At 36.0% G+C, this 288,358-nt stretch overlaps 2 protein-coding genes, 1 long non-coding RNA gene and 1 pseudogene across 10 annotated transcripts in view; 1 reads left to right on the top strand and 3 right to left on the bottom strand.

The window, feature by feature from the left end:
• LOC132508121 (uncharacterized) overlaps positions 1 to 9,061 on the bottom strand; it is a 9,329-nt gene extending 268 nt beyond the window's left edge. The window contains exons 1-2 of the long non-coding RNA XR_009536433.1: positions 8,905 to 9,061; positions 6,930 to 6,989 (exon numbers count right to left, since the gene is read on the bottom strand). This is a non-coding gene — a long non-coding RNA (uncharacterized LOC132508121). The remainder of the gene's footprint in view (positions 1 to 6,929; positions 6,990 to 8,904) is intronic.
• Positions 9,062 to 51,936: 42,875 nt separating this feature from the next.
• On the bottom strand, positions 51,937 to 286,462 carry ZC2HC1A (zinc finger C2HC-type containing 1A). 7 transcript variants are annotated; one of them, XM_060128005.1, is made up of 11 exons: positions 286,412 to 286,462; positions 269,424 to 269,497; positions 266,969 to 267,085; positions 263,249 to 263,390; positions 260,757 to 260,905; positions 249,082 to 249,181; positions 248,353 to 248,452; positions 239,031 to 239,147; positions 235,327 to 235,434; positions 217,999 to 218,041; positions 214,971 to 215,392 (listed from the first exon to the last, which is right to left on the bottom strand). In XM_060128005.1, the coding sequence occupies exons 1-11, from the start codon at positions 286,425 to 286,427 to the stop codon at positions 215,342 to 215,344; spliced, it is 1,017 nt and encodes a 338-aa protein (XP_059983988.1). In that variant the 5' UTR covers positions 286,428 to 286,462; the 3' UTR covers positions 214,971 to 215,341. The 7 variants fall into 7 exon arrangements, with proteins under 7 accessions (XP_059983994.1, XP_059983993.1, XP_059983988.1 ...); XM_060128011.1 differs by lacking the exons at positions 214,971 to 215,392; positions 217,999 to 218,041 and adding an exon at positions 51,937 to 52,032; XM_060128010.1 differs by lacking the exons at positions 214,971 to 215,392; positions 217,999 to 218,041 and adding an exon at positions 198,473 to 198,630.
• LOC132507877 (glyceraldehyde-3-phosphate dehydrogenase-like) lies at positions 71,430 to 71,955 on the bottom strand (annotated as a pseudogene).
• Positions 152,328 to 206,579, top strand: IL7 (interleukin 7). Of its 2 annotated transcripts, XM_060128013.1 has the most exons (6): positions 152,328 to 152,695; positions 161,139 to 161,278; positions 199,796 to 199,876; positions 200,950 to 201,081; positions 203,688 to 203,741; positions 205,775 to 206,579. In XM_060128013.1, the coding sequence occupies exons 1-6, from the start codon at positions 152,686 to 152,688 to the stop codon at positions 205,892 to 205,894; spliced, it is 537 nt and encodes a 178-aa protein (XP_059983996.1). In that variant the 5' UTR covers positions 152,328 to 152,685; the 3' UTR covers positions 205,895 to 206,579. The 2 variants fall into 2 exon arrangements, with proteins under 2 accessions (XP_059983996.1, XP_059983995.1); XM_060128012.1 differs by lacking the exons at positions 200,950 to 201,081; positions 203,688 to 203,741.
• Positions 286,463 to 288,358: the final 1,896 nt, after the last annotated feature.

Below are 288,358 nucleotides of genomic sequence, written 5' to 3'. Positions count from 1 at the left end.
GAGATGGAAAACCTCGCACAGATACAATTACAAACCCGCAAGCTGTATTCTATTATGGATAACTTAAAGCAGAAAATTCATTTCAGTAGCGTGCACTGCATTGCAGCAGTTTGGAGTGAACAATAGGATACATTTTCATAGATATAACTGGGAACGTGAAGGAGCACTGGTTTTCTTGTTCCCATGGAAATATAAACTCAATTAAAATTCTATTCTCATCTTTATGGAACTATGCACAAGAATCCAAAACTCAAGAATGATACTGAGAAACCTGCTGAGCTTTGTAATAGCCCATGCTCTTCTGCACTGATTTAATTCAGCTCTTATTAATCAGAAATGTACAACATAATGGCTTCTGGAGTATTTCCAAATTATGTATTACTAAACATCAGCTGGCACTGAATCAGAATTTCCCAGGGTGTGGCCCTGGTCTATGGATTGTTTTGGATGGTCCATGGGTGAAAACATTAATTTAATGAAATTCAGCTTCCAGACATAATCTGCAGTGAATTAAAAAAAGAGAGAGAATAGAATCAAGATATTTTTTACAATAAAAAGGTTAATATCCACAAAGAGCGGTCCACAATTAGTTATTGTCATTTGTTGGAAAATTTTCATACTAGCTGTACAAAATAATGACTATGATAGAAAGTGGGATTTTAAGTTTTTGCAAAGAACAATTTACCCACCTATGCAGCAGCTATAATAAATACCAGGCTTCGAAGCAGCCTATCTATTAAAATAACTTTGTCACAATGTTCATTGCAGCACTATTTACAATAGCCAGGACATGGAAGCAACCTAAGTGTCCATCGACAGATGAATGGATAAAGAAGATGTGACACAAATATACAATGGAATATTACTCAGCCGTAAAAAGAAACAAATTTGAAATATTTGTAGTGAGGTAGATGGACCTAGAGTCTGTCATACAGAGTGAAGTAAGTCAGAAAGAGAAAAACAAATACCGTTTGCTAACACATATATGTGGAATCTGAAAAAAAAAAAAGTGGTTCTGATGAATCTAGGGGCAGGACAGGAATAAAGACAGACGTGGAGAATGGACTTGAGGACACGGGGAGGTGAAAAGGTAAGCTGGGATGAAGTGAGAGAGTGGCATTGACATATATACACTACCAAATGTAAAGTAGCTAGTGGGGAGCAGCTGCATAGCACAGGCAGATCAGTTTGGTGGTTTGTGACCACCTAGAGGGGTGGGATAGGGAGGGTGAGAGGGAGACACAAGAGGGACGGGATATGGGGATATATGTATACATATAGCAGAAACTAACACAACATTGTAAAGCAATTATACTCTAATAAAGATGTTAAAAAAATAATTTTGTAAGGAAAAGATAAACAATTTGTGAAATATAAGCTCAAAGGAGGATGATTTCCATTAATATCTGTTGGATGCTTATCCAGGTCCAGACACCACGCTAGAAATTTTTAATAGATTCTTTCTAGTCATTATCAGTTAATTCTCCATTAAAAGATGAAGAAACGGAATCTAAGTCTTTTTTTTTTTTTTTTTTTTTTTTGGCGGCGTTGAGTCCTCGTTGCGGTGCACGGGCTTCTCGTTGCAGTGGCTTCTCTTATTGCGGAGCACAGCGCGTGGGCTGCAGTAGTTGTGGCGCACAGCCTTAGTTGTTCCGCGGCATGTGGGATCTTCCCAGGCCAGGGACCGAACCCGTGTCCCCTGTATTGGCAGGCAGATTCTTAACCACTACCCCACCAAGGAAGTCACAGAATCAAGGTATTTAACAGAGGCTAAATACTTCCCCAAGGGCTTGGAATTAATAAATAGCAAAGCCAATGCACTTGAAGTCAGGTCTTATGATTGCAAATTTGGCTGGATATGATTCCAGTGATGTCATTCACCATTATTTGGAATTATATGCACAGAAAGAAAAAAAAGTTTTCATTGTGCTACTACTTCTGCTGTTGATATAGACTTTGGTGGTATTATAGAAAGTGTACCCCTAAAACAAAGAGAATGAACAAAGAGAAACGCTTTTGTTCTGTAGCCATCCCCAAAAAGAGAAGAAATGTCCAGTAAACAAAGTGCTTAGAGATCCTTCCTACCTCCCCACTGTGGCACGTGGAGATAGAGTGAACCAGTCTGGCTTTCCTGAAAGTGCTATTTGAATGTGGGCATGGGTGGGATTTGACCACAAATATGGGCAGGTACCAAAGTGAGAACTGAATGCAAGGCGTTGAGTGAAAGACCAAACTGAACGATCAGGAGACCCTGAAGATGATTAGGTAGTGGGAAGTCTTTTATGGAAAAGGATCAAAGAGAGCATTAGCTGGAGAGAGATGTGTCACCATCCTCGAACCCATTTGGACAAAAGGGAAGAATAAATTCTCATTCTCCTCTATGAGGTCTGTTCAATCATTGCATCAAAAAGGAAGAGAGCATTATTTATATGTAATAAGACAATCAAGTACAGAGAATAATGTAAATAAGACCTGCTTTTATACATGTATTCAAGCCCCTAAATCAAAGCAGAGTCATCATCAGCATTCATTGGTTTTATAGTTAAATGTTTCTATATATATACCAAGTGTATCTTTCTCTTAAAGAGTTTAAAATATTTTGGATGGATTTATTCCTAGTCCCACAAAAATCTATGGATCAGCCTGGTTGCCTCACTACTATTATTCCATGAACCACTTTAAGATGCCTAATATATGGGGGTGGATCAGTAGTCGATCATGGGCTTTTAGAAATGAAAAGGATGGGCAAAAACAACCTTGATTTACAGATGAGGAAATTCAACTCAGAGGGAGTGAGTGATTTCCTGATGGTCCCAGTAGCAGAGCCGTGCTTGAAATACTGATGACTCCTACTTCAGCGGTCTGTCTGTTTTTTCAGGGATTTTCAACACATGTTCCACCAAGCTTAGAGATAAGCTATGTAGGCTGCTGCCTCGGCTGGGAGTTGAATTTGTTAACTGCAGCCACCAATTCCAGGTTCCCAAGGTGGCATCTGCCTTCAGCAGATGTGTCAGCTGCTGGTGTAAAGCAGATTAACTCAAGCAGTCTTTAGATGAAGACTGGGCAGCAATTTGTCATTTCCAGCATACACCCTTTAACGAATCTGATTTTAGTTAACATTCTCCATTTGTAATTCTGCAACAGAACCACCATGTCTTAGTATTAGCTTTATGCATCTTAATATTATCACTCATAAATTTCACATTGAAAGAAGTAAAGCAATGAGAAAGTGTCAGTGGGATTCCCTGATCTTATTTTATTCCCCCATTATCTAAAAACACTAACTTTAGATAACGAGGAAAATAATAATTGAAGACCAAGCTGCAGAATACTGAAAGTCAAAATTCTTCAGAACTGGGTGCTCAATTGCAGGATATAGTGTCTACTACTATTAGTTAGAATCCATCAATCTATAATATGTTCATAGTTACACTTAATTGTTTCATATCTCTAAGACTCTGAACTCTTCTGTTACAGAAGTCATTTTGTTTTATTTTTTATTGTAGTAAAATATACATAGCATAAAATTCAGCATTTTAGCCATTTTTAAGCATACAGTTCAGTGACATGAATACATTTACATTGTGTAACTGTCACCACCATCCCTCTCCGGGGCTCTATTTTCCTAAGCTGAAACTCTATGCCCATTAAACAATAACTCCTCACTTTCTCTTCCCCTCAGTCTCTGGCAATCACCGTTCTACTTTCTGTTTCTATGAATTTGACTATTCTAGGTACCTCATAAAAGTAGAATCATATAGGATTTGTCCATTCTTCAAGTTTCGTTCACGTTGTACCATGGGTCAGAATTTTCTTTCTTTTTAAGACAATAGTATTTCATAGTATGTATATACCGTATTTTGTTTATCCATTCATCTGTCGATGAACATGTGGGTTGCTTCTACCTTTTGGTTACCTAGAATAATGCTGCTATGAAAATGGGTGTACAAATATCTCTTTGAGGGTCTGCTTTCATTTATTTTGGGTTTATACCCAGAAGTGGAATTGCTGCATCATTTGGCAATTCTATTTTTAAAAGTTTGAGGAACCACCACACTGTTTTCCACAGCAGCTGCACCATTTTACGTTCCCACCATGAGTGTACAAAGGTCTAGTTTTTCCTAACCTACATCCTCTCCTACAATTGCTATTTCTGTTTTGGGTTTGTTGTTTTCTTTTTAATAATAGTGACCTTAATGGGTATAAAATTATATTTCATTTTAGTTCTAATTTATATTTCCCTAATGATTAGCGATGTTAAGTTTGTTCATGTGCATATTGGCCATTTATATATTTTCCTTGGAGAAATGTTGAGACCTAAGAGCTCTTTATATATTCTAGATATCAATCCCTTATCAGACATATGATTTGCAAATATTTTCTCTCATTCTGTGGTTTGCTTTTTCACTCTGTTGATAATGTCCTTTTTGATGTAGCCTAATTTACCTATATTTTTCTTTTGTTGCCTGTGCTTCTGTCATTTATCCAGGGAATCATTGCCAAATCCAAGATCATGAAGATTTGCCTTATGTTTTCTTCAGAGAGTTTTATAGTTTTAACTCTTATATTTAGGACTTTGATCCATTTTCAGTTGACTTTCAATACAGTAAAAGGAAAGGATCCAACTCTGTTTTTTTTTTCATGTGAATAGCCAGCTTTCCCTACAACATTTGTTGAAGAAGAGGCTGTCCTTTCCCTATTGAATGGTTTTGATATCCTTATCAAAGGTCATTTGACCATATGTGTGAGGGTTTATATCTGGGTTCTTCATTCTACTCCATTGGTCTATATTTCTGCCTTTATGCCAGTACCACACTGCTTTAATTACTGTAGTTTTGTAGTAACTTTCAAAATCAGGTGGTGTGAAATCTTCAAATTAGTTTCCCTTTTTCAAGACTGTCTTTGCTCTTTGGGGTTCCTTAAGCTTCCATAGAATTTTAAGATGGATTTTTTTGTTTCTGCAAAAACATTCTTAGTAGTTTGATAGGGATTACATTGAATCTGAAGATTGCTTTGAGTACTATTGTCATCTTAATATTATTTCTTTCACTCCATGAACACAAAATGTCTTTCTGTTTATTGTTGTCTTCTTTAATTTCTTTCAGCAATATTTTCTAGTTTTCAGTGTACACATTTTTTGCCTCCTTGGTTTAGTTTATTCCTAAGTATTTTATCCTTTTTTATGCTATTGTAAATGGAATTATTTTCTTAGTTTTCTTTTCTGATTATTCACTGCTAGTGTATAGAAATTCAACTGATTTTTTTCATGTTGATTTTGTATTCTGCCACTTTGTTGAATTTGTTTAACAGTTGTAATGTTTTTGGTGTGTGTGTGGAATCTTCAGGATTTTCTACATATAAGATTTCTTATCTGTGAACAGAGATAATTTCACTTCTTTCTTTCCAATTTGAATGCCTTTTAGTTTATATTTTTTCTTGCCTGATTGCTTTGGGTAGGACTTCCAGTACATTTTGAACAGAAATGGTGAAAGTGGGCATCCTTGTCTTATTCTTGACCTTAGAGAAAATCTTTTAGTATTTCCCCTTTAAGTATGTTAGCTATAGAGTTTTTATATATGGCATTTATTATGTTGAGGTTGTTTCTTTTATTATGGAGATTTAAGAAGCCAAGGGAAGAACCATTCCTACAAGATAATTTATTTTGTTTTGGTTTCACTGAATTGAAATCTGGCCATGTCCAATGTATGATTAAGAGAACTGGCATAAATTGTACTGGCTGAGGCAATTAAACCTGACCTTCAAGGATAGAGCAGGAAAGCATAAGGGGGAAACTTGAGTCCCCTGCACACCTCTTCCACTGTTTTGATTAGTGAAAAATTTTACCAAAGACAGTTGTAATTTTATTCAATAAGAAGCACTAAGGGCATAAATTCCTCGGGAATGAAAAATTGGATCCCCTCACAAGACAAAGAACCTTAATCAATCAAGATCCTAGCCTAAAGCTAAGGGAAAATGACTGAGTACTGTAATGAAGGAAGTCATAAATAAACCAGCATACCTAGTGGTAGAAATAACTAGTGGGATAAATGAAAACTGTAACCTCTACCTGTGTTTCTTAACTTGTTCTAGTGTATAACTAGTTCTACCTCTACTCTTTACTCATCCTATAATATTTTATTACAGTGTATTGAGAATGTTAAAGTTCCATTTGGTTTATAGTTTGTAGCATATCAAAAAATCTTGTGCAGATTAGGAGGCAAGGATAATCCTGGGTAGACCCCGATATTGGAGAACAAATTTAGAAATCACAATCCCTGGGAATGGTACTTCAAGCAAAGTGGGTAAGCTCCCATTTGAGAACGGAGACTATAGCTGTATATAGGACTGCAGCATAATAGCATATAGAATGGAATTTTCCCCACTGCACCCAGTTGAAGAAAATGATATGTTAAGCATTCTATATTATAAAAATAACTAAGGGTTGCTCTTTCGTTAAGAATTCCGAGCAAACAACACAAATAGCACTGACATCACCAACCAGAATCCCAATCTCTCTTTCCTACCCCTGCCCTGCAAACCACCATCACAATCCTATAAAAGACCGAGCAAAGGAGAGCAGGAGAAAGTAAGAGTCATATGATGAAAAACAACTCCCTTCTCTTCCTGAAGCCACATGTATGTTGGGAGGAAAGGTAACGAGGGTGATGGATCTGAGAGAAAGAACCTTGACAAATACAGGTGGGGGGAACCTCAGTTTATATTTAGATTACATTCCATTAAATTAATTTCACCATTCAAGAAACATTTACTGAGCTCTTAATCAGGCACTGTGCTAATTTCTGAGAATGACAATGAAAAACATAAAAATTTAGACAATGGGAGAGATGTACCAGTGAATAAAACAATTACAACACAGTGTGATAAAAGCATGTGCAAAAGGATGGAAAGCACAGAGGAAAAGGACTCACCATCTGTCCTACCGGGTCAGGGCAGAGGAGGCTTCCTGGGGAGGTGTTACTCAAATATACCTTGAAGAGCAAAAGTTGAATTATGAGACAGAAAAGATCGAAATAACGATTCTCAGGAGAGAAAAATAGAAGTAGAAGGAAATTTATGTGTTGAGGAGCCTTTCTTTTAATCTACATAGCTTGAATTTTGTTCTGAAGGAAAACCTCTGAGATGATTTAAGCAGAGGAAGGACGTGGTGCTTTACGCATTTCACGTGGATCACTCTAGCAGCACTTTTAAACATGAATAAAGGGGGTGGCCATTTTAAGGAGGGAAATCAATCAGAAAGATAAATCAATAATCAAGGCAGAAAGGGACCAAGGACTGGACTAATGAAGTGACTGACCTTGAGGCTGAAGTGGAGGAAGGGGCAGGTGTGCTGAGAATTAAGGAAGCATCCTTGAAACGTTTGGGGTTGGAGAAAAGGACAGTGATTCTATGGTAGTCCTAATTTTCCTTTGATCAGAACTTTCTATACCATATTTAACTGCTGTTAAAAGGAATGGACTTCCTATCATTTCTTGTTCAGAAGCAGAGACATTAATTTTATTGTGGAGTTATTGTAGTGCGTCTGGGAAGACACAGGTTCCAGAGTGACACTTATGTATTGTCATGGCTCCCAAACAGGCTGATGACACTGAGCACATTTCTCAACCTCCCCAGGCTCTAGCTTTCTCATGCACAAAATGGGAATAATAACGTTTGCCTTATTATTATGAGGTCACTGAAAAGAAAAATATGATAAATATGGTACTAGTCCATAAAATAACTAGTACACAGTCTGGTTGGCACATAATAGAGCTTCACAAAATGTTGGGTTTCTCCCTCTCATTTTTTCTTGCTATTAATAATTGTGTGTAGGACAATAATATGGTCATTATGCTAGCTAAATGTGTTATTTAAAATATTAGAAAGAGATTTACATATTTATATAAATATATAACATGTATATAATATATATTATATACATATTATATATTATACACTTTATATATAATATATTTATCTTCTATTTTTTCCAAAGCTCCATTAAAGAGACATTTGTAAACTATGTCATAGTTTTCAATTAGCACACAGAATCGTAACTTTTTGTGTACGTGTGTCTCTCCCTAGCTAGAGTATAAACTCCTGAGGGATTTCAAATATATAACATTCCCATTATAGGGCTTTTGTCATATATTTTGAGTCTTGTGCTCTACCAACTGAGCCAGCCAAGCCCTTCATATATTTTAAATTATATAAAGATGATAAATGCACAGAATTAGAAAGATAGTGATATGATCCTCTTTCTTGTTATGTAGCACAATCTCATATTTTTTTGCTTTGTAGGCATGTTGTTTGTGTCCCCAATCCTCAGTCCAATCCAGCCCCTGTTCCTGTAAGCAGCCATTTTCCTGCATCGAATTATTCCAAACTATCGTCTATATAAGTATGTGTGTGTGTGTGTGTGTGTGTGTGTGTTTCTTTAAACAACCCACAATATTGTTTGGCATATGCATTTTAAAATTGTATCCTACTTTTAATTCTTCCTCCTAAGTCTTTCATATGATTTCATGTTTCTGCACATACCGTTGGATCTTAATTAATTTATGGAAATTGAATTGATTGCTTTTGACTTATGTATGATAATGCAATGCATGTAGATACTGCATTTTACATATCTTTTCTCTGATTGGTAGATATTTATGTTTCTCCTTTGCCTTTTCATGCAACACCACCATGAATATATTTGTATGCATTTAATAAATTTCATACTAAAGTAGTAAGAGAAGTAATTATTCCTTCAAGTATCTGTCAAAGACAGAATGGAAAGGGTTTTTCTGTTTGGTTTTCCTTATTTAATAATTTTCACGAAGCTCACCAAAGTGAAAATGTTTCCATCAGCAGGCAAGAAAAACAAGAGAATTTATGAACTTTATCCATAAGAAACAGTACCTCGGTGGAGGAAGGTGGCACAAGGTATTATGTCTCCCTTCATATTCAGTACATTCCTGAAATTACAGAGAGAATCCAGTCAATTTTTCTTTTAAAGCATTCTGGAAGAGCTTCACAGAGGTAAAAGGAGAGGTAGCAGAGATTTTAGAACTACACTGTCCAATAGAGTAGTCGGAAGCTTCATAAGGACACTGAGTAGTTGAAATGTGGCTAATGTAACTGAGGAAATGGGTTTTTAATTTAAGTTGTAATGGAATTGAATTGAATTGAAATTTTAAAACTGACAGTTGCTTTTGTTATTAGAAAAATTTAAGTATGTTTGGAACAACTTCAGCATATCAATCTACTTTTTCAGCTATACTTATGTTTTATCTAAATACAGATCAAGTTTTTCCAATGAAATTTAGCTTCCAAAATTAGTTGCACTGTAAGTGTAATATACACACCAGATTGCAGAGCAAAAAATGTAAAATATACTATCACTAATTTTGTGTGTTGATTATATGTTGAAATGATGTTATTTTGGATATATAGGGTTAAATAAAATATATTATTAATTTAGTTCATCTTTTTACATTTTTAAATGCAACTACTAGAAAATTTAAAATACATATGTGTCTCACATATCTCCATTGGACATACTTCTTTAGAAGATATATTATCAAAATAGCTAATTTTGCTGGTGAGAAAACCAATCTTCAGAGAGGTTAAGAGACTTATCCAAGATCACACAGCTGGTCAGAGTCAGGACTAAGTTCAAAACCTCTGACTTCCAGTCCAGGTCTCCTAGAAAATATCTCAAAGATCACCTTGCTAATGTTGATCTACTCACCTAGATCTGAGGGGATTTGAAAAAATTCAGCAAAAACTCTCCATTTATGTTGCCTTATCTTTAGTATTTTTATATATCAAAAGAGTAATTCTCAGGAGAAACATCCAAGTTATGTTGTAATTATGTTTAATTTTAATTGGATAAGGTCCTATACTAATTTGCTGTTACATAAATTTGGGCTAGCTCAACAGATTTGTGAAAGTTTTCTTTGCCTTGATGATAGTTTTTTTTTCATTTTTATTTTTTAATAAAAAGAGAACATTAATTCTTTCTTCCTTTCATCTGGAAGGTGAATAACTGCAATTCCTTTGTGTTGACTGCCTGTTATTGCTATTGCATAACAGTCGTAAATGGAAGAATCATGCATTGGCAAATATATTGCAGTCTTCATAATGTCCAGAATGACTCATACCATCATTATAAAATGGCTAACTTTTACATTTCTAAGATGCAGTAAAAATATACTTTCCCTAAATGTTCATAGTTCCACTCCACATAACATCAAATGTGCCACAAGATTTTGTACAGAAATGCTCTATTAGTTTTCTAATTTGCAAGATTTCTGTATTCTTCCATTTTATAATTTCTCTTGCCTTCTCTCTACCCACCAAAGAAAATATAGTTGGAACTAGACTCCAAAGGCTGCTGAATGTTGCAATTAGTAAAGCTCAGGGCTGGAAACTGCTTTAATAATACTTAGACCTAAGGGAAAAAAGAGAGAGAGAGAGAAGAATGGCTTGTGTTGACTATGTTCATTTAACTAAGCTGAAACTATGTTTTGAAGAATTCCCATCCCTGTATGATTCTGAGTTAGAGTTGGCCCAAAGAGAAATTCACACAAAGGTTTAGAAGCCAGAAGTGAATTGCCATTTAAGGGTCTTTGTGATTAAGTGGTAAAAGATTGATGAAGAAGGGCCAGTAGCTTCCAGCTTGCCCTTACTCTTCACCCACCATGTCCATCTCTTCTTCCTGACTGCTGAGAGTGATGGCAAACCCAGGTCCACCACCAGGTACAAGGCAGCAGGATCCTGCATTCTTCTCCACCAGCAACTCTTTGCAGCCATACTCTGGGAACTAGATACCCCTGGCTTGCAACATTCAGTTGAAAACTCCAACTTGTCCACACATGCCAATGCATAACGTGGACTATTTGGGGTTTTTTTCCCTCTGATTTTCCAAGTCTATTTTTCAGACACTTACTTCTCCAGCTTCTCCCATATCTTTCCATAAATATGTAAGGACTCATTCCTTTGAAAGTTCCCTATTCTACAATCCTCAAACAGTGAATCCCTGATACAGTAATTCTTCAACTCTACTCCTCCCTTGCCTCAGTCATTGTGGAGGCTTCATGTTGAGATGATACAATAACAAGATCACAGCAGTCTAGACTGCTGAATAACCACATGGAGGGTAGTGTATCTTGAGTGTTGATGATGCCAACCAACATTTTCCTGTACAACAAATAACCTTTTTGTTCAGAAAAGCCATAATAATTTTGGAGTTTGCTACCATAATATTGCCTAGACTGACTTAAGGAATACAGCCCAGTGTATTACTGGATTAGAAAACAACTCACATATAATCCAGTGTCCTATCCAGTAGCTTAGTAGGTTTTCATTTCTCATTAACTTAAGTTGTCAATTTAAGCTGAGAAAAATGAAAAGATCTAGACACTAAGCAAACTAGACATATTTAAAAGGTACTGTGGTCTTTGTGAAATATCTACTCACAGATTTCACCCACAAACTAGTTTTTCTAGGATATTTGCTAGAGGACAAGCTACTTGAAGGAAAAGGCCATGGCTCACTCATCTTCACATCTAAAGCAACAAGCACCTTGCACAGGGAGCACAGCAGGCACAGGGAACAATGAAATAAGTGAACATATGAGTAATACACCCTGGGCCAAGAGACATATCTAATGTAATACCCTCGAAGCTGAGCTGTTTAAGATAATCACTCTGAGAAATGGGGGTATCTCAAGAATGGGAGAAGCATTTTACTAACCAGCTGCATGCTAGATGAAAGCTCATGTGAGTACCCCACTGAGCAGAGTAGAGCATTATGGGAGAGTTCTTGGAGGAGTTTTACATGTATCCTGTAATTTTAGGACATACTTCTTGCCTGGAGATGCTTGAAGTCATAAGTTTTGCTACAACAGCCAATAAAAATAGATTGGTAATGAAAACAGTAGAGTAAAAAATGGAAAGCTCCACTTCAGAAGAGGTCCTCAGTGACCCCTAAGCTCCGTGAAAAGGCTCCCATAGGTAAAAGGAGTCCAAAGTAAAAGGAGGAAACAGAAATTATAACAACACCAAGGCAATCTCTGGACAAGTGGACCTCACTGGGAGAAGGCCTAGACTGCTGGACAGGACCAAAGGAGAATAGAGAGCACCCTTCCTGAGTTGGAGGGGGATGAAGTTAAGTTGGATATTAGAGGTTTTAAACCATACTGGGCTAGACATTTAATAAATGCATCTAATTGGGTATATTCTATATAGAATTAGGATGTTGTTAAGGAGCAGGGAAAAAAGTATCAACAGAGCTTGATTAAAAATAATATTGGGGAAAAACCTTTCATGGTAATACCCTATGGCTCAAAAAACTGGTTATATTCATTAAGACTATCCAGTATTTTATCCAGCATCAATATGCAGCACTGTAGCCAAACACTTGTAAGCAACTTACAGCTAGATTTTCTTTAAAAGGCACTCTCTCTCTAGATATATAGAAGAGTATAATTTGTTTGACTTCATTGTGAATATATTTAGACTTACTTTTTAACATGTAGTGTTTTCAATTAAGCATTTTTTTACCTTTTATTTTGCATACCTTCCTTCCATTGGTTTAATTCAGTTTTCTTTCTTCCATTCTGGTTTTTTTTTTTTTTTGGATGCTATTGGTTTTATTTCCATTCTTTTAGTGGTTAGTTTTAAAACTTTATAATACATCCTTGACAAATCTAAACTTGATATCTTTCTACTGCTCAAATAATTAAAATAAATGTAGAACACTAACCCATATTATCTACTATTTTTGTTCAGCAGATAACTAAACCCTTCCAAGTAAATCACCATTGCTTTTACCTTTATTCAGTCAAGGATGACTGAATATGTTTAACATTTCCCCCCCCACCATTATTTCATGGAATTTAATTTCCTTCCTCCTGAAGTATATCTAGTAGTCATGCTTTTGGCAAAGGTCTGTGAATGGTAAACAGCTTCAGCATTTGTTTGCCTTAAACTATCTTTCTTCTTATTTCTCTCTTAGATGAAAGTTTAGCCCAGATAGAATTCAGATCAATAAAGGTTTTCCTTCAACCCTTTGAGGACACCCCACCTTTGTCTCCTGCCATTTATAGTTGCAGATAAGAAGTATCATTGGTGTTATCTTGTAAATAGCTGTCTTTTGACTCTGATTAATTTCAATATTTTCTCTTTTTCTTTGATATTCAGAAGTTTCAGTTACAAATATGACTAGGAGGAAATGTTTTATTTATCCTGCTTAGGGCTTATTGTTAATCTTCAATCTGAGACTTGTAGAGATTTTCATTTCTGGTAAATATCCTGGAAAAATAAATTGTGATATATTTATATGATAGAATTCTACTGCAATAAGAGTGAATAAATCATTGATATATGGAACACATAAATGAATCTCACAAACATGATGTTTGGTGAAAGAAATTTCAAAAGAAAGAGTACGTGCTGTGTGTTTCCTTTTATAGACATTTCAAAAACAAATAAAACTAAGCTATGTGATTTCTTTTACCTGACAAGGTAGAATAAACCCACTTCAGCTTATCTTCCCCACTGCTTATGACTAAAATATCTGGATAGAATACAAAGAGCAACTACCTGAGGGCTCTAAAAAGTAAATAATAGCAGAATAAAAAAAACACATCTGGGGAGGGCAGTAAAAAACTGAAGAACAGTCAGTGCAAGGAAGAGTTTCCTGATATTTTTTCCCATTTTTGGCCTGAGGATGACCCAATATTTTAAAATATAGGTTTTATAATTATTCAGCTCTAGTGAGGCCAACAGAACAGAAGGCAGCTGCCATTGAAAGGATAGTTTGTTACTCACAGTTCCAAAAAGGAGGAAGCATGTGGCACCATTCAGAGGCCACATGGTGAAGCACCAGGATTGGTCAGAAAGCAGAGATAGACAGGGAGAAACATGGGCAACAGCATTTGTGGTGGTTTCTGTGAGAAGAAACAGGTAAGACAACCTAACCAGGCCTAGGATGGACTAGGTTGAATAATTCCAGCAGGTTGTGGGGTGGAAGAGCTGCCTTTAGTTGTCTAGTAACTGGTTCAGGAGTGATTAAAGCAGGAGAATAGTGGCCCAGAGTATAAGAGCCTAATAGGAGAGGTGGGAAGAGAGAGGGTGTGGGCTCCAGCAGGAGAATTGTCTATTATCTCTAAAAGTTGACTAGCAGCCTCTCCATGGTCAGCAAGGCCCCAGATGTCAAAACATCAGAAATACATTATTATTTCTCTGTCCAAGTAGAGAAACTGTGCAGCTAGCACAGTCAACATAAAACAGGAGAGAAAACCCTCTTTCTGTCCAGAGTACAGGACACATGGAACAAAGGCAAACCATATTCTGGGCCATAAAAAAATTTTTAATACCTTAAAGAATTGAAATCATACAAAATGTGTCTTAAGTGATAATGTCATTGAAGTGGAAATCAGTAACAGAAAGGCCTCTGGAAAATCCACATATATTTGGAAATTAAACACCACATTTCTAAATAAATTATTCAGAGGAAGTCTTAAGGGAAATTAGAAAATATTTTAAACTGAAGAAAAGTAAGAGTACAACATATGAAAATTTGTGAGATGCAGCTAAAGCAATTTTTAAAGGAAATGTATAGGAATAAATGCTTACTTTACAAATTCTCAAGTAAATAAATCTCTTTCTATCTTAATGAACTAGAAAGAGGAGAGCAAAATAAATCCAAGCAAGCAAAAGGAGGAAATAATAAAGATAAGAACAAATGTAAGTAAAATTAAAAACACAAAAGTGATAGAGGAAACCAATGCAATCAAAAGGTGTTTATTGAAAAGAGCAACAGAATTGAAAAATCTTTTACCAGACTGACCAAAAGAAATAGAATATGCAAATTATCAATATTAAGAATGAAAGAAGGGATATCACTACAGTCACTACAGATATTAGCAGGATAGTAAGCGAACACTAACGAACAATTTATGCTCATAAAGGCAACAACTTAGAAGAAATGGATCAATTTGTTGAAAGATGCAAACTTCCAAAATAGATTTTGAAAACAAACTCATATCTAATAATCGCCCAACAATGTAACTCCCAGGCTCAGACCGTTTCACTGGTGAATTCTACCAAATATTGAGGGAAGAGTTAATGTCAATTATACCCAATATCTTCTAGAAAATAATAAAACGGAAGAGAAACTTCTCAATTTCGTTAATGAGAGCAACATCTTCCTGATACCAAAACCAAAAAGACACTGCAATTAAATGACAATGAAGATAAATATCCTTCATGAATACATATGAAAAAATCCAAATAAAATACTAAAAAATCATACCCAACAAAAATACACAATACAATATCACAAACAAGTAGAATTAATGCCAATACTGTGAAATTGTTTCAACATTCAAAAATCAAGCAATGACCAGAGAAGAAAAAGAAATCCAAATCGGAAAAGAAGAAGTAAAGCTGTCACTGTTTGCAGAGACATGAAACTATACATAGAGAATCCCAAAGATGCCACCAGAAAACTTCTAGAGCTAATCAATGAATTTGGTAAAGTAGCAGGATACAAAATAATGCACAGTACTCTCTTACATTCCTATACACTAATGAAGAAAAATCTGAAACTGAAATTAAGAAAACACTACCATTTACCAATGCAACAAAAAGAATAAAATATCTAGGAATAAACCTTCCTAAGGAGACAAAATAAAAATATCTGTATGCAGAAAATTATAAGACACTGATGAAAGAAATTAAAGATGATACAAATAGATGGAGAGATATACCATGTTCTTGGATTGGAAGAATCAACATTGTGAAAATGACTCTACTACCCAAAGCAATCTACATACTCAATGCAATCCCTGTCAAACTACCACTGGTATTTTTCACAGGATGAGAGCAAAAAAATTCACAATTTGTGTGGAAACACAAAAGACCTCGAATAGCCAAAGCAATCTTGAGAAAGAAAAATGGAGCTGGAGGACTCAGGCTTCCTGACTTCAGACTATACTATAAAGCTACAGTAATCAAGACAGTATGGTACTGGCACAAAAACAGAAATATAGATCAATGGAACAGGATAGAAAGCTGAGAGATAAACCCACATGCATATAATCACCTTATATTTGATAAAGGAGGCAAGAATATACAGTGGAGAAAAGACAGCCTCTTCAATAAATTGTGCTGGGAAAACTGTACAGCTACATGTAAAAGAATGAAATTAGAACACTCTCTAACACCATACACAAAAATAAACTCAAAATGGATTAAAGACCTAAATGTAAGTCCAGACACTATCAAACTCTTAGAGGAAAATATAGGCATGACCCTCTATGACATAAATCACAGCAAGATCCTTTTGGACCCACCTCCTAGAGAAATGGAAATAAAAACAAAAATAAAAAAATGGGACCTAATGAAACTTCAAAGCTTTTGCACAGCAAAGGAAAACATAAACAAGATGAAAAGACAACCCTCAGAATGGGAGAAAATATTTTCAAATGAAGCAACTGACAAAGGATTAATCTCCAAAATTTATAAGCAGCTCATGTAGCTCAATATCAAATAAACAAACGACCCAATCCAAAAATGGGCAGAAGACCTAAATAGACATTTCTCCAAAGAAGATTTACAGATTGCCAACAACCACATGAAAGAAGGCTCAACATCATTAATCATTAGAGAAATGCAAATCAAAACTACAATGAGATATCATCTCACACTGGTCAGAATGACCATCATCAAAAAATCTAGAAACAATAAATGCTGGAGAGGGTGTGGAGAAAAGGGAACCCTCTTGCACTGTTGGTAGGGATGTAAGTTTATACAGCCACTATGGAGAATAGTATGGAGGTTCCTTAAACAACTAAAAATCGAACTACCATATGACCCAGCAATCCCACTACTGGGCATATACCCTGAGAAAACCATAATTCAAAAAGAGTCATGTTCCAAAATGTTCATTGCAGCTCTATTTACAATAGCCAGGACATGGAAGCAATGTCAGTGTCCATCAACAGATGAATGGATAAAGATGATGTGGCACACATATACAGTGGAATATTACTCAGCCATAAAAAGAAATGAAATTGAGTTATTTGTAGTGAGGTGGATGGACCTAGAGTCTGTCATACAGAGAGAAGTAAGTCAGAAAGAGAAAAACAAATACTGTATGCTTACACATGTTTATGGAATTAAAAAAAAATGGTCATGAAGAACCTAGGGGAAAAACAGGAATAAAGACACAGACCTACTATAGAATGGACTTCAGGATATGGGGAGGGGGAATGGTAAGCTGGGATAAAGTGAGAGAGTGGCATGGACATATATACATTACCAAACGTAAAATTGATAGCTAGTGTGAAGCAGCCGCATAGCACAGGGAGATCAGCTCCGTGGTTTGTGACTACCTAATGGGGTGGGATAGGGAGGGTGGGATAGGGAGGGTGGGAGGGAGGGAGACACAAGAGGGAAGAGATTTAGGGACATATGTATATGTATAACTGATTCACTTTGTTATAAAGCAGAAACTAACACACCATTGTAAAGCAATTATACTCCAATAAAGATGTTTTAAAAAAAAATCAAGCAATGTAATTCACTATGTGAATGTACTAAAACAGAAAAAAAACCACATAATCATCTCAGCAGATTCAGAGAAAGCATGTGAAAAAATACAGCATCCATTCATGAGAAGAAAAAAATATACTCATCAAACTTGGAGTAAAAGAATACTTTATCAGCATATTAAGCACATGACAAGATGCTCAACATCATTGGCTATTAATTAAAAGCAAATTGAAAACAAAAAATACCATTAAACATCTATTAAAATATCTAAAATTGAAAACAAATAATAATGTGTTGGCAAGGATGCAGAGCAACTGAACTCTTATCCTTTGCTGTGGGAACGCAAAATGGTACAGTCTCTTTAGAAAACATTTCAGCAGTTTTTAAAATAACATTAAGTATACGTTTATCATATAACCCAGTGATCCGTGCTCAAGAGTAATGAAAACTTATATTTGCCCATATTTTATATGAATATTAATAGGAACTTTACTCATAATCTCCAAAATCTAGAAAAAACTTAAATGTCCTACAGTTGGTGAATGGGTAAACAAGCTTCTTTACATCTATACAGTGAAATGCTATTCATCAATAAAAATCAACTACTAATACATGCTTCCACATGGATGTATTTTGCAAATAGAAAAAGCCTGGTTCAAAAGGGTACATACTGTGCAATTTTATAAATTTAACATTCTAGAAAAGGCAAATTCTAAGGAAGCAGGATAGATCAGTTGTTTTTAGGGGTTAAGGTTGAGAGAAAGTGTTGTGTACAAAGGAAGAGCAAACTGAGGGAATTTTGGGGGTGATGGAAATGTTCTGTATCTTCACTATGGATAAGGTTCTGTGAATATATCGAAACTCATAGAACTAGATAGCAAAAAGTGAGTTACTATATAAAAATTGAAAAGATAAACTTTAAAATATTTTAAAGTATTTCAGTAAGGAAAAATATCGCTATTTGACAAATCTGGGATAATAGTTAACTAGAACATAACTATATTCCTCTCTGTATTCTCCGAATATAAAATTAAGTTTTGCTGTTAGAGTCAGAATAGTGGTCACTGACTGGGTAACAAATGAATCTTTGGGGTTACTGACTTTGTGGGCATGCTTTATGAAAATTAATTGAGTAATACAGTTGTGATTTATACTGATGACAAATTAAAATTATGATAGAGTAATCACACTTCAGGCATACAAAATGGAGTTGGGTGGCCATTGAGGTTCTGGTCGTAGAAACAAATGTCTCTGCTCTACTGAGAGCTTGAACTTTATTTGAACTATACCAGACCCAAGTACACCATTAGCTGTATTCAGAACAAGTTCTGCCAGCTGCAACAATATGGTCGCAAGGTCCTGCCTTGTAACTATGCAACCATTTCGGACCCCAACCAATCCTTAGTTAACAAGCACTCTTACTTCTTGCCAGCTCTAATTATAATTCTTGATAAACAACTCATATAACTAACTGTAACCTTGTGGTACTTTGCCTTTATAAGCCTCCCACATTTTGTAGTCTGGTGAAATGCAATTCAAGTGCTTCTTGAATCTGTGTCTCCTGGATTGCAGTCCTAAAAAAACCCCAAAAAACACCTTCTTATTTCAATCAGATCTCCATTTCTAAAATTTTGGTTAACAGTACATTTTCCTCTATATTTTATTTCAATAAAAGCTTTATGCAACATAAAAATGAGAGTAACAATATTTTGTGTTCTTTTCAACTAAATGATTTTTTATTTGTATGAAGTATGAATATCATATCATCACATTTAACCACATTACGAACACCACACAATATATGTGACCTTTGACAAATAACTTAATTGTCCTAGTAAAAGCAGTAATTGGAGTAATTCATACTTATATTCCTTCCCATTCTAAATATCAATGATTACAAACTCATTTGTAAAAACACATTTACTAGATGCTTAGTAGCTAGTTCTTTAGTTTTCCAAATTTCACCAACAAGGATTGGGAAACAAAGGCATGTTTTAATTTCCTATTAAAAAGTATTTTCAACTGATTAAAACATATTTTTAATTTTTACATTTTTTATTTAACTTGGAACATTTGCTTATTTTTAATCCTGCAGTTTTTCAGAGTAGGCATTGTGAAACTTCATTAACAAATACGTTAGGGACAATGTTTCTTTTTGTTTATTTTTATAAATGCACACATGATTCTGGAGGGTTTTAGAAATATCCTGTTGTTGGCTCTGGATGTCAATGGTGGCTGAGATGATAAAACTTTCTCTTAGGTATCTACTTTTTAAGGATAGACTGGAGCAGAAGGGAAAGGGGTATGGAGGAAGAAGCAAATGATAAAAAGATTTTGAGGAATGTTTTATGAACTAGTTCAAATCTAACAAGAGAGATTCTATAATTATTTGAACAGGTGGCATCCTTCAATGCTTGTGGGTTCATGAGAACTGGCAGGATCATACTGAAAGTAGCTGATGGCCTGGTGTAATTCTTCAGATTGTACTGAGGTCTATAGCATCATGGTTTCCTTACTCATAAACTGTGGAGACAATGTATAGAGGCAGTATGGTGTGAGAAGTAACTTGGGCTCCAGAGTCAAGACAACTTGAGGTTTGAATCAAGCTCAGCTACTTTGTAGCAAAGCAACCACTTTGCAGAGTCAGATGCCTTATGAGAGATAGAAATACCTACACAATGACTTAAATGCCATGAGAATTAAACAGAATTTGCATACAAGGTGCCTAGAGCACATCTGACCCACAGTAGATGCTCAGCAAATATTAATTCATTACTTCTGCTTCTTTCTGGAAATAAACAGATTGGGAATTCTACATAAAATATTGGTTAATATTGATACTTTTCTAATTTGCTTTGAAAAATAAATCAAGATAAATCGATTGAAATAGATATCACCCACTATTGATGTTTTAAATTTTCACGGAAAAACTGAGAATCTTTAGTCCAAAACTGTTCCACCATGAACAAAATTCCACATGAAAAAAGGCTAAAGGAAGACCCTATGAGGTTACAAATTCATCAATATTTATCTCACATCTACCAAACAGAATTAGACAAGCACTTTAAAAAAGTATTTGCTATAATCTCAAGTATGTAAAATAAATTGTTGACAAACACAAGTTCGTGTGCCTGATGCACAGTAAGGCCAAACAAACTGAAAAGTTGGAATTTGGAGCAGAGAAAGGTTTATTGCAAGGACCAAGCAAGGAGAATGGGCAGCTCATGTTCTAAAAAGCCTGAACTCCTAATGGTTTTGGGGAAAGAGTTTTTATAGGCAAAATTTGGGGGAAGGGTTGCAGGTTGTATAACCCTCCTCTGGTGGGGAAGTAACAGGGTGTTCCAGGAATCTCAATCATCAGCCTTCTAGTTCCAACCAGTCTGGGGTCCATGTACTTGTGCTCTGCCTGAAGTTGCCATCCTCCACCTGAGTGGGGGCCTTAGTTCCTGTAGAAGAGAACTGTATTAGATTGTTATATACCTCCTGAGGAGGAATCAGGAGTCTGCCCCATCCCAGCACTATTGTTTCTTGACTGCCTTTCCTTTTTTTCTGCATTCCCTCACTCCTCTAATTAGGAACTGAACCTGCCCTTTGGAACTCAGTGAAGGTCTAGAAGGCTGAAAGCCTTTTTCCTACAAACAAGAAATAGGGGACAAAGAAAGGCTTTTGTACCTGGGAGGGAAACACAAGAGTCCTGATTGGTTTCAAAATTTCATTCTCACATGTATATATGCACACATTCATGTAAAAGGTCTGAAAAGACATACATGAAATATCAATTATAGTTATCTCTAGGAAGTGGAATATTAGAGTGCTTTTTTCTTTTCTAATAATTAACCTTATTTAATAAATTTCATACACAGATAACTTTAATAATCAGAAAAGATAGTAAATATATTAGAAATAGGTTTCCAACTTTAGCTTATCTTTGCTGGCTTTAAATCTTGATAGACTGTTATAATGAAGCCTATAAAAATGGTCATGGAAGAGAACACAGAGAAAAGAGCTGTTATTTACAAAGAGATATACACTTAATGTCACTTTTTCCTTAAAGTGAATCTTTCCTGCTTTAAACCATGTGACAAGATAAAGATTCCTTTTCAGTGCACTAGGGTAGCAAATCTCCAGTTCTGTTATAATACAAAGAGCACATTAATATTAGAATAGAATGAGAACAGACCCTGGAGCCCATCAGGTAAAAATAGTATGAAGACACAAGAGTTCAATGTGGGAAATACAGCTGGCTTAGTGTTCAAAACACCACATCAGCAAAACTCATAAAGACAGGGAGGTTCTTAAGATAGAAAATGAGACCAACCAGTGACCATTCAGCTTACTGACCATAAGCCCTACATTTCCTGAGACTATGAAGCACTCATACACTAAAAGAAAGTACAGCTGTGAATGCAAATGCACAGTACAGCACAATGGAGAAAATAAAAGCTCGGAATCGGGCAAAGCGACAGAGAAATTTTTGGAAGCCAAGAAAATATTCAACAGCAGAATCCACAGAAGTCATGAAAACAATACTAGATTATAAAGCAAGTATTTATGAATTCTATATTGACTTGGTATTTACATTATACAACTACAAAGGAAAAAAAAATAATTCCATTCCACCCCTCTGAAGTACAGTAATTGATTTCTTCCTTTCACTCATCGTGTGTGTGTGTGTGTGTGTGTGTGTGTGTGTGTGAGAGAGAGAGAGAGAGAGAGAGAGAGAGAGAGAGAGAGAGAGAGAGAGAGAAGAAGGAGAAGGAGAAGGAGAAGGAGAAGGAGAAGGAGATTTTTTTTTTTTTTGCGGTACGCGGGCCTCTCACTGTTGTGGCCTCTCTTGTTGCGGAGCACAGGCTATGGACGCGCAGGCTCAGCGGCCATGGCTCACGGGCCCAGCCGCTTCACGGCATATGGGATCATTCCCGGACCGGGGCACGAACCCGTGTCCCCTGCATCGGCAGGTGGACTTTCAACCACTGCGCCACCAGGGAAGTCCCAGAATTTTTTTTTAGTTTTACTTTTTCATTGCCTAGGATTTTAAAGGTCAGTGACTAAATGTGAGGGTTTCTAGTTTGTTTTCCATTTAGGATTGTTTGCTTATTCCTGGGGGCTGAGTATCACAAGGAGTGGAGTCACTTTGTAATTTCCTGTGTGTTTGGTTTGTTGTTTGCTGAAACCAAGAGGTACCTGCCCTCCCAGAGACTGTGCTCCAGGCTGGATTTATTTATTTACTTAATTAATTTATTTATTTTTGGCTGCATCAGGTCTTCCTTGAGGCATGTGGGATCCAGGTTTTTCTCTAGCTGTGGTGTGTGGGATTTTTCTCTTCTCTAGTGTGGCACGTGGGCTTCAGGGTGCATAGGCTCTGTAGTTTGTGGCACATGGGCTCTCTAGTTGAGGCGTGCAAGCTCAATAGTTGTGCTGTGTGGGCTTAGTTGCTCTGCAGCATGTGGGATCTCAGTTCTCTGACCAGGGATCGAACCCACATCCCCTGCATTGTAAGGCAGATTCTTTACCACTGGACCACCAGGGAAGTCCCCAGGCTGGATTTTTTACAGGTGGCTTTGCAGAGCTTAGGTGGGATCCTGGGAGGGGATGGTCCTTTTTTATTTATGTCTAAATACTACACTCCTGATAACTCCCAGCAGCCCAGCAAATTGTCTGTGACTCTCAGAATGCATACGTACAAGCCTGACATGCTGTTGAAGAAGCTTGATCCTTCTAATGGCCAGACCAAGGACATCTGGCCAAACCACATGGTAGCTGAGTATAGAGTGGGGGTCAATAAGCCTGCATTCTGATCTGACCTCTTGGGAGTTTCTTTTTTCCATCTATGAGGTTGGACTAGAGGAAATGAAAGCTCATACCAACCCAAGTGCTAGAATTTCCCTGGATCTCTAGATCTAGACATGAATAAGATCTATACACTTTGTTTGCATTTTACTGTTATACCAAGAACCACTTTTAATCTGCTGAGTTGAAATCAAATGAGCATGGGGAAACAGGGAATCAGGTGCCAATCTTTACTGACTTCAGGACAATGATGACAGTAAAAATATAATAGAGTGCCAACATGTTAGGTTTTTGTAGGGTTTTGTTGTTGTTGTTCAGAACTAGGCGATATAAGACTGACATGCCACCATGACACACTTTGGCCACATATTGCTATAATAATGATAAACCACAAAAGGTAATCTAATAAAATTAAACCATCTATAAAGATAACAATCCAATAAGAAAGATAGACTGTATATAATCCAGCAGAAAATCCACAGAGTATAATATGACTAATTTAGTCTTTAAAATGAAAACAGCTACAAGATACTTACTTGTACATAAGAAATTCACTTGGACTTTATAAACTGTGTTGAATTTAAGATAAATCAATAACTATTTTTTATTGAGGTATAACTGACACCTAACATCACATTAGTTTCAGGTGTACAACATAATGATTTGATATTTGCATATATTCCGAAATGATCGCCACAATAAGTCTAGTTAACATCCATCACCACACACAGTTAACAAACACTTGTTTTTTTTGTGATGAGAACTTTCAAGACTTACTCTCTTAGAAATTTTCAGATAGGCAATACAGTATTATTAATACAGTTACCATGCCGTACATTATATCCCTATGACTTACTCATTTTATAGCTAAAAATTTGTACCTTTTTACCCCTTTCCCTCATTTTGGCTATCCCCCTGCCTCAGGCAACCACCAATCTGTTTTCAATATTCATGAGCTCATTTTTGTTTGATTTTTGTTTTGGAGATTTTTAATTTAAGATTCCATATATCATACAGTATTTCTCTTTTTCTTTCTGACTTGTTTCACTCAGCATAATACCCTCAAGTTCCATCCCTGTTGTTGCAAACAAGATTTCATTTTTTATAGCTGAATAATATACCACATTTTCTTTTTCCATTCATCTGTTGGTGGACACTTAGGTTGTTTCCATGCCCTGGCTTTTGCAAATAATGCTGTACTGAACATGGAGGTGCATTTATCTTTTTAAATTAGTGTTTTAATTTTCTTTGGATAAATATCCAGAAGTAAAAACAGACTGGATCACATGGTAGTTTTATTTTTAATTTTTTGAGGAACCTCCCTACTATTTTCCATAGCGAATGCACCAGTTGACTTCCCCACCAACAATGCACAAGTGTTTCCTTTTCTCCACATCCTTGCCAAACTTGTTATTTCTTGCCTTTTTGATAATAGCCATTCTAACAGGTATGAGGTAATATCTCATTGTGGTTCTGAATTGTATTTCCCAGGTGATTAGTGATGTTGAGTATAATGTATAATTGTGTACTGATCCACAAGTCTTATCCATAAAGAAGAAATTAAATAATGTTAGTTAAATTGTATCCCATAAGCAAGGCAAATAAATTGCACTGATAGGGCTTCCCTGGTGGCGCAGTGGTTAAGAATCCGCCTGCCCGTGCAAGGGACGCGGGTTCGGGCCCTGGTCCGGGAGGATCCCGCATACCGCGGAGCAACTGGGCCCGTGCGCCACAACTACTGAGCCTGCGCTCTGGAGCCTGCGGGCCACAGCTGCTGAAGCCCACATGCCTAGAGCCCGTGCTCCGCAACAAGAGAAGCCACCGCAATGAGAAGCCCTCATACCGAAACGAGGAGTAGCCCCCGCTCGCCGCAACTAGAGGAAGCCCGTGCGCAGCAATGAAGACCCAACGCAGCCAAAAGTAAAAAAAGAAATTAATTAAAAAAAAAAAAGAAATTACACGGATAAATACTTTTACTTCCTAGAGTAGGTCTTAGAGGCAGTCCAGTGGTTGAGACTCTGCGCTTCCTTTGCAGTGGGCATGGGTTTGATCCCTCGTCAGGGAACTAAGATCCTGCATGCCGCACAGCGTGGTCACAAAATAAAATAAAGGTGCATTTTTTTAAAAATGAAAAATACACCTGTATTTCTGTGTTGAGGTATGTAGAAGTAAAAGCAGCCAACACCTGAAAGTGCTACAGGGGAAACAGTGTCCTCAGGGAAGAACTACATTTCAATTAATGTTATAAGGTGAAAGAAACATTAATAGAAGGAGTTAAGGACATAAGGAGTTTTGGTGGAACCTTGACTTCCAGGTAACATTGTGCAAGGACTCCAGACAATGTACAATTTACATAAATATTTATGGAGCTTTTCTTTTAAGCAATTTGGGGATTGAAGTCTAGGCAATGAGAATTGACCTGGGAGTCCCAAGTGTCTTGTGGAAACAGACAAGAACAAGAATAAAGGGACTCATGAGATCAGCAAAAATGATCCCAAATCAGATAAGAAGGGTGAGGTTGTGAACATTGCAGAGGGCAGTGGGGAGGTCTCCCAATGAACGCACACACATTTCTAGGGGTCCCACCTGACTGCTACTGATCATTATCATTCCACTTGAGACTGTGAACACAGTTTTTGGGTCTGCAGTTAAGCGGTCTTACTCCAAGTGCAGGGACTCCCTTTGATTTAGAGAAATGTTTGAGTATATAATCTAATATTTCTGTATCATATATACAACTTCATAAGGCTGACTTTAACTGATATTGTCTGCTAATGCAACCACAACTCTGTTCAAGAATTCTGACCTTTGATACATTTTCCCACTTTGAAAAGCATGCCTCCCTAAGTCAAGTTTTCTGCTTGACTATACGGAACTTGGTCCATTTTCAATTGTAGTAATTATTATTTTTATGGTCTAATTAAGAATAATCTGACCTACATGAATTTATCTAAGATTCCTGAGCTGATATAAGGGAAGAAGTAGCTTAACTAACTCAGCAAAACTGATTTCAGATTACGGGGAACTACGTGTCACCAAATAATGACTAAGAACCAGCAACAGTGGTGATCAAGGGCTATTCCAGGAATACAAGACTGTAATTATTCCATTGTTACTGAAAAGCATGTTGTTTATCAGTACTCCTTACAACTGTCAATGATGAGTGAGTAACAGAATGCTACATAAATATTCATGGAGACTTTTTCTAAGCATCTCAACTAAGGGAAGCATTATTTTCATCACACATAAAAACAAATAATAAAAAAGGCAACAACTGTAAGAACAAAAAAAATAAATAATCAAACAATGGTGTTCTAAAATTTCTTTGTTAGTGATAGGCCTAAAACATATTCAAGATTCTTGGTTTTGTTCATCTAACAAATATTTATTGAGTGCTTATTGTGTACTGCACACTATGCCAGCCTTGGTTAGTGAACAATGAGTGCTCTCTTCTCAGAACTGACAACTTGGAGCCTATGAAAACATTCAGCCTGAAGGTATCTCAAAAGCCTCCTGCCAGCTTGCCAATCTTGGGCTTACCATTTAGGCTGTTTAGCTTAGTTCAGCCTCAGATTTTCTGGCCACATCTGTACAGATGTAGTAATTAGTTCAGATCTGTAGGCCACATGAGAAAGGGACATGAATATTAATAGACCCTTGATCAATAATTTCAGAAGGTTGCATTTTGGGATTTCGGAGCCTAGGGAAGCCATACGTGAAAAGAGAAAGCACAAGGTCAGAGGCACAACACACTGGGCTAGAAAATCCATCGATAAAAGAATGAGGGGACTCATGTATTTCGGAGGCAATCTTCTAATGCTGCTCAGAAAAGCATCCTCAGGACACTACCCTGTTTAAAACACTGTATTGATTTCCTCCTTGCCTTTGGTTTAATTCCAGATTCCTTTATGTAACTCTGAAGCCTCTGCTTATCTCATGGGCAGCATTGATTTTGCCTCTGAGCCAGTTTTACAGTGTTCACTCTCCCTGAAATATTCTTCCTTATCTCCTCACTTGGATAATTGCTTCTCAGCTTCAGGTATTAATGGAGCCATTTCCTCTAGAAAACATGTCATGTTCCCCTCCCCACGAGAGAATGGTTTAGACACCTTTCCTTCTGTGTTGCTAAAGAATTCTATATTCCTCCCACCCTAGTATCACACGGCAATTAATTGCCTTCTGATTTGTCTGTAATTTGGAGGTCCACATAATTTATTGTCCAAACCAGAACACTTTTGAAAGAAAAAGAGGGATAAAAATAACTAAAATTTTATGTATTTCAAAATTAAGTATTTACTAGCTGGCAAATGGATATAAATTATGTATGTGTGTGTGTGTATATATATATATATATATATATACATATATATATAATTTTATTTTTTTCTTTTTTCTGGCTGTGCTGCATGGTATGCGATATCTTAGCTCCCCCACCAGGGATCGAACTCATGCCCCCTGCAGTGGAAGTGCAGAGTCCTAGCCACTGGACTGCCAAGGAAGTCCCCTAAAAATATTTTTTAACTAAAATTATTTCTTTAAAAAAGCAACATATTTGTACTTATTAAAGCAAAAACAACCTTTGTGTTAATTATCTGAACATTAAAATAGTATAAGCAGAATGATTATTCTTGTTATATATTCACATATTTTAAACAGCTTCTTAGTTGTATGTATAATACTTGTTATTTCACTTGTGGAGAATGTAGCTTTGAAATATAGTTGTATTGTTTTCATTTTTTTCATAAAGTTGCCTGCAATCTTCAAAGTTGTGTTTTCTGTTAATAAATTTGAAATTATTGAAATCTTTAATTGGCCTGTCTCCATAAAACATGGTACTTTTAGTTGAGAAAATACTCTCCTTACAGGTACCAAAGTACCTCATAACCTCAAGAAATGTTTGCCAAATACAGCATATTCTCAATTTAAATGTTTCCTTTGATATTGAAATGTGTAAATATTTTAGTCCAAATGTTTTTAAAGTTTCTATCTTTTTGCTTCCATTCAGAGTACTTTTCTTCAATAGAAGTTCTTATTAGACAAAAGTCATCACAGAAGTTTTCTCAATTTATGATTATTCAGATTATGTAAAATCCATTCTCAATTTCATGTACATATTATAAGTTTATCCAATTAAAAATAGGAGTTTTATTAAGGTACTTCCTGCAAGTTGAAATATTCAGAAGTGCAATAATACAATTTCAAAATTAAATATTTTCCATTGAGCTGTCATTGTTTAATTGGTTCATTTCCTACTTAACTTCTATAGGGATCAATTTCAAAGCCGTTTTTTTGCAAGTTTTGATTTCAAGAATTGCAAACTGGCAAAACTTCACTAGCTAAAGATTTTGGCATCACAATCGTTAAATACTTTTAGGCTGAGTTACATAATCATTCTTCTAATGTTCAAACAGGTCTAAATCTGATTGACAGTGGCCAACAATGAGATCAACTATGTAGCCTCCATGCTTAAAAATATAGTTGTTTTTCGGGGACTTCCCTGGTGGTCCAGTGGCAAAGAATCTGCCTTCCAATGAAGGGGAAGCAGGTTTGATCCCTGGTCAGGGAGCTAAGATCCCACATGTTGGGGGGCAGTTAAGCCCACGCCACAACTACTGAGCCTGCGTGCCTCAACTAGAGAGCCTGCATGCCACAAACTAAAGATCCCATGTGCTCTGGAGCCCACACAGCACAACTAGACAGAAGCCCACGCATCGCAACGAAGAGCCCGTGAGTTGCAATTAAAGATCTCACACGTTGCAACTAACACCCGATGCAGCCAAAAATAAAATAAATAAATATAAAAAATATATATATATATATTTGTTTTGGAAAACCAGCCTCATTTATAAAAATGCCATAGTTTACTTGCTCTGACAACTATAGTTTCTATTTTAATTGGTAGGATATTAATTATGAATAATATATGTGGTGCAACCAATTCCAAGTACATTTCTGCTTAAAAAGTTTCTTAACTTAGTAAGATCATTCTTTTTGTCATTGAGGCTTTGTTTCACCAAACTTTGTATGCATACTGCCACTGCAAATTTTTTTTTCAGTGTTGGGCTTTTAAACTAATTTACATTATCATTCGCAATAATGACAGATGTTCAACAAAATAAATTTTGAAAAACTAAAAATAGAATTACCATATGACTCAGCAGTTATACTCCTTGGTACATATCCAAAAAAACCCAAAAACACTAATTTGAAAAGATACATGCACCCCAATGTTCGTAGCAGCATTAATTACAATTGCCAAAATATGGAAGTGTCCATCAACAGATGAATGGATAAAGAAGATGTGGCACATATATACAATGGAATATTACTCAACCATAAAAAGAAGCCATAAAAAAGAATGAAAATTTTGCCATTTGCAGCAATATGGATGGATGTGGAGGACATTATGCTAAGTGAAATAAGTCAGACAGTGAAAGACAGACATGTATGATAATATTTATATGTGGAATCCAAAAAATACAACAAACTAGTGAATACAACAAAAAAGAAGCAGACTCACAGATATAGAGAACAAACTAGTGGTTACGAATGCGAGCGGGGAGAGGAGCATTATAGGGGTGGGGGAGTGAGAGATACAAGTTATTTGGTGTAAGATAGGTTCAAGGATGTATTGTACAACATGGGGAATATAGCCAATATGTTGTAATAACTGTAAATAGAAAGTAACCTTTAAAAATTGTATAAAATTTTTTAAATAAAAAAATAAAAATATTTCAATAAATTTTACCTGACAAATAATGTAATTAATCTGAGAAAGGGATGATCTATTTGATATGTATGTGGCAAGTATAATTTCTGTGTTTCATAGAAAGTAAAATATTACATCTGAATATAAATACATTCCAACATTAAAATATGATATGCTTTAAAATGTTATAAAAAAAGATTTACTCTGAGTCCATGACTTAGGTGAAAACTCAATCTATTATTGAATTCCATTAATTCAGCTGATTTGCTATTTGAAACATCCAATGATACTGGTATTATTTAACTGCTAGTTCATCTGCTAATGGAGCTTACATATAAATAGCTACTGTTGGGCTTCCCTGGTGGCGCAGTGGTTGAGAGTCCGCCTGCCGATGCAGGGGACGTGGGTTCGTGCCCCGGTCCGGGAAGATCCCACATGCCGCGGAGCGGCTGGGCCCGTGAGCCATGGCCGCTGAGCCTGCGCGTCCGGAGCCTGTGCCCCGCAATGGGAGAGGCCACAACAGTGAGAGGCCCGCGTACCGCAAAAAAAAAAAAAAAAAAAAAAAGCTACTGTTTCATGTCTTATACATGCACAAGATTCTTGAACTCAATAAAGACTGACATTACTTTAGAAGAACAATCATTTGAGCTAAATGAAAAGTTAGGCTTCAAAAAGAGATATGTAAACACACGTTTTGAAGTTGCATACATTAAATCATCATATTTGGATAGCCTTTAAAACATAACTGCCAATATTTGAAATAGATGGTAGTGATATTTCAGCTGATATACATCATCTAGTTTTCATGTGGTCAATTATATCACTACAAACACCATTGTAGTAGTAAATGTCAACAAATGTTTTGTGCAATTTATGCATTCATCACAACTTTCTTGAGAAATAGAAATATAGTTCTTACATTTTCATAAATGTGCCCTTCCTTTAAAAAAATTCTGCTGAAAGAGTAAATAGTTGTTGAATTAAATGATATAGTAAATATTTAAAACATTTTTAAGGCTGTTTTCTATATATTACACCGTAGGACTCAGTTACACACATCTTAGTTATAATTTTGCATTTTCCCCACTGACCTCATCAAGTTGTAGCCACACAGTCATGGCACACTAACTAGTTCACCAAATGACCCAGGAGCAACAGCCCCCAACATTTCTCCCACCCAGCACCAGGATCCACAAGAAGTTGGCTGCCTTTAAACCACTCACATTAAAGAATCAGTTTTCATAACAGTTTTATTGAAATGTAGTTTGTATATCATAAAATTAATCCATTTAATGTATACAATTCAATTGTTTGTAGTATATTCATAGAGTCATGCAACCATCACCACAATCTAATTTTAAAACATTATCACCAACAAAGAAACCCATACCTCTTAGAAGTCAGTCTCCATTTCTTTCCCCAATCTGGCCTTAGAAAAACCACTAGTCTATTTCTGTTTCTGTAGAGGTGCCTATTCTGGACATCACATTTAAATTTAATCATATCACGTTTGGTCTTTTTTGAATGGCTTCTTTTAGTTAGCATAGGTTTTTCATGTTTCAAGTTTTATCCATGTTGTAGGATGAATCAGTGCTTTGTTCCTTTTTATAATTGAATAATATTTTATTGTATGGATATACCACATTAAATTGTTTAAACAGAAAACATGATAAATACTATTCTTGAAAGGGAAAGATTAGTTACAGTGCATAAGAAAAGAATGGGGGAAGGGAGAGAGTCTATTGCTGATTATTTTTGAGATTTAACCACATGTTAATTTGAAAACTGTTCACTTTATGTGTCTCGCATGCTACTAACTGATATCACACTGAAAATAAAAAGTGGAACTCTAACAAGACTATCCCAGTTTACTTTACGGAAACTTTTAGTAAAAATATTTCCTTAAAATATGAAAAACCAATAAAAAATGCTAAACCGTAAGGATGCCAAAATAACAAATATAAACCAGGCATGTAGCGGAATTATGGTTTCCCTATCTAAATCCCATGGTAGAATATATATTTTCATGAGGACAGTAGGCTAACATAATGCCTGGCTCTCAATACAGAACTTTTGAATGAGTGATTTTAATGTTTTCCCAGTAAGTATGATTAAAATAACCTTTACGTGAAAAGGTAACGGAGCATTATCTTGAGGCACTAACACAAACAAATAACTCTTTCTATTGTTTACCACCATAATTTATACATTATGCAAATGTCATTTAACTACATATTGATTGCCTTAAACTGTAATTTATAATAACATATTATATAACATACATAAATAAATATCTTATATTTTTCTTGAAAGTAAAGTGGTTTAAAATGCGTTATGTCATTTAATTCTTACATTTCTAATTTTACAGAGATGTGGTTATATCCACACCTTGTCACAGTTTAGGTTCCCGAAAAGATGACTCTGAAATAGAGATCAGTGTGTGGAAAAGTTTATTAGGGAAGGTTCTTGGTATCAACACGTGGAAAGGATTTGGACAGAGAGAAAAGTTGGGTTTTCTGCAGTTTAATGAAGGATACAGCTCCTCCTGTGGGGAGATCTAAAGCTGATACGGCACTTCAGAATTGTCCTAAGTTGCTGAAGGAAGCCAGAATTCACATCCCTTCCTTGACCAGTCTTTGAATGTGAGCTGCCCCAGGAAGGAGGCATGACATTGAGCAAAGTGACTTTCTTCAGCTTAGGCATTTTCCAGAGCTGATAGCTAATCACTGTCTGCTGGAAGCACATCAGTAGCTGGAGAAATAAACCCTTCATTCCTACAAAGCGTTCTAGGCAGCACGTCACATCCACTACAATCATTGTCTATGTTCTTATTAATTCCTTAATTTTTTATAAAGTTCACAAATCTTTTTAAAATATGTGTATTTCTTTTAGTTAAAAGAGAGCCAAACTTGTAACAAATACTCTGGCTTCAAGTCCTATCTAGGCCATAGATTCGATGTGTGATTTGGGACAAATTTGTTAATCATTTTGATCCCCTTTTTTCCTTATATAAAGTGAAGGATGCTGTATTTGTTAATCTCTAAGAAACTTTCAAATACTAAAAACTATAAATAAAAGTCCATATATATAATTTTATATATATATATATATACATATATATATACACGATAATCAGCTTTATTAACTTTAAGTGAAGAAGTCATATCAACTCACAACAGATTGCTGAATGGTGGTCCTATCACATTGTTCACAAAGTTAGGGCAGTTTGTCAGAGGCACTGCAATAGTTTTCTACTGCTACATAAAAAACCACCACAAATTTAGTGTTTTAAAACAAGCTCCACTTATCATCTCTCAGTTCCATAATCAGAAGTCCAAGCATGGCTCACCTGGGTTCTCTGGACAAAGTCTTGCATGGCTGAAATCAAGGTGTCATGGGGTAGAACCCGAGGTTTTCTTTTAAGCACATTCCAATTGTTGGCCGAATTCACTTCCTTGCAGTTATAGGACTAAGGCCCTGAGACCCTAAAAGTCACTGCTCTCTATAGCAGTTCACAAAATGGCTGTTTGCTATCTTCCTCAAAGCTATCAAGAGAGCATATCCCTGACTGTTTACATTGGCAAACTCTAGACCCCTTCTTAAGAGCTTACATGAGTAGATCAGAATCCCCTTAGATTATCTCCCTTCTGATTAATTCAATTGGGTACTTCGCTTACATTTACAAAAATCCCTTTTGCTTATTATAAAACATAATAATGAGAGTGATATTACATCTTGTCCACACGCTTCACCCACACTCAAGATGAGGTGATTATACATAATGTATACAATATGCAGGGAGTCATAGACTGATTATTTGTACCCCTCCAAAATTCATACGTTGAGCCCGAACTCCCAATGTAGTAGTATTTGGAAGTGAGTCTTTTGGGTTTATCAGTAGGGCCTGCATGATGGGATTAGTGCCTTTATAAGGAGAGGCCTCAGAGAGCTTTCTCTCTCTCTTTCCAAGTGCTCATGCTTGTAGAGAGATGCAAATGTGTGTTGTTTAAGCCCAGTCTATGGTATTTGTTATGCAACCCAAGCAGACAAATACAGGTGGGAATCTTGGGGGCCATCTTAGAATTCTGCCTACTGCAGGCATATAGAAGAACTTGTATGACTGTGCATCTTTGGGTTTTTGGAGGCAAAGAGGTCAGTCTACTGTGTGCTCTCATGTACTGGCTCTTAGATACAGGAGTAATCTAGTAATTAAATGTGATCCATAAGAGATTAACACAGAAATCACTGACCAACAGTTCAACTTGACAATAACAAGCTGTGGTAATTCTCTGTGCTGAATATGGCTGTAGAGTTGTAAGATGGCAGACAAGGGAGATTTAAGGAAATTTAAAGATTAAAGTTCTCAGCCTTGTCATATCTGCCACAATATTTTCATCCTGTTTCTTGGAATCCAGTTCCTTCCCCAGCAGTGCCTTTCTCATCCCTTGAGACCTAATGAATTGAGCATCTCATTGGCACTACAATTGCAACTTTCAAAAACCGGGCCCAGACTTCCCTGCTGGTCCAGTGGCTAAGACTCCACGCTCCCAATGCAGGCAGCAGGGATTTGATCCATGGTCAGGGAAGATCCTGCGTGTCTTGGCCAAAAAAAAAAGAATCCAGTCCCAATATTAGTCCTCAGCTTATCTGCTCTGACCCTTTAGGAGATGAGAGATTTGTTCTAAGTTGCCATCAAAGCTTTATCATTTTCCACTATATTCTGAGTGAGACTTTTACAACCTTCATTTCCTCTTTTGTTGGTGTAAACTTTGCAGAGCATTTATAAGATGCCACATATATACACTATTAATAATCATTATTGTTTCTTTAACAACTAAATTATTCAGCTATTTGATCTCTCAATGGCTTATCTTCCATACTCATCATCACCTGTGGCCACCAGGGATAATTTGAATATCTATGATGGTAGCACATGACATATGTTACCATTCTCCCCTCTGCTAGCAAGAAGGTGATCCACACACACCTCAAACATGTGAGCAACCAACCCAGAATCTTACTTTGAGGGTGTGATTCCTAGAGCTATACCTGCTACCAATTACTTTATTAGTCAGAGATCTCAAAATATATGGTTCCTTCGGTTTTGAGCATCAGGATTTCTGAAGAGTTTTTACCATAAATGTGTGTTGAATTTTGTCAAAAGCTTTTTCTCCGTCTATTGAGATGACCATATGTTTTTTTCTTCTTAAATTTGTTAATACGGTGTATCACACTGATTGATATGTGTATATTGAAGAATCCTTGCATCCCTAGGATAAATCCCACTTGATCATGGTGTATGGTCCTTTTAATGGGTTGTTGGATTCTGTTTGCTAGAATTTTTGAGGTTTTTTGCACCTCTATTCATCAGTGATATTGGTCTGTAATTTTCTTTTTTTGTAGTATCTTTGTTTGGTTTTGGTATCAATGTGATGGTGGCCTCATAGAATGAGTTTGGGAGTGTTCCTTCCTCTACAATATTTTGGAAGAGTTTGAGAAAGTTGGGTGTTAGCTCTTCTCTAAATGTTTGACAGAATTCACCTGTGGAGCCATATGGTCCTGGACTTTTGTTTGTTGGAAGATTTTTAATCACAGTTTCAATTTCATTACTTGTGATTGGTCTGTTCATATTTTCTATTTCTTCCTGTTTCCGTCTTGGAAGGTTATACCTTTGTAAGGATTTGTCCATTTCTTCCAGGTTGTCCATTTTATTGGCCCAGAGTTGCTTGTAGTATTCTCTTAGGATTCTTTGTATTTCTGCAGTGTCTGTTGTAACTTCTTTTTCATTTCTAATTTTCTTGATTTGAGTCCTCTCCCTCTTTTTCTTGATGAGTCTGGCTAATGGTTTATCAATTTTGTTTATCTTCTCAGAGAACCAGCTTTTAGTTTTATTGATCTTTGCTATTGTTTTCTTTGTTTCTATTTCATTTATTTCTGCTCTGATCTTTATGATTTCTTTCCTTCTGCTAACTTTGGGTTTTGTTTGTTCTTCTTTCTCTAGTTCCTTTAGGTGTAAGGTTAGATTGTTTATTTGAGATGATTCTTGTTTCTTGAGCTAGGATTATATTGCTATAAACTTCCCTCTTAGAACTGCTTTTGCTGCATCCCATATGTTTTAGATCATCGTGTTTTCATTGTCATTTTCCTCTATGTATTTTTTGATTTCCTCTTTGATTTCTTCAGTGATCTGTTGGTTATTTAGTAACGTATTGTTTAGCCTTCATGTGTTTGTGTTTTTTACATTTCTTTCCCTGTAATTGATTTCTAATATCATAGTATTGTGGTCAGAAAAGATGCTTGACATGATTTCAATTTTCTTAAATTTACTAAGGCTTCATTTGTGACCCAAGATGTGATCTATCCTGGAGAATGTTCTGTGTGCACTTGAGAAGAAAGTGTAATCTGGTGTTTTTGGATGGAATGTCCTATAAATATCCATTAAATTTATCAGGTCTATTGTGTCATTTAAAGCTTGTATTTTCTTATTCATTTCTGTTTGGATGATCTGTCCATTGATGTAAGTGAGGTGTTAAAGTCCCCCACTATTATTGTGTTACTGTCAATTTCCTCTTTTATAGCTGTTAGCAGTTGCCTCATGTATTGAGGTGCTCCTATGTTGGGTACATATATATTTATAATTGTTATATCTTCTTCTGGGATTGATCCCTTGATCATTATGTAGTGTCCTTCCTGGTCTCTTGTAACATTCTTTATTTTTTTTTTTTTTTTTTTTTTTTTTTTTTTTTTTTGTGGTACACGGGCCTCTCACTGTTGTGGCCTCTCCCGTGTGGAGCACAGGCTCCGGACACGCAGGCTCAGCGGCCATGGCTCACGGGCCCAGCCGCTCCGCGGCATGTGGGATCTTCCCGGACCGGGGCACGAACCCATGTCCTCTGCATCGGCAGGCGGACTCTCAACCACTGCGCCACCAGGGAAGCCCCATTCTTTATTTTAAAGTCTGTTTTATCTGATATGAGTGTTGGTACTCCAGCTTTCTTTCAATTTCCATTTGCATGGAATATCTTTTTCCATCCCCTCACTTTCAGTCTGTATGTGTCCCTAGGTCTGAAGTGGGTCTCCTGTAGACAACATATATATGGGTCTTGTTTTTTTTTTGTTGTTTTCTTTTATATATATATATATGATTATTGAAGTAGATTTGCTTGGCTCTGAGTGTTTTAGTAACTTATTTATTTATTTTTGCTGTATTGGGTCTTTGTTTCTGTGCGAGGGCTTTCTCTAGTTGTGGCAAGCGTGGGCCACTCTTTATCATGGTGCATGGGCCTCTCACTGTTGCGGCCTCTCTTGTTGTGGAGCACAGGCTCCAGATGCGCAGGCTCAGTAGTTGTGGCTCACGGGCCTAGTTGCTCTGTGGCATGTTGGATCCTCCCAGATCAGGGCTCGAACCCATGTCCCCTGCATTAGCAGGCAGATTCTCAACCACTGTGCCACCAGGGAAGCTCCAGGTCTTGTTTTTGTACCCATTCAGTGAGCCTGTGTCTTTTGGTTGGAGCATTTAACCCATTCATGATTAAGGTAATTATCAATATGGATTACCATTTTCTTAATTGTTATGGGTTTGTTTTTGTAGGTCCTTTTCTTCTCTTGTATTTCCCACTTAGAGAAGTTCCTTTAGCATTTGTTGTAGAGCTGGTTGGGTGGTGCTGAATTCTCTTAGCTTCTGATTGTCTGTAAAGCTTTTGATTTCTCCATCGAATCTGAATGAGATCCTTGCCAGGTAGAGTAATTGTGGTTGTAGGTTCTTCCCTTTCATCACTTCAAATATGTCCTGCCACTCCCTTGTGGCTTGTGGAGTTTCTGCCAAGGAATCTGCTCTTATCCTTATGGGAGTTCCCTTGTATGTTATTTGTCATTTTTCCCTTGTTGCTTTCAATAATTTTTCTTTGTCTTTAATTTTTGCCAATTTGATTACTATGTGTCTCAGAATGTTTCTCCTTGGGTTTATCCTGTATGGGACTCTCTGTACTTCCTGGACATGGGTGCCTATTTCCTTTCTCATGTTAGGAAAATTTTCAACTATAATCTCTTCAAATATTTTCTCGGGTCCTTTCTCTCTCTCTTCTCCTTCTGGGACCCCTATAATGCGAATGTTGCGTTTAATGTTGTCCCAGAGGTCTCATAGGCTGTCTTCATTTCTTTTCATTCTTTTTTCTTTATTTTGTTCTGCAGCAGTGAATTCCACCATTCTGTCTTCCAGGTCACTTATCTGTTCTTCTGCCTCAGTTATTCTGCTACTGATTCCTTCTAGTGTATTTTTCATTTCAGTTATTGTATTGTTCATCTCTTTGTTTGTTCTTTAATTTTTCTAGGTCTTTGTTAAACATTTCTTGCATCTTCTCAATCTCTGTCTCCATTCTTTTTCCAAGCTCCTGGATCATCATCACTATCATTATTCTGAATTCTTTTTCTGGAAGGTTGCTATCTCCACTTCATTTAGTTGTTTTTCTGGGGTTTTATATTGTTCCTCCATCTGGTACATAGCCCTCTGCCTTTTCATCTTGTCTATCTTTCTGTGAATGTGGTGTTTGTTCCACAGGCTGCAGGATTGTAGTTCTTCTTGCTTCTGCTGTCTGTCCTCTGGTGGATGAGGCTATCTAAGAGGCTTGTGCAAGTTTCCTGATAGGAGGGGCTTGTTGTGGGTAGAGATGGCTGTTGCTCTAGTTGGCAGAACTCAGTAAAATCTTAATCTGCTTGTCTGCTGATGGGTGGGGCTGTGTTCTCTCCCTGTTGGTTTTTGGCCCCAGGTGACCCAACACTGGATCCTACCCAATCTCTTTGGTGTGGTCAATAGTGGACTCTGGGAGGGCTCATGCCAAGGAGTTCTTCCCAGAACTTCTCCTGCCAGTGTCCTTGTCCTCACAGTGAGACACAGTCACCCCCCGCCTCTGCAGGAAACCCTCCAACACTAGCAGGTAAGTCTGATTCAGTCTCCTGTGGGGTCACTGCTCCTTCCCCTGGGTCCTGATGCACACACTACTTTGTGTGTGCCCTCCAAGAGTGGAGCCTCTGTTTCCCCTAATCCTGTCAAAGTCCTGCAATCAAATCCCGCTAGCCTTCAAAGTTTGATTCTCTAGGAATTCCTCCTCCCGTTTCCTTGCCCTCAGGTTGGGAAACTTGATGTGGGGCTCAGAATCTTCACTCCAGTAGGTGGACTTCTGTGGTATAAGTGTTCTCCAGTTTGTGAGTCACCCACCCAGCAGTTATGGGATTAGATTTTATTGTGATTATGTCCCTCCTACTGTCTCATTGTGGGTTCTCCTTTGTCTTTGGATGTGGGCTATCTCTTTTGGTGAGTTTCGGTGTCTTCCTGTTGATGATTGTTCAGCAGTTAGTTGTGATTCTGGTGCCCTTGCAAGAAAGAGTGAGAGCACATCCTTCTATTCCACTGTCTTGAACAAAATCCCCTGGTACATACTGTTATAACCTTTTCCTTTTCTTCTATGCATACATTTATTTTTTAGTGTAACCAGTATTATATGCTTCTGTAACTTTGGATGACTGTGACGAAAACTTGAGTGGGCATGGAAAGTTAATTTCAAAGTTAATTTCAACTGCCTAGAGGGTTAATTGTACATGAAATTCACATGACTACTTACGTATCTATGGTTATGTGTCTATGGTTATATGTGCTTCATGTTATGTTATACTTGTGAGAATTATCACAGTTAAAATGATAAGTATTACTTATAACAAGAAAGTGCTTTTGGCACAAGAGCATAGCCTCAGATTATTTTTTAAAGGATACACTGTTGCCAAACCCTGAGGCTCTGAAACTACAGCTGCTCCAATAAATATTTCCCAGGTCTGCCAGGGAGCTCCATTGACTTAGCTTTCTATTTGCTCTTTCATGTTGCGGCAGAACCAGCCACTGTCTAAAATTACATCAGTCCTTGTGTTAAGCTCCAGTCACCAGCCCAGATGAACCCTTCTCTTTGCTGTAGGTGAATTTCTCTTTGGAGTCTTTGACTCCTTTCTTTCAAGAGACCTGATCCAGACCACCTTAATCTATCAGAACTATTTTTCTAGAAGAAAAGGTCAGGTTTGTATTTTCTTTCCTCCCAAGATGTACCTGTGTAAATTGGTTCACTTCATCCCACAAGGACTGCTCCTGGTACCAGGTGGTACTGCCATCTTTTGAGGCCACAGAATGTCCTGTTTCAATCTGCTCTGGAGCAATGGGTGCCAGGGTGGCTTACAATTTCATGAATAAAGAAAACTGTTCAAGTGATTAAATTAAAATCATCAAAAATCAGCCCTCAGATTATTCACAGCTCTCTGTCCACACACAGAAGATATGGACAGAATGTCTTAAATTCTGCCTCTTAATTCACCTACCTCATACACAAATATAATTGTATTTAGTCTACTTTGTATCCTTCTTTGTTTCATTTAACATTATATTCTAATCTTTACAATGTTTTTTACAAATTAAAGTAATAAATTTAGATGGGTACATAATATGTAAAATACTTTTAACTTACATCTAACATAATATCTAACAGATGTAAAAATGTTGGTATAGTAATTCTACTATTGATATTCAAAGTGACCATGCTATGTTCTCTTGAATTAAATACATTAATATATGGAGATCTAGGGTAATTTCTTTAAGAAATAAAAGGAAATTATTTTAAATGTTTTATCCAAGTATTGTTGATGTACAACATCGTATAAGTTATAGGTGTACAATATGGTGATTCACAATTTTTAAAAGTTATACTCCATTTATAGTTATTTTAAAATATTGGCTATATTCCCCATGTTGTACAATATATCCCTGTAGCTTATTTTGTACATAAAAGTTTGTGCTATTAAGAAGTTAAAGGAAAATTTTTATAACAGAAGAGACGGTGATGACTTATGGGACACATATAGCCCATTTTTCAATAATGTTGATGTTTTCTGATGTGAAAAGTGATGGAATTTTTAAGGTGTTGGTTAAGCTATAGTTCCTGCTTAGTCAATTAAATACTAATTTAGGTGTTGCCATGAAGGTATTTTGTAGATATAAGTAAACCCCATAGTCAGTTGTCTTTAATAAGGGAGATTATTAACAAATAATTTTGCTGGGCCTGATTCAACCAATTGAAAGGCCTTAAGAGCAAGTCTGAGGCTTCTCTGAGGAAGAAGAAAATTTAACCTGTGGCCAGAAACTGTCACCCATACTCGAGAGTTCCAGCCTGCCCTTCCTGATGACCTGCTCTAATGATTTTAGACTAAGCTAACCAGTTTCCCTGATCATGTAAATCAATTCCTTGCAAAAAATATCATATGTATCTCCTACTGGTTCTGTTTCTTTGGATTAACCTGATAATCTAAATTGAAACATATTTTGGTATCAGAAGTTGTTCTAGAGGAACACAATCATAAAGATAATTTTTCTGAACAGTTTATGGGGTTTCTGGAATTGGCTCTGTCATCTGATTCGATTTAGATTTTTTCTATCAGTGATAAAAAAGACATGACAAATCCATTGCATGATATGCAAAAGAGATATGGAAAATATCACCATTGGATAGTTCTAATCAAATATATATAAAGGGAGAGGTTATGAGTCATTCATATATATTTGTCACCTTAGAACATTTCAGTCAAACTGAGGAGTATAATGGGAATAGCCAGTTGCTCCTAACTGTGCTGGAGAAAGTAGGGAAAAAAAGAGAATTAGCTCAGACCTTCAAATTCCCAGCTCAGGTTCTGCATAAGTGACTCAAAATCCTCTTTATATGAAAATAGACCTCTATCTTCCATAGTTACAGAGCTGAGATGTCTGAAAATTAAACCCAGAGTCTCAACCCGTAAGTGGCTGAATTACAACACAGCTGGAATTTCCAACCTCACAATGTGTCTACTGTTAAAATAAGGGCAAACATTGGAAAGAAATATGATTCTGAAAATTGGAATAAGGATAGATAGATGGATTCCAGTGAAGCTGGGGACATTGAACCCTTGAATTTTGTCATGCTTTCTTTGCTAGTAGAAACTGCCGTCCCACCCCTGCCTAAGGGAGTTAGCCCTGTTTTATCTGAAGAACTTTGTACTTGTCTTGCAAGGTACTGCTCATTCTCCTTGGTATCTAGCTCCATCACCCCTTTCTGCTTCCAGATCTACATCTCCTCTCTGCTTCTAGACCTATTAACTAGAAGTCCCAGCAGATGCCAAAGAGTAAAGTACAAAAGTGTGACCCACAGCAGAACTGCATAATTTTTATAACTTGTATATTCAGAAATCTGGGGGTATATTTATAGAAATGGATCTTTAGAGTGTGGATCATGGCAGAAAGAATATAAGGTTGGATCAGACTGAATTTATTGATATGTGATCACTAAACTTGATGGGCTAGAATGGTTTGCTTGTTTGGTTCATTGTTTGAAACATGGGTCCAAAAGAGTCCTATACTACATTAAGTTGAAATGTCAGGACTGACTTAGTATACTGTAGAAGAAAGTATCCAGAGTCTTAGGGAAGTTGGAATACTCAAATGACTTTATCATGTAAGACCTGATCACCCAATTAGAAGGGTCCAGAGGAAATCTTTTATAACCATTGTAAGAAATAAATTTGTGAGGGGAACTCCAACATCCTTGAGAGCTCTGTATTTGTTCCTCTTTGTAAGTAGGAATTACAAAGGAAACTGCTAACTATTTTTACTGTAATAGACAGCAGATTCTAAGCAGTAAGCAGAATAAGTTAACTCACAGAGATGTATGGCATTAGTTAGTAAATCATAGTGTCCACAGGGGGGAAAAACAAATAGAAGGGGTATTGAGCTTTAGTGAACAGAAATTTAACTTGAATCACCAAATCAGGTTATTGAGGTATGACGTCTCAATCAATTCCCAGACTGAGTTAGTTTACTGTCCCAGAACCATTTTTTGTTTTTTGCTTTTTTTTACATCCTTACTGGATTATAATTGCCTTACAATGTTTTGTTAGTTTCTACTGTACAACAAAGTGAATCAGCTATATGTATACATATATCTCCATATCCCCTCCTTTTTGTGTCTCCCTCCCACCCTCCCTATCCCACCCTTCTAGGTCGTCATAAAGCATCAAGTTTATCTCCCTGTGTTATGCAGCAACTTCCCACTAGCCATCCATTTGGTAGTGTATACGTGTCAATGCTACTTTCTCACTTTGTCCCAGCATCCCCTTCCCATGCTGCATCCTCAAGTCCGATCTCTACCTCTAAATCTTTATTCCTGCCCTGCCACTAGGTTCATCAGTACCGTTTTTTGTTTTTTGTTTTTTGTTTTTTGGATTCCATATACATGTGTCAGCATACAGTATATGTTTTTCTCTTTCTGACTTACTTCACTCTGTATGACAGACTCTAGGTCCATCCATCTCACTACAAATAACTCAATTTCATTTCTTTTTATGGCTGAGTAATATTCCATTGTATATATGTGCCACATCTTCTTTATCCATTCATCTATCGATAGACACTTAGGTTGCTTCCATATCCTAGCTAATGTAAATAGTGCTGCAATGAACATTGTGGTACATGCTTATTTTTGAATTATGGTTTTCTCAGGGTATATGACTAGTAGTAGGACTGCTGGGTCATATGGTAGTTCTATTCTTAGTTTTTTGTTTGTTTGGTTTTTTGTTTTTAATTTTTTTAAACATCTTTATTGGAGTATAATTGCTTTACAATGATGTGTTAATTTCTGCTTTATAACAAAATGAATAAGTTATACATATATATAAGTTCCCATATCTCTTCCCTCTTGCGTCTCCCTCCCTCCCACCCTCCCTATGCCACGTCTCTAGGTGGTCACAAAGCACCGAGCTGATCTCCCTGTGCTATGCAGCTGCTTCCCACTAGCTATCTATTTTACGTTTGGTAGTCTATATGTATATATGTCCATGACACTCTCTCACTTAGTCACAGCTTACCCTTCCCCCTCCCCATATCCTCAAGTCCATTCTCTAGTAGGTCTGTGTCTTTATTCCCCTCTTACCCCTAGGTTCTTCATGACCTTTATTTATTTATTTTTTTAGATTCCATATATGTGTAAGCATACAGTATTTGTTTTTCTCTCTCTGACTTACTTCCCTCTGTATGACAGACTCTAGGTCCATCCACCTCACTACAAATAACTCAGTTTCATTTCTTTTTGTGGCTGAGTAATATTCCATTGTATATATGTGCCACATCTTCTTTATCCATTCATCTGTCGATGGACACTTAGGTTGCTTCCATGTCCTGGCTATTGTAAATAGAGTTGCAATGAACATTTTGGTACATGACTCTTTTTGAATTATGGTTTACTCAGGGTATATGCCCAGTAGTGGGATTGCTGGGTCATATGGTAATTCTATTTTTAGTTTGTTAAGGAACCTCCAAACTGTTCTCCATAGTGGCTGAACCAATTTACATTCCCACCAACAGTGCAAGAGTGTTCCCTTTTCTCCACACCTTCTCCAGCATTTATTGTTTCTAGATTTTTTGATGATGGCCATTCTGACTGGTGTGAGATGATATCTCATTGTAGTTTTGATTTGCATTTCTCTAATGATTAATGATGTTGAGCATTCTTTCATGTGTTTGTTGGCAATCTGTATATCTTCTTTGGAGAAATGTCTATTTAGGTCTTCTGTCCATTTTTGGATGTTTTTTTGTTTTTTTTGTTATTGAGCTATATGAGCTTCTTGTAAATCTTGGAGGTTAATTCTTTTTCAGTTGCTTCATTTGCAAATATTTTCTCCCATTCTGAATGTTGTGTTTTGGTCTTGTTTATTGTTTCCTTTGCTGTGTAAAACCTTTTAAGTTTCATTAGGTCTCATTTGTTTATTTTTATTTTTCCATTTCTCTAGGAAGTGGGTCCAAAAGAATCTTCCTGTGATTTATGTCAGAGAGTGTTCTGCCTTATGTTTTCCTCTCAGAGTTTGATAGTGTCTGGACTTACATTTAGGTCTTTAATCCATTTTGAGTTTATTTTTGTGTACGGTGTTAGGAAGTGTTCTAAGTTCATTCTCTTACATGTAGCTGTCCAGTTTTCCCAGCACCACTTATTGAACAGGTTGTCTTTTCTCCATTGTATATCCTTGCCTCCTTTGTCAAAGATAAGTTGATGATATGTGTGTGGATTTACCTCGGGGCTTTCTATCCTGTTTTATTGATCTATATTTCTGTTTTTGTGCCATACTCTCTTGATTACTGTAGCTTTATAGTATAGCCTGAAGTCTGGGAGCCTGATTCTTCCAGCTCCGTTTTTCTTTCTCAAGATTGCTTTGGCTATTTGTGGTCTTTTGTGTTTCCATACAAATTGTAAAATTTCTTGTTCTAGTTCTCCCAGAATCCTTTAATGAAGGTGAAGATAGATTCCCTTGAAGAAGAACCTCACTATCTGCCAAAAATTAGTATTTTTCATCTTTCTCCTAGCCTTCTCCAAAGGGACCTAGGGCTATGTACCAAGGTGACAGTACTGTGGAAAGGGAAATCATCACACTTTGTGGGGTATTACTGAACTCTGGCTCTAAACTGACATTAATTTCTGGACATTCCAAAAAGGTCACTCTGTTCTACCAGTCATAATAGAGATTAATGGCGCTCAGATGTTCAATGGGATTGTAGCTCAAGTCCACCTCACAGTGGGCTCAGTGTGTGTCATTACCCATCTGTAATTATTTCTCTATTCCAGAATTAATAATTGGAATAGTCATGTTTAGAAATTGGCAGACTCTTCATTGTTTCTCTGACATCTGAGTAAGGGATATTAGGGAAGGAAAGACCAAGTGGAAGTCACTACAACTGCCTCTACCTAGGAAAATTGTAAACCAAAGCAGTACCACAATCCTAGAAGACATGAAAGTTGTAAGCATGTTAACTTCCCACCACATCCCCATTCAATTCAGCTATTTGGCCTGTGCACAAAACAGATGGATCTTGGAGAATGACAGTGGATTATTATAAATTTAATCAGATAAGGACTCCAATTGCAGCTGCGGTTCCAGATGTTGTTTCATTGCTTGAGTAAATTAACACACCACTGGTATTTTGTATGCAGCTATTCACCTAGAAAATAATTTTTTCACTATATATTCCAGTAAACATCAGTAATAGTAGTTTTCCTTCAGTTGGAAAGGTCAGCAATACACCTCACTGCTTTACCTAGGAGTATATCAGTTCTCAACCCTGTATCATAATTTACTTCACAGGGATTTTAATCACTTTTTCTTTCCATAAAATATCACCTTGGTCTTTTATGTTAATGATATTATGCTGATTGGATCTAGTGAGCAGAAAGTAGCAACTACTCTAGATGTTTGTGTCTCAGAAGGTAGGAAATATCCCACAAAAATTCAGAAGTCTTGCATCTCAGCTGTTTCTAAGGATAAAATAATGAGAGGCAGGTCAAGACATCCCTTCTAAGATGAAGAATAAATTGTTCTGTCTGGCCCACCTATAACCAGAAAAGAGACATAATGCCTAGTGGACCTCTTTGGATTTGGGGAACAACACATTTCTCTTTCAGGTATGCTATTCTGCCCCATTTACCAAATCACCTGAAGAGCTGCTAATTTTGAGGAGGTCTAAAGAGAGGGCTCTGTAACAGGCCTAGACTGCTGTGCAAGCTGCTTTGCCATTTGAACCATGTGATCTGGCGTTTCTGATGATGCTTAAAATTGTCAGTGACAAATAGGGATGCAGTTTAGAGTCTTGGCAGGCTCCTATAAGTGAATCACAACACAGAGTGCTAAGATGTTGGAGTAAAGCTCTGTTCTCTTCTGCAGATAACTACTCTACTTTTGAGAAATAGCTTTTGGTTTGCTACTGGGCCTTAGAAAAGACTGAATATTTGACCACGGGGCACCAAGTTACCAGGCAGTTTGAGCTGCCCATCATGAGCTGGTTGTTATCTGACCTTCCAAGCCATAGAGTTGGGCATGCATAATAGCGCTCCAGAACCAAATAGAAGTGGTATGTATAATTTTGGGCGGGAGCAGGTCCTGACGGCACAAGTAAGTTACATGAGGTGGTGACCCACTTGCCTATGGCCCTACTCCTATTACATTACCTTCTATCTCTCTGCATACACCTGCCACCTCATGAGGAGTTTCCTAATATCAACTGAATGAGGAAGAGAAAATTTGGATCTGGATTACATGTGGTTCTGCACAATATGCAGACACCACTGGAAAATGTTTAGTTGCAGCACTGTAGTTCTTTTCTGGTACATTCCTGAAAGACACTGGTGAAGGGAAATCCTCCCAGTAAGCAGAACTTAGAGCAGTTCACCTAGGTGTTCAATTTCCTTGGAATGGGAAATGGTTAGATGTATGAGTCAATATAGTTTAATGGTCTGAGGCCAGTGAGACATGGAAGGAACATATTGGAAAAAGTAGTAACAAGGAGGATAGGAAAGAGGGATGTGGGTGGACTCCTATGAATGGGCAAAGTAGGTGAGGATACTTGTGTCCCATGTGAATCCTTACAAAAGGATGACCTTGTCAGAAGAAGAATTTAATAACCAGTTATATAGGATGAACTGTGTGGATATCAATTACCCGTTTCTCAAGCCAATCCTATCACTGTCAAGTGGCCTCATGAGCAAAGTAGCTATGGAGGCAGGAATGGAGATTATGCACAGGCTCATCAACATGTAATTCCACTCACCAGCGCCAGCCTGGCTACATCCATGGCTGAGTGCCCATCCTGCCAGCAGCAGAGACCAATATTGCCTCCCCAATATGGAATCATTCCCTGAGATGATCAATCAGCTATCTAATGAGAGGTTGATTACAATGGATGTTTCCATCAAGGAAGGTGCTTTGTTCTTAGTGGAATAGACACTTACTCTGGATATGGATTTGCCTTCTCTGCATGAAATACCTCTGCCAAAACTATTATCTGTGGACTTATAGGATATCTTATGCACTATATTGATGTTCAATGCAGCATTGCTTCTGGTGAAGGAATTTACAGATAAATGTGGCAATGAGCGCATGCTCATTGAATTCACTAGGCTTACCACATTCCCCATCATCTTGAAGCAGCTGGCTTGATAGAATGGTGGAATGGTCTTTTGAAGACTCAGTTACCGTGCCAGCTAGATTGCAATATCTTACAGAGGTGGAGCAAGGTTCTCCAGGAGGATGTATATGCCCTGAGTCAGTGCCCAATACATGGTGCTGTTTCTCCCATAACCAGAGTCATGGGTCCAGGAATTAAAGGATAGAAATGGGAGTAACTCCCCTTATTTTGTCACTAGTGATCCACTAGCAAAATTTTTGCTTCCTGTCTCCTCAAGTGTAGGCTCTCATGGTCTAGAGATCTTAGTTCCAAAGAGAGAAATATTTCAGTCAGGAGACACAATGTTGATGACATTGTACTGAATGGTGAGACTGCTACCCCATCCACTTAGGACTCCTCATGCTTCTCAATCATCAGGCAAGTAAAGAGAATATTCTACTGGCTGGGGTTATTGACCCTGATTATCAAGGAGAAATTGAGTTGCTACTACACAATGGAGGCAAGAAAGAGGATGTCTTGAATCCAGGAGATCCCTTAGGGTATCTCTTAGTACTCCCATAACCTGTGATTAAAATCAGTGAAAAACTACAATCTATTTCTTGCAGGACTACTTATGGTCCAACACTTTAGGCATGGCAATTTGGTTCACACCACAAGGCAAAGAACCATGACCAGCTGTGATGGTTGCTAAGGGCAAAGGGAATATGGAATGGGTAGTGGAAGAAAGTAGTTATAAATAATAGCTACAATCATTTGACCAGTTGCAGAAATAAGGACTGTAATAGTTCTAAGTATTTCTTCCTTGTTTTATTTTGAATAAGTTTGCACCTATATTAACAAAATATTTTTTGTTCTCTTCTCTCCCTTATTCCCTATCATCCAACATAAGATGTATTAATGTATCAATTTCGTATCACAATAAGTTATCGCACATTGGAGAAGAGTGAACATCATCCAAGAACTTTGTACACTCTGGGGAAAAAAAGGAAAGTATCTTCATTTTTAAACAGAATAGTTATATCCTGTTAGGTAGAAATATGACTTTGTTACTGGATTTATTTGGATTTTAAGTATGGGTTAAGGAGATGTGTCTAGATGTCCAACTGTGGTGGTATTTTTGATGTGAAACTTGGCCAGGTTTCAGGCCCCAGTTATTGAAATACTAATCTAGGTGTTGCTGTGAAGGTATTTTGTAGAAGTGATTAAAGTCTGTAATCAATTGGGAGGAAGGTATCCTCGATAATCTGGCTGGACCTGATCCAATCAGGGCTGAGGGTTTCCTGAGAGAAGAAATTCCCCCTGTCTAACAATAGCTTCCACCTATGCCCAAGACTTCTAGCCTGCTCTCTTGATGGATTACCCAGTGGATTTTGGAGTTGCTTAAACATCCCCCATAAGATAATTTATTGAATAAATTTCTCTGTATGTATCTCCTAATGGCCCTGCTTTTCTGATTGAACCTTACCTGATGTAGACAGGAAGCACCTGTTTGCTGTTATTACAATTTAGTAGACTACATACCAAAAGGCCAGAGAAAACTGTAGGATTAGACTGAATCTGAAATGTTGACAATAGAGAAAACTCAAAATTGAAAATATTTATTAACAATATATTCTTCAGTAAATTTGACAAAATATCTCTTTTAGTCTAAGAACAAGCCTCCGAAAACTTCAACTGTAGGAAATTAAGCAAATCCTTGCCAAAGATGTGGCATATTGATTGCCTTATAAATTTTCAAATACATCAATTATTGAATTTATTTTCTATGAAATCATTTTTGAGATAACTAAGTTGTCTAGAAAAACTCTGAGCTTAGATTCTTTTCCTAACTGGCAAATTTCAGAAAGCATTTTATCTGGTAAATGATGGAGAATAACCAAGGCCACTGCTTGGCTTCATCAGGATCTCATTAAATCCCTCTGTTGCTCTTGAGATTATTACATTTATAAATGAAATTTTTAGGTGTTTCTGGAATAGCTTCCATTATTTCTTGAGGTTTTTCAAAATGATTTTATGTTTAAATAAATGTGGTTTAGCTGTTGATCTTATTTATGATGACCATAATACAATTTTCTGTATTTCCTTTAAAATAATAATAATTATGCCAACATGTGTTGAGGGCTTACAATATGCAAGACATTCTGCTAAACCTATTACAGTGATTATCACATTTAATCCTCACAATAGGCCTTAGAGGTAGGTACTGTCATTATTCCCAGTTTACAGATGAAAAAATGTGGGCACAGGGAAGGGAAATAACTGGCTATAGGTCACCAAGGTAATAGATTAAGCTCTGTAAAACTAGAACTCATACTCTTAACCACTGTGCATCACTGTGGTTAGTTTAAAAACAAAAGGAAATTGCCTTTATTTTATTTATAATAATGGCTACAGTTTTGTTTGCCCAGGTGAAACTCTGTAGCCTACTGCTTAGCTTGTTGGGAACCGAGGCAGGCCCCAGAGGCCCCAGAGGGTCAGATCCTGGATGGCTTGCCAAAATTTGTTACAGAATCCAGGTTCCACTACTTGCTGCCAACAGGCCAATAAGTTGAGTGACAAGGTACTGAGGCAAGGAAAGCCACTGTATTCAAGAAAGCCAGCTAAATAAGAAGATGGTGGACTAGTTAAAACCATCTTAAAAACCATCTCCTTAAAAACCATCTTAACAACGGGGTGCAGCCAAAGGGCTTTTAAAGGGAGAGGCAGAACAAAGAAGCAAAACTGGGGCAAGTGGTGTTGGTGGTTAATCTTCGGCTCCAGATGTCTTGTGAAAATCTGGACACCACCTGTGTGACACCAGAGATGTAGTCAGCAACCTTGAGTTCTTGTATGCATCAGCGATTCTGACACATTTTCTCCCCCCAAAATCTAAGATTAGATGAGTTAATATCAAAGACAGCAGCTATAGGCTAAGATGAGGGAGGAGGAGCTTCCAGAATTTGGACAAGGAGCCTGCCCCTCCTGCCCATAGACTTTAGTTACAGGTTTTTATCTTTGTCCCTTAAAGGCTGAGCAGTTTGGGGCAGCTCCTGCAAAATTTATTAGCTTAAATCTGGTCATACTGACCCTACAAAGGCTCAAGCAGAAAAGAAAAGAAAGATATACAGAAATCTAGAAAGGCTTTTGTACCTGGGAGGGTCCCACAAGGTCCTGCTTGGTTTTGACACCACCATGGAGATATGAGGGGTAGGGTGCCTTGTTACTGCTCACTGTGTGGCCTCCACTGATGTTGCGTCATGTGCTTTGTTATCATTGGACATTGGTGAAAATCCTGACAAGTCACTAAGAATCCTCTGATACTCTCTCAACAGGGAGAGAGAGGGATGTCTCATTATTACCAAGTAGGGATGGAATTCCAGGCTCCCCATGTCTTCTCCACTGAAACAGGGATGGGAGAACTCACTACTGCATGGTGGGGATGAATGTACAGCTCCCCATTTGGTCTTTTCTGGCACCAACCTGGCAAGAAGAGTGCCTTGTTACACAGGGCAAGCCAGTCAGCCTTTGCTTGTGTGTGTTGGGTGTGAGATCATAAATTTTTCCATGGTGTTTGGCTGGAATAATGCAGTTATGTTCTAAAATTTTCTTGTCTTTCCCCTTGCCTGGTCCTTTGGCCAGAGAGAGAAAGTTTTTATTCTTGCTGTTTTTTTTGCTTCTTTGTTTGTTTTTTTGTTTGTTTTGTTTCTTTCTGTTTGTTCCTGTTAGTATTTATGGGTTGCTAGCTTTTCTATCACCCAGTCCAGGATATATGTGGAAAAAAGAAAATCCAGGAAACTCACCACCATGCTGTTCCCCAGGTACTGTGCTTTCTAGTTGGCCTTTCTCTCCCCATCTTTAATAATTTTTTGTTTGTTTTACATATATCTTCCAGGACTTGTAGCTGAACTTAGTGGGAGGTATAGGGGGAAATGTGTCTATTACATGCTTCTGCCATTGTAGTTCATATCATTATTATTTAAAGTCCTTTTTACCATCTGTCCCTATGGAAAGAAAGAAAAGTAGAGTTTAGAAAAGGAAGATGCAGAGAAAAATGAAAAACTCTGGCCTTGACAGCCCACAACAACACAGATGGACCAGCTTGGATCTCTCATTTCAAAGCCTCCTGTAAGGCCTGGAAATTTTCTTCTTATTTAGTATCACAAACTTCCTCAGCTGTCCAAGGACTAAACACAGGATGGATGGGGTATGGAGAAGAAGAGAGAAAGGATATAGATTGGGATGACTCACCATTGAGAAGGAAAGTGAATCCCATTATGTCACTTAGTATGGGTAAAATAATTTTATTGGAAAAACTTATAAGTCTAGGGTCTGTATATGAAGGCCCCAGCCTCCTGTTTCTTCCATCAACCCACAGAGAGGGAATTTGTACCCAGGCACTGAGGGACACATGGTGTGTTTTTGAGTAGAAAAATCTCATCCACTTTGTTATTTTTCCTTCTTACGTGGTAAATGGTGGATAAACAGAAAATTGACCTCCAGTCAGTCTGAGATTCAAGCCAACTTGGCATCCATGGAAAGTAGAGCCTTTTCTCCAATCCTGTGGGAAATTCAGCCTCTCCAGCTAAGAGCATGAAGGACCTTCCCTGACCCCCACCTGCCTGTAGGTAGCATATTGTTCAGGCAAATCAGAGCGAGATATATAGGTGGCTTCTAGATTTGTCTACTCATTGTATCACATTCACTCCAATATATATTTCAAAACTAGTTCTTGGGCTTCCCTGGTCGCGCAGTGGTTGAGAGTCCGCCTGCCGATGAAGGGGACGCGGGTTCGTGCCCCGGTCCGGGAAGATCCCACATGACACGGAGCGGCTAGGCCCGTGAGCCATGGCCACTAAGGCTGCATGTCCGGAGCCTGTGCTCCGCAACGGGAGAGGCCACAACAGTGAGAGGCCCACGTAAAAAAAAAATAAAAAAAAAAAAATAAAATAAAAACGAGTTCTTTTTCTTCTTAGACACAAAATCCTTTTAATTTTAAAGTGTTAGTAATAAGAGACAGACTCAGATTAATATGTATAAAAGGAACTTGATAAAATGTATTTTCTTTTCTTTAAAAAATAATTTCTTATATTTATTTTCAAACAATTCATAATAGTTATTTCAGTCAAATAGACGTCATGGTATTAATATAATTTTTTTAACATCTTTATTGGAGTATAATTGCTTTACAATGGTGTGTTAGTTTCTGCTTTATAACAAAGTGAATCAGCTATACATATACATCTATCCCAATATTTCTTCCCTCTTGCATCTCCCTGTCTCCCACCCTCCCTATCCCACCCCTCTAGGTGGTCACAGTGAACCAAGCTGATCTCCCTGTGCTATGCGGCTGCTTCCCACTAGATATCTATTTTACATTTGGTAGTGTATACATGTCCATGCCACTCTCTCACTTTTTCCCAGCTTACACTTCCCCTCCCCGTGTCCTCAAGTCCATTCTCTAGTAGATCAGCTTCTTATTCCCATCCTGCCCCTAGGTTCTTCATGACCATTTTTTTTTTTAGATTCCATATATACATATATATATGTGTGTGTTACCATATGGTATTTGTTTTTCTCTTTCTAATTTATTTCACTCTGTATGACAGACTCTAGGTCCATCCACCTCACTACAAATAACTCAATTTCATTTCTTTTTATGGCTGAGTAATATTCCACTGTATATATGTGCCACATCTTCTTTATCCATTCATCTGTTGATGGACACTTAGGTTGCTTCTATGTCCTGGCTATTGTAAATAGAGTTGCAATGAACATTTTGGTACATGATTCTTTTTGAATTATGGTTTACTCAGGGTATATGCCCAGTAGTGGGATTGCTGGGTCATATGGTAGTTTTATTTTTAGTTTTTTAAGGAACCTCCTAACTGTTCCCCATAGTGGCTGTATCAATTTACAGTCCCACCAACAGTGCAAGAGGATTCCCTTTTCTCCACACCCTCTCCAGCATTTATTGTTTGTAGATTTTTTGATGATGGCCATTCTGACTGGTGTGAGATTATATCTCACTGTAGTTTTGATTTCCATTTCTCTAATAATTAATGATGCTGGGCCTTCTTTCATGTGTTTGTTGTCAATCTGTATATTTTCTTTGAAGAAATGTCTATTTAGGTCTTCTGCCCATTTTTGGAATGGGTTGTTTGCTGTTTTGATATTGAGCTGCATGAGCTGCTTGTAAATTTTGGAGATTAATCCTTTGTCAGTTGCTTCATTTGCAACTATTTTCTACCCTTCTGAGGGTTGTCTTTTGGTCTTGTTTATGGTTTTCTTTGCTGTGCAAAAGCTTTTACATTTCATTAAGTCCCATTTGTTTATTTTTGTTTTTATTTCCATTTCTCTAGGAGGTGGGTCCAAAAGGATCTTGCTGTGATTTATGTCATAGAGTGTTCTTCCTATGTTTTCTTCTAACAGTTTTATAGTGTCTGGCCTTACATTTGGTCTTTAATCCATTTTGAGTTTATTTTTGTGTATGGTGTTAAGCAGTGTTCTAATTTCATCCTTTTACAGAAGTGAAAAATAATACAGCCTATTTGAAAATCAGCAAAGTCACACAACCTCATGACAGAACAGGGAGTGAATTACAGGTTTGAGCTGCAATGTCAGGCCTTCCACTGCAATGCCAGACATCCTAAGCTGACTCTACTGAAAGAAACACGATACATTTTTTGTGAGTTTCAAGAAATTGCCATCTTTTTTCCTTTCAGTCATTATAGCAAAACAGATCTATATATTTATTTTTTAAATGTTTATTTTTAACCATAATACTTAACTTCATTGTTCACTGCTACTGCCCCCACATTAAATTCTTGCTAAAATTTACATCACTTAACTGTGACAAAACAGTTAAACTAGTATTTTAGTCCTATGTAAACAAAGTAATTAACAGACAAAAAGAACTTTCACTTTTCAACTGATTGACATAAGGCTGTACTGACAGTCAAAGGAAGAGATAAATGAAATTATAAACCATGAGGCTGTCAGCACTGATTTCAATATAAATCAGGACTGATTAGAATCAAAATACAACACTCATTTACTAAGAAATATTTATCATGTGTCACATTTTATTAGAAGGGCTTAAGAAGGCTCTTTACACATGATCGTTGATCAACTGGTAGTGTATATGGGCTGAACTAAATCCCAAGGTAAAGGAGTTAGAGATATAGTCACATAAAAGAAAATAACAGAGGAATATTCTATTAAACACCAAATCTCTCTTTGTTTCCAGCATAGCTGAGCAGGCAACCTATGGAAAAATTGGCAGTGAACACGCTATATTTAGAAACATAAATGAAGCCCTGCTGAGAAATATCTTGATCCAATTACTTGGGCTTCTTTCAGAATAAAGTTGTCAGGCAACAGATAAAGATCTAATTTCTCAGGAATAAGAGTGTATGTGTGGTGATGTGTGTGAGTGATGGTAGACAGAATACCCAAAGCACCTTGATTCTAAATGGTTGGTTGCAATAGGTTGACTCGTGCCGGTGAATATAATAATGGGAAGGTGCTAATGGCAATAATTTTTTAAAAATCTTGATTCTCACAAAGCAAACAGTTTTTTTTTCTTTTTTTCAAAAGACAGCAATGCAATGCAGAGATGAGAAACCAACCTGTGATAACTGCAGATGTCAGAGGCCAGATATGTGTGTGCCACAGCATACCATTAGAAGGACCAAGCCGAGAAAGGCATATTTCTTGACGGTATTGCTGAGCAGAAAATATATAACGTGGCTTGAACTACAAACAGTTGCAGGCTTTACAGCCTTTACCCACAGAATAGAAAAGCCAAGGGCCAGCAAATGAAGGTCTCAGACCCCCAGTGGAAAGGCAGCAAAGCAGAGATGAGCAAAGAGCAATGTATCGTTTTCATTTTTTGTGTATGAAAAATCAAAATATTTGCTTGTAATGGTCAGTAATGGCTAAAGTATACTGTTTTCTAAATCTCTAGCAAAATGCTCAGCAAGGGTCCAATCTTTGTATCTCACTCATTCCTAAACACACACACACCCCTCCCCTTTAGGTGCATGGCTGTCACCCGCTGTAATCTCTGTCAATATCTTTGCCAGACTGAGGTGTTCTAATTGGATACAAAAGCAATCAATGTAATGGGACATAGTTAACCTCCCAGAAGCGTCTTAGTCTACTCAGCTGTGACAGCTTGTAGGAAATTTAAGTAGCTCCAATAAATCACTCAAAGGTAGGTAGTAACTGCTAATAGAGAATTTCAGGAAAAAAATATCGGGTAGGAAACATTCTAGCATTATATGCATCAATCTATGATTCTTTAAGCTTTGCCCTAATTTCTGTCCCTCTTTAGTATTCTCCGTACAGTAGTGTTTTTCTAAAGGACGAAGCTTGAATTGGATTTTCCTAAATTTGAGTTTTTATCCTGAAGTGTTTTCATAATGTTTTCTTGGCTCAATATTGACCTTCTGGTAATTTTTATTAATAAGGTCCAATGCTTAGCATCACATTCTCACATGGCCCATATTATGCATGTTTCTGCACACACATGTCACACACATGTTGACAATTCAAAATGAGACCAGCATTATGGCATGGACGCATGGTATTCACAGATTTAGCATCCCAGGTTTTCGCTATTCACAAAACAAAACTTCAAAGGACCATGAGATCTTGTGATTTTTAATTTAGCCGAGGCAAAAAAAAAATCTCTGAGGCTGTTTTGCAAGAGTATGTTATGTAGGTCATGGGTCAGCTCAGCTAATCCTTGAAATTCTGCTCATATTTTGTATATTTTAGATGAGAAATGCTAAATTATGTTGAGGTTAAATGACTTATTCAGGGTCAACAAATGGTGAATAGATGTACTGCATCCAATCTAGATCTCCTGAACTGTGCCTAGCAAATCATTAAAATTATAAATTTCCTACATAATCACTTCAAGATCAATTCCTAATCCTTCTTTTTAAGCATTTTCCAGACTTATTCTGCACATCAGGAAACAGATATTTTTACAAGTTGAGGGTTAAATTCTTTAAAGCATAGTAAATTGATACTTTTATGTGTTCATAAATTTTGAAACCTATATAACTTGGAGCTATAGACAACTTTCATAGTTAACTATTTTTACTGAATTGCAAGTTATCTGTTTTCCAGACAGAATCCACATCTCAAAACATTTCTTTAACTGGCTTCTTTTTCTCTCTCCGTTTTCTCTCTAGAATTCTACAGTGACATCCTGACAGAATTCTACAGGACCTCAGGCACATTTCCAACCCATTGCTGCCTGTGTGTCTTTGAGTACTGCCAACCCTTAGAAAGCAGTGAACTGGTGGAACTACACGCTAGTGGGTGGAAGAGCCCCAGTCTGGCAATCGGGAAACAAATGACTGTAGCAAGCCCACCCTAAGAGGCTCACGCAGATGCCTTCTAGCTGTCAGCAGAGGGGTACCATTTATACCCCTTGCAGTCAGCCACAAGAAAAGAAGCAGCCCCATTTTCCCAACCTATATAAAAGCAACAGCCTGATTCACGATACAAAGGGGAAAGACATCTATGGATAAACAACAACAATAAGAAATAGAAATTATTTAAGGCAGAACAACAGAATGTTTACTTAAGAAGAAAAATCAATTTGGAAAAACAAAAACTGGTAGCTTCCACTGAAATAGAACCAATAGAAAAGATGAACAAAATCTTTGGGCCAAAAGTAATAAGGGACCTCAAGGAGATAAAATTAGAGCCCCCAAAATACTTTTTAGAATAAATGAATATGGTTTCTGCTTTTTAAAAAAGTTGAATTTAAAAAATGAAAAATAAGAGAATGATAAATGCCAGTTGGCTATTTAGGGTTCTCAAGGATTAAGAGAAAGTGATATGCCATAACAAAAACTTAACGCCCACAGAGCTGGAATTTATGAATGAGAGAACATGAGACATGCAGAACAGATTCAGGAGATCTAATGAGAGTGTTATGAGAGTGCCCAGAAAGGCAGTGGAGGACAGATAGAAAATGGATCATTAGACAAAAAATTTGTTTTAAAGGAAGCTACCAAAAAAGAAGAAGGAAGCTACCCTGAATTGTACAGTATTCAGATCAAAAGAATTCACCATGCCATAGGCAGTACTGATGAATACACACACACACACACACACACACACACACACACACACACACACACACACATCTAGACATATCATAGCAACATTTCTGAAATGCAAGGAGAAAAAGAAAATTTTACAGCTCTCAGAGAGAAAGTTACAAAAGAAAGAGAGAAGACACACTTTCCAAATCATCGTTCACTAGAGTTAAGTCTATGTTGACGATGGCAGAATGATTGGAATTTTGTAAAACGTATTTTAAAAGAATTGTTGAAATAAAAAGACATAATTTAAGAGACAGCCTCATAATAGCATGATACTAAAAATTCTAAATTGTTTTAACTAAGGATTTGGAGCAAGGGTGGAAGGAAGTGGGAAACTAAATATTTTCTAACGGTTTAATTTCTACATGAAGTGTGAAGACACAGCAAGTGAAACATCTTGGGAAGAGAATATTCAACACTCCTAAAATATTCTAAAACGCTAATTTTGATTGGTAAAGACTGGAAGGGAATCAAATCAGAAGCTAATTCTACATTAATAAGGGTAAAGGGGAACAGAGAAACTTCCCCAAGACAACAAAAGTGAAGTAAGATAAAGAGAAGAAAAAAGTAATGGAAAAGAAGATAAAGTAAAATTTAAGGAATAAAACCACTGTTATGTTACCAGAATAAATGTGCAGAAACACTGAAAATAAATGAACCGTTTAACTTAAGAAAATAAAAGGAAAAAATAAATCAAAATGGAATTAATCATAATAAATAGTATATGTAGTGAAAATAATTAAAATAGAATAGAAGGGAAATATTGAAAGAATAATAAAAGCAAAATCTAGGTTTTTTTTATGACTACTTAAATAGATAAGCAAACTGAATAAGGAAATAAGAAATCTTAGGAGAGTAATATTAAGGAATATACATGTGGATAAGGTATTATAATTGCTTAGATAAGCAATTAAAAGTATTAAAGATAATATAACACACAACTTCCTAGCAACATATTTAGACAGCTAGAACAGTGCTGCCTAATAGAATTTCTGCAATGATGGAAACATTCTCTCTTTGCATGATCCCCATGGTAGCCTTTACCCTTATGTGGTTGTGGAGCACTTGAAATGTGGCTAATAAGACTGGAGAACTAAACTTTTAAAATTTATTCAATTTCAATTAATTTACATTTCAATAGTCACATACAATTAGTGGCTACCACATGGGGCAGCACAGAGGAAATGATGTTCACCTCCTGAATTTGACACAAGAAGAAAATCTGAGTAGATCAATATCATACAAAAGATCAAACAATTGAATATCTGCTAATTTAAAAGGCAACAAGCCTAGACTGAACAGCTGAGTTCTTTCTAACCTTTAAAGATCAGATCATTCCTATGTTATTTAAACCATTTCAGGTAGTTTAAAAATAAATGGAAATTTCTCTAATTCATTTTATAAAGTTGGAAAATCTTGATCCCAAATTCGACAAAAATAATACAAAAAACAAAACCATAGGCCAATTTCACTAAAGAATAACAAAACAAAATTCTAAATATTAGCAAATCAAAGCTAGTAGCATATTTAACGTTTCATAACTAAGTTTTCTACTAAAATTATTGGTGTAGTTCAACAAGTGAAAATCTGTCAACATAATTAATTGCACCATTAAGTTAAAAAGGAAAATAACATTCTTATAACAACAGCTGCTGTAAAAGAATATGATAAAATGCAAACTCATTCCTAAAAATACCTTAATTTAAAAAACTTACTTAAACATGTTAAAGGTTACCCAAAATCAATAGCAAATTCTGTAAATGGTGAAGTACTGTAACCGTTTCCAGTAAATCATAAAAAAGAAAAATATTATCTTTACTGTTAGTTCAAAATTATTTTAGACTTCCTAGACAAAGCTTCAAAACAATAAACTTAAATACTATAAATTTTCAAGAATACGCTGATTTATCTTTATTTGTAAATGAGTGAATGCCTTAAATGGTTTTCTGAATTTAAATATTACAATAAATTTCAGGAAAAAATTTATGTAAACTTAGCATGTGAGAGATCTCTCAAGAAGTCAGGGACTCTGGAATACTCAAAATAATGAAAGAATAAATCTGACCACCAAAATCAAAATATTTCACATGTCAGAAAATAACATAAAGTTAAATACTAATGATTTAGAAAAAAATTTGTGACTATGAGAAAGTGTATTTATTTAATTTCTTACCAGTGTTATAAAAGAAAAAGAGAAATAATTCAATAATTTAAATAATTTACCAAACTATTTATGAGAGAGGAATTAAAATGGAAAATGAGCAAATAAAAGTTGGTTAATCGTATAAGTGGTCAGAAATATGTAAATTATGACTATAGTGAGATACCATTTTATTCACATTAAATTGGCCTACAGTTTCAAGAAATGGTATCATCCAATGTTGGCAGAATGTTGATTGCTACAGTTTTTGGGAATTAATCTCGCAAAATTTATTAAAATTAAACGTACTATGACTTATGTTCCAAGAAGGTCACTTTGGAATTTATTCCACAGAAGTAAATGTATATGTACAGGAGCTGCATTGCAGGACTGGTTTTAGTAATATAAAGCTAGTATGACACCCATGGATGGAAGAACTGTGAAATATGGTGTGACTATTTAAAAGGTGCAGATGTAAGCTATCATTATATATAGAATAGATAAACAAGGTCCCACCATATAGCACCCAGAACCATATTCAATATCCTATGATAAACCATAGTGGAAAAGAATATTTTTTAAAGGATGTATATATATGTATATCTGAATCACTTTGTTGTACAGCAGAAATTAACACAACATTGTAAATCAACTATACTTTGATAAAATAATAAATGAATAAATAAATAAATAAAGGGATGAGTTTGAGGTGTCTCTGTTGTCCTGATGGGATGTGTATGTTGTACTGTTCAATACAAAAATCAAATTATAAATTAAAGTGTATAATATGATTCAGTTTTTATATAAAATAAATCCTACATATGTGTTTATATGTTTCTGGGAACATGAATAAAATTGTGGGAAGACACACCTATTAGGCAGTGTGTTTGTTGCTGTTTGATATTTTCCCCTTTTTAAACTTTCTTTTACATTATATTTTTTTTATTTTAAAGAGTAAAACAATCTTACTGTAGCAAATGAAGCTGTGTAGTACAAAGATATACAAAGGAAAGCTAATTATTGCCTGCATCCCACCTCTCTGTTCCCTTTCTCCAATACCACTCTTTGTGATAACAAATGCCAGCAAGCCTAAGGTGCATCCTACCTCACCTTTATCTTTGCTTAAACAAATATGAATATATACAAGCATATGCACATACATAATGGTTTGCTTCTGTGTAAGGAAATAGAATCATACTGCACACATTACTTGGTGACTTGCTATTTTCACTAGGCAATCTATCGGGAATATTCCTGATAAACAAGAGAAATATAAGTGTGGGTGTGTGCATGTGTGGGGTGTATGTCTTTATTTCCTCTCTGAGCACTTTCACACACACAATTTTAGTTGAGTGGATATGTCACAAATGTTGGGAGAATTTTTTTTTCTTTTTTGGTATCAGTTTAGATTGATTTTGTGTTTTTTTTTTTAACATCTTTATTGGAGTATAATTGCTTTACAATGGTATGTTAGCTTCAGCTTCACAACAAAATGAATCAGTTATATACATACATATATTCCCATATCTCTTCCTGCTTGCGTCTCCCTCCCTCCCACCCTCCCTATCCCACCCCTCCAGGCAGTCACAAAGCACCGAGCTGATCTCCCTGTGCTATGCGGCTGCTTCCCACTAGCTATTTACCTTACGTTTGGTAGTGTATATATGTCCATGCCTCTTTATCGCTTTGTCACCGTTTGTGTTTTGTTTTTGTTTTTTCACTGGCCACTCTTCTTTCCCTGTCTTTCATAGGCCAGGCTGTTAATACGAGATAACTCAGATGAGTAGAAATTGAAGAAAAAAGAGAAAAAGATGTTTACTTTTTAATAAATCTTGCTTTAGCTTCCTCTTTAAAATGAGCAGTCATCATAGATAACTAATAAGAACCTGCTGTATAGCACAGGGAACTCTACTCAGTACTCTGTAATGGCCTATATGGGAAAATAATCTAAAAAAAAAGGAAGAATGTATATATGTATAACTGATTCACTTTGCTGTACACCTGAAACTAATACAGCATTGTAAATCAACTGTATGCCAATAAAAATTAAATAAATAAATAAGTAAATAAAATGAACAATTATTGGTTTTGTAGTTTAGATAATCTAGCAGGGAAAAACTAAAGGAACAATGAATTTATGCTGTGTACTAATATGTTCCGATTTGCATTCCTTTTATTTCTATCATATTTTTATCATATGGTACTCCATATATATAAAGAGTAATTTAGTATTTATAATGTATGTGGAAATCCACCTAAAGAAATATAACATGTTAATCAGAAATTGGGGAGCAGAGGGTGCTCAATAAAATATTTATTAACCCTGAAAATTATGAGGAGTCATTTGGCAAGAACAACACATAGCACTAGCATGTAGATGTATAGTCTATTTACTGAGACAGATTAATTCATTGAATTAATATATCTACCTGTAAAGTCAATTCTGTGAGAAAAACATAGTGTAAACTGTTTTCACCATAAGCGAAAGGATGGTTTAGAACACAAAATACCAGCCTTGACATAGTATCTTTAGCTTTAGCTGTCTACACTTTGCATACTTTGAGACTAATATAATCCTATTCCCTTTGGAAAAGCTCTTTACCAGCTGTCATCGTTAAGAAGCTGTAGTGCGTAGTGTGTAGTGGGTAAGAGCATGGGCTTTGGACCCAGACTTTCTGGATTTGCATCTTGGATCCACCTCTCCTTATCTGTGTGATCTCTGTGCTCTATTCCTTATCTGTACAGCAGGCTTAAGGATAGCATTTACCTCCGAGGGTAATGGGGAGGATCCAATAAATTAATGATATGTAAAGCTTTAGAACAGTGCTTGGCACCTACTTAGTGATAAATGTTTGCATTATTTTTGTTGTGTTGTTGTTAAGATGCGGTTGGCCATTATGCAATGGGCCAGTACCTGAGAAACAGTCAACCCAGCACTCTTCCCAGGAGACCCCTTGCCAACTCAAGTCAGGACATTCACAAAGTGAACTCTCCTGGCTGAAGCATCAATCTAAGGCCAAGGTGAATGGTAAAAGATTCTGAGAAAGGCAAGAGGGTGATATTGAAACATGAAGTTAGGTGAAATTTTAAAAATCTGAAATCTAAAATATTTAGAAAGTTAATCTGTCAGCCATGACTCTTACAGCTCCCAGTATGTCTGCCTCCAGAAATGATTTCCCCAACCTTGTTCCTCATCCTAATTTCCCGCTTCTCATCTTCCATGCATTAAAATTTTAATTAAGTTAAAATTGTTTCTAAAATAAGAGTTAATATCATCTTAGCCAGAGACAAAAATAACCTACTATGGATAGAATGTAAGAGCTTAATTTAAGATACCTTTGTCATACCTATTTTGGAGCTACTCAACTGTTTGCCGTATGATTTTTATTTGTTTATTATCATGGTTTGTTTTTTGGGAGGTGGTTATATTTCAGATAGTTGAGTAGTTTTATGGATCTCCTGGTAAGTGAAACACAGCTAGAAAACCATTTTTCCTGGACGCCAACACCCCCTTCCAACTTGCTTCACTCTGAACATAAAATGGTCTTTCTCCCAAACCTTTTACTCACCAAGTCTCAATCTTTAAATTATCTCTTTCATTGAATCTTCTCCATTTCTATCACCACTGTTGTTACTTCAAAACAGGATTGCCATCAATGTCTCCTATCTTGATTATCTGATTCCTCACCAATGCATCCTATATCGACATGAACAAGGGACTTCCTTCTCTCAATATAATCTGTCTTCTCTTTTAAATTCTGAAATGCTCAAAGTCTGGGACCATGTTACATTCATGTCTGTATTTCCAGTTTTTAACCATGTGCTCAATACACAGCAACTGAGGGGGTGGAAGGAGATCTTGAATTTAAATTTTACTTACAGTGCTAAGAGTGCTGCCATTAAATTAAACACTTTTACTTTACAAAGACTAGCTTACAAGCTCTTTTGGGTATGATGAGCTTGTTTAGGAATCAGGCTTTCTTTGTTCTTTGTCTATTCAACCTTCTCAAATGTCTACTGCATATGCCAAGAGGAAAATCTAAATCTCTGCATGGTCATGAGTGAGTACTTGAAAACCTGTTTCCCCAACTGTTAGAGATGAAAAGATTTCCTGTAGAAAAAAGTATCAAGAAGAGAATCTCATCTTAATATTGGAAATAATGATTTTGATGAGTAATTTAGGTTAAAAAAAAAAGTATTACCAGTGAGTCATTTCCTTGGTAGAACAACAGGTGGCAGCAAAGGGGGCTAATCTTGACATTTGAATTTTTTACAATAATTAAAACTGAAAAATGTTTTTTATAGACCATTCTGAATCCCCTCTAAAAATTAACAGAAATTCCAAAGGACAAATGAACAGAGATGTGGACCTTTAAGAGCTCTCTTGGAACTTCACTTGAAAAAGTTACTTTTTGGTAGATCTAAAAAGAAGAAAAATAAACCAACTGAACAGATGCTTTGCTTCCAAAAAGATGCTCATGGGACCTCTCTCTTGCGTTGGCAAAATCTTATCTTCCTGTTAAACAATCTGTCCATCACAGCAACATTTCAGTTTTTAAATCACCAAATTTAATTTATCATATGGTTTGGTGTATGACTTTTTTAATCCATAACTAAAATCTTTTGACAGGAAATGTTAAATTTGAAAAAAGAGCATTAAAGTTTTATAACAGGCACCACAATTTATCTATTCTTGGAAAATGAAAAGAACCATGGCCATTAACCTAATAATTTCAAAGGCTAAGGTGCTCCTTCACATGAATTATCTGGATAATTGACTGAATTTTTAATTTAACTATTTATGTGATTTTAGCAGTGATGACAACTCTTTCTTTTACAGAAATTCTTTTTTTTTTTTTTTCACATGTAGTCTTATTTGCAGAGGAGACTAAGATCAAAGACAGGGAAAAAGCTAAGATCCTCTTTGTACCCAAAAGGGAACAGAGAGAAAATAATGAATAATCATAGCAAATCACTGAAGCAGCTCCAGATGTACCCAAACTGATTATAGTCAACAGTCCACATATTTGAAGTCTAGACCCAGGTTTAGTTACTGGTACAATTTTGAATACATTGAAGATTTTCAGGCCACTTACAAGTGTAATGGTCTTTTTTTTTTTTTTTTTCCCCTTTAAAGGCAATAATCTGTGCTTTCAGAAACAGACCTTGTTGGGATGGCTTACAGATACTTTTTTTTTTAGCTGAAAGTGGGAGAAAAATAAAGCTTGCCAGATAACAAAGGTAATTTCAGAAGTGTAGACTGACATCATGTTTTAAAATAAGCAGTCAGGTATTTACGTCCCCAACTTTCCTTCCATTACCTCCTCCCTCACTCTTGGCAATGCCACCTCTACCAACTCAGGCCCCCATGTCTTCTTACTTCCTCTTTCCTCTACTTTTTAAAGCTTACTTTCAGATTCACATTCACTCTAAATAATACATAACTTATAACAGGTGTCAAAGCCCTAGGTTAAAGTTCTACTGAGTAAAATGTCAGGCTCCCAACTATCGAATAGAGGAGGGGCTTAAGAGGCATAGAGAAGGAGGAGTTATGGTCATTGGACTAAAAGCAATCCATGTAGTTGCTCCTTCCTCTGCTTCCATGTACAACTTGCTAAAACCATTGTGGCCTCACATTGCAGACATGGACATGCGATTGGTCTTCCAGGTGAATAACTTCTCTATTACTGTAATACACATGTATAGCCAATACAATAAAAAATTGTATAATTCATTTAAAACTGTCTGAAGGGCACAGTTTCTCAATTAGAAAATTAGACCTTCTCTAATTAACCAGTCTTTAAGAAATAAGGTCAACACCCACCCTTATTTCCCAGAGAACGTCTTCTCTCAAAAGAAAATATTGAAGGGGGCTCACTCCCGAATGGAGGGAGCCCTAAAGTCAAAACGTGACTTAATAACAAGGGAAAGATAGCAAACCAGAGAAAATAGTGAAAAGGCAATCAGCACAAAGGAAGAAAGAAAAGAGAGTCATAATAAAGGAATTTTGTTTTCAGAGCAGGAAGAATCATGCACACCAGGACTGCCACGTTCAGTCAAAAACATGTGGAAAATCTGTCCCCTAGTCAGGCCACTCTTGGCAACTGGATGATAAGTGTGGGTGTTGGGTCAATATCAAGTCCCCCTGACCACCAGGGCTTCCAAACAGGAAGCAAAGGAAGCATCTGAGTCAGGTTCCAAAAAAGGACAACAATGTGTATGTCCTCACTGTGTTTGGTTATCTCTAAATGAAAATAAATCTGGTGCCACCTGGATCACCACCAAAACAAGGTGATGATCTCGAGATGGATTCATTCTGCTTTCTATTCACTTAAAACTCTTGTGGGAAAGAAGAGCTGTTAGGACACAATTATATCACTAAAAACAAGAGCAGAGAGACCATGATGACATATGTTTTACCTCACAGATTTAGGATTAGGACATGTGAAAGCACATTAAAATCTGTGAAGAAAGCATAATTTGTGAGCTGGAAATTAAGCCACAGTGTTGGGACATCTTTCAGCTCAGCACAGTGCAACTAATCGATCGCATTATTACACAGATCCGATCAATGGCAAGGAGGCTTAAATTGCATGGACACAAGCCAATATCTGTCTGATGTCCACATAATGAAGGTATATATAATTGTGGGAATGGGTCCTCATTGGCAAAGTATATTTCTTGGTTTTAGGTACCAGATCTCCTCCAACGTTTCCAAAGAGCTGAGACCACCTAGGATTTTAGGCTACAGAGAAGAAAATTTGTTTAATTCACAGAATGTTAGAAAATGCAACTATGATAACAATTGTAAATTATTACTGGATGTATATTATGTGGCAGGTACTGGATTAAGTCTGTCATGTGAATTATCTTGTATGATTCTCACATAATGCAATGGAATAGACCCTGAAAATTCATAATTACTGACCAAAACCCTCGGGGAGAAATAAGTTCTGGAAGTCCAAATATTTTGGATTATAGAAAGGCAATAGGATACATATGCCATATATTTTGTAACCCCTCTGGAAGGGCTTAGAGCAATCATACAATAATATTTCCAAATTAAAATACATAAGTATTTACACTAAAGGGGGGTAAATGAAGATGGTAAACAGGTAATGTTTTGCCACCAAATGAAATTATTCTAAATCTTAAAAACATTTTTTTAAGAAATTTTGGATTTTAAAATTGTGTAGAAAGATTTTGGACTCAGTTTCTTCTATATTTATATCCAACATTAGTATGGTACATTTGTCGTAATTAATGAACTAATGTTGATGTATTATTATTAACTAACGTTTACAATTTATTCAGATTTTCTTAGTTTTTACCTAATATCCTTTTTTTCTTTTTCTAGGATATAACAATCCATTTAGTTGTCATGTCTTCTTAGTCTCCTCATGGATGTTACAGTTCCTCATACTTTTCTTGTCCTTGATGACCTTGAGTTTTGAGGAATACTGGTCAGGTAGCTTGTTGAATGTCCCTCAGTTGGGATTTGTCTGATGTATTTCTCAGAATTAGACTGGGGCAATGGGCTTAGGGAGAGAACACAGATGTAAAGTATTATTATTATCACATCATTTATTGGGTACATACTATAAACATGACCCATCACTGTGGATATTAACCTTGATCGTCTGGCTGAAGTGGTGTTTCTAACGTTTCTATACTGTATAGTTATGTTTCCCACCTTTCCCTCTTTCAATACTGTACTATTTGGAGAGTAATCAGTATGCCAAATCCACATTGAAGAAGTGGAGAATTGTATTCCCGTTCATCATCAGTGGTATATCTACATAAATTATTTGAAATATATATGAACACATTTGTCTATTCTCTCCCAAGTATTTATTTTTTTAATCACTTATAGACTCATGAAAATTTATTTAATTTCCACTTGAGTCATTGAGAGCTCTGTCAGTTAACTCACCTTGTATATTCCCTGCCCCAGCCCTAGAGTCAGTCATTTCTCCAAAGAGCTCTGGTTCCTTTTACTGAAGAATAGTATTAGAAACCAAGATCTGGGTGTTAGATGTGCTTGTTACTACTGAAGGGTTTTTTTAGGCCCTGAGAGATGACAGAGTATGGAAATATATGTGTATATACTTGTCCAGGTATATATACACATCTATAATTATCCCTGCATGTAACTATCTTTATCCATGTTAATCTAAACATGAATTCATATGGATGTCTCCAGCTCTAATCCATTACCAAATGGATCATTCTAGCCTTTTCCCTTGCACGTCTATAAACTCCCACTTCAAAGTGAGAAACATCATCCATTTACCTATTTGTTCAATTCCACTATACATATATAGTGCTTTCAGAATTGTTAATCTGCACCCTCATGAAAACAACTTTATTAACTAGAACACAGTGCTTCTGTGTAGTTCCTTTGTCTTTACTCACAGTTTCCCTTCATTTCCCAAGTTACTTAGGGCAACACCCTTTCCCTCACTCCATTCAGTGAGGGTATGTCATATATTTTTAATACAGTTAGAGTCTTGTGTCACATTTTTCATTCTATCACAGGAAACCCCCAACCTCCTGAATGATTTTTTTTTGGCATACATTAAGGTCCACACTTTGTGCCAAACTGCTCTGTGGGTTTTGACAAATGTAGAGTGCCAAGCATCCACCATTACAGTGTTACAAAGAATAGTCTCACTACTATAAATAATCCTGTGGGCTTCAATTATTCAGCCCCTCTTCCCCAAACTCCTGCAGCAGCTGATCTATTTACTGCCTCTACAATTTTGCCTATTCTAAAATGTCATATAAATGAGTCATCAATGATGAAACCTTTTCTATATAAACTTCCTTCTTTAATTTTGTCAAAAGTTCATAAATAACAGAAGTAAAACCAATGAATCACAGAAGTAGTAATTAGTAAGTTTATTTTGCACACACAACAAAGACAATTCATGAACCAAGAGCGTGCAAACCAATACATGGAGTGAGGCTCAGTATATATTGTTACAAAGCAGTTTACACAGTGGGAAGCAGTGACTGTTTATTCTTCACAGTGATTGTTTATAATATTAGAATTTTCTTAAATGATAGGGAATTGGCTAGTGATTACCTCGTATCCATTTTGGGAAGCAGCTTAAATTTTTCTTTCTTTTCTATTGAAGTATAGTTGATTTACAACATTGTGTTAGTTTCAGGTGCACAGCAAAGAGATTCAGTTACACATACATATATATCTATTTATTTCAGATATCTAAATTTTTCTTATGATTTCCAGAGGCATAATGAGAAATGACCCAAGTCAAGTTAGTCTTGCAAACGAAGCTAAATTAAGCTTGGTTTGTATGACTAAACTGTTTTTTTCTGAGCAGGGAATTTTCAAGACTGGTTTCCATTTGTTTTTGATCTGAACAACTTGTTATTTAAAAGTCATCTATGTTTTCACATGGTTTGATAGCTCATTCCTTTTTATCACTGAATATACATTCCATTGTATGAATGTACCATAGTTTATTTATCATTTTACCTACTGAAATAATCCTTGGTTACTTTCAGGATTTGGTAATTATAAATAAGACTGCTGAAAACATTGGTGTGCAGAATTCTGTGTAGATAAAAGTTTTCAAATCAGTTGGATTGATACCTGGAAGTGTGATTGCTGAAATGTATGGTAAGACTAGGTTCAGCGTTGAAAGAAACTGGTATACTGTCTTCCAACGTGGCTGTATTATTTTGCCTTTCCACCAGCAGTTCTTTTGTATTTTAGCTACTTTAATAGGTTGCATTGGTATATCATTATGGTTTCATTTGCAATTCCCTAATGACATATGATGTTGACCATCTTTTTATTATGCATTCTTGTTATATGCATATCTTCTTTGGTGAGGTGTCTATTCAGATATTTTAAACATCTTTTCATTGGGTTGTTTTCTTATTGAATTCTAAATTTTTTTTCCTATAGTTTGGACACAAGTACATTATCAGATATACTTTTTACAAATATTCTCTCCAAGGCTGTAGTTTGTCTTTTCATTCTCTTACCAAAGCATGTCACAGTGCAGAAGTTTCTAAATTTTATAAAGCCCAACTTAATCAAAATTTCTCTTTCATGGACTGTAATTTTGGTGTTATATCTAAAAACTTATTAAATTCAAGGCCACATATACTTTCTTTTGTTTTCTTCTAGAAAATTCATAGTTTGCATTTTATATTTAGATCAGCAGTCCATATTGAGTTAATTTTTTGTGTGACATAAGATCTAGGTTAATTTTCAGGATATAGTTGTCCAATTGCTCCAGCACCGTTTATTGAAAATACTTTCATTCTCCAATGAGTTATCGTTGCACCCTTATCAAAAACTAATTTACTACAGTTGTGTGATCTATTTCTGGCCTCTCTATTCTGTTCCATTGATGTATATGTCCATTCTTTCACCAATTACTATGGCTTTATAGTAGTCTTAAAATTGGTAATCAGACTTCAAGGGTGGGGGAGTTCTGGTTAAAGTGACTTAGCAGGGTTCTTGCTAAAACTGGATTTTATAGAGAAGTGTACAAATAGGCTTAGGAGAAGGTTCAGGAGCCTGACTTAAGTTTGCTCAAGCAAAGAATCTTCATCAAAGGCAATGTCTTGCCTCATAGATTGAGCTAGGAAGTGTTCCTTCTGCTTTTGTTTTCAGGAAGAGATTGTGAAGTATGGTATTATTTGATATAATTTCTTTCTTTTTTTTCTGCAAAGAGTATACTTTATTGATGGTACATGACAAGACAAGGTAGGGCTCCCTAAGCCCCTCCCCTTCTTCAGGGGGTCTGGGATGGAAACTGTGCGGAGGTTGGGAAACTCTCAATGTGTTGGTGGTTGGAGCTGGGGCAAGGACTGCCCAGCAGCTGAGAACCTCTCTTCTTCTCATGCTCTTGCTGGGACTGGTGGCCCAGGGACTCTTACTCCTTGGAGGCCATGTGGACCCTGAGGTCCACCACCCTGTTTCTGTAGCCAAATTCATTTTCCTAACTGGAAATGAGCTTGACAAATGATTGTTGAGGACAATGTCAGCCCCAGCATCGAAGGTAGAAGAGTGAGTGTCACTGTTGAAGTCACAGGAGAAAATCTGGTCCTCAGTGTAGCCCAGGATGTAGCCCATCCCTCTACAATGCTGAAGTGGTCATGGATGATATTGGCTGGGGTGCCAATCAGTTGGTGGTGCAGGAGGCATTGCTGACAATCTTGAGGTGGTTGTCATACTTCTCATGGTTCATGCCCATCACAAACCTGGGGGCATCAGCAGAAGGGGCAGAAATGATGACCCTCTAGGCTCCACCCTTCAAGTGAGCCCCAGCCTCCTCCATGGTAGTGAAGACACCAGTGGACTCCACCACATACTCAGCACCAACATCACCCCATTTGATGTTGGCAGGATCTCACCCCTGGAAGATGGTGATGGCCTTTCCATTGATGAAAGCTTCCCGTTCTCGGCCTTACTGCCATGGAACTTGCCATGGAATCATACTGGAACATGAAGACCATGTAATGAAGGTCAACAAAGGGGTCGTTGATGGAGACAATGTTCACTTTGCCAGAGTTAAAAGCAGCCCTGGTGACCAGGCTCCTGATACGGCCAAATCCGTTCACTCCCACCTTCACCATCTTGTCTCAGGGACGCAGCTGGCACTGCAAGAAAGATACGTCTGTCGAACGGAGAGGAGCAGAGAGCTAATTTCTTTTTTAAATATTTGGTAGAATTCACCAGTGAAATCCTCTGAACCTGGTGTTTTGCATTTTGGAAGGTTTGAAATTATCAATTAAATTTCCTTAATAAATATAGGGCTATTAAAGTTATTTATATCTTCTTTTGTAAGTTTTTATACATTTGGCTTTCAAGAAATTGGTCCATATATTTAAGTTTTCAAATGTATGAACATAACAGATTGTTCATATTATTCCATTATTCCTTGAATTTCCATGGACTCAGTAATGATAACCCCGCTTTCATTTCTGATATTAGCAATTTATGTCTTCTCTCTTTTTTTTTCTTGATTAGGCTGGCTGGAGTCATAAGTTTTATTGATATTTTCAGATAACCAGCTTTTGGGTTCATTAATTTTCTCCATTATTTTCTCCTATACTTTTTATATTATTTCTTTTGCCTATTTTAGGCTAAATCTCCCCTTTTTTGTGTAGTTTCCTAAGGTGGGAGCTTAAATTATTGATGTTTGATTTTCTTTTTTTTTAAATGCATGCATTTAATACTATAAATTTCCCTAATTGGTGGGATGCAGCATTGTTTTTGCTGCATCCCACCAATTTTAATATTTGTATTTCTATTTTCATTTACTTCAATTTTGAAAAATTTCTATTGAGACTTATTCTTTGATGAATGTGTTATTTAAAGTGTGTTGCTTAATTTCCAAATATTTGGGAATTTTCCGGTTATGTTTATGTTATTGATTTCTAATTTAATTCTATAGTGGTCTAAAATATATATTTTCTGTAATTTCTATTTTTTACAGTTGTTAAGGTCTATATTACCATAATATACATTCAGAATGTAATTTATCTTGGGGAATGTGCCACACGAGCTTGAAAAGAATGTGTATTCTGCTGTTGTTGAATGGAATATTCTATTAATGCCAATTAGGTAAAGTTAAAAATAGTGATGTTTAGGTTGTTAATATCCTAATTATCTGCCTGCTTTATCTGTCATTTACTTACAGAGAGATATTGAAATTTCCAGTTGCAATAGTGCATTTGTCTAGTTCTCCTTTTAGTTTCACCCAGTTCTGCCTCATGTAGTTTCACACACTCTTGTTAGTGTTGTTATGTCTTCAGGAGAATTGACCACATTATCATTATTTAATGCCCTTCTTTATCCCTTCTTTGTTGTGAAGTCTATTTTGTCTGAAATGAATACAGCTACTTTAGCATTTCTCAAACATTAGGGTTAACATGGCATATATATTTTTAACACAAGTTTTTATGGTTAAATAGTGCTTCTTTTAGGTGACACATAGCTGGGTGTTGTTTTTTATCCACACTAACAGTCTCTGTCTTTTAAGTCTTAAAGTAATTATGTGTATTTGAATTTATATCTACTATGTTTGCAACTCTTTTCTATCCATTGCTTCTTTTTCTTGTTTGTTTTTTTAACCCCTCTTTTCCTACCTTCTATGGTTTTAATTAAGAATTTTATATGACTTCATTATATTTTCTTAGTATCAGTTAAACTTTTTGTTTTTAACTTAGTGGTTGCTCTAGAGCTTACAGTATCCATTTTTAATTAATCTATGTCAAACTTCAAATGACCTATTCCACTTTATTATCTAGTGCAGGTATCATAATTAATTATTTCCAATTCCTTCCTCCTGTCTCTTCTAACGTTGTTGTAATTTATTTCATTTATTCATATGTAATAGTCACCCAATATATTTTTACTATTACTGTAAAAACTATTTACTATTGCATTGTAAAAACAAGCAGGTTTTTTTTTGATCAATTAATAAAAGATTTTATTTTACCTTCATTTTTTTTTTCCTTCTCCAATGGTCTTTCTTTCTTCATGTAGATCATAGTTTTTGATCTATATTATTTTTCTTCTTCCTAAAGAATTTCTTTTAGGACTTCCCTGGTGGTGCAGTGGTTAAGACTCTGCCTGCCAATGCAGGGGACATGAGTTCGAGCCTGGTCTGGGAAGATTCCACATGTCACAGAGCAACTAAGCCTGTGAGCCACAACTACTGAAGCCTACGCTCTACAACAAGTGAAGCCACCATGATGAGAAGCCCACACACTGGAATGTAGAGTAGCCCCTGCTCACCGCAACTAGAGAAAGCCCAAATGCAGCAACAAAGACCCAACGCAGCCAAACATAAATTAATTAATTTAAAAAAATTAAAAAAAAAATATTTTAATATTTCCTGCAGAGAGGTCTGCTGAAAATTCCCTCAGTTTTTGTTTCACTGAGAAATTTTTTTTCTCCTTCCCTGTTGAGTGAATTTGTTGGATATAGAATACTCAATTTTTTTCCTTCTTTCAATAATTAAATATCACTTCTTGCTTGCATAGTTTCAGATGAGAAGTCCATTGTAATTCTTAGCTTTGTTTCTCTATATGGAGATGTTCTTTTCTTCTGGTTTCTTTCAAGATTTTTCTTTGTCATAATTTTCTAAAGAAGTGTGAATAGAATATACCTAGATAATTTTGTTTGTTTGTTTGTATTTACCTCCTGGTGTTCTCTAAGCTTCCTGTTTTGGTGTCTGCCATCAATTTCAGAAAATTCACCATCATTATTACCTTAATATTACCATTATTATTATAACAGTTCTTCAGTTCCATTCTCTCTTTCTTCTCTTTCTGGTATTCTCTTTATACTTGTGTTATACCTTTTGAAGTTGTCTCAGTGTTATTGGATGTTCTGTTCTGGGTTTTTTCCCCATTCTTTTTTCTCTTTGCATTTCAAAATGAGGACTTTCTGTTGATCTACACTTGAGCTCTCTTATTTTTTCATCAGCCATGTTGAATCTACTGATGAGCCCATCTTAGGTATTCTTTATTTCTGTTATAATGCTTTTGCTTTCTAGCATTTCCTTTTGATTCTTAGAGTTCTCATCTCTCTGTTTACATTACACATCCATTCTTGCATGTTCTCTACTTTTTCCATTAGAGACCTTACCATATTAATCATGGTTATTTAAAATTCTATCTGATAATTCCATTATCTGTGCCATATCTGAGTCTGGTTTTGATTATCACTCTGTCTCTTCAAATTGTATGTTTCTTATTTTTTGCCATACCTTTAAGTCTTTTTGTTGTTGTTGTTGAAAGTTGGACATATTGTAATTGGGTAATAGGAACTGAGGTAAATAAACTTTAATGTAAGAATTTATGTTAACTGTGCTAGAAGTTCAGCTGTGCTTAATGTTTGCTGTAGTTATGTGTCAGAGACCTCAAATTCCCTTAATGTCTTTGATTTTTGTCTCCCCTCTTTATTTGAGATTCCCTAAATTCACCTCAGGGAGAATGGCTTGCAGCTCTTTCAGCTGTAATCCACCCTGTTATACCAGAGTGCTGTTGGAATGGTGGTAAGACGTGGAGGAGAGGGAGCATTCTATAATCTTCCAATTAAGTCTCAGGCTTTTAAGGTCCTATGTCTCAGGGCTGTGACTTTCAGTCATAGTTTTCCCACTAGTTTAAGTTTTCTCTCCCTTACTAGGTTCACAGGTGAAAAAAAATGAAAGCAAAGCAGTTTGAATAACTTTGCCTAAAATCAAGAAGAGCCAGAATTTGAATAGAGTCTGTTATATTCCAGTTCTGCTCTCATAACTTCAATGCCCTACTGGTTTCCTGAAGCTCAAACCAGCAAAGTATCCCCAGCTCATATTAAAAGCATGTGTTTTGGTAAAGTTGTATGTATACTCAAGGAACATCTGAAAGGAATGCTCTGATGCTTTTCCCTTTTCAGCCCTTATCTTCCCCACTGATGTTAAGTGAAGTATATTGTCCTTTAAAGATCGTTTTACAGGTTATGTACTCTGATATCCAGTATTCAGATGTAAACACTTGCCAGCTGTGTGGATTTAAGCAATTTACCTCACATTTGTAACCTTAGTTTACTCAACTGTAAGATGAATAAAATAATGTCATGAAATTTAAAGTTTTCTGAGAGAAATAAATGAAATATGTAGGTGTTGGGCTTAGCACAATGGTGGCATAGAATAGGTGCTCAATAAGTATTAACTATCATCATATTGAGCAATCTTTAAACACCATAGATTTACACATTGTCTCTTAAGAGAGCTGGATATGTAGAATAAAGGAGAAATAAAAGTTTCTTCAAGGAGGCATTTGGGAATCTGTGAGGAGATATTTCGATTGTTACAATGATTAGGGATTTCTCCTCATGTTTAGCATTTTGGGGCCACCTTTTTTCCCTACACTATTTTTGTCAGAGTTTAAGGGCAACACCAAACTGCTTCATGAAAACTGCCTCCTGGAAGCCCATGTCACCATTACTTGATCACGCATGTCCAAACCTGTCTCAGTACCAGTATATGTTCAGACTGCCAGGCCCTTTGGTTACATGTATGTTTCAATCAGTTTTAACTGTAATTATCTAGGACATTACAAGACAAAATATTTGTATGTATAAGGAACAGCACATGCTAACTAACCTGGTTTGCAAGGTATGCCATGCACATTGTATTGCTTCCCTGATTTTCCCACTCTACACATGGCATGTTGACTGTGTATATCAGTTGGTTCCACAAAATTCAAAGACCTATTTTTAATAATATCTGTCAGTCTTCTAATATAAGACTTTAAAAATAAAATTTTAGATGATAGGTAGATAGATAGATAGGTAGATAGATAGATAGATAGACAGATAAAGGCACTGAAACCAAAAACCATGGAATGAGAAACTTGGACAAATTTCTCCCCACCCCATCTATTTATGTTCTAATCTTCAGTGGATAGGTTTACAAACAAGTCTGGTCAGCCCCTATTGATGTACCTTATTTCTTTTCTCTTCTCCCACTCAAACTCATCATTTTACTTGTCTCATCAACGGGAAGACACTCTTTCAGCTGGAATTCCCCACCTCAGTCAAGAGTACCATTAATCTGAGCACTTCTCTCCTTTCTCTTGGACATTGCTGGACCCACAGAATATCTCTGCCTGTAGTAGTCACCCCTACTGTGTACCCAGTCTTCAAGGTGTCAAAGTTTTACAGTATTCTGTGGGGGAAAGATAAGGGGAATGCTTTCCTGCACATTTTTTCAAAGAGGAGCAAAGTGTTGTGTTTATTTCACAATGTCTTGTGTTTACTAAACAAGACTTTTAACTTTTACTTATAGTCTTCTTTCTAGGACTCAAACAATCACCCAGGCATAAGCAACAGGCATAACTGTTCTCAGCTTTGTTAGTTCTACCCATCTGAGATTTGGTTGCTGGATCAGGCTTGTGTTGGTATAGTTACTTTCCCAAGGATATATTTTTCCTCATGCATAAATTTCTAATGAAAATACCCCACCATATCTAGTCATGAGAATGAGCATGAATGAGACACAAGGTGAGAACTCCCAGAAATACATGAGAAGAGATTCTGGGGAAGCTGGGAGTTGTTCTGAATTAAAGTCATGTGTCAATTGCCAATAAAACGTGTACATTTTGGGAGACCAAAGTAAGATGATAGTAGGAAGATGTAGATATATTTCTAGATATAACTACATAACCACACTGAGTATTAGTCCTGACCCAATCATCTCATTAGGGTACTAGTGAACTCTTCTGTTTCAGGTGCCTATCAATGTCTATTATAGTTTTGGTTCCAGTCCTTTAACTTTTTTAATCCTATGGTTTTTCAACTTTCTCTCTTCCTCTCTTTACTTGTTATTCCCCTCCTCCTCATCCCTTTCCCTCTTTCTTTCACATTTGTTAAATATTTAGAAGTGTGTTTCAGGCTCAGTGTTAAATTTTGTCCTCTCACTACAGTTCTAATGGAATGGTGGTCTGCCAGTCCATGAACAGCCAGTTTCTGGTGGACAGTGAGAAAAGCACAGAAATTGAGAGTAACCAGTTAGAAATGAAGACAGGAATAAAGACACAGACCTACTAGAGAATGGACTTGAGGATATGGGGAGGGGGAAGGGTAAGCTGTGACAAAGCGAGAGAGAGGCATGGACATATATACACTACCAAAGGTAGATAGCTAGTGGGAAGCAGCTGCATAGCACAGGGAGATCAGCTCGGTGCTTTGTGACCACTTAGAGGGGTGGGATATGGAGGGTGAGAGGGAGGGAGATGCAAGAGGGTGGAGATATGGGAACATATGTATATGTATAACTGATTCACTTTGTTATAAAGCAGAAACCAACACACCATTGTAAAGCAATTATACTCCAACAAAGATGTAAAAAAAAAAAAGCAATGTTTACAGCCATTGAACATTACTGCAACATTGAATTTTAGGTCTAATGAATCTAGTAATAAAAAGTGGGGCTCAGGATTTTCTATGTATTTTTTTCTTAATTCCATTTCCCTGGTAATATAGTTCCCGCCCTTTTAATACAGCATAGGATCAATCTGTGACAGATTTGGAATTAAAAATTCCAGATTAAAAAAATCTGGTTCTTCACCGCAGATTGTTTGAGTAGACCTGCTCCGACGTGTTGCAATATTCCTTTAGCAGAAATGAATGTGTTACAAGTGTATTGGCTGGTTTCCAGAATCCATGAGCTGGATGAAGTTTTAAGCTAAGTCTAAGGAACTAAAGGAAAACTGAGTGGCCAGAAACACCACCAAATTCAGGCCTCAGAACAAGCTGGTGAGAATGACACTAACATTGTCACTTCCACCACTGTCACAATGTAACATGACACTGGACAGCAGGGGGTTGCTGGCACTGCTGCCACTGAACAAAGATGCTGCTGCCACCTCCACTGCCCCTGGAATGGTGTAGTCTCTGACCCTGACTCTTTGCATCACTCACTGTAGATTCAAACTACTGGGATAGAATATCTGCTTGCCAAGCCAAGATCCTTCATCAGATGGCTTCTTAAAATACCTATATTGTCTATGAATGCCATCTGCAACTGATGGCTGTCCCATTTGTGGTGGTTCACCTTTTCCCAGGAGCCAGACTTTGGTTATAGGCGATGTGCTAGCAGATGGTCCCTCGGTAGTCACTGAAGATACTGAAGAGATTCAAACCAGGAACTGAGAAGCAATGTCATGGTAACATTCCTAAAACATATGCCACCTATTGCTTTGTAAATAAAACCACTTGTGCATAATTGCCTGTAACTCAGGAGTATCTGTTCCCCTAATGGCAATGTTTAATTAAGGGCATAAAGCCTTAAAATTCTCAGAAATACAAACCCAGGATCAATATTGCTCCTTATTTAATCTTCATCCCCAGGAAGAAAGAGGAGGTACCTAATCTTTAAACCAGTGTTCTCTAGAAGTCATAAGAAGAAAAATATCAAAACTACATGGAAACTGATGACTTATACATAAGATTCTGGACATTATCCACATGTAAAGCTGGCATAGTCTCTCCTTAATACCTTGTTTTCCTTTGCAAAATAAATATTAATACAGAAATTTCATGCTTTTTCAGGAGAGAGACAGAGTTATGTTTCTAATAAGAAGCTGCTATTAAGGAACAAGGCAAAAGAAGCCTCTAAAAATGGGAATAAAATCACACAAAATAATGTATCATAGGAGACCTAAAATACTCAAAACATTTTTTGTGTGATATAAAATAGTGTATTTTGATTGTGGGACATGGGGAGGAAAATAGAAGAGGCTTGGGGAGAGCTTCCTGTTTTCTTTACTGCAGAATTGAGTAGAAAATAGTTCCAAAGACTTAGCACGTGACAAGCTCTTAGTTATTATGAAAATTAAAGTGAGTTTCTGGAGCATGGTGTGTCTGTAAGCCTGACATTTGTAGAAATGACAGTTTGAGAAAAAGCTTTTAGCATATTCTCAGCGGTAACTAAATGTGAAATGCAAGACCTCTCCCTGTTCTGTAGAAAGAATTTTTATACAGACCTCATGTGTAATTATATCATTTTGCGGGTGAAGGAGAATTTTGGATGTCCTTAGTGTATTTTGCATCAACATTCCCTATGCCCTTATTCTACAAAGTAACCAAGTTTAAAATTCACAGAATGCACAAAAATTATGATACTATATAAGATCCCAACACCATAGAGGAAGTCCTGAAACAATACAATTCTGGTGATGCAGAGAGGAGAAAACAACATTTTGGCAAAAGCAAATCTAACATACAATATCTTAAGTATGACGTGGACAAGCTATGATGAGCTGTGAAAAATACGTCCCTGGCCAGCGTTACATAAGCTCCTAGTTCCTGGTTCATGCAATAAAATGTCCTCAAGATCTGGCCTGTCATAGAAGAACACAGCACACCGTTGAAACCCTCTGACTTGAACTTGAGGCACCAAATTCTACTGAGGCAACAAATTCTACTTCTGTGTTTTCAGGTAAGAGAAAGCCACCCTTTTGACAGAGTCCAAGAGCCGCTACCCAAAAGCCCAACGTGACTCACACATCAAACTTTCCAAGTTTAAATTGCAAGATTGGTGGCATTACATAGAATATAGGCTCTGCTTCCCAACCTGCATTGCTGAAAGTTTGAAGAGACAATCAACTTTTGCTCTGAAATGACAAAATTCCTGATTTTAGTATAAGACTATTACATAGGTTCTTTGAGAGTCATTATTCAGAGACCTGGCTAAGTGCCCCCTCATTCTGGAGATATGAATGAAATAAGGAACAATGCTGATAGCAGGTAGGAAGTGCATGTTCTTCCCATTTCACTGACTGCTATGAATAAGAGAGAAAAGAGATTAGAGTACTATCAAAATTAATGGAATGCTATTTTCATGTCAGCAGATAGAATTTCATGGAGGTTTTGTAAACAGTTCCGAACTGTTCTGAGTGCCGATGTTACTACAGATTGTTGAGTCTGTATGGCTTGTCATTTGAGGACAAGGCCCACTTCGCATTCATTTCTGCATGCCCACTACCTTTCACGGTGCCTCACTTGTAAAATTATCTCACTTGTTAATGCATAAACAAATCTGAGTAGGTAAAAGCAGACACTGAGATTTGGATTGTTATGAGAACTACATTTTTTTTCTCTCTTGATTTTCCCCCCTTCAAAAACAATAATAACCAAATTTACTAACTGATTTCATATGACAGACACTACTCTAAGTGCTTTGCCTTCTAATTCATTGAATCCTCACAACAACCTGTAGAGGTTATACTATTACCTTTACACGAATGAGTAAACTGAGGCCCGGGGAGGTTAAGTGACTTGTTGGAAATACTACAGCCATTGAGTGACTGAGCTGTGCTTTAAACTAATGCAGCTCTGGGTCTGGAGCTGTGATCATAATCATTCTACTATGCTATTGAAGGCACAAATGTGTTTAAAGAAGAATAACAAAACTGGCACCTCTCAAAAACTTTTTGGCAGTTTCAGTATCTAAGGAGCTTATTTTTATCTCTTGATTAATATAGCTTTTCACTGGGATCCACTTTATTGATAAGCAACTAGGATTTCCATGCTTTTTAAAATAAATTGAAAGTAAATCTCTTTTTTATAGCACTCAACTCTGAAAACTTCAAATACCTCTAAATATGTGAGATAGGTTCTTCCTTTTAAAGATAATATTTTTTATGCAATGTTTCTACTAGTTTGCTTGGAAATCCTAGTATTTGAGGAGTATAAAACAGTAAAATATTTGAAGGCATAATTAGATATATCTTTTATGTATTTATGGTATATGGCTAAAATGCAATTAAACATTTTTTACTGCAGTGGAAAGAACAATGCCTATTTTTATCATAAAGCCCAGCCTTTACTTGACACACAGATCCTTACTTGATACATAGAATGCTATGAATTACAAAGCACCTTCCCTTGGTGTAGCAGCGGTATCTGAAATCCTACTCACTCATTGCTCTAATTTTGAATTTTGATGGGCATTAATTAAATTCACTTGAAAATCCCTGCAGCTATTACATCTCACTTCTTTTTTTTTCTAAATTGAGGTATAGTTGATTTACAAGGTTGTGTTGGTTTCAGGTGTACAGCAAAGTGATTCAGATATATATATGTATATATATAATATATGTATGTATATATATGTGTGTATATATATATATATATTCTTTTTCAGATTATTTTCCAATATGGGTTATTATAAGATATTGAATATAGTTCCCTGTGCTCTATATAGTAGGTCCTTGCTGTTTAGTTTATATATAGTTGTGTGTATCTGTTAATCCCAAATTCATAATTTATCCCTCCCCCCACCTTTCCCCTTTGGTAACCATAAGTTTGTTTTCTGTCTGTGAGTCTATTTCTGTTTTGTAAATAAGTTCATTTGTATTGATATCATTTTTTAGATTCCACATACAAATGATATTATATGATATTTGTCCTTCTCTGTCTGACTTACTTCACTTAGTATGATAATCTCTAGGTCCATCCATATTGCTGCAAAGGACATTATTTCATTCTTTTTATGGCTGAGTAATATTCCATCTTCTTCTTTCTACACCTTCCACATCTTCTTTATCCTGATTAGAGTGTTGGTGGCAGTGTTGTGGTATCTTTTATTGTTGTTTGTTTTGCTTTGTGTAGGTACTGATATCTGTGCTGCTTCCTTTCCAAATGCTGCTTCTAAAATAATTGCCGTTTCCCAGCCCAGGTGGATAGAGCACTATTGTTTTAAAGCTTAAAAAGCTATTCTACTCTGGTTACTTATTCAAAGAATAAAAAACAGTATTTTTAAAGATACATTGAACCCTATGTTCATTGCAGCTTTATTTACAATAGCCAAGATATGGAAGCAACCTAAGTGTCCATCAACAGATATTCAATTGTTGAATAAAGAAGATGTGAGATATATATAAATGTCCATATATATTTATATGTAGACATTTACACACAATGGAATACTACTCAGCCATAAAAATGGTGAAATCTTGGCATTTGCAACAACGTAGATGGAGGGTATTATGCTAAGTGAAATAAGTCAGAAGGAGAAAAAAAATACTGTATAATTTTAATCATACATGAAATATAAAAAAATAAAAAATAAATGAACAAACCAAACCAAACCAAACAAAGCAAACATGTAGATACAAAGAACAGATTAGTGGTTACCAAGGAGAAGTGAGGTAGAAGGAGGGTGAAATGGGTAAAGAGGCTCAACTGTACAGTGATGGATAGAAACTGCACTTTTGGTGGTGAGCACACAGTAGTGTATACAGAAGTCAAACTATAATGTGTACACATGAAACTTATATAATGTTATAATCTAATGTTACCTCAATTTTTTTAAAAAGTGTTGACTGTGGTGTTAGCAGACATGCTTTCAACTACAACATATTTTATGTGTAACAATCAAATCACTTAAATTTACTTGCTTCATGTCCCTTATTTGCCCTATGGGAATTATAATAGTCCATTCCTTGCAGAGCTGTTTTGTTCATTCATTACTTCATTCCGTCAGTCAACAAAGAATTCTTGAGCATCTGCAGATGCCAGGCACTGTTCCAAATGCTGGGGTACCTATAATGAATAAACCAAGTCTCTTCCTTCTGGAAATTAACAGTGGAGTATTGGTGGGATTAAAAAAAGAAAAACGTAGGTAAAGCCCTCAGTGTTTGGTTCATAGTAAACCCTAAAAATACATCAGCTATTTTAATAACTAACTCAGAGCATTTCCTTTTAAAAGGAAATGCAGGCTCTGATGATCTCTAGGGAAACACAGAGATCACCAACTAAAGAGAAATGGGGATTTGGAAGGTATATTGAAACACAGCTGTAAGTGATTAATTTTGCTTAAAGTTATATGGAAAGCTTGGTAAAGGAGGGTATTGGATATTTTATATTTGATCAGAATATGAGGAAGAGGAATTTAACAACTGGATAAGAAAAGAATGGGCAACTGGGACCTGGGTGGAAGGAACAGCATGAGGAAAAACCAACAGATGTGAAGGTATGTAGCATATCATGGGAAAAGGAGCGAAACGATCTGACAAGAAACTAGAGAATGACAAGAAATGAAGTTGGTAAGGCAAATAGTAGTCATATTGTAAACAGCCTCAAATGTCACGCATGCTAAGAAGCTGGAAACCATCCTAAATATAATGTGGAAAAATACGAAGTTTTTAAACCAGGCTATGACAGGACTAGTAGTGCATTTTAGAAATATCACATCAGTACATATTGGAGTATGAAAACTGAGAGATAAGAAAGTCTATTATCATCTGTGGTAATAACTTAGGTAAGATACAAAAGTATCATAGTGAGGTGAGAAGATGGACAAATAGATTACAAAATCACTTTGAAGGAGAATCAGGACAATTTGGTGAAAAAAAGTAGGCAAGGAAGAGATTGAGGGGAATGAATCTTTCCAGATGACGTTCTCAATCCTTTAGGAGGTAACGTTGAATATTGAAGAAGTCAAGAGTGAGGAAGGATAGAGAGAAAGAGACAGAGAGAAGGGAGGAAGAGAGCGAAGTAGGAGAGGGTGGGGGTCGGAAGAGGGAAGAAATGGATGCCAGGTGTTTAGAGATTAATCAGAGGTTAATCAGTATATATATAAAATTGTTGCCCCTGGTAAATGGCTAAGTTGCTGTAGTTTTTAAAATTTAGGACAAAACTCAACAAAATCAAAGATGACACATGCAGAATGCAGAAACAAGACACAATGAAGAAATATGGTCCAATTTCCCACAAAAAAACAAATATAGTAGGTTCATGGATGAAGAGCACATATACAGGGACTAGAAGGTGAGAGTAATGGATGAGATATAATAACTACACTGAATACTTTTACAGTCTAAAATGGCATCATAGACAGGATTTTTTTCCCAACAGATTTCAGTACATTAAAAATAAAACAATCTAAAACTAGAAATTAGAAAAGCTCAGTGAAACAGGGAAATGATGATTTTGTTTTATATATGAGGAAATTAAGGTTCAGAGAGGCATCATAACTAATGATGAAATCTGATACTCAAACTCCAATCTCTTCTTTTATAATTTGAGAGATCTTTTCATTATACCACTCTTTTTGCCTTTCAGATGTAAAATAAGATACTTACTGATGTTATAAAAGAATACCGACTTATTGGATGAGGTGGACTTGGTAGGATACTAACAGAAAACAATTCTATTTTCTCTTACCTTTCCCTTTAACACTAGTTGTTGAATAATATGTAATTAATAACATGACCAACAAAATCCAATATTAATATTCTCAACTTTTTGCCAATTAAAGACATCTTTACCTCTCATCTTTGTTCTATCTTAGGTGAAATATGCTGGCTTATTGTTTCTCTCCTACTGGCTCTAGTTTCAGGCCTCTTCAGAATGTGTAAATGGGGTTCAACAGAGACGTTAGGGGTCAGTAAAGGTCCCAAGAGACTGGTCCTGAGGATTTTAATCTGGTCTTCTGGGTTTTCTCTCATAAGGTGCTTTTATGGATTTCTCAGAAATATCTGCCTTAATGGAAACTTTTGATGACAGTTTCCAACACGAGTTGGAAATGCCTTCTTCCAACTGACTGACAGCTTACAAAGTACAGCCCTTCATCTTCAGCATTTGCACTTGGAAATCCATCCCCAAACTCTTTCTGAAGTGTTCCCCTCATTCTTGGCTGAAAGTCCTCTTGAATGGGGTCATCTCAAGATATCTTCCCCTTCCATCATTCATTCCGCCTTTGCTGAAGTTGAGACTGGCTCCCAACATGGCCTCTTAGTTATCAATAAACCAACCAACCCAGAAGTCAGGTAGCTGTCATTGTGTCCCCCAAATCACAGTGGTGCATGTCATGCTCTGTGAGAGGGTCTCATGAAGCTAGGAGTACACCCTGAAGCACCTTTCTTCCCATCGTCAAATGGGGGCTGTGGTAAGCAGCTTCTAAGATGACTCCATTAAAGAACATGTCAGTTTCCCTTCTCCACATTTCTCAGGGATCCTTCTCATGTCTAAACCATACAAATGCATACACAGTTTGCATTAGATGCTGAAAATCCTGTATTAGTTTTCTGTCGTTTTGTGCTGATTGTCCTAGAGCAAATGATGAATCCCCCTGTTTTCTGTCTTTAGGGGCAAGGGGTGTCATAGGAAAATGAAACAATACATGCTGTTCAGTGTCTCAAGTTTTAATCTACAACAAATTAACACATACCACCTGCCACAATAGGAAAACCAGAAACAAAATAAGCGCTTCATGTTTTTTCAAATATGTAGTGCTGAAGCCAACTATAACAAAGAGGTTCTCATACTGCACTTCCTCTTCCAGGACTTCCTATTGACCCCTCTCCCTCTTCCTCCTTCCCTAGCCTTTCTCTGACTTCCATTCATTCTACTTTTCCTTTTTATGACATTTTTTTCCTTTATTTTTTTCAACTCTTCTTCCTGAAAAATGATTGCTCTAGAGAGTTCATAGAGCTGCATTCACTGCAATGTAGGCTGTTTCCCCAGTACATGGCAGTACATTTGTTTCACAGGCAGTTACATCACCTGAACTGGCTCAAGATCCAATGAGAAATCTGCTATTCCTTGAACGATCTCAACCAGCAGCTTTGCATGGGAAACAATGCTATCTTCATACACAGTGGACAACTGTTCCCAATAAGAAAGATTAAAAGATAAAATATTGAAATATTAACTTGAGGACACTAAAACTTGAAAATAAAATTACTTTTGTATGGAATATGCATCTCACATTCATAAATATGATGTTATGCAGATTTTCAGAGAGAGAAAGATAACGTGATAACGTGTTTTTATTGCTAGTACTTATCCTAAAACATAGTAATGTGGATATAGAGTTTTTAATTTTTTAAAAATAAAGTCTGATCCAAGCTAACCACCATCATCATGTCTTGATTTGGACTTTCCTTCTTCTGCCAATAATAATGCTGTGTCCCATGAATCCTTATATACTCTAGCCCCACTGGACTTGACACAGTTGAGTGAACTAGCAATGTCCTTTTGCTCTCTCTGGCTTTATAATATTGTGATCAACGTTATATGCCAGGCAGGCTTCCCATGTCAACCTTCCCTCCTAACACTCATTTCCTCCTCCAACCCTTTGAACACATACCACACTTGCACATACCTAGCACTCAGCAGGTGCTTAATAGCGTTTTTGAATAAATGAGAATGAAGGAGTTAATGAATGAATGTGTATCATGGGTATGTTGCTAAGTGGCTTTCTGATGGAACTGAAGTATAAGAAACAGACACTGTGATTGACTACCCCCAATCCTCAGGCTAACTTGTTCCTTTGTAAGAATGGAAGCTGCAATGATCTCTTGCATTCCCTCCCTCTCAAAAACTATTCCCCAAGTTCTGTCTGATGATCTGGCATTAACAAACTATAACATTCTTCTATAAATTACCTTCTTCAAACAGAAATTATTAATCACTTTTTTCATGACCTTCTGTTCTCAACCTTTTATAGTATGGCTATCTTCACTGTCAGACAAAAATTTTTCTCACCCAAATCAATAATAACCTTCCAGTTGCTAAATTCAACCACCTATTTTCAGTCCTACATAACTTCCCTGTAGCACTTGGCATGGTTCACCCTCACTGCCTCTTTCTAGAAATTCTATCCTGATATCTGTATTCAACTCTCTCCGTTGTCTAGTAATCCTGTGGCCATTCCTGCTCTTTCTTTTGTTGGCTTACCCTTTGTCCATTCACTGTGTGTTAGGCTCCCAGACTAGGGCCTTCTAAACATGGACCAAGTACTCTCCCCTGAAAATACACTCACATTGCTTTAATTATATGCAAATTTCAATTATGTCTTTAGCTTTCATCTATTTTCCAGCCTCTAAATCCAAATATCCAATTGTCTCCAGCGAAAAATAAACTTTGATATTTTACAGCTCCAACTTAACATCCAAAATAAAATTCTTAACACACTTTCCTTCACGCACAGAATATCCTGCATATGCCTCCATCAGAGAGGAAATGTGTTTAGTGTTCAATAGCATGGACTCAGGGGCCACACTTCTTGAGGTTAAATATTGACTCCAGCACTACCAGTTCTATGACTTTGGACAAGCTGCTTAATCTTCCTGTGCTTCACCTTGTTACATGTAAAGTGGGAATAATAATAGCACCTCCTTTTTAAGATTGCTATAAAGATATAAAGAGGTGGTTCATGTAAAATATTTTGAAGAGTGTGTGTCCCCCAAAAGTCATATGTTGAAATCCTAATCCCTCAGTGTGAGTGGTATTAGGAGATGGCCCTTTGGGAAGTAATTAGGTCAGGAAAATAGAGCTGTCACGAATGAGATTACTGTCCCTTAAAAAAATAATCCAGTTTACTTTCTCTCTCTCTGCTCTCTACCATGTAAGGATACAATGAGAAGACAGCCATCGGCAAACCAGAAAGTCCGTACCCTAGTCAGATATGGGATCTGCCAGGACCTTGATCTTGGACTTCCCAGCCTCCAGAACTGTGTGAAATAAACTTCTGTTGTTTGAGCTATCCAGTCTATATTATAGCAGCCTGAAGGCACTAAGTCAGGTGGCTAGCATGGATGACCCTTAGAGAGTCCTAGTTATCCTTTAAGATTAAAAGTTTGCATTATTAATCATTACTGCATTTACCACAATGTAATTAACATCTTTTTTTTTTTTTTCCTTTGCGGTACGCGGGCCTCTCACTGTTGTGGCCTCTCCCGTTGCGGAGCACAGGCTCCGGACGCGCAGGCTCAGCAGCCATGGCTCACGGACCCAGCCGCTCCGCGGCATTTGAGATCCTCCCGGACCAGGGCATGAATCCGTGTCCCCTGCACCGGCAGGCGGACTCTCAACCACTGCGCCACCAGGGAAGCCCGATGTAATTAACTTTGAATCCCATATCCGCCCTGCCCAGCACTGAGATTCTTGATGGCAGGAACTACTTCTCAGTCATCTTATGCCAGGTTCCTAAGCAACTCTTGGTGCACGGAAGAATCAGTGAAAGGTGTGTTGAATAAATGAAAACCTTACCTGCATCTGTGTTCTCAAATTAATTTACTGACATGCCACTGTTGGGGTTCAGGGCAGGCTGCCCCCAAAATGTGCCTCAATAGCATATGGGTTATTTTGAATTAAAGTTTTGAAAGAAACAGCCAGTTAGGGGAAATGGTTAAAACAACAACACTCTGACGCCGACCTTTCTCCTTGAAAGCGGGAAATAAATCTCCCATGTGAACGTATCCTCCTTATACCAGGGGGATAGAATGCATCCTCAGCACCACGATCGGGGGATTCAAGGCTAAGAATTGTTAATTCTTCATTGGTCTGCTACCCCTAGCACAAGCCCCTTTGTTTTGTTAAATCTTCACAAATAATTGTTTCTTTGTCTAAAAATGATATATAAACAGCCTTCTTTGGTTACTTTGGGGGACCCTTTTCTATGAGACCTCAATGTATACACATTAAAATGTTTTTTCTCCTGTTAATCTGTCTTGGGTCCCCTATCTCCACTCCCACTGAGAATCCTCTTCACATCACTGGGGCTATTGACATAGCTTTCCAACTAGTTTCTCTGTCAAGACCATCATACATATCATCTCTAGATTTCCTTTCTTCAAAAGAAAAACAATTGATCCCACTACTTCTCAGGTTGAAAGCCTCTGCTGCCCACAGAATAAAATCCAAGCTCGCCAGTATGATGTACAAGACTTTTCAAACTCTGGCTCCACCCTATACCATCTCCTGCCACTTCCCTCAATACTCCTGCCACACTGAACTTCTAAATGTGCCAAGTTCCTGTAATGTCCAAGTCTTTACACAGCCTGAAAGCTTTTTTTCATATATGATCCTGAGTCCTAGTTATCCTTTAAAATTCAGTTCTAGCACTAATACTTCTTCAAGCCTTTCCTGACTCCCCTGCGGAATTTGTCATTCTCCCTTTAATGATTCCACTGAGATTTGTTCCTGTCTCTTAATGACATTTATCAGGTGGCACTGTTTTTACTCTTTACCTGTATTTCTCTTCCATTAAGTACAGTAAGTTCTTTAATCACAGGGACTCTCTCCCCTTCCACAAAGCCTGACCAGTGGTAGGTACTCAAAAAATGACTACTAAACTCATCACCAAATCCAATCAATCTACCTAACAAATATTTTCGGCATCTAATCTTTATTATATACTGTATTAGAGCTTTAGCTACAAAATTATAATGTTCCCCTATGTAAAGTAAATACAAACTGCTCGTCTATAAAACAAAGAGATTCCCTATCCTTTTCTTTCAATTACAGGAAATAGGTTGGTGAAGGAAAACAAGATTCCTAGGAAGGTGGATAGGAGTGTAGAGAGGAGGTGATGATGGGGACAATTTTTTTGTTCCAGTGAGGAGGTGAGATTACCAAAAATTAACATGCAGGTGCTGTGAGTCAGACAATGAATTTATTTCTAGACCGAGATACCAACAGCGTTTCTATACATTAAAGTCATTTGCTGGGGTCTCTTTTCCCTTCCTCCTGGGCACTTCCTGTATCTCCCCTCTTCCTTTTCCCCCAATTCTCAGTGCTGGACACTTTCTGTAGTAAGAATAAGAAAGACAAAAAGGAACCTGAAGGGTGGTGGTAGGGAAATGCCTAATGGATTGGAATGAAGGAATAATTGTACTTGCAGATTTTGCATCAATCATGAGTTTTTATCCCCAGGCATATGTATGGCTATGTAATAGTCGCTGGCTTCAATGCAACACAAAGGCTTAGTTTTGCTATTCCAACACACAGGACAACAGCCAGGGCTACTGGGTGCCTTCTACCTTCCTTTTCCTTAGTGACAGCCAGCAGAGAATTTCCTCTCTCCTTTTTGTATTGTCCTTTTAGAAAAAAAGATTATGAGAAACTCAAGGTAAAATAAATGAAAAGGCTTGTCTATCCAAATTTATAGTCAATGAAATGGAAGAATGTTGCAGTGAGGGTGGCCCTATATTAAATTCCAAGCACCCGCTAACTGTGGGACCTTGGTTGAAGCACTTGTTTTCTCTAGGTCTCAGTTTTCTTCTCTAAAAACAAGAGTATGATCACAAGAACACTTCTTTCTGCTTAGGGTCTAGTCAGGAACAAGACTGAACAAAGTGTAGAATTCTACTAATTTAAAAAAAAATGTAGAGCATGTTGAAAAAAATCTGAACATAATAAAGCCCAAGCTTAGGCAAATGATAATTAAACATATAATGGCCATGTTAAAACCTCAGGTCAAATTCTCTTCCTTCCATTCTTCAATGACAGTTCCAGCTGGTGCTATTGAGGAAACTGCATTATTTCCCATTAGAAAGACGTTTAAAAATGGCAAAATTAAAATAAGTCATGCCAGGGTTCTTGTTTGTACTTGAATATGTACATAACCTTATGTGCCTTTACAATACCCTTCTGTCCTTTACATCATTTTTTTTTCATAATTAACACAATTAACCCTCCTTCATAGAAAAGGGGGGAAATGTCTGCCCTCTTGGAAAAGCAAATCATCTGAATTGAGCCCATTGTTATTTCCATAAAAAAGTAGAGAAATTATTGCTACATTTTTATCTTTAACTATTATAAACTGATGTGACTGAATGTTTCAGACCTTTCACCTTCATTTAATCTCTTTCTCACTCCTTGGAAGAACCAAGCATTAGAAAGAGCACCTAATGGGTGACAGTTCTCACATTTGCCCCTAAGACCATCTGTGACCTTGCTTATAGGTTTAGACCTCAGGATTCTGATCTTCAAAAAGTTGCAGTTAAACTAAATAACTGGCTGAATCTAAAACTCAACAAATATTCTTGTTCTTATTTTCCGATTTTATTTCTCTAAATGAGAGTAATATTAGTTACATCAATGGCACTACTAAAGCATTCATTGAGCTTCCATAATAAGAGTAACAATAACAATAAAATTTTATGACTTTTTCTCAAAGGAAATTGGAACACTTTACCAACATTATAGTCTCATTAATCTCATGTCTTTGAAAAATGGTGCAGGGTTGTATGGATAGAAGGGTATGATCCAGGGAGTCCATTTACCTGCAGATCGTTTGAGTAATGAGTAAATGAGATAATGGACATCTAGTATGTGCCTGCACGGTAAGCACTCAACACGTAATTCTCTCTCCCTCCTTCTCTGTCGCTCCAGACCCACCAGCCATTTCTCCCCAATCCTCTCTCCCTCCCCCTTCTCCAGCAACCTTTTTTCCATCCCTTCTTTCCTTTTACTGTAGTGCAATCTGAGACAAGTTTGGTGGGGGGTTTGTTTTATGTTGTGTTGTTGACCCAAAAGCATTCTGATCGCCTCTGAGAGAAATAGTAAAAATATTATCACTATTCCACTGTCCTGCCTGGGCAATAGAGTCCAACTCCTACCTTCAGTTAAGTTTCCAGAGGGTAGGATAAGTAACTGCTCTCTCAGCATCACTCTTCTTAGGTTCAGAAGACTCTTAAGTTTGAAGCAACATAGTGTCTACATTTTGACACCTGGGTGAAACAGAAAATATCCAACTGGAGCTAAGCCAAAAATTAATGGGGAATGAGACCTATAATTCCAAGAACTCAAGTTATAATCTGCATGCAAGATTCTCTGTCTGTATATTTCTATGTTGCCCAAAACCCTTCACCACAATCTTGTTTAAATATTGTTTGCTTGCCCTTGTGCACTATGGGAAAGCCTGCATGTCCTCTCTTGGGTCAGGATGGTAAGCAGTAAGGAGTGCACAACTTGAAGCCAGCATGGTGGTGGTGGTGGAACCGGTGTGGAAGAAACAGAAATAACCACAAGAGTCTCTCCACCTTCCACAGAAATCTTGGAATGAAAGTTGTATCTTTAAGATTCAACTGAGGGTTTGCCTACCCTGACACCTTGAGTGGAGATTTTTATCCCTCCATTTCCAAGCTAGCAGAAGTGGGAGTTTTGTAACTGCAAAGTGTGGTGTTTTCTCTTATAGAAGATGGTGTAACACATGGCATTTTAAAAAACATTTAGATGGAATAACTTATTCAAGAAAGAGTCAGTCGTGCAGCTATCCTCAAGTTTTGCCCAGAGCAAGATGTATTAAATAACAGTATATTTATTCAGATGATATATTTGGACAGCCTGATACTCCAGGAAAAATTTAGAATTGTGGGATACTAAACTTAATGATATCTTGGAGAAAAATAAATCATGGCTTTAGGAGCTGACGGCAAATTTCTCTGAATCTTGGCAGAACTGTGAGGTCCAGTCACTGGCTTGAGCACCATATTCATTTTCTATAAGAACTGAGCAAACTCCTTGATTCTATAAATACACACACACACACAAAATAAAATTATATGAAACATAGTTCCTGAATTAGAGCAAGTGGGAGTGTAGTGAATAACCCTTTAGAAAAGCAGTGGATTTAGATGAATTTAGCAATGAGGACTGATGTCCAAAGTAGTATTTTAAGAGGCAAATCTGTATAGCTTGGCTCAAATAATCACAAAGGAAGACAATAACAATTTTGTCATATTACAAGGTTGTAGGTTTTAAAGGTGGGGGAACAAAGGAAAGTGTGGTTGCATTTTTAAAGGATGTAGCAGAGCAGAACAATGTGAAATTAGGCAAAAGAAAAGCTGGACTGCTCTCAGCTATATTTTCTCAACAGGAAGACATATTATCAGAGAGTAGAGTCTCCCCAGGGCTGCTACAGATGCTTCACTGTTCATGTCATTTCACATGAAATGCATAAACATGCTATAGGAGGTGGACAGGGTGACCTGACGGGTCTCCTGTCTCTAATTCCTGTGATTTAAATGTTCTGTGCTATTACCAAGTAAGAAGCACTGCTTTTTAGTATTTCATTTGTAAAGTGACCCTGCAGGTGTTTTCTCTTAGCTCCCACCTTTGCAGAACTCTTTTTTTTTTTCCCACCTATGTAGTGAGACTCAAGATTATAGTATTCAGCATCACAGAAGTGGAGAGGGTATGGAGCGAGGGATAAACAGGAGTAAATGGTTGCTTACTTAAGAGGGAGGGAAACTGGAGGAGAGGTGAAAAGATCATCACACACTAGCGAATTTCTTTGCATCTAAATGGAATTTTGACTTAGACACCACATTCCTGTAAGAAAAGCTGTATTGAGTGAAAAAAAAAAACCCAAAACTGCACATCAATCTTCCTTTTGACAAGACTAAGGAAAAGCAAACAAAGGAACTAATTTAACACTGACTTATTGAAGTTCTCAGATTGTAATTTAATTCTCAAGGAAGCCACAGGGTAGTGACAACCTTTGGATGACACTGAATGTCTCTGACCTGTTAAAAGCCTTTTAATGACAATTCTAGAATGTAATCTGTATGTGCCAGTTACATGATCTATATAAAGCTTTATCTTTTAGTCCAGATGGACTTGGAAGCACAAGATGAAAAAAATCCTTCAGATGGCAACCCTTGCTGGGTTTTAATTTTAAGTACAAGGTTTAGCCTGAATTTTTTTTTTCAATTTTTATTGAGGTATAGTTGATTTACAATGTTCTGTTAGTTTCAGGTGTACAGTAAAGTGAATCAGTTATACATATACATATATCCACTCTTCTTTAGATTCTTTTCCCATAAAGGCCATTACAGAGTATTGAGTAGAGTTCCCTGTGCTACCCAGTAAGTCCTTATTCGTTATCTATTTTATATATAGTAGTGGGTATATGTCAATCCCAATCTTATCTCCCTTTTTGTGGTCAGTTGTGAATGGGACACATTGTGAATCCTGTGTGTATTATAAGGGACTGGGTCACTGGTGGCTGCAATAGACTTCAGCAGAATTCAAAGCTGATTTTTGGTTGTCAGAATAAAATAATTTTAAACTGGGCTTAATGTTTTAGGCTACAGTAGAATAGTAAAGGAACTTCTTACCAGTTACCTAGCAAGACACACTACCACTGAAGCATGATGAGCTAGTAAGGAAATTCATTAAGTTTTCTTGTAAAAAAAAAAACATACAATTATTAGTATTAATATTAATCAGTAGTAAATGCTTAGAAAATCCAGCTGACCTACCCATTTACAATAGCTACAAACTATTAACATAACTAGCATTTTACCTACAAAGTAAGCATGAATTCCCATCTTCCTTGCTAAAAGAACTCTGATGGTGTTCAAATTCTTATCTCTCAAAGAAGGGGACACCATTCCCAGCTCAGAAGTAAATTCTTGAAGACTTTATCAATTACTGATTTTTACCATTCTCTTTGCTTATGATTGGTTTTGGGATAGCCTTTGAACCAATGAATAGTACATTGGAAATGTGATGGGTGTGCCTCAGAAAAGATGAGTGCTTGCTCTTAAAACATTAAACCAGCAACTTTTCTAGTAATTTTTTCCATGTTTGGGTGTGACGCCTCAGTGACAAGACAGGAACAAGCCAAAGGGCAAAACAGAGACCTTAAGCATGATGGAGCTGAAAGATGGAAAGAATCTGTATCCTTGATGACTGCTGAAGTCACCAAATTGACCAATCTTAAGACAACTACTCTGGAATTTGTGCTGCATAAGAACGTTAAGTTTCCTTACTGTTTAAAACTCTCAACAAATAAGAGAGACAATCAACTCAGGGATATTATTAACAATACACCTGGGCTTCCCTGGTGGCGCAGTGGTTGAGAGTTCGCCTGCCCATTCAGGGCACACGGGTTCGTGCCCCGGTCTGGGAAGATCTCACATGCCGCGGAGCGGCTGGGCCCGTGCACCATGGCCGCTGAGCCTGCGCGTCCGGAGCCTGTGCTCCGCAACGGGAGAGGCCACAACAGTGAGAGGCCCGCGTACCGCAAAAACAAACAAACAATACACCTAACCAATCAAGAATTAACATCCAGAAAGAAAAGAGAAAGAAAGTGAGAGAGAGAACAAGAGCTCTTGTAAATTAATAATAAAACTATAAATAATCAAATGGAAAAATCAGCAAAGGATGTGAACAGGGAATTTACAGAAAAAGAACAACAGAATATTCATGAACATATCAAAGAATGCCCAACTCATCAGTAGAAAGCAGAGAAATGCAGAGTAAAACACAATGAGTATAATTTCCAACTCATTAGACTGGCAAAAGGAAAAAAATGTCTGACAAAATTAAAATCACGTTGATGATGGTATGGAAAATTATGAACACTCATGGAGGCTAATAGAAGAATGAATTGATAAAACACAGCAATTCAACTATATCTGCAGATGTCTGTATCCTTTGATCCAGTAGATTACCTTCTAGATACAATTCCTGGAGAAACTCTAGCACATGTGCACAAGAATACATGTACAAGAATATCTAAAAGAATTTTTATGATAGATAAAGGAAACTACTTTAATATCTATTCAATGGCATAGAATAACATAGTTTAGATGAATGAAATAGATAGATATATAGCCTGGATAAATCTTATGCAATCCAATATGGAAAGAAAAACGTGGCCATACTTTCTATCTAGTATGATATCCATGATATAGAATTTAAAAACATGGAAGATGTATATTATTTTTGATCATAATCACATAGTAGTAATAAAAGCAGACACACAAGGATAATAAACACTAAATTAAGGATAACAGTTTCCTCTGGATCATAAAAGGAAGCTTCAATTTTTTAAAAAATCTTCCACTTTTGAACTCTTTTGAAATTCAACTTTTTGAAAGTTAACATTTTAAAAACTGACCACATGATTTTAAGAACCCCACATGCACCAAAAATTTTTAAACAAACAAAAGAATTCCTCCTTTCCAGCAGTTCCCATGATTCTTTATTTAATGACAAATCCATTTATCCAGGTGCTCAGATGAAAATCCTTTGAGACACTCCTGACTCTTCTTTATCTCTTACACCTTACATCCAATCCATAAGCCAATTTTGATGGTTCAAATATCAAAATATGTAAGTGTATATGGAACTGAATCACTACTTACCAATTTCACCACCACGCTAGTTAAGTTTACCACTATCTCTTGCCTGGACCACTGTGGTAGTTTTCTTACTCATCTTCCTGCCTCCAAACTAACCCCTTGGAGTCTGTTTTCTAAACAGCAGCCAGACCTCTTTCCTTTAAAAGATTAGTTCAATCATGTCAGGACTCTGCTCAAAGCACTCCATGAGCTTCCTATGATGTGCAGAATGAAATCCAGATGCTCTGACTTCCTTAATGCTCCTTCAACACTGTAAACACGTTTCCACTTCTGCAGGCATGGGGCTGACCCTTCCATCTTCCAGGAACACCCTTCCTTCCACATGGGCTATGCTCTCACCTCACTTAAGATTCTGCTTCAATGCCACCAGATCAGAATGGATTTTCCTGACCACCCTTATCCAAAGTAGCACCCCCATCACTCTCTTCCCCTTCTCTGCATAAATTTCTCCACAGCATTTCTCAACCCCTGACATCCTATGTATTTTGTGTACAATATGTGTATTTTGTACTGATGTTTTGGTTTATTGCATGTTCTCCCCATTAGAATGTAAACCCCTGGGTGCAAGGATATTGCTTCATTGTTATAGTGTACCTCTTGTAACTAGTACAGCACCTGTCATACAGTAGAAGCTCAAAAAAATATTGAATGGCTGAATTTATTGAATTGGTATTTTTTGTAATCTAAAACAAATATGACAACATATTAGATTTGATAAATCTAACTGTTGTCATCATGGAATTTTGCTATATTTTACAATTGTTAAAACTGAAGGTCCCTTATTCTAGAAAACACCTATTATAAGAAATAAGTTTGGGACATGGGAAGGGCCAGATAATAAGAGAAATGCAGGAGGAGACCAGATAAAGACAGATATTTCCCTTACTTTCATCTGACAGGATAGATCATCAGTTCTTTTTTAGGAAGTGATTAGAAATTAATACTAGAAAATTATCATATATTATCTAATATCATTGTAAATAGTGTGCCTATGTATGCATTTGCATACCAAAATTAATTGTATAAAGTAAATAAAACTTTATTCCAAAATTATGGATTTAATCATCCTCGATTCCAGTTTTTATGATGTCCTAAGTTAAAGACGTAGATTGCATTGGTATCTACTGACAATTCTTTAAAGATAAATACTTTTTTTAGAAAAAAACTCTTTACAAGCTTCACTTATGTCTCTGTATGCGATGTTTTATACACTCATAAGGCCTCAGTTTGACAACATGCATTTTTCTTCTTTCCTTCTTCTTATTCAACACAATTTATTAAGCCCTTGCTATTTAGTAAGTGCTCTAGGAATAGAGCAGAAAAGAATAATGATGGCAATAATAATGTTATTTTGTTATTATATTATATAATAATGATAATATATATTTATTATAACAAGTGCTAACACTTCTACAGTACTCATTATGTAAAGACAGTGTTCTAAGAGTTTTACATACATTCATTCACTTAATTGTAGTAACATCCTAATAAGGAAATCGAATAGATATGAGTAAAAATGTACAGAAGGTTAAGCATCTTGCCCAAGGTTACTCAGGGTCAGTTTCATGAGCATGCATTCTGTGTAGTTGCATTGAAGGTCCCCCATATTTAGAAGCGGCCGTGCTTGATTTAATGCTCTACTGTCACTATCTCAAAATTCTCAATAAATTTTTCATAAGTTGTTCTGCAGTTTAATTTTGTATGGGGCCCTGTAAATTATGTAACTAATCCTGCTTGGATTTGAAACTGGGTTGTTGGTTTCTGGTGAACTTGTCATTATCCACTACACTCCACTACTTCTCTCTTGAGACATACAGGAGGCTGTTCTCATTCATTTATTCAACAAATATCAACTGCCTATCTGCTGTGTACCAGGAACTATTCGAAATATTGAGGATACAGTGATGAACAAGATAGGCAACATCCCCATAATCACGAAGCTTATTTTAGTGGAGCTGCAGATAATAAATAAATGAATAACCAAAAAACATGGAATTATGATAAATTCTATAAGGAGAATTAAACTAGAGCCATAAGATTAGAAGTAGCTGGTGGCTGCTGCAGATTGGTCCAGGAATGATGGTTTTTAAAAAACAAAATCAAACTAACAAGAAAATACCCCCCACCATGAGAAACTCTAAAGGAAGAATTTTTCACTTAGTTCTACATTTGCTCTTTATTGTTCACCTTCAGAAAAAGACTTGACCAGAAAACAAAAACAACAAAATGGGAGCAAACATTTCCTAGTCTAGAAAATAGATTACCGTTATAAACATTCTCTCCCTAATTTCAAATGCTTTTCTTTATCTTAGTTTTGATTCCTGGCTAACTCATTTTTCAAAATGGAAGTGATGTCCAAAGATTCGTTGAGAAATCTTAGTATCTCTTATATTGAAATGCCAAAGGAATTTGTCAGTGATTTATGTGTCTGTAAATTAAACTCGGTATGCTTAGTAAAATCTGGCCATGATACTAATTAATTGCAATGAGAACAAGATACAATTAATTAAAATATTGACTCAGCAGATCTGGGCTACCGTGTGCTCTACATGGGGAGTACCACCTGGAACTGTGCAGTGTTACATCACTGATCAGAAATTGACTTACAGAGTATGATTTCCAAAATCAGTAGAAATATAAAATATTACAGTTTAGACCTTTATTTAACAGACTAGGAATCTAAAGCCCAGCAAGTACATCTAGATCATCAAAGGTAGTTCAGGCAGCCTTCTTAATTCATTCCCAGTGATTTTTTTAATTCAAAAAGGAATAACCAATTAAAGACAAAACATAATGACACATTCCTACTGAAAATAAGGACCCTGGAGCAAGTGAGGATCATCTGCAGGATGATTACCTCTTCTGAAATGTTGATTACATCCCATCTGTTTTATCCTTCTCTATACCACATCCAGACACTAATCCCACCTCTACAGACAACCCCACATGCACATTTCATTCAGGAGGAAGAAGATCCTTATTGAATACAAATGTTCAAAATTTTAGAATTAAAACAAGACCCCATTAATGAGATCATTTTATTCTTTACATCCCCTGCCTGTCCTAAGTGTTTCAGTATAGGCTTCAGTAAATTGTTTCTCACAAAAATAAAGGTACTAACAGTTATTAACATACCTTGCTCAATTAATAACAATTCCTTTCACATGTTTAAAAAAACCTGTTCTCATAATAGTGATCAATTATTTGTAATTAGATTCTACTTTCCTTCATTTATCAAATTCCACATCACTGAAAATGACAAATAGCCCCTAGAAATTTGAAAAAACAAGGAGTACAGTCAGAAATATGAAAACCCTTGTCTCTTAAGGACTTTAGGCAAAATTGTGCTCTTGGATTTCTAAGTACAGCTCACCTCAAAGCATGTTCTCATCTATTTGGAAACTCATAGGCTCTCCCTGACTTCTTTTTAGGGATATATATGTATATTTTTTTTTTTTAATTTTTTTTTTTAATTTTTTTTTTTTTTTTTGTGGTACGCGGGCCTCTCACTGTTGTGGCCTCTCCCATTGTGGAGCACAGGCTCCGGACGCACAGGCTCAGCGGCCATGGCTCACGGGCCCAGCCGCTCTGCGGCATGTGGGATCTTCCCGGACCGGGGCACAAACCCATGTCCCTTGCATCAGCAGGCGGACTATCAACCACTGTGCCACCAGGGAAGCCCAGGGCCATATTTTTGATAATGGTTATTCACAGATTAGAAAATAATTTTCTCAAACTAAGTTACTTTCTAATGAAATCAATGAATTGTTCACTACAGAGAGAAGAATACCAAAAAAAGAATTCCTAGGAATGAGGGAGGAATGAAGCTACTGTCATGGTTTTCAAGCCATCGTTTATAAAGACTCAGAGTTCCAGAGGGATCCTTCGAAGGCAGGATGACTGGCGGTGGAAGAGAGGGAAGTAAGGAGTAAGACAAAAGTCAGAGGGGGGTGCCAGGGGAGACACCCAGATCCTTCTTCTTCATAGTGGACTCTGCTTATTTGTTCTGTGTATTAGGGTTCAGAGGAAAGCCTTTACTTAAAAACAATATTTGACAGCACAAGTCTAGTAAGCTTCCCCTTTCTTAACCAAGTATTTTTGTTGCTGTTGTTATTGTTGAAAGAGAGAGAAGTGAACTTTAAAGTTGTTCAAGACACACACACAAATAACCAAAAAGGGAGGGAGGGAGCGAGGGAGGGAGGGAGGGCGGAAGGAAGGAAAAAAGAAGGAAAGAAGGAAGGAAGGAAGGAAGGGAAGGGAAGGAAAGAGGGAGGGAGGGAGGGAGGGAGGGGCAGGAGAGAACGAGAAGAATTTATTGAAAATGTAACAGCGTTTTCATAGAATCCTAAGGAGAACAATGAACTGGGTAGGGCAAAGACCAGAAACAGAAGAGCTGCCTCAGAATTCCTGAACTTATGTGCCTTCAATTCAGTAATCCAGCCCAGACAGACCTGATGCTCTTGGTCAATTCAATATTCCCAGGAGAATCTGATTACCTCAGCTAAATCACATATCCATGGAGGAACATTCAACTCTGGTCAAGGGGGCAGGTTCACATGGCACCAAAGTGACTGCTGAGGCTTGACCTTTATAGAAGAGCAGGTCTCCTAGAAGAAAGGTGGGCTTTGCAGACATCCCCCCTTCAATCCCAACACATAAGTTGCTAGCAATTAGGAGACCAACCATATCACGTTAAAGGTCTAAAGGTCATTGCTATGGGTTGTATTTTGTCCCAGTAAAATTTGTCTCTTGAAGTTCTAACCCCCAGTACCTCAGAAGGTGATCTTATTTGGAAATAGGGTCTTTATAGAAGTAATAAAGTTAAAATGAGGTCATTCGGATAAGTCCTAATTCAATATGACTGGTGTTTTTATTAAAAGGGGAAACTTGGACACATATATGCACAGAGAGATGTGAAGTTATAGGGAGAGCACCATGTGAACATGAAGATAGCCATCTACAAACCAAGGAGGGAGTCCTAGAACAGATCTGTTCTTCACAGCTTTCAGAGGAACCAACCCTACCAACACCTTGATTTTAGACTTTTTGCCTTTGGAACAGTGAGACAATTCACTTCTGTCATTTAAGCTATCCGGTTTGTAGTACTTTGTTATGGAAGCCCTAGCAAACTAACACAGTCATTTTAAGAGATAGTCTCTCTTTCTGCAGGTTGCATAAATTCATCCCAAAGAAAGGAACAGTTTGAATAGTCAGGCCACTTAGATTACTATATGACTTCAGGAAAGCCACTTCAATTTTTGGAGCACCAATTTCTTCATCCTCAGAGGAGCCATGATGCCTCAACTACCTACAATTTGTTGTGAAGTTTTGAGGATGAATGAAGACATTGTATTCAAAAGTTCTCTAAAGAATGTGAAACAATCTGACAAGAATACATTTTTCTGCTATAAAAAAAATAGACAAAGTTGCATCTATTTTACTTCTAGCAGTTTAATACAAACATATTAATCAGATAATGGGAAAATTTAGAATAGAGTCATTTTAAGCGTTATTACTTTCATGATTGTACATTTAAAAAGTGGAAGGAAATATAGGAAGTCTTCAATTCACAATGGCAAGAAGACCTAAGTTTATAATACCACTTGCTCTAATGTTTAGTCATTTTCTTCTGATCTGTTATGATTACTGACCCCCTATTTCTTAAAACTTTTCCATTTTACCTAGTAAGAGTTGAATAATCCAGTGATTAATGAGAATCAACATTTAAAGAACATGGAAGTACCCTGTTACATTAACTTATATCAAAATACATTATAACACTTTCAAGATAGAAATATCCCTCCACATTACCTCTAGCTTGGAGCTTTTTATTGTAAATTTCAATAACTATGAATGCCATAGATTGGATTTCAGCTTCATAAAACTGATGCGTGTACACACGCTTTCTCTCTTTTGGGTCATGTTCTTGATCTAATTTAACTGTTCTTACTGACAAGTGACATGTTTTTACTGGTGTAATACTAGATCAGAAGACATCTCATCTTCATGCTGGATAAAGATTCAATTACTGAGTCTGTTACACTTGACTTTGTGGAACTTGCCTGAGAGATTTTTGTGGGAGATTGCTTTGTGGCAACTCCCTAAAAATCCACAGTGAAACTTGAGCTTCGAAAGGAGCTTTCTGCTACATCTTTGCAAAGCCTCAGATAAATAAAACACAGTTTCACTGTTCAATAAGTTAAACTTAACAGGATTCCAAGTACTGTTCAAATATGGCCTTTTTTGTGGAGGTTTTTATTATAACTATGTTCACTGTGCTTTTTAAGTTAAAGAGATAAGTTCAATTTCATTTTTTAATTAATTTAAAAACAAACTACAAACCTAACATACATCCTTAGAATGATCAAACTATTTCCAGTTCTTTCTAAATAATAAATCCATTTAGTACTAAGTTCACTAGTAGCATTTAAAAAATAATCTATATCCAGCATTATAAAAATAGCTCTTCTTGTATTTTCTCCTTATTATTTCTCTGTTAGATAATTGAACCAAATATCTAATAGCATTGTTGACAGACTTGTCAGAACAGTTGATTTGTTATAACTTTCCTCATACTCATAGACCCTCCACACAGCTGCTATGCAATGTGCTGAAAAGTTAACCCTTCATGTTTCCTTATATAAACAGGTAATTTGACTTCCCTTATACATATTCTTAAGTTTACTAATATATTCCTCTAAATTGGGAATTTACAGGAATACATGTTAAAAACATGTTTGACGGATAAACAAAAGTTTGATTCAGGTACATATTCCTAAACTTTAAATTCTAAATGTGATACCAAACATTAGAATCATCATCCCATTGACATTTCATTCCTTCACATGGAAAAACTAATTGGCCAGCATAATTTTATAGAGTCACTTTGCTGTATCATCTATTTTAGTGCTGGTTTGTTGGTATTGATACAGTATGCATCATATGACCCTGCATATACATACAACTGATGAAAATGATAACAACTTCATAATCAACAGAGAAAATACAATTCTGTATCCAGGAATCATTTTCCCAGAATGATTCAATATTCAGAGCTTCTAAAATCTGCTTCCTGTTGCTCCCAAACATTCTCTACTACTCAGGTCAAAGAGGTTGTTTCTGAATGTGAGTCTACGCACTGTGTCATCCATAGAGAAATGCTGGCTAACTGAAAAATGTCACCTGAACTTAACAACGTTTTGCAGGATGTGATCAGAATTATCAACCACGTTAAAGTACATGCTCTTAACTCACATCTGTTCGTATACAGAAAAACTCTTCCTGTAAAAAGAGCGATTAGCTGTTTTAGACAACAAACACCCAAATGCATTTTCTCTTTGCTAATGAAAAGAACTCAAATTGTACTGCAAAAAAAAGGACTCAATAGAAAATAGCATCATACAGGAAACATTTTCCTTAGGGTTAGATGCTAACACAATTTGTGTAGTCTAGAAACCTCGGGGGTCCTATTTCCTGGGAAGGACAAACATTACCCACATATTATATTTTTTTAATCATGTATCTCTGGTCTTTTTCTTTTAATAATCATTTTATAATGTTTGTGGATTCTGTATATCAGAAGTTGGGAAAGGGCTCAGTGGGGATGCCTTAACTCTGTTCCACGATGTCTGGAGCCTCAACTGGGAAGACTCAAAGCCTGGGGGTGACTATATGTGGCTGCAATCATTTGAAGGCTCGTTCATTCTTATGTCTTGTGGTTAATGCTAGGTGTCAGCTGAGACCTCAGCTGGGGCTCTAGATTACCGGAGGTCTCTCCAAGTAACTGTGTGGGTTTATTTATAGCATAGTGACAGCATGAGTTGCAAGAGCAGGTATCCTCAAAGCACAAGACAGAAAGCATAGCACTTTTATAATCTAACCTCAGAAGTCATAAAGAGTCACTTCTACTATATTCTGCTGGTTGAGATAGTCACACAGGTCCACCTGGGTTCATGGTAAGTGAGCATAAACCTAATGCTAAATGAAAGAAATGACAAGGTTATATTATAAGAAGAACGTTTGGGATGGGAATATTTCTGTGGTCATTACTGGAAAATACAATCTGTCACAGTATCACTACTCTGACTTTGGTATTTACCATTTTCATATATTTTCAAAATGTTAGTATATATGCATGCAGAAATGAAAATATTATATTTCAAGCTATCTGTGGGTTTTTTTTTTCTCAATTTTGTCTTTAAAATTGATCCAGATTAGTATATGTAACTCTCATTCTTTTAACTTCAGTACAATAACCTTTTGTATAAAAATATGACAATTTGTTTGTTCCTAATCCTGCTTCTCTGGTCTTTTAAAGGCCCAGCAAAAGTGAATTTTCAGCACTCTGCTGGCAATGATGTCATGGTTCTCAATACGTTCGTTATAAGTTGGTATAACATATTAACAGAAAGAAACAAAATAAAAATTGAAACAAGTTTATTTTCAAAATTCCAGGTGAATGTTTAATTTATGTGTTCAATCTAAAAGTTTTTTTTTTTTAGGTTTTAAATGTAATGCTTGTAATGTCATTTTAAAATGACAATATGCTAACTGAATGAGTGAATGAATCAATGGGCCAATAAATGTCCTGATGATTGGCCAAGCAGTCAATGAATTCAAGACCCTCCATTATCTGGGGACAAACTTCCTGACTTGACTTATCACGTTTCTTCCTCCCTCTGCTGACATTGGTGCCTCCTTTGGGATGCCTTCCATCCCAATTTCTGCCATTTGCAAACTTTTCCATTCTTCAAGCTGCCTCAGAAAGTCAGTCTGGCAAAGTGACAAAGGCTCAGGCTCCAGATTCAGACAAATCAAGTTTTAAATATATACCTGCTCAGCCACTTTTAGACACTATGAGCTTGATCAAGTTTTCTAAAGGTCGTTTTTTTATCTATGAAATACAGATAATAATCGTGTTAACCTGATAGGTTTATTTTAAAAATTAAAAGACCTAATATATGAAAAATGCCTATCATGTGGTAGTTTTTCTCTAGATATTAATTTAAAAAGTTCTTCTTTGGTATTTCCTCCATGATACCTTCCTTGAGCATCATGTCCCTATAGTATAGTGAAGTAGTTCCCATGATTTTTTGTTCCGTAGAATCATCTGGAGGATTTTTAAAAATCCAAATCGCTGGCTGTGTCTCAGAACAATTAGTCAAAGGACAGTCCCTCGGTGTGGGAAAGAAGAATTTTTAGTTTTTGAAGTTTACTAGGTGATTCCAATGTGCAGACAAACTTGGGAAATATGGCACTAGTGTCTGCCCAATCTGCCTGATCATAAGAATCATCTGGAATATTAATTTAGACAGTAAAAGAGCCTCCATTCCAGATCTAAGAATCTGAATCTCCAAGGCAGAGACACAGGACTCTTTATTTTTAATGTGTCATAGGTAAATCTCATTATCAGGCAGGTATGGAAACAAGCTATTGGTATGTTAGATGTACTTTTATATTAGAGTCTCTTAATAATTTATAGTATTAATCTCTTTTTCAATGCAAGGACAGTGCCTCTTTTAACTTTGTTTCTTAACTTAGAGCTTACATATATTGGGTGTGCGATAAATGTTCTGAGTTGAACTGAATTAAGAATCATCATAGTCGAGTAATTATTATAAGTCCATCTCTGAACTGAAACGTTTCCAATTTGTATTAAAAATTGAAGGTGGACAATTAGTATCCAAAGTAGAAACAGTTGTATATAATCTGACATCTGAAAAGTGTTGGCATTAGTCTCAGCTTTGCCACTATCCAACTTCAGGAACTTGGAAAGTTACATAACTTCTCTGGGCCTCAGTTTCCTTCTATGCATAATGCTGTATATATGCATATGGATGATAAGTTTTCAAAGTTTGTTCCTATTGAATACCAAACTGAGTCCAAATTTTATTCAGGATGCATGAAGAGAAACTGAAGCTACTATTTCCCTATTTTAAGCTGCCTCTCATAATTATCCTTCCTGGAAGAATAATTCTTCCATCACTTTTCTATGACCAAACATTCTTCCACATTTTAGTTTGCTTTTTAGTATCTACAAATGAAATGTGCTTAGAGCCTCGATGCCACTGCCCTTCCCACAAGGACGACAGCCTCCATCGTTCCACTCTGCCATCGACACATATGTCTACACTTATTTTTATTCTGAGCCTTCTCTCTCATTGTCTGGTTTGTGAATTATGTGTCTGCTTTCTGTTTCCTGCCAGAGTGTTCACTCCTCACCAGTCAGCCACTTTTCATCAGTAGAGACACACAGTCATCACCCTCATTGGTAATCCTCTCACTATACCAAATGAAAAACGTATTTATTTTTGTTCTTGTATTTAACCCCATCTCTTTTCACTTTTCTGTGAATCTGGCTTTAAGATTAAGATGACCAGATTAAGAGAACAATTATGGAATGTTTATTCTCTGGTCTTCCTATTCACAGATTATAACAGAATCACCTTCAGAAAGGAGAATAATTAGCTATTAACTGCCAATTTATTTTTGATGAATTATATGGAATAAAAATAGTTTGATATTGAAATACACTTGATCTCAATAAACTTAAACGACTGTAGTACGTCTCATAAGTATAATACTTATAGTTAACTGATAGAACTAAAATTGTTAGTGTTTCTATTATTTAAAAAAATTATGCGCTTAGGGATTTCCTGGTGGCGCAGTGGTTGAAAGTCCACCTGCCCATTCAGGGGACACGGGTTCGTGCCCCAGTCTGGGAAGATCCCACATGCCGTGGAACAACTAGGCCCGTGAGCCATGGCCGCTGCCTGTGCGTCCAGAGCCTGTGCTCCTCAACGGGAGAGGCCACAACAGTGAGAGCCCCGCGTACCGCAAAAAAAAAAAAAAAAAATGATGTGTTTAATGATGATTAATTTTTAACATTTAGGACAAAATAGATATTAAAGGAAATAATAATAACCAAAATATAAATAATATCTGATATCAAAATATATTTTAAAGAAAAATAATATAGGACTACAATCATAGTGCATGTCTCTTGAATAAGAGCATGCTTATTTTCAGTACTGCCTTTTAGGAGATGTGATTGAAAAAGCTATCAAAAAAGGAGTTAAATTTTTATTACTAAATCTAATCTCACATTGGGACCAAGACCTGTTTTATTTTGTCAATTGATGATCTAAATGTTAGGTACAGGTCAAATGTCCCTGATCATTCTGTAGGTCATTCAACTACCCACAGTCACAATGTCATACAGCTTACAGAAGAGATAGAGGTATTTTATGGTGATTCTGCTTCTGTATCTGGATGAGACTAGCAGTGAGATTTTTCAGGAAGATATCTGTAATCATTACCCTAAGTTTGAACAAATCAATAAATCTCTGTTCAATGCTAGTAAATAGTACAGATGAAAAAGTAGAAGATGAAGAAGAGCAAAGAATAACTGTCGTTTCAATTTTTAAAGGCATTTTGAGGACTGATCATACAGGAATGGCTGTTGAAGATACACAGATAACTGGCTCATGAGACAGTTAATAAACTTTAGGACTATAATCCAACTGAGTCCTGTTCCCATATCCATTGACTGCTGGTCCTCAGGATAATCATTTTGAACAGATCCACAATATTCTCCACAACTGCCATTGTTCAAAACAGTTCTGAAATACCTCTTTTGGCAGAGATATGTATCTTCCATATGACAGAATGACTTGCTTGTGATGGGCCCTAATTTTTTCACTGTCTTTGGTATATAGATTGTTAGCATATACGCATGCATAGCAAAATGGTTACGAGCATGGAATCTGAATTAAAAATACCTGGGTTTAAATCCCAACCCTACCAATTCCTACCTGTAAGATTTTGAACACGTTACTTAACCCATCTATACATAGATTTCCTTATCTCTAACTCTACACATAATTTATTGAGAGATTGTGAGGATTAAATGATTATATATATACATGTGAATATGTGTGTATACCATAGACATGCATATATGACAGGCTAAATAAGTATTTGCTACTACTACTATTATTATTATTAAATAATTAACATCCTTCTCTTGATATTTTATTTTTTTGGTAAGAAGTTTTCTCTGAAGTTATTTCACTTTCCACTTTGTAAATAATACCTTTAACCATGTCAAGTATATTTTCAAAATACTGCAAGATTTACTAGAAATACATTTAATATAACCATTTCAATAACAATTTTGACATGGTAATCTCAGTGTGGTGAATAGTATTATTATGTATTAATTCTTCCATTTGTTTTAGAATAACTTTGTAATAGCTTTAATTTTTATATAAATTTATGATAAAATATTTATATGATATTTAATCTTCCTACATAAGTCCATAACCTGTCTCTCTATTTTCAAGCCTTCTTTTAAATAATACTCACTAACATTTTTATAGTTTAATTCATATTGTTATTTATAAGCATTTTACATTTTTGTTGTGATTTATTATGAATGGAATTATAGTTTTCCATCATATTTTCCAGCAGGTAATCGCTGATGTCTTAGGTTGGCTCCCCCGAAAGCAGATGCTGAAACAAGGGTTAATAGGCAGGTAATTTATTAAGAAAGTGTTCCCATGGAAAACTAGCCAGGGAGTGGGGGGAAGGAGATAGGGAAGGGGTAAAAAGTCCAGCAAGGGGTAAAAGCCCAGCAAATCTTTATTCAGATTAAGTCCTGAATAAAGTACCTTCAAGTTGATCCCACAGGGAACTGTGATGTGTAAGCGAAGACCCATGGCAAGAAATATGCCCAGACATGTCAGTGTATGGTAATTGGACACACGCTTTCATATGCCCAGACATGTCAGTGTATGGTAATTGGACACACGCTTTCATATGCCCAGACATGTCAGTGTATGGTAATTGGACACACGCACGACATATACATTCCCAGACACTTCTTCGTGTTCACTCAGGCAATGTAAAGCACAAGTAGCCTTAAGGCAATTATACAAATACTATATAATGTTCACCAATGCTGGCTGTTGGAAACAAAATCACACTAAGGCCATGGCACCTAAAAACAGTAAAAAGAGGATCCAAGAAGATATTGGCAAAGTACCAAAATTGTCCACTTTGGTCCCAGCCTTGCCCTTCTCAGGTCTACTCCCAACACACAATTAAGTTCACTCCATCCTGTAACAGATTCTTCAAAATGATGGCTGGTCAAAATATCTGAGGAAAAAAAACTTAGAAAAAACCTCCACATCTGGAAGAGTAGCTGCAATTGCATTTATACCTGATGAAGTTTAAATAATGCAATTATTTCCAAAGATCCATTACCTTCTGTACAAGCTAGCAGGAAGAGATAAATGGGAATGTGAACAGCATCACCACCCTGCATCTTTCAAGTCTTTCACCTTGGCACTCACTTCTGCAATTCCCTGAAGGGATGCAGTGCTGCTTTCAGTTAAATAACCTGGCAGGGAGGGAAAGTTCAGAGGCTTCCACTTACCCTTTCTACCATAATAACCCTCACTTCCTGGATCAGAGGCCCACTGCAGAGATTCTGCCAGATGCCAAGTGTGTCTGACAGAGGTCAATTACGTGTTTAGGAATGGGAGAAATAACCACCGGGTGAGTCTGTGGACTTTATTGGGCACTTGGTGATTCAAACTTGGAACATCATTTATTACCTGATTATTTATAAAGCCCACTTTGGTATTCTGAGTCCCCAAGGATTAGTGTCAATCCCCAAGAGTTTAGATATTTCACTTTCTCTAATGCACAATTACTGTAGTGATTGGTCTCAGCTCTCTTTTGACAAGGTTGGATGAAAGATAAGTGGTAGGTTTCTACTGGTAGTGTTTCAGGGGACCCACAACTCTCCTTCAATCAAGAAGAGCTTGGTCTGTGTACTGCCTTCAGTCTGGAATTAAGGGAGAACACGTGATTTTCCACTGTAGTGAGTCAAATCATAAATTTGGCACACTACTTGGAATTGTTCTTGTTCTACATCAAGTAATGTTTTGTTGGTCTGCATTTACATTGTTTTTAGGGACATGAAATTAATTATCCCCTGCAAAATATTTCTGTGGATTAAAACTTCAGAGCATATGTATATTACACTAATATGCCCACTTAGTCTCTGGCAGTTAAATGTTGCATTATTCTCATGAGGAACCCAACTCAATGATGCCATCTTCCAACATTATACCTGGTCTATGAAAGACATTCCCATATTTTAAGGATATGGATGTTCTACTCACCTATGTAATTTCTCAGTGACTTAGTGAAGGGACTGCCTTTTGGGCCCTTTCAGAAAAAGCGATGTGGGAAGGACTGGTTGCACATGATAAATCCATTCCAACTTGCCTATTTCCCTAAGCCCTTGGATTTTTTCTCTATATTATACCAAGGAAGTGCATATATTTCAATCTCACTGAGTAACCTCTGAGTCAAATTTTTACTCAACCAACCAGTGTAAAATGTTAGAGCCCCTTCCACCTGCCACAACCAACACATTACATTCAAACTCACTTGTAGGTGCACCATAATTTGACTTTATCCATTCATAAACAGTTTGCAATTCATTTTGGAGTACAAAATATTTCCTCCCATGTCACTTTGAGCATAACCCCTTGGACCATAATGAGAATTGACCCTAGTTACAAGATGGTTGAGGTAAATCTTGAGAAAAAAAGAGGTGTTCCGTATAAGATAACTGTACCAGGAAAATTTCTTAAAGAATCTTTAATAAGAGAAGGCTAATTTCCTCAAACACCGAAGGGAGGGTTGCTTCCACTAGCAAAGAAACTTCAGAGTGTTCAGATGTTCAACATTCTTAACATTAACCAAGTCTTCCCAAATGTTCTATTCCAAGTTTTAGGGTCTATTCCTTCCCGATTGATGCCCTGACTTTCATATGAGAGAGTTAATGAGACTATAGAAATTCTTTGGCTCTCCAAATGTGACTTGGCTGAAAGTCACATGTCTTGAGATTTTAAAGATCTGAGAGACATCATTTTTTTTTTCTGAAAGCGCCTCATTGCACCGAGGAGCAGCCATCTCACTCCAAGCATTTTTGGTTATCACAGGAGCCATAATAGGTAGAAGCAGCAGCCACTTCAGTTCTCCAAACATGTGCTTCCCTGGGTACTTTATCACAAATCAACTATAAATGATAAGTTTGTTAGTCATGATGTCGCTAGATGCCATGAATTATTTGGATCCCATTTCCTTTTGGCAAGGATCTCAGCACTAAATTCAAAGTTAGTTCAAAGAGAAAACTGAACCAAGCCCTAAAGCAGGGGTCCCTAACCCCTGGGCCATGGACCGCTACCGTTCCTGTTAGGAACCAGCCTGCATAGCAGGAGGTGAGCAGAGGGCAAGTAAGTGAAGTTTCATCTGTATTTACAGCCGCTCCCCATCGCTTGCATTACCGTCTGAGCTCTGCCTCATGTCAGATCAGCAGTGGCATTAGATTCTCATAGGAGCGTGAACCCTACTGTGAACTACGCATGCAAGGGATCTAGGTTGCATACTCCATATGAGAATCTAATGCCTGATGATCTGAGTTGGAGCTGAGGCAGTGATGCTAGCACTGGGGAGCGGCTACAAATACAGATTATCATTAGCAGAGAGGTTTGACTGCACAGAGACCATAATAAATCAATTGCTTGCAGACTCATATCAAGACCCTATCAGTGAGTGGCAAGTGACAATTACGTTGCATCTGGTGGCAGGCGTTATAGTGGCAAGTGAGTTGATGTACTTCAATTGTACAGCTGCATCTGGTGGCAGGCTTTAAGTCAGAATCCGACACTTATTTTAGTCCATGCGTGGCCCACCCATTATTTTATTTACCATTTCCATCCACGCCTCTTTCCCACATACTTGTCTCAGTCACAGTTTTGGTAAGCCCACAAGCTAACCCTAGCCAAAATGAGTAAAAAAGCAATCATCGCTGGAGAGCTTCTTTGAAAATGGGGAAAGACCCAGTGATGAGACAGCAGAAGACTCTAAGAGTGCCAACAAAAAGAAAGCTGCATTTAAAAGAAAATACCAAGAGTCCTACTTAAATTATGGGTTCATTGCAACAGGTGATTCACATTCCCCAGTCCTGCTTTGTATAATATGTGGCGATCTGCTATCCAGTGAAGCCATGAAACCTTCAAAACTGCTTCACCACATGGAGACCAAACACCCTACATTAAAAGACAGCCTTTGGAATTTTTCAAAAGAAAAAAATGTGAACACGAAGAACAGAAGCAATTATTGAAGGCCACCACATCATCAAATGTGTCTGCACTGAGAGCATCATTCTTAGTGGCTACCCGCATTGCTAAAGCTAAGAAGCCCTTTCCTATTGGGGAAGAGTTGATACTGCCTGCTTCTAAAGACATTTGTCATGAACTTTTAGGAGAGGCTGTAGTTCAAAAGGGGGCACATGTTTCTCTTTCAGCTAGCACCATAACTAGATGAATTAATGAAACAGCAGAGGATATTGAGGCACAATTGTTAGAGAGGATTAATGAGTCACCATGGTATGCAATCCAGGTTGACAAGTCTACCAACGTAGACAACAAAGCAACAATGCTTGTTTTTGTGTGATATATTTTTCAGGAGGATGTGCATGAGGATATGTTATGTGCACTTTTGTTGTCAACCAACACCACAGCTGCAGAACTATTCAAGTCTTTGAATGATTACATATCAGGAAATCTGAATTGGTCATTTTGCATCGGCATATGCATGGATGGAGTGGCTGCCATGACTGGACAGCTTTCTGGTTTCACTACTCAGGTCAAAGAGGTCGCTTCTAAATATGATTCTACGCACTGTGTCATCCATAGAGAAATGCTGGCTAATCGAAAAATGTCACCTGAACTTAACAACGTTTTGCAGGATGTGATCAAAACTATCAACCACATTAAAGTACATGCTCTTAACTCACATCTGCTCACGCAGCTCTGTGAGGAGATGGACGCAGAGCACACACGTCTCCTCTGATACACAGAAATGAGATGGCTTTCTAAAGGTAGATCACTGGCCAGAGTTTCTGAGTTACGAGAGTGGCGCCAGAGATTTCTTTTAGAAAAACAGTCACCACTGGCAGCACATTGGTGCATGATCACCTATCTCAGCTTTCAAAAGAGATTGAGCATTACTTCCCGTCCACAAAATACCCCTGAACTGGGAAGGAATGGATCCACGACCCATTCATGAATAAGCCAGGTGAATCGACTTTGTCCATGCTAGAAGAGGATCAACTGCTTGAGATCGCAAATGACGGTGGCCTTAAAAGTATGTCTGAGACAACTTCAGATCTCCATACCTTCTGGATTAAAGCCAAGGTGGAATATCCTGAGATTGCCACAAAAGTACTGAAAAGCCTGTTTCCATTTCCAACATCCTATCTTTGTGAAGCAGGGTTTTCTGCAGTGACAGAAACAAAAACGAGATCAGGGAGGAGACTCGACATAAGCAACACACTTCGGGCCTCACTGCCTTCCATCACCCCTAGATGGAACCATCTAGTTGCAGGAAAACAAGCTCAGGGCTCTCACTGATTCTGCATTATGGTGAGTTGTATAATTATTTCATTATATATTACAATGTAATCATAATAGAAATAAAGTGCATTAAATGTAGTGTGCTTGAATCATCCCGAAACCATCCTCCCTGCCCCCAGTCTGTGGAAGAATCATCTTCCACGAAACCAGTTCCTGGTTCCAAAAAGGTTGGGGACCACTGTCATACAGTATTTGTCTTTCTTTGTCTGACTTATTTGACTTAGCATAATAATACTCTCCAAATCCATCCATGTTGTTGTAAATGGCAAAATTTCATTCTTTTTTATGCTGAGTAGTATTCCATTGTGTGTGTGTGTGTGTATATAGCACATCCTTTTTATCCATTCATCTGTTGATGGACAGTTAGTTTGCTTCTATATCTTGGCAATTGTAAATTATGAACACTGGGATGCATGTATTTTTTTCAAATTAGTGTTTTTGGTTTTTTTGGATATATACCCAGAAATCGAATTACTGGGTCATATGGTAGTTCTATTTTTAGTTTTTTGAGAAACCTCCTTACTATTTTCCCCAGTGGCTGCACAAATTTACATCCCCACCAACAGTGTAAAAGGGTTCCCTTTTCTCCACATCCTCTCCAAAATTTCTTATTTGTGTTCTTTTTGATGATAGCCATTCTGACAGGTGAGAGGTGCTAGCTTATTGTAGTTTTGATTTGCATTTCCCTGATGATTGGCAATGTTGAGCATCTTTTCATGTGCCTGTTGGCCACTGCATTTCCTCTTTGGAAAAATGTCTATTTGGTTCTTCTTTTTTTTTTTTTTTAAACATCTTTATTGGAGTATAATTGCTTTACAATGGTGTATTAGTTTCTGCTTTATAACAAAGTGAATCAGTTATACATATACATTTATCCCCATATCTCCTCTCTCTTGCGTCTCTCTCCCTCCCACCCTCTCTTTGTGACCACTCATCTCTAGGTGGTCACAAAGCAGCGAGATGATCTCCCTGTGCCACGCGGCTGCTTCTCACTAGCTAACTATTTTACGTTTGGTAACATATATATGTCCTTGCTACTCTCTCACTTTGTCCCAGCTTACCCTTCCCCCTCCCCGTGTCCTCAAGTCCATTCTCTAGTAGGTCTGCTCTCTATTCCCGTCCTGCCCCTAGGTTCTTCATGACCATTTTGTTTTAAATCTTTTTTTTTTTGATGTTGAGTTCTATAACCTGTTTAAATATGCGACTATTAACCCCTTATCGGTCATATAATTTGCAACTATTTTCTTCCATTCAGTGGGTTGTCCTTTCATTTGTAAAAATCCCTTTACCTTTGGTGATCTCTGAGGAAACTCTGATGCATATAGGTATTGATACCATCTTCCTTTTACCTGCTTAAGGTTCATTTATGCTTCTTGAATACAAAGATTCATGTCTTTAATCAATTATAGAAAATCTTAAGCTTTATCTCTTTAAATAGATCCTTTCCTTCATTGGTTCAATTCTCTTCTAAAATTCCTATTGGTTTGAGTAAATGTTTCATGACAAATATGTTTGATTAGCTTTTTCATTACAAGTTTTATATTTTTTTGTTTCCTTCTAAAATATGTTTGTTCCTTTTATTATTTGTGCTTCTTTCTCACACTTTCTATGTTGCAGTTTTTCTCATTCACCATGGCTAATTTCCTTGCGTTTTAATTTTAATTGTGAATTTATATTCGGTGGAATTTTTCTGTGGAATTTTCACCTGGCCTGGGATAAGCCATCCTTCTTCAGAGGACAAACGTTTTTTCTTACAACATATGTGCAACATCTTATTTCATGCTGTTTATTTTGTCCATTTTTCTGTTTTATTTTACTTGTCTTTTGCTATGTATGTTATGTTTTGTTTGCTTTTGAATCAACTTAAATTCAGTTCTCAGCTTGTTGTTCCCTAAAACACAGGAGTTGTGTAAATTTGAACTCCAAACCAATGTGGTCACGCATTCTCAGTGGAGACATTTGTGCTCATTTTTTGCCCACTGAAAGTAATCGCCAAAACAAATAATCTTGTCTTCTGCCTTTGTTCGCAAGAAACATTTTTTGTTGTTGTTTTTGGTTTGTTTGTTTTGTTTTATTTTTTTTCCATCTAATCTTTTACTAATAATACTTTAACCCTTTCTTTGCATTTTTATTTATTTATTTTTTATTTTTTATTTTATATTGGAGTATAGTTGATTAACAATGTAGTGTTAGTTTCAGTTGTACATCAAAGTGATTCTGTTATACATATACATGTATCTATTCTTTTTCAAATTCTTTTCCCATTTAGGTTATTACAGAATATTGAGCAGAGTTCCTTGTGCTATACAATAGGTCCTTGTTGGATATCTGCTTTAAATACAGCAGTGTGTACATGTCAATCCCAAACTCTTTTCTCAGTTTAGGTTCAGGGCTTTGTCTCCTGAGACAGCTTCTTGGTTTTCTGGAACTCTTCTGCAGGAAAGTTATGGATTTCAGTTTTATTTCCTAATCAGTTTTCTAACTCTTTATTTTTTACCTCTAGGGATTTCTTTCTATTATAGTGAACACATTAAAAATGATTTGTTACATTTCATCCATATAAAATGTACACTATAGTGAAGCTTTTCAGGGTATGTATTTTGCATTATTGACAAAAATACACGTCCTGAAATTTTCTTTTTAACTTCCTCTTTAATAAAGAGCCCCTTAAAGGATAATTTTTAATTTCTACATAGTAGTGAATATTGTTGTTTAATTTTGAGATTTATTGAAGGATTATTCTTAAACAGTGGTCCCCAACCCCCAGGCCGTGGACTGGTACTGGTCTGCGGCCTGTTAGGAACCGGGCCGCAGAGCAGGAGGTGAGCAGAGGGCGATCAGGCAAAGCTTCATCTGCCACTCCCCATCGCTCCCCATCGCTCGCATTACTGCCTGGACCATTCTCCTCCCCCTGCCCCCTGTCCGTGGAAAAGTTGTCTTCCTGGTGCCAAAAATGCTGGGGGCCACTGATCTAAAATATTACCCAACTAGAGAATTTATTGGGATTTTTTTGTGTGGTTTAGTGTATCATCAGTTTGATAAATGTTGTAAGGAAAATGAAAAGGATGAAATATCTTTAAAGGAAGAAATGTCGGTTATCAGTCTAATAATTAAATCTACTAATTAGACAGTTCTATGTTTTTATTTTATGTCTTATCACTTGTCAAAAATTGAAAGTGGCCATAAGATGTCCCAAAGCCATTGCACTGTCTTATTTTCTTCCCATTTCCTCTAGCAGTTTCTGCTTTGTATATGTTAATACCATGTTATTTGCTGCTTAGATTTTGATTCTAACCTATCTTCACTGTGAATAGTAGCTTTTATCTTTCTTCCATTGACTGTTTTGGTTTTGGAATTATGTCTCAGTGGCTATTCATAGTCTCACTCATAATAAATAACAGATTTTGTTTGCTGAATATACCTTTGCCCATCCTTTTATTGTTTACTTTTTCTACTATTTTGTTTTGGGTTCTCTTTTCTGCATATTTATATATTTTGGAGTGGCCAAATTTTAATCTTTGTGTTTTAATAGTGAGTTTAACCTTTTTTTCATTTATGGTTGTATAGGAAATATTGTCATATGTGCATCACTGCGTTTCATACTCTGTTTATTTTGGGCTTTCTTGCTGTTTCCTTTTCACTTGTCTTTCTCTATACAGATATTTTCTTTGCTTAGTTTCTGTAGTGATTTAGAAACCACCCTATTTTTATGTTTCTACTAATTACTTAAAAATTAACATTTAAAAAAATGTACTGTAATATATATATATATTTTTTTAATTTTTCTGTATTATTGTAGAAGTGCCATCCACTGGCTTCCTCCTAAGAAAGATAAGAAACCCAGCAGGCTTTACTTCCCCTCCTCCTGCCATCAACCCCACCCCACTGCCTAGTTTTAGTAAAAGATAATCTGGATTCTGAGGTTCAATTTGGTATTAATGCATGATATGTGTGTTCCCTTATTTTTTTTTATATTTACATGAATTTTTATAGCTGTTGATTTAAAAAAAAAAGCAATGTTTGAATAGTTTCAAAGCTTACTGGCTGACAGTTTATACCACAACTTCCTCATTTTTGTGATCTCTATTTTAATTAATCTCTTGTTTGACTGGTGAATTTCTTTTTTTTCAGAAGTGAACGTTGGCAGCCTATCTTCTGAGAGTTTGCATACAAGAAAAGAACTTTCTGTTGCCAAGGCACATGACCAATAATCTGGCTGAGTACAGGATTTTTCAGTGGCAACACTGTCCCTCAAAAAAACTATTCCTCCTTTTTTTCCCCTGGCATTTAGCAATGGAAGGTTAATTCTTATGTCCTGATGGGTTTTTATTTTGATCTTTTAAACTTATATATTAGGTCACAGATCCAGTTGTCCTTAGAGAAAAAGCGAGATAATCAGCTCCCTGCATAATTCAAGCAGGGCCTTTGCCTCTCTACCATTCTTCCCTGCTGTCTTTGCCTGCAAAAGAAACAAGCCCTGACGGGATACGGCTTACCATTTGCCTAGCTGCTCACATAAGAGAGGCCTGGCCACACTGGGGTCTATCTATGTCAGGAGCCAACCTCCATGCTGTCAACTCTTTGCTTGGTTTGAGCTGTCCATTCCAGGAGCAAATTCTGCAGCTCTCTAATTCTACTGGTGGAAACCAAAACCATATGTTTGAAAAAGAGAAAAGTAATTCAAGTGTAACGCTACAAGTCTACTTTGCTTCCATCATTCACCTCCTGATTTAGATAATAAAAATTATTTTACTTCCTATCCCCATCTTTCCATATTCATGTATTTCTGTCCAACAATTGCTCTTCATAAGAAGAGATGTATGGACCAACCTCTTAATTCTTGATATCACCAACACAAAACAAAAACTCCTTGGCATAAAAGTAGATCATATATATCCATGGAATATATGCTGAATGGCCCTGCTTTGACTTTCACGGAACTGCACTTGATTTCCTATGCCATCAGCCTTTGTAAAGGATATTAAAGGAAATCAACTTATGAAACTTGTAAGTGTACTCACTGTAAGATATTGGTGAAATAGTGTTCATTACATTGCACAGTAAGGCTGTCATCTGTAAATTCAACCTTAACCTAGGTTTTAAAACATACCCTTTCCTTAAGCAGATACATTTCTAATCTTGCCCTCATGGTATATCTTCACCTCCAAAATTAAGCTTTTGTCTTGTAGCTCAGTTTCAGTAACTTTATTCTGCCCTAGTAAGGCTGTATTTTTTCTGCCAGGTCTTTGTGCTGCCTTCTCCTTATCAGTCTGCCTAAGTATTAGAGCGCTGCCCTGAAACTCCACTCCCTGTGATAGGATGAAACTCCACTCCCTGTGATAGGATGAAGTCTAGGTGCTAGATGGACTGCCCTGACATAAACTCTTCCAACACATAGTTCTCAGCCGACTATTCTCCATGCAACTCTTGGCCATTGATCACACATTTCCTCAGAGCCTTCTCATTGCCTTCCAATCGCCTACTTTAGAGGCTTTCCAAAAAACTCTGCCACACCTCAGTGGGCCTATGTGGTCCTAAGAACCTACATTCCTAAATTCAATCTGTCCTACCATCCACCAAGCCCCCAGTTTTAGTATAATAATTCTTTTTCACCAGAACTAAGTCAGTTCTCAAGGCTTTATCTGGAATTGCCTATAGATGTCAAAGTCTTCTGTGAAGGCAATAAATATTTGCACTGTGACTTACTGAATATGCCATAATGTATGAGTGGAGGTTTGTAGGACAACATTCCTAGTCATCTGATACTGAAATTCAGTTCTTTCAGAGTAAGATGGAGTCTCCTCCACACCACATAGTTTTACCCCTTTTTTGCATGTAAATAATTCATGTGTCCTTGGCATGGTTTTCATTTTTTCTCTAATCATCCTCACAAAGGAAACCATGAGTAGTTATTCCTCCACCACTGAGTAGCACAAAGGAGAGAGAGACACACAAGTATCTCCTTTTGTTTTGCATGCATCTAAGTAAAGCTTAAAAGTATTTCTAAAAGGCTTTCCAATAAGTAGAAATTCATTATCAATATATTGGCAATTTTTATTAAGTCAAGAAATGGCTACAAAAGCCAGAGGAAGAGGTTTTATAATATGTGCATTCAACTTTTTTCCTGGAAAAGGTTTTGATACTAAAATATTAAGACTAATAATAATAAGAAAAGAAATCTAGAGGAAGAAATTTTTCAGAAATTCTGTCTCAATAATCTCTTTGGAAAGCATGGATTGAAAAGTTCTAATTTGAATCTGATAAATCAAACAACAAAACTAAATAACCTTTTAACAGACAAGTGTTTCGTTTCTGTGATACTCGTTTTATCTCCTTGAATCTTTATGTGGGTTGTCTGAGCTTTTCTGATGACTTTGCACATAGTTATTTCTATTTATCAGTGAGAATTTATTACGTGCCTATTATAGCCTAACTTTTCCCAAGCATTTCACATGTGCTGTCTCACTACATCTCATATCAGACCTCCAAGACAAGATCATCATCACCATTTCATAGATAAGAAAACTGAGACCAGACAACTCCAGAATGTATTTCATGTCCAATGAACTTCTAATACAAGCATTCTGGGTAGACAGGGAAAAAGAGACCCAATCGTTAATATGAAAATGTTGACCTAGCGCAGAGTGATGCTATGAAAAAACACATATGTGTTTTATTTAAACAAATTCCACTGCCAGGCACTGTTCTATTTTAAAATAAATATCCATAATGGACAAATATCAACTCATTGAATCCTCAGAACAGCATGATAAGTACTGTTATTATCTCCATTTTACAGATGAGAAAACTGAGGCACAGAAAAATTATTACATGTTTAAGATAACTCAGTAAGTGGTGACACAAAATTTCAGATCCTAGCAGTCAGGCTTAAGTGTCCATGCTCATCACCATCATGCTAAAAAGTAAAGTTAAGACAGCATAGGCAAGTCTGTATAGAGCAATAACCAGTAATGCTATACTTTTTCATAATGTTTTCCACAGATTGGAGTTTTATTTTTACTTTTGCATATAGTTTATCTCATTGCAAATAACAATGCTTTATGACCTTTGCTCAGGTTTTTAGAAAGTCTAGTAAAGGATAAAAATCAATGACTGACCAGGGAAGTTAAAATGTTCATGGCCTTTCTCCCTTGGGAAGAATATTTTCTAAGAATGTATTATTTGGGGGATTAGAACATCTGAGTAAACATATTCATAGAATTATTAAATTTCAAATGCAAAGTGTAAAAAAGGGAACACTATCCAGAAGTATTTTTCTGCAGAAAAATTTTATCACCCTAGCTTCAAACCTTAAGTTCATACATTTTTAGCATTAATGAAGAGTTGTTTATTTTTAAATAAGTAAAATAAATGCCATCTCATGTAATGTACTATTAAAGGTGGCACCAGAAAACACATTTGCAAATTTATTCTTTTCATTTTTCTACATTTTTGTAGCTCCCTGCTTGTCCTTGGGAATTTGTTTCTTTAAACACTTGATCTGTCGGCGTCTGCCCCCTGCGGTAAGCCGAGGAGACAGCAGCCTTAAGTTTATTTCAGTTTAGGTTACAGAATGTGTGTCATTGAGGACCCCAGTACTTCAGCGCAAAATCAGCCCTGTGGCTTTTTAAGCTGTGGCAGAGCCAGTGGAGGGCAAGGGGAGGCGAACACAGCACTCAGGATGCCCCATGCTTCTGAGGGAGCTAGAATATTGCAGGGCCTGACTGGGGCATATTTCCTGGGCACCTGTGACTACAGCTGTGAAAACACTGGCCCAGGGAATAATGATTGTGGGTGAAAGAGCTTATTACTTTCTCGGGAGTCCAGGAGACCTTATGCATTTAATACTTTATTCACAAATAGTGTTTTAATTACCTAGTTCAAAGGCAGAGTTATGCTAACATCAAGTAGAATATCTTTTTTGTCCAAAATGCTAATATTGAGACAGTGTCTTTGTTAACACTTGTTGATACATTGAATGTATTTGTAAGCAGCCTGGAGAGAATAAGAGGTTAAAGGACATGAGGAAGGAAGAATATATCAATGCTGACTCTGAATGAATATATTTCACCGCTATTCAGTGTTTGTAACTTTTTTTTTTTATTGAGACAACATTCTAGTTACGGTGGTGAAATATCTTTGACTTCAACTCAGAAATGGGAATTAAAATACCTGATTCTAATTGAGCACGATGGGACGAAGCAGGCCAGCCTGCAGCTTTGTGAAGCAATGGAAGGCAATATACCAACCAACGCAGCTAAGAGTACTGGATGCAACCCCAAGTCTCTCACTCATCTGCTCCATGGCCTCAGGTAATTTGCTTAACCTCTGTGCACAACAATTGCTGTGGCCATGAAGTAGGGCTGATGGAGTTAATATGTGAGAAAATTCTGAGAAGCTTTAAAGTCAGGTACAGAGGCAGTAGAGAAATGTCACGGTGCTCCCAGGAAGTGCCCCTCCCAAGAACTGTCCTACAAGATACCTGGCAAGCGGCAGGGAATGTGACTCAGAGGCTTGCTTAGAAGATGATTGACATTTGAAAGAGAGGTTTTCTGGGAGATCCAAGACCCTTCATTCCTGGAGAGAACCAGTGTGGTAGCCCTGCTCTGCCTGCAGGAAACATTTGCATAATTTCCTCTCCCAATCCACACCCGCATAATATCTGTGGAAACACTTGATTCTCCTAGGGAAAAAAATCCATAGCCTATTATTTAATAACTGTTAATTAAAACGATGTGGTATCTCTAGAAGAACAAGGTTTTAGGCTCTTGATGTACCAAAGACCCAATAAGTGAGCCCACATGCCATAACACACAGCTGTTTGAATTGTTTATTTTCAACCATAAAAGATATAAAATTTACTACTTATTTATTTTAAGTAGATTTGGGGACTCCCTCTGGTGGTTAAATAAAATATTATTTTTATGTTAGTAAAGCTAAACAACAACAACAAAAAAGGTAGCATCTACATAAAATACCTTCCTGTAGAATATGGAAGTTCTTTGATTTTTAAGATATGACACCCATTAAGGTATGGTGATGATCATAAAGAGGAGGAATTTATTCAACTCTGATTTGGGTTGATTGCCACAACCACAGATAAAAACAACGTGGCAGGGCTTCCCTGGTGGCGCAGTAGTTGAGAGTCCGCCTGCCGATGCAGGGGACGCGGGTTCGTGCCCCGGTCCAGGAAGATCCCACATGCCGCAGAGCGGCTGGGCCCGTGAGCCATGGCCGCTGAGCCTGTGCATCCGGAGCCTGTGCTCCGCAACGGAAGAGGCCACAGCAGTGAGAGGCCTGCGTACCGCAAAAAAAAAAAAAAAAAAAAAAAAACCAGCAGAAAAGGCAAAGCAAATTATAAATTTTTAAAGATGCGTAAAATTCAGAAATGAACAAAATTCTAGAAAGCAATATGGAAATTGAAAAAAACATTAAAACATTCTGGGGTTCACAAACAGTACCAAAAATTCCAAAGTGGTTAAATGTCAACAACTGCAGCATCAACAACAATAAAAATACTAATAACATTTTCATTGTTATAGACAAAATGTTGTCTCTACAACTTTATTATTTTGTCCCATTTTTTCTGTCCCAAATTTTGTTTTGTCCCAGAGTAAAACAAATAATTGCTTTACTGATGAAGTCATCATTGGAAAGTCTGTTTGACAGATGGATTTATTTCTCTCTCATTCTTTACTAGTCCTCATAAAAGAACAGGATTTGGGGGCTTCCCTGGTGGCACAATGGTTGAGAATCTGCCTGCTAATGCAGGGGACACGGGTTCGAGCCCTGGTCTGGAAGGATCCCACATGCCGTGAAGCAAATAGGCCCGTGAGCCACAACTACTGAGCCTGTGCGTCTGGAGCCTGTGGTCCGCAACAAGAGAGGCCGCAATAGTGAGAGGCCCGTGCACTGCGATGAAGAGTGGCCCCTGCTTTCCACAACTAGAGAAAGCCCTCGCACAGAAATGAAGACCCAACACAGCAAAAATACATTAATTAATTAATAAACTCTTACCCTCAACATCTAAAAAAAAATGATTAAAAGAACAGAATTTGGTTTTCAGCTTTTCCTTAGCTCCTCTCTCATTTCCTCTGATCAAGGATGGAATATTATGACTGTTGTCAGTGTCCTTTAGAAAGTGGGGTGAGCTCCCTAACTGCTTGCAGTACCATGGGGCAGTAAAGTTAAAAATTCCCTTCTGCTGAAGTTATAGGGAGCATCAATTTCCTACCACTGTCAAGGTTCTTTATCAAATACATTTTCTTGGCTGATGGCATAAATAGCACTTAATATGGTGGCATGTGGGTGTTCTGGAAGTAGAGATGGAAATGAGACAGTGGGTCTTATTTCTGGAAAATTTTCCAAGAATATAAAGAACACCTCCTCTTCCCAATTATCACAATCTTCACCAAATTCTTCACGCTTATTTTTTCAAATGGCCTGCTAAGGGACACCATAAAAAGAACAAGTTCCATTAACCTCCTCCTCCTTTGTACCTGATGGAAATGAATTTTTATTATTGTACTTTAAGAACTAAAAGCAATTTTTTCAGAGAGAAGTGGTCTCAAATATAGAAGAAACTCATTTTTTCAGGTTTATAAGATCAGCTTTAGGGCTTCCCTGGTGGCGCAGTGGTTGAGAATCCGCCTGCCAATGCAGGGGACACGGGTTCGAGCCCTGGTCTGGGAGGATCCCACATGCCGCGGAGCAACTAGGCCCGTGAGCCACAACTACTGAGTCTGCGCGTCTGGAGCCTGTGCTCCGCCACAAGAGAGGACGCAATAGTGAGAGGCCTGCGCACCGCGATGAAGAGTGGTCCCTGCTTGCCGCAACTAGAGAAAGCCCTCACACAGAAACGAAGACCCAACACAGCAAAAATAAATTAATTAATTAATAAACTCATACGCCCAACATCTTCTTAAAAAAAAAAGAAAAGATCAGCTTTAAAATTTTGAGCATTCTCAGAAATCATCAAACACTCCCATGGGAGCAAAACATATTTGCCCCTCATTTCTGAGTTCGTATATATTTACATAAGTATATCTGTACATCCATCTTTATGTAGCCCAGATCACTTCTAGGGCAAACACAGCAAACAGGGAAGAAGGAATATCTGTCTGACCAGTTCACATTACCCCGGATCCCTCCTGCCCTGGAGAAATCTACTGAGCTATAAAAGAGCAATATGAGAAGAATCTTAAGAGCTATTCATGAATTTAAGAGCTAAACTGAGGCTGAACCACTCCTGAGATGGAAAACTGGCAAACATTTAAGGAGGCAGCCACAGGCAGCATCCCTTCTCTCAGCCTCTAACTCTAGTGTTACATTCCCAAGTATGATGCCCCAGGACACTTGTAGAGCAATGTTCTGAGGGAGAAAAAATACATTCAAAATCAATTGAGTTGGGGAATGTTTCATATTATATTATTGGAATGAATAATAAGAAGAAGAAGATTAAGCAGAGGAAGGAAAGGGGGGAAAGAAGTATTCAGGAAGTAAAATACATATATATATATATTTTTTTACTGAATCTAAAAAAGAGAGACAGAGAATGAAAGAGAGAAAAAGAGGCTTGGGGCTAGGAGGATTCCTTTACATTCCACTTTCCTACAAATGTATGTGGGTGAAATGGGTAGACACAGGAAGTACCATGGCCACAGTATGAAAGCATGGTGTTCCCCACTGTCAACACCAGCCTATAAACATTGCATGGAACTAGTATCCTACAGAGCATACTTTGGGGAAAACTTCACAACAGAATCATAAAAATGTCACAGATAAGTGAAAAACTAATAAGACAATTATGTATATATTATGTATATTAGATAGATAGATAGATAGATAGATAGATAGATAGATAGATAGATTTCCCCAAAATTTTACTATCCAGGTTCTTGTACCCAATTTATAATTCTTATATGTCTTTCAAATTGCCTATTCATAGAGGTTACTAGATCTTAACCCTGGCTGCATATCATAATCACCTGGGGAGCTTTTAAAAAACCACTAGGTAATTAAAAACAGAAATTACCTAGTGACTCTGGTAATAATGTTCCAGGATGACTAATATATTTAGAAGTACCCAGATAGGAAAGCTGCAAACCCAACATAAACAGTCAAAAGACACCTCCTTTCCTTTTGGTTACAGCTCCTTGATTTTCTTCCCATCCTCCTTCCTCTTCTTGCCCAATGTTGTTTTTGAGGAAACATCACCATTTCCCTCCTTTACTAAGAGCTGGTTCAAAGGGGCAAGAGTAGTGGTGACAAAAGAAGTAAAAACAAGGAGAGGCAGAAGGGACCCACCTGCTCTTCTGGACTAACCTCCTTCCCACATTGCCATGGTTCTAAGCCCTCAGGTGAGTCCTCCCATAATTCTTATACGCAACTTCAGTTTCTTGGTCAGTCCCTAGAGTAAGCAGAATAAGGTACCCCAGTGATGCATTTCTTAACGCTGAAATCCCCTGGGAAGAGCCTAACGTACACAGGTACATTAGAAAACTAACAGCCTCTGTCCTTCAGTTTGACCAGGTCTTGTCTTCAAGACACATTTCTATAGCGGTTCCACCATGACTTCTGGACTTGGGGATTGTGGGTTCCAGACAGTGATGCCTGGAAGCATTTGTAGCCTTGGTCTTTGATCTCCCCAAGCATAGGACCCAATTGTCTCCTGAAATGCTTATTCCCTAGTCTGGCCTGTTCTTCTACCTAATTTTCTTGCTTTCCCTCTGGGACTTGAAGACTTTTCTGGACTCCTGGTCATGTCGCTGAGTCCTGCGACCTCTGTAATTCTTCTCAGACCCTTCCTTTGTGTGCCCAAACCAAGGCTTGGTTCTCTAGCAAAGGCACATTCCATGAGGTCTCCACCTTTCCATAGGACTGTAGAGCTTGGTATACATACCTCCAGAGTTAGAACTGAGATAGATTCATCACCATCTCACTGCCCTCCACTGAGCCAACCCTAATAGCAAGGTAAGTGTCCCTGAACCCAGCTCTGTCTCACTTTGCAGCTCTCAACAAAACCTCAACAGACCTAACACCTTTTAGGATATACCTGCATCCAGGCATATGAGTTTAACCTCTCTACCCCAAAAACATTGAGAGCAAGTGTAAGAAAAACATTCTGTAAACCGCAAAACCCCATGCACATTACGTATTAACACCAATTAGCTTTGCATTTCCGTTAATAGAGTAGTCATGTCAGAGACACTTTGTATTAAATAGGATCTGGGAGTCTTTTGAGATGCTGAATGCCATGATGAGGGTTGTTTCTATGAACAACATGCATTGAATTCAAAAGCATCCATTGGCATATTTGTCTCCCTAAAATCAGTATCCCTTGGTAGACATAGGTAAAATGTGCTTTGTTGGCAGTTTCCAAAAGGAATCTTGAATAATAAGACACATATTTTTACTGTCTCTAAAAGAATACATGCCAGTTAAGATAATAAAGGGTAATTCAGTGTGGAGAACTGGCACATAAAAGTCTATCTGGCTTTGTATTTCTGGCCCTGTCTGCAGGACGGTGTGCCCTAATGAAATCTGCCCAAAAGGCGTTGTGCTGTGTCACAATTTTATATACTGCAGCACCAATATGCAGGCACAGCGCACTTATTCTTGATGCTAGGTGCCCTTAGGTTAGTAGACGGGCAGAATCAGTCTGCCCTTAATCATAAAACCTGTTGCATTGCAACCAAGTAGAAAAGTTACTGTGCCCTTTCCCTTTAAGTGCTGAGGATGGCTTCTCCTCACTGGATATATGTGCTCAGCCTCTATGTTCCAATAAATTTTGATTTCATCTGCTCTGACCATTAGTTCCAGTCAGTTTATAACTCTTCCCCTATATAAAATTCTTTAACCCAAAAAGAAAAATCTAGGATGGTAAAGTGCTGTCATGGTTTCTGTTAATGTCACCTTATGCACATAAAAATTCTCCTTAAAATATTCATGCTTCACTCACAGCAAAATGGTGGTAGCCAAGCAGGTGCCTTCATCCCATGCTGTTCACAGAAATATTTGAATAAACTTTGGACTTTCTCTCAAATCATATTTCTTTCAAGAGCTCTTAAACTCAGTCAGTACCAAGTGATTCATTCTCTACTATCCGGCCTCATGTGATTAAATCCATGTCTCAACAACATTTCAAGTCACCACATCATGCACTTTGGAAACTGTTCTTAATTTACCAAAATGATGAATGTCCACTATGCCAAGGCCCAGGGTCTTCTGTTTCAGTTCGCAATCTTTATGTGCTATCTCCACATGCTACATAACAACGGCAGAGACAATCCATCCCCAGGGCAATTCCCAAAAGATTGGCTAGAACACTTTCCCTTTTTCTCCCACTTGATAAATCATGTCAGAAATCAAATGAATGACAATGATGTTATTTTAAGTATAACCTGGAGGACAGTATATTTTGTCTTTAAAAAGAAAACTGTAGGCTTCCCTGGTGGCGCAGTGGTTGAGAGTCCGCCTGCCAATGCAGGGGACACGGGTTGGTGCCCCGGTCCGGGAAGATCCCACATGCCGCGGAGCGCCTGGGCCTGTGAGCCATGGCCGCTGAGCCTGCGCGTCCGGAGCCTGTGCTCCGCGACGGGAGAGGCCGCAAAAGTGAGAGGCCCGCATACCGCAAAAAAAAAAAAAAAAAAAAAAAAAAACGTATAGTATCACACACTTGGATATATTAAGAACTTGCAACATATTTCACAATGAAGCTCAACACGTCCGTGTATTACAACAGCATGTTTGAAAAGTGCTGGTCCGTAGATTTCATTGTCGAGCAATTGGATTTTTATAGCACTTTACATGCATTGCTTCATTCAGTTTTCACAATATTACTGTAAAATGGGAGATGAACATATTATTTCCTTCATATTAAAAGTTCCTTTTATATACATACTAGAGAGCATGAGTCAAGTATGCAGTTCTGTGGTGTGTATCAGGAGCATTTAAGCATTTGCTGCATTAACAGAGGGAGGGAGGGAGCAGAGAAGGAGGGGGAATGAAGGGTGTTTTATGATGAAGTTGGCAAGGCTTGCATATGAAAGACTTTTCCTTTATTCTTAACTTCTTCACCTGTAATTAGGAAAAGATGCTGTTATACCAGTGTTTTACATAATCTGTTCTTCAAATTTATTTTTCCTCTGTGATGATTTATAGAAAAAAAGGTACTGAATTCAGATAAGTTCTGGGAAACACTGTGTATTATGTCTGTCTTATACACTCACAATGCCCTTTTGCATGTTAAAGGTGTTAAAAGTCCTTCAGTAAAAAATTTTTAATTTTTTAATTTTGTTTCACTTGTGTTATTAACATTTATTCTATCATGAAAAACTTTTCTCCTGTAACTCCTATTAACATGACGTAGAACTGGGTTCCAAAGAACACAATTTGAGAACTGCTGCATAAGGAGTTAATTGTCTCATGGTTCAAATAACCAAGTGCTTTATACATGTTTTACTCACTCATTTTTATTTGAAAGAAAAAATGGACGATTCCTTAGGAAAAACTCTTATAAAGGCCTCCTCTTGGAAACTGACAGATATAACCAAAAAGAAATAAAAATGAGAAAGAAAATGTTTATCATCTCTGAAAACAGTAAATACTGCCAATGATATAGTTTCACAAATCTTTGGCAGGAATTACTACCAAGTACAGTAAATTTTAATCAGTGTGAAGAAAAGCATCAAAGGTTGATGAGCAACTTCTCTTCCTGAAAATGTGCAGTTTTCAGAGAAGTAACTGAAGCAAATTCTGCCAGTTCTCACTAATAGAGAGTAAATGGAGAACAGGACTGGAAACAGAGGAGACCTTGCAAGAAACAGATTTCTGCCCTAGAATGTCCCTGCCCCAAGACTAAGCAAATGCAGAAAAATGAACAGCCACTCCTTAGCATATTGTTATGGTTTATTTAATGATAACACTCTTTTTAAAAGTAACATATTTCTCCAACATGGCAATGGGGAAGGGATTCTCATCATCTACAGACTCTAGAAGCAAGGGTGAGTAATTTTTACAGATGCAAATGTGGTTGTGCAAGAAACAGGAAAAAAAAAAAAAACATGGCCTCACCAAACTAAAAGTCCTTAGGCCCTGTAACTTTTCTCCATCCTGACTTCTTACATTTTCTTGGGCTCCTGGAACAAAATACTACAGACTGAATGACTTAAACAACAGACATTTATTTTCTCAGAGTCTGGAAGCTGGAAATCTAAGATCAGGGTGCTGGCATAGTGGGTATCACAAATGTTCTCTTCCTGCCTCACTGATGGTCACCTTCTCACTGTGTGTTCACATGGCCTTTCCTTGGTGTGTATGCCTTCTCCTCCTATTCTCATAGGGGCACTAATTTCATCATGAGGGTCCCACCCTCATGACCACATCGAACCCTAATCCCCTCCCCAAAACCCACCTCCAAATACGACCCACATTGGGAGTTCAACATATGAATTTTGAGGTAATACAAGAATTCAGTCCATAACACTTGCCCAGCTACCATAGGTGAACAATCCAAAGTCAAAGAAGTACTCCGTCATACCCTTAATGTAAAACACACACAAAATCCACCCCAACCCCCCACCACTAATCCATACACGCTGGAGCTCACACAACGCATTAGAAGTGAAGTTTGTTGCATTTTTCCCCATCACATATAAAGAGCAGAACATTCAGAAATAAAGATTTCTAACAAAAGAACACATCACAACGGTCTTGCCATGGAAATCAAAACAGTTTTATCAAGCATGTGAATCCAGTTGTCAACTTACAGGAAATTCAGAAGATAAAGAAATATGGTGATCTGTGAAAAACTTTATACATCCAGTTCCTCAGGTTCTTCAAGATATTTATTATGATGGAACAAAAGGGAAAGAGAGAGAATGTGTAGATTAAAAAAACACTTTAAAAGTAACATAAACCCATTTAAGAAGTGGGTCTACACTCTTGGATGATAAAATCATAAAGAAAAGCAAGGAAGTACTTCTTTTAAAAGTCAGGATAGTGGGTACTTTTGGAAGGAGAAGAGCCATGATTAAGACGGGACAGTAAGATAAATAAGTCCTGGGATGTAATGTACAGGATGGTGACTACAGGTAATAATACTGTATTGTATATTTGAAATTTGCTAAGAGGGTAGATCTTAAAAGTTCTCATCACAAGAATAAAAAAAAAATTGTAACTATACGAGGTGATGGATGTTACCTAAACTTATCATCATAATTATTTTACAATATATACATATATCAAATCAATTTGTTGTACACCTAAAACTAATACAATGTTATATGTCAGTTATATCTCAATAAAAAATAAGATTCAAAATCAACAAAAAGAAAATAGGAAAATGAAGGGGCTTCTGGGATGGCTACTAAAATTCTATTTCTTGACCTAAGTAATTGTTATAATTCATTTTATTTCAGTTATGTAAGATAGGTAAGTTCTTGAGATCTTTACTGCATAGTGCCTATAGCTAATTTCATATTCATATTAGTTTTGTATACATAAACCTTGCTAAGAGGGTAGATCTTATGTTAAGTGCTCTTATCACAGATAAATAATTAAATAAACTTATAATAATAAAAGAGGTAGGAGGAAACTTTGATAGGTAATGGATATGTTTATGGCCTTGAAGGTGGTGATAGTTTCACGAGTGTCTACCTATCCCCAAACTCATTAAATTGTATGCATTAATTATGTACAGATTTTTTATATGTCAACAATACTTTAATAAAGTGGCTTTAAAAATTATTCTGTTTACAACAATTCATTAATCTCTGCATTCCTTTTTTGCTTTCTTTGTGGTTTATTTTACAATAAAATAGTTTAAAAATGTGACAGATGGTTTCCCTGGTGGCGCAGTGGTTGAGAGTCCACCTGCCCATGCAGGGGACACGGGTTCGTGCCCTGGTCCAGGAAGATCCCACATGCCGCAGAGCGGCTGGGCCCGTGAGCCATGGCCACTGAGCCTGCGCGTCCGGAGCCTGTGCTCCGCAACGGGAGAGGCCACAACAGTGAGAGGCCCACGTACCGCAAAACTAACTAAATAAATTAATTAATTAAAATGTGAAGAAAACACAGCATGCAAAACATAGACTAACATATTCTTTGCAAACAGATTTACTCCAGAAACGAGATGAGTTTTTAAAGAGGAACTATAGTCTTAAGAGAATTATAAATATACGAAATAATATAAACTATTGTCTACAGGTAATTCCCCACCTTTTCAATTTCCCAGAGAAGTTATTAAATTTATATAGGCATAGGTATTCAACCCTATGATTATAAGTTTGAAAATCTATTTGAAAGAAATTCTTCACAGAAAACAAGTGAAGTAAATTGTCTCAAAACAAATCAAGAACAAAATAAAGCACTGATGAAGCTATTATACAACAACAAAGAATGTACTACAAGAGAATTCTTTCAGATTTCACGGAAAAGTTTACTTCTATGAGCACCAAGAAAGAAGGAAAGCTTTACTTTATGTAAAGTTAATTTAACCCTGAAACAAAACCTGACCAAAACAGCGATAATAAAATCACAGTCAATAAAAATTCAACAGCAAAAATTGTTAATAAAATGTTAATATTTGTAATCCATTGCTGATTGAAATTCTACTATTATATGACCAGAATGAGAATTCTACTCTTCTCATTCCCAGAATATAAGAATGATTTAATACTAAAAGTCTTGTTAATATAATTTCTCTCTAAAAAAAACAAATGATGAAGGGAAAAACACTCTGTAATCATAATAGGTGCCAAAAAGTCATCAAACTCTTATTTTACACTTTTTAAGATTCTTAATAAAGATCTTTAACATGATTAAAAAAAAACTCACCAAGAACTTTTTACTCTCAACACTGCTATTAATACTGTTCTAGAAATGACATAGTGTTCTAGAAATAGCAAAGGAATTGTTAAAAATGTTTTCTAAGAATATGAAATATAATGTCATAATAATTGAAAGGACTCCTTACATAGTAGGGGCTCAAAATTTGTTAAATAGTTTTATTTGCAGATAAAAACTTGACATATGTGCACTGCCATGTGTAAAACAGATACCTAGTGGGAAACTGCTAGATAACGCAGGGAGCTCACTCAGCTCGGTGTTCTGTGGTGACCTAGATGGATGGGATTGCGGGGGAGAGCTGTCCAAGAGAGAGGGGATATATGTACACATATAGCTGATGCACTTCGTTGTACAGCAGAAACTAACACAACGTTGTAAAGCAACTATACCCCAATTAAAAAAAAAAAGTTTCTACATGAAGAAAACAAAATATTGACTAAAATGACTTAAGAGAGTTTCACAAAGGCATTCAGTTACAAAATTAATATTTTTAAATGCAGCTTTCCTATATCAGTAAATAACTACTTTAAAGAAAATAAATATATTCCAATCAAAATAGCTATTGTTATTCAATAGCCTTATAGACATCAAATTAATAGTGAGAGATGGGATTACATGTGCTTTTTTTGTTAGTTTTGTTTTTTTGTTAGTTTTTGTTAGTTTTCTATGCTGCTTTTAAAAAAGACATGTATTAATTTTATCATCAAAAAACTAAAGATCTATTTTCTTTAAAAATTGAAAAAACACATCAACAAATTTTACCTTTGTATTTTAATAGATGTTACTTTTAAAAGGAGTCTTTAATGAAGACTCACTTTGTAGAATTATTTTTTAGAACTAGAAGAATTTTTAGAAGGTGTCTAACTCAAGCTCTCATCTTCAAACTGGAAATTTAGGGACTCACAGTTTACGAGGTTTGTTTCAGGTTTCTAGTCAATGACAAAGGCAGGATTAAAACCCAAGACTTCTGGTTTCGAGTCCATATTTCCTTTACTTTTACCTAATTTCTCTTATCCATTTCGCTCACATTATATTAAGAATAATGCCTTGGCTATTAATGGTCTTTGTTGAATTTGATTTAGATTTTAGAGTATTAATAAAACACTTCTTTCAACTCACACTGTTACTTTGAGCTTGGAGCCAAAATTTATCGTGGAAATTTAGAAATTCAGTCTAGCCTGTTATCAAAAATTCTTGCAGGTGTGTTTTCTCATTTGACACTGACCATTCTGCCACAGCCATGAGATATTTATTTTCTGCTGTCCATAAAAACTAAAAATGGGAAAATGTTCACCTTTCCAGTGGCTTCTCTGCCCCCTGCTCTCCTTTCTACCCATCTAAGAACAGAAACAGATAAAGGTGACATATCTATTCACAAAAATACATGTCCTCCTTGCCCATTTGTGAAAACTCTTTAAACAGAACTAAAGGTTTTGTGGTCAGATGCTAGATATTGTTTTATTAACAAAGTGGTTGTACTAATTTATAATCATGTTTTCATGATTCCAATCCACAGACTTGATTCAGAAACATATCCTTCTTGTAAATCTAGTCTTAAATCCTAGCATAGCTAAACATAGCCACCATGGTCAACATTAATTATTAATAAAATCGGGTAATAAGTTACAAGTTGCAAATCATTAGTACCTAGGACCATAACTAAATCACAAGAGTGCAGGCAGTATGGGTTACACTAGGAAAGGATGAGTAATTACAGGTCTAATAATCAGGAAGCAGAGGCAGATGAGGAGAGAGGATAGGGATCCAGCAGTTTCTGACTAACTTTACAGTATGTACCAAATTGCTCTGTGCTTATATGATGAGAAAGACACCTCCCACCTACCTGTACTTCTGCATTATGATTATCTAATACACTCTTCTATATGACTTTATTCATAAATATCTCCCTACATATGCACCCAAAACTCTTCTCCTGTCATCACTCTCAACTGATGGCTGTGCTTCCTCCTTTGCTGAAAAGACTGAAACAATCAGAAGGCACCCTCACAGGCTCCCACCATCATATTTGCCATAGTAACTACCCTCCTATACTCTGTTTTCCTATTTTTATAGATGAACTGCCTGCATCCTTATCTAAGACAACCTCTTAGTTAGCCACTAGATCACATCCAGTGCAGCTATTCAAGGATACAGCACCTCAAATCTCTCTTCTACTTGCATCATCAATTTCCCACTCTATACCAAATCATTTCCCTCAGCGTTCAAGCACTTTGTTATTTCTTCCATACTAAACTTGACCACATCTCTCCATTCAGATTCTACCCCACCACTCTGCTCCTTGTGTATGCTATCCAGTCCCTGTTCCTTTCCTTCTCTGGCCTTTTCCACTCCACGGAATGACATTCAGATCAGGGTTTCCACTGACCCCCATGTTACTAAATCCCCTGATCAACTCTCAATTTTCATCTTATTTGATCAATTAGAAGCATTTAAAGTGGTTCTTTACTTGGCTTTCAAGACATGCTCTTGAGAAAAGGGTACCCTCCTACACAGTTGGTGGGAATGTAAATTGGTTCCACCACTACATAGAACAGTGTGGAGATTCCTCAAAAAACTAAAAATAGAGTTGCCATATGATCCAGACAACTCCCACTCCTGGGCATGTATCCGGACAAAACTATAATTCGAAAAGATGTATGTACCTCTATGTTTACAGCAGCACTATTTACAATAGCCAAGACATGGAAGTGACCAAAATGTCTATCAACAGATGAACAGATAAAGAAGATTTGATGTATTACTCAGCCATAAAAAAAGAATGAAATAATGCCATTTGCAGCTACATGGATGGACCTAGAGATTATCATACTAAGCAAAGTCAGAAAGAGAAAGACAAATAACATATGATATCACTTATATGTAGAGTCTAAAATATGACTCCAGTGAACTTATCTAAGAAACAGAAACAGACTCACAGACATAGAGAACAGACTTGTGGTTGCCAAGGGGGAGAGGGGATTGGTGGAGAGTTAGATTGGGAGTTTGGGACAAGCAGATGCAAACTATTATATATAGGATGGATAAACAAGGTCCTACTGTATAGCACAGGGAATTATATTCAATATCCTGTAATAAACCTTAATGGAAAAGAATACGAAAAATTATATAATATAAAAAAAAATTATATAATATATATATATAAATAACTGAATCACTTTGCTGTATACCAGAAACTAACATAACATAGTAAATCACCTATACTTCAAAAAAAAAAAAAAAAACAAAAGAAGACATGCTCCTGATTTTCTTCCACCCTCAATGGTTATTCCTACTCTGTTTCTTTTACAGCCCTTCCTCTTCTCTCAGACCTTTTAATTCTTAAGAGCCTCACACTCAGTCCTTTAACCTCACTGCCTTGGTGATTTTATCCTCATTCATGGCTTTCAGTAACACCCTGTCATGGGCAACACTCAAATCTATATCTGCAGCTCACAATTTTCCCCTGAACTACATATTCATATATCTAAGGTTCTAAAGTGACATTCAGAATTGAGATTAGCATATCCACACAGAGCCTTTCATCTCTCCCAAATGATGCTCCCGCTTTCCAACCCAGTTAATGGAATTGCCACTTATTCAGGTGCTCAGATCAAAATCTTTAGGCTTATCTTGATTCATCTCTTTGCTTCAAACCCTACATCCAATCCGTTAACAAATTCTGATGACTCAACCTTCAAATTATATATAGGACCTAACCTCTCCCTAAAACTCTCACTATTGTCAGCCTGGACTGTCACTAACTTCTTGCACCTGACTGTTACAACATCTTCTAAACCGGTTTTCCTGCTTTCATGCTTAACCCAGTCCAGTCTGTTTCTCAATAAGGCAGCCAGAGTATCATTTTAAAATGTAAGTCGTATCATATCACTCTTCTTCTTAAAACCCTGCATATAAAATAAATATCTCCCCACTTAAGAGCAAAAGCTAAATTCTTAATATTGCCTACAATGCCCCACACATCTGGTACCACCATTGCCTCTCTGTCCTCCTCATTGCTTCCCCTTTGTCCTTCTGCTTCAGCTACAATAGATTCCCCGGTGTTCCTGGAAGAAATGAGGAACACTTTTACCTCAGGGCCTTTGCACCTGCTGTTCTCACAGCCTACATATACAATCTGTTAACAAATCCTGATAACTCTACATGCAAATTAACTCTAGAAGCTGATCTCTTCTTAACACAAAAGTGTTCTCACATATTCCCCCAAGTATCTATAGGGCTCACTCTGCTCAAAATTAGGCCTACCCTCATTGCAACCCCTAACCCTTCAGATTTTCCCAAACCCTATTATTTTCTTTATATTTTTCATTGTACTTAGAATCTTTTTACATAGCATGCAACTTATTATATTTTATTTTCTCTCCCCACTTACCAGAATGAAAGCTCTGTAAGGGTAGGATATTTGTTGTTTTGTTCACTGCTCTATTTATTTATTTTTTTAACTTTTTATTTTATGTTGGAGTATAATTGGTTAACAATGTTGTGATAGTTTCAGGCATACAGCAAAGTGATTCAGTTATACATTTTCCCACTCTATTCATACTATTCAGAACTATACCTGGCACATAGTAAACAAAAAGACAATTAAATGAGTGAATGAATGAATCTAATTGAGTAGCTCATTACCACAATGGGAATTACAAGAAGGATTTGTGCTGTCAGAATACCCTGTTACTAATATCAAAAATAATATCTTACATTTGTTTAGCATTTTATTTATTGTTTGTATAAAGTTTTTGTACCATAGGTCTTTATACTCTTACAGTTAGCAAAATGGTTTTCTAGAGAAATCAGTACTGAATTTAAGGCTGACACAATCAACAAGATATTTCCAAATAGCTGAATCATTGTTGAAACCCGAGCTTGGTTTGTGATACCCCAGGATTCGGGAGCTATGATATTTCCACCCGACTTTCCTCAGATCCTCAGATTGTTAACTGATCCCATTCTTTCCTTTTGATTGTCAGAGTATATTTTAAATTTATTTAATAAAACATGTAGCTCAAGGTATCATAATTTAATCTGTTAGCCCACCTGCTCTGTGACCTCTGGTACAGATAACTCACCTGGAGATGTACTTGGAGGCTACAAGTATAAATTGCCCCAAGGTAATTTCCCACAGAACACTGGAAGTATTTAGACCGTCTGCTGACTTTGGGTAGACATGTTGCAACTAAATTTTTATGTTAAAACAAGTATCAATCTGTGCTAAAAGATGATAATCATTTCTGATTGGTGGAATATACAAACCTGCCTTCAAACATTTCAAATTGGAGAAACGAGACCAGATTATTAAAAGAACTGATCTGTGTCTTGAGAAGCTTAGAAATTTGACCCTGTCAATATTTGGAAGACCTGTTTTTAATGCACAAAAATATCACTGATGCATGTGTTTAGTTTTGGTTTGTTTTCCCCTCTTCCAGATGTTAAAAGACAAGGGATTTCAAAAGAACAATAACTATAAAACTAATGCCAATATTTTTCAGTTCTCTCTAACATTAAACCAAAAGACCAGTTCTATGGAGAGTTCGAACTGCAATTTCCTGGGGAATTATAATGGACAGAAGTATTTTAACCTGGCACTGTAGGACCTGATGTTTCTACAAAAGCAGAAAACTGGTAACATGACTGCTATTATCAGCTCTCTGTGTTGGTGGTACTAAAAAGATTTGTCTTCTTTTTCTCTTAGAACCATTGTAAACCAGAGCTACCAAAAATTCTTTGCAAGGTGTCAGATTAAGACAGGGTAGGGGATCCATCTTATGAAAGGTAAGACCCACTACTAAAGCAAAAGACTGTAGACCAACCTGGTAAATAACCTGACTCTGGCCTGGCTGCATCTGGTTAGGTACTTTCTCTCTCTCTTTCACACACACACACACACACACACACACACACACACACACACACCTTTATCCCACCACTATCACTCAGACACATTTCTGAATGCAATTTGTAAAATCTCGGTCTTGTAGGCTCTTACAGATCTCATGGTTCTGATCAGAACTTTGTTTTAAGGGAGGAGCATCTACAGGTTCTTGGTTAGAGAACTGAGTATTACTCCAGCCTAGTATAAATCTTAGAACACATGACATGCAACTGCAAAAAAAAAACAGTGAGATAATTTTTCACTCTCTATACTGTGATTATCTCCAAGTATAGTGAAAGTCCCCACGATTGTAAATTACTAGACTGTTTTGCCTACACAACTGAGAAAAAAAAACAAGGGTGTTTCCCATTAGCCTGGCAAAATGCTTCTCAGCCCTCAATCTATATTTTACTATCGCGTAGAAGACTGAATTACTAAGTGAAAAAGTAAAGTGCAAACTACATAGGTACCGAGGAAGAGAGTTGCTTCCTGTCTAGTTCCAGACTGCTTGCATCACTGAATCAGGCATTTCCCCTCATGACGGGAAACGTCTCTGCTTCCTGCCTGTCCTCCTTTGATGTGCTCTGCATCCCTGGAGTAGACAGACCTTCAGCGAAGTGCTAAATGACCAAGTCGCCCTGAATGTACTGAATGGATATTTAATGTCATGAGGATGTTAAGAAATAATTCAAAAGCACACCCTCAAACTGTCTTTTTAATTTAGAAAGGAGAGCAAAGTGTTTTAAGATGCATGTATTTATTACAAAGCTATATCCCTACCCAAAACCATGCATAAACAAAAATTACAGTGGGGGTTCCCTGGTGGTGCAGTGGTTGAGAGTCCGCCTGCCGATGCAGGGGACACGGGTTCGTGCCACGGTCCGGGAAGATCCCACATGCCGCAGAGCGGCGGGGCCCGTGAGCCATGGCCGCTGAGCCTGCACGTCCGGGACCTGTGCTCCGCAACGGGAGAGGCCGCAACGGCGAGAGGCCCGCGTACCGCAAAAAACAAAACAAAACAAAACAAAAATTACATTTCATGTTTTAAAAATAGGAATTAATTAAACTAGAGAAATGGGTGAAGGTGGTTAGAAGGTACAAACTTCCAGTTATAAAATAAATAATTCCTGGGTATGTAATGTACTGCATGGTGACTATAGCTAACAATACCGTTTTGTATGTTTGAAAGTTACTAAGAGAGTAGATCTTAAAAGTTCTCATCAAAAGATGAAAACTCTAATTCAAAAATATACTTGCACCCCAATGTTTATAGCAGCACTATTTACAATAGCCAAGACATGGAAGCAACCTAAGTGTCCATCGACAGATGAATGGATAAAGAAGATATAGTTTATATATATACATATACACAATGGAATAGTACTCATCCATAAAAGAGAATGAAATAATGCCATTTGCAGCAACGTGGATGGACGTAGAGATTGTCATACTAAATGTAATAAATCAGAAAGAGAAAGACAAATATCACATGATATCACTTATATGTGGAATCTAAAATATGACACAAATGAACTTATCTACGAAACAGAAACAGACTCACGGACATAGAGAACAGACTTGTGGTTGCCAAAGGGGAGAGGTGGGGGGAGGGATTAATTAGGAGTTTGGGATTAACAGTTACACACTATTGCATATAAAATAGATAAACAATAAGGAACTACTGTATAGTATGGGGAACTATATTTGATATCTTGTAATAACCTATGATGGAAAGGAATCTGAAAAAGAATATAGATATTATATATATAAAACTCAATCACTTTGCTGTACACCTGAAACTAACAAATATTGTAAATCAGCCATACTTCAATTAAAAGTAAGTTCTCATCACAAGAAAAATATTTGTAGCTATGTGTAGTAATGGACTAAATTTATTGTGGTAATTATTTTTCAATATGTACGTGTATCAGATCAGTACACCTAAAACTAATATACTGTTATATGTCAATTATATCTCAATTAAAAATAAATAAAACTGAAGAAAAATCAATCTATCAAATTTCAGATAGCCTTTCTCATCTTAAAATGAGGAAAAGAAATTTTCAAAGATTTATAGATTACTCTATAAATATTTTAACACTTTTGAAGATGAAAACACATCATAAAGTCAAAAGGCAATTAATAAATTGGCAAAATTATTTCAGTATAAATGACATAAAAAGGTTGATGTCTATGTTAATGTATAACATATAAAGATGTCTTATAAATCAAAGTGAATAGGCTAGTAGAAAAATAGGCAAAGGACATGAAGAGGAATTTTACCAAAGAACTAAATAAATACTAGGCTATAATGTGGCACTTTATTAATCTCCAAATCTCAGGAATTTAGCACAAGAAAATTGATTTCTCATTCGTGTGACAAGTTTATCACAGATTGTGGGGGAGCTCTGTTTCACATAGTCACTTAGGGATCTAGCCTAAAGAAGGTCCCACCAATTTACAGCTGTTCCATTTGAAACCTGTGCCCTTCTTAGCCAACAAAGAAGTATGAGAAGAGGGAAGAGAATCACCTGTAATCTTTTCTCTGCCTTGGTCCAGAAATAACACAGGTCACTTTTGCTCCCAACTTCCTTAGCTAGTACTAATAATGTGCCTTTCCAATTCCAGCATTGCTCTCTCTGCCAACCTCTCAAATTGGCAAAGATTAAGAAAAAAGAAGAGGGAAGAAAGGAAGGAAGGAAGGCAAGAAAAAGAAAGACAGGAAAAAAGAAAGAAGGAATCTGTGTTGATCAAGGTATTTCTTGCCAAAAGAGCAGTGTGAGCAAAGGGAACGAGACATGAAAGTCTATGACATATTTGGAATTCTGCAAGGTCTTTAGCTGGGAGAGAAAGGACAGCAAGAAATAGGTTGGGTGGTAAAGAGAGGCCACCTGATAAAGCACCTTACAAAATTTAGGCTTCACTCTGAAGGGATTACTGATGATTTTTAAGCAGAAAGTGCTATGATCAAATATGCATTTTGAAAAATTGCTCTGGTTGCTGTAAAAAAAATGGAGGTGGAAAAACTAGAGACTGAGATCAAGGAAGACACTGTGGCAGAGACTAATAAAGTATAAATTAAAGATTAAGAATGTCCACTATATAACACATTTGAGGATACCTATGCATTATAAACCAACTTAATTAACCAAGCTACAAGATTTACAGTTAATATTGCAGCTGGTACAAGAAGTTGCAAAATCCTTTCCCCAACTATTCATACCACCAAGATCTTATCATTGCGAATTATTTTGGATACTGTGCCCTCCTTCTGGTTACTGTAATGAAATGGGTTCTAATAAGCTCCAGACTCCAGAAAGCCAGCTACCTTCAACAGTATGCCTTCTCTCCTTCCAAAACCCAGAGGCTACATGCAAACCTTTCTCTAATTTCACAAAGGGGTTCTTAATGTCATCTTTTTTCAGTAACCTTTTTTCTTCTATGGGGCATGCTCATTTTTTCTCTCTATAGAATTACTCCAAAGTCCCTTTGATATCTTTTGCCTTTCTTTCTCTATCATCTCTTCAACTGATTCAATATGCCACTTGCGAGAGAGTAAATCGTAGGAATTAAGGACACAGACTAAAGTCAGACGGTCTGAATTCAAATACTAGGGCACCATCTAATTCCTCCATGACCTTGAGCTGGCTACTTAGCCTCTCCATATAGCCTCAGTTCCTTCTAAACTGAGGATAATAATAATGCCTATTTGTGGATCCATACACTTAGCACTTTTGTTTTTTCACTTAGCACTTTGACTTTGTAGTTTTTCTCAGTAAGATGCAGAGTCTATTCCTCACCTTTTGAACTTGGACTAGTGTTTTGATTTGCTTTGTCTAATAGAATATTAGAAAGTGATTGTGTGCAGTGTAAACTTAGGTTACAAGAAGCATTGCATGCATCCACTCTTTCTCTTGGAATCTTGGTGTGGCCATGGAAATACTCCTAGGTTAGCCTTTTGAAAAATCAGAGACCACATACAAAAGAGCCAGGTTGTCCTATCTAAGGCCATCCTAGACCCATCCCATAACAACTTGACAGCTGACTGCAGACAAATGAGCAAACAAAGCCAAGGTCTTTTGAGCTCAGCCCAGATCAGCAGAAACAGTGACTTGTAAGAAAACAATGTGTTGCTATTGTTGTAAATTGTTTTACATTTTTAAGTTTTTGAGTGGTTTGTCATACAATGTTATTGTTGCAATAGATAACTGATACGTTATCTCATAGTGTTGAGGTTTAAATGAGTTGATACATGTCAAATATTTAAAACAATGGTTGACATTTAGTAAGTCTTATATAAATGTTGATTTTATTATTATTTGTAGTAGTAGTAGAGAAATGGGACTTGGATTGGAAAGACAGATCTAATAACAAGAATAAAGGTGGCTACAGAAAACATGACAATAGATGGGGCTCATAGAAAGCATTTAAAAACCTAATTTCATTTGCTTTTTAAAACTTGGTAGATTGAAACGTGCATTTATTTTTGCCAAGTCTAGAAACATTCCCCAAATTAAAGGAATAAAAAATTGTAAAATTCCATAAAGACAATGAGAACAAGAGGTTAGCAGATGAGAAAAGTTATATCAATTAGAAGAGAACAAGTTCTCCTTAGCAAAAATTCTTTCATCAGATTCTATGCATGGAAGGCAGCAGTAAGTGTGGCTAACAAAGAAGCATTGGAGACAAGTGTCTATGCAACTTAGTTTGATTCCAGTCCCACAACCCTACCAAGCAAAGGAAGACTATTACTATTTCCACCCATCTTCCCAGCCCCTCATAGGAAGGAAGATAATTTTCTTGGGGAACAGGACCTAAGGACTGAACTTTGAACAATAAGCAAAGTAGAAGGAGGTACTATGGTAAAGAGAAGAGACAAAGAAGGTTAAGAAGAAATCTGCATGCTTAAAAGAGTAGATCTCCAGAGCCCTCCTTTCCACCTTAGCATTTGTAGATAGCTTTATACTAACTACCCTCTTCTAAGAGATAAGAAGACTTTTCTCTGCTTTTAGCAAGAGACACCATGAACAAAACAAAACAAAACAAAAAAAGAGGGAAAAAATCCCTCAAGTGTAAATAATGCAGGTAAAAAACGGACATTTAAATCTCTCTCCCTGTCTCATAACATAAAAGAAAATATTGCAACCACAAATCAAGACTAGGCTACTATACAAAAAAAAAAAAAAAAAAGGGGAGAATCAGAGAATAAGAACTCAAAATGGAGGCTCTAATTAGCCACTCACTACTTTAAACTAAGACACCAAAAAAGTGTACCCTTATTGTAAACAGGCACTGTAAGTAACACAACCTTTGATAGACTTATATAGTCAAGCTTTTCGTCATCTGGATGGTCCAAGAAATCTCATACCTGGAACTCAGATTAAGAAGATCCCAGACTGGAAATGCCTTCAGTTACCTGACAAAAGAAAACAAAAGTCCCTTCTAGGGGACGATACTCATCATTCTGGACTTCAAATTATTCTTACAAATGAGGTTTCTAAACAATGTCTAGCACACAATGTGATGTGCCATAGCCAGACACACAAAGAAATAAGACCCCATGAGTGAAAATAAGCAGAAAAACAGGAGATAGAAACATACCCACAAATACTTGATACTCTACCCTTATCATAAACGAGTAGTGGAGGTATAAGAAGACTACAAAGCATACGTGCTTACTTTATTCAATAAAAAATAAAGGACCAAGCTTAAATATTTCAGCAGGCACTATAAGCTATGAAAAGTGGCACAGCACATTAAAAAAGAACCAAATATAAAATCAAGAACAGAAGAACATAATAAATTTGGAAAAAAATTCTATGGGATTTATCATTTGATTAGACAATATTAAAGAAAAAATTAGTAAACTAGAAGAAAGATTTGAAGAAACTAAACAGTGTGAAGCACTGAAAGACAAAGGGATGAAAAATATGGAGGAAATGGTAAGAGATTTTGAGAGTAAAATGATAAAGTATAACATCTGAGAAGTAGAATATAGAGAACATGGCAGAGAAAATATTTGAAGAAATAAGATCTAAGATTTTCTAGAACTGATAAAAGATAGCAGCCCACAATCAAAAAGCTTCAAAAATCTAAAACAGGGTAAATAAAAAGAAATCCATATCTGGAGACACTGTAGTAAAACTTTATAAAAATTAACACCAATAGGCAAAATTTTTAGAGTCATAGGGAAAGGGACAGATTATTTTCAGAATAGCAACGTATCCTATGACCAGCAACTCTACACGCCTGAATAAGTTTTCCAATGTATATCCTCAATAAGCAGATCTCTAAAATAGACCTAAATACCACCTGTGAGGCCATTCCATTGTTGGATAGCTCTAAATGTTAAAAAGTGCTTTCTTTTGCTAAGCCATTATCTGACAACTTGTGCCCAATGGTGTACTGGTAAATGATACATTTTTAGTATTTGCTGGTTTCTGTGGCAGAAGTACTCTCACCATGGCTTGCTTCAAGCAACCAATGGGACGTCACTGAATGCAGAGCTGAGAAGAGATGCTTGTCATCAGCTCTCCCAGGCCAGTAGGAGCCAGTACTGGAACATTCTTGATCATACTCCTGATTGTACTCCTGATTATGTCTTTTCTTGTCAAGGTTAAATATGCCTAATTCTTTATTTATTTCCCTGATGTAGTCAATTATCTGTGGAATATTCATTCATTCAATGGATATTTATTAAGAACTTACTATTTGCTGGGAAAGGTTCTAGGAACTAAGTATACATCAGTGAACCAAAAAAATGTCTTCATGGAGCTTATGTTATAGTGAGGAGAAAAAGACGAACAAACAAGTAAACATGCAATCTGTCAAATGTTGCTAAATGACATGGAGAAAAGTATATGGGAAGATGGTAAGGGGAATTGCTATTTTATAAGGGGGAAGACCTCACGGATAAAAGACCATCGTATATTTCTTCTCTACTCTCACTCTTTGCCATAATACTACTGATTAATTAGAGAGGAAAACAGTTGGCATGACGAAAGTTGAATTCATGAAAACTTTAAGACGAGATTACATAGAGTATGCTGAGACTGCAAATCAAGTGTTCAAAAGAACTGAGTCAGAAGATCCTTCTTACAGACAGCCATGTGACTCACTCAATCACCTTTCAGTCTTTGTTTAAATGTCACTTTCCCACTGAAGCCCATTTAGAATCACAACACTCTTCCCCACGCACACTCCCCTCCACAACACACATTCTCTATCTTGATCCTACCCTTGGTTTCCATAGACCTTAATAAATTTCTAACATTTAATATAATTTTTACTTTTTTATTGTCTATTGTTTACCTCCTCCACTAGAATGTAATCTCAACTTAACAGGAATTATTTTTGTCTGTTTTGTGCACTGAAATATCCCACACAACTAGAACAGTGATTGGCACATAGTATTACTTGATAAGTATGTGCTGAATTTGTTTTTTTAAGTATTATTTAGGGTTGGGAGAGACTTGAGCACATTTATGTGCTGACCTTGACTATTTCTAGGAAGATACAATGATTTCTTCAAACAATGAAGTGGAGTATTATATATTTCTTGAGTAACATGTCCTATGAAATGGCGGCTCTATGTTTTGATTTGCTTGTTTGTTTTACTATGTTAGCAATTCTCCCTAATGTTTAACAGGTTTTCTAACAATGTCTTCCTCATTAGATTCTTTTTTTTTTTGGCTGATCTGTCTTAACTAAGACATTGTTTTTGCCAGTGAAATGTAATATTTTCTAATTCTTGTTTTTTCCCTCCTTTCAAAATGATATTCTGTGTCATTTTCATTCTCTGAGATTTCTAAACTTCTATTCAGATTAGAAAAGGAAGGCTCCTTTGAATCTAACTCCAAACTAACCCATACTATAACTTTTCTTTATCCTAAAGTAAGCTTTTGAGATTAGCTTATTTTAATTTAAATTAGCAAATTTTAAAATTTGCTGTTTACCAAATACAAATATGTCCTTAATGTATTAAGCTATTTCAATTTATTTTTTAAGTTTTCAGTATATATATTTTCATTTTGTAATACATGCTGTAAGTGGCCTACAATGAGATCTAATTAAAAAATAGGACAAAAAAATGGCTGTTGTGTGTACTGGTACATTGGTCATTTAAGAATGATCCTCTGAAACTAGCAGTTTTTGCAGGCATTCTCCAATAACCGCCAGATTTAAATCAGTGACTTTAAAGCAAAATCTAAAAACAATCAAAACAAAACAAAACAAAATTGAGGATTTTCAATAGCCACAAAGATCACTATCAGAAAGAAAAAAAAAAAAAGATTAGAGGCCCAAAGAAATTTTGGGGAGTTGAATCTAGAAAAGTGATGGAGTTGATCAAATTCATACTTTGTTGGTGTTGTCATTGTTATAGTTGGTTTGTGTTAATCCTGATTGAGACTATGATCTTTATGACTTTAGTTTTATCTAGGTCTTTTGAGGCCCTTGAGAAATATTTGTTTTGGTGACGTAAATTTGACTTAATACAATTCCTTCTTTTCTTTCTCCTGATAAATCTTTATCAAATATTAAACTGTAAAAGGAAATTAACCTAAAGGCAAACCTGTTTTTGCAAGTAAATCTCCTTGGCAGTTCTCTTTCGGTACTTTTCCTGTTGTGTAGGTGCAGCTAATTCAATATACTATTTCAGTAAATGGAATTGACTGGACCTCCGATTGCCAACAACACATCCATTAGTGTACAAACAGAGTGGCTAATGCAAACTACATAAGCTACAGCTGCTCCTTCTGAAGGCAATTTGGGCAGTATTTTTCTCTTAGACTAGCCAATACTCAATCCAGAAGTAGACAAGTGAGTGCCCTAGAGAACGCTTCAATAAGGAACATAAAATTAGGCATAGTGGATTTATAGTGGATTCTGATTATTTAGAATTATAGAATTTAAGGAGTGAAATGAAAGCGGCGGGGACACAAGGGAAAAAAAATAAACCTGCTGTCTTGGGTTTCTCGGTTCCAACCTTTCCTACTTCTTCAGAAAAACCCAGTTTTAGCCATTAATATATAAATATGTTCTAGTACCTCTCATACATGAAAACAGAAACTTCCATTACGCTTTACATGCCTTTCAAACCATTATCTGATTCCTTTTATCTTCACCAGACATCTTAAAGAGTTGTCTACTCTCACTTTCTTTGCATCTTCCCTTAACGTCTCAGAAACTGGAATATTGCGTCTAACTACACTGCTCTTCTCAAACTGTTGTCATGAGGACCATAGACAATCTCTACTATGCCAAACTCAGTGGGCACACTTTTCAAACTTCATTTTGTTCAATCTCTTTGTGACATTTGGAAATACTGACTACTTAATCTGTTTTGAAATTCTATCTCCCTTTGCTTTCTGGGATGCTAATACCTCTCCTACTTCACGGCCTATTATTTGTCAGTTTGTTGGCACCTAATTCTCCATCTACCCTTAATGCCCATGTCTCAAGGTTTCTCCTTGCACTGACTGTCTCTCTCTTCTCTCTTTGAAGTTGCAGGTTGAATGATTTCATTCATTTCCATGGCTCAAGCAATCATTGATAATGCTGACATACACATTTCCAGCAGTTCCTGATATTTTGATGGGGCCATTTTGATTCAGCCTTCAGAAGAAACCTTTTTATTTTCACTCTTGAAATGTTTGAAACTGGTAGTCACATCCTATCCCTGGGCTTCATCCCATGAAATTAAATATGTTTCATTGTTGAACTCAAATCAGTCATATAATGAATGCTTAAACATTACAGTTTCTAGAAAACAACAGAATGCCCAAATCCTTTTATGAAGCTAAGAAAATTGGACAAAAATGGCCCTGGCTCAGTCGAATATAATATGAAGAACAAACACTCCAATTATGAATATAATTGCAAACTTCTAAGTAAAATATTTACAACTTGAATTAAGCATTATGGTAAATTTGTGGTTTATTCAGGAATGCAACAACAAAAAAACATTACCATGTAAATAGATGCTAGGCAGTCATTTGACAAAACTTAAAATTCATCCTCAAGCTCAGGCTTGAAAATCAAACATATCTGATTTAGAATTATAGGTTATTCACTTATAGCTATCTTTCCATTGGATGTAAATTAACCTATTCTGGAGGCTAGTTCCACTAATTTTTAAAATTAGTCTAGACTGCTTTAATCCTCTGATTTGAAATACATCTCAAACTTTCCTTTACATAATATTCTTTATCCTTGAAATTACATGTTTAACATCTGTTTTCTCCACCAGACTGAAACCACCTGAAGACATGCCTTGCTATTCACCATGTGTAGCTTAATATGTGTGATTATGCATGACCAATTATAGAATTTGTGGAATCCAATGCAAAGTGAAAATGAGAGTCTCCTTGTCCAAAAATAATTAAGAATTTCAAGACAGTGACTGCAGAGCATTAAATCAAACCCAGAGCCCTTTCTAAGCACAGGTCCCATGTGTTCTATACAGAACACATGCCCATGAAGAAGTCCTTCGTGTGTGTGTGTGTGTGTGTGTGTGTGTTTGAAATATGTTGAATATTATGCCTGGAAAATTAAGTTACAGGAACTTCAGAAAATATCTATAGACAGAATGATATCTAGCATTCAGATCTCAGACTACAAAGAATGGTCGTATTAAGTTGGGTAAAAATACTACAGATAATTATCAAGAAAAGGTTTTTAGGTTACCCATAATAAACTATTTAGATTGAAGATTGTAGAACATTTAAAAAGACATTAGTTAATCTTTAACAATTCTCTCTTTAAGTTGATATTCATATTGCTTTGTTTCCATTTTTTTCAGTACATTGTACTAATCATTCTGAAAATGTCTTCCTTCTTAATGTTTATAATTCATAAACTATATACTACTTTGTTTACATATTGGCTTTCCTGCACAATTCTTGTGTCTACGAGTGAACATAAAGGTAACCATTCCATTTCTCTATTATAAAACATTGGCATATAAAAATTCATAAAACATTTCTTTTTTCCTTATCTATCTGTCTTATGAAAAATAATGTTCAGTTTATCAAAATAGCAAACACGCATTTAAGACTACATTTGGATTTTTTTTCAAATGGTACTAATTCTGTCATAGAAGAAAATAACTTGATGTAGTTAGAATGTGCCAATTTTCATATAACAATAAAAATGCCAAACGCTTTACGAATATTGTCTTCAGAGTGATTCTTCACGTTTGGGGTCAGAGTCCAGTGTGGAATTTACATCTCCTCTCCTGGAGCTCTGAATAATTTCCAGTCATGCTCCCCAAAAGTTCAGTTATGCACAAGCCCTTGTTCAACCAGGTTTTATGATGATTGCATGAAAAAGGAAGATGGATTTCCTGTTGAGCAAGTTATTGGTGGATGCTCTTTTATCTGTCCCTGAAGTGTTAAAACAATTTTAAAAACCTGCAGGCTGTGTGCAATTACATACCTCAATGCTGCTGTCAGGGATTTTAAATAAATCAATAGTCAAGCTAGTTGTGTTTAGTTACAGCATTCATTTTTACCAGTTACTCTGGCCTCCTGTTTCTCTACTCCCCACCTCCAGGCTAGGTTCCAGTCAGATGGAAATACTTGGCTTTCCCCACCACATTCTGCCTCCTGTTCTCATTTGTTTCCCTTGTTCTCTTCCCCTTTCCTCCTATTCCCCTCCTGCCTTCACATACTTTCCCTTCCACACATGTTCTCGCTCATGCATCTCACTCAGTTGTCCCCTCTCATTCCGTTACTTTCTGCATGGCTGTGTGCTAGATGTTGTTCTAAGTGGAAGTCAGCTTGGCTGAACGCAGGGAGGACAAAGGCCATGGGTACCAGAGGGAGTCACAGATGACAGCGGGGCCCAGATCACACAGGGCCTTGAAAGCCCAGTGTGCAGTGGGAAGTGGCCAGAGAGTGGTCACAGAGGGTGGCAAATGTAAATAAATATGCTGCTGCTATGAAGAGAATGAAAAGGTTGTGGGCAAGAGTGAAAGCTGGAAGATCCCCTAGACAGCAGGGTTTTAATGGTTTACCCTTAGGCAATTCACAGAATAGATTCGGGATTTATTTTAGAGGTACAGTTGACAGGACTTGCCTGTGGGTTGGATGTGAGAAGTGAGACTAAAAGAGAAATAGGAATCCAAGTTTCAGGCTTAAGCAACACCGCCTCACTCTCTATTTCATTGTTTTTCTCCCTTCTTTCTTTTCCTCTTTTCTTCATTCACACTATAGCAGCTGGAATGTTCACATGGCCAAGTTAATTGACCTGCTCGGGTCTCAATTCAGAATTCACAAACTCCAGAAATTTTCCCTGAGGTCCCCATACTGGGGCAAAGGCACATTCACATGATATGTGACCCTGTCTCTCTCCTGGCATCAATGTCTACATTGTTCACAGGACTTCTAACACAGGGGTCCAAGTGCGGACTCTAGAGCTGGTTTACAGTAGGTTTGTGTCCCAACCCTGTTACTAACCAGCAGAGTGAATCTGGCAGATACTTAAGGAAGTCTCAGTTCCTGCGTCTGTGAAGCGCAGATAACAAAACTGTCTACCACACAGAAAATTTTGCTTGAGATGACATACATAAAAGACTTAGCACAATACTGGTACAGAGCAAATGCTAGATAAATGATAGCCATAACACTATTATCACTGTGATTACTTTACATTACCCACCTTCATTTAAGCAGGATTTCTGCAGAATATCAGAAATCAAATGAAAACAGAAAATACCTAAATAATTCAGACCTAGAAAAAAAAATTAACCCTTCTGTAACAGACAGTCAAGATGGATAAGTTGATTTATTAGCCAATTCAGATAAATGCACACGAGGCAGTCATTGTTACCATCTATTGTCAGTCTCCACTTTCTCCACCTAATTTGGGCTTTGATTATCAGGTCCAAAGATAGCACTTACCAGATTAGGTGGACACACCGAGTTATTTTTCTTTGAGGTCTCACCTGGGCAGGTGCATGTACAAAAGACAGAGAGGAAGGAGACTAGAGAGGTTAGAGAGGCTGAGGGCGTGGCCCGTGGCCCTCTTAATCATTCTTTACTTCCTTTTTTTTTTTTAAACAAGACGACTGACTTGGCGTCGTCCACCACCACATCCGCGGCAAGAGCTGCGACGCCTCCTCCCTGGCGTCCGCTTGCAATAGCCCAGTTTTCGCCCTACACATCTGTGGCTTCTGTGGACACATTAGCAACCGATGCTTTTAGATCCTAGTCGCCCGCCTTTGCCAAGGCGGTTTAGAGGTCATCTGGAAAGTCTTTGCCTCGAATCGCCCCGATTCAGGCTAACTCATTCCTTCTGCGGTGCTTTGGGACTCCGCGCCCTCCTCTGGTCCTGGTCCAGGTGCACAGGAAGCGCTAGGGGAGGACGCAGGTGACCAGGAGAAGGAGGTGTGCGGGGAGGTGAAGGTGCCCCAGTGATTAACTCAGAGATCGAACCTGCAGACCAAGCGCAAAGTAGAAACTGAAAGTACACTGTCGGCTGATCCTACGGAAGTTATGGGAAAGGCAAAGCGCAGAGCCGGACCGTGGTGTGTGACGCCCCCCCTGGGATGGATGAAACAGCAGGCGCGGCGTGGGTAGGAGGAACCAGCTGCAGAGACTGCCCTAGCCGGCACGGACTCCCGGCAACTCCGCGGAAGACCAGGGTCCTGGGAGTGACTATGGGCGGTGAGAGCTTGCTCCTGCTGCAGTTGCGGTCATCATGACCACGCCCGCCTCCCGCAGACCATGTTCCATGGTAAGCGCTCCTCTCCCGGGCGCATAAATTCGCTCGCGCGGCACGCCAGGGTACTCTGGGACATGCTGCGGGGCCCCACGCCCAGGCGCGTCCGGGAAGAGCCCGGCGTTGCACTTTGGATCTGCGGAGAGCCCTGGCTGCTCTGCCCTTGGGCAGCCGGCAGCCTCACCCGAGTACTCTGGCCCATCACCACTTGCACCTGGGGCTGCTGAGCCTGGCGGGCTGCGTGGGAGAAGCAGTCCCCGACGCCTGCTCTCTGTCCCGAGACCGGGCGCTGCAGCCTCCGAGCCGCTCAGCGGTGGCAGCCCGCGCCCAGATCCCAATGCTCTCCGTCAGTCTCCCCTCGCCAGCGCTGCCCGCTGTCAACCCGGCGCCCAACCCACCCTCCCCGGGCTCCTGGTCGCGCCACGGTACTCACAGGTGCCCCGGGATCGGCGAGGATCTGGGCTCTTGCAGCTCCAACCCCTTAGAGAAGCGAAAGCGAAGCTCCCACGGGACACGCTTTTAAACCTCAAGGGGACAGGTCTCTGGAAAACCCCGTTTTTCCTCATTGAGGCTGGGAGTTTCCAACTGGGGCTGTACCTTGTGTCTTTTGCTGGGAACCCAAGTGCTCGGGCTGGCACAAGGCCACTTTCGGGTTTTGGTTTCTTTCCTATATGGGTACTCATGGACGGAGGCAGGATTAACAGGCATAATTCTAAATTCTAGACCCTTGCCGAGATTTAGTCTATTTTATCTGTGCGAAATACGGACTTAAAATGGACAAGGGCAGAGATGAGGCGAGCTGGATTCCCGTTGGCAGCCATATGGCCAAGGTAACGGGTCCAAAAGCTGACGGGAAGAAAAAAGGGGGAAAAGAGATGTGAGTGGAGAGGATTTGCTGAGGGAAATTCTACTTCTTTATAGTAAATACTTCCTTAAGCAAAAGGAGACGGGTGCGGGAGGGTGCCAGAATGGGGAGCAGATTGTTCTTGTGTTTGATGCCTGGTCTGTGCCCTTTCCTGGCGGCACCGTTAGATCAAGAGACCTATCCCTACTCACAGGTATTAAAGCATCAAAAATTGTCATAGTCAAGAAGTACCTGATCAGTAGCAAAGTAAAGGGGGGTGGGGAGCGGGTTTAGCGTATAGAAGATTTGTAATGGGCGTCCTCCAGAACTTTAATATAGAATTAGAAATTAGGTATATTCCTGTTTTCCTTACAATGCCCATGGATCTCCTGCAATTGCTTTTTCCTGAACCACTCCCAGATCTAATCTTTCCATCACCTCTGATCTGGAGTGGAGAGGTAAAACAAGAAAAGGAAGCTAAGGTGCCCATTACTAACAAGGAACCTCTATTTCCTGAAGTATATCTATACCAATCGTGCATCATAAGTTATCAGCAACCAAAATATTAGAATTCTAAACTCCTAATAATAATAATTATGAGTGACTTTGATAATGATTTTTTTCCAGTAGAGTTCACTAGAAGCTTAAGGATAGGGTTACCTTTTTTTTTTTTAACATCTTTAATGGGGTATAATTGCTTTACAATGGTGTCTTAGTTTCTGCTTTATAACAAAGTGAATCAGTTACACATATACATATGTTCCCATATCTCTTCCCTCCTGCGTCTCCCTCCCTCCCACCCTCCCTATCCCACCCCTCCAGGCGGTCACAAAGCACCGAGCCGATACCCCTGTGCCATGCGGCTGCTTCCCACTAGCTATCTACCTTACGTTTGTTAGTGTATATATGTCCATGCCTCTCTCTCGCCCTGTCACAGCTCACCCTTCCCCCTCCCCATGTCCTCAAGTCCGTTCTACAGTAGGTCTGTGTCTTTATTCCTGTCTTACCCCTAGGTTCTTCATGACATTTTTTTCTCTTAAATTCCATATATATGTGTTAGCATACGGTATTTGTCTTTCTCTTTCTGACTTACTTCACTCTGTATGACAGACTCTATGTCTATCCACCTCATTACAAATAGCTCAATTTTGTTTCTTTTTATGGCTAAGTAATATTCCATTGTATATATGTGCCACATCTTCTTTATCCATTCATCTGATGATGGGCACTTAGGTTGTTTCCATCTCCGGGCTATTGTAAATAGAGCTGCAATGAACATTTTGGTACATGACTCTTTTTGAATTTTGGTTTTCTCAGGGTATATGCCCAGTAGTGGGATTGCTGGGTCATATGGTAGTTCTATTTGTAGTTTTTTAAGGAACCTCCATACTGTTCTCCATAGTGGCTGAACCAATTCACATTGCCACCAGCAGTGCAAGAGTATTCCCTTTTCTCCACACCCTCTCCAGCATTGATTGTTTCTAGATTTTTTGATGATGGCCATTCTGACTGGTGTGAGATGATATCTCATTGTAGTTTTGATTTGCATTTCTCTAATGATTAGTGATGTTGAGCATTCTTTCATGTGTTTGTTGACAGACTGTATATCTTCTTTAGAGAAATGTCTATTTAGGTCTTCTGCCCATTTTTGGATTGGGTTGTTTGTTTTTTTGTTATTGAGCTGCATGAGCTGCTTGTAAATTTTGGAGATTAATCCTTTGTCAGTTGCTTCATTTGCAAATATTTTCTCCCATTCTGAGGGTTGTCTTTTGGTCTTGTTTATGGTTTCCTTTGCTGTGCAAAAGCTTTGAAGTTTCATTAGGTCCAATTTGTTTATTTTTGTTTTTATTTCCATTTCTTTAGAGGGTGGGTCAAAAAGGATCTTGCTGTGATTTATGTCATAGAGTGTTCTATGTTTTCCTCTAAGAGTTTGATATTTTCTGGCCTTACATTTAGGTCTTTAATCCATTTTGAGCTTATTTTTGTGTATGGTGTTAGGGAGTGATCTAATCTCATACTTTTACATGTACCTGTCCAGTTTTCCCAGCACCACTTATTGAAGAGGCTGTCCTTTCTCCACTGTACATTCCTGCCTCCTTTATCAAAGATAAGGTGACTATATGTACGTGGGTTTATCTCTGGGCTTTCTATCCTGTTCCATTGATCTTTATTTCTGTTTTTGTGCCAGTACCATACTGTCTTGATTACTGTAGCTTTGTAGTATCGTCTGAAGTCAGGGAGCCTGATTCCTCCAGCTCCGTTTTTCATTCTCAAGATTGCTTTGGCTATTTGGGGTCTTTTGTGTTTCCATACAAATTGTGAAATTTTTTGTTCTAGTTCTGTGAAAAATGTCAGTGGTAGTTTGATAGGGATTGCATTGAATCTATAGATTGCTTTGGGCAGTAGAGTCATTTTCACAATGTTGATTCTTCCAATCCAAGAACATGGTATATCTCTCCATCTATTTGTATCATCTTTAATTTCTTTCATCAGTGTCTTATAATTTCTGCATACAGGTCTTTTGTCTCCTTAGGTAGGTTTATTCCTAGATATTTTATTCTTTTTGTTGCAATGGTAAATGAGAGTGTTTTCTTGATTTCACTTTCAGATTTTTCATCATTAGTGTATAGGAATGCCAGAGATTTCTGTGCATTAATTTTGTATCCTGCTACTTTACCAAATTCATTGATTAGCTCTAGTAGTTTTCTGGTAGCATCTTTAGGATTCTCTATGTATAGTATCATATCATCTGCAAACAGTGACAGCCTTACTTCTTCTTTTCCAATTTGGATTCCTTTTATTTCCTTTTCTTCTCTGATTGCTGTGGCTAAAACTTCCAAAATTATGTTGAATAAGAGTGGGCAACCTTGTCTTGTTCCTGATGTTAGTGGAAATGCTTTCAGTTGTTCACCATTGAGGATGATGCTGGCTGTGGGCTTGTCATATATGGCCTTTATTATGTTGAGGAAAGTTCCCTCTATGCCTACTTTCTGAAGAGTTTTTGTCGTAAATGGGTGTTGAATTTTGTCAAAAGCTTTCTCTGCATCTATTGGGATGATCATATGGTTTTTCTCCTTCAATTTGTTAATATGGTTTATCACATTAATAGATTTGCATATATTGAAGAATCCTTGCATTCCTGGAATAAACCTCACTTGAGCATGGTGTATGATCCTTTTAATGTGCTGTTGGATTCTGTTTGCTAGTATTTTGTTGAGGATTTTTGCATCTATGTTCATCAGTGATATTGGCCTGTAGTTTTCTTTCTTTGTGACATCCTGGTCTGGTTTTGGTATCAAGGTGATGGTGGCCTTGTAGAAGGAATTTGGGAGTGTTCCTCCCTCTGCTATGTTTTGGAAGAGTTTGAGAAGGATAGGTGTTAGCTCTTCTCTAAATGTTTGATAGAATTCGCCTGTGAAGCCATCTGGTCCTGGGCTTTTGTTTGTTGGAAGATTTTTAATCACAGTTTCAATTTCAGTGCTTGTGATTGGTCTGTTCATATTTTCTATTTCTTCCTGATTCAGTCTTTGCAGTTTGTGCATTTCTAAGAATTTGTCCATTTCTTCCAGGTTGTCCACTTTATTGGCATAGAGTTGCTTGTAGTAATCTCTCATGATCTTTTGTATTTCTGCAGTGTCAGTTGTTACTTCTCCTTTTTCATTTCTAATTCTATTGTGGGTTACTTTTTATCCTTTTACTTTGCTACTTCTTTTGGGAGTTGAAGTAGTTGAGCACGTACTATGTGGTCCTCAATTGTGCTATCTAGTTTAGATAATTTAATCATATTTGAGGACACAAAAATGGAATAGCAATAAAAACAGAGAACTGAGAAAGATTAAAAAGCCTGAACAAGTATAAAGGAGGGTTACACAGGGTACCACATCAGTGTTGCAATACCTTAAACAAAAATGGAAAATGTTATTTTGTAGGACCAGCTTACATGTTGATGTCACACATGTGATGCGAGATTGCTTTCTGGCCTCATCTCTGACACATAACCTAACGCAATAAAGCAAATAATCAGTGTCTTTTTTCCTGAAATAGGAGTACGTGATGCCGTGTTTCAGGAATTGGCCAAGGAAACGCTGTAGTGAGATTCATCTGGAGGAAGATGGACTTTTGTACATTTCCCTTGACTACACACATGCAGTTATTTTTATAGGAAGCAGTGCAGCTCAGCGGCTAACAGCTTAGTTTCTAGACTCTTGGATTTGAATCATGCCTCTTATAAGACATATTTTATATGGGGGAAAATGTTTGGGTCCCAGATTCTCCATCAGCAAAAATGTTAGTGATTGGTAGTACTTACCTCAAGAAATGGTTATGGGATTAAATGAAATATTGTATGCAGTATTCTAGGATAGCTTCAGAAATGTCTTTAACTGTTGTTTATCATGGGACTTGTGGATAGAATTTATAATCCAATCTTAATATGTTTGTGGAATGTATTAGAATTCTTTATGTGAGCATAATCACATTCATTTTTGTAATCTTAAAAAGCTGATTTTCATATAACATATGGTTATTGCCTACTGTTTATTAACTTTTTTACTCACTTGTGCCAATTGTTCATATTAAAGCCAAGTCTTATATATTCAGATAATGTCTTTAATTCCATCTTAAATGTCTTTTGACCATTTCTTTAAAATCTCAGTGAAAATAGGTCTATATAATGTCTATAATAGACAATCAATAAACACTGATCGGTCTTAAACACTAAGGAAAGATTGGATTTGAAGGACTGTTGAAACTAATTTGTTCATGTTCACTTTGACCCCATAACTTAAGCATCTGAGGATTAAATGTATTATTTGGCTTAATTTAAAAACCAACAAGATTTTTTTTAGACAGCCATCATTCTGGTTTAACCAAATTCCCTACTGAAAACAAATTCTCCAGTTTCAATCCCTTCCGGAAATCTGAAGAAAATTCCACAAGCCCAAGATTGCCTTGCATTATTCTTTATGGTTTGTCTTTTTTGTAACCTAAGGGAAAGTTCAAGGTGGAGGGAAGGAATGGGTATCTATGTATAATCTAAAACAAAAATAAAAGCAGAGTCCTTTTCTATTGTGACAACAATGTCAAAAGCGGGCTCAAACTAGGCAATATTAATATGTTACTGTCTATGTGGTGTGGAGAAAAGACTTCAATTGCAGACCAAACTGTAAGTCATTAATGAGAAAGCTGGGAACCTCTGAGATGTGGATTTGAAGCCCTGGGTGTGTTTGCAACTTGTTGGTCAGGCGATTTCAAATCTAAAGAGTTATTGTATTTGGATGGCTGGGTAGATTCTTAGAATTAAGGTGCTTGAGAGTTGAAAGCCACATTAAGAGATCATTTAGTCTAAAGTGAAGCTTTTATGAGGCTCTGTCCTTCAGTCAGTCACACAACTCATTGGCATACCAACACAAAACCCTGCGTCTCCCTCTGTACTTTGCATTGCCCTAGTCTATCTGGGGCTAGCCTATTTAACAACAAAGATGGCAACCAAAGACATGCTTTCCAGATAAGGCAAATATTGTTTTAGAATTGAGAAACTAGTTACTCAAAAAAGACTGAATTTTCCACTAAGCCATCATTTGAAAGCATTGACAAAATGCCATACAATGAGTAAATGGGTCGATGTGAATTTTGGGAGCACTAATTACTGAAATTTGGAGTGAAGAGGGCACAACAACTAGTGCTCATAGAAAATAAAACCACCTCCTTTATTAAAACATAAAATGTGGACCTTTGAAATGACGTTTATGTATAATAGTAAAAATGCCTCTTTTGCATTCTAGTATTTAATTATTTTGTTATATTTCTTTTAAAGCTCATTTCAAGTTATATGCTGTATAAATTTTCCTTACCATCTACTTCTCTCAAAGTGTCCCTGCTGGACATCTGTAAGATGACAGAGAAAGTAAAAAGTTTGGCTCTGTGCAATCTATACAAAGCTAGGACTCAGTAAATAATTAGCAATTGATCATTGTTTGAGAATCTTCAGGATGAAGGGACTGTGGTAGAAGAAAGAGAGGTAGGGCTGTATAATAGTACATGGAAGTGGTTTTCATTCAGAAGACCAAAGTGATGACGTTATCAGAAGATAATGGTCATTTCTGATCAAATCCTGGTGAAGTAACCAGCTCAGGTTAGAATCCAGACCTGGCACCTTACTATTTATGTTTTATAAAAAGATTAACTAGCAGGTAGGACCCTTTTGCTCCTTAGATAGTAAGTATAAGGCACTGAACAGTGCTTGGTACATGACAGGTACTCAATTAAAGGTAACTAGCCTCATCATCATTATTAATCTCCAAAGCGAATTCTTGCTCATCATGCATATAGAAATTTAGTGGCAGAGCTATGAATAGACTCCACATCTCATCTTGTTTCTCTTACCTTGTTAGGTGTCAGTGACATATTAAGATTAGATGTAGGATTCATGTTTGTTCCCCTATCTGCTGCCCAGCCTACATTCTCTATTGTAAAAATATAGGTCACTAATGGCACATAACTTACTGGGGAGAGCTACTAATTTTTATATGACAGGGAATGACGTAATAGATGAGAATGTTATGGGAAATTTATGATATATTTGACAGTCTTTAGGTTGTTTTCACAATATTAGTTCCTTGGATTCCAAGGAGTAGTGTTTGTAATCTTAATCAGGAGAAGGCATACATGTGAAATATCTTGCACTCAACAAGAACAGTTAAAGTTCACTTGGGAAAATCACAGGAAATATATTGTCAACAATACTTGACGGTTTACAGAAAGATGCAAACAAGACACTCCAGCAGACTCATGAAGAAATAAAATCAGTCCCTATAAAACCAGATTTTAATGCCTCAGGGAATCATTGGCTTTCTAGCAGTGTATTACTACTGCCCAAAATGATACCATTTATAATTTCATTCCTTTTGATTAACAGTTGCCCCTAAATGAGAAGACTTATTTTAAAATAGATATAAATCATTAGTTTACAGGGTATGAATTTATTTATTGGGTTTTCCTAACATGTCAAGAAGCTAAACAGGGCTGTGTTTGAAGAGAATGTCGGTCTCTGGGCATTTAGAAAAAGAAGATACTGAAAAGATAAGGAGTCTCATAATATAAATATCAACTTTGTCACAGTTCTGAGGAGGGTAAGCCTTCTAGGATCCATCATTAAAAAGAAAGAATATAATCACCGTGCAGTACCATGCAGATAAACTTCCTGCAATGTTGTTTCCAGGAAGCAGCTGGACACTTGAACACCATCAAGTTTTACATAAATATACAATCACGTGCCTTAGATCACAAAATTTCAAAAATGTATAATTGTTAACCTGTAGTTTACCTGTTTTTCTGTTGATGAGGCAAAGAGATTTTGCTGTCTTCACACTTGTTCTGCATATTCCCAAAGAGTTTTATCTGAATAAAAACTGAAAGAAACCTAGACTCTAAAATGTTGTCTTTCTTTGGTAGTTACATAATATTGAACTTTAGAGTTCTTCCTACACTATGTAAAACCAAGTTACATTTTAAAAATTATTAGAAGTAAGTGGTCAGGCCAATTGAAATACCACCATCAAATGATATAATATGACTTATGACATTTAGCTTATTCTTACTTATTGTTGAATTTAGTTTCTTTTAGGTATATCTTTGGAATTCCTCCCCTGATCCTTGTTCTGTTGCCAGTAGCATCATCTGATTGTGATATTGAAGGTAAAGACGGCGGAGCCTATCAGAATGTTCTAATGGTCAACATCAATGATTTGGTATGTGTTTGTTTTCCTCACGTTTTAACTCACTGGGAAAATTTGAAATATACTGTTGGTATGCAGTTTTATGTTCTAATATTTATTTATATTCCTTGAAATAGGCTGCTAACAATATTTCTTTTTAAGTTGGCATTATTATATCCTGTAATAAGAATTCTTTCCTAGACCTCAGACTCCCACAGCTGTCCTTCACTACCAAAATTTTTCTGAACATAACTTAGCATAATTATCTGCATTTCCTCACCTCCCATTGATGGTCCCTGTAAAAACATATTATATTAGGAGAAGGAAAATACCAGAATATAATGTTTTAAAATTATCGTGAAAAAGTTGTATAGTTATTTTATTTTATCTGAAAGTGTGTACATGAATATCCTTAGGTATTTTTATACATATGTGTATATATATAAAATTTGCTGTTATTTTTTTACTTACTATGGACTTTTAAAATAATAGCTATTATTCTTTAGAGTAGTTTCAGGTTTACAGAAAAGTTGAGGAGAAAGTAGAGAATTCCCATATACCCACTTTCCCTCTACACAATTTCCCCTATTATTAACATCTGGCATTTGTGTGCTACATTAGCTACAATTGATGAACCAATATTGATACATTGTTATTAACTAAATTCCGTAGTTGACATTAGGGTTTACTTTTTGTGCTGCACAGTTCTATGGGTTTTGACAAATGCATCAGGTTGTGGATCCACCATTACAGTATAATACAGAATAGTTTCACTGCCCTTAAAACTTACCTGTGCTCCACTGATTCCTCCCTCCCTCCCTGCCTCTGAACCCATGGCAACCACTGATCTGTTATGGTCTCTGTGGTTAGCCTTTCTACAATGTCATATAGTTGGAGTCATGCAGTATGTAGCTTTTTTAGACTGGATTCTTTCACTTAGCAACGTGTATTTAAGGTTCTTCCATGACTTTTTGTGGCTCGATGCCTCATTCCTTTTTATTTTTAAATAAAATTCCATTGAATGGATGTACTACAGTTTGTTTATCCATTCACTGATTAAAGGATATGTCTTGGTGGCTCCTAATTTTTGGCAGTCACGAATAAAGTTTCTATAAACATTCATGTGCAGGGTTTTGTGTGGACATTTTCAACTCATTTGGATAAATTCCTAGGAGAATGATTGCTGGATCATATGGTAAGACTACGTTTAGTTTTGTATTAAACTGCCATACTGTCTTCCAAAGTGTACCATTTTGCATTCTCACCAGCAATGAATGAGAACTCCTGACATTTGGTGTTGTCAGTGTTTTAAGTTCTAGCCATTCTAATAGGTGTGTCTTGATACCTAATTGTAGTCTTAATTAGCAATTCCCTAATGTCATATGATGTTGAACATCTTTTCATATACTATTGCCATCTATATATCTTCTTTGGTGAGGTATCTGAACTCACATCTTATCTATCTTAACAATATTGAATCTTACTATCCATGATCATGGAAATCTTTCTATTTATTTAATTTTTAAATTTCTTTCATCAGAATTTTGCACTTTTCCTTGTGTTGATCTTGTTAGTATTTTGTTAGAGTTATATCTAAGTATTTTGTATTTTTGGTACTTTTGTAAACGGTGTTCTGTTTTGAATTTCAAATTCCAATTATTTATTGCAGGTATATAGGACAGCAATTGACTTTTGTATATTAATCTTGTATCCTGAAACCTTTCTATAATTGCCTTTTAGTTCCAGGAGGTGTTGTTGTTGTTATTGGTTCTTTGGGGTTTTCAACATAGACAAATAAGTCATCTACCAAAATTAATTTTTTTACAGTTTAAGAGCTGTATTAAAATAATGGGATGTGTTGTTTTAACAGTGACCAGTACTTGAAACCCCAAATGACAAAGGAAAACCATCTCAGATGTTCATAAGATGAGAGGAAATTGTCTAACCTTTCCCCTCCTCCACTCTACTGTCTTTTCCGCATACTCATAGAGAAGTGGCATGACACCTTGGGAAATTCAGTGTTATACCTCTTGGAGGGATATGGGAAACTCAAGATGATATGTATTGAACACTGTATCACAGAGAAATGCTGATTTTGTCCACTGACAAAAGAAAAAGTGCTCACTACATGGTAATTGCCCCATTTTATATTTCATTAATTGGGGCATTTTTTGCATTAAATCATGCTACTAAATTAATCATTTTGAGTTAAGATAATGTTTTTTACTTGTTACTTACTCTTATTACCTTCATTTCACAGAGGAAAAATCTGAGACCCAGGGCCACCCAGTTAAGTGGCAGAGCCAGGATCTGAGCCTCTGCTGTTAACCAGCACACTCTCTTGCCTTCCAGTAACAATCTCTCTGCCAGTTTATTCATTCAGTAAACATTTATGTGGAGCCTATTATGTGCCAGTTATTATGGAAACCCTTTTTTTGTGGTGGAGTGGTGGAGGTGTGGCAGTAGACACAAAGGTGGATCAGATACAGACCCTTCTTTTGAGAAGCTTTTGTTTGGTGATGGTTAAGTCTTGGTGTGAAGAATGCAAGTTGCAGCTTGAAAAGGAGTGGCTGTCATACTCTCATTTCAGACAGACTGGTTGTGAGTCAGATTTGGAAACAAAGAGATATAAACTGTGTTCTAGGAGGAGTTGAATAGATCAGCTTGATCCTAGGAGAGAAACCATATTGTGGGATAGTGTGCTGATCTCCAGACTTTTTAGACGGTACACCCTTTAGTAAAACTATCTTGAGCCTGCACTTCCAATATACATTAGCATTTATTTATATGTCATAGCATTTTCATAGTAATTTTGCACACATTAGTAATGATAAATACCAAATAATGAAAATTTACAAAAGATGAGGAAAAAATGTAGATAGAGTTCCTAAAAATTTTCCTCCCATACTTGCAGTGGATTGTTCATTGTGGACTCCACTTTGAAAAGACTGCTGACATAGTGGAAGACACAAGTGGATATATGTTATAACAAGATTGTCAGTGGTCTTGATGTGATGGTATTTAGACAACCAAAAGTCAATAGTGATTTGATCATAAAAGTAACATTGAATTACAATGCAAATTTTGAGCATTTACTATGTGCAATGTGAGCCATTAAAAATAAGATAGTCCTTGCTCTTCTATAATTTATGAGGATAAGGTATACACATGTCACTATAATACAAAATGATAATAGCAGTGCATTAAAAACAGTTTCATACACATTATTTTATTTGAGCTCCATAATATCTCTATGAGGTGATAATAATAATAACAACTAACACAAATTCAGGGTTTACTATGTGCCAGAACTGCTCTGACTACTTTCCATGTAATAATTATATAATTCTTATGATAATTCCAGGTAATGAGAAAACTGAGACCTGGACCACATAGCTGGCAAGTGGCAAGGCTGGAATTCAAACCCAAGCAATCTGGTTCCAGAAAAAGCCCTCATTATTATGAGGCAAAGCAGATAATAGCCCTGGTTTTTTTGTTTGTTTCTTTTTTTGTTTTTTGGGGGAAAACACAAGATAGTTATGATGAGAACATAATGAAAGAAGAGTATCAGGGACACTAGATGGTGACTGAACCAGTTGAATTGTAGGGAAATGTGACGGGGAGCTGCACAGATATTCTGAATACTGTTAAAATCATCCAGAGCAGGGCAATAAGGTAGAATTGAGTTGTAGAAGTAAGAAAATAGGAATGATGGGAACTATTACATAGAGTCCAAATAGGGCCCAGGGTAAGAGTGAGACTCATTTTTCCACCTAGCTCAGAGGGAATGGGAGGTTCATAATAAATAACAAAGGTCCTTTTTCTATATGGTCTACTAAATAAGGAATTCAGATTCCTAGAACTGGGATGACTAAGTTCAATAGAATCAGCACTTTAAGCTTCTTAATACATATTACCAAATTATTTTCCAGAAAGGACCCATCAGTTTACAGTTCTTACAACAATATATGAGATCATCATTTTTGTCAGCATTTTTATTTTTGATAATATCTGCCAGGGTAGTGGAAAAGTAACCTTCTGTTTTGATTTACATTTCTTTGACTGCTAGTGACATTGACTGTTTTTTTTTTTTAACATGTATCCATCGTTTATGTTTTCTGTGTTTATTTTGCATTGAGATAAAATTCAATGTACTCTCTAAAGTGTACAATTTAGAGGCTTTTAGTGTATTCACAAGCTGTGCAATCATCATCATTATCTACTTCCAGAACATTTGCATCACCTCAAAGAGTGATAAAACCATTTGCTCTAGCTTTCCATTCTTCATTAGTAGACCCTGGTAGCTACTAATCTACTTTCTGTTTCTATGGATCTGCTTTTTCTAGGTGATTCATACAAATGGAATCATACCATACACAGCCTTTTGTACTGGACTTCTTTCACTGAGCGTAATGTTTTCAAGATTCACCCATATTATAGCATGAATCAGTACCTCATTTCTTCTTATAGATCAATAATCTGTTGAATGTATATACCACATTTCTGTTTATCCATTCATCTGTTGAATGGATAGGTTGTTTCCACTCTTTAGTTATTACAAGTAATGCTTCTTCAAATGTTAGTTGTACAAGTTTTTGCGGAATATTCTTTGATATACACCTACAAGTGGAATTGCTGGGTCATATGGTAACTCTATTTTTAACTTTTGAGGAAATGTCAAACTATTTCCAAAGTGACTGTACCATTTTACACTCACACCATCAGTATATGAGGAGGGTTCCAATTCCCCCGTATCCTCACCGAAACTTGTTGTCTGACTTTTTTACTCTAGTCATCCTAGTGGGTGTGAAGTGGTATCTCACTTTTCCTTTGATTTACATTTCCCTGATGACTGATGATGTCAAGCATCTTTTCAATATTGACCATTCTTACTGGCCATTTGTGTATCTTCTTTGAAGATTTTTTTTTTCAAATACATTGCACACTTTTAAATTGGGTCATCTTTTTATTGTTTGGTTGTGAGAGCTTTTTATGTATTCTGGATACTAGACCTTTATCAGATGTACAATTTGCAAATATTTTTTCCCATTCTCTGTGTTTCTTTTCACTTTCTTTATGGTGTCCTCTGAAGCACAAAAGTTGATTTTGATAAAGTCCAATTTATTTATTCTTCCTTTTTTTGGTAATGATTTTGGTGTCATATTTAAGAAACTATTGCCTATTCCAAGGTCACAAAGATTTACACTTACATTTTTTCTAAGAGTTTTATAGCTTTAGTTCATATTTAGGTCTTTGATCTATTTTTAATTAATCTTTGTACCTGATATGAGATAGGGGTCCAAGTTCATTCTTTTGCAGTTGTTCCTGCACCTTTTGTTGAACAGACTATTTCCCCCCATTGAATTGTCTTGGCGCCTTTATTGAAAATCAATTGTACCAAAATGTATGAGTATATTTTTAGATTTCCAATTCCATTCCATTGTCTATATACCCATCCTTTTGTCAGTACCACACAGTCTTGATCACTGTAGCTCAGTAGTTAGTTTTAAAATTGGAAGTGTGAGTCTTCTAACTATGTTTTTTTTAAGATTGTTTTGGCTCTTATGGTTCCTCATCACTTATATTAAATCAATTGTTGATATTTATTCTACTTAGGGATTCTGTTGTTTAAAAGCTTTAGAATTTAAATGCAGTACAAAACTCTGGTGATGCCATTCCTCTGTGCAATAATTATACCACATAACTCCACACACCTGTAATCATGGCCGAGTCAGTGGCACGGACAGAGGCAATAACAGTGGACAAGGCAGAGACCAGCTTAAGGATATCTTCTCCCTTATAGCCCTCAGGATCCTCTGCCATTCTCCTATTGGCTTTTATTGATATTCCCATCACTTGGTCAGAGCTCATTATATATTAAGTATGATAACTTTATGACTGTCATATTTGATGAAAACATTTTCCAGTTTATCATTTACTTTTTATCTTGTTTTTTTTGATATACAGATTTTATTTTATGTAGTCACATCTATAAAATAGATTTACATATAAAATAGGGCACAATGTAGGCATCAGAATGGGAGCTGCCATTTTCCTCTTTAGGGAGGAGGTCAGTCAAGACTTCATAGAACACATGAATTTTTTTTGTCTTGACTTATTTTCAAAGACAACTTTTTAGAGCAGTTTTAGGTTTACAACAAAATTGAGAGAACGGTACATATTTCTTATGTACCCATGCTCCCACGCATGCATAACCACCCCTATTATCAACATCACTCGCTTTTTTATGAAGTACATTTTTTATGAAGGATGCACCTACATTGACTTATCATAATCACCCAAAGTCCACAGTTTTCCCTTAGGGTTCACTCTTGTATTGTACATTCTATGGATTTGGAGAAAGTATAATGGCATATATCCGTCATTGTATTGTATTATCATACAGAGTATTTTCACTTCTCTAAAAGTCCTTTTATGCTCTGCCTATTTATCTTTCCATTCCCCCCAACCTCTGGCAACCACTGATCTTTATATTGTCTCATTGTTTTGCCTTTTCCAGCTTTATGCCTCCTTTTCCAATCTGTATACCTTTTATTTCCTTGACTTATTGCATTAACAAGGACTTATTGCATTAGCAAGTACTTCCAGTACAGTTTTGAAAAGGAGTGGTGTGAGGGGAAATCCTTGCTTTCTACCTGATCTTAGTGGGAAAACTTCGAGTTCCTCACCATTAAGTGAGACATTAGCTGTAGTTTTTTTGCATAGTCTTTATCAAGGTGAGGAAGTTCCCTATTTTCCTAGTTTGTTGAGAGTTTTTTTCATGAATGGGTGTTAGATTTTGTCAAATGCTTTTTCTGCATCAAATGATAAGATCATGTGATTTTAAAAAATATATATGTTGATGTGGTGGATTAAATTAATTGATTTTCCAATGTTGAATCAGCCTTGCATGCTGGGAATAAATCCCCCTTGGTTTTGGTGTATAATTCTTTTTTGTATTTTACTGGATTGGATATGCTAATATTTTATTGAGGATTTTTACATCTATGTTGATGAGAGATATTGGCCTGTAGTTTTCTTTTCTTGTCATGTCTTCATCTCATTTTGCTATTAAAGTAATGGTAGCCTCATAGAGTGAGTTAGAAAGTGTTCCCTCTACTTCTATGCTCTGAAAGAGATTGTAGAAATTTGGTCTAATTTCTTTCTTAAATATTTGTTAGAATTCACCAGTGAACCCATCTGGACCTGGTGCTTTCTGTTTTGGAAGGTTATTAATTACTGATTCAATTTCTTCAACAGATATAGGCCTATTCAGATCATCTATTTCTTCTTGTGAATTTTGGTCACAAATAATTCTTGAATCTTAAAATGCATGTAGGTTTTGCAAAATGGAGCAGAACAGGGTTGGGGGTCTCCCCCGGGAAGGGGATAGATCACCTTGCAAATGAATGTAGGTAAGAAAGCAACTGCATGGTGTGGTTGGGTTATAAGATACAAGAAGAGAAACAAATCCTCAGAGGAAGCCTGGACCACTGAGTGCTGGGTCTATTATACAAAGGAGTTTGAATTTTTTATCTAAGCACTAGGAAGTCACTGAGGAATTTGGAGGGGAATAAAAGGCATTGAATATAACCACCACAAGAATAGAAATCTTTGTTCTTTGTGTTCACTGCTGTACCCTGAAGGGTTAGAAGTCTCAATAAATATTTGATGAATGAGTGAAGAATGAAATAACATCATCAGATTTTTATCTTATAACTGTTTTCTGGCAACCATGTAGATAATTTGTGTGTTAGGATGGAAAGCAAGGAGACAGTGGGAAACAACTTCAGTGATTTAGGTGTAAATCATTGATGGTTGTAGACTAAGGCAGTGATTCATAACTTTAGCATCTTTCAGATGAACTGAAAGCCTTGTTAAAACACAAATTTCTGGGCCCTACTCCCAGAGGCTCCTATTTTTGAGGAATTTTGGCGATCTGGGAATTCCACTGGATAACTTCACGTATGTACTTGATGCGTATGGAAAGAATTCATAAGGTTAAAGGAAAAATTAGAATAGTACCCTGATTTTAATCTGATACCTAAATTCTATTGCATCAAATCTGCAAAGCCATATATTACACTCTGCAGGTATCAGCTGCTATGAGGCTTCTTTGTTTTTTTCAGTATTTAGCTCAACCACAGTAAGAAAAGCTACACAATAAATTCAATTAGCCATTATTTTAAAGTTATCCATTTTATTTTAGAATCCATGATTAAACATCTATTTTAAGGATAAATAAAGCAATCTTTTGCAGCATGGAAAAATATATTTTCATTGATAGCCTTGATTAGATTTCTTTTCAGTGAAATAGCATTGCAGTGCAGTGTAAAGGACACTGAGTGAAGGATCAGAAGACCTAATTTGTTACTAGCTTTGTTATTAGCAAGCACTGTGATCTTGGATAGCTCATTTAACCTCTTTAGTACTTTTAAATTCCCTATGAAATGTGAAAATTGATTATCTCTGGGGTCTATCATAGTGCTCAAATTTTTTGAGACAGGGAAAAGAAATCATGTTTTATTTTCTTATTCCTCTTCCTCCCTTCCTTCATTACTGGCCTTAAATTGATTATTTTCCTCCTTTTATAAATATTTATCAATCTTCTACTATGTGGAATGCTCTGTGTCAAACATTATGCCTCTACTGGAGTGAAATTTATTCAAAAATAATTATCTTATAAAGCAACAAATAAACCATATTTGTAGAAGAAAAGACTATTCTTTTCCCCATTGATTAGTCCTAGCACCTTGTCAAAAATCAATCAGTTAACTGTAGATGTATGGGTTTATTTCTAGACTCTTCAATTCTATTCCATTCATATACATATTTATCCTGTGCCACTACCAGAGTTTTATTACCATTGCTTTGGATTAAATTTTGAAAGCAGAAAGTGTGAATCCTTCTGGTTTGTTCTTTTCAAGATTGTTTTGGCTGTTTCAGTCCCTTGCAATTCCATAAGACTTTTAGAATCATCTCTTTAATTTCTCAGAAGTAGTCAGCTGGGATTCTGCTAAGGATTTTGTTGCCCCTATAGATCAATTTGATGGGTATTGCCTTTCTAACAATGCATAACAATGCTTCTTATCCATGAATATAAGATGTTTTCCCATTTATTTAGATCTTCTTTAATTTCTTTCAACAATGTTTTGTAGTTTCCAGACTGTAAGCTTTGAACTTATTTTGTTAAATTTATTCCTAAATATTTTATGTGGCTCTGATGCTATTGCAAATAGGATTGTTCTCTTAATTTCATTTTAAAATTGTCTGTGATTCTTAACTCTGTACTCCTTGTATACTTACCTAAGTCTGTGTCTTAGTTCCCCGTACGAGTCTATAAGTATCTTAAGGACAGTTTACATATGATTCATCTTTGTATCCCACAGAATGCTCAGCACAATGTGATGCACATTGTAGTTTTTCATGTAAATAATAATATGAATTGTGATAATGTATAATAAATAACTTATGAATTGTAAATTGACACCATAATTTGATGGAAATCCAGAACTTGTTTCAAATAGGCTAAGAAGTCTCTTTTTGTTGAACATCTGTTTGTTTAGAAATTTGTTATGAATCAAATGTCAAGTACTTTTCTGATATCCACTATGAGCTAGTTTTAGATGTTATACAACATTATTTTATCCATAAAAATCGTTTTGCCTAAATATGACTCATATGATTGAATGATGTAATTCTTAGCCACCAAAACAGAGTCTGGTAAAAATAATAAAGACTGATAAATATGGCCAAATACTTTCTGGGAATGACTCAGTCTAATTGCAGGCATATAAAGGGCTCTCCTTTAAGTTATCTAATTTATTAATTTATTAATCTAATGATTAATAGTTTATAATTGGTTTTTATCATTTCTAATATCTTTAATTCTGTCTCTGTCTCTATTCCAGGGGCCCTCACAGATTTAAATTCATAGATAGCTCTCAAATACCCTCAAGTCTATACCTCTTTTGTGAACTTTAAAACCATTCAAGTCAAATACCAATTAGAAATCTCTACCCAGATGTATGTGGCACAATGGAAGACTGATTATCATCACTTTTAGCCTGTTCCTCCTTCTACATTCTCTGTCTTAGGGAGCAACATTTGCCCAATCATTTAGTCATCAAAGCCTGGACTCCCTCTTAATACATTTGCTCCTTCAACTCATCCATCACCAAATCCTACAGAGTAGTATATTTCCTTAACATCTGTATAAGTCATTCACTCTGTTGACTTCCACTAGCTTAGTCTTAGTTCAGGCAATCATAAAATTTCACTGGAACCACTTCTATACCCTTCAGTAAGCCCCAGTTGATCTCCCTCTCACCTGAGTGCATCTGTCCTCTTTACTGGCACTTGAGTTATCTTTCCAAAATCAAACTAATACTCTTTCTCTCTCCTTTTCAAAAACTTTTTAATTCTTTAAAGTCTCTCTCCCCTAATATCTGTTGATCTTGCATTTGATTGGTATGTTAACAGAGGCAGCTAAGAAAATAAATGATCAAATTCTAGTCGCATATTACTTTAGAAATATGTCTAAGTATATTATGTTTAAATAACTGTAATTAACTGAGAAAAGATTTAAATTGACTAAATAAAGACTAAATTAGTTCTCTATTAATCAAGTTATGCTAGAAGATAAACCAAATTTCCTGTGTATATAATTTAGCAGCATGACTGAATCAGTTACAATCTAACAGGAAAAGTAACCTTTTAAGAGGTAAGTCTTTTCATTCTATTAATGACTTTTTTCTTTTTATGATATTGGAAATTCTTGGAACTATTCTATTTATTTAACATCTTTATTGGAGTATAATTGCTTTACAATGGTGTGTCAGTTTCTTCTGTATAACAAAGTGAATCAACTACGTGTATACATATATCCCCATATCCCCTCCCTCTCGCTTCTCCCTACCACCCTCCCTATCCCACCCTTCTAGGCGGTCACAAAGCACTAAGCTGATGTCCCTGTGCTATGCAGCTGCTTCCCATTAGCTATCTATTTTAAATTTGGTAGTGTATATATGTCAGTGTTACTCTCTCATTTTGTCTCAGCTTACCCTTCTCCCTCCCCATGTTCTCAAGTCCATTCTCTATGTCTGCGTCTTTATTCCTGTTCTGCCCCTAGGTTCTTCAGAACCTTTTTTTTTTTTTTTTTAGATTCCATATATATGTGTTAGCATATGGTGTTTGTTTTACTCTTTCTGACTTACTTCACTCTGTATGACAGACGCCAGGTCCATCCACCTCACTACAAATAACTCAAATTCATTTCTTTTTATGGCTAATATTCCATTGTATATATGTACCACATCTTCTTTATCCATTCATCTGTCAATGGACACTTAGGTTGCTTCCATGTCCTGGCTATTGTAAATAGAGCTGCAATGAACATTGTGGGACATGACTCTTTTTGAAATATGGTTTTCTTAGGGTATATGTCCAGTAGTGGGATTGCTGGGTCATATGGTAGTTCTATCTATGATAAAGGAAGCAAGAATATACAATGGAGAAAAGACAGCATCTTCAATAAGTGGTACTGGGAAAACTGGACAGCTACATGTAAAAGAATGAAATTAGAATACTTCCTAACACCATACAAAAAAATAAACTCAAAATGGATTAAAGACCTAAATGTAAGACAAGACACTATAAAACTCTTAAAGGAAAACATAGGCAGAACACTCTATGACATAAATCACAGCAAGATCCTTTTTGACCCACCTCCTAGAGAAATGGAAATAAAAACAAAAATAAACAAATGGGACCTAATGTAACTTAAAAGCTTTTGCACAGCAAAGGAAACCATAAACAAGATGAAAAGGCAACCCTCAGAATGGGAGAAAATAACGGCAAATGAAGCAACTGACAAAGGATTAATCTCCAAAATATACAAGCAGCTCATGGAGCTCAATACCAAAAAAACAAACAACCCAATCCAAAAATGGGCAGAAGATCTAAATAGACATTTCTCCAGAGAAGATGTAAAGATTGCCAACAAACACGTGAAAAGATGCTCAACATCACTAATCATTAGAGAAATGCAAATCAAAACTACAATGAGGTATCACCTCACACTGGTCAGAATGGCCATCATAAAAAACTAGAGGATATGGGGAGTGGGAAGGGTAAGCTGTGACAAAGCGAGAGAGAGGCATGGACATATATACACTACCAAACGTAAGGTAGATAGCCAGTGGGAAGCAGCTGTATAGCACAGGGAGATCAGCTCGGTGCTTTGTGACCTCCTGGAGGGGTGGGATAGGGAGGGTGGGAGGGAGGGAGATGCAAGAGGGAAGAGATATGGGAACATATGTATATGTATAACTGATTCACTTTGTTATAAAGCAGAAACTAACACACCATTGTAAAGCAATTATACTCCAATAAAGATGTAAAAAAAAAATCTATAAACAATAAATGCTGAAGAGAGTGTGGAGAAAAGGGAACCCTCTTGCACTGTTGGTGGGAGTGTAAACTGATACAGCCACTATGGAGAACAGTATGGAGCTTCTTTAAAAAACTAAAAATAGAACTACCATATGACCCAGTAATCCCACTACTGGCCCTGAGAAAACCATAATTCAGATAGAGTCACATACTACAATGTTCATGGCAGCAATATTTACAATAGCCAGGACATGGAAGCAACCTAAGTGTCCACCAACAGATGAATGGATAAAGAAGATGTGGTACATATATACAATGGAATATTACTCAGCCATAAAAAGAAACGAAATTGAGTTATTTGTAGAGACGTGGGTGGACCTAGAGTCTGTCAGACAGAGTGAAGTAAGTCAGAAAGAGAAGAACAAATACTGTATCATAATGCATATTTATGCGATTTAAAAAAGCGGTACTGATGAATCTAGTGGCAGAGCAGGAATAAAGATGCAGACGTAGAAAGCAGACTTGAGAACATGGGGCATGGGAAGGGGAAGGTAGGATGAAGTGAGAGAGTAACATTGACATTTTATGGGGAAGGATGCACACCTCTGTGACTGTATTAAAGGTCATTAAAATGTACACTTTTACATGGCTGATTTGTATGGTATATGAATTATATCTTAATCAACTTGTCAGAAAAAAAAACTGCACGAAATAAATAAATAAAAATGCTCCTTTTATCTAAAAGAAAAAAGAAAAAAAAATCTACAAACAGTGAATGCTGGAGAGGGTGTGGAGAGAAGGGAACCCTCTTGCACTGTTGATGGGAATGTAAATTGATACAGCCACTATGGAGAACAGTATGACGGTTCCTTGAAAAACTAAAAATTAATGACTTTGTAAAGTTGTAAAAATGAAATAAAAATACACCAGTTAAAAGACAGAGACTCTCTGAGTGGATAAAAAAAAATGAGACCCAATTTTATGTTGTCTGCACGAAACCCAATTTAAATATAAAGACACATAAATGTTAAAAGTGAAAAGATGGAGAATGATATGTCATGTTAACCTTAATCAAAAGAAAGCTGAAGTAGCTATATTCGTTTCAGACAAAGCTGACTTCAGAGCAAGGAAAACTCTCAGGAATAAACAGGGGAATTACATAATAATAAAGGGGTCAATTCTCTAAGAAAACATAAAATTCTTTTTTTTTTTTTTTTTTTTTTAGCCGTACACGGGCCTGTCACTGTTGTGGCCTCTCCCGTTGCGGAGCACAGGCTCCAGACACGCAGGCTCAGTGGCCATGTCTCACGGGCCCAGCCGCTCCGTGGCATGTGGGATCTTCCCAGACCAGGGCATGAACCCGTGTCCCCTGCATTGGCAGGCAGACTCTCAACCACTGCACCACCAGGGAAGCCCACATAACAATTCTTAATGTGATTGTGCCTAACAACTGCATTGAAATCTTGGGAGCGAAAACTGATAAAATGCAAGAAGAAATAGATAAAACCACTGTTATAACTGGAGATTTCAACACTCCTCTAGCAGTAATTGACAGATTCAGCAGACAGAAAATCAGTAAGGATGTAATTGAACTAAAAAGCACTGTAAATTAACCAGACCTAATTGACATTTGTAAAATAATTAATCCAACAACTACACGATACACACTTTGTGCAAGTTAACATGGAATTTTCAATAGGGTTGAACACATTCTGAGTCATGAAATATACCTTAACAAGTTTTTAAAAAATAGAAGTCATGCAAACTATGTTCTCAAACCAAAATGTAATTAAAGTAGAAATCAACAACAGAAAAATAGATGGAAAATACCAAAATATTTGGAGATTAAAAAACACACTTTTAGATAACATATGGATCAAAGAAGAAGTCTCAAGAGAAATTTTAAAATATTTTGAACTAAATGAAAATAAAATACATATTAACAAAATGTGTGTAACACAGTAAAAGCAGTACCTAGAACATTGAATGCATATATTAAAAAAGAAGAAAGAGGTAAGTTAATTCTCTAAGATTCCATATAAGGAAAATAGAAAAAAGAGAACAAATTAAAACTAAATTAATCATGCAGATGACATGATACTATACATAAAGAATCCTAAAGATGCTACCAGAAAACTCCTAGAGCTAATCAATGAATTTGGTAAAATAGCAGGATACAAAATAAATGCACAGAAATCACATGCTTTCCTATACACTAATGATGAAAAATCTGAAAGAGAAATTAAGGAAACACTCCCATTTACCACTGCAACAAAAAGAATAAAATACCTAGGAATAAACTTACCGAGGGAGACAAAAGACCTGTATGCAGAAAACTATAAGACACTGATGAAAGTAATTAAAGATGATACAAACAGATAGAGAGATATACCATGTTCTCAGATCAGAAGAATCAACATTGTGAAAATGACTCTACTACCCAAAGCAATCTACAGATTCAATGCAATCCCTATCAAACTACCAATGGCAATTTTTACAGAACTAGAACAAAAACTTTCACAATTTGTATGGAAACACAAAAGACCCCAAATAGCCAAAGCAATCTTGAGAATGAAAAACGGAGCTGGAGGAATAAGGCTCCCTGACTTCAGACGATACTACAAAGCTACAGTAATCAAGACAGTATGGTACTGGCACAAAAACAGAAATATAGATCAATGGAACAGGATAGAAAGTCCAGAGATAAACCCACGCACATATGATCACCTTATTTTTGATAAAGGAGGCAAGAATATACAATGAAGAAAAGACAGCCACTTCAATAAGTGGTGCTGGGAAAACTGTACAGCTACATTTAAAAGAATGAAATTAGAACACTCCCTAACACCATACACAAAAATAAGCTCAAAATGGATTAAAGACGTAAATGTAATGGCAGATACTATAAAATTCTTAGAGGAAAACATAGGAAGAACACTCTATGACATAAATCACAGCAAGATCCTTTTTGACCCACCTCCTAGAGAAATGGAAATAAAAACAAAAATAAACAAATGGGACCTAATGTAACTTAAAAGTTTTGCACAGCCAAGGAAACCATAAACAAGATGAAAAGGCAACCCTCAAAATGGGAGAAAATATTTGCAATGAAGCAACTGACAAAGGATTAATCTCCAAAATTTACAAGCAGCTCATGCAGCTCAATATCAAAAAAAGCAAACAATGCAATCCAAAAATGGGCAGAAGACCTAAATAGCTATTTCTCCAAAGAAGATATACAGATTGCCAACAAACACATGAAAGGATGCTCAACATCACTAATCATTAGGGAAATGCAAATCAAAACTACAATGAGGTATCACCTCACACCAGTCAGAATGGGCATCATCAAAAAATCTAGAAACAATAAATGCTGAGAAAACCATAATTTCTACCCTGAGAAAACCATAATTCAAAAAGAGTCATGTACCACAATGTTCATTGCAGCTCTATTTACAATAGCCAGGACATGGAAGCGACCTAAGTGTCCATTGACAGATGAATGGATAAAGAAGATGTGGCACATATATACAATAGAATATTACCCAGCCATAAAACGAAATGAAATTGAGTTATTTATAGTGAGGTGGATCGACCTAGAGTCTGTCATACAGAGTGAAGTAAGTCAGAAAGAGTAAAACAAACACCATATGCTAACACATATATATGGAATCTAAAAAAAAAAAAAAAAGTGGTTCTGAAGAGCCTAGGAACAGGACAGGAATAAAGACACAGATGTAGAGAATGGACTTGAGGATATGGGGAGGGGGAAGGGTAAACTGGGACGAAGTGAGAGAGTGGCATGAACATATATACACTACCAAACTTAAAATAGATAGCTAGTGGGAAGAAGCTGCATAGCACAGGGACATCAGCTCAGTGCTTTTTGACCACCTAGAGGGGTGGGGTAGGGAGGGTGGGAGGGAGGGAGATGTAAGAGGGAAGAGATATGGGGATATATGTATAAGTATACCTGATTCACTTTGTTATAAAGCAGAAACTAACACACCATTGTAAGGCAATTATACTCCAATAAAGATGTTAAAAAAGAACCTAAATTAATCAGAAGAAAAGAATTAACAAAATTTAGAGAACAAAATGAAAACAAAAAATTAATAGAGAAACTCATTGAAACTGATATCTGGTTCTTTGAAAGATGAATAAAATTGGTAAACCACTCACCAGCCAGGCTCACCAAGAAAATAAGACAGAAGACAAATTACTAACGTTAGAAATAAGACGGGTCATTACTACTAGTTCCATAGATATTAAAAGAATAATAAAGGAATATTACTGTGATGTTTAATTTTATGGGTCAACTTGGCTTGGCTATGGTAATCAGTTGCTTGGTCAAACACCAGTCCATATGTTTCTGTGAAGGTATATTTTAGATGATATTAACATTTAAATCTATAGACTATGAAGAAAACAGGTTAAGTTACCTTCCTGATATGGATGATCCTTGTTTGTTATGGACTAAATGCCTGTATTATTCCCAAAATTCATATATTGAAGCCCTAAATTCAACTGTGATGGTATTAGGTTGGGACTTCAGGAGGTAATTTTAGATGAAGTCATGAAAGTAGGGTACTCATGATGGGATTAGTGCCCTTATAAGAAGTGGAAGTGACACCAGAGCTTCCTCTCTCCATCATGTGAGGACATAGTGAGAAGATGGTCCTCTGAAAGCCAGGAAGATTCTCACCAGGAACCAACTTGACTGGCACCTTGATCTTGGACTTTCCAGCCTCCAGAACTGTGAGAAATAAATATCTATTGTTTAAGCCACCTAGTCTGTGGTATTTTGTTATAGCAACCTGAGCAGACTAAGACATCATTCAGTCTCTTGAAAGCTGTAAGAGTAAAGACTGTGTTCTCCCAAGGAAGAAGGAATTCTGCCTCCAGATTGCCTTCAGACACAAGATTCCAACATCAACTTCCCTGAACCACCAGCCTACTGAGCTATCCTGCGAATTTTGAACTTCCCAGTCCTCAAAATCACATGAGCTAATTACTTAAATATAAATATATATATATATATGTATGTATATACCCCCTATTGGTTCTGTTTTTCTGGAGAACCTTGCCTAATGAATTATGAACAATTCTATGCCCACAAATTTGATAATTTAGATAAATGAACCAATTCTTTAAAATACACAGTGACCAAAACTCACACATGAAGAAATAGATGATCTGGATAGGTCTATTTTCTTTACTAAAGAAATTGAATCAACAATTAATAACTTTCCAAAACACAAAATTCCAGGTTCAGATGGTTTCACCAGTGAATTCTACCAAACATTTAGGGAAGAAAGTATACCAACTCTCTACAAACTCTTGTAGAAGCAAAAACAGAGAGAATATTTACTCACTCATTCTATGAGGCCAGTATCACCCTAATACCAAAACCTGATGATGGCATTACATGATAGGAAACCTCCAGATGAATATTTCCATGAACGTAGGTGGAAAAAAAAACTCAACAGAATACTAGCAAATTAATTCCAATAGTGTATTAATTATGCATCATGACTAACTGGAATTTATTCCAGGTATGCAAGGTTGGTTCCATAACTGAAAATCAGTTAATTTAATCAATTAATCAATAACATCAACAGGCTAAAAAGAAAAATCATGTCAATAAATGCAGAAAAGGATTTTGCAAAATCCAACAGGGATTCATTATAAACACTTGCAGCAAACTAGGAATAGAGAGTAATTTACACAATCTGGTAAAATTTATTTACAAAACACCTACAGCCAACACCATACTTAATTGTAAGAAACTAGATGCTTTCCTTTAAGACTAAGAACAAGTTGATGATGTAATCCTCTCACCACTCGTATCAACATCATTTGAGAAATATAGCTAATTTAATTAAATGAGAAAAAGAAGTAAAATACATATAGAAGAAATAAAAAAGTGTTCTGTTTCTAGATGACATGATTGTCTTGATTAAAAAAACCCAAAAGAATCAACAAAAGAACTCCTGGAACTAATAAGCAATTATAGAAAGGTACAGTTATAAGATACAAGGTTAATTACAAAAGACTATTGATTTCTATATACCAGTAATGAACAATTGTCATTTGAAATTAAAAGCACAACACCATTTACATTAGCATGAAAATGAAGTAATCAGGTAAAAATAAGTACAATAACAAAATAAGTACTATATATATATGAGTAAAACAATAAAACTCTGATGAAAGAAATAAAAAAGAACTAAGTAAATAGATATTCCATATTTATCAATAGGAAAACTCACTATTGTTAAGATGTCAATTCTTCCCAACTGTCATGCCAATGTTCATAGAGGTTTTATTTACTTATAATTGTCAAAAATGGAAACAACCAAGATGTCCTTCAACAGGTAAATGGATAAACAAATTGGTATATCCATTCAGTGGAATATAATCAGTGATAAAAAGAAATGAACTATCAAGCCACAGAAGGACATGGAGGTATATCAAATGCATATTGTGCAAAAGAAGCCAGTGTTAAAGGGCTACCTGTTGTGTGATTCCAACTATATGACATTCTAGAAGTGACAAAAATATGGAGACAGTAAAAAGATTAACGGTTCCAGGGATTGAGAAGGGTGGGAGGGAGGAAAGAATAGGTGCTGCACAGGAGAATTTTAGAGCAGTGAAACTGTTCAATATGACACTTTCATGGTGGACACATGGCATACATCTGTCAACACCCACAGAACTTTACAGCACAAAGAGTGAACCCAAATGTAAACAATGAACTTAATAATAATGTAACAATATTGATTCATGAATTGTAACAAAGCCGCCACTAATGCAAGACATCAATAATAAAGGAGACTGTGGATGGAGGGGAGGGGATATATGTGAACTTTGTCCTTTTTTTAGGTAAACAAGGTCCTTTGCATAGCACAGGGAACTATATTCAATATCCTGTAATAAACCATAATGGAAAAGAGTATGAAAAGGTATAAGGTATATATATATATGTGTATATATATATATATATATGAATCACTTTACTGTACACCAGAAACTAACACAGCATTGAAAATCAACTATACTTCAATTTAAAAAGAAAGTACAGTTTATTCTTTTTACCAAAAGATGCAAAATAAAATAATTAATTAAAAATAAATGAAGACTAGTAATACTTATTTTATGGTGACTTAAATTCTACAGGTCCAATATGCTTTTTTATGCACAACTGGGTGCTAAGGAGGAAATAATTACATTTCCATAGGTAGTTTCCTGGGCAGAATGAGATTAAGAACCCAACCTCTTATTTTTGAGGTCCCATGATAGTCTTTACGAAAGAGTGAATTGTTTCTGACTGATATTCACTGACAGGGTGAATTCATCATGAGAGAAAAGAATACTGACTGGTCACCTGGACTCAACGCCAGGTTCAAGATATCTGTTGAGAAAAGTTTACTCTGGAAAAGAGTGTAAGGATTGGCATCACTTTCAGATCCAAGAACCCTGACATTGCAGATCTCTTTGGAGACAATGCTGGGCATATAAGTATGAATTAGATAATTATAAATTTGGGACTCAGACCTGTGCACTGTTGGAGCTTGTACAGGTATCTGGACCAGCAAGAACATCAAACTACGTTGCACTGGTTTTCTGTGTTGATACCTTTTAGCTGCAACAAAAATTTGAAAAAAAAAAAAAAACAGGAAAAGCATAAACCAAAATCTGTGAAAGGATCAGATAATCTTGTTTTCTCTAGATGGCATTTGGAAAGAAACCTAGTTTGTTCTCACTGGACAAACTCTGTATTCTTGGACAATTCAGGAGACCAAAAAGAAATCTCAAAAATTTGAGATTTCTACAAATTTAGCAAGTGGAGATAGAACTAGTTTAATTGGAAAAATTGAAAAGATATGACATCATGAGTACTCTCAATCTGCTGAAGTATGTCATACCTATTTTGATGGCATATCATACTCTTTTTAAAACTACTCATTACAGCAAAGAAATGATATAACATAGATTCTGACCTTCATGATGGACTTAACATACTAATCTAATGATTACACAATAGAGTCTAAAGGTATATGTATCCCTGTCATTCATAAAGTAAAATGTACTGGTGGGGTAAGATGACAGATGGAAGCACATTAAAATGAGCTAAAATTGGGTACCTAAAACGTTACGAAAGTATAAAATAGAGAATCAAACTAAGTAAAAGACACTTTATGCAAAAAAGTCATTGAAAGCTGGCAGCCCGAGAATGAGAAAAATCTTTCAAGAACCCACATGACTAACAGCATCTCCTAAAATGACACCCCTCCAAAAATAATAATATAGATAGTGTAGTGAATTGAGTGGTGGCACCCCAAATGATATGTGCACCTAGAACCTGTGAATGTGACCTGATGTGGAAAAAGGGTCTGTTCAGATATAATTAATTTAAGAATCTCCAGATGAGATAGTCCTGGATTAGGTGGGTCCTAAATCCAATGACAAGCATCCTTGCAAATGAAGAACAGGGGAAAAGAGACAAAAAGGAAAAAGTCATGTGAAGACAGAGGCAGAAATCAGAGTTAGGCAGTTAAAAGCTAAGGAACACCAGCAGCCTCCTAAAGCTAGGAGAGCGGCATGGAATTCTGTCAACACTTTGATTTCAAACTTTGGCTTCCAGAGCTGTGAGAGAATAAATTTCTATTGTTTTAAGCCACCCAGATTGCGGACATTTGTTATGGCAGTCATAGAAAATTTACATAGATGGTAACAAAAGTGGGTAAAATTCTGGAACAGATCTCAGTAGTACTCCACCTTGGAGAGAGGCAGTGGACATGTCTGCTGGAGAAAGGCAAGTGAAGTGGGCAAATGACCCCTGAATATCATAGTCTCTGTCAAAAGCAAAACACTTCACTCTTAATTGGAAGGAAATCTTGAAGACCAAGTGACCACTCTCTCACCAAGAAAGGCAGCTCATCAAACCCCACAATGAACTTAAAAAAATAGTTATAAAAGGAGCACATCCTTGCTCACCAATACAACTGACCATAACTTTGCCTTCTTGCATTCCCCTGCTTTACTACCACCCTCACACACCCCTATCCATCCACCCTGTGTTCCCAGACTTCATAAGAGCAGATAGAAGAGACAATACCATGTCCTCATTTAGAAGTGCTGAGAAAAGACAATGTTGTCTGGTAGGTGAGAAAAGTGTCATGGGATAAGGAGTAGAGAATAAATATTAGAACAGAGTTGGCCACAGTAAATTTCAGATGAAAATAACAGGGCAACTATATAGAAATACCAGGGACAGTAATAAGGCAATTTATAGATAAATGTTCCTACAAAAGATAACCCTCAAATGGAAAAGTAAAATAATTTGTGACAGGGGAAAATTTTCCTCCAAATGACTGAAACAATGGAATTAACAAAGGGGAATATCATATACTATTTAAAAATTAATATAAAATGATTGCCAGTACATTATATCATGGTAGCATGACTGAACTTCAAGATAAAAGAAGAATAATTTAAGCGTTCAGGTAGAAACGGCACATCATCCTGGGGCGGGAGGGGGCGGTGATCAAAGTGGCTTCAGATTTTCCACACCTAAATACAAAAGATAATGGAATAATAGCCACAAAATTCCAAGGGAAATAAAATATGACTTGAAGAATTTTATACCTAGCCAAATTATTGTTTAAGTATAAAGTTCATGGGTAGAAAATTATGCATCCATGTCAAAATGTAGGAGACAGAGCACTCATGAGCCTTTTCTTAAAGAAGAAGAAAAAATCTGCTACAGTAGCCACAAAATCCAACCAACTAAAAGAAAAATGCAGACTCTGTGGTGAAAAGTGAATTGATGAGCATAAAATTCACTTCCTTCTAGAATTAGAGTGGCCTCTCCTCTCCCTGCAATGTCTTATATTCTTTCATTTTCCTCATACCTCTTGCTACTATCTGAAATTTTCTTACTTGTGAGGGCAGAGACTCTCTTGTTAATCACTATCCCCCAGCATCTAGAATATTACCTAGCACAGAGTAGACCCCTCAAAAACAGTTATTGACTGAATGAATGAACGCACATACTTTACTATATTTATATAAAAAACTTGAAATGTCATTTTTAAATTATAGTGTAAAGATGTTAATGTACATGTGTGACATTGTAAAATTTATTACATGACTTACAGGTTTTACCATACTAGCTATACTCATGACTTCTTACCACGCTTGGTTTATGTGCTACCAATACACGCACATGTAATTTACCTAATGTCTTGCTTATTGTTGCTGGACCAGGCATTGTTTACAGTTTTGCTTTCAGAATAAAGCACTCCCTTGTGACTCTGCATGATAGTTTGGTCTACCATGCTTGGTTATATTGCTTTCCTTGACATTTTTCTTCAGTAAATCTCTATCTTTGTTCTACCCGTGACCATCGCACCTCAGCTCAGCAGAATCTTTAAATAGATTCAGTCTGGTTCTTGGCCGCTCATTTTCTCTCATTCATAAAATCCTATGAGTCCTATAGTTGGACAGTGATATATAAAGTTCAGGCAAGTAGTAAGGCAGTTAGAGAATAGAGTATACAAGCACCGGTGATTAGAATTTTATATTTGGCACATTTGTTAATTGCTGATTGCCATGCTTATGACATAATATGTAACCATTACTGCATATTAACCTTAAGATTGATGAGTGATTAAAATCTCCTAAAATGATCATTGTGCATACGTTGGCAGATTTGCAATGAGTTTTTCTAGATCTCTGTAAAATCTTAACTTCTGTTCCTTAATAGTTCAGTTTAGCATTTATTAAGCATCTGCCGATTATAATCTGCCAATTCAAAGATGTATGATATGCACTCTCTCTAAGAACTCTAGTGACAGGAGAATTACAATTTTAATAGGACTTTGAAAAATGGGTAGGTCTTAAGGAAGTAAGATTGGAGTCCAGGTTTTAATGCAATTTTGTATGCATCTACAAAATGTCTGCTAGTCATTACCTGCAAGTTGTTAATTTTTTTCAGTTATACATATATAGATAGAGATATGGATATATATCTCTATATACATTCTTTTTCAGATTCTTTTCCATTATAGGTTATTACAAGATATTGAGAATAGTTCCCGGTGCTATATAATAGGTCCTTGTTGGTTATCTATTTTATATATAGTAGTGTGTATATGTTAATACCAAACTCCTAATTTATCTCTCCTCCCCTCCCCCCATCCCCTTTGGTAACCATGTTTGTTTTCGATATCTGTGAGTATATTTCTGTTTTGTAAATAAGTTCATTTGTATCATTTTTAAAGATTCCACGTATAAGTGATATCATGTGATATTTGTCTTGTCTGAAGTCACTTAATATGGTAATCTCTAGGTCCATCCCTGTTGCTGTAGATGGAATTATTTCATTCTCTTTTATGGCTGAATGATATTCCATTATATATATATATATATATATATATACATCTTCTTTATCCATTCATCTGTTGATGGGCATTTAGGTTGCTTCCATGTCTTGGCTATTGTAAATAGTGCTACTATGGACACTGGGGTGCATGTAACTTTTCGAATTAAGAGTTTTCTCCAGATACATGCCCAGGAGTGGCTGGATCGTATGGTAGTTCTATTTTTAGTTTTTTCAGAAGCCTCCATACTGTTCTCCTCAGTGGCTACACCAATTTACATTTCCACCAACAGTATAGGAGGGTTGCCTTTTCTCCACACTCTCTTCAGCATTTATTATTTGTGGACTTTTTAATGGTGGCCATTCTGACTGGTGTGAGGTGATACCTCATTGTGGTTTCGATTTGCATTTCTCTAATAATTAGTGAAATTGAGCATCTTTTCATGTGCCTGTTGGCCACCTGTATGTCTTCTTTAGAAAAATTTCTTTTTAGATCTTCTGCCCATTTTTTGATTGGGTTGTTTGTTTTTTGATGTTAAGCTATATGAGCTGTTTGTATATTTTGGAAATTAATCCCTTGTTGGTAAGCTGTTAGATATTGAACATGAGTATAAAAAAGACCAGTCTATGAGACAAAGTCCCAGTCCTGTAAGATCACAGTTTTGAAGGAGAGACAAACTTTTAAATAAAGAATTATAACACAATGGGATAATGCTGATATTAAAGATAAAAATATTTAGAGACAGAAACTTATAAGGTATGGGAGTTGGGGAGTTGCCTTTAACAGTCAATGGCCTATGTGGCTTGAGCTTTGGTTGAGATGTGAGTGTATAAAGTTTGGAAGTTAGGCTGTGATCAGATCTTGGAAGACCTTGTGTGGCAACCTGAGGAATGTGAACTTGATTTTCTAGGACTATGTAATAGGGAGCCATTGATGGCTTTTTAAACTTCATAAACTTCATAGAATTAGATCTGGGATTTAGAAAGATAATTCATATGGCTCATATAAAATAAATTAGAGATGAAAAACATTCAGAAAGATGGTTATTTCAGTATTCAGAGTTTACATATGACAGTGGATGTCCTCTGAAAGTTTGGGAATGTGTGACTATTGATACTGTCAATCAAGCAGTAACTCTTTGATTTTATGAAGATACAATGGAAAACTTAAAAACTGATGAAATGTAGTTCTTGCACCAGAAACAAGTAAATAAAAAGTAGTGAGTAGATGGAGTTCTTAGAGCAAAGTTCCCAAAAGGAGTAGTGGGACTGAAATATCCCCCAGCAGCTGGAGAGAAAAAGAGGAGACTATAAATTGCTTGATTTATCAGGGTGAAATTCTATTGAACTTCAAACTTATGCATGATGATTTTGCATCTATAGAACTTGGAAGTAAATCATTAATAACTGTGATTTCAATATTTATTAATCCATGAAATTTTTTTTTCAAATGACCCCTACATAGAACTCCAGTGAGGCCCTGAACCTTGACTATTATGCATCATCTCATGCCTATTTATAAGGGCCCCCCAAGTCATCCTGTGGAACCCCAGGATTACCTGGGGTAATCCTGTATGAAAACTACTTCTCAAGTTCAATGAACTCAGTTTTACAGATGAAGAAATTCAAGGAGAGGCTACCATATGTCAGCATGGTGTTATAGGTCTACTGTTCTGGAATGAAAATGTTTGGGTCAGAGTCCCAGCTTTGCCACTTTGTCTTTGAGACTTTGAACAAGTCAGTTAACTGCTGTTGTGCCTTACTTTTCTAATTCATAAGATTAGAAATTTGGCTTGCATAATCTCTGAAGTCCATTACTGCTGAAAAATTATTTAATGCAAATAGTGGAAATGTTAAGATGCAGTTATCCACACCTCAGTTTCAGTGTTCTTCCCTTTGCACTGATGTAGGACTACAGTCTATTTAGAAGAAACAGAGAATGGATGCCCTGTATGAAACTTTTATATATGTCTCATAATAACATTCCTACACATCCAGAGTAGATATGCACAACTTCTTGATCTGTGGCACTACACCAGCTATAGGTGGATATGCTGCCAGGTTTCAGTAATTATTCAGTGTTTCTATTTGACATGAACATTGATATCTAGGGAAATCTGCCAATTGCTGAATAATACCAGTCCTGGAACACTGTTTCTTATCCCCAAGCTTACCTAGCCACACCTTGATTAACACAAAGGAATAAAATATCAAGTTATGTATCTAAGGGGTGTTGCTAACACTGGAAAGGCATCCCATAAATATAGCAAATATATTCACTTCCAGAAAAGACATGCAAGGCATATACAATTTTACACAAGATAAAAAATGGGTTTAAGACTAAGATTTAGGGCTTCCCTGGTGGCGCAGTGGTTGAGAGTCCGCCTGCCGATGCAGGGGACACTGGTTCGTGCCCCGGTCCGGGAAGATCCCACATGCCGCAGAGCGGCTGGGCTCCTGAGCCATGGCCGCTGAGCCTGCGCGTCCGGGACCTGTGCTCTGCAACGGGAGAGGCCACAACAGTGAGAGGCCCGTGTACCGCAAAAAAAAAATAAGTAAATAAATAATAAAACTAAGATTTATTCATTACCCTTTCGTGGTATCCCCCTTTGTTTCGTATTCATAACACTATAAGAGTTTCTAATGAATTTTGCTGGCTGATTGACTTTTAATTTTTTTTTATTGAAGTACAGTTGATTTACAGTGTTGTGTTAGTTTCTGGTGTACAGCAAAGTGATTCCATTATACATATATATATATTTTTTTTCATATTCTTTTTCACTACAGGTTATTACAAGATATTGAATATATTCTCTGCTATATAGTAGGATCTTGTTATCTATTTTATATATAGTATTTTGTATGATTGACTTTTTTATAATTGTGCCTCATCAAAGAAATTCTATAGAGGTATTTTCACAAGTTGAAATTCACATTAACAAATTTTCTTTCCTAACTTTTCTGCATAAAAAGCATATTGAGGGTACTTATATTATTTTGATACACTATATTTGATAATATAGTCATTTTCAATGTTATTTTTGGACTGGTGTTTTTTTGCTTTTATTCCTGGCCTGTTCTCTACAGAATGACCATCAATATTAATTGTTAAAGCACTTAACTTTCTATTTCCGCTATTGTTTATGTACTATGGAGACACGCAATATAAAACATACTATTTTATGAATGTAAGTTAAGTGAGAAGCAAAATGACAATAAATTTCATTAGAATTGCTTTACTTTGGCTACTCTTGGTCATAGGAAGGACTGGAAATAACATAATCACACTTTGGTAGCCTCAGAGCTTTGATTAATTAACTTATAGTTGTTAATTAATACTACTGTATATTCACCTTAGAATTTTAGCATAAAATTTAGTAGGAAACATTTTAGCTATTAAATATCTCCCCCAGTTCTTGAATATCAGAGCATAGTTATTCATAACAAAGAATAAATGCTAAAGCCAACAATATACCAAAATTAAAAAACAAATGAAAAGGAGCATAAAGAAATAGTAAAGAATATCTGATAATAAATATGAATTATTTTAATCTCTGAACTTAAAACCAATTGTATAAAAAATATGCATTATGTAAGAAATACACCTGAAACAAAACATAGAAAGTTTAAAAAAAATCCTTATATAAAATGTAGAAACTGATCAGTAAAAGACAGACAACCTAAGAAAATTGTTAAGAACAGGCTATTCATAGAAAAGGAGATGCAAACTGTCAATTAACATGAAATGATGCTCATTCTCTAGTAGTCATGGAAGTGAAAATTTAAGCTATAATGAGGCACAAATTTTCACATATCAGGATTGGTAAAATTGTGAAAGGCTTATGACATCTGGTGCTGACAAGGATGTGACAAAACGGGCTCCCTTATTTGCTGGTAGAATCATGAATCATTTTTACTGAACACAATGATTTTTAAATGAATATACCATTTCCTTCAGCAAGTCTCAATTATGGGAACCAATTCTACAAAAATGCAAACATTAATATAAAAGGAGATAATATACACATACAAATATATAAACACACATACACATACAAAGATATCTATTGTAGTATTGTTTGTTGGAGCAAATATTGACTTTTTTCATCAATAAGAGAAGTGTTGAATAAACATTGGAATACACTTAATGTAGAATATTATGTAGCTATTTTAAAAAAGCTGTCCTAGATATGTTTGACTTAGAATGATGATCATAATATAAAGTGAAAATAATACAAAACAAACCGAAGAGTAATGTATATATTATGATCCTATATTTTTAAATGGTAAAGGAAAGTGCCTTCATAATCCCTATATATGCATGTATATGTGTGACTTTTGTATGCATGTATGTACATTACACATATGCATAGGTTTTTTGAGCAAGAAGGGTATTCGTATCAAACTGCTAATATGAATCACCTCAGGTAGGTGATTCTAGTGGGGGCAGTGGAGAAAAATTTTAAGGTTTTCATTATATATCTCAGTATTCTTTGAATAATGATAAGCAAGTAATATATATGACATTAAAATATTTTTATGTTCAAAATAATTTAAAAAGTTAAAAGATAGGAAAACCATATCATGCAAACCAAAATCAAAACACCATAGTACAAATAGGGTGAGAAAATATGTTATTGCCCAAACTGAAACACTTTTAAGAATGCAAGGGGGAGCTAACCAAACAGGTTGTAATTCTGGTATAATCCAGAATGATCCGAGAAAACTGGGAATTATGTCTTGGGGATGTAATGTACAGCACAGTGACTACAGCTAATAATACTGTATTGTATACTTTGAAAATTGCTAATAGAGTAAACCTCAAAAGTTCTCATCACAAGATAAAAATTGTAACTATGTGTAGTGATGGATGTTAACTAAACTTATCGAACTAGACTGATTGTGGTGATCATTTTGCAATGTATAAAAATATCAAATTATTGTTGAACACCTGAAACAAAGCTTATATGTCAATTATGTCTCAATTTTAAAAATGTCTGAGGTTTGATATAGCTAAGGCAGGAATCTATGGTTTCAATATATGCTGGGCCACTTTTATGGGACCCTAGGTGGCAAGAGAACGTTACACTTCTATCTCGGTATTCACCTTGTCTAGGTAAAATCACCTCTGGCTAGAATGCTGATATTAAATGATATTTAAAAACATTTAAGTTCTTAAGAAATCAGTCACTGTGGATGTAAGGCTAATCACAAATGCAGTCATTAAATGACAGAATGTTAATCTGTTGATTCCCCACCTGTCTGTATGAACAACCTTAGTAAACAAGTCCTCTCCTTGCCTCTCCATATAAGTTTTAGAATCAGGTTGTTTGATATCACAAAATAACTTGCTGATATTTTTGAGATTATGATAAATCTATAGGTCAAGCTGGAATAACAAACATCTTAACAACGTTGAGTCTTCCAATCCATCAATCCATGAACATGGACTATCTTCCCATTTATTTAGGTCTCCTTTGATCTTTCACCAGAGTTGTGTAGTTTTCCTCATAAAGATCGTGTACATATTTTGTTACATTTATACCTAATTACTCTAAATGTGTTGTGTTTTTAATTTCAAATTCCATTTGTTCATTGCTAGTATAGAAGAAAACTATTAACTTTTGTCTAACTTCGTATACTGCAACCTTGCATAATCATTTATTAGTTCCAGGAGGTTTTTTTTTTTTTCCTGTTGATTCTTTAGGATTGTCTGCATAAATTACAATGTCATCTAGTAAAAAAGACAGTTATATTTCATCCTTCCTAATTTTTATATCTTTTTTTCCCTTTTCTTGTCATATTGAATCACCTACGTTTTTTCAAAATACAATGTTGATAAGCAATGGTGAGAGGGACATCTTTGCCTTGTTCTGATCATAGGAAAGTTCTGAGTTTCTCACCATTAAGTATGCTATTAGCTATAGGATTTTGGAGATGCTCTTTATCAAGCTGGGGAAGTTCCCCTCTAGTCCTTGTTTACAGAGAGGTTTTTTTGGGGGGGGGTTTGTTTGTTTTGTTTTTAATGAATGGATGTTGGATTTTGTCAACTGCTTTTTCTGCATCTATTAATTTGATCATGTGATTTTTCTTCTTTATCCTCTTAAAGTGATAGATTACATTCTTTGATTTTTTTGAATGTTGAACCAGTCTTACATATATGGGTAAATATCACTTGGTTATGGTGTATAATTATTTTATACATTGTTGGATTCAATTTCTTATATTTTGTTGAGGATTTTTGCATCTATTTTCACAAGATATATTGATCTGTGGTTTTCTTTTCTTGTACTGTCTTCATTTGGTTTTGGTATTAGTGTAAGCCTGGCCTCATATAACAAGATAGGAAGTATTCCCTCTGCTTCTTTCTTCTGGAAGAGATTATAGACAATAGCTATGATTTCTTCCTTAAGAGTTTGATAGAAATAATCAGTGAACCCATCTGGGCCTGGTGCTTCTGTTTTGTAAGCTTATTGACAATTGATTGAATTGCTTTTATAGATATAGGCCTATTCAGATTGCCTATTTCTTGGTAAATTTTGGCAGATTGTGTCTTTTAAGGAATTGGTCAATTTCATCTAGATTATCAATTATCATCTAGAGTATCTATTATCCTTGTTAATGTTCATGGGATCTGTAATGATGTCCCCTCTTTCATTTTTGATATTAGGAAATTTGTGTCTTTTTTTTTTTTCTTAGTTAATCTGGCTAAGGCTTATCAATTTTATTTATATTTCGAAAGGAGAAGTTTTTTGTTTTGTTGAGTTTATTGATTTCCTGTTTTCAATTTAATTGATCTCTGCTTTAACTTTTATTATTACTTTTTTTTTTTTTGTCTTTTGCTTACTTTGGATTTAATTTTCTCTCCTTTTGTAGTTCCCTAAGGTGGAAGCTTAGATTATTGATTTTAGATACTTTCCTTATTTAACACATGCAGTCAATACTATAAATTTCCCTCTAAGCACTGCTTTCACTGCATCCTACAGATTTCAATGTTATATTTTTATTTATTTCAAATATTTTAAAATTTCTCTTGAAATTTCTTCTTCAATCAATCCACATATAACTTCAAAGTGTATTGTTTAATCTCCAAATACTTTGGGATGTCCCAGCTGTCTTTCTGTTATTAATTTCTAGTTTGATTCTATTTTGATCTAATAGCAGACATTATATGATTTCTATTCTTTTAAATTTGTTAAGATTCAATTTATGGCCCATAATTTGCTCTCTTTGGAGAATATTCAATGTGCTCTTGAGAAAACTATGTAATCTGCTGCTGTTGGATGAAGTATGAAGTTGTCTATGCATGCCAACTATATAGAGTTAATTGATTGTGCTGTCAAGTTCAACTATGTCCTTACTGATTTTCTGCCTGCTGGATCTGTCCATTTATGATAGAAAGATATTAAAGTTTTCAACTATAATAGTGGATTCATCTACTTCTCTTAGTATTCTATCAGTTTTCCCTCATGTATTTAGACTCTTTGTTGTTAGCCGCGTACACATTAAGAATTATCATATCTTCTTGGAAAATTGTCTCCATTATCATTATGTAATGTCCATTTCATCCTGATAACTTTCCTTGCTCTGAAGTTGGCTTTGTTTAAAATGAACATAGCTACCCTGCTTTCATTTCATTAATGTTAGCATAGTATATATTTCTTCATTTTACTTTTAATCTATATGTGTCTTTATATTAAAAGTAGGTTTTTTATAGACAGTATATAATTAGGTTGTGTTTTTTTGACCCACTCTGGCAATCTCTGTCTTTTAATTGGTGTATTTAGACTGTTGACATTTTAAAGTGATATAGTTGGACCAATATCTACCGTATGTTTTTTACTGTTTTCTATTTTTTGCTCTTATTCTTTGTTCCTATTTTTGTCTTCACACTTTATTGGTCTTTTATGATTGTGACATTTTATGATTCCATTTCTGTCCTTTCTTAGCATAACAATTATACTTCTTTTTAAACTTTCATTACTGGTTGCCCTAGAGTTTGGTATATATATTTGCAACTAATCCAAGTCCACTTTGAAATAACTGTGCCACTTCACAAGTAGTACAAGTACCTTAAAATAACAAAATATTCCTAATAATTCTTTTCTTTCCTCCTGTCCCTCATATCACTGCTTCATTGATTTCACTTATATATAAGCATGTATTTTATATATATGTATATATATATATATGTATATATGTAATCAAATTATATATAGTTAAATGCATTGTTGCCATTATTATTTTAATCAAAGTGTTAGAGCAATTCAGAATAAGAAGATAAAAGTTTTTATTTTTTTCTTCATTTATTCATTCTCTGATGCTCTTTCTTTTTCTATGTAGCTCTGAGTTTCTGATCTGTATCATTTTTCTTCTCTCTAAAGAACTTTTAACATTCTGTTCAAGGCAGTTCTACTGGCAACAAATTACCTCAATTTTTGTTTGAGAAAGTCTTTATTTCTTTTTTCCCTTTGAAGGCTAATTTCTCAGATTACAGAACTCTAGGTTGGTGGGTTTTTCTCTCAATATTTTAAATATTTCACTTCACTTTTTTCTTGTTTGAATGATTTCAGAAGATAAATTGGACGCAATCTTTATCTTTGCTTTTTTGTAAGTAATTTTCCCCCGCTGACCCCCATGGCTTCTCTCAAGATGTTTTCTTTATCTTTGATTTTCTAAAGTTTGAATATGATATGCCTAGGTATATGACTTGGGGCATTTATCCTGCTTGGTATTCTGTGAGCTTTCTGGATGTGTGGTTTGATGTCTGGCATTGACTTGGGAAAAATTCTCAGCCATTATTGCTTCAAATATTGCTTCTGTTCCTTTCTCTCTTTCTTCTGATATTCTTGCTATGTATATGTTACACAATTTGTAGTTGTCCACAGTCTTAGATATTCTGTTCCATTTTTTCCCCTGGTATTTTTTTATTTTTTTCTTTTCAGTTTTGTAAGTTCTATTGTCATATGCTCAAGCTCAGAGATTCTTTCCTCAGCCATGTCTAATTTAATAAAGAGCCCATAATTCCATTACAGTGCTTTTTATCCCTAGCATTTCTTTTTGATTCTTTCTTAGAATTTCCATCTCTCTGTTTACATTATCCATTTTTTCTGCATATTTTCCCATTAAAGGTCATAGCATAATAATAATTTTTTTAAAAAGTTCCCAGTCAGGGGCTTCCCTGGTGGCGCAGTGGTTGGGAGTCCGCCTGCCAATGCAGGGGACACGGGTTCGTGCCCCGGTCCGGGAGGATCCCACGTGCTGCGGAGCGGCTGGGTTCGTGGGCCGTGGCCACTAGGCCTGCGTGTCTGGAGCCTGTGCTCAGCAACAGGAGGGGCCATGGCAGTGAGAGGCCCGCGTACCGCCAAAAAAAAAAAAAAATCCCAGTCAGATAATTTCAACATCACTGCCATATCTATCTCTGGTTCTGATGCTTGTTCTGTCTCTTCAAATTGTGCTTTTTGCCTTTTAGTATGCTTTGTAATTTTTTGTTGGAAGGTGGACATGATGTTCTGCATAAATAAACCTGTGGTAAATGAGCTTTTAGTAATATAGTGATAAGGTGTGGGGAGATGGGAAGCTTTCTATAGTCCTTTGATTAGGTCTCAGTCTTTTGATGAGTCTGTGCCCCTGGATTGTAAACTTTACCAGTGCTTCTCAATACCTATCCACTTAGGTGAGAAAGGATGTCTAGCAAGGACTGGAGCTGGGTATTTCCCTTACCCCAGATAGGTTAGGCTCTGATAAAATTCCAGCAGGTTAGGTTCTCGTAAGGGGAGGCCTTGTTAAGAATAACATAACACTCTGGCATATTTCAAAATCAATGCTTTTTTCCTCTCTCTGCCAGAAGCACATGGGGATTTTTCTCATATTCACTGTGAGGACCTTATAGAACTCCTGTAAGTAAAGCTCAGAAAAAGTGTGAGCAAAGGGGGGACCTCCAGTGGTAGGTCCCCTTGGAATTTTATCTCTAAGACTTGTCCATTCTGAGCTTCCAGTAATTCAGCAATTACAGTTCAGGTTTTTCTATCCCAGCATTGGTTCACATGGAGGTTTCCGCTCCTGGGTTTCTGGTTCTCTAAATTGTAATTATTGCATCAGCTGTCTGTTTCTCCAATATTTGAGGAGGCAGTTTACCCTGTGACCTCACTTCTCTGACAGATATAAGAAGAGTTGCTGATTCTTCAGTTTGTTCAGCATTTTACTTGTTGTTATGATGGAATGGTGACTTCTAAGCTCCTTACCTCCCAGACTGGAAACTGGAAGTCCTACACACAACTGTATTTTCATTCTAATATTCTTTGACTTATATAGTATTTAATTAAGTGATCTAATTAAATAATAAGTATAACTTAGTGTTAAGGAATTGACTTAGTAAATATGCAATTCCAATTGTGAATGAAAAAACACGAGTATATCAGAAACTGGAGTTGGGAGTCTTTGGTATACTGTGAGCATTAGTCAATATGTTTTACAGAAGGAGTAGAATATTGATTATCCCAGCAAGTTAAATGAAGATTAATTAGTCAATTCTTAGACATATGTTCATGTTTGTGCATATGCATATACATTTGAATATATGCTTATATAGAACACCTTTTTCTTTTGAAAGATTTTTATTATAAGCATGTTTTATTATAAGCATATGTTCTTGCTTATAAATATTATCTCAAAACAAATATCATATCTGCTTAATACTTCATTTTACCATCTATTATCAGCTGTTTTTCTAATTTAGACTCGCTTTCTTTATGTGAATAGATTTTGTACAAGACAACTTGACCTTTCAGTTGGCATTGTATATTATGGATCACCACCTTCTTAAAACAGTCTATTCCCCAGGTTTTCTAACTTTCTGGCTTCTTTATGTATGTTCTTGGATCTCTGAATGTAAACTCAAGCTTCATCTGTTTAAAACCAAACATATTTTACTCACACCATCTCTACTACTATTCCCTATCTCAGTGAAAGGCAACACAGTATATCCTGCTGCACACACCAGAAACCCAGGGATCAGCCCTGGTCTGTCAATCTTCCTTAACTTTAATTCTCAAATAGTGTTATATTGGCTTTCTAAATATTTCTCAAGTCTTTTCACCTATCTCTACATGCTTTCCCACCACCAAGTCCAATAAACCATTATTTCAAGCACTATGTAATTGTCTCCGAAAGATTCACACACATACTTTCTTGAACCTTTCCAAACCATTTACCATGCTGCTATTAATATGATCTTTGAAAAAGGTATTTAGTCATTAATTATTGATTTTAGGATCAAGACAAAGCTCCTGAACATGTCCTTAAGCCCCAGCATAATTTAGTTTCCTCCAGATCTCTTTCGTATGAAACTGGTGATTTCTCTTGCTTTCTCAGCTATATACCGGTTTTCCCTTGCTCTCTTTCATCCAGCAGCCTATCTGCCATTATTCCCTCCCACTTAACTGAAGCCATACATGCTGTTTTCTACATCTTTACTCTTCCTCTATTTTCTTTTTCTCTAGTTTACTCATGCTTCAGATCTCAGTTGAAGTGTTCCTTTCTTAGGGAAGGCTTTACTGAGGTTCCTAAGTAAAATCCTTCTTTATAGGCTTTATGGTAGCATATACTTTTTAGTCATAACAATTATTAATTTGAGATTTGATTGTGATTATTGGATTGATGTCTGTCTTTACCACCAGACAGTAAATTTCTTGAAGGAAGGAACCCTCTGTGATTTTGATCACAATTCTCTCTTCACTACTATATGGCACATGGTAGACGTTCGACAAGTATTTGATGGAAGAATAAATGAATGACTTTTAATTTAAGCAAGGAATTAACTACCAATTCTTACAATAATCTGGTAAGCTACCTAATGGTAAAATTTGTAACACTTGAAATAGGATTCCAAGAACAATACAGACTTTTTCAATTTTCATACAGGCTACAGATTTCATTAAAAATAAGTTTCACTTTTCAAAAGGTCCTCCAAATGAGTCTTTATATGCCATAAGACTTTGGGCCATGAGTGTGCTGTGATAGTGATAATCAGAAATGAAAAAGATTTCTGTAGGGACCAAGTTCATTTTCAAAGAATAGTAAGACACGAGACTGAATCTTTCTTCTTCATATCAAAACCCCAATCCTCAGGCCCAGACCTACAAAATAGAAGGAGAATAGAAAGGAGACAGCTATCAGTTATGTAGCTGCCAATGAGAATCATTTATGGGCAGTAAATAGACATTAGTTCACTTAGAACACATGTAACCATGAGTTCCCCATTAGAACAGGCATATGGAAGACATGTTGGAGAAAACCACACAAAATTGAATCTTAAAAAAATCAAATATAAATATATAAAAGAAAAAAGTGAAATAGAAAATCAACTGTGTATATAATTAGTGTTTCTGGGGAAGGGGCTACTGTGCATGCCTTAGAAAAAAATTCAAAGATAGAAGAAAACTATGCTAAAATGAAAGAAGATGCAATTCTACAAATCGAAAGAACATTAGATATTTTAGGAACAACTTATGTAACATAATGTTTTACACTGGAAAATACTGAGTTCACAGTCAATGTGATCTTGGCTTGTCTCTTGTTTCTTTCATATTCATAATAAATATGAAGAAATATTCAAATATGTCAAGATGCCTGTAAGAAACTATTACTGATAAAGTAATTCTACTATTTGTTAAATCAAAAGATAGATATATAAGGTTCTTTCCAACTCCACGATTCTACTTATCTTAGTCTGAGCCACCCTTCTCACAGGGCTTAAATGGAAACAATTTCAGAAAGCAACTGTAGTTGGCACTCATGTACGCTTATGTTAAATCTATTCATAAAATGCACTAAAGTCAGCTAGTCAACTATAATTGTGACTTTTATAGGAGTCAACCTTTTAAGTCAAACTTTTAAGTGAGAGTTTTATCTACTGCTGTACACATCTGGCAAACAAATTACGTGGTATAAAAACACCCTTTCTGTATCTGCCAAAAATGAGTTTTGTTAAATACCTGGAGCAATGAAATGGCTTAACCAATATGGCTTTTCAAATATTCGTGTGTCATGCAATTGGTTAAAATGTTCCAAGAAATAGGTACTAGTTCATATAATATTTTTGGTAAATTGGAAAAAATCATACAGATTAGCTGCACATTTGTTTATCTTCTTTATTTGATGGATGGCATGGCAAAAATGAAAAGCATGTTTTATCAGAGAGAAATGTATATATGATTTATTATCCTTCTTAGGGTTAAATGCAAGTCAATAGGAAAATGATTTAACAGGCAAACATTAATTTTCCACTATCTTTTCAGGAATATGTATAATGGCAACATGAGGGTAGTTATAGAAAAATATATCTATTTGCACTTGAGATATTTGCAGTATGACTGGGATGTTTGGCACTAACAAATCTTCTGTTTACATAAGCATACTTTTACAAATATAAGAAGTGATGTACAAGTGTCCAAGGATGCAGCATCTGCCCTTTACATCAAATGGCATAAGAAAATGGGACTGTGTTTTCTTGTCTTTGTTCCCCTATCAAGCTTGGCAGAGGACTTTGCCCATTGGCCTGTAGTAAGTGTTGAATGGTTAAATAAATGATTACGTGTTCAGGCTGTAATTCCTATAGATAAAACAGATACATTTAAAGTCAGGATGAATCCAGAGACCATTTATGCTTTTCAGTGGTGAGAAGAGTAATGCATATTTTTCTGAGAGGCAGATGAAGATTAGAAGCCCATGATTACATCCTGCCATTACTCTACTTTTTATCTGTTCCTTAGATGACAACACATAGGCTAAAATTGCTTGAAGTCCTTCTAGAAGCTCTGATAGCATGGAATGGCTAGTTTGCTGGACAGAGCTAGTCCAATCCTGTGCATAAAGAATCTGAATCCTTAGGAAATTCTTCCTAATATGTCAAGTACATTCTTTTTTTTTTCTTTTTTGTGGTACGTGGGCCTCTCACTGTTGTGGCCTCTCCTGTTGCGGAGCACAGGCTCCGGACGTGCAGGCTCAGCAGCCATGGTTCACGGGCCCAGCCACTCCACAGCATGTGGGATCTTCCCAGACCGAGGCACGAACCCGTGTCCCCTGCATTGGCAGGCGGACTCTGCGCCACCAGGGAAGCCCTCAAGTACATTCTTGATTCAGCTAATCCCCACCTTCTAATACTACATTCCTTAGAAAAGAAAAATGAGAATGTGCCAGTCTGCCTTCCCTGCCTCTTACATGACAATGACAATGACAATGCACATATTAAATCTCACTTTTTTCTCAGCTAAATTCTACCTCAAACATCCCCAACTGGATTATTTAAAATGCTGCAGAATGAATTTCAACTTTACTCACTGTCAAGAGGCTTTGCCTTCATTCTAAAGTAAATTCTCTTTGTTGCTGTTTGATAGTGGCAGGAAATTGGACCAAATAACCTCTTAAATGCATCTCAACTTCATGATTTCAAAATTTATAGTACGCTGTCTATATAGTATAACTTCTAAAATGGGTACTTTTATTTCCCCAAAAAAGCCAGTTTCTCTCAATGATTTCTGAGATTAACCTATGGAGTCTGGGGGAAGCTCTAAATACGTGAGGGTTTGTGTATATACTTGTTTATTCTTCAACTATAGATAACTATTCTTCCTGCCTAGTCAGCTAAGTCAGACTAAAGTTATTTTCCTTAAAATGCACATATAAATACCAAGTATTATAACATTGTTATTTTTATAATTACTACATGATAGAAAGGTCCCCAGTTTAACCATATTATTTTATATTATTTATTACAGGACAGCATGATAGACTTTGATAGCAATTGCCTGAATAACGAACCTAACTTTTTTAAAAAACATTCATGTGATGATAATAAGGTAATGACAATTATTTGGAGTTTATATGTCATTCAAGCTTGATTTCATAGAAGCTTATATTTTTTATATCTCTGTTAATTATATTGATTATATTAATAACACAGTCTTTTGGCTCTAACCCGACAATTCCCATTGATATGTTAAGTTATACTATGGTCTTTTATACTTTTATTTTACAAATAGCCCTATGCTTATTTGATAAATAGTCCTTTTAATTTTAGCATTTCATTTTCACCTTGAAAATACTAGAAGAACTGCTGAATTCAAAGACACATATCTCTTATTTCTAAAATTTTTATGCAGGAAAATGCTTGGCACACACACGCACACACACACACACACACACACAAGTAATGGGTGTAATTTAGTTGTAGGCATTTTGAAATTTTTTCTTTCAATATTTGCTTATCTTCAAACCACTACCACTTCTATTTGGTATAATATTACAATCTACAGAACTTCCAACAAAAATTTGTGTCATCTCTTTCTGCAGAAACTAGTGTGCTATTCAATAGACTTTTTTAAAACTCACAATAGCTGAGTTAACTTCATGGCATTTAAGAGTATATCCATAAATTCTGGGTTTTTTTTAAATTTCTTACATTAAATATTTGAAAAACTTGTTTTAGGTGAATAGGCCCTTTATTTTCTTATTGCCAGCTATTCGTCCATAGCTCAAAAAGGGCAAAAATAATAACAACAAGAAAAGTCACACATACCTTTCACTATTACTGCTTCCAGAAGACCTCTCCTTTAGTTATCTTGTTTAAAATTGAATAAACTTGTTATATGTTCACTCATAAGCGATAAGATCACACATAGCAAAGAAAAGAGACTTTAAAAAGTCAGATAATCATTAAACTGGGTTCTAGGCACTTTAGGCTGTCACCTGGGAGCTAAACAGTTTCAGTCTAGTTGCTCTTCAGTCATGCGATTAACTGGAATAGAAGAAAACTGGGGTGGAGGTGGGGTGTTACTTAGCAATACAGTTCTGGCCTTAGGCTCCTTAGGAAAGCTTATCACTTCTTAATATTTTATTTGAAACAGCCCTTCTGATGTTTTTTCTGTAATAGGAAGCTTCATTTTTATATCGTGCTGCTCGAAAGTTGAAGCAATTCCTTAAAATGAATATCAGTGACGATTTCAATCTTCACCTATCAACAGTTTCACAGGGCACATTAACACTGTTGAACTGCACCAACAAGGTAAGCTGAGGACTGTTTGTACAAAAATGTAAACAACTCCAGTGATAAGATACTATCATTCTCTGATGATCAAATCCGTTAGCATAGAAATCTAAGTGCTTATAAGAAAATTGAAATACATTTACTCAATTCTAGAAGAGGAAAGCCTCAACTTGTAAAGTACCTATTCATCTCTTGGCTAGGGCAAAGAAATTGTTTTTAAAAAGGTACTAAAAATAAATGAAAGCAACATTGTAAGTCAACTATACTTCAGTTAAAAAAGGAAAATAGGGCTTCTCTGGTGGCGCAGCGGTTGAGAGTCTGTCTGCCGATGCAGGGCACGCGGGTTCGTGCCCCGGTCCGGGAAGATCCCACGTGCTGCGGAGCGGTTAGGCCCATGAGCCATGGCCGCTGAGCCTGTGCGTCCAGAGCCTGTGCTCCGCAATGGGAGAGGCCACAGCAGTGAGAGGCCTGCATACCGCAAAAAAAAAAAAAAAAAAAAAAAGAAAAAAAAAGAAAAGAAAAAAGGAAAGTAAATAAAGAAAATAATAAATTTTATTGTCATAATAACTGTCAAGGAGGCTAGTGTGATAAGTTGGGTGAGGAATGGTAAATTTTTATTTCTAAAATGTCTTAATAATTTTAATCCATATATGTACACACTTATAAGAACTCATAGCAAATAAAACGGGTAATCAAATGTATTTAACAAATATATTTGTATATAAAAATTGGGCATATTTATGTCCAACAATTTTCAAGTTTTTTGCCTCAATAATTTTGATAAGTATAGCGCTAATTTTTTCCTACTTCTCTGCTAGTGGTCATGAAATATAAACAATAAAACAAAATTTGGAAGACATTATCTTGAGACTAGACAACAGTTTCTTCATCTGCAAAGTGGAGAAAAATATAGTACCTACATTATAGGATGTGAAAATGACATAATATAGAGTGCTTAGTACTAAAAAGTTTCAATAAATGTTTTATAATTACTATTATTATTTTTACTCCCTCTTCAGTAATGTTACCAGCTGCCACATAAAGCCAAAAATATTTCTTATAATTTTTAAAAGAAAATTTTAACATTTTTATGATAGAAAAAGGATTGTGTGTGTTTTTAATTTTTAATACTAGTAGTTGCCCATAGAAGGTAAAATGGTAAGATTGTCCTTGAGCCCTACTGACAGTGATGAAAATATATATTGGACCGTATAAGTTGGACCACTTCATTTATCATTACATTATCTACTTGATGCAAGCCAGTCTCCTCTTGGTGTTGTGGATTTGCCAAGCTTATTTCCAATCTTGTCCCCTTATAATGTTAGTCCCTTATATGGAATTTCTACTGTTCTCTTTTCTGTAATCTGATCTCTCTTGTTCTATGCATCCTTTAAGGCCAAGCTTAAGATTCATGAAGACTTTACATTCTAGCCTACCATCTCTTAATCCTTATTTATAGTGATTTAAAGTACAGTCAGCCTTTCATATCCATGGTTCTGCATCCTCAGATTCAACCGTGGATCAAAAATATTCAGAAAAAAATCTCTAGAAAGTTCCAAAAAGCAAAACTCGAATTTGTCAAGACACATCAACAACTATTTACACAGCATTTATTTTGTGTTTACAACTATTTACATAGCATTTACATTGTATTGAGTATTGTAAGTAATCTAGAGATGATTTAAAGTATACAGGAGCATGTGCCTGGTTATATGCAAATTCAGTGCTATTTTATATAAGGGACCTGAGCATCCATCCTTGGATTTTGGTACCCACTGGGGTCCTGTAACCAATCCCCCACAAATACAGAGAGACTACTGTACTATCTAATGCAGGAATAGCAAGTTCGTTTCATGTTGCTTACACATCCAGTTACTTAGTAATGGCTTATGTTGTGCATAAGCTTCAAGTCAGGGCTTAACTGAAAAGAATGCAGAGCAAACTAGCGATATCAAAGGGTTAAAGGTTATAGGTATGCTGTATATTTGCAATTCTTTCTCTCATGTGTTGAGCTTTGCATTGATTACCATATTCCAAAATCAACTAATTGTAGAAAAAGAAAATACACAAATAATTTAAATTTTGAAATTATGTTACAAAATTAACCTGCTACAATCCAAATTTTTCTTGAAATGAGAAGGCAAGATGTTAAAGATGGTCAGCTATATTGAATTTTCTTCGTGAGTTAGGCATGCTACAAGCTTTTTATAGTTATTTCATTTTGCTTCTGATGGGTAAAGCTTAATAAAATTTATGATAAGGATTTAACAACTTAATGCTAATGTTATTTTCATGTTGATTAAAATTCTAATTTTTTGTCTCTGTTAGTATACCCTTCTATATTAGCTTTTCATACCTCACAGCAATTAACACAATGCTGGGCATATTTGCAAAATTATGCATCCAGGTTATTCGGAAGACTAACCTCTCTTGTTTCTCCCTTCTCCCTGTTATTCAATTTCTAAATGAAATTAGTATTCTGCCACACTAACAATAAATAATTTAAAGTAGATATTCAAATAGATTAGATGGGCTGAGAGTAATATGAAAATTAGCAATTATATTAATGGAAGGAGTAATAAAGGATTAATAATCAATATTATAAATATGACTTGGTTTTTAAGGGTAAAGGAAGAAAATCAACTTCCCTGGGTGAAGCCCAACCCACTAAGAATTTGGTAAGAGTGATTGTATAGTTTTCTTATCAGCTTTTTACTCAACTTAATTCCTTAATATTTCTCTTTGAATTGTTTCCTTTTATATGCTCGATTTTGAAAATATTCATTATAATGTTGGTAAAAGGAGAAGGGAGGTACCCCTTAGAAATTGGATCCCTTTAAACTGAATTTTTAAAAACCACTATTTTAAAATTAAAGAAGCTAGGGAAAATGTCAGAGCATTGATTTTTTAAAAAGAAACAAAATTAAAACCTCAGTAGGTAATAGCAAAGGACATGAACAATATAGGAGAAAATAAACTAAACAACAAGACACAATGAAAAAACGTTACTCTAGTACAGAAATACATACTAAAAATGAGAACCCATTTTATACCTATTTTATTAGTATAGACTGTACAGTATATACTGTATATGTATAATAGTATTTGAATATTCTATATTTATATATACTTGCACACATTCTATTAGATTATTACACAAAATTATATACCAATGTAGAAAATATGAATGAAAAAGTCAGAATATTTAATTAAATCTGATTATACATTACAATGATATAAATATTAACTAGGATGAGACAGAAAAATGAACACACCTGGTTCATGAGAGTGATAGATTCCTTTTTCACACTTCCGTTATTTGACCACTATATATATATACGGAAATTCCTTATTCCTCTTAGAGAAGCAGTGTGAGTCTGCACACCCTGGGACTCAGGAAACTCTAGGAATTCCACCTGAAGTGGAATAGTTGAAATGAATAACTGAGCAATATAAATAAATACATTGAGGGCCTCTGGCTAAGGGAATTTAGAAAGAAAGTTTAGAAAAAGGAGATAACATCTGTGTTCCCAGGATTACAGAGGCAAAATCACAGTTCTTTGTTTTTTTTTGTCTTTTTAATGAATGTTCAATCTTGATCTTTGAGAAAAGTCATGAAATATTCACATCTATGTATTTCAAACCTGCTTAGTCACATAAACTTCAATTTGTACTTTTTAAAGATGTCCTGGGACCCTCATTAAAGAGAAGAATATGAGAAATTCTCCTTCATATTTATCTTTGAAATCTGTCCTCTAATCTTTTAAATGCATTATTTAAAGGGTATGTGTTACTGTTATTAAATATATAGCTAAAAGAGATCTGAATGTGACTAAACTAAAAATAGGACAAACAAGCTTAAGACCCAGTCATTATATTTACTTGATGTGTGACAATGGCGGCTTATTTATCCTCTTTACATCTCAGTTTCCTCAAATGTGAAAGGTGAAATCATCAATTTAATAATTACTAAATAGATAAAATGAAATAATGTATGTATAGCACTGATCACAATACCTGACCTAGCAAACACCCAATAATTGGTTGTTATTTAAATGAAGAAATTACTCAACCCTGTACTAATCCACTTCCCAGAGACTCACAGAAATATAACTGAGTATATATGCACAGCTACTCTCTTATATGTCTTTTCCGTGTGAGGTATCTCTTTCTCCACTTTCTGTAGGTTGTACAGGTAGCCCTTATTAGATTTTTGTCAGGGACTGAAAACTAGCTTATGAGGCAGGCATCTTCCATACTCTAGGGAAGACTAGGGAACAAGCTTTATCAGGTATGTCCTTATTAATCATCTTTGACAAAATAAACTGAATATTTTCAGTATTAATTATTCCTTCCATAAAAACATTTTTTCCATTGTAAAAAACTCAATTGAATAATGTACAAATCTTTCTCACAAAAGTTTAAATAGCACTCTTTATGTCCACTGTTGCAGTGGTGAAAATGACATCCACCTAACATAGCTCTTTAATTAATCCTAAATCTTAAACCACAACAACCTTGACTTTCCTACACATCAATGATCACAATTATAGTTAGAAACCATATTTTAAAAAATATCATTCAAGATTCTTTTTAATTAAACCAAATTTTTAGTATAAGCTAGCATAATGGATATTAAAGATTAAATATTTTAAAATGTGTATTTTTATAAAAATATGAACTTACAAACTTTTTTTATGTATTTCTCTAGGAAGAGAATAAGTCTTTAAAGGAACAGAAAAAACAGAATGACCTGTGTTTCCTAAAGATACTACTACAAAAGATAAAAACTTGTTGGAATAAAATTTTGAGGGGCGCTAAAGAACATTGAAAAATACGGAGTGGCAATATAAAAACTTAAGAGCTTTATTTGTATCCTCCAAGAATCTATCTGCTTATGCAATTTTCCAGGGTAAAATGCCTTCTGGAAGTTACTGAATGCATCCTGGTAAAAACGGATTATGGCAATTGAGAAATCCTTACTGTAGTGCTAGAAGATGGACATGAACAGTGGAAACCACTGCAACCAACAGTGGAAACGCTGCAATCAACAAACTATTTCACATGCATGAGGACATATATCAATCGGTATTAATTCTGAACTGATTTTTGTAAGATAATCTATGTAAGATATTAGTTGCAATAATACTTTTTAAACCTGTTTAAAATTTTCAGAAGACATATAAATTCTGTGAAATGTATAAAGTTTACAAGGATTAAAAATTAACATTTCATTATTACCAATTGTATGGCCCACTATGCATCAGCATACTGCAATGAGAGTGGAAATTGTCATCTGTGCTGGAAATGTTTCAGAGTTACAGTGAGATATGCATAAGGCCCATGAGAACAAGAGTCATACAGCTTAAAGAAGCAGTAGCATAAAGGAATCCAAGATAATTGAGAGATGTAATTAAACATGAATGTATAACACAGTGCCTTTAATAAATGATATAACAGATGTTTTAAAATGAAGATAAAGAATAATTTCACAAAATAGAAAGTCATCTGTTCTAAGAATGTTAAACCATAGTACTAAGTTACTTTTGTCATTTATGTGTAATAAAATTTGTCTAAATGAGTTTGCAATTTGGGAACTATATTTTTAAGAGAATAATATATGTTGGACTTTTAATTAATGGAATGTATATATTTAATTTTGACACTCTATTTGTATATAAAAATATTTTCATACAGTATTACAATTGCTTACTTTGGATAACATTTCTCCTTTGATAATAAATGACCTATGTATTAACACTGTCAGATTCACTTAATGAATCCCAATAGGAGTTTTGTTTGTTTGTTTTTTGGCTGTACCATGCGGCTTGCAGGATCTTAGGTCCCCAAGTAGGGATCGAACCTGGGCCCCCTGCAGTGGAAGTGCAGAGTCCTAACCACTGGTCCACCCAGGAATTCCCCCAACAGAATTTTTTAAGATCAAGATTTTTAATACTGCACCACTATTTGATTTCTCACTTTCACTGAAATATAACCTTTATTCTCTTATTATTGAGAATGTACATGAGACCTGGACCACCAAACTATACAAGAACAGGAACACTGCTTTACCTCCCATGTTAAATTTTAGTCTTTTTAAAGAAACTTTTGTATATACCAGATGCAGCTTAGAAAGGTTTGCCAACAGTCTTCACTTACTTATAAAGGGAACTGAAAACACTATTCTAGGCAAGCCAAGAGTTCTAAAACAGCCACCACGGCCTCATCACCACCTGGTTAAGAGCTGACTGGCTTTATTTGATCTACTGACGATGCTCAGGTGCCATCCTCAATGTGTGGAGGTAAGACCTTCCTCTCAGTTCGTGTCTGTCTCTCTGCATCTCTTTCTCACTCTCCCCAACCTATATGGAGTTTCTTCCTCACTGGTGCAAGTAGCTGTATAGAATTGTACAGACTGTTGTATAGAATTCACTGATTACCCCATTAATGAGGTGTTGACTCAGCTATGTTTTCTATTTGGTTTTCATTATTAACTCCAGAAAAGGGAGTTTACTTACACTTTGTAGGAGCAAATGATTCTTCAGCAAGCTTTTTCTTCAGATGGACTTTTCAAAGTAAGCTATTCTTCCTTACACCACTAAACAGGTCAACTATGTGGTACATTTCCACCCTGATGAACTGGTGCTATTGGTAAACCATCAGCTATGAAATGGTGAAATTTTAAATTTCTAAAGGGAAACTTAAAACTGTTCTTTAAGATGTTTCCTTGAAGGCTGTTTATAACGTTCCCAACAGTGTTGAAAAAATTCTGTGATTGTGGCAAAATAAGGAACAATATTTTAAAGTGCTTTATTACAAATTATTAAAATTTTCTTCCATTTTATTTTAACCTTTGACCTTGATTTTTATCATTTGTTTATGATAGAATTGAATTTTACAGAAAATTTGCACTCAAAAATTTTTATTCAGCATGGTGTCAAATGCTTGGAAAAAAATACCCAGGCTTTTATGGTTATATTTCCCTTCTGTGTTTCCTAGCTACTAGCAAGGTAAGTAAAGACAAGGCAGGCTGGTTAATAATGATCTTGGATACTATATTTTTTTATTATTTCTATCCCCGTTAGACTTGTTTTATCTCAATGAACATTTTCTTTCAAATATGTACGTGGATGCTTTCAATCAGCATTTTCTAAAGTTTGTCTCAAGAAACTCTAAAACTTACTGATTATTAAAAATAATGATAATAATAATAATTAAAACCCCAGAGAATTCTGAGTTCTGAGGTCAGATAATTTTCTCTTGGAGACTCATAATTCATGTAAGTAATTTAAAACTCTGTAAACTCATAAAGCTTTTTTAAAAAAAGTTTAACACTAACATAGCATTTCCACAATTTGACTACAGAACACTTTTATGTAAAAACCACTAAACTATCACACTTTGAGGAATATTGCTTTATACAAAGAAACTCCATTAGAAGTCTTTTAAAATAAGCTTTAAAGGGATCTGCTGAAGGAAATACTCCTTTCAGGATTAAGATAGTTCTATTACAATTAGAAGCATTTCTTTTCTTTAAGCCATTCTTTCATTGACAGCCAGTTTAAGAAGGACATCTCATCAAATCTACTGTAAATATTTCTCCAGAAACACACATTTCTACTCTACGGTTTGTATAGTACCCTGTCAACGCAATCTTCATATCTTTAGTCATTATGTTCTTACTGCTTAGAAAGTGCTTCCAAATTCTATCAGATCCTGCTGAAATTTCTAGGGGCATCTTAATTCCTTTCTTCTCAATTGCTGTGACTTCCATGATAGTTGTAGATAAGGGATAAACTTGTTTTATTGTGCTTCGCTTTATTGCACTTCACAGATACTGTTTTTTTACAAATTGAAAACTCTTGGCAACCCTGTGTCAAACAAGTTTATCTGTACCATTTTTTGCAACAGCATTTGCTCACGTCTCTGGTTACATTTTGGTGAATCTCGCAATATTTCAAACTTTTTTATTATTATTATATGTTATGGTAATCTGTGATTTTTGATGCTACTATTGCAAAAAGATTATAACTCACTGAAAGTTCAGGTGATGCTTAGCATTTTTTAACAATAAAGTATTTAATTAAGGTATGTACATTGCTTTTTTTTTAGACACAATGCTACTGCACACTTTTTAGATTACAGGATAGTGTAAACATAATTTTTACATGCACTGGGAAACCAAAAACATTCACGTGACTCGCTTTATTGTGGTGGTCTGGAACTGAACACGCAGTATCTCAAAAGTCTGCCTCTAACGCTAATGTTTCCTCCTTTAGTTGCCCATAGAACTTAATTGCCTGCATTGCGCATTATTATTTGATCATGTTCCTCTTACTACTTTATCTTTTTTTTTTTTTTTTGTGGTACGCGGGCCTCTCACTGTTGTGGCCTCTCCCGTTGCGGAGCACAGGCTCCGGACGCGCAGGCTCAGCGGCCATGGCTCACGGGCCCAGCCGCTCCGCAACATGTGGGATCTTCCCAGACCGGGGCACGAATCCGCGTCCCCTGCATCGGCAGGCGGACTCTCAACCACTGCGCCACCAGGGAAGCCCACTACTTTATCTTAAATACAATTATTATTAATTTTTCTATTCACAGTTGTTTAAAATGTTTTCTCTCCCCTGAAAGAATGTATGACCTTTTGTTTCCTTCAGCACCTAATGGATAAAGCCACACATATGGTAGTTAATAAAGATGAATTGTAAATTAATTAATAAAACCTATATAAATAATCCAGAAAATACATTTCTATAATATAGATTACTTAAAGATAGATAAGGCCCTAAAACATAACTAATTTAAATGAACATGACCCCTCAACGTCATCTTCTCACAATCTCAATAGAACTTTCTTTGATTTCTAAACGTTATTAGTTGTGAAACATCTTTCAGTCTTGATTCTGACCTAATAGGAAATCTTACCGAATAAGAGAAACAAACTAGGTAGATACATTGATAATTGCCAATTCCAACAGTTTTTAATGTCTACATATCAAAATATATGTATTCATCTAGATCCACAAAACTAGTATTTGAGAAAGATGCAAAAATGGTTATTCTCGTTTAGGAATAAACTGGGTTTTGTTTTTCTACCTCTCTATACAAAATGGTAAGAAAGAAGTACATTTTTCTGTATAAGAAATTTTCTAAGTGGGGGATTGGTTAGTGTTCTTTAAGATACTATCCTAAAGGTGAATTAATTTTCTATCACATTTAAAATGAAGAAAATGTAGACAAGTGGCAATATTCACAATTTAAGTTTAGCTACTCTTGCATGCTGATTTATTCCTTTTCTTTCAAGGCTCATTCTAAGGGTCCCATCCTTTCTGAAGTCTTTTCACACCTTCCCAGGTGGGGTTGACGATTCCTTTGTTTGTATCGCCACTGCTCAGCTCAGCAAATAACTCAATCACCAGATGCTACCATGTGGAAAGTGGACATGTGTTTGCCAATTTCCATCTTTGATGCTTATCACAAACTTTCTTATGTCTGAAATAATCTGGTTCTAACAGGAGCATTTTACTTAAAAATTTAATTAAACAGAAGAAAATCTAATAAATTGTCCTGGCAGTGGTCCAAATACTATCACAAATAAAAGGAGCTTAGTTTGCAGGGCATCCAATATGGTGAGATAAAAGCCTTCTAGTAGTACCAGAAAGATCTGACAGAAAAGTACAAAACAACAGTTATTTACTGTCATCTCCTTGCCTCCTTCCCAACAGAAAGGAGGAAAGGGATTTGTCTTTTGCTGTGAAAAATCTTAAGTGTGTAGACCAATACATCTTTCTGCTTAGGAAAGAGTTTCACTCGGGAAATTACTAGGGTTGGGACTAATATATTCAGAGCCAGTGGGTTTAAAGAAGAAGCTCCAACTTTTAAATACTGACCGCTTAACAGGAAGATGCAACACAAATAGATAATTCATTCACTCAACAAATACTTATTAAGCATCCATCTCTAATGTGATGGTCCTAATCCTATTGGTACAATAAAGTCTGTGCTTTCATGAAGCATATATTCTAGGAGAGGAAACAGTAAACAATAAATAAACAAAATTACTACAGAAAACAAGTTCTAATGGAAAAGAAAAAAAAAACAGACTGGTGGAAAGAGGTGGTATTTTAGGTTAGATAATCAAAGAAGACCCCCTTTTAAAAGAAAACTTTTGAAAATATTTTCTTAGTCTCAAAAATTTTAGCATTTAATACATGGCTGGCAATATTTACACATTTAATAAATTTCATTGAAGGATTCAAGTCATTTTGCAACAGAAATCAAAACAATGCTTCAACTATAGTACATGATGCTGTCATAGAAATAAATTATGAAATTACCAAATGTTTGACTTTGAAGTAGTCTGCTACCCTAAAGTAGTGATACACAAGCTTTACTTTTTAGTTTGAAATAATTTCAGATGCATAGAAGAGTTACAAAAAGAGTACAGCATGTTCCCATATACCCTTTACCAAGTTTCCTCTAATGCTAATATCTTACAAAACCATAGTACATTTATCCAAACTAAAAAATTAGCATTCTTTGTTGTGGGTATGGTTATGCTGTACACTGTAGGATGTTTAGCAGCATCTCTGGTCTCTACTCACTCGACAACAATAGCATCCTTCTCCAAGTAGTAACAATCAAAAATGTCTCCAGCCATTGCTGAACTGTCCCAGAGAGACAGTTGAAACTATTGTCCTAAAAGTTTTTAGAGACATATGTTTTACAGTTAGGTCTATGACTAATTTTGAGTTATTTTTTTTATTGGAGTGTAGTTGCTTTACAATATTGTGTTAGTTTATACTGTACAGCAAAGTGAATCAGCTATATGTAGACATATATCCCCTCTTTTGGATTTCCTTATCATTTAAGTCACCGCAGAGCACGGAGTAGAGTTCCCTGTGCTATACAGTAGGTTCTCATTAGTTATCTATTTTATACATAGTATCTATAGTATATATATGCCAATCCCAATCTCCCAGTTCATCCCACACCCCCTTCCCCCTTGGTATCCATACATTTGTTCTCTACATCTGTGTCTATTTCTGCTTTGTAAATAAAATCATCTATACCAAACTTTTCAGATTCCACATATGTGCATTAATATACGATATTTGTTTTTCTCTTTCTGACTTACTTCACTCTGTATGAATATAAGGTGTGTATTAAGGTTCATTTTGTTGCATATGGACAATCATTTGCCATTTGTTGAAAAGACTATACTTTATCAACTGAATTACTTTTGTGCTTTTGTAAATTTCAGCTGACTGTTTTTGTGTGGATTGAGTTATGGATGCTCTATTCTGTTCCAATGATCTAAATGTCTATCTTTTCTACAAAATCACACTGACTTGATTACTATGGCCTTATAATATCTAGAAATTGGGTTGAATGAGTCGTCCAAGTTTTACTTTTTCAGAATTGTTTTGGCTATTCTAGTTATTTTGCCTCTCCATATACATTTTAGGATCAGGCCGTCAAACCACAAACTCCATCCCCCCCAAAAAACCCAAAAACTTGCTGGAATTTTGATTGAGATTGCATTGATTCAACTGGGGAGAACTGACATCTATGCTATGTTTATTCTTTGAATTAATAAACACAGTATATATATCCTTAAATTTTTGTGTTCTTTCATCAGTGCTTTATAGTTTTCAGCATACACATATATTGTCACATTTATGCATAACTATTTGTGTGTGTATATGCCTGCATGCTGTTGTATTTAAAATTCAAATCCCTATTGTTTATTGCTGCCATATAGGATTAACTGAGTTTTGTATATTGTCCTTGGATCCTATGACCTTGTTAGAACTAAACTTATATAAGTTCTAGGTTTTTTGGTAGATTCCTTGAGATTTTCTACATAGAAAATCATGTCATCTGTAAAGAGAAGTCATGTGTTCCATGAATGTAGAAACTTCTAAAATCACTTTTTAAATTCTTAATTTACCTTCAACATAACCCCAACCAGCCAAGATTTTGTCAGGCTTTACTTTTTGAGGTATTATGAAAGTAAGAGATACAATGAATTTGCTTTTTTAAACTATACATTACTCCACTATATCATCAGAAAATTTGGATACGTATTTCCCAGAGGTTTGTCTCTCTACTGCCATTGAGAATCTTTGCACCAGATTAATACTAATAAAGAGTTACTAACAAATTTTCTACATAAAACATTTCACTTCAGTTTTCAAATTTGCTAGTTTGAAGACTATTACAAATATAAACAAATACTTGTTTTCTAAACATGTCAGTCATTCCCTGACATATCCACGCCTCCTGTAATGGAGTCTGCACCACCCATGACTTCTGCTAAGTGATTCTGTTCTTAACCACGTGAACTCATGCCTCTATCCCAACTAATGGGAAGAGGGTATAGGGCATCTGCTCAAAGTACAACTAATTGATAGACTGGGTAATGATCTGTGATTTATGTCACATAGCTTGAGAAGAGGAAATAGTTCAGGTGCTCTGTTCCAGAAATTTGAGCCACGATCCTAAATAAATTTGCCCAAAGTTAAGTCTGAAATAGAATGTTTTAAGGTTTTATTAAGTTGGGCATCGGCAAGCTAAGGAATGGGAGAACAAGAAAGGTACACAGGAGTGAGTGAAGAAGATCGGCAATTAGAGAATGGACAGATGAGCTAAGAGAAGCATAGAGGCTGGCAGATGGACCAATACTTAGAGCTTCCTCAGGACCTAATGACCTTCCAGTTTTAGTCCACATGCATCTTTTATTAACCCTCCCTCCTGCTTTTCAAGGTATCTTAGAAGGATCTCTGTTCCTCACATTTGAAGGTTATGTTGAGATTATTTTACATTGATGAATGAGGAAATAAGAATGAAATGTAAGTTTATGAATATTAGGTACTATATTAAGAAGGTAAAATTAATGACTAAACTTTGCCTCCCTAAGTAAGACAAAATAGCTGCGTCAATAACAAATAGGGCTTCATTTCTACTGAATGGAAACCTGTGAAATGAAGAAGTAGCTCATTTTGTGTTATACTCAGGTGGGGTTGGAAAGTTTCAGTTTGTTTCAACTCTAAATTGCATCATGTAATTCTTTCACGAAGCTGAGTGTTAAGAGAACTTAATTTGATCGATACACACGGACATTTTAGGATAGAATAGGTGACGACTATTTTCTTTTGCCTTTTATTTCTCATTCATTTAGGGGCCAAAGAACACACACTCAGAGTATATGCTTAAGGCAGATCATGTCACTCCCTATTCCTATCTTACTCCGAGTAAGCCAAAATCATTTTGGTGGCTTCTACAGCATGAACAATCTGGCTACCTTAAATTTCTAATCTTCTGTTCCTTGCTCACACCATTCCATATTTCCAGGGGTCCTACCTCAGAGCCTCTGTTCTTTTTTATCTTCTGCATGAAATACTCTTTTCTCTCTTGTCCACCTGCATGCTTCAAGATATTAAATACTCTTAACAGAAAGCACTTAAAATTAGGGGGAACGATCCAACAAACAATTCAACACAGGAAACATAAAGGACAAACAGTAAGGGCTCATCCCTCTTGAAGTTGTGCGCTCAAATGTCACTTTCTGTCATCATCCTTCAACACCCTACTTAAAACTGCAACTCATGTCCACTCTCCCTCCTATCTCATTCTAACCATCTCTTCCCTGCTTCATTTTTCTCCATAGCACTCATCACATTCTAATACAACATATATTTATTGATTTAGCTTCTTTATTTTCAATCTTCCTCCACTAGAATGTAAATTTCAAAAGGTCAGGGACTTTTGACTGTTTTGTTCACTGCCCCTGGAATAGTGACTGGCACATAATAGGAATTAAATAATTATTTGAGGAACATATAACATGTACATATATCCAAAATTACATAATAAGTAATTTATATCATTTATTGAAAACCAGTTTAGTGTCAGACCTTGTGGCAAAGATTTTATACACATTACTGCTAATCCTAAAATTAGCCCTGCCAGATGGATATAATTACATTAACTTAAATACATTTCTCAAAATTCAGTTTGTGCGCACGGCACGCCGCAGGCTGGTGCAACATCCCGCTGGCCTCTGCCGCCGCAGGCTCGCCCCGTATCTGCACCCCTCCCTCCCCCCGGCCTGAGTGAGCCAGAGCCCCCGCATCAGCTGCTCCTTTAACGCCGTCCGTCTGAGTGAAGAACAGACGCCCTCGGCGACCTACACGCAGAGGCAGGGCCAAATCCAAAGCTGTGCCCCAGGAGCTGTGCGAACAAAGAAGAGAAAGGGAAATCTCTCCCAGGAGCCTCAGGAAAAGCGAATTAAATCTCCACAATCAACTTGATGTACCCTGCATCTGTGGAATACATGAATAGACAAAATATCATCCCAAATTAAGGAGGTGGACTTTGAGAGCAAGATTTATTATTTTCTGCCCTTTTCCTCTTTTTGTGAGTGTGCATGTGTATGCTTCTGTGTGAGATTTTGTCTTTCTTTCTTTCTTTTCTTTTCCTTCCTTCCTCCCTCCCTCCCTACTTTCTTCCTTTCTTCCTTTCTTCCTTCCTTCCTTCCTTTCTTTCTCTTTCTTTCTTCTTTTTCTCCCTTTTATTCTGAGCTGTGTGGATGAAAGGCTCTTGGTGCTCCAGCCAGGAGTCAGTGCTGTGCCTCTGAGGTGGGAGAGCCAACTTCAGGACACTGGTCCACAAGAGACCTCCCAGCTCCACATAATATCAAATGGCGAAAATCTCCCAGAGATCTCCATCTCAACACCAGCACCCAGCTTCACTCAATGACCAGCAAGCTACACTGCTGGACACCCTATGCCAAACAACTAGCAAGACAGGAACACAACTCCACCCATTAGCAGAGAGGCTGCCTAAAATCATAATAAGTCCACAGACACCCCAAAACACACCACCAGATGTGGACCTGCCCACCAGAAAGACAAGATCCAGCCTCATCCACCAGAACACAGGCACTACTCCCCTCCACCAGGAAGCCTACACAATCCCCTGAACCAACTTTTGCCACTGGGCACAGACACCAAAAACAACGGGAACTAAGAACCTTCACCCTGCAAAAAGGAGACCCCAAACACAGTAAGATAAGCAAAATGAGAAGACAGAAAAACACACCGCAGATGAAGGAGCAAGATAAAAACCCACCAGACCTAACAAGTGAAGAGGAAATAGGCAGTCTACTGAAAAAGAATTCAGAATAATGACAGTAAAGATGATCCAAAATCTTGGAAATAGAGAAAATGCAAGAAACATTTAACAAGGACCTAGAAGAACTAAAGATGAAACAAGCAACGATGAACAATACAATAAATGAAATTAAAAATTCTCCAGATGGGATCAATAGCAGAATAACCAAGGCAGAAGAACGGATAAGTGACCTGGAAGATAAAATAGTGGAAATAACTACTGCAGAGCAGAATAAAGAAAAAAGAATGAAAAGAACTGAGGACAGTCTCAGAGACCTCTGGGACAACACTAAATGCACCAACATTTGAATTATAGGGGTTCCAGAAGAAGAAGAGAAAAAGAAAGGGACTGAGAAAATATTTGAAGAGATTATAGCTAAAAACTTCCCTAATATGCGAAAGGAAATAGCTAACCAAGTCCAGGAAGCACAGAGAGTCCCATACAGGATAAATCCAAGGAGAAACATCCCAAGACACATATTAATCAAACTGTCAAAAATTAAATACAAAGAAAACATATTAAAAGCAGCAAGGGAAAAACAACAAATAACACACAAGGGAATCCGCATAAGGTTAACAGGTAATCTTTCAGCAGAAACTCTGCAAGCCAGAAGGGACTGGCAGGACATATTTAAAGTGATGAAGGAGAAAAAACAAGATTACTCTACCCAGCAAGGATCTCATTCAGATTTGATGGAGAAATTAAAACCTTTACAGACAAGCAAAAGCTGAGAGAGTTCAGCACGACAAAACCAGCTTTACAACAACTGCTAAAGGAACTTCTCTAGGCAAGAAAAACAAGAGAAGGAAAAGACCTACAATAACAAACCCAAAACAATTAAGAAAATGGGAATAGGAACATATATATTGATAATTACCTTAAATGTAAATGATTAAATGCTCCCACCAAAAGACACAGACTGGCTGAATGGATACAAAAACAAGACCCATATATATGCTGTCTACAAGAGACCCACTTCAGACCTAGAGACACATACACCCTGAAAGTAAGGGGATGGAAAAACATATTCCATTCAAATGGAAACCAAAAGAAAGCTGGAGTAGCAATTCTCATATCAGACAAAATAGACTTTAAAATAGAGACTATTAGAAGAGACAAAGAAGGACACTACATAATGATCAAGGGATCAATCCAAGAAGAAGATATAACAATTACAAATATTTATGCACCCAACACAGGAGCACCTCAATACATAAGGCAAATACTAATAGCCATAAAGGGGGAAATTGACAGTAACACATTCATAGTAGGGGACTTTAACACCCCACTTTCACCAATGGACAGATCATCCAAAATGAAAATAAATAAGGAAACACAAGCTTTAAATGATACATTAAACAAGATGGACTTAATTGATATTTGTAGGACATTCCATCCAAAAACAACAGAATACACATTTTTCTCAAGAGCTCATGGAACATTCTCCAGGATAGATCATATCTTGGGTCACAAATCAAGTCTTGGTAAATTTAAGAAAATTGAAATTGTTTCAAGTATCTTTTCTGACCACAATGCTATGAGACTAGATTTCAATTACAGGAAAAGATCTGTAAAAAATACAAACACATGGAGGCTAAACAATACACTATGTAATAACGAAGTGAGCACTGAAGAAATCAAACAGGAAATTAAAAAGTACCTAGAAACAAATGACAATGGAGACACGACAACCCAAAACCTATGGGATGCAGCAAAAGCAGTTCTAAGAGGGAAGTTTATAGCAATACAATCCTATCTTAAGAAACAGGAAACATCTCGAATAAACAACGTAACCTTGCACCTAAAGCAATTAGAGAAAGAAAAACAAAAAAACCCCCAAAGTTAGCAGAAGAAATCATAAAGATCAGATCAGAAATAAATGAAAAAGAAATGAAGGAAACGATAGCAAAGATCAATAAAACTAAAAGCTGTTCCTTTGAGAAGATAAACAAAATTGATAAACCATTAGCCAGACCCATCAAGAAAAAAAGGGAGAAGACTCAAATCAACAGAATTAGAAATGAAAAAGGAGAAGTAACAACTGACACTGCAGAAATACAAAAGATCATGAGAGATTACTACAAGCAACTCTATGCCAATAAAATGGACAACCTGGAAGAAATAGACAAATTCTTAGAAATGCACAACCTGCCAAGACTGAATCAGGAAGAAATAGAAAATATGAACAGACCAATCACAAGCACTGAAATTGAAACTGTGATTAAAAATCTTCCAACAAACAAAAGCCCAGGACCAGATGGCTTCACAGGCGAATTCTATCAAACATTTAGAGAAGAGCTAACACCTATCCTTCTCAAACTCTTCCAAAATATAGCAGAGGGAGGAACACTGCCAAACTCATTCTACGAGGCCACCATCACCCTGATACCAAAAACAGACAAGGATGTCACAAAGAAAGAAAACTACAGGCCAATATCACTGATGAACATAGATGCAAAAATCCTCAACAAAATACTAGCAAACAGAATCCAACAGCACATTAAAAGGATCATACACCATGCTCAAGTGAGGTTTATTCCAGGAATGCAAGGATTATTTAATATACAAATATCAATCAACGTGATACACCATATTAACAAATTGAAGGAGAAAAACCGTATGATCATCTCAATAGATGCAGAGAAAGCTTTCGACAAAACTCAACACCCATTTATGATAAAAACCCTGCAGAAAGTAGGCATAGAGGGAACTTTCCTCAACATAATAAAGGCCATATATGACAAACCCACAGCCAACATAGTCCTCAATGGTGAAAAACTGAAAGCATTACCACTAAGATCAGGAACAAGACAAGGTTGCCCACTCTCACCAGTCTTATTCAACATACTTTTGGAAGTTTTCGCCACAGCAATCAGAGAAGAAAAGGAAATAAATGGAATCCAAATTGGAAAAGAAGTAAAGCTGTCACTGTTTGCAGATGACATGATACTATACATAGAGAATCCTAAAGATGCTACCAGAAAACTACTAGAGCTAATCAGTAGAATTGGTAAAGTAGCAGGATACAAAATTAATGCACAGAAATCTCTGGCATTCCTATACACTAATGATGAAAAATCTGAAAGTGAAATCAAGAAAACACTCCCATTTACCACTGCAACAAAAAGAATAAAATATCTAGGAATAAACCTACCTAAGGAGACAAAAGACCTGTATGCAGAAAATTATAAGACACTGATGAAAGAAATTAAAGATGATACAAATAGATGGAGAGATATACCATGTTCTTGGATTGGAAGAATCAACATTGTGAAAATGACTCTACTACCCAAAGCAATCTACAGATTCAATGCAATCACTATCAAACTACCACTGGTATTTTTCACAGAACTAGAACAAAAAATTTTACAATTTGCATGGAAACACAAAAGACCCCGAATAGCCAAAGCAATCTTGAGGATGTAAAACGGAGCTGGAGGAATCAGGCTCCCTGACTTCAGACTATACTAAAAAGCTACAGTAATCAAGACAGTATGGTACTGGCACAAAAACAGAAAGATAGATCAATGGAACAGGATAGAAAACCCAGAGATAAACCCATGCACATATGGTCACCTTATCTTTGATAAAGGAGGCAGGAATGTACAATGGAGAAAGGACAGCCTATTCAATAAGTGGTGCTGGGAAAACTGGACAGGTACATGTAAAAGTATGCGATTAGAACACCCTAACACCATTCACAAAAATAAGCTCAAAATAGATTAAAGACCTAAATGTAAGGCCAGACACTATCAAACTCTTAGAGGAAAACATAGGCAGAACACTCTATGACATAAATCACAGCAAGATCCTCCTGACTCACCTCCTAGAGAAATGGAAAGAAAAACAAAAATAAACAAATGGGACCTAATGAAACTTCAAAGCTTTTGCACAGCAAAGGAAACCATAAACAAGACCAAAAGACAACCCTCAGAATGGGAGAAAATATTTGCAAATGAAGCAACTGACAAAGGATTAATCTCCAAAATTTACAAGCAGCTCATGCAGCTCAATAACAAAAAAACAAACAACCCAATCCAAAAATGGGCAGAAGACCTAAACAGACATTTCTCCAAAGAAGATATACAGATTGCCAACAAACGCATGAAAGAATGCTCAACATCATTAATCATCAGAGAAATGCAAATCAAAACTACAATGAGATATCATCTCACACCGGTCAGAATGGCCATCATCAAAAAATCTAGAAACAATAAATGCTGGAGAGGGTGTGGAGAAAAGGGAATACTCTTGCACTGCTGGTGGGAATGTGAATTGGTACAGCCACTATGGAGAACAGTATGGATGTTCCTTAAAAAAACTACAAATAGAACTACCATATGACCCAGCAATCCCACTGCTGGGCATATACCCTGAGAAAAACATAATTCAAAAAGGGTCATGTACCAAAATGTTCATTGCAGCTCTATTTACAATAGCCAGGACATGGAAACAACCTAAGTGTCCATCATCGGATGAACGGATAAAGAAGATGTGGCACATATATACAATGGAATATTACTCAGCCATAAAAAGAAATGAAATTGAGTTATTTGTAGTGAGGTGTATGGACCTAGAGTCTGTCATACAGAGTGAGGTAAGTCAGAAAAAGACACATACCGTATGCTAACACATATATATGGAATCTAAGAAAAAAAAATGTCATGAAGAACCTAGGGGTAAGACAGGAATAAAGACACAGACCTACTAGAGAATGGACTTGAGGATATAGGAAGGGGGAAGGGTAAGCTGTGACAAAGTAAGAGAGTGGCATGGACATATATACACTACCAAACGTAAAATAGATAGCTAGTGGGAAGCAGCCGCATAGCACAGGGAGATCAGCTCGGTGCTTTGTGACCACCTGGATGGGTGGGATAGGGAGGGTGGGAGGGAAGGAGGTGCAAAAGGCAGGAGATATGGGGACATATGTATATGTATAACTGATTCACTTTGCTATAAAGCAGAAACTCTCACACCATTGTAAAAATTATACTCCAATAAAGTATACTCCAATTATACTCCAATAAAGATGTAAAAAAATAAATGCTAATTATATGACACGGTAGAGGTGTTGGCTAAGGCTATGGTGGTAAGCATTTCACACTATATAAGTGTATCAAATAAACACCTTGTACACCTTAAACTTACATAATGTTACATCGATGTGTTACATCGATTATCTCTCATAAAGCTGTTAAAAATAAATACATGAAGTGTCTGTTTAACCAATCTTATTGTACTTATATTCAATTTTTTTAACTCTTAAATTTATGTATCTTAATACATAAATATTAAGATGCATAATATTAATACATATATAATAATATAGCCTATAAAATTTAAATAAGCAACAGTTTTTTTAAGTCAAAGTAAATGCTATATCAAAAAACAGAAAGAAACTTTATAAAATATATTTTTCTTAACCATATTTGCTTAATTATCCTACTATCAGTTACTACTAATCACCGTTATTGACTAGTTCTGTTGTTTTGTTTAAATGGTAGCATTTATGTAACAGAAAAGTAAAGAAGACATAATTTCAAATAAACACTCATTTTTGATACTTAAAAAAAAAAATTCAGTTTGTGATTATCTAACACCATGCTTGGGATGAGGAAAGTTGTCTTAACTCAGTACATTAAAGAGTCCAGCTGTAGAATATGGTTTTAAGCACTTTTCAAAAGTGAAGCACAAGGTCATACCAAAGTCTACCTTTGAAAGGTTTTTTAGTTCAAATAACAGATGCCAGTCTACTTAGTTTAAGCAAAAAGGAATTTGTTAAAAGCTATTGGGTAACTCACAGAATCTCTGGAAGAGCCCGCTAATCAAGTCTGGCAGTTGTTCAGCCAGAAACAATGCCCAAATCATAATGAAACACTACTCCAGTGGAGGACAGTCAGCTAAAGTGCCACCATGGGGACATGTGACTTTAAATTTTCAAGTTAAAAGTAAAACAACTGGGCTTCCCTGATGGCGCAGTGGTTGAGAGTCCGCCTGCCGATGCAAGGGACAAGGGTTCGTGCCCCGGTCCGGGAAGATCCCACATGCCGCGGCGAGGCTGGGCCCATGAGCCATGGCCCCTGAGCCTGCGCGTCCGGAGCCTGTGCTCCGCAACGGGAGAGGCCACAACAGTGAGAGGCCCGCGTACCGCAAAAAAAAAAAAAAAAAAGAAGAGTAACAAGTCACATCTTGCAATAAGGGTGCAATTTCTTGACTCTGCCACAGTCCCCTTCAAAGTCCTGTGTCTCCCCACCATCCTCAATAGAAAAAGATGCTACACAGCATCTGCTTCCCCGCATTACTTGTTTCAGAATCTGAGTCTGGTCCGTAGTTCCCAAGTCACATGACTACTCCTTAGCCACAAGAAAGGATGGAAAACTAAACTCTGGCAATGATTTCAAGGGAGTGAGATTCAATACAGAAAACTCACCAAACACAGGATTTTCAAAAGATGCTGTCCATAAACTGGACAAATGCCCATTACAGATAGTAAGAAAATTTGTTTAAAATTAGATCAAGATAAATTTTCACTACTAGCTATGTTTTGAGCAGTGTTTAACTACTAGTATTGTTCAAAGTTTTCTACTTAAATTATAGTAAAGTATCTAAGGCAGTGAGTGATAAGTGCCCCTCCGCCTCATATCAGCTTTCTGGTAATGGCATCAGCGAGAAACAATCTTTCTAGAGATACTTGAGGGAGAATCATAACACTGTTTATCAAAAGCAAAGACCATGAGAATACAGTGCCTCGCCAAGGATACAGAGCTGATCTAGCAGATGTGTTGCTCATTCAAATGGTGTTTTGATTTTGTCTATAGTAAGGAATAAATTGAAAAACAAACCTATTGTTTTAAATTTTCAAATTAACAGAATAGTATGTTTCCAAAGAGAATCACCCTTGAAGAATTAGTGTTCAAAATAAAGAATTTCTGATGTTTCTTGTGAGGTACGTATGACTTTTCCCTATAAGGACTCTTAAGTTTGGGAAGATTAGTAAAAATGGAAATCTATTTTTAAAACTTTCTGGTTCTTAAAGTATTCTTCTTGATTAAAATAACAAGAAGAAAGTAAGATAACTTAAAAAAATCTTTAAAGTTTTAAAGTATAGTAGGTATGTGAAAATAGATGTGAATGTTTCAAATACACACACACATACACACACACACATACACACATACATACACACATATACACACACACATACACAGATATACACACACACACATACACGCACACACACACATATATTTTTTTGCCCCCGCAGCTCAAAAATGGAATGGCAAAAACCAAAAAACCTCTAAAATATTTAGACCAGGTTTAATTTTTACTTTATGCTCTATAAATTAAAATTTCACTTGTATTCCTTGGACTCTTCAAATCACAGGTGATAAACAGTTAAGGGAAGGAGGGCTATACAAGAATATAATACGACTAAAATTCAAGAAAAATTATCTTATTAAAATTATACATAGAGTTGACAGAAACCACTTTCAGCAACAGGTATCAGAAACAAACTAGCTTAACTATATTACAAGGGCTATCATCTACATTTGTGAATGTCAGAAAACAAATGAAGATGAGGTAGTGATTTTAAATAAACGATTATCACATACAAGTGATTCTGAAAAACATAACCCTCATTTTTTAAAGATTAAAAAAGTATTATATATTCATTTAAAAATTGGCAATACAAAAAATATAAAGAATATGTAACATCACAAATACTTAGTAGAAACAAGGAAAATATGATAAGGAATATATTTCAAGCCTTTTTATTTGTGCAATCTTTTATATAGCTGGAATCATATTTTACACACATTCCCTATTTTAGGCTATTTGTCCTAATAAAACATAACCTCATCATGCCATTAAAAATTATTTGAAAGTGCTTTATTAACTTACTAATTTTTATCACTACAAATAGTAGTACTATTAAATGTATTCTGCATAAATATTTTTCTTTAGATTACTCCTTCAAGAAGAAATACATCTTAGAAATAAAATTACTGGGTTATGAGGCATGTGTATTTTAAAGGCTTTTAAAGTAAATTTTAGTCAACTTCTTCAAAAAGTATCATCAATTTATATCTCCGCCATCAGTAGATAAGGACATTTATCTTAATGCCCCAGATGGTTTTCAGTTTTATTATAATTTAAGATCGCTGATTTGATGAGTGAAAATCGGAATTTCATTGTCAAGTATAATCTACTCACCAATACTGGCAGCCTCCTAACCCTGGCCTTATTGTTGCAGATTCAAAACAGGCATAGAAACGGAGCAGATAGGAAAAAAAAAAAAAAAAAGGACAGTGAAAGTTAAAGTGAAGAGTTATGTGAGATAAGATTGAACAGCTGGAATTTTCAGTAACTTTTACTCAGTACTGATTTTCCTCAGTCCTCAGGACAGTCCAACGTAAGTTCACATTTTACAGCTCTGACAGACCCCACCACACACATATCCTTCTCCACTGTCACTTGCCTTTTCCCCACTAAAAGGTGGTGCAGCTCTCACTTATATTCTACCAAGTTTTCTCCTAAGCATTGGCACAAGGAAGGAAAAAAAAAGAAAATAGGAAATGGTCAACTGTACGACTTGTGATAAGAAGCTTCAACGCTTAATAAAGCATTTTGTTGGTACTTTTGTAAGGAAAAGTTCCAGTAAGATGAATCCTTTCACAACACTGTAAATCAACTATACTTCAATTTTTAAAAATCCTTCTTTTTGTCCTAAGTTGTAATTGTCTGTTTATATAACAGCTTTTCCAAATAAATTATCAACTTCAAGACAGGGACTAAATCACATTTTACTTATATCTCTTGATTCCTAGCATTTCATAGATTTAAGAACATGTAAAGCATTTTTTTAACTGTTTGGAAAGTTTTAGCTTTGTGCATCTTACATTAGTTGGTCTAACCACTTATTTAGCGCCTACCTAAATCGATGTCACTTGCGTATGTTAGATATAATGTTAAGACTAGCTGATTGAAGGAAAAAAAAATCCCCATCTTAAAAGGAGACTGTAACTGTTATACAATTAAGATGAAATGTTAAAGTAATAGTACAAGAATTATTTGGTAATGTGCATAAGTAATATGTTTGAGATACATAATTTTGCTAACAAAATTATGTGAGGTGTTAATATGAAATATTTCTATCAAAACCTGCCAGGCTGGTACCCCAAATGAGCTACACTAGGTTTCTTAAAAACAAACAAACAAAAAAAATATGGGATATTAAAATCACGACAAAATAAACAGCAAAAAACTACATCTTTTAAATCTCTGTAATTTCACGTTATCAAAAAAATATACTTATTGCTGAGCGGCCTTCAAGTAATAGCTGGAGGCTGGCAATATAAATTATCCAAAAGCACCCTCTAGTGGCAAAAAAGCAATTCACATATAAAAGCAAAATTGTATAAAAATAATGAATGTCATGACAATAATATTTAACTAAAAATTTTCTAAATGAAAATAAAAATGAGTGTGGCTACCATAAACTTTGTTTCAATGATTCTCCACCGCTCTATGCAATAACATAGTCAGTTGAAAAAAATCAACCTTAGTACTAAAAATACACTTACCATTAAAAAACTGAAAATATACTTAGCATATAAAAATACATATATCTGCAATGCTAATAAAGACATAAGAGTTCTGCTGACTTTCTGTAGCTATGTACCTATTCTACTATTTTTTCATTCCCTGAGCTTCTACTCATGGTAGAAAGTGTCCACCTCTAGCCTAAGGAAAATTGAGTGCAAATTAAACATGTCTAATCTGATTTTTTCACTAGAGACAGCTCCTGTTTAAAATTTTAAATATGATGATCTAAATCACTAAGTAGTCATCACAAATACTTTCTGCCATTCAACTGTATATTAACTAATTAGAAATATCCATAATGTTTCCTATCAACCTTGATTTCCCTAATGTTTTCAACTGCTAAATTTTATTGGCTATGAAGAGAATGTTTCTATGCCTTAAAAATCTTGTGAAGAAACATTTATAATGCTTTGAAGTTATAAAACATTTCAATTCAATAAAATAGTAATAATTTTTTTAAAAGCTGACAGCACAAAAAAACTGCCAAAGAGAACTCTTCTCATTAAAAAGTCTATATTCTGACTTCGAATATTTTCTTTATATTTCAGTACATTCCTATCTTTCTACCTGTTTCTGGATAAAAGATAAGACATCAGTGAAAACCAACTAGCATTTTTTTGCTTCATGTCTTTATTGAACAGGTTCAAAAATGAAGACATTATTTGTAATTAAAAAACAGTGAACAAGAGACAACAACAGCCATAATAATCTTACTTTTCCAAGCTAATAACTTTCAGAATATTACATAAGCAATTTTTACATTTTTAATTTATGCTTACAGTCATATTTTTATCCTACCACAATGGAAAATACTTGTGAAAATAAATAAAAATAAAATAAGTGATGCATAGATCAAGGAAAATTTCTTAAAAACTGAACTATTGCACAACAAATCAACATGAGAATAATATATGCAAGTAATATAAAAATGCATTTAAATACATTGCATCATGGTTCATAATTCATAAATATATTTCACCTACTTACTGTTTATAATAATCTCTGGGTTCTGGAATTAGATGATTTCTTACCAACCCATTTCCATGTAGTACATTATAACATTTACTTGCCACAGTAAAATTCAGTGAGAAACAAACATGTGCCACTTTAAGCTCATTCACCTATCCCTTCCTTGGGCAGACAAAAAATGTGATCTTTAAAAATATTTGAAAGAAGACAGTGCTCAATTCTAGATCAAGACAAGAGTTTGAAGTTCTTCTTCATATGATTTATAATAATTAGAACAGAAGAACAAACTATTGAAATGGAATCCTAATATGTACATTATTCTCCTAAATTTATTACAGCTTATTCTAGTTGATGCAATAAGCTGTAATATTTTTTTTGACTTTTGACCCTTCCTTTTGACCAATATGACTGAATAAAGGCAACCAGAAAAAAAATTAATAGAAAGGAAAGAAACTATAAGGTAAATAATTCCCATTCCTACTAAGTTATCCCCTGCCCAAATGGAAAAAAAAAAACAAAAACCCAAAACAAAAAAACTAATGAATAAAATTATAAAGTATATGTATAAATAAATTTCAGAGAAAATTATAAGCCACAAATTTCTACAATGATCCTTACAATTGATCAGAATCATAAATAAGAAGTTAGAAACTACCTATATAGATCTGCTTGTACCTTTATAATAAGATCAAGGCTCTGTTAGGTTTGATTCGACAGAAACTACTACTGAATTACTGAATATGGCTGCACAAGCAATCAAAGGTGTCTACTACTAAATACTATGTTACACTGAAAGTGACAATGACTAAAAGCGGTATTTTAGTCAAAGTTAAAGAGGAAGTATAATTACATTTTTGTGAATGTTTAATTACATAATAAATCAGCTATCCATTAAAGCAATGCATTTTCAGTGGCTTTTTATTCTGATGTGAATGGTGATCCAGTGTTTAACACTAGAAAGGAAGTATGAGCAGGAAAAATGAGATGTTCTCTTAACCTACCCATAACTACATATAACTATACTTCAAGTGACTAAAATTCAAATCCTTTTAAACCTGCATGCCCTGCACTAATGATTAATTATGGAAGTTACTGTCTATTAGGTGAGATGGTTTGTTTTAAAATCCATTAATATGATTTCTTCTAAATCAAGTACATAGATATAAATGCAAGATTTTGCAAGGAGTTTTTTGCGTCTTCTATTAAATAATTAATATGCAAACTTTGCAAAAATGAAGTAGCAAATTAAAATTACTGTTCAGACATGAGTTTATGGAAAAGAAAGGAAAAAAGTGAAATTAGAAAGAATATATGTTCAACTAATACACAGTTAAAAAATCATTCAGCTATAACTAGAATGAGATACATCTGTATTTTCAGCCTTGTATCTCCAAAAAAAAAAATTGCATAATTGCATTTTAAAGAATTGAGCAAAGATCTCTAAATTATATAATCAATAATACACTGAGTAAAGGGCAACAGAGACCATAGGGGGTTTTTTCCCCTCTCCTTCTAAAAAATATTTATAAAATTAATAATTAAAGAGCTCTACAGAAAAATGACCTCACATAACTAAGTGTAACTAAAAATATTCTCTTCAGTTCCAAAATTCCAAGCATCCCATCCTAAATGATACTATCTGAAAATAGGTACCAATAATAAAAATGTTTATTCTGATTTTCTGCTCAAAGTAATGATCATCCTCAAGCTCAAAGGGCTAAGCACTAGTGTTTGAGAGTTGGTGGAGGTATGCTTAACGTGCTTTAACAACAACAGAAAAGTAATACCTAAGTTAATGATTCCACTTGAAATTATTTTCTGACTGATAAGTGAACATCTCCTTGTATGGCACAGTTTAGGTTGTCAGGTATTTATTATATACAGTATATGTACACACACATATATACACACACACATTACACAGCCAAAAGATTATGCTCCAAAAACTGTTGAAAAAAGTATTATGAATGATTTTAGCACAAGATCACTAGAGGAAGTGCTCTAGATGTCAAAGCAGCAACAGTCATAAAATTCTGGACTTAGCTCTTTTTCTGTTTGGATTCTGTTCACAGAACCATTCTTCGAATGCCACATTCGCAGCAGAACTTTGCCCATTCTACAGGGTATTTAGTCCCACACTCATGGCAGAATTTTGGTAAGTGTCCCACTGAGTTTCCTTCAATGCCTTTAATGTTTCCACCATTAAGTGAGGAGACATAGTCTCCATCCGGCCTGGGGAGGTACAGAAAGAAAGTAGAAACACAAAGTTCATGTCAGTAGTTTTCAATCTGTAAGCCTTGGGAAACAGAACATAATATTAAGTGTAACTAAAAGCTTGCTTAATCTCATTGTTAATATTCTTCTAGTTCAGATTAAACAAAATCCATGGGGTCTTTTTCTAACCACTCCATCATGATCCATTGTTCTATTTGTCTACCCTTGAATCAGTATCACACTAATTACTATAGCTTCATAAATCATTCATGCATTATTCTTTAACTTGTCCTGGCTAATGTTAGGCTTTTGTTCTTTCATATGTAAAGAACTTGTCAGGATTCATAAACTTTGAAAATGGCACAGAATTTATACACTGATTTAGGAGAGAATAGATAGCTTTATAATATTGAATTTTCTATTTTATAAAGAAGGTATATTTCATCTTTGAAGTTTTGTAATTTTCTCCATCAAAGTTAAACTTCTTGCTTGGTTTTTAAATTGATTCCTAAATACCTTAAGTGAGAGAGAGAGAGAGAGAGAGAGAGAGAGAGAGAGAGAGAGAGAGAATGTTTCTGAAGACTGCATTTTCTGTTTGTTGCTGATAAACAGACTGCAATAACTTTCAATATAATGATAAGAAAACCAGCAAATTTATTAAAAGACTTCATTATTATTTATTAATTTGTCTTTTTTAGGTATTCTATATATAATAATATATATGTAAATATATCAGTTTTGTGTCCTTATTTCCATGTCTTGTAATTTTAATTTTTTTTTACTACACTAGCTAGATGAAAATAGAAATTATAGCCGACATTCTTGTGTTATTTCTGCTTTTACAGAAAATGCTTCTTACATGCCACCACTAAATATGAAGAGTGATGTAGGGTTCTAGTAAATCTAGCGTTCTTGTCAATTTAACGACATTCCCTTCTATTCCCAATTTTCTAAGAGCTTTTTTAAAAAAAATCAAAAATAGGTGGTAAATCATATATTATTATTTGACGAATATTTTTTAACCCTTCCATCTGTTGATGTGAAAAATTATATTAATAGACTTTCTAATGTTAAATCAATCATTTTCTGTGATGAATCTACAGTGTCATGAATTTCACGTCTGTGGCCTGGGTTTGATAAATTTCTTGGAGATTTTTATATGTATTTTCAAGTTTATAAGTAAGCCTGATCATAATTTTGCATTCTCTCATTAGTCTGAATATCACGGTTTCACTAACCTTTGAAAATAAGTTGAAGAATGTTGTTTTTCACCTCACTCCCCTGGAAAAGTTTGGTAGAACTTACTATATAAAACTATCATGAGCCCATTTTGTGTGTGTGTGTCTGTGTGTGTGTGTGTGTGTGTGTGTGTACACCGTATGTGTGTGTACGTGCACTCGTGCAGTGAGGAAGCAAGCATAGTTTAATTACTGATCCAATTTCTTTAATGATTATAGTTTCTAGTTCATTTGAAATAAGTTTTCAGAAGTTATATTTTTCTAGGAAATTGTGCATTTTATCTGTTTCAAGTTACTGGCAAAAAGTTGTTCTTATAATTTTAAATCTCTGCTGCATCTGTGGTTGCATTCCTCTTTTCATTCTGCATATTATTTGTACCGTTTCTCCTTTTTTGTTGATCCATCTTGAGAAGTTTATCATTTTAAATCAACCAACCTTCTCGTTTTGTGAGTCTTCATCATGTGTTATTCATTCACTTATTCATTTAAAAATATTTACTGGGAGCCTAGTTTACGTAAAGTACTCCTCTTGATCCTAGAGTTAAGAGCAGTAACAAAACAGATAAGAATCCCTGTGCCTAGGGAGCTTAGTTTTATGGAGAAGAAACAACATAAATAACATATATAGCATGTCAGCTAGAAAACAATAAAGCAAAGAGGACATGGTACAGGGTGGCAGAGACTGGTCAGAGCCGTTAGGATTGCAGTAGAGGGGATGAAGAATGAAAGAGTTCGGAGCATGTTGTGACAACAAAGTAAATTAGAACAAAGGGCCTGACAAAATTCAACCTGATGACAGCAGGCTGATGAGAATTTGAATTAATTAAAGGTGAAGTACCACACAGAATCCTGAAGCTCCCTCTCTACCTCCTGCCAACAAAGATACAGAAGCCAAGATTCGGATCTACTGGTCTAATCAGGATCTCTTGCAGTTGCTGAGCACCATCCGGGAGGAAGCTCCTATTTGACCACCAGTTTTTTTCCTTAATGCTCTCCATTATAATCTTTTTATTTCATTAATTTCTGTTTTATCTTTATTATTTCATGTACTATTAGTTTAGATTTACTTAATTACTGATTTCTTCACCGGTCCGCCTTGCAAAATTCCTCCTCTTCTGGACACTTCACTCTTTCCCAAGATACCCCCTTTGAATGTTCTTTTAGTCACGGTCTACAGCTGGTAAAATTTCTCAATATTTTTTGTCTGAAAACAGCTTTATTTCATTTTCATTCTTGGACTGACAGTATAGCTCAGTGGTTCACAAAGTGATGTCCTTAATCTGGCAGCAACAGCATCACGTGAGAATTTACTATAAATGCAAACCTGTGCCCCACTCCAGACCCACTGACTCTGAAATCCTCAGGCGGGGATTCAACACGAGCTGTGTTGAAATTAGTGCTCCAGGGGATTCTGATGCACATTAAAGCTCGAGAACCACTGGTTCAGCTGGTGAACAATCAAAGGTCCACAGTTATTTTCCCTCGGCACCCTGAATGTGTGGATCGATTTCCATTGTCTATTGGCTCCAAGTGTTGCAAGCGAGCTCTGTACTAGCTGGGTGATCCTCACATTGTCTAAGTAACGTCTTTCCTCTGTGGCTGCTTTTAAGACCTTCTCCCAAGTTTCATTACAATGCATCTACATGTTGTTTTCATTTCATTTGTCCTGCTTGGGACTGTTGTTGTTTGATTATGAGAACTCATGGTTTTCATTAATCCTGGATTATTTGCAGGTATAAATTATTGAAATGTTGCCTCTCACTCACTCTAGTTTCTTTCGACGTCTGACTCAACACATCATAGACCTTATTTTACCACCTATGATTTTTAATCTCTCTCACGCTTTCCTTCTCTTAGGACTACACTCTAGATAATGTCTTTGAATCTTTCCTCTAGTTCACTCCTCTCTTCTTCAGCCGGGTCTCATCTACAATTTAAACACCATCTTTTGAGGTTTTTTCCCCTTATATTGAGTTGTTTGGTTCTTTTGTAAAGATGCTCTAATCTTTTTTTGATAGTATATTATCACTGTCAATGACTTCAATTCCCTGTCTTGTTTCCTTATATACTTCAAACTGACTTATTTTACAAGTCATAATTATGATGATTTCAGTATCATAAGTCATGGGCACATGTGTTCGTTTTTTTTGCTTTCATGACTGATTCCTTGTTTCCTTGTACAGTGTGAAATTTCCATGTGTGTTCTGTAATTCAGAATTGCAAGCTCATGTTTATTTACCTGTGAGAATCAGGAGGCCTGGGTTAACAGCATTTCACACCAGAGATGATTCCTTTTGCTTTTGCTTTTACAAGCTCCAAGGAAGCTCTTAAACCAAGAGTATCTAAGCTATTTTTTCAGTTAAGAATTTCTTAGAATATGCAGATGTTGTGCTTTCAAACCTTAAACTCATGGGAAGGTGTGCCTATAGTTATGAATTATTGGTGGGAATTCTCACATCCCTCTGAGCCATGGCTGAGACAGACAAGTTTCCTCGGAGTCTCTTATTCCTGGGTGGTAAAAAAATTTTTTTCTCCTAGTCCATCCTTTCACTGAGAGATAACCCTTTGAATACTGTGAGAGAAGGGTTAACACACTCTTTCTCCTTTTCTGTGGACATATTTGACCTTGGGATAACTTCCTAGCTCTGTTTAATGAAAACCCAACATAGGTGAAATGCCAGCTGTGTTTCTAGGCAACGGTGTTTGTAAGCAGTCCACTGAAACTGGATATCTCCCTTAGGATAACCTGGAAGCTATGCCTATGAAACTGTTATATGAGATACTGGTTCCCTTTGGGGACAAAGGATTTCTCATTAAACTGTCCCTACACCCACCTATGAGAACTTATTCTCTCACACCTAAGCTGTCAGCTAGACAGCCAAGGAAGACGAGCTCCAGGACCGCTGCAAGGGCTCCCACGAAAGAGAAACACCTGACACTGCCCTGCTATTATCCTATATTTCTGTAAACAATTCCAGTGACAAATGTAATATACTGTCATATAAGTATCTCTGGCTGAGTCTAAGAAGACTCCTTACTGAATCTTTCAGGAGTCTTGGCTTAGAGCAAGAGACACGGCGGGAACGGCGGGAAGGGTAAGGAAAAGTTGTTTTTAACACTCCATTTTGTACAAGTCCAAGAAGTCAACTCCTCTCTCCCACAATGACCTTAAAACCCAAGTCTCTACATAGTGAAGATCACTGAAAACCTCAAATGTAGCTGCAGTGTGACAGTTAATTTACAATTTGACCTCTAGCTTCCTTCATATTTTCGTCTGTAGAAGTTCCCGTTACTTTTCTGAGAGCTAAGCTATACATTCAGAAAGATATTTTTTCTTTTTTATCCATTTGGGTGTGAGGGGTTGTCCTGGAAATGTAGTCTATCACACTGCCAGAAAAGTAAATCTCTGAGAATTCTCTATCTGTTATGGTTATAATTATTTCTGTCTGGGATGGGGGCAGAGTATAAGTCAAGTGAGTAAGGCTCAAGCCTTCCTATCACATATAAAGCTCTAAAAAGTAAAAAAAAAGAATAAGCCAAACATTTTTTAATGTGATTTTTACTCCTGCCTGTTGACACTTCTTTTGTCCACCTCTTTGGAAAGATAAAATGATCCTTTTATTCAATCATATGTATTTATTAAGTTTTCCATTTTATAAGAATGTTAATCTTATACTCAGCATTGATTCAAAACACATGGTTCCACACATATACAACAACATAGTACAACCACACTCCAGGACTCTAAGAAACATAAGTTAACTTCTTTGATATTTAACATGTATTAAAACCTCAGGTGAGACAAACAATATTTATTACAGAATCTAGCTGAAAAGACAGCAATTCAGCAATTCCTCTACGGTCCTCATCTTATGCATAGGCATCACTCTTAAAACTTTCCAAATGGCAGATGCCCAGATCCCACTCTCCAAATTAAAGAAATCAAAATCTCAGGGAGGGACCCTGACGTGTTCATTTTCAGAAAGCTCCACAGATGCTTCTTTTTAATGGGCAACCAGAATGGAGAGCTAGCATCTTAGATACTTGAAAATCTATCCCCGGATTAAATCTGAATAATGACTATGTACATGTTACAAACTTACAACAAAAGCAGACAATATATACAGTTACACATAACACACCCACATCACAACTGGTTTTGGTGAATCATAGGATGTCACATTATAGGCTTGCACTGAGGGCATCTTAAAAAAAACACCCTATGAAATCCACTGCCATATTTAGTATGGATTCAGTAGGGATGTTAATTAAGAAGTTAACAATTAAGTTATCCAGTGTCTCCTTATGAGAAATCAAAGGAGAACTTTTGAAGCCTCAGAACTAGTTGTACTTTCACAGAGAAAGTGATTTATTTTTCTGTTTTAGACATCATGAATCATGTAACTACTCCTATCCTCTCCTGTACTTTGGCTCCTAAAACAAAGTTCAAACTCCACTTTGTGTCCCAGGGCTAGTCCATCTCCAGGGTCTCATGACACACATTTTGTGGACTAACCCCATTCCTTTTTCCATTTCTCGTCTTTCCTTTTCCTATTCTTCCTTCATTTAAAAGAAAATGCTGTATCTCACTATACATCATGGCCTTCTGTACCTTTCCTTAAAACTTTCTGGAATAAACTGGGATACATATAAAAAATAAATGTAACTGAAATGATTTCATTATATGCTTAAAAACAGAGTGAATGTCGAAGCTGTACAAATACTGTGACAGATCAGAAAGGGAAGTACATAGATAATCACAATCTCAGCAGGGGAATTTAAATGTATTAAAACGCTGCTGAAAATTATAATAGCAGTGGTGTAAAGGGTCAATTCAATTTCTAGAGGTAAAAATAAGCATGTTGCAGTTAAAATTAAGACATAAAAAACAAATGCATCCACTGTAAATGAACAAACATCCTTGAGTATTTACCATAAAGATTATAAGGTATAAGAAAACATTATTTATGCCCAAACTATTTCTTTAGTGTATAACATAAAAGCCAAATTATACTCATTTTTATTTTAGTTATTAGAATATCAGAGCTAAACATACCTGGCCATGTAGCTCTCAGTATATGTTTTTCTTTTGCTTGTAAGCATACCTGAGGCAGGATTTCTAGCCAAACTAGGTGGTGTGGAATTTCGAGGTTTGATGTTAGCTCTAGAAGAGAAAGAGATGGCATAATGAAAAACCTACTGAATAGTAAGCATTTATTTCTCAAATTGCTTATTTACATTATTAGAAAAATAATTAGGTACATATATACAATGGAATATTACTCAGCCATAAAAAGGAATGTAATTGGGTCATGTGAAGGATGTAGATGGGCCTAGAGTCTGTCATACAGAGTGAAGTAAGCCAGAAAGAGAAATACTGTACATTAACACATATATGTGGAATCCAGAAAAATAGTACAGATGAACTTATACGTAGGGCAGGAATGGAGACGCAGACGTAGAGAATGGACATGTGGACACAGGGGGCAGGGGAGGGTGGGACGAATTGGGAAATTAGGTTTGACATAAATATACTACCATGTGTAAAACAGAGAGCTAGTGGGAACCTGCTGCACAGGGAGTTCAGCTCAGTGCTCTGTGATGACCTAGATGGGGGAGGTTGGAGGGGGTGGTAGGAGGGAGGTCCAAGAGGGAGGGGATATAGGTATACATATAGCTGATTCACTTCATTGTACCGCAGAAACTAACACAACATTGTAAAGCAATTATACTCCAATAAAAAATAATAATAATTAGAAGCTGTAGAGAGGTAAATTCAAAAGATTAAAATCCAAATGATTATTTCAAAACTGAAATCCTTAATACTAAGGATAAACCAAAGCATTCTGCATTTACTAACATTATCTTGATGGCACATAAAATCATCTGACATATGTATATATTCTTTAGATGAAATTTATAAGTTAATCATTCTAAAAGGTTTCAAATTTTTTAAAGTTGAAATCTACAGTTCCCTCAAAATAGAGATGTGTTTCGTTAAGTGCCTATGAATAACTGTTAAATAATAATGTTAAAAGCGTATGAGGTGTGGTTAAAAAAATCAGCTAACCATTTTAAAAGGATAATATTCTATTTACGAAAGTCTGTTGTTGGAAAGAGCAACTAAAATAAGTGGGTTAATATAAAGATTTAATTTCACCAACTATACAGCCTGGGCTACCTGTTACCAGTAAAGAAGAAGTTGTGGTTGGATCATAACTGAATTCCCTTTCTGAAACTGTCAGAATCAAAGAAAGCTTGTAAACTATATGAGGTAATAATGGTAAAAGTATAGGCTTTGGAATTCAGATGAATCTGGATTTAAATTCCAACTGTTTCTGAACAACTCTGGGGTAGTGGCAATCTCTCTGAGTCCAAGTTCCCTCATTTATAAGATATGGCCATCATCGCTTATCTTACAGAAAGTTAGATATATAAATTGTAATTTTTATAAACATTTAGCATAGTTGATGGTGGTAATACTACTATGGCTACTGCTACTACAAATTAACATTTATATAACAGTGCTTACTACGTTTGGTATAGCTACTTTTCTAATTGCCTTCATATAAAACTCACTCAATCTTCAAAATAATCCTATGAAGTAGGAAGGATTAATAATTCCATTTTACCAAGGAGGCAACTGAGGCAAAGAGTAATTTACCCAAGGTGACAGACACAGTCAGTATGTTGCAGAACCAGGGGTAAGATGTTCAATACAGTGTTAATTCCCTCCCACTCTTTAGAAATTTAGTCAAATCTTTTCATTTCAGAGATAAGCAATGTTGTGTTATATGATCAAGTAGGATACTTTAAAAAATGCCTTTATATTGGAAGTTCTCAAACTGGCTGAAATTCTTCCTTCTCTACTTATACAGCAAAGTTGGAGAGAGTCTCCCAAAATTTTAAAGGGCTATCTCCAAAATACATGCAGGAAATAACAACATCTACTATTTTTCAAATGCCCATTGCATGCCAAATATGATACCAGGTACTATACATACTTTGCTTCTTTAATCTTCACAAAAATCTCAGAAGATATTATTCCCATTTTAAAGTTGAAGAAACTCATATTCAGAGATTAAGTGAAGTGCAAAGCTATTACATGGCCAGAGTGTTTGAACTTGAATTTAGGTGGGTCTTATTACAAATCTTATATTCAATATGCAAGCCCATCCATGAGGTGTATTCTACTCTACTTTTATACAGCCTCTCTAGGGATGTTGTAGAACTATCACATGCCTTTTTAGGAACTCAATCTCTGAAAATTCATTGCCAAAGGATGGCAATTCCTCCAAGTAATAAGAGTTATAAGAGAATCAGGAAGGACACATTTCTTTTTTGGGGGGGCTCTAGAATAAAGTCTTGTTAGAAATCCTACCACCTTCATATAATATGTACATGAGATATACAGATAATGCAAACAAACCCATGCATATACACACACAACTTCATTATCAATAGTTATTCAAATAATTAGAAAATTTTAAAAATTAAAGAAAAATATAAGGTTATCAACTACAGCTTCCATTATTCAATGCCAATCGTGTACTTTTAGTAACATCTATGAAGTAGAATCGGAATGTTGAGAACCATTCTTAAGAGACTGGAGAACTAGAACCATTTTGAGCAGTACTTAAAACACGTTGCCCCAGTCTTACATGGTCAACACATTTTTCTTCCTGGCCAGAGTCTGAAAAGTGCTACCCATATTATGTATCTATAGTCTGCCTGCTGTAGTTCAAGCAATAACAAAGAAGGTTTAATTTTGGAACTGCACTTAATCTACCTCACTGCTAATCACTGTTTCTTTGAGATCTGCTTCAGAGAGTACAGAGAGCTGGAGTACAAAGAAAAAGGCTCAGGGCACAAATTTTTCCTTCTAGGATTTATCACTAACTACTTAAGAATAACACATGATGGCTGCTAATGCATCAAAGACTTTTCCCATCTTTGTTTTATTGTATATCTAGTTAAATTTATTATAATCTAGTGTTAAGAGAATGTTGTAGCGGGCCTTGGTTTAAAATTTAACTAAGTAAACTCTATTTAACAACATATTTTTCAATGTTAATATGTAGTTTAACTTATGAGACCCTAAGTTCATCATTTTAAGATGAGAGGGCTAGACTTGCTTTGGGGGCCCAAACTAGTAAACCTTGAAGGCCTGTGCAGGAGAGCTCCAAGACTGCCACTACCACTCTTGCCTCACTCAGTCTGCTAGGCCAGTACACAGAGGGGAGTGTGCTTGGCAGTGTCATAACCTTTTCCCTGTTTTATGTGGAATTTGTAAGCATCTAACAAAAAGACTGAGGATCCTGGATTGAATGTTTTCTAAGATTTCTTTTTTCTCCAGCTTTTTTATAATAATTTATCGTCTGCTTAACTAAAAGATAATCTAACAGTGTTATATATGATGTAATATTCCCCGTATTCTTCTTTAAAAAATGTTACTCCTAAAAAAAGAGCTTCATAAAAATAACAATTATTGAAGGTGACTCCTATTTCGACCCCCTAAAAATTAAAATTTAATGGAATAAAATGAAAGCTCTAAAAACAGATTTAGGACAATAGAAATGTTCATCAAAAATCAAAGTGTGATAAATCCTAGAAGAGTATTTAGTACTTCTTGGCTTAAAAATGATTAAAATAAAAAAAAAAATTAAGTATAGGAATGTACAAATTTACAGTGTTCCGTTATATAAAGCCTTTAAGGAAATATCTGAAAAAGATTAATCAAACTGAGTTACAAATACTTACTTGTAAATGGGTAATAACTCATGTCTTTTGATGGCACTGTCTGATTTTGTATCACTGTCATGCAACCTTTGCACATGTCTTCCAGTTCGAAGTGGAGGGCCTAACTTGTCCATCTTACTATTAAAATATATAAAGGTGTACCCATAAGGAGAATGCTACTGTTTGTTTCTTTATATTAAAAAAAAATTTTTTTAAGACATTATTCTGGTTCATCAGAAATCCAACCCCCAAGCTCTTAATTATCTGCCAGGGTAAGGACTAACGTCAAAAAAGAATCCTCAGATAGTTCATACAATGTCCATTATTAGATATGAATATGCTGACTACGCAGGCCACCCTGCCAGTTTTGATAAATATCCTAACAAATCCCACACTTATACACAGCAGGGCAATGGAATCAATAAAAAAAAACTTTAGAAGGATTTGTTTCAAAGAAAATTTGTGAAGCCAGAGATGAACTGAAAGTTGTTAGTCTGGTAAATAAAGACAGATTTGACGTTTGTTCTTGTGGAGCTCACAAATAATCTAATTTTCCCCTTCCTTGAATCATAGAACCTTTCTCTGTTTTCTTCTTTATTATTTTATGATTTCCCCTACCTTTAAAAATTCCAAATATAGAATAATGAATCAAATAATGTATTTTTATCTTTATCCCTATCTGACTTTCTAACAAAGAATGACTATTTCTAAAATTTATCCAGAGAAATGTAAAACATGATCCTATGAAAATGTGGATGGCAATTCTAAAAATCACATGTAAAAAGGTTAAGTGGCCATGCCATCTGAAACTTACTAATTTTTTTTTAAACCAGAAGTATAAAGGATTTCCATCTAGTGAATAACAGAAAAACTACAGGTTTGCAAAGAACTCATTGTTTTACATCAACCAAATTATATTATCACCAACCAATATCCATTCATAGTAGGGAGCAGGGAAAATTAAATTAGGAAACTAGAACTATCTTAAATGACTACTGAATGACACATCACTGCTTGATAACTTAAAAAGTATCAGGCTTCCCTGGTGGCGCAGTGGTTGAGAGTCCGCCTGCCGATGTAGGGCACACGGGTTCGTGCCCCGGTCCAGGAAGATCCCACATGCCGCGAAGCGGCTAGGCCGGTGAGCCATGGCCGCTGGGCCTGCGCGTCCAGAGCCTGTGCTCTGCAACGGGAGAGGCCACAACAGTGAGAGGCCCGCATACCGCAAAAAAAAAAAAAAAGTATAGTTTTTTTAAAGGGATTTTTTTTTTTTAACTCATTTAAACCCTGAGCACCTACTATGTATCAGGCACTGTGCTAAATTCTGGGGATATTGTGGCAAATAAGACAGACCTGATGCTTTGTTCTTACTAAGGAGTTTAGTGTCTAAAAAGAATTTGTTCATTCCTCTAGATAATAAGGGTCTCTAAGGAAGGACACATTTTATCCACTTTCTGTTCCTTCAGTATCCTATACATAGCAGGCATTTTGATGTAAAAGGTGATATTAATATTTTGCTGGTGGTGATACTTAAATTAGGTGTTTACATCATACTCCCAAAAACATTTTAAAGGATTTTTTAGATGCCTCCATTAAATATATGTATATATATCAAAATTTCTGAAATTTCTGAGACATGAGTCTCAGAACATTAATTCTGAGACTCATGTCTCAGAATATTAATTTTATGGGCTTTATTTGTGAGAGATTACTGGAAAATTCACCTATTTCGAATTTTACTTAAGAAATCAGATTTCTCTTTAAATTACTTAATAACAATCAAAACATTATTGTTCCAAACAGTGTTTATCTCACAAAAGCCATCTGTGGATTTGGAAAAAGAAATAAAAGATCTTACTTTCTTCCTCAGAAAAAAGTTATTGCAATTAAAATTTAAAAATTTAGAAACATTTTAAAAATGAATTCCTCTAACATGATAAGAACTATTAAAATCTTATGTACGATAAAACAAAGGAGATGAGTAAAATCTAAAGGTAATTATCTAGTGGGAATATTACACATTTTCCATATATGAAAAAACTGCTAGTATTTTTCAGATTTTAAAAACGTAATTAAAAGGCAGTTCCAATGATGATTTTACTGTACCACATACCTGTGTTATGAAATTCAACTCAGTTGATATATCTACCTATGTATATGTATGTGTGTGTTCAAATGTTACTTAGGCTAAATGTTAGCATATGTTGTATTAAGCTCAAATCACTTGAACTTATGTTCCAGTAAAATCTGCTACTGTTATGCTATGTTATTATTAAGGTCTAACCGTACAAAAATAAAATTTAAAAATTTCATAATGTAATCAAGATTATATAATACATAAATTTATACATAAAGTATTTTCTATAATTTTTAATAAATATAATTTTATATAAATGAATTTATATATTTAAGTGTTTTTACATATAAATTTTGCTTACATATATATTTTAAATACCATGAAATAATAGTCAATGTTGGGCTAATTAAATACATTTTAAAATTATCCTGGGACCTAATTAAACTTAAAGGCTTTTGCACAGCAAAAGAAACCATTAACAAAACAAAAAGACAACCAACTGAATGGCAGAAAATATTTGCAAGTAATACGACCTTTAAGGGGTTAATATTCAAAATATAAACAGCTCATACAACTCAACATTAAAAAAAACAAACAAAAGACCTGAATAGACGTTTTTCCAAAGACACCTACAGATGGCCAACAGGCACATGAAAAGATGCTCATCATCAGAGAAATGCAAATCAAAACCACAATGAGCTATCAAAACTTACACCTGTCAGAAAGGCTACCATCAAAACAACCGCAAACAACAAATGTTGGTGAGGATGTGGAGAAAAGGGAGTCCTTGTACACTACTGGTGAAAATGTAAACTGGTGCAGCTATTGTGGAAAACGTAAGGAGGTTTCTCAAAAAACTAAAAATAGAACTACCATATGGCCCAGTAATTCCACTCCAGGGTACAGATCCAAAAAAAACACTAATTCAAAAGGATACATGCACCCAATGTTCATAGTGCCATTACTTACAATTGCCAAGATATGGAAGCAACCTAAGTGTCCATAAACAGATGAATGGATAAAGAAGATGTGATATATACATATATATGTACATATATACACACACACATATGTAATGAATACACACACACACACACACACACACACACACACACACAGACATACCGGAATACTATACAGCCTTAAAAAGAAATGAAATTTTGCCATTTGCAACAATATGGATGGACTTGGAGGGTATTATTATGCTAAGTGAACATAAGTCAGAGAGAGAAAGACAAATACTGTATGGTATCACTTATATGTGGAAACTAAAAAATAAAATAAAATAGTGAATATAACATAAAAGAAACAGACTCACAGATATAGAGAACAAGCTAGTGGTTACCAGTGCGGAGATGGAAGGAGGGAGGGAGAGTTTGGGGCAAGAGATTAAGAGGTTCCAACTACCATGTATAAAATAAACAGGCTACAAGGATATACTGAACAACACAAGGAATATAGCCAATATTTTATAAGAACTATAAATGGATTATAACCTTAAAAACTGTGAATCACTATGTTGCACACCTGAAACATATAATACTGTACATCAACTATACTTCAATAAAAAATTTAAAAGGTAAAATTATCAGTTTATGAAAGAAGACCTTTCAAATACTTAAACGGTTCCCTAAACTGACTCGGATCCAGACCATTTACCATCTTCATATTTATTTTAGTGAACAAGAACACTTCTTTGCTCACGTCTCCTTTTCTATTAAACCCCTTCTTTTCTGTCCCTATACCTTCAGTAGCACTAAAGATAAGTCAAAGCAGGAACAAGATAAAGGGATACTTGAAAAGAAACTGAAATCTTTGCAAAAGTAGTGACATATTTTCAAAAGCAATTTAAAGTTTTAAACCCAACTGATTGCTCTTTGGTCAAAGTTCCTTCCTTCTCTATGTCTTTCTTGGTCTTGCACACCATCAGTAACTGACTTAAGGAAGTGAATAAAACAAGTAAAGGAACCAGGAGTTCTCTATTACATGTTTGGCCTGCCCTCAGGGGCCTTAGATGTTTCAAGTTATGAAAAAAAAATCACCTTTGTTGATTTTAATATTGAATTTATACATCTATCTACATTGGGGGTTACTCTGTTAATAAATTTTGAAAAAGTACAATGAGAAATCTACTTTATAATGTATTTTTACATTATTTACAAAGTTTGAGAAATTTCAATTTGATAGTAATAATTATGGACTATCAATATAAATGTTTTTAGAATGCCTCTATGCTATTTTTCTTTTAAAGGGTCCAATTCAGTAATGACAGTGATACACCCAAGGTCTGAAAGAAATTAAGGCAGGAATAAACAAATCCATTCAGCAGTAAAAGAAATCTTGCTACTGCTAAGGAAAAAAAAGGAAGGTATTTTGAAGCCAAGCAAGCACACCTACACAGGGTAAATTTGGTGCAGAATAAGCAATTCTACACATAACGTAGACTCCCATATGAAATTCAAGGATATGTCCTGAAATTGGCACCTAGATTTGGTCAGAATCAACATGAAAGTGTATTTTTAATCTCTTATTGTTCTTTCAATTCAACCACAGTAATGTGTTTGAATGGATTAATAAAAGGTTTTTTTTAAAAAAACCCTTTGGTTCACAGGAACACTAATCTTTGGCCTAACTTCCTAGATATTCCACATGACTTAAAAACAGTTCTATTCTTGGGAATAAATGAAGAATCCTTAAAACCCATACCTTCAAATTATAAATATCTAATTCCTATGATAACTCGCTCATTCAGAAAAAAAGGGAGTGGCAAACCTTTCCTGTAAAAAGCCAGACAGTAAATATTTTAGGCTTTGTAAGCCACACCATCTCTGTCACACTCAACTTTGTCACTGTAGCATGAATGCAGCCACAGACAATATATAAACAATTGGGTGTGGCAATGTTCCAATAAAAACAATTGTTGGGGGCTTCCCTGGTGGCGCAGTGGTTGAGAGTCCGCCTGCCGATGCAGGGGACACGGGTTTGTGCCCCGGTCTGGGAAGATCCCACATGCCGCGGGGCCGCTAGGCCCGTGAGCCATGGCCGCTGAGCCTGTATGTCTGGAGCCTTTGCTCCGCAACGGGAGAGGCCACAACAGCGAGAGGCCCGCGTACCGGAAAAAAAAAAAAAAAAAAAAGTACAAAAAGATCACCTGTTCTAAAATATCAAAATTCCATACATGAGAGCATGCCAGTGTTTTAAGATTTTGAAAATCTAAATGAAAGGCAGATTTCAATGATGATCTTTAAAATTTTACTATAGTTATGATAAATATCACTAGATTATCCTGTATTCCTAGACAAAAACACTTAACTTTTTGTCAAGCTAATACATTTCTATAGATGATAAACTCTTCAATTTTGACCTAGAATTTTTAAAAGGACTATCTCTAGTTGCATGTAACTGCTATGATATCATTAGTATATCTAGAAAGGAACAATACTTTGGCAGGCTTTCCAAATATTCATAGCTGAATGAGCATTTTAAAAAATATTTGGCAACAGTATCAATCTATTTCTAATTTGAGACAAACTTTAACCTAGGGAAGGTCCTTGTTTATTGTTGATACCATTAGAATGAATCCTTAGAAAATAAGCCACTCAGTCCTGTACGACTAACAAAGCAGAATAGATAAAATAAAAAAAAAATGATGTCTGAAATAATTTGGGGAAAAAATTTATCAAGTGGTATTTTGTATCTTTGTAGACATCTATAGCTCTGATAATTTGAGGCACTCAAAGTTTTGAAATCTGTCATAAAATTAATGACAAATTAATTTTAATCCTAAACTCATCAATCCTATATAGATAATGTAGTATCTCAATTCCATGGCAAAGTGAGCTTCCCTAGTCCAACAGCCTAAATCATTGTTATCCACAAAAGAAGCCAAACTCTGAAATTCTAGGTTGTGGCATTTCTATATCAATATTAAAAGACAGAGAAATTCAGAAAAATCTAAATAATGGTCCACACAAACCACACACATCAAAAGATTGGCTTATAAGAAAAGCCTGCTTCCACTCATACAAAAATATACTTAAAAACTAGACATTTGGGCTTCCCTGGTGGCGCAGTGGTTGAGAGTCCGCCTGCCGATGCAGGGGACAAGGGTTCGTGCCCCGGTCCGGGAAGATCCCACATGCCGCAGAGCGGCTGGGCCCGTGAGCCATGGCCGCTGAGCCTGCGCATCCAGAGCCTGTGCTCCGCGACGGGAGAGGCCACAACAGTGAGAGGCCCGCGTACCACACACACAAAAAAAAAAACCTAGACATTTATTTCTCACTTTTGTTAATATAAAGTATGAGAAACTAATTTCTTTTTTTTTATTAAAAAGTGCTCCTTACATGCATTCTGTTTCTCTAATTTTACCACATCTATTACATTATATCTCAAAGTAAACTCCTGTTTTTCAGAGTAACTGAACAGAAGTAAATCTTTGAAATTTGACACTTTAGCTATTGAAAATTATCAGCTGAAGTATTCATTTAAGCTAGTAATTAACCATTAAGAAAATACAATTCTCAAGACATGACTATGTAAACTCTCTGATACAATTCAAGCATGGCAATATTTATTTCAAAGCTCTGTGTTTCATCATACGTCTAAAATCTCTAGGAGTAAAGAAAATCATCTTTTAGCTAAGAAAAAAATTTTCTATCAGGGGTATGTTTTGCTTAAATAAAAATTCTGTTTATATCAGTCAACCCACAGGTTGTCTAGAATTATCAAACATATGAGAATTTTTCCAAGTAAAAAGATAAATTTTTCTGCGGTATGACTCCAATATATGCTAAACATTACAGACCACTGATATGTATGATTAAAGCTGACCACAATAAAGATTATATATACCATGCTCTAAATAATCAAGCCACTAAAACGACTCATTTTACTAATCTCAGAAGGGTGCTCAACTGCTTGAACATCACAGCTAGTCAGATGTCTTAATTCTATCTTTACTCAATCCTGAATTATCTGTGTCAATAAAAATGGTTATTATCATATAAACCTCTAGTAATTTTCTTACCACTACCAGACCATGATTCTGTGATGGGTCAAAAAATTGACAAATGAGGAATTTATTGATTCACTATTTTTTTCATATATTCACCAAAAATTTGTGTGCCTATATGCCAAGCATTATACTATTTACATTTTGTAGTTATATCTGTAAGCAAAGCAGACACAGGGCTTTGCTATCACAGAGCTTATAATCTAGTAAGGGCAAGAGACAAATCATTACCTCAATAATCTAAAAAACATAACCAGCTGTGCCACTAAATAGTCATGAAGGATTCTATTCAATATAGTAATACAGTAATGTTCCAGTTAATACAGTAATATATTGATCAGAAGCACACATCACCACTCTCCTTCCAGTAGTTGGAAACAACGCCTTTAACACATAAGGATCATATATAAAATTGGGATTTAAATAGTTATGTTTGACAGTTTAATATAATATGGGACCACCAAAAATTTTAAATCTTTATAGCACTGTAGCAGCACATAACTTATAAAATTCTTGTGCCTAAAGCCTTTGCTAGTTAGTAAAAAATTTTCTCCTAAAGATAAATAAATGTTGGTCAGATTTTCTTAGATCATCTGTCAAGGTGTAAGCAGTCACAGAAAGTTGTCAGAGCGAAACAGAGAAAAGAGATATGCACAAAGTCATATAGGTATTTAGGGGCAAAGTAGGATCTAGAAGCCTAGCTTTCTAATCCAAAGTCAGTAACCCTTTTCATCTTACCAGCCAGCTTCACATGTCCTGTTTTAAAAATGGTGTCAGTACAACTTAATAGTGTCAACTGATAAAATTACCAGTATGAAAGGAAAGGTACTAAAAAACTACCAGCCTTTAATTCATAATCAACTAAATGAAACTACTGTTTGTAAAGTTAAAACATATTGCTATGTCTATACTTCAGTTAAATATCTAGTGGGTCAACTCAGCAGAGAAGCAAAACAAACAAACAAACAAACAAAAATCGATGAGTTTTTTTTAGCACTGGAAGATGAGCTTTTTACTTTTCAACCACCTGTCCTACTGATAACCTGTCTCTTTCTTAAGGATAGCCTGTCTCTTCTTTTTGGAAGCACAACAAAGAGGAAAGACATTTAACTAATCAGATCTCGTTCTTTTTCTACAATAATTACATTAAACTCTTTTTAGGTCTTACACTTTCTATGTAGTCCAAATTAGGAAACAAAAGGCAGTTAGTCTCTATGGATAGATACCATCATATATATTTCCTACATAAAAACCAAAGTGAGAACCTAGATCTGAAAATAATGTACGCTATGTTTCCTAAATCAACTTTATCAGTATGTGTAAAGATAAAGAATAAGAGGCTGCATTGCCAAAGATAATCATATGGCAATTTCTTAATTTTCTAGTTTATCAAAATGGAAAATGAGTTTCTACTGGAATAGAAAGACTTCTATTAAAAACTCTAGTGTTATCAACAAATTTTCCCAGATTAAAATAATTGTTGAAAGCTTAATTATGCTACTTTATTAAAAGCCATGTACATAAAACCATAGAAAGACAAAAAGTATTTTAAAGTTATTAAATTTTTATAGCTTCTATCAAAGTATACATGGAATTTGTATCCCACATACTTCTCTTATAATAGCAGGATCATCTTTTTAAAATTTATATATATTTGATGACTGTATAATATTCTTTTGTAGATTTTCACAATTTCCTATTCAAAGCTAGACATTTGGGTGTTTTTTTTTTTTTTTTACTTTATAGAAAAAACATGAAAAGAGACCAGTGTTTACTGCCAAAGAGACTCCAATTTGTATCCTGCTTCCAAATCTTAACAGCTGTGTAGCTTTGAGCGAATTACTCTGCTTCTCTGATCCTCTCATCCTATGGCAGTGGGTAGTTTTAATGAAAATAATGTAAAATATCTAGCACAGTGCCTGATACGTGCTTAAAAAATAATGATTATAAAAATCTACCATATTTTAAGTGATTTCCTTAGACTAGATTCCCAGAAATAAAATTATTCAATCGAAGATATGAATGTTTTTAAGACTCTTGATAAATGCCACCAGATTTTCTTCCTAACTGGTTATACTAATTTAGATTCTCAGTAGCAGTGTGTGATCTCCTGATGAGCAATATGTTAAAAGACAAACTTAGAAATTAAGATTAATGAAAAAGCCAATTACCTAAACAAAATAAAACCTTAGTATCGTGTGTGTATATATATGTATGTATGTATCACTAATAAATTAAATTCAATGTAGACTTACCCTACATGAGGGACTGCTATCCCTTTATGGGAGGGAGACAAGGTCTGAAGTTTGCTTCCCAAAGAGCTGCTAACTGAAGACACTTTACCTGAAGGAACACCTTATAATAAAAAAGGTATTAGTTTTAACGACAGTCTGAAAAACAAAAATCACATAAAACAGAACATCTGACAAGGAAAACAGTGCTTTAGTGGCAATAAATCTTTGTGGCAAAATAACAAAATGAGTTATCAAATAAGAAAAAAAAATTAAATAAAATTTCCAGGGAACAACATACACATTCTTCATTTATAATTTCTGTATTTCTTTCTTACAATTTATATACAAATAAAGATACACTTCAGTAATCAATATTTCCTTCAAATCATTAAATATTTGTCTACTAAGGATAACTGTCAAGTTCAGAGAGGGATAGGTAGAAATGAGGGAAAAATACTGTGGTCAAAGAATCAAGAGAAGAACTTGGTTGACTATTCTCAAGAGATGATATATCACTACAACACTGAGGGTAGACATATAACTAAAAAAAAAAAAAGGACTATAAAATATCTAAAGTAGAAGCTACTGAAAGTTACTTTATTTCTAAACCAAAATAATTACTTATCCTACACATCTCATCCTAATTATAAATCTATTTTGAATAATCCAGAACAGAATACTATATTCATTTCCTTTTGTACCAACACTGTTAAAAGAAAAAAAATCAAGTTATTTTATGGATCTCATTACCTACAACAGTTTTGCTAGTGCCACTTGGCTGTGGTAATCGTGAAGATCCTGATGAGGTGGCTCCAGGAGAACTGGACTTTTTAAGTGCAGGAGGCTTATACTAAAATAATGAAAATAAAATATTTGATCATCATCACTCTTTGATTATGGATTGTAAACCAGTATTTCAAAAGCATACATTACCTTAAATGAGCAATCTTTTTATTAGTTCCTGGATTATCCAAATTTAGAAAGTGTAGGTTAAAATATATCACCTCACAGAGAGGTTTCCCAAAATATGTTTCTTCTCAAAACTGGAATACTAAAAGTTTGGCTCAGATGTTGTACTGCTAAAATAAACTAAGAGCAACTTTTCCTCATTCAAAGAAAACAAAATGGATGAAATGGAAAAAAAATTTCCTCAATGTTAAGATTTTTTTTTGCGGTACGCGGGCCTCTCACTGCTGTGGCCTCTCCTGTTGTGGAGCACAGGCTCCGGACGCGCAGGCTCAGCGGCCATGGCTCACGGGCCCAGCCGCTCCGCGGCATGTGGGATCTTCCCGGACTGGGGCACGATCCCGTGTCCCCTAGCATCATCAGGCAGACCCCCAACTACTGCGCCACCAGGGAAGCCCTCAATGTTAAGATTTTAAATGCCAACCATAATAACAGAAAAACTTCGAAACACCCAATGATGCTCACTCAGTGGTGTAGCTTTAAAGGTCAATATTCTTACATGTTCCTGGGTATGGTTTTATATTTCATATATATAATCCAGTCATATTTCTTACTGATAAAAATTCATAAGAGTACCTATCAGTCTGAACAAGTTTTACAATAGCTGCTTAATGGATTATTGCCCCAATGTGGAGAGAAAGAGCTAATTCTGGCTTTATTAACCTCACCAGACCATGTTAGATGAATGGGATGTGGGCTGAGAAAGATAGGGTATTTTAGCTTATCTCGTTTATTCTCATTTTTTCTCTCTTCTCTAGAGATATCACCGTTAATTTTATTTTACTGTCTCTTACTTGAGCCAAATTTTGCTCTGTTACTGAATTTAAAAGAATCTTATTGAACGCCCACTCCAAGATAAAGAAGTGAATTTGCCCAGGGTTACACCCCAACTTAACAACAAAATAGGAATTAAGACTCACGCCACCTTAGTTCTAGCTCTATACTCCAACTATAAGGTGATGACTTGCATGTATGTGTACTTGAGCCCAATGCATTATTTAGATTGCTTTGGACTTAATGAGAAAAATTGTTTTTAAACCTAATTTTCAAAAATCAAATCACATTTATAACCTATAATCAGTATAAAATTTAAGATGTGCTTGCTACTAATGAAAACTGCTAAGCACAAATTTTGAACTCAAATATTATCTCTCTTCAAAATTCAGTGTCTGACCTTTTACAAAAACAAATCTTGGTAAAATGGTCTCTCTCTCTCTCTCTCTCTCTCTCTCTCTCTCTCTCACACACACACACACACACACACACACACACACACACACACACACACACACACACACACACACATAAATAACATGGACATTTGGCAGTATAATGCCAGAAACTGCAATTTCTTAAGCACTTGGCAACTAGAAAACCTTCGATAACTGTCTGTCAAATGAACAAATGACTAGGAGACTTTGGAGATGAGCCATATAAATATACTGTTTCTTTGAAAACCTAAGGGGTATTTCTGGTTAGTGTCAGTCTCTCCTACTAAAATACCAATGCTAATGAAGACATTAGGCAAGATTTTAAAACTAACAATATGGAAAAAAAGACCTAACAAAGATTTGTCAAAATATTAGAGGCATGTCTACTAAAAGTAGGGTCAATAAAATTGGATTAAGAAACAGGATTGGTGACCCACTCATACTGTGCTAATTACCAAAAACAGAGCAAAATGATTAGCATTAATAAGATACTGGTATAGCATATTACACATTGAGAGGTCAAATTTTAGGCAGGAAGGGCCCTGGCAGCATTATATACCGGTACTAGAAATTTTTATTCACATATTAGGAATTACTATTATTAATTAATGGCTTACAAACAGAAAAAGGCAGAATATTCCTTTCAAAAGGTGCTTTGTTTTTCCCCTCCGTAGAGACCTCCTACTATTTTACTCAATTTTTTGGTCAGATCTGAGATGACCAGAACCTAGCCCAACTTTATCTATCTCCTATAATATTTCCTATTACTTTCAACCCAAACTAGTCATGTTAGTTTCCTTATTGAATCCTCATACTACTCTGAATGCCTCTTGTTCAAAACATATTCACCTGTCTCTCAGTAACTTGCTGTTCCCCTGACCTAGATAATATGACTCCTTCCTTACTGACCTGTATTTTATCTATTCTACAACATCAAGCTGAAATTCTACTGGTAGGCTTTCAGGATGACTCTAGCTAGCAACCATTTTGTATAAAATTACTTTAATGATCAAAAGAACAAACTCTGATTTTATAGTTATACTCAATACATATTTCATTCGTCATATAAGTATTTGTTAGGTGATTATTTCATGTGTTTTTATACAGATCACAAATCTAATAAATTGTGTTAGTAACATATTTATATTTACGAAGACTTTTTATTGAAACTGGAAAAAGCTTAAAGAACGTGGAGGATGTTCATTTCTGATAAAATGGTAAAAGGAACTATTTGTACCAACCCTTCAACTAAAAAATTTTAAATGCTGAGGAAAGTATAAAAAATCATTTTAAAAGCACTGAATGTCAGATGAGAGGAAAAAGAACTGCCAGGCCAACACCATGTGAGATTGTAACAGGGTCTGGCAATCACATGGATTTGCTTTATGATTATGCATTACTAGATGGTACAGCAAACTAAAGCCAGTAATTTAATTTAATGTGTCTCCAGACTGGTAGATACCTGGAATAAACAAGCACAAATTTTCTCTGAAAAAGGCACTTCACAAGATTAATCCTCGAGAATAACATTTTAAGGGCAACAGCAGAAAATGGTCAATAATAATTACAAACATAATGATATAAGGAACCACAAATGAAAAAAGAAAGCAAGAACATATCCATAAAGGTCACATGATGTAACAATTATCAGACACATAACATAAAACAATTATGCTTACTACATTCAAAGATATAAAAGACAACTTTGAAAATATCAACAGGGAATTGGAAACTATAGAAAGTAACATAGAAAATTAGAAGAAGAAATTAAAAATAAAATAACAGATTACAAATTCAGTGGTGGAGAAATGAAGCAGCTGTATAATCCTCCTATAGATAATCTATAATCCTCCTTATAGATACAGATATAATCCTCCTATAGATTTAAAAAAAGGATTTTAAGAGATTGGAAATCATCCAAAAGCAGTCCTTCTGGAAACTGTGTATCTCTGGGTTTAATTTCAGGAAACGAGAAAGAGAAGGGAAGTGGAAGGGAAGGGGAAAGGGGAGACAAGAAAAGGAAAATGAATACAGGAAAGCATGACCCATATTCAGCAAAAAAAAGTCAACAGAAACTGACTTCAAGTGGGCACAGGTGTGTAAGACTTTGTAATTAAGAATTTCAAAACAGTTATTATAAATATGTTCAAAAATTAAAGGAACATATACACAAGAATTAAAGGGAAATATGGTAACAGTGAATGAACAATATAGGGAATCTCAACAGAGAAATGAATGTAAAATATATGCATTTTTTCAGATAACCAAAAACAGAGAATTCATTGCCAGCAGATCTGTACTATTAGAAGGCTAAAGAAACTTATTTGGGCTGAAGGAAAATGACTAAATATGGCAACAGAGATTTATAAGAAGAAATGAAGAGGTCTGGAAATGATAATATGTGAGTAAATATAAAATGCAGAGTATATACATGTATGCATAAATATATATAGTGTGTGTGCCTATATATGTATAAATATATATTCACATATTATTTTCTCCTAATTTCTTTAAAAGACAGATTTTAAAGCAGTAAGTATAACACTTATAACAATACGCATCAAGAGTATTGATGGCTTTATAATGTCTACAGAGTTTTACATATATACAACAACAGCACTAAGATTGGCGAGAGGTATATAAACATATCAATAGACAGGGTTAAGTTAAAGATGCATTTTGTTATTCCTAGAGTAACGACTTTAAAAAATATAGAGACTTATGGCTAGAAAGCCAATAGAGAAAATAAAATGTCTTCTACTAAAACAAGAGAGGCAAGGCAGAAGTAACAGAGGAATAAAAACAAAAATAAAGACAAAATAGAAAATAGCAACATAGCAGACCTAAACACAAACATATCAATGATTACATTAAGTGTAAATGCCAAAACACTTCAACAAACAGGTTGAGGTTGTCAGATGGATTAAAGAAAACTATAGGCTGTCTACAGAAGATGCAAACCTACAAATTTAAGTTAAAGAATAGAAGGAAAATTAGGATAATTAAGCTGAAACAGCTATGTTATCGATGAAACAAATTTCAACACAAGGAATGTCACTAAAGACAAAAAGGGACACTCCATATGATAAAAGAATCAATAAATACAGAAGCTATTACATTTGTAAATGTAAAACACATTTAATAAGAGAAATTCAAAATACTTGAAGCAAAAACTGGCAAAATTACTGAGACAGAAAAGCTCACAATCATAAAGATTTTAACACATTTCTTAGTAACTGATGGAATAAAAAGAACATGGAAGATCTGAATGAAGCTACCAGCCACCTTACCTGACTGACATTTATAAAACTTTATACCCAACAACTGCAGAATACACTCTGCTTTTCATATGCCACAGAACATTCATTAAGAGACCACATGCTAGGCAATTAAACAAATCCCAATAAGATAAAAATCTTACCAAGTACATTCTCAGACCAGAACAGAATTAAAACAACAACAACAAAACATCTAGAACAGCTCCAAACACAGTTGGTCCTCTGTATCCACGGGTTCTACATCCACTGGTTCCACATTTACAGGTTCCGAATCCATGGATTCAACTAACCACAGGTCAAAAAAAATTCCAAAAAGTTCCAAAAAGCAAAACTTGAATTTGCCACATGCACACAACTATTTTACATATCATTTATACTGTATTTACAACTATTTACATAGCATTTACATTGTATTAGATATTATAGGTAATCTAGAGATGATCTGATTAAAATATGTGGGAAGGATGCAGGTTATATGCAAACACTATGCAATTTTACATTAGGGACTTATCCTTGGTGGGGCAGGGAGCGTGGGGTGGGGTTCCTGGAACCAGTCCTCCAAAGATACCAAGGGATGACTGTATCTGGAAGTAAATGACTCATATTTGACTAGACTTTGAGTAAAAGAAGTCACAAATTTAAAAATGTTTTGAACTGAATAAGAAAAAAAAAACCACATTCAGATTTTTGAGATGTAGCTAAAGCAATGCTAGAGCAATAAAACCAAAAGCTGTTTCTCTGAAAAGATATAATGAAATCAATAAATCTCTAAACAGAATAATCAAGGGAAAGAAACTAACCAGAGGGGAAAAAAGAGAATACAAAATACCTGTATTAGGAATGAAAAAGAGGATATCACAACGTATTTCTACGTTAAGAAGTTAACACCTTAGGTCAATAAATCCAATTACACAAATTACTTAAGAGATACAAATTGCCCAAACTGACACCAAGAAGAAATGAAAATCTGAACAGCTTTGTATCTACCCAAGAAAATGATGTAGATGAAAAGCTCTGAAAAAAAGAAAAACCCATACCTAGATGGCTTCACTGGTGAATTTTAGCAAACATACACAATAGGAATAATACCATTACTGTAAAAGTCTACAAAAAAAGAATTTACAAACTCTTTCAGGCAATGGAGGAGGAAATAACTGCAAATCCATATGAGGCTAGCATTACCCTGATACCAAGAGACCAGCTAAAAACATCAAACGAAGAGAACTACACACCAATATTTCTCACAAGCATAGAGGCAATAATTCTAATTTTTAGCATATCAAATCCAATAATTTATAAAAAGAGCAATAATTCATAACAAAATAGAATTTATTCATAGAATGCAAAGTTGGTTTAACATCTGAAAATAAATAAGTGCAATTCATCACATTAACAGAGTAACAGAAAAACTATGGTATTTCAATAGATAAAGAGCGTTTGACAGAATGCAAAATGCATTCTCGGTTTAAAAAAGAACTCTCAGCAATTAGAAGAGAACTTTCTCAGCCTGACAAAGGGCATCAACAAAAATCCACAGCAATATCGTACTCAATGGTGAAAAACTGAATGGTTTTCACCTAAGAACAGGAAGAAAGCAACTCTCTTTCACAACTTTTACTCAACACTGGACTGAAAATTCTAGCTAGTGTAATAAATTATTACAGGGAGAAAAAGGCATAGAGATTGAAGAGGAGGTAGTAAAACTGTCCTTATTTACAGATGACATGATTGTGTACATAGAAAAACCCTATGGTATCTACAATAAGCTATTATAATAAGTGAATTTAACAAAATAGTAGGGTGCAAGATTAGAAACAACGTCAAGATCAAACAAGATAAGGAAAACACTCTTGAAATAAATTCTGTTTTTCATCGTAAGAAAAAAAATTAGGTAACTGTGTATGATGATGGATGTTAACTAGACTTATTGTGGTGATCACTTTGTAATATAAACAAATATTGAGTCATTAGGTTGTACACCTGAAACTAATATAATGTTCTACATCAATTATATTCAATTAAAAAAAAGAACACCTAAATAAGCAAGAAATATAACAAATTCATGGACTGGACAATTCAATATTAAGATGTTAATTTTCCCCAAATGATTTATATATTTAATGTAATTTCAATCAAGCACTAGTAGACTTTTTTTGTAGAAACTAGCAAAACAAAAAAAATTATATATAATGTAAACAACCTAGAATAACCAAAGTAATTTTAAAAAGAAAAAACAAGCTGAAGAATTTTAGACTACATGATTTTAAGGCTTATATGGTATAATATTTAGTATGGCAATAGTGTGGTATTGATAAAAGAACAGACATACAGATGAATGGAACAGAACAGTATGTCCTGAAATAGAACTAAAAATATACATTCAACGGATGATCAAACAAGGTGCTTAGGCAAATTCATTGGGTAAAGAAGTCTTTTCAACAAATGGTGCCGAAACAACAGATTATCCATATAGAAAAAAATTAACAACTGCCCTTTACTTCACATCATACAAATATTAGCTTGAAATAATCCACAGATCTAAATGTAAGAGCTAAAACTATAAAATTTCTAGAAGATAAAGGAGAAAAATCTTTGCAAGCTTGGTAAGGGTAAAGATTCCTTAGAACCAAGAAGAAAAAAAAGTCATAAAAGAAATAATTTATAAATTAGACTTTATCAAAGTTTTAAGCTTTTGCTTTTCAAAAGCCATCCTTAAAAAAAAAAAAGCCAAGACACAGAAGGGAAGAAAATATTGTTAATACACATTTGAGAAAAGACTGAGAATATTTAACACATGCTTTCATTCAATAAGAGAACCTAAAATAAGGACCAGAAAAACCTTCCAGATACTTCACAGAAAACACAAATGACCAATAAGAACACAAAATGAGGGCTTCCCTGGTGGCGCAGTGGTTGAGAGTCTGCCTGCCGATGCAGGGACACGGGTTCGTGCCCTGGTCTGGGAAGATCCCACATGCCGCGGAGCGGCTGGGCCCGTGAGCCACAGCCCCTGAGCCTGCGCGTCCGGAGCCTCTGCTCCGCAGCAGGAGAGGCCACAGCAGTGAGAGGCCCACATACCACAAAAAAAAAAGAACACAAAATGATACTAAAACTAATTGGTTTTTGGTTTTCAAAGAAATGTAAATTAAAATCACAACAATACACCACCATACACTCACTACAACAGCTAAAATGAAAAAGACTGATAATACTGAGTCTGGGAAAACCCAAGACAGTGAAGATATAAACTCAATCCCAGCTGATTCAATGCAATCCTAATCAAAAATCGAATACAGGTGGGTATGTATGTGCACATGTGTGCAATGACGTTAAAAAGATAATTTCAAATTTATGTGAAAATGCAAAGGACAAAAATTAGCTAAAACAACCTTAAAAAACAGAAGGTAGGAGAAAAAGTTCTACCAGATATCAAGATTTATAAAGCTAAGACCAAAGCCAGAGGTATCATGCTCCCCGCCTTCAGACTATAATATAAAGCTACAATAATCAAAATAGTGTGGTACTGGCACAAAAATAACACACCTAGCTCAATGGAACAGAATAGAGAGCCCAGAAATAAACCCATGCACCTATAGTCAATTAATCTACAACAGGGAAGCAAGAATATAAAAGGGAGGGCTTCCCTGGTGGCGCAGTGGTTGAGAGTCCGCCTGCCGATGCGGGGGATGCGGGTTCGTGCCCCGGTCCGGGAAGATCCCACATGCCATGGAGCGGCTAGGCCCGTGAGCCATGGACACTGAGCCTGCGTGTCCAGAGCCTGTGCTCCGCGACGGGAGAGGCCACAACAGTGAGAGGCCCACGTACCGCAAAAAAAAAAAAAGGGGCAGAAGACCTAAATAGACATTTTTCCAAAGAAGACAGAGATGGCCAACAGACACATGAAAAAATGCTCAACACTGCTAATTATCAGAGAAATGCAAACCAACACTACAGTGAGGTATCACCTCACTCCAGTCAGAATGGCTATCATCAAAAAGTCTACAAATAATAAATGCTGGAGAGAGTGGAGAAAAAGGAAACCTCCTACGCTGTTGGTGGGAATGTAAACTGGTAGAGCCACTATGGAGAACAGTATGGAGGTTCCTTAAAAAACTAAAAATAGAGTTACCATGTGATCCTGCAATCCCACTCCTGGGCATATATCTGGAAAAGACGAAAACTAATTCTAAAAGATACATGCACCCCAATGTTCACTGAAGCACTATTTACAATAGCCAAGACATGGAAGCAACCTAAATGTCCACTGACAGATGAATGGATAAAGAAGATGTGGTATATACATATATACACAATGAAATATTATTCATCCATTAAAAAGGAATTAAATATTGCCACTTGCAGCAACATAAATGGACCTAGAGAATATCATAGTAAGTGAAGTCAGAGAAAGACAAATACTGTATGATATCACTTATATGTGGAATCTAAAACAAACAAACTAGTGAGTATAACAAAAAAACAGACTCACACATACAGAGAACAAACTAGTGGTTACCAGTGGAGTGAGAGAAGGTGGGAGGGGCAAAATAGGCATAAGGGATTAAGAGATACAAACTACTATGTATAAAATAAATAAGCAACAAGGATGTATTGTACAGCAAGGGAAATATAGCCATTATTATGTGATAAATTTAAATGAAGTATAATCTGTAAAAATACTGAATCACTATGCTATATACCTGAAACTAATATAATATTGTAAACCCACTATACTTCAATTAAAAAAAATTCATAAAGCTATAGTAAATAAAAATATTAATGTGGTCTGGGGACTATATAAAAAGACAAAAATTGATTATATGTAAAGTCAAAATAGTGACTACTTCATGGGTGTTGGGGGCTAGGAGTGAGAGAACATTACATTCTGGGAGTGAAACACTAGTGGAGGCTTTTGTAAGACTAACGATATTGTATTTCTCAACTTTCTTGTGGTTATGTATGTATTTATGTTTTATGCTTTGTTTTCTATGTGTATAATTTACAAAAAAAATAACGGGAAAATTGTAAGAAAAAATCTGAATAAAAGTGTTGTAAAAAATAAGAGCTTAGAGATATTTAAAATGTTAACTATGTTGATAACTTTTAAAATATATATATTTCTCAAATTTTCCATAAAGAATAGGAATCCTTTTAATAATCAGAAAAATATTTATTAAAAATTGCATATCATCTTTCCAGACTTAAAACTTCATTACTTTAGAATAAGTAGGGTAAGAATCAATCAGAATACTGATTTGGAAATCAGAATATGATTTCCTATCAGAATATGATTAGGAAAATTCCTAAATCATAAAATACTTATCGTATTGCTTTAAACTCATAAGGTAACTCAGCCTAGCCTAATCTGATGAAAGACTACTGCAGGATCTAAATTATGCATGAGTTATTTCAAAATAATTTGTTCTTTTAAAATAACAAGACATGTAATTTAGCATACATTAGATGATATTTTTGGTTCCTATGTCTTCATGGGTCTACTTTAATACAACCATGCCTAAATTTGATAAAATTCCTAGTGAAGGATTATGACAGCTTAACTGAACGGTAGAACTTCTTGTTTTTACCTATAAAAATCTGATCTTCACTGTGTTTGCATCATTATTTTGATTAGAGCAGGGTCAAAAAGTGGGCTGAAATCAGGCCAGATTACAGCTGCTAAATATGACAAGGAAGCATTTAAGCGTGTTTAGGAAAAGTACTCTACTTAGTTTACTAATGTAGATCCAGTACCGGGTAGTGTCTGGTTCAAAGAGAATACTCAGAAACTTCTTGAATGAATACAGATGAGAAAATATGGGGTCAGACTGAAATAAATAAATAAATAAATAAATATGACTAGGCATGGTATCAGAACTGATAAAATTTAAGGTGGGAACTTAAAAACTACTTGGATTTTACATTTACAAATCACCTGGCACCAAGCTGTTGGAATGCACACATTCTATTGTATTTCCTTTGCTCTACTATTTTATTCTTAAAACAAAAAAAATCCTATTGATGTTCTTAACTGTTCAAAAGATATACATTGTTTTCCATCTGTTTTGGAAATTCTTCTAAATGAGTTTTCTTCGCTATTCTTTCCCCACAACGATGATGGTAATAATGATATACTCCATTTCCAATAATATTAACAAAAATTCAATAGGAGGATTCTCTCAAGGAGGTCTCAATTGCAATGTGGTCTTTTAATCCAATATTTTATTCATAAGTAACAAAAAAATAGATTTGATTATTTACTGTTTGCTAAGTTTACAGTACTAAAAAAAAGTTTACAGATGAAAGCTTTGTGAAAAATAAAATTTGCTTAAAAGTATGATATTGTCAAAGTTTTTATGTGACAATATGCTTAAAGAAAAACAACAGTAGTGTAAAAATAAATTTAATATAACAAAATCCTTATATGGTTTATGGTTCTCTAAGCGCTTTCACATACATCATTTCATTTGCTTCTCACTATAGTTATGTAGATTACCACTTCACAGATGAAGAAATGAAGGCTTACATACATTAATGCCATTTGTCTAAAAGTTCAAAAGTAGCAGTCTGGATGTAACCCCATGTTTTCATTTCCTCAAATGTGTTACTCATATATAACATGGAAACATTCACAACTTACATGATTTTCAAATGTGGATTTTTATTGCAATTTTCTCATTCATCTAACCCCTCTAGTTTCCTCTGAATCTGCTGCATCTATTTTAAACTGATTTTCTCCCTTTTTTCCTAAAACCTCTTTAAATCTGTATATTTTTAAGTCTTTACTAACGCAAGTCCACTTCAAATTTTGTTCTCAACTAGCCATTCAAATTTCTTACTAAATCCCTGAACAGTAATATATAAATTTTAGCAGGTGAGAAACTGTAGTTAAATGTGCTATAAAGAATAAACACAAAACTGTGAACTTAAAGTCATTTTCTCATTTATTTGTAGAAATGACCACAATGATTACCTGTGTCCGAGAAGTCGATTTTCCTTTGGTATCGGTAGAAAATTTGCCTTTATTACTAATACGTGCTGCCTGTTCTTTACAGAAATTTATATGTCTATCAGCTGCATTTTCATTAAATCTCCTCTGGCAATATGGACACTGAATATAATCTAAAACAGAAAAAAGAAACAGATTAGTAACATAATACTTGAAATGGGACATAAAGAGTTATAAGTTAGTAACTCAAGACACATAACATAAGTAACAACTGCTAAGCAAAAACTCTCACTTTCTTATAACCACCCAACCTGACTTATCTAAACTTAGTAAAGACATTTAAGAAAAAACGTATGCTAGTATACGATAAACTGCAATTTTCTCCCAGCTTAGAATCAAATTTGAGGGGAAAAAAAAGATAAATCGTCCCTACATAAAAATGAATAAGTAAAGGAAAAATGTTAATTATTTTTTGCTTCTATATTACCATATGTTTTCATCACAAATATATATTTTCATAAGGTAGACTAGGTTAAGTAGTTAATAACACATTACATTAAATAAAAATTTACATAAAATAAAAATTTTAAATTTGGGCTCATCTGTTAAAATCTTTAATTTCAATTAGAGGAAAGCTGTCAAGAAATAATTTAATAGACTTTATACAGTTTTATTTTCTCTTAGAGATCCCAACAGATGGAATAATAAAAATATATCTCCTAACATAATTAATTCAAATTTAAGAAACAGCAAATGTTGCAGATTATATATTCTCCCCAAATGCAATATATAGTACAAACAAAACTTCTCACAAAATAAATCTTAAAGTTATCCCAGAAAGAACCAAATTTTATAGCACTGTGAAAGATTTCAATTCTATAAGATACAGAGAAGAAATACATATAACAACTTATCAGTGTCAAAAAAAATCTTCAATTTATTTCAATAGGTTTACTTTTTGAGATGGAGTTTTTTGCCCTTTAGAATTTACACTCATCTGAATCTCAGAAATTTGTCCTGCTAACTAGTGAAATAGGTCTAAAATCTCTAATAACAAAGAAGTTGTTCTGTCAGGACTAAGAGATCAAAAAATTTCTGAAGTCCAAATTATCCTGAAGAACTGCCCCCCGCCCCCGCTCTGACTTAACATAAACATGAGAAATATAACTGTGTTGAATAAGATGCAATATACAAATACCTCTAAAACAAAGAGAGAATTCAACTTCATGGGGAAAATTAAGGTAGAAATAGAAGAGATGCAAACCCAAATGGAACATTCCAGAAATACTCATAGCATTAAAGTTAATTACTAAGACTCAAACAGGAGTTGGCAAACAAGGGCCCATGGGCCAAATCCAGCCTGCCTGGTGCATGTTTCTGGAACACTGCCACATTCATTCATTTACATATTTTCTGTGGCTGATTTCCTGCAACAGTGGCAGAGTTGAGGAGTTGAAACAGAGACCTTATGGACTGCATAACCTAAGATATTAACTATTGGTCCTTTATAGAAATTGTGTATCAACCCCTCCTTATAAAGATCATACCTAACTTGCTCTTTACTAAGAAATTAATCCCAACTTAGAATACTAACACAATTTTAATGCAGCTAACTTGTTATATTAAAATAACTACCTCTTGAGGCTACTCCATTAACCACTGTCAAAATGTCAACGGTGCTATTTTAAATCTTTCATCATCTCAATTATCTCATATGTGGTTGCCAGCATCTTGCCTTGCTTTTGGGAATAAGAAACAAGAAACTTTTACCCACCCAATGAAGAAAATATAAAAATACATGAATTTAGGGCATAATCTAGGTATATCCATCTATACGGTGGTTACCCCACTAGAATAATACATTTTTAGAAGCAAAATTATGATTTTTTTTTCCCTTCCCAGATTAGAAGATACCAAAGAACCAGGCAACATAATTATTTGAATCTTACTGAATGACTACATTTCAATAGACTTTATGCATGATTAAAATATCTCCTGGAGGGGCTTCCCTGGTGGCGCAGTGGTTGAGAGTCCACCTGCCTATGCAGGGGACACGGGTTCGTGCTCCGGCCTGGGAAGATCCCACATGCCACAGAGCGCCTGGGCCCGTGAGCCATGGCCGATGAGCCTGCGCGTCCGGAGCCTGTGCTCCACAACGGGAGAGGCCACAACAGTGAGAGGCCTGCGTATCGGGAAAAAAAAAAAAAAAAAAAAAAAATTTCCTGGAATATTAACATTTAACAGTTACTACCATAATTTTTAAATGATATTAAATGCTTTATAAAGTATTGAGATAAAAAGATAATGCATTTCTATGTCCAACACTGATGTGTCTTTATAAGCCTAAATACCTGGATTGTCACCATTATTTTGTAGGAAAACTTTTAAAGATCATGCTTCATTAGGTTCAATTATTATAAGTTAAGTTTAATATCTTAAAATTTATAAGAAATCTATCACTACTATCGATATTTCTTTGCCACATGAACAATTTCTGTCAACAATATGACATATACCAGGATCATAAGAAGGTGGAGGAGGGGGAGGAAGTTTGCCACCCTCTTTAAGGGCCTGACCAAGGCCTTTAGCTGCTCTTATGGTGGCTATGAACTCTTCATGCTTCCTCCTCCAATTAGATGGCTTCTTTGGTGGTTCGGGCTGCAAACAAATTAAAAAAACAAACAAAAAACAGTTTCAAAACAATTTTTAATAAATTAAAATAAAACTCAAGAAAACACCATATTATTTTAAAATGTTCCCTCATCAGGAGTCCTTAAATGATCTCCCTCCCAAATTTATAATTTTGAAAAGAAACTTTAGGCAACTAAATTATATGCAATTTTTAAAATACAATTTTAATTGTGACAGACACTGCTAAATTGCCTCCTGTAGGTGTTACAAACACTTAAGCCACCACTAAGAGTGTATTTCCTTATTTTCCCATAGTTTCTCCAACATAGTATGATACTAAACTTCTGGTTTTTTAACTGATTAGAGAGGTGAAAAATAGTTCTGTGGTTTTAACTGCTTTTTTTCCTATAATGAGAGCGAACATCTTTTCATATCATAAAGAATCACTTGTATTGTCTTTTCTGTGAACTGTTTATAAGCCTGGTCAACGTATGTATGGGGGTATTGGCCTTTTCTTTTTTAACAATTTCTAGTAATTCTTTATAGGAGACTAGCCCCACTCCTCCCCCACAATACATCTCTTTTAACCTTGTTTAAGGGTCTTCCGATATGCAGAATTATTTTTAAATGTAGTTTAACTTACTTTTCCTTTTATAGTCTCCAGATTTGCATTCAGTTAGCAAGGCCCAACCTCACACCAAGGTAAAATAAATTTTTTCCATGTTTCTACCTAGAACCATTCTTAAATTGTTTATTCATTTGGAATTTATCCTGATTTATGACATATGGACTCTATTTTCTGTTTTTTTAACATGGCTATGTGGTTATCTCACCATCCTTTATTAACTTTTCTCCCCAGTGAATTGAGAGAACACCTTTCTCATATTCTCTTTGGCATTTGGGTCTATTTCTGAATTCTCTGTTGTACTGTTCTGACTATGTGTGTCAGTACCCGTGTTTTAAATATTGAGATTTTATAATAATATTTTAATATCCACTAAGGTAAACCTACTTTATTCTGGTTTTCTTTCAATCTTTTCTGGTTATTCTTATATGTGTATTTTTCCATATGAACTTTAGATTCAGCTTGTCTATTTTTTTAAACTACATTTTAACCAGAAAAATTAAACATTACATTCATAAACAACTTAAGGAACTTAAGGACTCTATTTTGCTAAGTCTACCTATCCAAGAATGAGATATATTTCCATTTGAAGAAGTGTTCGTTTGTGTCTTTCAGTGGTTTTTTAAAGTAGTCTTTGTGGAAGTCTTGCACCTTCATTATTATAAGGTTTACTCCTAAATATTTTATATTTTGTGTTGTTCTTTTATAAGTGTCTTTTAATCATTTTTATATTTCAAGGAGTTGTTTGTTGAAGTATGAAACCTGATAATTTCTGTATATTAACATTACATCTCATTACTTCACTGATTTCTCTTATTGTTTGTAGTAATTTTTCAGTTGATCTCTTGGGTTTTCCAGGTATATCATCACCTAATAATGATAGTTTTACCCCCTCTTTTCCAATTCCTATGCAATTAATTTCTTGTTATTATTTAACTCTACTGACTAGCACTTACTGTATTGGTTGGAGCTTAATCTTGTTCCTGACTTTAATGGAACTACCTCTAAGTATCTTTCCATTAAACATACTGCTGGCTTGTGTGCTGCAAAGAAATTTATTTTGTTATAATATTGAAATATCTGATTATTCCTATTATGTCTTTGTTTTTCAAATCAAGAATATTATGTTGAGCCAACAAAGTCAAAAGACTGTTCTTTAAAAACACTTATAAGGCAAGACTAATCTAGAAAAAAAAACAAAAATTACCAAGGAATGGAAAACAGTTCTTACAAACATAAAAAAAGAAGATATTATAAAAAAACTTTATGGTAATACATGGGACATTTAAGATGAAATGGATAATATCCTTGACAAACACCACAAAACAGATACCAGAAACAGAAAAATTATAATAGTCTTATATTTATTTATTTTTAATGAATCTATTATTTAAAAGACCCACAAAGAAAACTCCTGGCCCAGATGCCTTTACTGTTGAATACTTGCAGACATTTAAGGAAGAAACAGCACCAATCTTTTAAAAACTCTTTGAAAAACAGAAAACAGGAGAACAACCTTCCAACTAGTCCTATGACAGCAACAAAACTGATGAAAAGAAAAATCACAGGCCACTTTTCTCATGAATATAGATGCAAAAATCTTAACTAAATAAAAGCAGATTTAGATGTTTGAGATGACTGATTCTTTAGAGTTTCTTACTTTATAGTGAGATTTCTGATCACAACATTCATCTGTTCCACAGTGAATATTACTAATTTTTGCTGCTCTCATCTACCTTATCTTCTCAAAGTATTATTATATATATTATTATATTAATGCTTAGCTAATGTTTTTTATTACCCGTCATTGAATGAGTTAGGTTTTCCTGGTACAGCTATTTACAAGAGTTTCTGGGAGAAAAGAGCAGCCCAGGGTAGCTTTCTAGGCTGTACAAAACAGTTCTCTTTTCTGATGTACCAGATACAGATACAAATAAGGCCTCTGTGTGTGAACTCACCCAACAACAACAAAGTAGCAGAGCCAGGGTTAAATCCAGGCGGTCTGAATCTTGAGCCAGCTTTCAAACCCACTATGCTATACCAAGATTTAATTAATTTATCTAAGCTAATTAAAGCTAATACAATCATACATCTGGCAGGTTACCAAGAGAAACTTTAAATAATAATTTATGTACCTTATTCAAGCTTCTCCATCCTTCCCTTAAATATTCATAAACTGAAAAACAAAGATGAACTGACTTTTCTGTTATCAAAGGATTTTATTAGTAAGATTAATTGCCCCATAGGGAAATGTTTTCCTGTAACACTGGGAAAAGTTATTACCACTGAAAGTAGTTTGTTTCAAAAACCTATTTAAGTCAGGTACTCAAATTTTGACTATTACACTGAAATAACTCTTTAAAACTATGTCGGACAAAGCATTTATGTGATTTATTCTTAGCAAATAACATATCATGAAAGGTGGTATTAAGGAGAGATTAGCATAGGAGATTCATTGCTTTTAGTTACAAAGAAGAAAATAAGCTGACAATGATCATATATGAACAATTGAGCAATGTATAAAACTTTTCCTCAGAAAGCATAATAAGATGATAAATGCTGACAAATCAATCAGTCAAGATAATATTTATTATGCTAAGATGTTTGTAACTAATAGCTTTCCTTTTGTATACTACAGGGATTACACTACTGGTAATGGTGTAACATACTGAGACATAAACCTAATTATAGCTGAAGTAATTAACGACTCACAATGAATGTATGAGGACTTCTCAGTTATTTCTAGCCTATAGCTAAGCAATTGGCTCTCCAATGCTACAAAAACCTCCCTGTTATAGCTGAACAGTACTTTGGCCTCCCTTTTGTCGAAATTCAAAATAAACAAGTTTCTGATCACTTCTAAACTGAGAACATGACACAGAATTCTGCTTATTCTTCAATCTTAGTATAATAGATTATTATAATTTTTTCATTACACATAGCAGCAAGGTTCATACTGTTCACAAGGTCATATAATTACCCTAGGTTTAAGAGGTTTTACTGTTGGAATATCAGTTCCTTCAGCTCTTTGTCTGCTTGAATCAAACGTCTTCCGTTTTTTAGTGGCAGTTTTCTGGCAAATAGGTCCATGTTTTTTCTGTCAAGATGAGGAAATACAACATGTCATTTTCTTTTCTACAAAAAGACTATAAAACTTTAAATTGTCATTTGAGACCAGTTTAAAAACCTGAAAGATGAAATAAATAATAATCCATAAATAAGAAATGTTTTAGCTAAAATTGTTAAAAAAATATATGCAACGCATGTTACAAGTTATCTTTCTCACAACAAGAAAGTATTGATAAATACTCTCCCAAATTTTTTTTTAGTTATTTAATAGTCTCCTGGTTTTTACACTGCTAAGAATAAGGAAACTAATGTAAGCAAGTCAAAGCTATTGAAGTGGGAAAAAAGTTACCTTTATTACTAAATACTTGAAAATAGATACCAGAAAAAGGAATGTAAATGGAAAACACATTAGCATTAGGATTACAAAAGCTAACATAATAATAATAGTTGGGATTACTCAAGTTAACGAAATAGTAGTTTGTTAACACAGAATATAGGACAAGGTGGTCAGGTTTGTGTCCTTACTCCACTATCATCCCTTCCCCCTCTCTGGAACTCAAATTTTCCACCTTTTTTTTTACCAAGGATTTTTCTTGTGCTACCTAGTGTCCCACTCCTACAGTTTTTGGTTGGGGGGGATGGGGGTTTGTTGTTGCTGTTGCTGTTTTAATATGGCTGCCAGCTCATTCAGTCATTCATATATTCATTTTAAAGACATTATAATGGAAGCTCTCTTAACTGACCTCAAATTAACCTACTGGATAAACAATAATTCTCCTTCCCCTAAATAAAACATGTTGACTAATAACATAGGGGATGCTAAATGCCCTTTTTTTCTTTTGTATTTTGATAAACAATGAACAAGTCAGAACTGCTAAACTTTATCTGGGAAAATAGGAACCTCAGAACTGGTTGATTCAATGTTATGGAGCCTCTAATATTTTCAATACACAACTGTTTTACATACTTGTTTTTGGATATCATTCTGACAAACACAGTAACTGTAACTATTAGAATAAAATCTCTTAAATATTAAAAAAAGGATGGCTAATGGGCGACTTTCTAGAGAATGTCTGTTCTCACATTGAGCTGTGTATGTCAAAAGTATGTAGTGCCTGTTCCCAAAACTGATGTATACAAATTGTAGTTGTTATCGTGATTATATCATTTAATTAAATATTAAATAAATATATAATGAGGACCAAAAAAAGGCATAATTTTCCCAGTGAAAACTCAGCTTAATGCTTTGAAAATGGTTTGAAAAATAGCTAATTAATAACAAAAAAATGGATGAATTAAGTGTGGGCAAGAAAGGTTTAAGAAAGAAAGCTGGTAATATTTAAGAGGAGTCTGCAGTCAGGTGGACATTTTGGGTCATTAATTCCTCACTGCTTTAAAGAAAAACTGGAAACAATGAGAGGATGCAAAATAAAATGTAGCAAAACTCTAATCAGCAGACCCATGCTCAAAGAAAAATCTTTATTCCACATCAAAATATTAATAAATACATATTTATATTTGAAGTTAAATACGGCATATTGACTTTCTTATTCTCTACTTAGCTAGAGATTTTATATTAAAATCAGTTAAATGTGCTTCTATTTGTATATACTAAGCATCTAAAGAATGCATAATATATTTTAGGTGCACTTTTAACGAAAATATTTTTTCCTTTGGAATATTTCAAACATACATAAGAATTGACAGAATAGTGTAATTAGCTCCATTTACTCATCCCTGCCTCAACAATTACCAACATTTTAGCAATCTTGTTTCATCTATCCCAGCCCCAGCACTTTTTCCTGAAGTTTAAAGAAAATGCCATACATCATAGCCTTCTGCTTCTTTAAATACATTATTTCTAACAGTATTTCTAAGAGTTTATTTTGGTTTTATTTTTGTTAATAGTCCCACAAAGGGAGAAAACACTTTAATAGTTTAACAGAGAGGAGTTTTGAAGACCAATCAAACTCTGAAGGAAAGAGAGCACTCTGGAAGAATGACAAAGATGGAACTGAGGGCTTCCCTGGTGGCGCAGTGGTTGGGAGTCCGCCTGCCGATGCAGGGGGATGTGGGTTCGTGCCCCGGTCCGGGAGGGTCCCGCGTGCCGCGGAGCGGCTGGGCCAGTGAGCCATGGCCGCTGGGCCTGCGCGTCCAGAGCCTGTGCTCCGCAGCGGGAGGGGCCATGGCAGTGAGAGGCCCGCGTATAGCAAAAAAAAAAAAAAAAAAAAAAAAGATGGAACTGATACTCCTGAGCACTGAATACTAGCCAGTATCTCTTTAAATTATTCCAAAGGTTCTTTCCATTGTCCTGAACTATTAAACAATTAAAGATCTACCAAACTCCAAAAAAAAAAGGTACTCACTAATGCCACTGGAAAGAATGTTCTTCCACAAATCCTGCAAGGTAACAATTCTCCAACTTGGACACTTCCATTTTCTAAAATCGAAAAGAATGTAGTCAATATACTCAGTGGCTCAAATTGTGAAACTTCCAAATTTTAATGTCTTCACTTAGTTTCATATGTAAGTTGTCAGTTCTTGCGAAAAATGTCATGTCATTTTGAAATAAGTAACATCATCAATTAAAATGGGCAGAAGACTTAAAGTTATCAGTGGTCAAAAAGGCAAATGCCAAATACAGAGTTCATACTTTAAGGAGAACCAAACTGATAATGTTGGAAATATCTGGTTTTCTTCTATTTTAACCAAATCAATTTGTCAGTCTCTTAATTTATAGGCTGTCTCTTTGTAAATTACTGAAATTTAAAAACCAAATTTATCTGAAGGTTAAATACATTATTTATCTTCAAAGCATTAAAGAATAACATTGGTGGCTAGTGGAATGGAGAAGATGAGTAGGAAAACCCTGAGCTCACCTCCTTCCATGGGCACAACAAAGTTACAACTATTTACAGAGCAACTATCATGATGAGAACAACCTAAAGACTAGCAGAAAAGATCTTCCACAACTAAAGATATAAAGAAGGATCCACAATGAGACAAGTAAGAGAGGCAGAGACATGGTACAGTCAAGACCCACACCCACAGGTAGGCTACCCACAAACACGAGGATAATCACAATTGCAGAGTTTTTCCCCAAGGAGCAAGGGGTCCAAGCCCCACTTCGTACTCCCCAACCCGGGGGGTCCTGCAATGAGAAGATGAGACCCAGGGGGCTTACTTTCGGGAGACCCAGAGGGCTGTGGGAAATAAAGACTCCACTGTTAGAGGGCACACAGAAAATTTACATGCTCCAAGACCCAGGGCAGAAGCAATCATTTTAAACTGGCCTGGGGTCAGACACACATGCTGATCTTGGAGAGCCTCCCAGAGAGGAGGAGGCATGTGGGACTCACCCTGGGGACACAGACACTGATGACAGCCATTTTCTGGAGCTCATTCTACCATGAGGAATGCTCGTGCTGGCAAGAAACATTAGGGAGTCCTCCTTCTAGCTTCGTAGTGCAAGGACCCAGCCCTACCCACCAGCCAGTCTGCAACAGTCCTTGGGACCCACAGGCCAAGAAGCTAACTGTGGGGGCAGCTTCACCCAACAGCAGGCTGGCAATGACCATAGGCACCTTGGTTCCCCCAGTCACCCAGGGACCCAGCCCTGCCACCAGAGAACCCAGGACCCAGCTCCACCCACCAGAGGGCTGGCACTAACTCCAGAACCTGGCCTCGCCCACCAATGGGCAGGCACCAATCACTGGACTCCCTTGGCCCCAGTGCTGCCAATCAGCATGCAGACCATCTGTGAGACACCTTCAGCCAGCCACACCAGGGTCCAGCTCTGTCCACCAGTGGACCAGCACTAGCCTAGGGACCCCCAAGCCTTCACAATCAGCCACCTTGTGACCTGGCCCTACCTACCAGCGGCTGTCAGCATCCACAAAGGCAGAGCCTGCCAATCAATCAGACCAGGGGCCATCCATGCCTACTAGACCACCAATAGAAATCAGCCCACCACAAAAGAAGGGCCCATGAAACCCACATAGGGGACATTCCTGGAACATAAAGCTCTGGTGACCTAAGGGAAGTGAGCTGCTGAGATGCACAGGACCTCTCCTATAAAAGACCACTTCAACAAGATCAAGAAATGTAACCAACCTACCAAATACACAGAAATAAAAACAGCAAGTTAGGCAAATGAGGTGACAGAAGAATTTGTTCCAAACAAAGGAATAAGATAAAACACCAGAATTGAAGTGGAACTAAGGAACTTACCCAATAAAGAGTTCAAGGTAATGATCATAAAAATGCTCAAAGAACTTCGGAGAAGAATGGAAAAACACAGTAAGAAGCTAACAAAGAGTTGTAAAATATAAAGAACAAAACAGAGCTGAAGACAACAATAAGTGAAATAAAAACATACTAGAAGGAATCAACAGTAGATTAGATGATACGGAGGAATGGATCAGCAAGCTGGAAGACAGTAGTAGAAATCACTCAAGCTGAAGAGAAAAAAAAAGAGTTTAAAAAATGAGGACAGGGCTTCCCTGGTGGCACAGTGGTTGAGAGTCCACCTGCCGATGTAGGGGACACGGATTCGTGCCCCAGTCTGGGAAGATCCCACATGCCGCGGAGCGGCTGGGCCCGTGAGCCATGGCCGCTGAGCCTGCGCGTCCGGAGCCTGTGCTCCGCAACAGGAGAAGCCACAGCAGTGAGAGGCCCGCGTACCGAAAAAAAAAAAAAAATGAGGACAGTTCAAGGGACCTTTGAGACAACACTAAGCATGCTAACATTTGCATTATAGGGGTTCCAAACGGAAAAGGGGAGGCAGAAAACATATTTGAAGACATAATGGCTGAAAACTTCCCTAACCTAGGAAAGGAAACAGATATACAAGTCCAGGAAGCACAGACAGTTACAAACAGGATCTACCCAAAACCGACCACACCAAAAAACATCATAATTAAAATGGCTAAAATTAAAGACAGAGTATTAAAAGCAGCAAGGGAAAAGCAACTAGTTACATACAAGGGAACTTCCATAAGTCTATTAGCTGACTTTTCAGTAGAAACCCTGCAGACCAGAAGGGAATATCATGATACATTTAAAGTGATGAAAGGAAAAAACCTACAACCAAGAATACTCTACCCAGCAAAGCTATCATTCAGAAAGATAAGATAAAGAGTCTTGCAGACAAGCAAAAGCTAAAAAGGGGTTTCCCTGGTGGCACAATGGTTAAGAATCCACCTGCCAATGCAGGGGACATGGGTTTGAGCCCTCGGCCAGTAAGATCCCACATGCCACGGAGCAACTAAGCCCGTGTGCCACAACTGCTTAGTCTGTGCTCTAGAGCCCGCAAGCCACGACTACTGAAGCCCGTGCACCTAGAGCCCATGCTCCACAACAAGAGAAGGCACTGCAATGAGAAGCCTACGCACCACAAATAAGAGTAGCCCCTGCTTACAGTGACCAGAGAAAAGCCCGCACGCAGCAAGACCCAACACAGCCAAAAATAAAATTAAATAAATAAATTTTAAATATTAAAAGCTAAAAAAGTTCAGTACCACAAAACCAGCTTTACAAGAAATGAAAAGGCACTTCTCTAAGTGAAAAAGAAAAAGCCACAACTAGAAATATGAAAGTTACCAAAGGAAAAATCTCATTGGTAAAAGCAAATACACTGTAAAGGTAGTAGACCAACCACTTATAAAGCTAGTAGAAAGGTTAAAAGACAAAACTAGTAAAATCTTCTATACACAAAATAAGTAGTTAAGAAATACCCAAAAGATGTAGACTATGATGTCAAAAACATTAAACATAGAAGGGGAGTAAAAACTCAGGGTTGTTAAAATACATTCAAACTTAAGAGGACATCACATCAACTTAAAATAATCACATATATATTGATTGCTATATATAAACCTCTGGTAACCAAACTAAAAATCTGTAACAGATACAAACACAAAACACTGAAAGAAATCTAAACATAGTATTAAAGACAGTCATCAAATCACAAGGAATGAGAGCAAAATAAGGAAGAATAACAACAACAACAAAACTACAAACTAAACCTGAAAACAATTAACAAAATGGCAATAAGTACATACCTATCAACAATTACACTTAAAATGTATATGGACACAGAGTGCTCCAATCAAAAGACATAGGGTGGCTCAATGGATACAAAAACAGGACTTGTATATATGCTAATCAAGAGATTCAGTCCAGATCTAAAGGAACACACAGACTGAAAGTGAGGGAATGGACAAAGGTATTCCATGCAAACGGAAATTTAAAAGAAACCGAGATAGCAATACTTATATCAGACAAAGTAGACTTTAAAACAATGACTGTAACAAGAGACAAAGTAGGACTTTACCTAATAATAAAGGGATCAATCCAAGAAAAAGCTATAACAATTGTAAATATATATGCACTCAACATAGATGCACCTAAAGACATAAAGCAAATATTAACAAACAAAAAGGGAGAAATGGACAGCAACACAATAACAGTAGGGGGCTTTAACACCTCACTTACATCAATGAACAGATCATCCAGAGAGAAAATCAATACGGAAACACTAGCCTTAAACAACACATTAGACCAGATGGTCTTAATAAATATAGAATATTCCATCCAAAAGCATCAGAATACACATTCTTTTCAAGTGCACATGGAACATTCTCCAGTATAGATCACATGGTAGGCCATAAAACAAGTCTCAGTGAATTTGAGAAGACTGAAATCATATCAAGAAACTTTTCAGGCACATGCTATGACACCAGAAATCAACTACAAGGGAAAAAAACTGCAAAAAACCCCATAAACATGTGGAACTAAACAACCAATGGGTCATGGAAGAAATCAAAGAAGAAATCAAAAACATAACTGGAGACAAATGAAAATGAAAACTTCGATGATCCAAAGTCTATAGGTTTCAGCAAAAGCAGTTCTAAGAGGGAAGTTTATAGCAATACAAACCTACCTCAGGAAACAGGAAAAATCTCAAATAAACAACCTATCCTTATACCTAAAGGAACTAGAGAAAGAAGAACAAACAAAACCCAAACTTAGTAGAAGAAATCATAAAGAATACAGCAGAAATAAATAAAATAGAGACTAAAAATAATAGAAAATGTCAATTAAAATAAGAGCTGGTTCCTTGAAAAGCTAAACAAAATTGATAAAACTTCAGCTAAACTCATCAAGAAAAAAAGAGAGAGGGCTCAAATTAAAAAAAAAATCAGAAATGGAAGTGAAGTTACACTTAATACCATGCAAATACAAAGGATCATAAGAGATTACCATGAACAATTATACGCCAATAAAACGGACAAGTTAGAAGATATGGACAAATTCCTAGAAAAATATATGAGCATTGACTGAATCAGTGCTCATCCAGAGAGGAATGGATAAAGAAAATGACACACGTGCGTGCACACGCACAGACACACACAAATACTACTCAGCCCTAAAAAATGAAATCTTATCATTTGTGACAAAATGGATGGAACTAGAGGGTATTATGCTACGTGAAGTAAGACAGAGAAAGACAAATACTGTATAATTTCACTTATATGTGGAATTTAAAAAACAAATGAACAAACTTAAAACAGAAACACAGTCATAGACACAAAGAACAAACAGGTAGTTGCCAAGGGAGAGGGGTTGGTGGGGTGGGGAGGAAATAGGTGAGGGAGATTAAGACAAACAAACTTCCAGTTACAAAATAAATGAGTCACAGGTATGAAAAGTACAGTGTGGAAAATAGTCAATAATAATGTAATATCTTTGCATGGTGACAGATGATAACTAGATTTATCATGGGGATCATTTTGAAATGTAGAGAAGCATCAAATTGCTAAATTGTGTACCAGGAACAAAAATAGTTTTGTAGTCAAATATACTTCCTAAACAAACTCACAGAAAAAGAGATCAGATTTGTGGCTACACGGGGTGGGTGGGGGGGAGGATGGGAAACTGGACGAACATCATCAAAAGGTACAAATTTCCAGTAATGAGATAAACAAGTACTAGAGATGTAATGTACAATATGATAACATAATTAACACTGTTCTATGTTGTATATAAAGTTAAGAGACTGGATCCTAGGAGCTTCTCATCACAAGGAAAACAATGTTTTTTTCCCTTTTATTTTGTATCTGTATAAGATGATGGATATTCACTAAATTTATTGTGGTAATCATTTCATGATGTATATAAATCAAATCAGTATGCTGTAAACCTTACACAGTGCTCTATGTCAATTATATATATAAAACTGGAAGAAAAAAATAAGATAAAAACAGGTGCTACTGTTTGCAGATGACATGATACTATACACAGAGAATCCTAAAGATGCTACCAGAAAACTACTAGAGCTAATCAATGAATTTGGTAAAGTAGCAGGATACAAAATTAATGCACAGAAATCTCTGGCATTCCTATACACTAATGATGAAAAATGTGAAAGTGAAATCAAGAAAACACTCCTATTTACCACTGCAACAAAAAGAATAAAATATCTAGGAATAAACCTACCTAAGGAGACAAAAGACCTGTATGCAGAAAATTACAAGACACTGATGAAAGAAATTAAAGATGCTACAAATAGATGGAGAGATATACCATGTTCTGGGATTGGAAGAATCAACATTGTGAAAATGACTCTACTACCCAAAGCAATCTACAGATTAAATGCAATCCCTATCAAACTACCACTGGCATTTTTCACAGAACTAGAACAAAAAATTTTACAATTTGGATGGAAACACAAAAGACCTCGAATAGCCAAAGCAATCTTGAGAAAGAAAAACGGAGCTGGAGGAATCAGGCTCCCTGACTTCAGACGATACTACAAAGCTACAGTAATCAAGACAGTATGGTACTGGCACAAAAACAAAAATATAGATCAATGGAACAGGATAGAAAGCCCAGAGATAAACCCACGCACATATGGTCAATTTATCTTTGATAAAGGAGGCAGGAATGTACAGTGGAGAAAGGACAGCATCTTCAATAAGTGGTGCTGGGAAAACTGGATAGGTACATGTAAAAGTATGAGATTAGATCACTCCCTAACACCATACACAAAAATAAACTCAAAATGGATTAAAGACCTAAATGTAAGGCCAGAAACTATCAAACTCTTAGAGGAAAACATAGGCAGAACACTCTATGACATAAATCACAGCAAGATCCTTTCTGACCCACCTCCTAGAGAAATGGAAATAAAAACAAAAATAAACAAATGGGACCTAATGAAACTTCAAAGCTTTTACACAGCAAAGGAAACCATAAACAAGACCAAAAGACAACCCTCAGAGTAGGAGAAAATATTTGCAAATGAAGCAAGTGACAAAGGATTAATCTCCAAAATTTATAAGCAGCTCATGCAGCTCAATAACAAAAAAAACAAACAACCCAATCCAGAAATGGGCAGAAGACCTAAATAGACATTTCTCCAAAGAAGATATACAGACTGCCAACAAACACATGAAAGAATGCTCAACATCATTAATCATTAGAGAAATGCAAATCAAAACTACAATGAGATATCATCTCACACCAGTCAGAATGGCCATCATCAAAAAATCTAGAAACAATAAATGCTGGAAAGGGTGTGGAGAAAAGCGAACACTCTTGCACTGCTGGTGGCAATGTGAATTGGTTCAGCCACTATGGAGAACAGTATGGAGGTTTCTTAAAAAACTACAAATAGAACTACCATATGACCCAGCAATCCCACTACTGGGCATATACTCTGAGAAAACCATACTTCAAAAAGAGTCATGTACCAAAATGTTCATTGCAGCTCTATTTACAATAGCCCGGAGATGGAAACAACCTAAGTGTCCATCATCGGATGAATGGATAAAGAAGATGTGGCACATATATACAATGGAATATTATTCAGCCATAAAAAGAAATGAAATTGAGCTATTTGTAATGAGGTGGTTAGACCTAGAGTCTGTCATACAGAGTGAAGTAAGTCAGAAAGAGAGAGACAAATACCGTATGCTAACACATATATATGGAATTTAAGGGGAAAAAAAATGTCATGAAGAACCTAGGGGTAAGAGAGGAATAAAGACACAGACCTACTACAGAATGGACTTGAGGATATGGGGAGGGGGAAGGGTAAGCTGTGACAAAGCGAGAGAGAGGCATGGACATATATACACTACCAAACGTAAGGTAGATAGCTAGTGGGAAGCAGCCGCATGGCACAGGGAGATCAGCTCGGTGCTTTGTGACCAGCTAGATGGGTGGGATAGGGAGGGTGGGAGGGAGGGAGATGCAAGAGGGAAGAGATATGGGAACATGTGTGTATGTATAACTGATTCACTTTGTTATAAAGCAGAAACTAACACAGCATTGTAAAGCAATTATACTCCAATAAAGATGTTTAAAAAAAAAAAGCAAACAAAAAAACCAGGTGCTACAATTTGGGATGATGAAAACGTTCTGAGGATGGATAGTGATGATATTTGCACAACAATGTGAATATACTAAATACCACTGAATTGTACACTTAAAAATGGTTAAAATGGTAAATTTTATGTCTATTTTTCCACAATACAACATTTTTTTAAACTAAAAAAAAAAAAAAAGTAAGAAATAACCCTGGAGATCAGTGAGGTGGCTTCCTGATATGATTATGGAGTCTAGAATAAAAAGAATGTTGTCCTCCCCGACAACAGAAGTATTAGGTTTTAAGTAAAAGATCACCTAGTTACTACGCATTATGTGAATTGTTCATTAATTTATACATATAATATTATGTTAAGATTCACTGGACCAACAAATTGAGATAATTTGACCTTATCGGCACAACTGATTAAATAAGGAAGAAGTAGCTGCAACTTTTACAAAATCAGAAGTTAATGCATCTATCATGTACTTGCACTGAACAAATTTCATCACATGTACACACACACAAACTACATTCTTTGGGAATCCTACATAACTAAGTCAATTTGTCATTTTATTATCCAGCCAAACATCACACCTAAATTTATTTCCATACCTGTAATTTTCATAAAAACGACAAAAATGATATCCTTATATCTTCTGCTGAATTTCTGTTAAAATTCTTTTATCATATGAAAGTAAAAAAACATTTTCTTTCAGAAGTAACAAACTCATGAAAAAAGTACAATTATGGACTTCATGTAATGTGTTGTTCCAAGGCATTTAGTGAGTCCACAGAAAACTTATCAGGAGAATCAAAAAAGACATTGGTGGGAACGCAATCAAACAGTAACAGAAGAATTGTTTTGTTCTCTCATTCTCCAAGTACTCTACTGCACTATTTCAGTGGTAGATAGATGGAGGCCAAAGTCTGTATGGTGGCGGGTAAGCTGTGAACACTACAAAAGCAAAACTAAGATTTGCCTGATTTGTGTTTTCCAATGGCAAAGACGAGGTTATTTAGGGAGGGAGAGCAAAGCAGCTTCATTTATCTGGATCACTTAATTCCATTAACTATCCAAAAAGTTGAAGCAGTTGCTGGATGGAATCCATTAGGTATATGAAGATGAGAATGTCTTCATAACGACTGTCAAAGTGATACCACATACTGCATAATCTATTAGGCTTGCCTATTTAGTTTTCATGTCTTCCTTTAAATTCCAAACAATAATTTAAAAATGTATCCATATAAAATGTTGAAAAGTACCACTATGTTACTTGCTTAAAAGTATATTTCAGTATTTCCTTGTTAAATAGAAAACAAAGCAAAATCTTATAAAAAATTAACTATTGAGAAAAATCAATTCAACACATGGAAATAATGTGTCTACTTGAGTACCTACTATCAATACTTGCCAAGCATGTACCAAGTAACAGTGACACAAGGGTGGAGTCACACAATCTTTGCTTCATAAAGCCAACAGTCTACATGATTTACTTCTTCACTATATCTAAGAGCCAAATCATCTTCCTTTTTTTTTTTAATACAAAAGCTTAAAACTTAATATAACAGCAACTAGAATACTAACATAAAATAAAATCCAACTCCTGGGATTAATTCCTACAAGTCATCAAACATGTTCAGACTGTCTTTAAAGGAAAAGAAAATTATTATCACTACAAGGCATAAAAAAGAGAAAACAGCATTAAAGAGAAAACATTTAAAAACAATTATCACAAAAAAAATTTTTTAAGTTATTACTTTATTCAAAATAAAATAAATAAATAAATTTACAGTTTCCTCTTATAGAGTACAGCCCTATAATCCACAAAATATATCATGTGTGTTGGTATCAACATCCCCTGAAAAGAACTTCTACGGACAGGTAATGATAAGCAGCTTAGGGTTTAGAGTCACACCACCACATTTTGTTCTAATGGCATTCATTAAAAGACAGGAGAGCGTAGTAGAAAAGGCACTGGAATTTGTCTCATACTATCTAAGTTCACGCCCCAGCTCTGTCACTTAGAGCTATGACTTGCTGGGCAAGATATTTAACCTAAGGTTCACATTCCTCTTGCATAAAATAAGAAAGTTAGATTAAATGAACTATGTGGCCCGCTTCTACCTCTATTATGCCATAATAAATATAGCATACTTATTTAATAAAATCTACCTTAAGACCACATTAATAAGAAACGTAAATGATGATAAGACACCTCCCTTACTGATGTTATATTAAAAAAAAAAAGCTGGTCACATATAAGAATGATTAAACCAATTGACCAATAGTGGACAGTAGAATGAATGTTTCAGGTAATGTGCGGGATGCTGAGGAAATCACTTCCACTTGTCTATATATAGAACTGAGAATCTGCGAGGACCTATAGCAAAGAACATGATGTCTCTCTCCTTGTTGGAAAAGTTTTCACTATATGAACTACAAGAAAATGTATGACTAATCATATAGGTAGCCTGAAGTTTAACATCTGTTAAATGAAGATAACGTCTGCTCAATCTACCTTAAAATTTAAAAGGATCAACTGAGATGTTATATATAAAAAAGTTTCACAACCAATGAAATAAAAAATACTACTCTCCAGGGCATACAGGCAAACTCCACTACTTTCTCCTGAGTGGCGAATGCTAGAGAATTGTACGGCTTATATAAATACAGTAGAGAGAGATGATATTCACTGCTGAAAGAAGCATTCAAACTGATAGACAGAACCAAGTGAATAAGTATTTAATATTCTAAAACTTTAAAGAAGCCAACCTCTCCTTACAAAATTTATCCTGTACATACTGTTGATTCTGTTATGAGTTACTGTATTGAGTAATTTCAAAATCTGTACGATAATGACTTAAAATGATATCTTTATATAATACTATTATACAGGTGATGTGAAATAATTTGCTCTTATCTAAAATAGTTATGACATTCTAAAAATGTATATATTTAAGAAATAGTAGAGAACATTTCCAAAAGAAAAATCTTGGAAATCAAGAACAATTCTGGGCTCTGTGTTTCATGTCTATTCCTTCACCACTGGTCACTGCTTATCTGAAACCAACCTTTAAAACTCAACAAACCTCTCTTTTGAAGTACACAGCACCTGTTTTACTACTTTCTTCCTACAATCCTTTTTTAAAACCGAATTACTTCCAGGTCAACAATCTCTAATATCTCACAAGATATTCCTTTTCAGCTCATCCTAGATTTCAACGTTTCAACATTCATGCTTAAATTAACCTACTCAGCACACATCCTTCACCCTCCACTCCACTTTAGTGGCCTGCACTCCAGTTCAGCATAAAACAACCACTGCTAAAACAACTTAGAATGATCCACCTCTGGACTCTTAAAATACACAAGCTCCCTCCGGAACCACAGGCTTCTACCATCTACCTCTAAATCACTTTCTTGATCTCAGAGTGACTTGCATTTTCTTGATAACCCATTCTTGACTGCACTTCCCTTCCTATCCAGTCTGAACCTGACTAGTCATGTCCACTACTTCTACCAAGCACCCTTAAATCCTTTGCTCATGGTCAAATGTTTGGAAAATGCTAAATTAAACAAACAGGTTTTCTTAGAACAGAACTTCCTCAGTCTTAAAAAAAAAAGACAGAGAAAGATTTAGTATGCTGTTATTTCCCCAACAGAAATTCTTTCTGCCCCTAAAAGGTATTTAGGACTGATGCCCCAAGTATCATATTTTTTGAAACACTGGCTTACATTTACTGACTAGCTCCTCTCTACCTCTCATTCTCCCCCTATCTGAACTGCAGGCAAGCTTTAACAGGATTAAACACTATATTAAAATAGAGATTCAACAAGTATTTATGGAGCACCTAGCATGAGACAAGAACTGTTCTAGGAGTTAGGCAAACAGTGATAAAAAAAACAAAGATCCTGATCTTATGGAGTTTCTATTCTTTGGGGAAAAAAAAAATCACTTTTTTTCACCACCTGACATTTTATATATTTTGTTATGTGTGTGTTTGAGAAGTGGGTAAGATCAGTGAAAGCTTCTTTAATAAGGCAGCATTATGTGCTCTAGAGCCCGTGAGCCACAACTACTGAAGCCCGCACGCCTAGAGCCCGTGCTCCGCAACGAGAAGCCACCGCAATGAGAAGTCCACGCACCACAACGAAGAGTAGCCCCTGCTCACCGCAACTAGAGAAAGCCCGCGAGCAGCAACAAAGACCCAAAAGAGCCAACGATAAAATAAATAAATAAATTTATTTAAAAATATTATATGTACTTTGTTTCCTACCAATTCAGAGTGTGCATTTTTGTATGACTATAAAACATGGAGAAATTGATGGTGTATTTGACCACAAAGAAAACTTTTTAAAACTTTTTGAAAGGTAGACTACTCATAGAACACACAAAATTAAAAGTAAATAAAAACTAATGACTAAAAACATCTTAACAAAAAAAAATCTTAACATTTTGGAAGTTAAGGAACACTCTCATAAATAACCTCTGAATCAGAGAGAAATTTTAAACTGAAATTACATACTATCTAGAAAGCATGGAAACGAGAATACTTCACATTTAACACTTTATATTAAACCAACTGAGTTTATATTCAGGGAACAATGCATAGACTCAAATTCCTTCATGTTTGAAGAAATTTGAAAATAAAGTAATTTAGACTCACTGTTAAAAAAAAAAAAAGAGGCATTAAAGACCTTAAGAAACAGAGGCAACTGATCACTGTTAACCTATTAATTGTCAAACTGAAAGCGCTCTTTTGAATCGTCACCTTACTGGACCTTTCTACATCATGAGGCTCTGCTGATCAATCCCTTCTGCCTTTAAAGTCCTTTCTCTCTTGGCTTCAATGGTATTTCTCTCTCCTAAGCCCAAGTTTTTCATATTTCACAACTAAGCAGAGTTTGACCTAGTTACTACTTAGATCTCCAGGAATACCAGGTGCTATAGGCTTTTTCTAGCATATTCATTACTCAGTAAATATTTGTTCTCCCCCAATTCCCTTTCTTGACAATTTTAAACCTTTGTAAAGACCGTTCCCCACTCCAACTTCCTTTCTTGCTCAACCCTAAAGCATCAGTCCCTCACAAGTTTTTTTCTTTGTTTTGTTAAATATAGCTTTCCTGGGCAAACACATCCACTTGCTGTCACTTATATGCTGATGACTACTAAACTAAAAACTCCAGATAGATATTTACAAGTAGCTATAAAATTTTTCCACCAGATATGCCCCAAGTACCATACAAACACAACACTTCTAAAGCCAAAATCATTACCTCATCTTCCAAACTTGTCTTTCTCTTGGTTAAAGATCTTAATGTTAACTCTTAAGTCCAAGCTAGAAAGCTGCTTTATCTTTGATTCCTTTTCCCTCTCACTTCGAGCAGTTCTATTTCATCTTTCCATCTCAGAAATATCTTCTAAATCTATACCCCTTTTAATTTCTGCTACTTTTGCCTTACTTCAAATCCTTATCACATATATGTATTTCCAGCCTCTCCCTTCCCCAATCTATCCTGCTGCCATAATTATCTAGTGAGATTGCCCACAGTCCCTTCCAAGCCTGCTATGTTTACCTATACTGAACCACTCTCAAGGTCCTAACACATGTCCTGTGATTTTATCCATCCAACAAACAAGTACAGGAGGGGGCCTCCTATGTACTAGGCGGCTTGCCAAATGCTTTATACATGTTTTCATCATTAAATTCTTAATATAGTTCAGGTAGATTGGTATTTAGTAGCTCCATTTTTTATAGCTGAGGAAACTGAGGTTCAGATTAACCAAATCACAGAGCTAAAAACAAAACAAAACAAAGCAAGAATCCAAACACAGACCTGTCCAATATGTTGACTATTAAAATAACCTAGCATCAGATTCAGCACACACACACAAAATAAATCTAGATAAATTAATAAAGATGAAGAATTATTCAGTTAAACCATTGCTTAGATTAGGGAAAAACAAAACAAAAAACCCTAATGGGACAGCATGGCTGTCTTCAACTACATCAAGAGCTACATTAGAAAAGAGCAATCAGACTTCTAATCAAGTTTTAGAGGGCAGTACACTAAGATCTACTAATTTTAGCAGTCCAAAAGAGGAATAGGCAGCTTGATCTCTGTCGTATTTGTTAATAACTGCTTATCAAGATATTATGAAAGGAATGAAAATAATATGGATAAAATCTGCTTAGGGTTTTTCATCTCTCCATTTTACAGATGAAAAGCTTATGAGAGACTGAACTCTCCCAAATCTAGAAATACGTCTATTGCCTTTAGACATACCTATAGGGCACGAGCTTTAGATGAAAAGGAATTAAAGGCTTTACTCTAATTGCACACACAATGCAGAAGGGCTCAGATACAGAGTATACAAAATCATAAGCAATAATTTAATATTTTATTTTGAAATACAGTGTTCAACCTAACAGCTCAACTCCTGACAATCCAGGAAATATAAAAGTCCCAGAAAGACCAAAAATAATGTAAGCGATATATGATCTACATGCAAGTTATTTTAAAAATAAAGAGTATGATAATCTTCAATAAAATTTTTCAGGGGTCCGTATATTTTCTGGTTTTACAATCAAGATTAGTCTGCTAACTAGCTTCAACTAAAAACATGGGTCTAATGCCAAGCAGTACAATATTTGCTCAATTACTATGATATATATTAAGCAAACTCTTAAAGATTTTCTACTGTAATATAATGTTCATTAGACACCTTCAAAGTGCTAGGTTTTAATTTCCAATAGGGAAGAACTATCTGAACTATCACTATACCAATGTATCACTGTTTATTAAACGAAGGCATAGATGAATGAATGAATGAATGGTAATCCTGAGACTCAAAGTTCATCTTTATAAAGTATGACCTAACAAGGACTAATTTTAAAAAAGGAGTAAAAGAAAGGCACTAACTTCAACAAAAGACTCTTAGAGCTTTTATTTTATTAAAATAAAAAATTTTATTTCATTACTATTTGAAGTTACCAATATTCAACTGTTTTGGCCTACAAGAATAATTTCATATATTTTAACCTAATTCATTACAATTAAACATATCATAGTTAATGACAGCAACTTATTTTGTTTAAAAAAAAATGAGTAGAGAACAAGTACCGTTTAACATGAAACATCACAAGCTGGCCCCCTAAAACACGCCCGCGATAACATACCATATTACACCAGAATTCATGTTTTCCTCCACCCATGTAATTGAGTATTATAATAGGTTTTTATTATATTTTAAAAGCATCCTTGGTAAGATTTCAATAGTAATGTCTTAGCACTGCTAAAATATGAGATTCCCTAAAACGTAGGCTCCATGAGAACAGGGCTTTGAATTTTTATTTTTTTCTGCATCCCCAGAGCCTCTCATAGATAAAGTCATTTATCTAACAAGAAATATTTACTGAATACCTACTTTGTGTCAGACACTGTTTTAGATGCTTAGAATACATAAATGAAAAATCAGATGAAGATCTTTGCCTCAATTATAAATGTTGAATAAAATAATAGAAATCTGCAGAAAAACAACTATTCTAAAGCACTTTATGTATATTATGATAATTTCATGAGAATTCCAGGACCCATGATCCTACCCACTATGCTATAATACCACGTTTGAAAATTTATTTAAAAAAAATAAAATAAAAGCTGCCTCCAGGAGTTCTCTAAACAAAAGTATCTTGAGTAAGGAATACTTTCATTACAATTCCTATTTCATGGAAACTTGAGTGATCTGCCTAAAATTAAACAAGCAAAGAACAAGAACTTCATTTGTCGTAGTATACTGCAGCAGCTCACAAGTGGAAAAATCATCAGAATTCTTGATTATCTATCATCCTCAAGGTGTTTACTATGAGAGCTTCGCCTAGGAGCAAAAGCATGAAATACTATCACACTCATTATTGCATTTGTTTTTTGGTGACCCTAGGTCACTGTTAACAGTCATCAGTTATTACTTTTCCTTTCATAACACAACCTGAAACAATTTACTCTCTAGCGTGCAACAATACACAGGACTCAGTGCCTCTGTTTATTAATTCCACCTGAATCTATGCAAATTAAGAGGGGGAAAAAAATCAAGGCTAAATCAAGACAATAGGATCTGGCAATTCTGCAGGCTTATTCTTCATCAGAAGGATTGACCACAATTTGAAAAGGAATTTTGACACTGTTGTTGCTAATGCTAGCTGGGTTTTCTTCCCCCCTTTGTTGTTTTTAAGCGAATGCTGTATTACACAAGATAAAATGGGTAAAGAGAATAGAGAAGTGAAAGAATTGGGAACAAAGCAAAATGTGGAGTCGTGGTTACAGCACAAAGATAAACCTAAAGATAACGAATCAATGCTGGCTCTTCCTTACAGAGTCCTCGTGAATAAACCCTTAAATCCTGCGGTTAATCTATTGTCCCGGCTCTAAAGCTGATCAGTGACACTTCCTTGGGAGATGCTCTTGGCATCGCTCCCACAGAAGATGCTGTAGAAATGGAAAAACGGTTACCTAGGGAAACCAAGGGAAGTGGCCAAGAAAAGTATCAGAAGCTCGAGGCTGGAGACACACCACGGGCCTCCAGCAAAGGCTGGCGGTGGGGAGGCGGTAGACATTAACGGAGAGTCCACTTTGCAAGGAAAATAAAACCTGGCCGGAGGCTGTGATTACCAACAGGACCCTCTGGGAGTCAGGCAAGACCAGAAAATGGTAGGAAGGGATTTGCAGGCGTTTACCAGCATCAGGCCCGGGGTGGGGAAGCATCAGGTGAAGACTGTTTGAGGAGGGGCAGCCTGAGGCTCATTAACTCGACCGCGCTGGGGCTGCAGGGCGCCCGCCTGTTCCCCGGGCCTCCGAGGAGCGGAGGGGTCCATCTCTCCGGACCTGCCCTGGCCTCCCCGGTACCGAGGTCCAGGGCAGCCCCTCCTGCCAGCCACCCCACCCCCAGACGCCCGGCCCGCATCCCTTCACCTCCTCACCTTCCAGTGACTCCATGGCGCCACCGCCTCGAGTTCCGCCAGACTCCTCCAACAGCACGCCGCCGCCGCCGCCGCCGCCGCCGCCGCCGCCGCCGCCGCCGCCGCCGCCGCCGCCGCCGCCGCCGCAGCTCGGGCTGTAGCAACCCGGCCGCGCCTCCCACCCGCTAATATTCCGAGCGCCTATTGGTCCGGAGCTGAAGGGGCGGAGCTTCTGGGGGCGGAGCCTCGGGGTGGAGTTTCTCCCGCTGCCGCTGCACAGCTGGCTCTCGGCGCTAGGCTTTCGAGGTAGTCCTCCGAGTAATCCTAGAGCGGTTCGGTTTGCCTCCTGCCGTCCCACGGCGCCTTTGTTCGATTCCAGCCTTGTTTTCTTCACGCCTTATCCTCCTGTTTAGAATATCTCAGCACCTCAGGGTTCCCGTCCGCAGTCCCTCAGTCAGTGCAGTTCTGAATTCCCGTCTGTCACTCTCTGAGGACTTGAAGCAAACAAGCAGAGCCCACGTCCTACACACTCCTGAGCAGCACCCTCTCTGTTACCCGCTATTGTCACACTTTATCTGAGTGTATTCCCTAGACTTTATCTTTACACACAGATTTATGAGTTAAGGGACCTTTTTCCTACAGAAACCATACTTTCTAACTGGGATTGTAGAACTGAGATTCTCAGTACTTAGAAACAATTTCCTCAGCATGAAAGCTTGGGCCAAAAAGAGGTGAAACCCAGCCCTCCCTTCATCTTCAGCTACTCTTGGCCTCCCCTGGCCCCAGATTTGATCATTCTTGAACTAAAGTAGAATGCAGGTCTCCCAGCTGATGAGGTAACATCAAAACTATGCTTGATCAGGAAATTTAAGGCAGGAACGAACCTATACATGACAGAACGAGGCCTGTTTCTGTGAAAACCTCTTGGGAATGAAGGTAACTTCAAAACTAGCTAAAACCTCTGCTTAACAGTCTAACACATTTCACCAGAACTAAATGTCTTTGGAAATTTGATTTAGCAGTGATAAGCAAGCCATATCGTCAGGTAACTCCAGTATACCTCTCGGCAAGTTATCAGTATTAATGTAATTTCCATAACAAATCTTATATTAATTTTCTTATTAATCTGTTCAGTTACAAAGTTTTGGCATCATATCTAACTTTGTCTACCGTTAGAAGTATGTATCTTACGAACCAGTAGCCTTTATGAAGCGAGAGTTCTGCTCTCCACTCCAATGATGGCATTATCAACAAGTAAACAAGCACTTGAGGGCAGCACCATCTCTTATTGGGAAGATGATCTAAGTATATTTGAATGTGGTGCAGTCCATCTCTTATATGGAATCATGAGACAGCCCTGTCTCAACACCTCCCCTACCCCTGGTTCTGCCCTGGCTCTTTTGTTCCTCTGAGATCTGAGATCCTAGACCTAATGGGCCAGCCCACAGCCTTTCCTGCCACTTAGTCACCCTGGACTGAGTATGGAAAGGTCCTTTCTCCTTGGTGCTGCTAAGGCTGAAGTGAGAATCGTGGGGGCATTGAAGTGCTTTAAAAGAGCACTGAGAAGGAAAAAAGCACACTTGGAAGAAAAACCAAAAATAAACAATTTACTTTACAAATCACAAATTCTTGAAGTCAAGCCAAAAAATGGAGTTGGCTGATACACACCCTATTGGGCATAAATGCTATAGTAACAGCAAAAACAATAATAAGGATAATAGTAACCATTAAAAAAATCATATTAAGCATGTTTTAGGTCCTTTTCACATATTCACTTATTTATTCTTCAAAACAGCTCTACCAAGTAGATACTATAATTTTCTTTTTTTTTTTTTTTTTTTTTTGCGGTATGCTGGCCTCTCACTGCTGTGGCCTCTCCCGTTACAGAGCACAGGCTCCGGACGCGCAGGCTCAGCGGCCATGGCTCACGGTCCTAGCTGCTCCGCGGCATGTGGGATCTTCCCGGAC

This window comes from Lagenorhynchus albirostris, chromosome 17 (genome assembly GCF_949774975.1).
Source record: "Lagenorhynchus albirostris chromosome 17, mLagAlb1.1, whole genome shotgun sequence".
Lineage (NCBI taxonomy): Eukaryota > Metazoa > Chordata > Mammalia > Artiodactyla > Delphinidae > Lagenorhynchus > Lagenorhynchus albirostris.
This window is presented reverse-complemented; position numbering and strand designations above follow the sequence as displayed.

What these genes read in the sequence shown, in the direction of transcription:
- ZC2HC1A (XM_060128004.1), bottom strand. An exon ending in CACTAGCAAAACTGTTGTAG is followed by an intron (nt 248,453 to 249,081) that starts GTAATGAGATCC and finishes TTTTATTATAAG; the next exon opens with GTGTTCCTTCAGGTAAAGTG. An exon ending in ATAGCAGTCCCTCATGTAGG is followed by an intron (nt 239,148 to 248,352) that starts GTAAGTCTACAT and finishes ATATTTTAATAG; the next exon opens with TAAGATGGACAAGTTAGGCC.
- IL7 (XM_060128013.1), top strand. An exon ending in ACATCAATGATTTGGTATGT is followed by an intron (nt 161,279 to 199,795) that starts GTTTGTTTTCCT and finishes TATTTATTACAG; the next exon opens with GACAGCATGATAGACTTTGA. An exon ending in ATTCATGTGATGATAATAAG is followed by an intron (nt 199,877 to 200,949) that starts GTAATGACAATT and finishes TTTCTGTAATAG; the next exon opens with GAAGCTTCATTTTTATATCG.